This window comes from Anser brachyrhynchus, assembly GCF_964034855.1.
Source record: "Anser brachyrhynchus genome assembly, chromosome: 9".
Classification (NCBI taxonomy): domain Eukaryota; kingdom Metazoa; phylum Chordata; class Aves; order Anseriformes; family Anatidae; genus Anser; species Anser brachyrhynchus.
The window spans coordinates 2,478,379-2,688,734 of record NC_137703.1 but is presented as its reverse complement, the minus strand read 5'-3'; the positions used below and the strand labels follow the sequence as shown (position 1 = coordinate 2,688,734).

Genomic DNA, 210,356 nt, shown 5'->3' with positions numbered 1-210,356 from the left:
TGGTTTTGTGTTCTCAAAGGGTTGCCTTAATCCCTAGCGAGCAGCCTCACAGCCTGGTGCTTTACCTTCCGGGATGGATGAAGCCTTGATATATATGGGCGAAGCAAGTGGCAGAAAGCAATGGGTCCGGGCACTGCATAAATCCCTGATTCCTCTGGCAGGAGCCAAACTGCAGGAGCTGGCAGAAGGAAGTGGGATCAACGTGCACCTGGACAGCAAAGCCTGCTGTGGTGTGCAATGCAGCCGCTCGCTGAGAGGAGGCAAAAAGCAACCTTGCCCGGTGGCATGTCCCAGCAGGGTGTGACAGAGCCTCCAGACTCATGGAATATTCAAAGAGTGTAGTTTTGACTTTATAAATGTTGTGCTAGCCGTCATGGCAGGTATGCTGCGTTATTCCTGACTCAAGGGGGTAATCTGGATGTGTCCTGCAGGAGCGAAAGCGAGTGCTCGAATCCCCAGTAATAATTAACACAAATCCCCAGTGGTGAAACAAGGAAGGGAGCAGATCTTCCAGAGCACCAACCCCCAGCTAGACAAGGAAACAAACTGGCTTTTTTTTATATACTTCATAAAAATTATGACTTTGCTATGCCTCTTGCCATGCCAAGTGCATGACTCTTTGGGAAGTCTGGGGTTCGAATAGGTTTGGAGCAAGGGATGGCAACCCCAAGGAAGGTGACGGCTACATCAAGGTTACCCGTATTACTTAGCTTTTGTTTTCTAGGCCCATTTTTAAGGCCTTGGGAGGGTTTGGGGCTCTGTTGCCCAGGGACAAGGGGCAGCCCAGCTTGGTACAGGCTTCTCCTGGCTCAGTGCACGGAGGAGACCAACAGGAGCGGGCAGCTCAAGGATAAAGAGCAGGTGGAGGGAACAAACCTTCCCTTTCCCAGCACCTGTGCATGATAAATCAAACCACAGCCTCATTTTTGATAACCAAGAGTGCTTTTGCAAGTATTTTTAAGGGATCAGTGTAAGGGATATGCACCTGCTACTACATCCCTGGCAAAAATCTCATATCAAGCTCCATCCACCCAACATCCATGGAGCTAGAGAGGGGTACGACTACTTGTTAGTTTAAAACAAAGCCTCTGTGCAAGTATTTTTAGGATCAAAGACTACAGTCAACATCCATAAAAATAGTCAACAATACAGTCAACATTCGTAAAAATAGCAGCAGAAGAAAGAGGCACTGTTCTTACGGTGTGAGCTGGGAGCAAAAGCACCGTATCCTGGTCGTCCCTTTGGTGCTGGTGCTACTTTGTTTGTGTAAGCACCCTTAAAGACACCAAACGAGGAAAGAGCGTTTTTAAAGCATCATTAAAACGTGCTCCTATACAAAAGCAGCTTCAGTAACTGTCGTTACTTCTGGCCTTTGAAACAGCCTGAGTTCTTTTATGGCCTTCAGCAAGCACCACTCTGTGCCAGAGCCGCGATGGGGTGGCCCCGCGGTGGCAGTGCCGGGGTGACAGTGGCAGCGCCAGCCACACCTCGGGGCACGGCCAACGGGCCATGGCCAAACCCTCAGGGTGCTGCGAGGGTGCTGCTCGGGCAGCCACATCCCTGCACTGCCCCCGGGCAGTTGTGCTCGCCATGTGCCGCAGTCGCTGGCAAAAGAAACTTAATTTTTGGCAGATGGCTGCCCCAGCCGAGCTTGTCCTGCTGGGACGTGGGGCAGGGAAGCGGGTGGCTCAGTGCCGGGGCTGAGGATGCACCCATGGGTGCCCACGCTCCTTTGGGCTGGGTGCAGCACCCGGAGGCGACGGTGCCTCTGATGGCACTGGGGTGACTTCAGCCCACCTCCGGCTGCGGGAGCTGCCTGCTGCCGGCCAGGGACCAGGACCACAGGCAAGGACCCAGCACCACAGACAGCCCTCCACTGGTGCTCAGGGGGTGTTCTCAGCACCCTCTTGCCAAAGCGAGCGAAGGATTTTTGCCTTGGAAAGGCAGCACAGCGTGCACGGCAGCGGGGGGACACCAGGAGCCACCCGGAGATGCCACATCCCCGCAGGAACACCCCTACCCCGAAATGCCAGCGTCAGCCCGGCGAGAGGAGCGCTGCCATCGCTCTGCTCGGCGGGAGAGGCAGCACCTGCATCAAGCTGCCGGGGGAGCTGGCAGAGGGCGAACACGGCGGGTTAGCTCCCGGAGCTCTCGGTGCCCTTGGTGCCGGGCGGGGAATGAGCGCAGGAAACCCAAGCTGCTCGCCGAGCGGCCCTGCGCGGCGCCACCCGCACCTCCCTCCCCGTGCCGGCAGCACCTCCTCTGCTCCACCGCCACCAGTCCCCTCCTTGCGGCGGGCTCCCCGCAGCGCGGCTCCCCCCCAGCCGCAGTGCGAGCTGCGCTCCCGCCCGGCCGCCCCGCATCCCACCGCATCCCACCGCATCCCACCGCATCCCACCGCATCCCATCCCCCTGCATCCCGCCGCACCGCATCCCACCGCATCCCATCCCATCCCACCGCACCGCATCGCGTCCCCCCGCATCCCCCGGCCCCGCACGGCCCCCGCAGCAGCGCTCCGGCCCCGCGGCTGGCCGCGGGGCGGCTCCCTCGGGGTTGGGCAGCCGATGCCGCCCGGAGCCGGGCCGCCGGGGGGGGCGCGTTGACCCGCGGCCCCCGCCCCGCTCCGGGCCCGGCGAGGCGGGGCGGGGCGGTGCGGAGCAAGGGCGGAGAGGTGCGGAGCAGGGGCGGCGGGGATTTAAGAGCGGAGGGCGCCGGGGCGCGGAGCGGAGAGGAGCGGAGGTGAGGGCGGCGCGGTGCGCACGGGGTCCCCGGGCTGGGGGGGGGCAGAAGGAGAAGGGGAATGAGGAGGGAAGAAGAAGGGGAAAGGGGAAAGGGAAGGGACCCCCCGCAAGGCTGGGGGTGTCCCCGCACCGGTGCCGGTGACCTTGGCGGAGCGGAGCCCCGCGGGCAGCCCGCGGAGAGCCGGGAGCGGGGCGCGCAGGGCAGCGGGCAACTGAAGGACGGCTGCCGGCCCCCAGACTTGTTGCAGGGAGCGATTTTGCAGGTGCTGCTGCTGCTGCTGCAGCCGGCGGGGGGAAAACAAGCCGGGGGGTCCCAGAGGAGAAGGCTGGAGGGGTTTGGAGGGGGAGGTGGTGCCGAGCTGCGGCGCACCCACCGCTCGTTGCGCGCCGCTTTCCGCCCCGGGGCTCTCCCGGAGCTGCTGCTCGCTGCCAGCCCCCCCGGTGGGACGCAGGTGCAGCAGTGCCAGAGGGCAGGAGGGTGCCTGGCGTAAGAGCCGCTACTTTGCTTCATCTGCACGCCCGCCGCTCTTTGGGGCCGTGTATTTACAGGCGCTCGAGGGATTTGGATGTTTTCGTTCTTTTGCACTTGGGTATTGTGAGCGTGGCACAGGGAGCCCTGCCACGAGAGCCATTCTGCGAGCCCCTGGAGTGAGTCCTGGGTGACGTGGTCCTGGCAGAGGAATGCGGGGCAGCTCTGCACAGAGCTCAGGTGCTGCTTGGTGGGCAGCGACGGGGTGAAAGGGTGCCTGCAGAATACGTGCGCAGTCACACGGTGCCAAGAGCGTGGCCAGGACACACGACCTGCTGAATGGCACCGAGACTCGGGTGCCCTAGCCGTGCGGTAGGAAAAGCCATCCGTGGCCCCGTGGTGCGTTCTGCCAGGCCCGCTTGTACCAAGCTTTCCCACGTGTGTGGGTAGCTGTTGTGCTCCCTGGGCCCTGCCACGCTCCGGGCGTGGAGCTGAGTGCGGGAGCATTCCCCAAACCAGGCACCCGGCAGGAGAAGCCCCGCTCGCTTCTCTGCTCAGCCTGCCCCTGGCGTGGGTGCACAGCGCGTGCCTTCGAGTAAGATCTCGCGGAGACCTCCTCCTCTCTGCTCACCTGGGCCGTCTGGTTAAATATGATTCAACCCCGCTTTTTGGGGCAGTCAGCACAGCGGCGTGTTGCAACATTGTGCCTTGTTGTGCCCTGCTGCCTGACCGAGCAGTAGCACTGCTTGTCCCCTCCCTCCGCTCCAAAAATCCACGGGGGTCTTGCTGTGTCCCACATTTAAGGGGTGTTCTGCTGTATCAAGAGTTCCTGCCTTCAAACCTCTTTCCTCCTTGGGATGAAGTGGCCTGCCAAGGGAGCTGTTCCTTATCACATCTGTGGGATTAAATAGGTTTCTGAAAAACACAGATCTCCCTTTTTATTTCATATCTGTTGCAAGCGTCTCACTTCATTTTTCTTTTCACCTCCCAGACTGATAACAAGCGTGGTGCAACACCGCTTCCTTTCCTTAGTGCTCAAGGGACATGGGCTTGCACAAGAATTCGGTGCCTGTTTTCCCCTAGTCCCTGCCATGACCATGACAGTATTCACCTGCTCGTATTACCTATAACACAAGAGCAGCTATTATGTACAGCTGCTTCTGGAATGACTCAGAGAACCAAGGGAGTCTGAATAAAATAAGAAATACATTTGAAAGTAAAACTTTGCAGAACACAAACCATCTTGGCTGTTCTGTGAAGCGAGTGATGTGTGTTCACTGCCTTCTGAGCTGCCTTGAAGGATCTAGCCAATGGCCCAAATCTTAAAAATCTTGTGGGAGCTTAGGTCTGCCCTCTAGAGCAAGGCCAAAACCCTAGAAGATACTTCATAGAAAAGTTAGTTCTTCAGGAGCTCTAAATTTTGAAGTATTTGCGGTTTAGACCCGGTGCTGGCCTCTTGTCACAGATTTGGGGGCTAGTTGGGAATCAGCTCTGTTCAAAACCACGTTAAACTCTGCTAATGTTAGTAAACTTACACAGAAAACGCAGGGAGGAGTTGTGCGGAGGTTTCAGCTTGCCGATGTGTTTCCCTCCCAGCAGTGCCCATCGCCAGAGGCCGGCTCAGCCCCGAGGTGCGGGTCCTGGCACCGCGGGAGGACGAGAGCCCGGAGCATGCTTGGCCCAGAGAAGGCTGGAAAGGAAGGGGCTTGTAAATCGTAAGTACAAGCTAGTTGTGTAGGAGGGTGTCTGCGGGAACTTCAGAGGGGGGAAGAACAGAAAATTCTTTAAAAACTTAACCTGGCCTGGAGTTAGGTATTGGCAGAAGCCGGGACGGAGCTGCCCCAAGTATGGTTTTGTCGCAGAGAGGGGCTGCACCTTCTCCCTCCTCCCTGCCCGACTGCAGAGAAAGGGGAGGGCTCCAATAAATTGGCCTTCAAAGCTGCATTTTGGAAATTATCTACGTGTACTGCCACCGGGTACAGAGAGATGCTGGTGGGAAGCCACCGGTCCCGACTGCAGGTGCGCCTGTGCACTGGTAGGCACGGCCACGGCTGGGTGCCAAGTGATTGCCGCTTCTCTGCCTTGTTGGAAGCTGCCAAGGGCAAAAAGAAGCCTTTGCCAAGTGATGGATGCTGGTTAGGTCCCTAGGTTGTGTTCACATTGCATATGCTAAAGCGGAAACGTGGCTGAAAGCGCCATTGCCGCTGTTTCCCCTCCCGAAGAACTTTCCCATTCCTGGAAGATAATTTTTTTTCCGAGAAAGGCCCTAGGTGCCGTTGGAGCGGGTCCACCAGCGTGCACACGGCTGAGTCACGGGCAGTAGTAAAACGTCACCCGGCCTCGGCCTCATTCAGGCGTTGCTGCGTGAATGGTGGCCAGAAAGGGCACCCGCGTGGGGCGCGCCGGCGCGGCTCCTGCAGCACAGCAGCCGGCAGCGATGCGTGGCCGAGCGCGCGACGAGGTGCTGGTGCGGGAGGACGAGTGCTGAGGAAGAGAAACCAGAAATAGCCTCAAAGCTGCCGTGTATTTTCTCTCCAGAACTTGAGGAGGGGAGGTGATCGATTAAGGTCTGTATGTAAGGATGCTGTTAATGGCGCATAGCTGTGCATAACGGGAGCTGTGCAAGGGCTATTGCTGTGCTTTCCACTGACATTCTTTACCTGGCATTACCTCCCTGTGAAAAACAAGCTGTAGGGTGCATCTAAACACCCACGTGTAAGTACTCGGGGGTTCAGCTTGCCCGCAGGGCAGCCTTCCAGGCCGGGCTGCGTACGGGGAACCGGAGCAGCACAGAGGCGATGGGGCCGCACAGACGAGACAGTGTCCCCAGGCCATGCTGGCATTTTGGGTTTTCCACACCATTTTAACTGCTGCCTCATCTAAACTTCTTCCCGACTTCTTCCTGATTGCTGGTCCGCAGGACCCGTGTTTCATTCGTTACGCACTGCGTGGTGCTCGCCGGATAAAACACGTCAAAGCAGATGCGTGTTGGACTGGGAATGCGAATCCCGTTCTCATTCTGTTTGCCTTTTCAGAAACGTCAGCCTACGTAAAATCAATGGGGTCGTCCCAGAGCTGTGTCAGCATTAAGGGGGACAAGACTGGTGCCTTGGAAAAGCCAGGATGGACTGTCTGAGTAACAGCAGGGCGAGAAAGAACTGCCGCAGGGGGATTACAGATGGCACCAGTTGCAGACAAATAATTTGCAGACTGGATATATATTTCAGTTTCCATGGGGCATGGCTACCCGTACTTCTAATAGCAGAAGTGAGACAATGTACCTAATTATTGCAGTTTGCCTTGTCGGATCTGCCCCTTGGAGCCTGCATGCTGTGGGTGTCCCGCGTGCAAGGCCAAATACAAGCCTCGGGGTCCCATGGCAGGATTTTTCTGAAGCTTCATCACAAATGCAGTCCCTCAGGAGCCTGCAAAACCGACCACGTCTTGTTCCTGTGCTGTCACAGCAATCATTTAGCAAAAATCAATGTTCAGCCAGCTAAATATCTGCAATATTTGGGATTGATTTTTTGTTTGCTTGGTTTTCCTTCCTACTTTGTTCATAACACTTGGCTGTGTTTTGCAGCCAAAGCATCAGAGCACCTGCTCCGTGATGGTGGGGCTATCCGCAGCTCCAGCCTTTGTTTTCCTCCGCTCCAGAGTTGTCTAGGGCTGAATGTATGTTGGAAAGCCTTGTTATCTGTACGTGTAGCCAGCCAGACTCTCCCGGCGAGGGTGAAGGCATTTTTCAAGCATTCTTTGGAAACCAGCCTGTCCCAGTTCCCCTGCAAGAATGTTTGTTTCCTTCCACAGGAATTTCCCCATGTGTGCACCTGGGCAGGTGCCCCTCAGCCACCAGTTGTGGACTGGTGTGAACGGAGGGCCCAAAACGTTGTCGCTCAAAGCAGAAATGCTACAGCAAAGTGCTTGTTGCTGGCATCTGCAAGTCATACCTCCAAACAGCGGCTGTAGCACTGTGAGCTACATTTGGAGTCGGGTTTTTTCTTTTTTTTTTTCTTTTTTTTTGAGACTAGGCATGCTTTTAAAGGAAACCTGGAATTTTTGGGGGTGATGATTTATCTTTCCAAGCGCTCTAATCAGAGACGTGTGTCAACAAGCAAGAAAATCAGGTTGCCACTTAAGACAATAAAAGCTGCTTTACAGGTTTCTCTTCTTGCTTTTTTTCCTTGGAGGTGAAATTGCTGAAAATAACTTGATTATTGCTTGATGGCTCAGAAGCTGGATTCTGTTCATTTCATTCAGAGCTGGCTGTAACAGTCCTGTGCCCTCCAAACAGGAAGGCATTTCCACAGCACAACTGAATACTTAAATTTAAATTTGTAGACAAATGATTGCTAATTTATAATTGCCTAACAGGGAGTTATCTCCTCCCCATTATGGCGTAAACTGACAAACAAGTAGCACAGGACCCCTTCTGCTTGGAACTGACCGCGGCATTAATGTAAGAAAACCCAGTAATGCTTAAAAATGTAAGCAGAAGCTTCTTTAGGACAAATCCTGTTTAAAATGCAGAATTTTTAGCCTCGGAAGTTTGTCTAGCGACCTGCCACTCCTTTCGGGAGTGCTACAGGGCAGCTGGCCCGGCTGGTGAGCCTGGAGGCGCGGAGCCGCGGGGTGCTGCTCGTGCTGCGAGCTGGCCCCGAGCTGATGCGGAGGGAATAGGGTCAGGAAAGGCAGCTGTAACACGGGGTTCCCGTATCTCATTGCCTAGGCAGCTGCTTGAGGAGGGCTTTTTTTTCCCTTCCCATCTATGTTTTCCTTCGATAAATTATGCATGCAGAACTGCATCGTCCCGAGACACCCCTGGTGCTTGCTGCGTTCCCAGAGCCCTGCTAACGGAGAAGCCTCCAGGTGGTTACCCGCAGTGGAAGCGTTAGCGGTGAGGCCGGAGGCTGTAATTTGACTGTTCGCCTTTTACTTATCTCAGCCTCTATCATCCAGCCGGAGACCGCGCAGCCCGCGAGCACAGCTCGCCTTACGGGCTGCTGGAAGAGCCCGAGCTCAGGCTGGCTGCCGGGCCCCGTGTCGCTGGGGATCGGTGACAGAGGCAGGCCGAAACGCAGTCCCTGGGCTGGAGGAACCATAAAAGTGCCTCCAGAATAACTCAGGAAGCCTGCTCCTTATTGACTTCGTACTTCTTCACGTAGCCCTCCCAAAGGACAACGTCGAGCAAGCGACAGCGCCACGCCTGCAGCCGGGCAGGCTGCTCTGGGGTCGGTGAGATCAGCCCGGGGACGTTTGTTGTTATCTTGGGCTTTTCCTTCAGCCGGTGAAGGCACGCCAGCTCCGTAGTGCCACGCACACACGTGTGTGCTGCTGCGGGCAGAAAGCTGCTCGAGCCCCCTCATTTCTGCCCCCAAGCCCCTGCAGCCCCCCCGCTAACCTGGCGGGGTGAAGCGGGCACGGCAGGCGCTCCGGCCCCGCGGCTCCTCCTCGGTCAGGCTTGTCAGATATTTACCCAAGCCAGGAATGAGTTTAACCAGCACGGGCATAACCCCAGCGTAAACACTGTGATCCTAGATAGCATAAGAGGGCTCTTACCGTTCTGCTCTCGGTTCTATAGGCTTAACCTCTTCATTGAAAAATGCTGCTCTTCTCGCAGACGGTATAAATAGAGACACTTTTGGCTCCCAGTGACTCACAGTTTGCCAGCTGTGTCATTTTTATTACAGGCTTTGCAATATTTACAAGGCTTTAAGGCCTCTCCTGAGTTCTGCCTTAAACCCATTTGTCTGCAGGGAATCATCTCCCCTTCGGGCCAGGCCAGAAGCCCACGGCAGACCTTTCTCCTCAGCCTGTGCCCTCGCAGCTGAAGCTTTTCACAGCACAGATACCTGTTGTGAGAGTTAAAAAGGAAGCATTGTAGGACCTCAGTCTGGGAGATGTAGTCTAGGAGAAAAGGGGAAGATGGAAGGGAAGGAAGGGCACTGTTTGGGGAGAAGGAGGGGAAAAAGATGGGTTGGGGCTGGAGGACACCGAAGAAGAGGGGCGGGTGGAAAGTAAAGGCTGGACGGGGCAAGCGCAGAAACTTCTCTGCATGGAAATCAGCTCAGGCAAACCAGCCTCCCCCTTTCCGTGTTTACTGCGTTCCTGCACTTGTTGGCAGCAGAGAGGTCGTGTTCGTGGGGGTGTCGAGAGCTGAGGAGCAAGAGGGGAGCAGATGGAGGAGGGCTGGATAGGAAGCCGAGGGGGGAGAGAAATGCTGGGAGAGGAGCCAGCGGATGGATGAAGGAGGGAGCCAAGGCTCCCTAATCGGCAGCCTTGGGCAGGCAAGTGGAGAGCCAGATCAACCCGAAAGGATGCCGTGCTCAGGTGAGCCTGTGCTTGCTGCCCTCCCAGAGAAAGGGGGCAACAATCTGTCTGCAGCCTCTCCGCGAGGCGAGCTGTGCGCCGGGAAGGGTGGGCAAAGCTGAGCCGTCGAGGTGCTGCACGTAGCAGTGCATCCGCTGGGACAAGTGGTACACGGCGGTAACCAGAGTGAAGCTGCTGCAAAACAAACCAGGGGTTTGTTTGGGGTTTTTTGTAATTTGTCTTCCCTTTGGTAAACACCCACATACTGCCTTACTGTGGAGAGAATACACCAGACAGCCCCCAGAGGCAGCAAATGGCTGAATACCATAATTTATTTGGCGTATGCCAATGATCCATCGCTACTGCAATCACAGGCAGCAAATTTTCCGGTGTTAGCTTAGTATTTATTGCCTTGAGGGACAGAAACCTTCCATTGCCTAAAGCTCTCTGAGGAGCTCAAGACCGGAGAGACCTGACGTGTCCAAGCATCTCTGTGCCTGGCACTTTAGGCAACAGGTTGTACGCCAAAATGATAGTCTGGAAGGTTTTCCAGCAGGACTAAGTCTGCTGCTCCCTTTTACCGTGAGCTGGCCTCGTGTCTATGTGTCCTTAAACTCAGTTATGTGTGTCCTTAAACTCAGCCCCCGCAAAATCCCCATGCAGGAGTCTCTCTGTGAAGCCTCGTACAGTTGCTTATCGTTCTATTTTCTCTAAGTAGATGTTATTATCCCAAATTTAAAGATTATTTAAAATAGTGAAAAACAACTTTAACCAAAGAGTGGAAGGCAAAACCTATTTCCTGGTTAATACTTGCTCAGCCATTCTCCTTTGTGTGTGGAGATGGGAACAACGAATGCATAAAGCTGTTACCTGAGAGGAAATTCCTTCCTAGACATGTAGATTCCACTAAATACTCTTCTAATCTGTAATGTATCTTGCTGCTTTTGAATGAGCTGAAAAAACTTCTTATGCTATTTGAGATTATTTTTTCCCCTCCTTCATAGCTTGTCTTCATCCTCAACAATTGCAGAGCACTAACAAATGATTATCAGAAGTAAGCAGATTTTACAGAGCTGCCCTTTTCGTTTCATCCTTAGTCCAGAGCGTGAGTCCGCCGTCCACACGTATGGAAGCTGGCCCAAAGCCTTCCCTTTTTAAATGCATATTACCTTGACTTCCACGTGAACCCTGCGCCTTTACAAGCTAATGGGGTTTTAATTCTTAGGCAGAATGAATAGCCAAACATACTCGTAAGTGGAATGCCGGAATCGAGTGCCCAGCTGATACAACTTTAATAACTACAGGCAGCAGTTCCAGAGCGAAAGGTTGGTTGCCTCCAGAGCAGTAGAGGCTGTTGGTGGTACTGATGCGTTGTTTCCTTTCAAACTTTATTTTATGTAACAATTACACATGGAATTGGACTTGAAATACGGCCACCCCACCAGTTTTTATTTCCAGGTCCTTCTTTCCGCTGCAGATGCAATCTAGACTCCTCTGTCGTTACAGGTCATCTTCTCAGAGTCACTGGAAGCTGAAGATGGATATTAAGCACGTGAAGGACTATATCTACTGGCTGTACTACCAGTACCTGCTGATCACCTGCAGCTACGTGCTGGAGCCCTGGGAGCAGTCCATGTTCCACACCATCACCGTGACTGTTTTCGCGATGGTGGTGTACACTGCTTACGTCTTCGTCCCCATCCACGTCCGCCTGGCTTTTGAGTTCTTCTCCCAGATATTCGGAGGCCAGCCCGACAGCACGGTTTCCATCGTGAACTGAACTCGCCTGAGTAGTGATTAGCAGCTCTTGCAGCGTGTGAAATGCAATGGCTTCTACAATTCTGTGTATTTATTCTGAAGGAGTTTTGCAGTTATGAAGACCCCACTCTATCTTACAAAATACGGCTTGCTTAATTACCATAGCTGAAAACCAGAATAATGCACTGACTGCTGGCTGCACGGTCCCAGCTGAATTAAACACAGGCCTGCTTTTGTTGCGTGATACTGGAACACGTCATCTGGAATGCAACGCTTACCTAGTATTCAACCAGCTCACTCTAAGCAAAATATTCATGTACGATGAGTCCCCTGCTTTCAAGACCATCTTCTAGTCTCTAACATCTCCAGGACTTTCTCTGTTGTAACAGAAGGCAGGTAGTCAGAATGGCATGGTTTTCAAGCGTAGGGCTTTATACACCTCCAGCAGCCCAACTGAATCGTGCTGGCATACAGGGAACAGCAAAGGCTGCTTGTGATGGCTGTGAGGAAAAGCATTGCGCTGGTTTTACCGAAAGAAGTTCTGCCAACAGAATGCTGGGACAAAATAGGTTGTGCTTAGAGGATGTAAGGAGATGAGTAACAGAGCGTGACCTGAGTGCTAACTAGTATCTGGTTTTTGACTTCTGGTTTGTAATGGGTGGGAGAGGAAATCAGAAGAGAGAGTAATAGGAGTACTGATTGAATGCAACTTTTCGCGTGCAGGTTGCTGCATCTGTTTAGGTGGTCTAACGAAGATAGTTAAAAAAAAACAGGTTATAGGCAATCTTGCAGTTTACTGAAAAGGACAGAAAGAAACAGAATTGTGTCTGTCACTGCACTCCTGCCACCTTTGAGAAAATCCGAGACATCTTTTCTTTCTGCTCCCATTCACTCAGGCAAGCAAAGTGCATGCTGCACCAGGGGAAGATGATCCAGTAAATAGAGTGGAAGTAACATTTTAACAACTGCAGGGAAGTCTGAGTGCTTAAAGACATCTCCTTTATAAAGAAGAAATGAGATTTATTTTAATTGCCTGTGGGAAGTTTCTCAAACAATGGAAGGTTTGTTGCTTTTTCACTCTACATCCAAATCAAATATCAACGCCAAATCAAATCACGTGAGTTATACAGTGCATGTATCTAACAGCTGATGCTGCTGTTATTAAAATGAGAGGTGTAAAATGTAAATAGCTTTCAAATGATGTTTGCACACTTATAGGATTAAAAAAAAAAATTCTTTTTCAAGCTGCAGTGCTTAAAAGAATGATGCCTTCCTAAATTTGTTTGGAAACGAAGACATGTTTTGAAGGTTGAACAGATCTGAACATGTGTATGCAGTTTTTCCGAAAACAATAAAATTTTATTCTTTGGAAACAATACTTCAGTGCATGACTTGTATCTCCCTGTGTTTTCTCTTTACTCATAGGCACCGTGATGCACATCCAGGTTGGTATTATGGCAAGCAGGCCATTTTGTTGCAGGTGTTTTGGGGTGAGGTTTCAGAGCTCCTTAAATATATCTGTGCATGGACTGCAATGGTCACCCTCATTAGTGCTCCAGCCTGAGGCAAAGAAGTTGCTGAGTACCTCAGCCTTCTCCATGTCTGTTGTTACCAGTTCTCCCTTCTCATCCATCAGAGGGGGTACACTCTCCTTGGCCTTTCTTTTCTGAGTGATGTACCTTCAGAATCCTTTCTTGTTGTATTTTGCATCCCTTGCCAAGCTCAGTTCCAGGGGATCTCATCCACTAGGCCTTTAAATAGCGTGAAGTTCGCTCTTCAGAAGTTCAAGGTCCTGACTTTGCTCTTCACCAGGCCCATATTCCTCGAGATCACAAACTCATCCTGGGTGTGGTAACTGCAGCCCAGACGGCCTCCACTGCCTCCTTTTTCTTCTTTTCTCATTTCCCAGAAAGGTTATTTGTTCCCACCGGCATCAAACCCAACTGGCCTGCTTTTGGCAGTACAAGGAAAAACACTTTCTTATAGGTATGCAAAGGTTGGGCCTCGTATCTTAAGGAGCACACACCCCGATGTAATGTTGCAATTTAAACATTTAAAGCAAACAGAACAAGCAAACAGGCAAGAAGGGGGAATTTCCACTGACCTCTCATGGTGGGAGTCCTGTAAAGCACTTCTCTTCCTTATTATTCCTGTTATCTGTGTTTAGCTTTGCAGGAGGTGCTGGGGAGAAGGAGGAAAGCAGCAGCTGCTTCTCTTTGGGATGACTTAACTGAAAACACTTCTTTTGTGTGTGTTTTTCAGCTTGTTTACTAAATTTCAAAGGAGATTTTGGGCAGGAGGTAGTCAAGGATGTAGAGAGATGGCTGAAAATAACCTCTCCTTCCTGAAAAGCCTGTTGAGATTTTTCCAACCCTTTTCACTCCTTTCTACTAGAAAAAAGCTGAAATATCTCTACCTACTTATTATCCAAAATTAGTGGGTTCCAGAAGGAGTTTCCCAAAGCATTTCTGGCACACGGCAGAGAACAGAACCATTTTTTCCCCAACTGAAAGAGAGAAGAAGGTGGGACGCCGCTGTCCACAGCTTGAGACCACACCACAGCTTAGGACATGCTGCTCCAGTTTTGAAATCCTTTTTCCCACAGGTGAAGCCATTCATACACAATGAAAAGTGGTTTTCATCAGATTGCATCTGAGCATTAACATGGAAGAACCTATTGCTGTAAGAGCAATAAGCCATGGCAGGAGGGTGCACATAGCGGAGATCTGCCAGTAACACCAGCACACAGCTCGGTACGTGCGGCACATGGGCAACTACTGTGCTGTGAAGTGTAGTGATGGGCTCCATAGAAAACACCTTGGCAGGACACTCGTTTCTCCTGCTTCATTATTTCTCCACGCTAATTGTAGTTAATTGCTCCATTATTACCTTATGCTAGTTGTAGTTCAGGCTGATCACAGCAGCTGGAAGTTTTTATGCAAAAAAGGCAATACGTTGACAGCAGACAGAACCAACAGCAATAAATGAAACAAAAGCAGAAAGGAAAATGAACTCGTTCCAGCTGCATTCACCCTGAAAGTACAAATGCATCATTAAATTAAGCGCCGAGAAATTTTTGAGCTCAGCTGGCCAGCATTTTCTTAATTTCATTTAATCAAAGCTAGCATTTATCCTGCTGTAAAAGTTTCCCGGCCAATTTCATGGCTCACCTCCCAAATCCATTGCAGAGGGTGACTACACGTGCACGTGTCCAGACAACGAACCCCAGGAAGCATCTTCCTGAAGCCCTTCCAGGCAGCCTTTGCTATTAAGACTAGTAAGGAAAGCTTCCCTGGACCTCTTGCTCAGCTGTGGCCTTACACAAGACATGTAGGGATCAGCATCATTACCAGCGCGTATCTTGCCGGGTTTTCTTCTACATTATTTTGTTGTATATCTTCTATCATGTGAATTAAAATGCAGGGCCTGAAATAGGGTAGCAGCAGCTTCTGGCTCAGAAGGTGGTCATGGGATGTAGATGTCACTGATGATCAGCTGCCAGCAAACTCAGTTAACATGAGCAGCAGCAATATGTAGCATTACTGTATATTAAGTGTGATATTCCCAGTTCTTTTCACACCCCTAGAGAGCCTTCAGTGGCTCCTGTCTCGTTAATAACCTAACAAATGAAAGAGAAATGCCTGAACTCAGTGGTGAATGCTATGTTCCCATCCTTCCTCTTGATTTTTCTACAAAAGATGCGAAATAGCCCAAAGGAGCAGGTGAGGAAGTGCTTACTGTCCTACACATCCTCAGGGCATCTGGGCTCGGAGCAGTCACCTGTGGAGACAGATCATCATCTGGGCATCTGATTCTATCTACACGGAATTCCCTGAAAAATGAGACCCCGTGTTTCTGAAGTTTTGAAATTCTAAGGATATTGAAGTAAAATTTTTTCCCTAAAGTTTTGTCATGCAAAACTGTCACAAAAAGGGAAATCGTCTAATCACACAGCGTCTGCTGAGGAGGACCCTGAACACGACATTTTGTGTTCGTCTCCCTTCACTTCTTACCAAGGCAATGCCCCACTTCTAGAGTTCAATTTCCCTACCTACTTGGAAGCTAGGAAAAGAAATATTTAAGCCATTGTGAAAGTGGCTCTCTAAGCACAAGAAGAGCAGCCGGGTGTGCTGGCAGGCAATAGAGCCGTAAGAACCAAATTACACTCGCACAGCATCAGCATGCAGTTGCCAAAATCGGGCCGATTCTCGCCAATGGATTACTGCTCCCCAGGGCAGAGACATGGACAAGCGGCAGCGTGCCAGGCTGAGCATTCGAAAATTGAAACAGAAAAGGCTAATTTTCAAATTAAACACTACCGACCTTGTGAGAACCTCCTCATGTTCACACAAAAGGATCAACACCCAATGCTGTACTGAAAGCAGTGCTGCCCCTCGCGTGTGTCAGCCCTTACCCAAGCTATCTTCATTATTTACTCCTAAAATACCAAGCCCCCGCTATATCAGCAAGTCACCGTTCTTATCCTACCACAAACTGCTTTCTGCATGGAATCTACTTCCCTCTGTTTGGCAACTCCAGATATCTTCCTAGCCAAGATAAGGTAATTTATTAATCTCGACTCTCTGTGTGCATCTAGGTATTGACAGCAGCAGAATTCAGAGATAAAACGTGACAAGCAGAGCCACTCCTCTCCTTTCTGGAGTACAGGCCACCTGTAATGCTTCTTTGGGGATGAGAGCATGCAGCAGCAGGGCTGCAGGACGCAGCACACCCAGTGCCCATGGCCCCGCTGGCAGCATGGTCACCAGCCTCCCTGCAGGGCCAAGGCTGCTCCTGGCTCACCCGCCTGGGGAGGTGATGTTTGACGTTTGCTGCTGGGACAGAGGGTTGGCTGAGCAGGGAGTGATCAGGGTCTCGCTTCCCTTCAGCTCTGAGCGGGTTTCTGCTGCAGGCATTAATCCCTGGAGGAGGGATTTGGAGCCTCATCCCTCCCCACTGCACCACCTTGCCCTGCCTCCTTGCACAACTCCCACATCCTCTTCTAAAACACCCCCCAAACCAGGTGGGCTCCTCATTACTTCCTGAAAGGTCATGGGATGGTTCATCAGAAAAAGCGGATATAAAATCTCGACTTTCATCTCTGCTGCCACCTGAATTACTTGGTGTCTCTTAGCTTGCTCATACTCTCAATTCATACTCTCCCAGGCCCCAGCTGCCTGGAGTATTTTCATGCACAAGCCCTGAAGTGCCTCATTGAGATTGTATCAACCTTTCCCTCTGACCAAAACGTGATCAGAAAGTGAAAAACTGGGGATTCAGTAGGAAAGCCAGACTTATTTTGAAGTATGCCACCTCAGCTGCTCCACCCACACGGAGCCTCAGGCAGCGTGCGGCCTGCCTCAGGCCTGTGGCAGCTGAGGAATCGGGAGTAGAAGTTACCAACCTGTTAGGTCGATATCTCAGGAGGCTGAAAATTCAGTGTAATGGCAGTGTTTGTCAGCTGACAAGGAAGGTGGGACACCTGCAGGGTCCCCAAAGGAAGGAACGGCTCTGTGTGAGCACACGACAGAGGCACAGGCCTCATGCCGTGGCTCCAGCCAGCAGCAAGAACCAAAACAAAGCAGGCTCCTCTTCACCCTCGTTCCCAACACACACTGAGGAAATCTTGGCCTGGGCTAAATGAAGATAGCTCAGTTCAAGGCATGACCAATTTTGTCATTTATTCCTCAGAGAAAGCAATACTTTGCCACTGAATTCGTAGAGCCCGGGTTATGAAAATACCTCTTGGCAATTTTATGGGAACTCCCCGGCTCTCAGGCTATGATTCACAGGCAGAGGTAAGAATTAATTCCAAGACTCCTGTCATCGTTGGTGTCTGCTCCACCCTTATTTCAGAAGCTGCTCGCAGTAGTTGCTACGTCACTGGAGTTTATAGCTGATAAACTGTGCTGAGTCTGGTGTTCCACCAGAGTGAGCCCAAAGCGAAGCTGTCCCTGAACTGTTCCCAGGATAACCAAGGCCGCCTTAGATTGGAAAAAGAAGTTCTGAGATAGAAATAGGCTGTAGAAATCGCTTCATGTGGCCTAATATAAGCTCTACTTCCTCAGTTACCAAGAGCCATTAGTCTTGGTTTAAAAGTGAATGAAAAGGATGCATGTGTACCCTTTGCATCAGAAGCATGCCCAGCCTACTGCTGATAAACAGGCGGGCAGGAGAGAAAAACTAAGCAGCAGGACTGAGAGGAGAGCAGAAACGCCTACAAGATGGAGAATAGGGTAAATCTGGGAAATCTGTAAGAAAAATCAGTCTGCTTTTTTACAAGGCCTGAGCAAAGAGGGAGGAGGGGAGGAAAGGATGTCAAACAGTGGCAGTGTCAGGAATAGACATTGTCAGCCAGGGTGATGGTTCAGTTATTTTTTCAGACAGCTCCTATCTTTGCTTCATAATCAGGGAGTAGATCAGATGTATCTCATTATTTCAAGGTCATATTCAAGGATGAGTTACATGCCATGAATCTTGATGAGGTTTAGATGTTAAAGAAAAAAAAAAAGAACAGGAAGATAAATTGCCAGTAAAATGTACATCAAGGAGTATTTGACACAAAACAACTGAGGCCAAGCTCAGAATAAAGCCTCCTAACACTGAAGAGGGCTGTAATGGGATTGCAGCAATGTAATTAAAGGACAGGGTGACAAGGCACAGCACATGGCCTCACCCATCTTCTGGCTGGCAGAGGAAAGAGCTTGTATCAGTTCTTTGCATTCCCCACAGCCACGAATTGCACAACAGAAGCCTGCACAACAGAAGCCTGCTAGCCCATATACATTAATTATCTGCCACCTGCGCAACAATTGACTGATTTATGAAGTAACAGCTGGAAAAATGATGGTGCAAAGCAAGGAAATGCATCCAACTCCATGCATCCTGGTGGCTTGCCAGAGGCAGTACATGGCATATAGGGCAGATATTTCACTGCAGTTAGATAACACTCAGATCCCAAGAAAACCTCTCCAAATCACACATGAATACTTCTTGCTTCCTCTTCCTGTATCTCTCCTCATATAACAAAAGGCACAACATGATGAAATCAAGCATAATTAGTTCACTATCATGGTGAGCGTGCCTACAGTCAGCACTGTGGTCAACTGTAGTGTTGCGGCGCACGTACCATGGGGTCACTTCAAGAAACACCAAGTCCTCCTTGCATTAAAGCGTTCACACCTGGATAGATGTGGCTAATTCACACTCCATTAGTCTAGATATCTTAGTATCCAAAAGCTTAACATATTCTGGTGGCACTGAAATACTTCAGAGTTCAGTTCTACATCAGCTTTCTATCCGGAATTATTGTACCTTCTAAAAGGCACTCAATCCAAACATCAATACAAGAAAACAGGACTCGAGCACTGGCATAAGCATCTTTTTGCAACAACCCTGATTATTTGACCTGTTTTTCCCAAGAAATCTTCAATAACAAAACTAGCATCTTTGAGGTTGTCTTTTATATAAATGCATGCATTCTTAAATAAATCATGAGCTGCAAGCATTCATAGCAGCTGTGGAAGTTTCCATGCACGAAGAGCAGTCTACAGTCTGTGCCTTTACATCAAAAGTCTATCGTACGTATGATAAGCTCCAGTTTTGCAATTTTATAGCAGAGCAATACCTGTACAGACATCTTTTAATAGGGATGTGTCAGATCTCCCTGTCATGCTTGTGCCAGCGTGATGGGAGCGGTGGGAAGAAAAATTCAACCCACTGAAATTGCAACACCTCTTCCTGAGAATTTATCTTGATGAATAATTATAAAATGCATATACTATCAGAGAGGACTGGCACAAGCAAAAAGAAAAAAGAAAGAAGAAGAAATAATAAATGGCTAACTGCCATCGCATTTGCCAAACCTGCTACTTCAGTAATGTCCTAGGTTACCACTGGTGTGAAACCTATTGGTAAAATGCTTAAGTGGTCTGGCAGAGCCCTGGGAGGGCAGAGCATTCCTGCCCTCCTCCCTCCATCTCTTCCGTTCCTGAATTTCCTTCTCTCTATAAGCTATTAATCTTTGTCTCCTCCATCCACTTTGAAATACCTAACATGCCTCCAACGCACTCCTGCTCTCTGCTTCCAGCCACAAAAGCAGTGATGGAGGGAGGGGGAGCAGTGCACATCCCAACCAAAGGACGAGGAATACAAGTTTGTTTCTGGAGCAAGGTCACTGAACCGTTTCTGGCTTTTTCTCTGACTGGTTTTGTCTCCAGCCAGCTAGAGTGAGGAAAGCCTAGGAAATGTCAACACCAATTTTTATGTACAGGTTTTTAACAGACTCAATGTGCAAACCATTTTTACCTGCATATTGCTATCCTCATATTCTCTCAGAGGAGAACTCAAAGTGCTAATATGTGAAAATATAAACTCTACAACAATATATTTATTTTACTGATGCCAGTGCCCAGAGTTCACACCGCCGTGGCTCCTCTGCTGGCAGCTGCGTGCCTGTGAGGGCAGCACACCTTTCACCAGGTCTCCTTTAGCCGACTAATGGAACCAGAGGTTTTTAGATGAGACAGGACAGATTACAAAACTAGTCGAAAACAAACAGCTACTGTACAATAGTCTCTAAGATTCCTATCATGACCCGACGAACAAATATTTACCTTTTTAAAACAATTATTTCTGAGTCTGAGCTTCGGTGCATCCTGGTAGAGGTAACAAACATACCAGAAGTAAAGCAAGGCTTCCTGGTTCCTGGCCATGCTTTGGCTTCAAGGGAAATCTTGGGCACGGCTGTTCCCCAGCCCTGGTAAACAAGGCTGAACTGAGCAGCATGACCAGACATGAACTTTTACACACACACGCAAAAATAAAGAAATAAAAATAAAAGGAAATTTGAAAATTCGTAGTACAAGAGACTGTAAGTTGGATGGACCTGTGGGACTTGGCTGTGCATCCCACACAGGCTCTCAGGGATAGACAGGCAGGTACCAGTACCCCACAAAGACTGCCAACCCTCTTTAAAAGAGGAGAGCAACCTTCTTTGCAATCGGTGCAGAAAAGCCAAGCATTATAGAGCAACGGAGAATTAATCAGCAAAGAGGGTTTCTCTGACAATACAGCACGTTCATAAGGCAATGTAGAGGCTGAGCTACCGAAGTTGTCCTGATGATAAGGAAAAAGCTTTGGTTTCTGTGGTTATCAAGCAACAATAACCTGTGATGTTTGATAAACATGAAACGGGAGCCAGGAGCTGTTAACGAACATAAGTTAGCACGAGGAGCATGTTCCCTCATAATACCCAGAAGAGGATCCTATTTCATGAATCGAGGATGTCTCCTCGTTCGGCCTGATTCAAGGGACATCACGGTTTGGGTTATTTTGTATTTTAAAGGCTACTGGGAAATAGCATCTGGTGCTAACCCCGTGACAGGGGTAGCAGCGACTCGTAAAATGCCCAGGAATTTAGAAAAAATAGGTCCCCTTTCAACACGAAATTGCCATAGGCATCCAGTGGGCCTCCGGCTGCAGCAGCAGGACAGGGTTTGCAGAAAACCAACACCTTTGGAGCATCCAGCAGCTCCACACCGCTTCGACACAGAGCAAGACTGCGGATTATCCCCCTCTGCTGACAAGAAGCAGCACTGACCCATTTTTCTGCGGTACCCTCTGCGCAGCCTGAATTCAACCTGCTGCTCTCTTAAAAATTATTCAAGAAGTACACCCTGCGACTCTGAACGGCACTGGACCAAATACGTGTTATATGAAGGTTTTATGCAACACATTACCTGGTTAAAGGAAACTAAACCACAGATATCTCTGCTGCAATAAAGCTCGTTAAAGCTCGATGATGTAATGCACAGGTTTTATCTACGGATCAGCTAAAGCTGGAGTGTCACAATACGCAGATTTCTGTTGAAAGCTATTTTAAAGAAATTTCTTCTCATCTCTTTGTTCTTGCCTCTGAAGTTCAGCAGTAATAATGTTTGCGGCTCATACTATAAATTGGATTGCTAATTGGATTCCTTACAAGGAACTGAAGAAATAGGCAAAAACAGGGAAATAATTGGAGCACTATCCCCGTAAATTTAGTGCAGATTATCTCGCAGTGCCTGGAAGTGTCATGTCCCAGAGGAATTAGGTGATGTTATTCCTCCCGTTCGCAGCGCTCCTTGAGGCCACGGAAGACAAGCTGAAGCAGCGCTACCTCTTCCCAAGCACAGCTCCGTATTGCTGCATTGTTGAAATTATCAGTGTGCAATCTCACAGCTGCAACCAATAAAAGGCAACGAGAGCCCTCCTCTGCTGAAGGAACAGGCCATAACTGGGGGGGGTAAATGAATCCCAGACTGCAAATGCAGAAACGGTGCTGTACGGGAGAAACTGCCTGAAAAAAAAAAATGAAAAAGCAGCAGAGAGGAGCAGCAATCCATGGAGGGGACGTGAGGATGTCCCTCCTGGGGCCCGCGACCCAGCAGCCGCAGCCGTACCTGCAGAGGCAGACAGGAGCTAGTGCTGCATTTTGGGCCAGGGGGGAATACTAAATGTGGAAGCTGAGTTATCGCCCTGCACGCAGGCAAGGCGCAAACTGTTCCTGTAGAAGAAGACCTCCTACAGCTTCGAGCACTGCAGGCACAACCAGCTGCTGCCTCTGCCTTGAACCTTTAAGCAGCTCACTTGAGCACAGCCCCACCTTTATTTCCTCACTCCGAGTACTGAGCATGCTTTGTTATGTTATGTTACGTTCCTCTGAATGGAAACTATTTCATTCCTCCAAATTATTACTTGATGCAATAGTAAGATGAGTGAAATTGCTAGGAACATATGCTTGTTTAGGACCTTGATAGTAAAAAACACAGAGTAATTATAGCCATGGTCCTAACAAAAACTAAATTGGACACTGGTAGGGACCACAGAGGCCTATAATTCCTGTTGCCCAATGCTTCCCATGTACCCAGCTTAAGGTTTTTAATATACTTCTAGAGTTACATCATGGAATTTTTATTAATTTGTCTCTTGGCAGTGTCAAATGTCCTAGAAGCTGTGCATGTTGCTCTGTATCCAAAATTCACTTCGCAGTAAATATTAAAACAAAACCTCATGTATAACCCACTGTGTTCTCTTTTGTTCTTAGATTCTCTGGAGTTTTACGTGTATGTTAATGCACTAATGAAGAGAGCAGGCCAGAGCAGGACAACACCTCTGGGACAGATTCCTCCCTGTAGGCAGGTTGGAGCAGCTCCCCCTGGGCAAGGAGTCCAAGAGCTTCTCAGGTAGCTTCATGGGCTCCTTTCCTGGATCCTGTTTATGTGAGGGAATAGTGACCTCAGGTGGTCTGTTAAATTAACCACAGGAATATCTTCCCCATGAATTTCCATTCTCTGCTCCTTCTATTTATTGAAGCATCTACTGAAAATTAAGCCGCTGTGAGCCAGCTGTTGTGGCTGGCACATCTCCACCAGCACTGTTCTGGCTTTGGGCTTTTGGCACTTGAGCTTTCGAGCAAACTATGTACAGCTATTTACTCAATGACCCAGTCTTCTGCATATAAGAATGAGAGCAAACCTGTGTTAAAAGTGCTTTTAAATGCTGTGCTTGCTTTCCCTACATATTGCACTGATCCTTTCTAATGCCATGACTTCGGTATTGCTTGGTAGCTCAGAGACTGAGCAGTACTTTTAAAGATCAGATACAAAATCTATTGCAAATCCTAGGATAAACTCATCTTGAGTTGCATATGAGTTCAATGTCATTCATATAATTCAGCTGCCAATGTGCACACTGGTTAAATATTTGGATAGCCTAATGATTAGAAATGAAGCACAATACAGCATGAGATGAAGTAGTGTGCTTATGGTAACAGATCATATAGCTCCTAACGAGTATGACAGTAACAGCAGAAAACTAATATATGGCATAAATATTTAGTACTCATCGAAGAAAAGAAGGATAAGAATTTCATTGTGTTCTTTCTGCGCCATGATGAAGACATCACTTTTCAAGACATATTAGTGACTAAATAATATCCCCCAAAAGGTCCCTTCACCTAACTGGGACCACAGGAGCATGCAGTGGTGCCTTCCCTGTTTGAACAAGTGGAGCTCCACACAGACGCAGATGTGAAGGTTCGGCAGGTACACACTGTGCTATGCTGAGTATTCATTTCCAAGTCACTCACATGCTAGCCTGTAAATCCATATTGGAAAAACGTGACAAAACATTTTAAATCACTCTACATCATCCCCAAACACTGTAAACTAAAAGTGCACGATAAAAACTTATGCCCACCACTTGCCATGCTTCAGACCTTAGGGAATCCTAAGGAGTAATTAACAACTCCGTGCAACCGGTCATACATTGAAATGCCACGTCAGGTTTGGACAGCAGCAGTCACGGAAGGAGGAACAACATTTCTCACCCTCACCCTTACCACTCTCAATCATTACTACTGGAGTAGCTGGTAGTGGAGACCTGACAGCTTTATCACCCAAGCTGCCAGAATTTACAAAGCCTTCTTTAAATTCACGGCAGGGCCTGTACAGAGTCTTATAACTCCTGCAGCTCCTGGGTGAAAAGGGAAATTAAATGGAGCTGTGAAAGCTGAAATGTCCTGATGAGTTACCATCTTGCACTTCAGACAACAGCTCCAGAGACATTTGCAGGGAAAGAAAAAGCCACGCCAAGCCTCAGCCGATGTTAGAAGTATAATTCTTGTGTTGTTTTTTCTTTCTTTCTCTTTTTTTCTTTCCTTAGGAAGGTAAGCAGTTACTTCCAGTTTCTTAGTTCTGGCTTATATATGTCATTAAGCAGTGCATGGCTATGTTTCACTGAGAAAGAACAAGAAAGAAGCCAAGAGCACACAGGCTGCAGCACATCCAGGCCACAGTTGAACACCCCTGAGTCCAATTGTTCTGTTTCCATGCTGGAGTTTTATACGCTGCTGCAAGTGTGACTGCCCAACGCATGTACAGAACAGTGAAGTATCAGACCTGTATTCATACAGTGTGTTCTCCCAACCCAGGATCTCCCTTTTTTTGTCCCACACGCAGTCCCGTTACAGCAGGTATGGCAGCAAGAAGATGGGCGCCTGGTTTTAAAGCTGGTTTCCTGCACTGCTCCTGAGAGTCCGGATCTCAGTAACCAACATACAATGGCAAAAATACACTGCAGTCTTCCTAAGCATAGCAAATTAATTTAAATGACTGATCTTGACTGAAAAGCCAACCACCAAGGACCAAGCCGGTGTGGCTCGACAAGGCTGAAAAAACAAATCCGTATCCATTATTTTTGCCACAGACATTACCACAGATGGCTGGTGATCATATATATGCTCAGAAACTGATGACCTCTGCTGGTCATCAGCACACCAGAGACTACAGAATTAACACTCGCACCTACGCAAATCTGCCCCTCTTCTGAAGGATTTGTACTACAAAGGATTTTCCTGAGATGTCAGACCTCCGGCTATTGGCAGCCTACATAGACCCATTCCTAAAAACGCACTGATATAGATGAAACATCATTCATCTTCCCAACTACAATAATACTGGCATTTCTTTGAATACTGAATCCTCATTACAAAGAGATGCTGAAATCTTTCAGTCTACATTGCATTGCCACTGATTTAGTCAGCTTTCTGCACATATAATAAGATCTAAACCCCAGCCCTACATAGTCAAAGTTCTCAGGGAATTTTAAAATCTGCTTTTTATCTTGTTTATTGCATACAAAGACGTACAATCTTTCAGAAGACTACAACAATACTTCGACAGTTTAAAACATATGAATTTTACTTGAATGCGTGGTAGCCATAGAGCAGCGTGAGATTACAGAGGCAATACCTTAGTGACTACAAAGAGCACAGTTCTGATTTCAGCTGACAGCAGGTGGTGGCTGTGCATTAAGCTTAGGCAGAGTTTAATATATTAGGACTGAAATAAAGTGGAGAAAACCACAGCTGAAAATAAATCTGCAATGGAAGTACTTGGAGCATTATTTGGATCGAATTCTCCTCCTGGTGACTTCACAGAAGATGTAGTTCCCATAAATGACAGGCTTTGTCTTACCCCTCTTGCAACATGAGACTCGTGAAGAGAAAGCATGTAATTTACTACAGATGTGTTATTTTATAAATCAAAGAAATCAAAGATCAAGAGATCCATCGGGGGTTGAAAGGAAAAACTATACAACAACCCCTGTACCGCAGGGGTTCTGAAGGGTATAGAAATAAAACTTCAGTTCAGTGAAACACTTTTTTTGGTATTTTTTTTTTTTTAAATAAAATGGTCTGTAGTAAGTCTCCAGAGAGGCCTGCAAAGAAACTTAGCTTCAGAGAAGCAAAAGTAACAGTCTGTAGAACACAACAAGCCCATCAAAGGAAAATGTGCCAAAGTAGGGGGAAAAAAAAAAGTCAGACAGCTTGACAGCCTGTGATTTTCAGTCCCCAAAGCAACTTTAAAGCAACCAATGCAGCTCTTCCTTTCCATCAGGACATTGCTGTATTAAATAGACTTCACACAATGTGTTCATGCAATTCTGCTCTACTTTTCTCCATTGTGAGTGAAAATATACAGAAAATAAATGCCGACCTGCAAACATGCCTTAATATCTTGATAATTCAATAAGGAACTCCTGTCCAACAGGAATAGTTGTTTAGTGCAAACCATGAATGGAATCTCATCCAAACAGTCTGTACAAACTCCTCCTTCTATACCAAAGTATTAAGTAATTTAATTAATGAATTAAAACAACATTGTTGACAGCAATCCCACTGTAAGGTTTTTTGGTTGGTTGGTTGGTGTGTTGTTTTTTTTAGTTTAGCCAGTAAATTGTATTAGGAGTGGATGAGTGGATCCAGGAAGCAAGGTGCTCATTGTTCTGATTTTCCACCCCTGGGGAAGTACAAAGCCTCTTTCTCAAGGGGAAGGAACAATTCTTAACAGGAGGTGATGGGTGGGACAGAGAAGAGAAACTTGGTGCTGTTGAACCTGCCAGGCTCAGATATTTGGGACTTAAGCTTTAAATTCTACCTCATATATATATATATATATATATATATATATATATATATATATACACATATAATGTATTATATAAATTGCTAGTTCAATCTTCCACTCAAAGCAGGGTCAAATACGAGACCAGAGCGGGTTGCTCAGGGCTTTAGCCAGTTTAGGCCTGAAACCCTTCCAGAATGAAGACTGCAAAACTCTCTGAGCAACCCTGAATCCCTAGCTGAAATAGTTGTCTGATTCTTCATTTACAAGTATCTGCGCCATCAGAACATCTATTACCCCACTTTCAGGAAGACTCACAAATATTTTAATTCACATTCTCTGAAAAAAAAAATAATAATAAATCTGAAATTATCACTCGGATACAAGAATACCAAAAATAAATAAATAAATAAAAGTTAATGCACTTGGATTTTATTCTTTTCATTTCTACAGAAATAACATTAACCATGGGAAAGGAACATTAACCATGCAGGTTGATTCAAGCACCAGGCAGCACAGATTCATGCCACAGGCAGTGGTAAGGAAGAAGGACAGACCAAACTCCATGATATGATCATGTTTTTTACGGAGTTTGGTTTAATTTCCAAAACCTAACTGGTAGTATCCAGAAGTTTTTTACTTTGAATTTTAAAGAATAAAATAGAAATGTCAGAATGTCTAGCATTGACAACAGTTGCCTGTGTTGAAGGCAGAAAAGATACAGAAAAAAGAAGCTTAAATATATGCGAAAGGCAAGCTGAAGTACTACTACCCAAAAATAAAGGCAAAATGAAGAGTTGCTGCACAATATCTTTCAGATTTATTTATTTATTAACTTTTTCCTCTAGAAATCATACAAATGTACCACTGACACCAAACAGCAAAAGACAAAAAGTAGGAAACGAAATGTCGAATCAGTAGTTTAGTCAGGAGAAACCACAATGTTATTTTTGTGCCACTCCTGAAGGTGGAATTTTCCGTTCTGACTAGACAAAAACAATTTGTCCGCTTGAAAAAGTTCACTTAATTAAACTGGTATTTGCAAGTGGCATACATACGCCAGCAAGTATAAAATACATTTATCTGAAAACCAGAGAGTAGAAGCTCTCTATTTTCATTTTTGAGTGAAGTAGAAAGGCCTCCAGAGAGCTCCCCTGCATCCCACATGAGGGAGCAATGGAGACGTGTGTGGAAATCCCCATCAGGGAAGGCAGCTGCCCGTCACCCTCAGCTAACGGCTTTCCAGTGAAGCTGTGCCAACGTATCACCCTTCTTCGTATTCCAACTTTTACTGATTTTGATAACTCAAGTTGGTGTTTTGTTTTGTTTTGTTTTCAGAACAAAACCTATGGCTGCATTTTACATGCCTGCACTAGTACTAAACCGAGACATCGGATGCCTGAAAGAACCCCAGGCCCCTGAAGAGGCTTCAGTGCCCTCCGGCCCTCACGGCACTCTGGCCCTGGCAGCAACTACCGCTGCTCTTGCTCACACCTCATCCAATTTCCAAACTTGATGCAGAAAAAAAAAAAAAAATCAGTGGGAAACGTCGGAATCTTTTATTTTCCTGGACCATCAGGCTGATCGCCTGCAATAAAATATAGCGCAAACGCAATATTCTTCTTAAGCTTCCCTCTCCAAAACACAGCACTTGCTATTTCTCTGACTTCTTTATTTATTTACAAAGCACGATGCATTAGGGGGCCAGACCGCGCACCAGGCTCGGTGCCCCGGCTTCCCTGAGGGGAGCGACACGGGGCGGGAGGGCGCTGCCGCCATCTTGTGGTGGGGGCCGCGGGACGGGGGGGGGGGCAGGAGGGCGCTGCCGCCATCTTGTGGTGGCGGCCCCGGGGCAGGCAGAAGCACGCTGCCGCCATCTCGTGGCGGCGGCCCCGCCGCCCGCTCTCTCGCGGGACCGCCGCTCTCCTCCCCTTCCTCCGCCGCCCGGAAGCCGTCCCCGCTGCCTCCGCTCCCGGCCGGCTCCGGGCCGCGTGTGCTGGGCGCTGAAGGCGGCGCGATGGAGTACATGGCGGGGCCGGCGGCCCCCAGCCAGGGCAACATGTAAGCGGGGCGGCCGGGGGAGGCCTCAGCGCGGCGGGCAGGAGGTGGCTGGGCAGAGATAAGTCCTTTGGGCTCCTGGGCCACCGCTTTTATTTGAAGGGAAAAGAAAGAAAAAAATACCCGCACGTACCTTCGGTGTGCATCGGGGTTCGGTTTGTGACTGACTTCTTTCCTCCCTGTGTCGAAGCCTGTGTTGCCAGTGCGGCGTGCCCATCCCGCCCAACCCGGCCAACATGTGCGTGGGCTGCCTGCGAGCGCGCGTGGACATCACCGAGGGCATCCCCAAGCAGCTCTCCGTCAGCTTCTGCAAGCAGTGCGAAAGGTGGGCGCCTGCACCCCGACCTCCGAGAGACGGCACCCCCCGGGGGACCTGCCTCGTGGGGTGAATCGGGCCAGCGGGGGAACGGTGGCCTCTCCGCTCCTGCTTCTGTCGCTCTCTGTGGTGTGTTTTCCTCAAGCCTGGTACAGCTTGGAGGTGGTTTTCTGGTCTCCTGCACTGATCTGGAGATGGTATTGCAGCTGCAGTGTTAGCTTTTTTTTTTTTTTTTGTAGGTTAGTTAAGTCGTCTTCATGGAAGTCTTCAATACATGATTTAAGAGTAATCGTATGAGCTTATAGGCTCTGAAAGCAAAAAGTGAACAAATTAATAATGATGGCAGTAAAAGTTTGAATGCTTTTGGAATGCGTAAATCTTAGGGAGGCAAAAGCTGTAGTTGCATAGCTGATATTGCAATTGAGAGCTTGGTAAATAATTGCACATCTTTTGAATGATTTAACTGGTTGAAGTCACATTATATACTGTAGTATATTTTCTTTATTATAGGTATCTTCAGCCTCCAGGAACTTGGATTCAGTGTGCCTTAGAATCAAGAGAGCTTCTTGCACTGTGTCTTAAAAAAATCAAAGCTTCACTTAACAAGGTAGGCAGCGAATTGTATTAGTATTTCACAACATGTCTATTAGCACTACGTAAAGTGAAGTGTAGCTAACTGATGCAGGGTTCAGTTTTTCCAGAGCAGTCATTAGTATTTGTGTAGAGTTTATTAACCACTTTATAGGGAGCACAAGTAATGACAATCTGATCTCAAAGCTCAGTACTGGGATTCTGGAACATTTGTTAGGGACAGGTTGTAAGAAAAGAATTTTGAAGCAAATTGAGGAGGCTACTGCAGTACAGTTCTGTGACCTAACAGCATGCAGTGTCCTGCACAGTTGTTGTCATGTAGATGAGAGATGAGCTCAATCAACTGAAGGAAACTAATGTATTTTAGCGCACCTTAATTTTACAGTTTTCTTTTTAAGTATTTTTGAAATGTTTTCGCAGTACTTGTTTACTGTGGTATGAAAAAAACCTGTAAATAGGCTAAACTGAAAGTCACGTTTTAACTTAACATTCTGAATGTATGAGACACTTTATTATTAGATGAGAAAATCTGAGTGTATTAGGCAAAAAGTTGTTTTGTTACTGCATTTATCAAAATTTGAATTTGATTGGCTTACTGAGCTTCTGGCTGTTGACCAGTACGTATGTAAAATATAGGCATATTCATAAAATATTTGCAGTACATTTGTGCATTCTTAGTTTTAGAGATTAAATTGGCTTTTAAGTCCTGAACAAACCATTGTACGATTCAGCTTGATCATCACATTGCATCCAGAGGTATTGTTGAATTCGCTTGCTCCGGCTTGACGCTCTGTGAGGTTGTGTGTCTGTTATTTTAGGTAGATCAGGCTCTGTGTTCTAACAAGCATTATTAATTGGGTTTAGTATTCCAGCATATGCTTTTTATAGTAAGGTTATTCATTTCCTCGGTTAGCTGAGGAACAACAAATTATACTATAAGCCTGTGTCTTTTGGTAGCTAGAGCTGCTTGTTTTTAACGCTGAGTCCTCGTTCATTCCCACTGGCAGGTCCGGCTGATTGATGCAGGCTTTATTTGGACTGAACCACATTCTAAGAGACTGAAGCTGAAACTGACTGTTCAGAAAGAGGTAACAAAAGTAGAGCAATCTGCATGTAGCTTTTTTAAAGCTGTCATGGCAAACAGGATGGTTTTTATTGTTGGTATTGCTTTTTAGATTATCGGTTCTCTGATAAAATCTGACGTGTTTAATGCCTTCTCTTGAAAAAAGGTTGACTTCGTTATGCCTAAAGTTTGTCATTAAAGTGCTGTTCATCACAATTTGAAGAAGATTATCTGCTGTCCCTGTAAAGTTGGGGAAACATTGCTGACATTTCTGACATAAGTATAGCTGTGGGTCATACAGTTCTAGTATAATAGGGAAGTTGCTTAGAATGCTGTGGTAAACTAGTATTCTGTCTTGACAGGACTGACAAGAGAGAATCTTCTACACTTTTGTTTTGCAGGTGATAAATGGAGCGGTTCTTCAACAAGTATTTGTGGTAGAATATATAGTTCAGCCTCAAATGTGTGAAGACTGTCATAGAATTGAAGCTAAGGATTTCTGGAAAGCTGTAGTTCAAGTGAGGCAAAAGGTAGAGGCAAACTATTTTTCATTTGTTGATGGCAAAACAGTAACACAGAGAAATCTTGGGATGATTTTCTCAGGAGAAGATGTGCTTACACTTGCCCGTTACCACAGTAATAAATATAGTGCTTGGTGTTTTTTTTCCTATGTGAATTTTTAAATATCGTTCTGTATTTTAAGGCAGTGTTAGAAACAGTGGGACAGATTATTTATAAATATTTAAATCTTCCTTAAAGAAAATGTTATCTTTAGCAATCAGTTATACAAAAATAAGAAATAGAAGCTTTAAATAATTTGTTATAAATAGAGCACATCTCTGAAGTGATTTAGATTATTTAGGGTAGCCTTTGGACTCTTCCTTTTCTAGATGTTCTTTTCACATAAATGTTTATTCTCCAGAGATACTGCATTTGCACTAGGTGGTTCTTAAACAGCTTTGATAGATTTATCTTGTCCTTGTTTTAGACTCTGCACAAAAAGACTTTCTTCTATTTGGAGCAGCTGATTTTAAAACACAAGCTTCATCAAAATACACTTCGCATCAAAGAAATCCATGGTAAGTGGGGTGGCTTGTTAATCTTCAGGGTAAACGTAGTACATGAAGTAGGTGTGCTCATCAAGGTTTTCTTTTCCTTTCAGATGGCCTGGATTTTTATTATTCTTCAAAGCAACAGGCCCAGAAGATGGTAGACTTTCTTCAGTGTACAGTTCCATCTAGGTACATCACTTTATTTATTTATTGCATTGAGTATCCAAGAGCTTCCGAGAAATGTCTGTTTCCTTCATTTTTAAAGAACCGTGAAAGTGTAATGAACCTGTATTCTGGCTAAAATAGACAAAACCCTTTCTACAGAAGTCCTGTGTTTTCCATTTAGCCATTGTGAAACTAACCTTCGTGCATCTTTCCAATGTCTTAATGTATTGGTTGTTCATAGCTGTATGCTTTTGTTGCTGTACGTTGTGGTGATTATTTTCTGTCTCAGGTAGTGTCCTTCTTGCTGCATGAAAGCTCTATTTTTGTGTTTTGTAGATCTAAGTCATCCCAGCGTTTGACCTCACATGATGTTCATAGTAATGTCTACAATTACAAAAGCACTTTCTCTGTGGAAATTGTTCCAATATGCAAGGTAGCTTCTTTCTGTTTCATCTCCAGAGGGTATTGTATGAAGTGGGTAGAGTTTGGTTTTGCTAGTGGAGGCAAGATTTAGTGTGTGTGTAGGGGAATGGGGAGGGTCTACCCACACTGAGCATGAAGCGCAGGTAGCCGGTATCTTGAAGTTATTGGGGGATGTTGGGTGGAGAATTGAAAATCTAAAGTTTAAAAACCTCTGTTTCGGATTTCTCTAAAGACTTGGTTAAAAATAAAGGAAATGTGAGTGTAAGCTATTTTCTGTTTGTGTGCAGGATAACGTTGTATGTCTGTCACCAAAACTGGCACAGAGTCTTGGTAACATGAGCCAGATCTGCGTGTGCATTAGGGTAACGAGTACTGTCCACCTCATTGATCCTAGCACTCTGCAGAGTAAGTTATCAATTCTTTTCTGCGCTATGCAGCATGCGATTTTTTCTGTTGTTGGCACGATCTATTTTTGGTTTCATGAAATCTTGTGTTTTTACACCTTCGTGTTGTAAATGCATCTGTGCACTCACAGAAATGTAACAGCAAACTGATACGTAGCTCTTCTCATTTCCCAAGTATTCTAGGCAAAATGTGGAGGGTCAGTACTAGGTTCATGGGTGCTCCAGTGCCCCTCGAAGCACTTAGATTTGTCAGAGGTGTGCTTCTAAAATTAGAAGACCTCTTTTTATTTATTTTTTTTCCTCTAATTTCAATTCTAGCTATCTGGGTACCACAGAAGCAGATGCTTTGATTAGATTTTGCTGCTAAGCTGCACTGTCTAGCTAGTTATACAGACTGCGCTGTGTGCATGTGTATTCGGATGCTTTATATAGTAGGGGTGCATGAGTGTGTGTATACCCACTATAGTAGTGTGTGTGTATATGCTATGCTATATATACTATATACGGAAAAATACCTCTAATAAGGCTATGTCCCTTATTAGAGAAATTATTTTTGTGAATAAAAGTTGTCTGTGCTTCAGGCAGGTGGTATGTGATTTGGCTGTCACAGATCATCAACTACTGTCGTAGCGAGAGTTTGCAATGTGTGTCTTGTCCCAAATAGTTTGTTACCGTAAAGAAAACTTGAACAGAATGCGTTGCAGTTGCCTACATTTTGGCTAATGCTTTCTTTTAATTTCTCTGATGGAAACTCTCCCTTGTGATTGTCTGTGCTGGTTCTCATTTTTTTCCAGTTGCTGAAATTGATGGAAATACCTACTGGCGCCACCCTTTCAATAGCTTGTTCCACCCAAAACAGCTAGAGGAATTTATTGTTATGGATATCAGTAGAGTTCAAGAAAGAAAGAAAGGTGCAGGTGCAGGGGCAAGATCAAACAAAGTAAGAGTTCATTCCTCTGTGTTTAATCTCATGTTTTAGGCCTTCCTCTCCTCTTCGTCCCCTCCTCCGCTGAACTTCGGTTTTGAATCATTCTATGTTAAAAGCCAGATGGATGCACTTCTGTCTTGTCACTTGCAAAAGCTCCTCTCAGACAGATGGGGACAGTGTTTTGTTTTGGAAATTGTGAAGACGTTACTTGAGTTCCACTTTTAGAATTTTGTATCAGAGTTTAAACTCTACATTCTATTATCATTATTGAAATTATTATTTTATGTCAGCTTTTCAACTCTTCAATTACTGATTTTTTTGGTTGTTAAAGTACAGAAGCATTGCTTTTTAATCAGAATTAATGGACTGGTGCCAAATGTTTGTGGTTTTTTTCCTCAGGCAAAAGCTATATATAATAGAAAGTTATGAAGTGTGTTTAAAAAAAAAATCATTGAATTCTTGAGTGAAGTGATCGCCATGTCCATTTCCTTAGTTTTGTAAAGATGAGAAATTAGGAGTGGGGAGCAATATGTTGGATGCCTGTTGTAGAAGTACAAGCTTAATTACAAATGTAATTTAAACCAGCAATGTAGCAGTACAAGTATTTCAACAGTACAGAAAGCTAAGCTGCATTTATTACAAGAGTTTATTTTTCATTCCTCAAGCACACGCTGGCTGAAGCCTGGGTACAGAAAACCTCGGAGTTGAATACAGATCATCAATATTTCTGCTCTACTCACTTGGGACACATTCTAAATCCTGGAGACCTTGTCTTGGGGTCTGTTCTGTTTCTCGGTTTTATTTGAATGAGCTATGCCATAGGAGTTAGCATTTGAGCCTTGCAGTAGGAATTCTGATGATGGATTTACGTAGGAAGTATGAAAGACTTTTATATGCTGTTGTGGAAGGAAAGTTTTGAATCTCTCAAGAGCAAACACAGGAAAAAATACTGGCGCCTGATGACTTAACTGTTAGTTGGTTGCTAGGAAGCTGGGATGGTTGTTTCAGTTCAGACTGGGTTGTTGCAGTTCATACTGCTGGCCTGGATTCTTGCTTATATATTATCAAGAAAGTTGTCAGCTTTCTAGATGAAATCTGCAAAAGGGATAGAATCTTTCATCTTGGCCATGAAGAGATGGTTCTAATACAATAAAACTCTTCTAGCAGAAATAACGCCAGGAAAAGGGCTGTTAGTAGTACTAGAGCTAAAGTGTTGACTTCTAAAGTGCAGATAAGAAAAACTGTTCAGACACAGATGAGAGGGATGTTTAAAATGCTGGGCAAGACCCAGGGAAGTGAAGGCATGTGGCCTTTTTGCTTGATAGTGAGTATTGTGTACAGCAGTGACAAATGTGAAATGTTTGTAAGATTAGGTTTGGACAGGGATGCTTAAACTGATGGGCTTAAACATGATCGTTACTGAAGCCAGCAGAACCTCAGGGATATTGTTACGCTGGTTCAGGAGGCTGCTGAGTGCCATGTGCTACTGAATTTGGGAACAGCAGCTTGTAAGAGTTACTCAGTTTTGTCAGCTGCATATTGATGTGGATTTTTTCCTTGCTCTCTAATTCATTTGGAAACATTTATCTTTCTTAGGAGCTGTAACTTGTATAACTTAGGAGCTATGCTCTTTAACACAAGCATTAAATTTGCTCTTTAATACAAGCATATAATACCTTGAGTACAAACTTGTACATTTACATAAAATGATGAACTACCTGTTCTAATTTTAGGTTTGACTTGGCCAACTGTAACTTGAATGATGAGTTTGTGAATAAGATGAACCCACACAGTATTCCTGACGTGGTAAGAACATCTTTCTCTGTATAAAGTTCTCTACGTTACTCAGGGGTATTAAGGCACATAAAATAGTTTTATAATGAACACACACGTTCCCTGGTGTTGAAGGAATAGAATCTAATTTTGAGTACTTGCATTTTTGAGTGGTGTTTAAATAATGTAGTTACTTGAACTTACCCGTTGCTGTTCGAATTACCCTGCACTGTGTGGTGAAAACTGTGTTACATCTCCAGTGTGTGCCTCTTCAGGACAGAAAGGTTTCCAAATACCTTGGGTTGAATTGAAAAATACTGGATGAATTCTATACAAAATTGTATAGTGCCAGACTGGCCATCGTGGGGTGTTCAGGGCAAAAGTACAGATCTCTTATGCTGCCTTGTGTTTGTTGGCAAGAACGATTCTAACATTCATTCAGATGATTTTATAGTTGCTGAAATGTAGACTTGGATGGTGGTTTGGTTTTTTAAAGCGTGCCATCAGTTCCATTTAAGGTGCGTGTGTGTAAATATTTGCTGGTTTTCACTGTAGGTGTTAATAAAGAAGAGCTATGACCGTACCAAACGCCAGCATCGCAGAAACTGGAAACTGAAAGAGCTGGAAAGGGACAGAGAAGGCATGGATACAGATGATGAAAGGTTTGTTGTCTGCCATGAAGCTTTTCAGTCCTTCCTACCTAGGATACTGTGCCAAATTTAAAAGTAACAGTTACCACTTTCTGCTGAAGATAAACCCCTGCGATGTAATGCCTTACTGACTGCTAGAGGGGCACAAGCAAATGCTGCTGGTTCTATGTGAGCATGATGGTGGCTCACAGGATAGGTTGATCTCGGTGTTCTCTGACAAGGAGTATCTCTGCATTTTTCCCCTTTCCCTAGCGCAGGAAGTGCTTCAAGCGTATGCACCTTATTTATGCTTTTAAAGTGTTCTATTGTGATTACTGAGTTTTCAGAGAAGACGGATACTGAGGCCAACGGTAGGGGGCAAGGCACGAACTAAATCCTGAATCCTAAAGATAACCCTGCAAGTCTTTCAGGTTTACTGTTGCAAAATATTAAGAAAACTATGTCATTTCAAGAAAAACTTAAACCATGAGACAAACGATTAATATCAGAAGCATTGTGTCTGTAGCTTACGGCTTCTGTCTTTCTGGCTAAAGGGATGCTTTTATGAAAACATGTTTGTAGCTGGTTTGTTCCATGGCAAAGCTGAAAGAGCAACAGGAGATACTAGATAATGTCCAAATGAGCAGAAAAAATGAGGCAATTAGAGTTAAACGAGGACAGGCAATTTAAATATCCTTTGGAAATGAATAGGTGCTAATAAGAATTAAAGATTTGGAGAAAAAGCAGAAATAACAAGTTGGAAATGTTGGAATGCACTCAGAAGGCATGTCTAAAGAACTGCAGACTGCAGTTGTTTCTTGAGGCTTTGTTTCTTTGATTGTTTTATAAACTTGTGTAAACGCAAACGAAAAGTTTAGTAAATATATGAAGCATCTTTTACAGACAATACCAAGACTTCCTTGAAGATCTTGAAGAAGATGAAGCCATAAGGAAAAACGTCAACATTTACAGAAGTAAGGCTTTTTTAACTGTTTAATTGCATGTAACTTCATCATTACTAGTTGAGTGAAAATACTTTTGTTGAAGTTCTGCGTTTAGATCTTTGAACTGCTCGTTCTTAGAGAAATGCTGTAATGTGATAGCATGTGGTATTTCACTTGCACTGAGTGATGCATACGGTGTTTTCTTGCCCTTAATATGGAGGTAAAAGCCTATTTCCTTCCACACCCAAAACCTGTGCTGGATGAAAGATTTGATAAGTAACTTGGCATCTTCCGGGAAGGCAAGCGTTAGTCTTCGGAGCTGTTGGGTTTTAGGAGGGAGTTGTTTGCTTGTTTAGTTTCTTTTGTTTTGTTTGTGTTTTTGTGGTGGTGGTTGTTTTTTTTTTGCTTAGCTGTTCCTTTGTTGTTGTCTTTTTAATTGCTCTTTTAGATGCAGACATTCCAGTGGAGAGTGACACGGATGATGATGGTGCTCCACGGATCAGTCTGGCTGAAATGCTAGAGGATCTCCATATTTCCCAGGATGCCACTGGTGGGGAGGGAGCGAATATGATGACAGAATAAGAACAATGCATTAATCAATGCAATTAATACTCCCTTGGAGAGGAGAAAGTACCCCATACGTAAGCAAACGTTATGAACTGGGATCACGTGGAAATGAAAAGTAACATGATCTCTATCAGTGTACCCCTAAATTGTGTTGCTGAACGAACACTTTTATATAAATTCTCTTGAAGATCAGCAATTGCAGATAAGTTCCTGTGCAAGCATTGCAGCATCAGCTCCACACGTTCTTTGCACCTCTTGAGCACTTTCTCCTGCAGCTTCTGCAGGGTAAAGACCACTTGATTAACTGCAGGTTTATCCATCAGTTGTCTGAAGTGGAAGACAATTAAGGAAGAATGTCCAGAGGGAGAGATTTTATTCTAGTTTGCTAGACTTTTATCCACTGCAAATGGCTTCCTTTTCTTCACCTGAAAAGGATTTTTTCGTGTCTTAATCTTTTTGGCACAATGGTTTGAAGCCTTTTATGACGATGCTAGATTATTCCATATAATATTTGGGGAAAGTTCAAGAATGTATCTTCGGATCCTTTGATAAGGAGGCTCCAAATATACATGTTGTGTACACAAAAACACTTCCTTTTAAATTGTTTGAAGATGCAGCCCATAATCAGAAAAAATATAGTTTTTTAAATGGTAATGAATATTTTATTGTACTGTATTCCATGCCTGTATCGGTGGATTAAAAGCAGTTTTCTTTTTAATTAGTAACAGCCATTAACAACTATTAAAAGACTATACGGACATTTTTGTTCTATCATTATTTATATAACTGTTAAATTTATCTCTACCGTAAACCCAAAGAAGACACAAGCAGAGTACTAGGACATTACATGCTGATTGTTCTGGTTTTAGTTTACTGCAGTGGCAGTGTGCCAGAGAAGGCAAAGGTATTTTTGGTTGTAAAAGGTGGAGGTTTGTTTAGTCATCAGTTCTTCGTACTTTTTCTGATTATGTTTCACAGTCTTGTAACCATCCGTTTGTAAAGGAGAAAATGGAAATTTGGAAAGACGGTTTTGATGTAGGCATTGTGTGCAGCTCAGGCATTCCTTAGAATTGCCATCTTTTACTGTGCGTTTGTGTAGCACTAAGCTCTCCTGCTTTCTCTCCCAGGAACTGTCTTGTTTTGTTTTGTTTTCTACTATGTAGAGGAGCAGTTGAGAAAAATCCATTAAGTTACTGAAAAGCGAAGGTACAACTTATCTCATGACAGTAATTTAGTTCAGTATAAGGAAAGGCATGGCATGTTGTTTTTTTTCCTTAAAAAAAATGAGAATGCAGCTGCATAGCTAACCTGAATTATCGCTGCAATAAAAATGTTTTATTATACAGATCTTACTCATAGCTACACCTGCCAGTAGTGTTGCTGGGGAAATGTAGATAATCTCAGTTCTCGTGACCCTTGGGCTGAATATGTGGAAATGGAAGAACTTCAATTTGTAGCTTGTAGTCAGTGTGCCCAGTGTCTGGATGAGAGGTTGTGATTTTTTTGACGGATAAAAAAGATCAATCCTTTCTCTCACATGCTTTGGTAATGAGCTTCCTGTTCTTGGCAGATGGAGAGGGAGTTGTAATAAAAGTTTGTTTTAAACTGTGCTGTTTTGATCAACCCTTTTCCTTCCTCTCTAGTGTTTTCCTTCGTAGTAGCCCTCAGTAATTTCCAATGCATTGCTGTCGTGTCTGTCAGCATGTTTGTTACTGGAGATATCCCTCCTCTTTTTACCCCTGCGATCTGTTACCAGTCTTAGGTTTCAAGTATCTTTCAGCAAGAGACTTGTATGGAAAAATGTCATACAGGGGATGCAAGACAAACAAGTCATAAATCTAAGTCTATTGCTTGGCTTTTGTGCATTTGTTTGCTAGCTAGTAACGCATAGTAACAGCTCGCCAGTGAGTGGGTAAGCTGCGTGTGTGCTTGAAACCCAAGTTAATTCTAATTTTAGGTTCTCAAGTTTACAGTGTCCCTTTAACATTTCAACAGTTGGGAGCCAGAAGAGGCTCAGATGGTGTACCAGCAAGTGAAGTGTTTGCCAAGATCTTCTCAATGACACCGGATAAGTAATTTGACAAAAGGTACTTAACGGCAGCCTTTTCTCTGTTGTCAAGTTACCTTGCATCTCCTAAAAATCCCTACCTGTGGATTAAGCCAGGGTTTAAAGGGAAAGCACCTTGTTTAATACAGTACAGATTTATGGGTAGCAACGCAGGTATAAAAGGGTTGCTTATAGCTGAAATAATTATATGATGGTGAAGTCTGAAGTATGCTTGTCACACTTCAAAACACTTGTTACTTGTAGTAAGCTAGTAGTAAACCGAAGAGAGAGTACTTTCTAAAGTTGTATTTAAAAAAAAAAAAAAAAGCCTAGCCAGCTGAATAGATTCTGTTTCAGCACAGAAGAGTTTTGTCCTTCAAAACAGCGAATGTGTTGTTGTTTCAGAATTAAGTCTTTCTCAGTGAGAAACCAAATAAGGCTCCGTACAGGCCGTTAGCCCTGTTGCCCTAACTTCCCTGATTAGAAATGGTGGGAAGAAATAGTTCCTTACGCCAAGGGAGTTTCACGTTTTCCCCCCCACTGAATTAATGTTGGGAGGGAGGGAGACAGGGAAAATGAAAAACTACATCTAAACCTTCTGGGGGTTTTAGAGCTGAATTTTAATTTTGTTTATGATTCTAGATCATTTAAATGAAATATAAAGTTCTACCAAAAAATAAGTCCATTGTCATGAGAGCTGTTGTTCAGAATTTTGTGATGAGGAGCTACCAGAGGCTGTCATTCCAGGCATGCAGATCCTACAAGCATGCACGCGATGACGGTACGCCTGCTTAAAGGGCTGTTTCCTACATGCTTGCACTGAATGGTCACAGTTATGCTATAGAAGCAGCAGCCTGTTGGAGCGAAAACTGTCTGTATTTCTGGCTTTAGGGTGAAATTTACCTTTTTCCATGAGGTCTGGCACTAATCCAGCCCTGAGAGAGCTCAAATGCTGCGTGGACAGTCTACAGAAAAGCTAAGGTATCTTGCAAGTTACTGAGCTCACCCCTGTCAGCATGTCACAGAAACTTCACACATTTCTGTAGAAGGTGTTGTAGAAAAGCTGCGATGTTCTTGTGATTAATGTGACAGTCCACCTGATGTCACTGTTCCTTCACGTTAATGGCCTGAAGAGCAGTGGGTTCGGCTCCTGGAAGGAAAAGGGGGCTATAAAGTCAGAAAAACTTGGTTCCGTTCTTGTTGATGCTGATGTCGTTTCTGATAGGTTGTTTTAAATGCAAGTAGTATACCTTCAGTGAAAATAAGACAAAGGCTTTGGTCTTGATGTTCAGGACTTACTGCTGGAAACCTCTCCTGCTGGCAGATTCACCTCTCTGCACTTCACCAAGGCCACTGAACTTGAACTGCATGCTGCCAGAACAGCTCGATACATGGGTAAGATTCATGTTGGTTTCAGAGCTTTTTTGGCAGTGTTTTCTACAGCTCATTCCAAACCATACTTATGTAGCGAAGAATATTATTACTTCAGAATTTACCTATATTTTAAGTGTTCTGTATTTCACCCTCATGATAAGCTTAGGATGGGGACCTGGTTAAAGCAAGAAGAGGAGGTGAGGTTTAAAACTTGTCAGGATCTCAGTTCCGTGATGAAAAACACAGCATAATCAAGAAAGGTGTCTTTGTATAATTTGAATGTTCAGCTTTGTAAGATGAAACAATTACGTGTGACAACTTCTCACGTTGATTAGGAAGCTTTAGCTGTGCTAAGCACTGAAAGGACTTGAAAGACTAAAAATAACCAGTGTTCGGTGACAAATTTTGTAAGAGAGAGAAACTAGTTAAGCTGTAAATTATTTGGGCAGGTTGTTTGTATACTGCTTAGCATGATGTGCCTTCGTGCTACATGGGCTGTAATGATTGTGGTTAACACCTTTGTTATTAATGTTAATTCATAGTTTTTATTGGGTGGATCTGAGATATAAAGGGCTGCAACTTTTAACCCATACCTCTCCTCAAATTAATTTGTGCTAATGTAAGGAAGCTTGTCATATTTAAACCAGTATGAAAGCAGCAGAAGAGAAAGCCCTCAAAGACATTGTTTGAAGCTCTAGGTTTGTTTTAGATTTTTTTTTTCTTAAAAGATGACTATCATATTCAAAACAATCCAGAATTAGATCGTTTAGGAGCCTTGAATCCACCAAGGAGCAGAGATGTTCAAACACTTTGGTTTAGACAGCACTAGACACAGAGAGGAGCAGAGGCAAAGCTCTGGCCTTCTTGGAGAAGCAGTATCAGGACAACTTTCTCGATTTCAAGTTGTTATGTGTGTCACTCGGGAAAATACCTGGAAAAGTCTCTGTGTAGATACTTGTATATTGGAGATCTCATCCGGGATGACTACTACTAGGCTGTTGCACAGAGTAGTTTGAGCTGAGCAGAAAAATCAGGCAGAAAGCTTCAGCCAGGCAGGACTGACTGATTTCAGGTCGGCTTTGTAAAAGGAAACAGGTTGTCTGTAAACCCAACGTTGTTCTAAACACACACGTGCAAGATGGAATACGTTCTGTGGGATGCAGAGGCTAGGGAGCGCTGACAAGTTCATCTTAGAAACAGGATTTTCAAGTCAGATAGCAGGCAGCTAAGATAACTCAAATTGCAGCCAGATGTAAGTACTAGCATAGACAAAACGTGGATGTCATAGTAGCAAAACCAATAAAAGTTAACAAGGATCACCAACTTATCTTAGGCCTCAAAAATTGCTAGAAGCAATCGGTAGCAGAGGAGATAATGTTCTGTGCAAAACAAAATCATTATCTTCATTGCCTGTAGGAATTTTAAACTATTTGGATCTATAAAATACGGATTACAGCTTTATGAGATGAGTTGTAAAAGTCCTACAATAATAAACCTTCATAATGAGGAAGCTGTGCATCTACTGTAACATCATAGTTGTAAAGATCAAACAGTTCACAGTGAACAGCCTGAGCTGTTTTACTTTAGCAGTTATTTATTATTTAGTTCTTTAGTTTCAACTCTTGCTGAACCACTGTTGTTAAGTTGTACATTTTAAACGTGAGAGCCCTTTCAAAATGTTGGTTAAACAGCGATACGAACAGTGCTTCGTGTCATGCCCACGTTGCTTTCTAGGTCCGAACTGTTCACAAAGATGGGAATGGAAAGGACATCAGAACACCATATCGGGTAAACTAACTTAAATTAATACCACTTGTTTGTTTTAAGCCCACATTTGCAAATATAAAAATTAATTCTTCTTTTTTTGACGGAAAGTCACTAAGCAAGTACACGCAGCATAAATGATTGCACGCTGTGGTTAGCAGCCCTGGGAGAAAGCAGCGAGCACCTCTTATTCTTGCATCTGCTCGTTAATAAAAACCTGCAAACAGCATCTGCAAACACCCCTATCTTCCCCCGTGTGCACACACCCAAAAGCTCAGCCCCCAGTGACACTGGGATAAAGGTGTATGAAATGAGTCTCTCTCGTGTGGCACGCAGTGACGTTAAGGACTGGATATCCTCTCGTTAAGCACGCAACTCCTGTGACATTGATGTGTAGGAGATTAACCAGCCAGCCCCGCGTCGAAACAACAACCTCCTACTCGTGTAGCTTGTGCGTGTGCACCAGTGTGCGAGAAGTATCCAGTGCGAGAAGCACCAGCTGCGTCTGTGTGCGAGAAGTATCTGCAGATAGCTGGCTTGTCTTCATGGGCAAGTTGTTTAGTTTGTTCTTGTTTTTTTTAATATAAAGTATCACTTGTCAAGTGTTTCTGGTGCTAGCTGGAGGGAAGGTGCGCCACTTACACCTGCTGTGGCCATGGTGGGTACCAGGGCAGCTGGGCAAGGCACGGCCGGGTTACGTGGTGCGGCACCGCTCACGGGGAGGTCTTGAAAAGCCTGGAAAATGTTGAAGTGCGCTGGTACAGGAGTTTTGTTCCACATCAGATTTCTGACACAGCCAGGGTAAATGACATATGGAGTGCTGTGGCTGTTCTGGTAAGACACCCAGTGGTGCCAGTGCCTGATCCGGATCAAATTTGCACGGCCAGGTGAGCGTGCCCAGCTCTGGCGTTAGCAGATGTGGAGCCATGGCCTTACGCTATCAGTCCGGCACCTCGGGCTGCCGCTCAGAGCACAGCTTCCAGGGGGAGCGTGCCCCAGCAGGTTAGCGTTTGTGTTCATGCTGTTTCAAAACAGATTGCAAAGTAGAGTTTGAAAGTAATATTTTAAATCCTATCCTGTAGTTAGGAGCCGTAGCGACAGGCCAGGAAACGATCCCAATGAGTGAAATTAATCGAGTATTTTTCTCTCAGCTGCCTTTTGGCCCTTAGTTTCCTTCTTTGGTTTTCGGGGCCTTCTGCCCTCTCCAGCTCACACATCTGAGCCCTCAGGGTCGCTGCTGTCGCTGGACGGAGCCAACAGCTGAGCTGGCTCTGCTGTCGCTCGCAGACAGCCAGGAGCCAGCCCCGAGGAAGGGCTGCAGTCTGCAAACAGGGCAGCTCCGCAGCCCGTCCTGTGCCAGCTGTTGCAAAAGAGGCGGCAGGCAGTTCCGGCACCCACAACAAACATCCAGTGGGTTTGCGCTGGGAGGACAGGGAAGGGGTGGCAATAAACAAAACTCACAAACACGCCCAGCACAAGAGTTCTTCAGCCTGATGCCAGGTTCCTTCGTGTCAACAAATACTACGGATGTGTGTGTGGAGTCGTGCTGTAATTTAAGCATTTCCTTGCTTACATTAGGGGCTGACAGCTTTGAAACGAAATGGTCGTCTTGACAAATAGTTTGGTAATTGATGCGACTAAAATCCTGTGATCCCTCCTGTTCCTAAACCTCACTAAAGGCAATACATGTCCTGTACCTGAAAAAGCTCTTAGGAGAAAATGCAAGAAATCTATCACTTCAGCCATTCTGTTACTTTAACAAAACTTAAGATGGGATTATCATCAGGAAGCATTAAATAGGCTTGTTGTTTAAACAAACTTAGCTGGGACTACCTACGTACTGTCAAAAGTGTTGTAAGTTTAAACTCATCTGCCTTCGCTTTCACAAATAAGCTGTTTTCATATCCTCCCTCATTTTCCCCTAATTATAAATTGGGAAAGTAACTGTATCTCGTGTTGAAATGACAAGTAACATGATGAGTGTTTTAGTTTGTTTTGTCACAGTCTGTGACCAAATCTTGGTTCCTGAGTAATTTGATTGCCACTTCCTGGGAGCATCCCATTCTCTTGAAGGAGAGGATATTCTAGGAGCAGCGCTAAGCTCAGAAGTTGTAGGGGAACTCACTTCGGTGTGGGTGAGAGTAGAGCTGGACTTACGTCACCCTGTGTGCGCTCTGCTCCTGCTCTGTCGGGCTGATGTAGAGCACAGATCTAGTTCCCGATGTCATTGTGGTGGTACCACCCCAGCCAGCTCCCACGTCCCCCCTAACAAGCTGGCAGCGTAGGCACATCGTGCTTCAAAGACTTAAGAAGGCACGGACTTCAAAGGAGCCGACTGCAGGATGCCCGGTGTTTTACTTGCAAAATCTGAGCTCTCAGGAGTTCGTGTTCCAGGCGCTACTCAACAGGAAGCGTGTAAAACATCCCCACCACAACTGAACATGTAGTTTAGTGTTTTGCATATGCAACGCATGCTTTACCGGTCTTCTAAAAGTAAAACATTTTTTTTTAAGTCCAAGAAAATCAAAATTTTATTTTAAATTTATATGGAATTAACCCCCCATATTTTCAATAAATCAACTGCGTTGTTTACATAATGGTACTGAACCAGTCAAATAATTCACTGCTAAATAATTGAGGCAAACGGAATAAAAACTAAAATCATCACATGTATACATACATACCAAGACTAGTTACATAGAAGCAGCTTATGGTTGTATAATATCATACAAAATCTTTCATGTATACATCTTTCCCGTCAGCAAAGCTGTGGCAGACCGGAACAAATACACGCCATGTAATTTCTGAAGATGAAAGCTCCATATCCAAGCAGCTCTCCCCGGAATAACAATATATGCAGCACAGTCGTTTCTGCACCAAACCCAGCTCCGTAACTGCAGCCAGTCTTTAAAACTGAAAGCTCTTTAAAAAGCAGTCAGTCAAATGATAAAAACAAGGACTGATTGAAATTGTTTTGGCAAAATAATTTGCTGTCATAGAGTCCCGGAACACAGAAGAAAACTAAGAGATACTGCGGAATAAAACAGTGTTTGCACACACCCTGAACCTGTCTTTCTAAACAGAAATGGAGCGTTAAGAAAAACACTTCCTTGATCCAAAAGTCAGCATCAGGTTGCCAATGTTACTTCACGATAGAAACGGCGTTCTCGTGTTGGTTTCCAAGCAAGTGCAAGAAGAATTGAAAAGCCGTGCTAATGTGGACGGGGATAAAGATGTAGGCGGTGTACGATATCATCACTAACATGCTGATGTTAAAAGTGTAGAAGAGCAGTTTTTCCCAGGGCTCCATGAGGTAGCTGCAGGTGATGAGTTCAAACTGGCAGTACAGCCAGTAGAGATAGTTCTTCATGCTCTTAAAATCCATCTTCGCCTTTGAGCAGCTGCCGAAAGCCTTCCCTATTACAATATAGAGTTAGTAGAATAAAAACCTTCTTTAAAAAGGTTAAAAAAAAAAAGAACCTTCGTACATATCGTAATATGTATATATGAATAAAATATATCACAAAATATGTATGTATATAATATATATAATATATATCAATATATCATTAAAACGAAGAAGAAAGAAGTCTGTCATATAGGCAGCAACTCCATTCTATTCAGTTTGTTCAGACTGACCAGGTTTGGTAAATGATAATTTAAAACCCAAGGGAGCTGAAATCCCAAGACCACAAATACACTTTAAAGCATAAAAGATGACCAGATAGAAACAGCCCACAGCGAGTCATTCTTCTGCCCTGTCCCCTAAAAGCTTCCTTTGCACTTCTTTTGCCCTTTCTGCCTTCACTTCTGAATAAGTCCCCTCCAGACCACCGTACAATGGGAGCTGCACCAAGGAGCCTCCACAGATGGCTTCCCAGAAACTGGTTACCCAATAATTGTTCCAGGTTCGTTCTCCAAACCAAACTACTTTCGTAACTTTGCCGTGAGCTGGATTATTTCAGACTCTGTTGAAGCAGCTTAATTCAAAAAGCGCTCATCCCTCTCATTTCACCGGTCATGGATTCTGAGGGAGAACTTGGTGGAAGTCTGGTTTCTGCCACTGCAGGTGCAATTTGAGGTCTTACTCTGCAGCTGTTGGTGGAAGACAAACTGGAAGCATGCAGAATGCTGCACGTACAGAACTACGTCAACGCGAATCTATACACGGATCGTACAGCTCCTGCTGCAGCAGAGGCTGTATTGATCTGTTGCAAGAATAAAAACATACGCATTTATTTTAAAGCTTTGCGTTCAAACTGATGCTAGTCATTATTTCGTGATACATCGAGTAGCTATGAGAAGAACACAGAACCGGGGAAGTGAAAGGAAAACAGAACTAGTTCGGTTACTGGTGCTTCCCGTCACTGGGTAAATAAGGGGAGGCAAAACAAAAACTGCAACTCCCCACTTTTTAATTGGGAAGTCAGAACTTCTGGTGGTGTCATGATTGTGGAGAAAATCTCATCCCACAGAAATTAAATACAACTTCAGTAGTTAAGAATTATTATTAACTACTTTTAGTAATATCCTTACTCTGTCAGTCACATTTCTGTACGTTACAGGCAGTTTTTACTAAATCAAATTATACTTAAGCCTCTTACCAAACAAACGTATTACCAAACTACCTTAAGGAAAGGCTTTTCTTACAAAAAAAGGGTGCAGATTCTGGAAAATCGGAACTTACCTCTTCACTTCTCCCCGGTGACAAAAGGTTTGGATGTGAGATGCTTCCCGACTCTCCTGCCTTTAGCAGCTGAGCGGCTGCCCCACACATTGAGCAGCAGAGACAATTACCTTTGATCCTCAATTACAGAGTGTGGCCTCCACACCCCGCCCTTCCCCACTATTGCTAAAAACTCCCCTGGCCACAGCTCTGCATTATGCAACAAGGACACCCATCGTCTGGCTCGGCACCGCGCTCATGGCAGCGTTCATTTGATAATTTGTACGGAGTCAAAGTTGAAGATCTGCAGGGAGGTAGAAACACGCGAGGCTGGAATGCTCCTTAGGAGAACCAGCCAAAAATGTTTACAATTAGCGCCTTCCCTCATTGCGAATTGCAAAAAATCGACCTCTGCTTCTCGTGGGACTTCCCAACGCAGCTGCCCAGGTTCCTACAAGGCGCAATTTAACGTCTGTGCAAAACCATGGTGTCAGAGTCACGGAGCCACAAAAATGCAGCTCAATTACCATGTCACAGGAAAGCCTCGGGTGAAGCCACCACCTCCTGCAGCCTCAGCTTGAAATCCCTTTCAAAGAGCCCCCAGTCCTCGCCGTGCCGGTGTCTCTCCGTCAGTCCTGCTCCAGGAGCACCGGGGCGGACAGAAGATGTGGCCAAGGTTTGTGTGAGGAAAGGCGATAAGTTTGCCTTAAAAATGCTGCAGAATTAAACCAAGCCATGAGTGCTCGAAGCATTTTAATGATCTAATTTGACAAGTAAATTAGGTAGAGATCTGCATAATACATTATGTTCTAAACTATCTGCCTGCAGTCAAATCATTTCCAAATATGAATCAGCCTCATTTGGGAAGAATATGCCACAAGCAAGGTCGCAGGCATCTTTGCCGCACCTTCTTTCTTCCCTTCCTTACCAAACAGCCTGAGCTGATCTGTTAGGAAATGCCGACCTACTCCCACAACCTTTTTTTTTCATGTTTTCCAACAAAATAAGGCTTTTTATTCAAAACCTGTCCGGTTCACACAGAAATTTCAGAAGTGGTAAACCAGTGCCTCTGGCAGCAGCTACAATGCCCCATCCCATCAACTGTTTTCCACTGGACCTTCTCAGCTGGGGATTGCAACAGAGCACTGGGGGTGGGAGCAGGCGTTTTTAGGGTTTTTCCAAGCGTCTGTTAGTGGAACACGACATTGAAGCAGCGCTGCTGGTTTTATGCACAGGAGAAGCGACGTCCGGCTCCCACAGCGCCCACATTTCGGCAGGCCGGCGTCCTGCTTCATCTCACTCACCCTCCCAGCGGGGGGAATCGGCCTCTTCTCGTTCCTTTAGCAGGAGGCCCTGGCAGGGCAGCGGCAGGGCAGCCCGAGGCAGGTGTCTCCTCACTCCAAGTCCTCTCAGAAAGGCGTTTGCATGAGGGCCAGGGGAGCCCTGGGAGGTACTCCTGCCACGCTCAAGCGCAGAACTGTACAGATGTGTTCGTTGCTTTCAATCTTTCTCCACTGTTTTTTTCAACAGCAAATTCCCCGAGTTTAAACAATGCAGAGAGCGAAGACTTGTCTGGGTTTGCTTTGCCTCTAACAGCTTCAAAACATCTAAGTTTTTCCCTGAAGCCAGGAGCCATGGAAGGGATCGGTGGTAGCGCAGAAGCAGAGGCTTGCTCACAGGAATGAAATGTTCGGGTCAGCAGAATCCATTCGTGACGTGAGGCTGTAAGCAGCTCCGGTGCAAACCCCCAGGCATGCTCTCCTCCGTGCTTTCTGTGCAGCCACTCCTGCTGCTTCTCCCAGCTTCTACCCCAAGGGGAAATAGGAACTCGTGAATACCTTCCACAATTCGTAATCATGTGTATGGCTTCACTCGGAGTACAAAATGTGCCTGGAATGCCTACCTTTTATGCCAGTTTTAGCCTACATGCTTTAAGGTCCTTTTATCTCACAGAGAATGAATAGAAATAGCCTTCAAGACTAAAAACAAACAAACAAACAACCACACTGTACTTGGTGATACATAGGTGGGTGACTGGAGATGCAAGGATAAAGCCTCTTTTTTTGCAGAGTGGATTTGCTGCAGCTCCGAGGAGCACCAGAGACCTTCCCAAAGAGCCCCCTGCCTGGAGGGGCCGCCCCCTTCCCCTTTTGGACCTTTTCTGAGCCGTGCGGAGCCTTGGCTGCAGCTCTCCGACAGAGATGCAAATCTGGAGTCAACTTTATCTGTGCTCCAAGAAAACTGCCACTGACTCACAGCGTTGCATCAACACAAATTTACATAAATCTGGTAAAGGGGAACGTGAGAAGTGCAGGGTAATGCCATGAAAGCTTTATTGCAAATTCCTGAGAGCCATCAGCAGCTAGCCTTCCTTCTCCTTAACTAGCACTGTGCAGCTCTGAGATTATTTAATTAACAAACCGGTCGCCGCAGTTGCTGGTAGAACAGAAACTGGCGACACGAATGCAAAAAGCAGGTTGCTGGGCTCTGCCTCCCTGAGCCCTGCACCTCGATCCTGCAGCGCACCGCTGAGCTGACCGCGGTGTCCCCTTCTCAGTCCCACTCCTCTCTCCAATTGTGTGAGCACCTGAAAGGCAGGGATTTGGGGACGTTAGACAGATTGGCTGCCAGAACATCCGGGCAGCTTCTGCACAAGCTGATCCTGCAGCCACCAGAAACAACAGATTCTGGTGGTTTTCAGGCCTTCTAATGCTGTTGCCCAGGTCTGTACTGAGGCAGGCAGGTAATTAAATACCAAAATGCCTTTTTTACTGCTGCTCACTCTGGTTTCCAGTCAAACAAAGTTGAACCCAGCCACATAAAAGGTCACGCAGTGACACATCGCTCCTTCTTTTTAGCATGGGAAATGTGAATTAAAAGATCAGACCAGAAACATTCAAAAGAAATGGCCAGCCCCCTCTTCTGCAGTTCTGTGAGGTTCCCCGTATGATAAAGCAGAGACTTTTGGTTTATACACGATTTAGCAGATAGCTCCATAAGCAGAACTTCGTTTTGTTTCCTCTTATTTTGTGCCTTACAATGGGATTCTCTGAGGTAAACCCACACTGAGTGTTTCTTTTCCATGCCTAACTGAAATCGGTCCTGGGTTAAAAGGTGTGGTACGGGGGAGTGTAGAGCTAGAGGTGGGGGAAGAAAATAAGCCTAATTTCCGTAGAAGACCAAGCTGAAAATGCCTGAAATGGCTCTGCCTCACACCTGAACACTGCAGTAAATGATTCATCTGTCCATTTAAAACCAAGACAGTGGAAGATAATTGAAGCAGAAACTTAAGGCGATCAGGGCAGTTTTCTCTCTGATCTGCCCCGCGTCCATCCCACACAAAGCAGGACACAGGCAAGTTGGGTTTGTCATAAAAGTACCCCTGAGTTCCTTTGATCCCTTTTGGCTCCAGCACCATTTGGAAGGCCAGCTCTGGGCTTCTTCCTCATGTCGCTCGTATCACAGGCTCCAGAAACAAGGTTGCTGACGAGTTATTAACACACCGGGGAGGCAGGCAGCCTTCTGCACCTCCCTGAGACAGGCAGCGCCTGCCTGTGCCTCAGTTTGAGCTCTTGCAGCTGCAGCTTTGAGTCCGTAGCACGGTTCTGCTCCACAGCAACCTCCTCCTGCCCTCTCCCTTGAAATCAGGAACCTGTCCAGGCCTGGCAGGACACAGACGTGTCACTCTTCTCACCACCAGATCACACAACCGCAGGTGCTGGAAGAAGGAGGGGATGGAAACACATCCCAGGGGGCAGGAGATGGCGGGAGGCTGGGCAGGCCAAGGCAGCCCAGGCAAAGATGAGCTTACCCTGCTGTGGAGTCACACCACCGGATAATCTGCTCCCAAACGGTGGCGCCAGCCTCCTCCCATGAACATCTGCAGCTTCTGATAGTTATCCCGCGTCCTCAGGACACCTGAGCACCAGCTTCACAGCACGAAGAAAGCCAGCGATAAGGAGTGGCTCATAGAGTGAAATGTTAGCCTGACCTGCCAACACAGCCCAGCTGCACCGAAGAACCGGCAGGACACACGCCGCTGTTCTTGGAAAGGAGCAAAAATGCCCTGTCGTGAAGAACAAGCCAATTCTTCGAAAGGCTCTGCTCTGCATGATGTAAAATATCTGGCATGGGGATCCACAAACGCTGGCACCAGACAGGTTTAGCTGCCGTGGTATCACCCCTGGAATCAGCCTGTCAGACACCTACAGGAGAACAACACTCATGAGGGCTGTATCTTGATGAGGGCTGTATCTTGATGAGGGCTGTATCTTGATGAGGGCTGTATCTTGACGAGGACTGTATCTTGATAAGGAATGTGTTTTGGCTCCAGCTTATACGGGCTTGACTTACTGCCATTTGTAATGCAAATAACGTGTTTTAATTATTACATTGTTGTCTGTCTGAATCATCCAATTTCCCAGCATGGTGCTTCACGCCTGGTTAGACCAGTTCAAGAACTGTTTTAAGTCTACATCAAGACACATGTTTAACTTAGTGAAACTACAGACACTAATGATCTCCAAAAGCATAAGGAATATGCGTAGCAGGCCCAGAAGGATCAGGTACACACCATTTTGGTGTGATGTAAGATGATATCATACCATTTAAAATTTCAGGAATTGAGCATTTTATAAAATTTAGGCAGCGAAATGTGCCAGTTGGGAAGAGCAGCACGCCCAGATCTTCCTAGCTGCAATTCAGATCTTAGCGAAGTAAGAAGCAGCTCACACAGTATTTTATTTAGCCGCCACTGATCCATGGGCCACCAGCAATGCAGCAGTTTCTTCAGCCCACCGGAGTGTCTCACCAGTATATCAGTCACTCTCCTGTAGGACAGTCTGCTGTCATGGTCCCTGCATGGCTGGTCTCTCACTGGAGGTCAGCGTGGTTCAAAGTCACCACATCTCCCAGCTCCAGTCTGTATTACTGCTGTGCCTTCACCTGGCAGGCTCTCCTGCCTCTTTCTCAACTGAGCATGGTGCATTTAGGGATAGAAAAGATAAGGAAGCCGACGTGATCCTGGACTGAGTAGCTAAGCTCTGTGCTTTCTCTCTTGATGCTTCTCTGGGCAACGATCACCAGTTACAGTTCTTTTCTCTGGTGTTGCCTATCCTGTGGTATCACTCAACATGTAACCGATGTTGTTTCAGGTGCAAAGCAATTATAACAGAAAAGTAAAAGCTGACTAAAAAGAGTTTAAAATGTTGAACCATACACATACAAAGACACAGCTGAGTTGCAGAGCTGAGTGCACAATGTGGGGCTAGGAGCTGATTAAATGGGGAGCTCTCCTAAGACCATAATTTTCCTGTTCTGTAATTCTAGAACCATTTTGGAGTTTTAATTTAAAATAGGGCTGATACAACACTAGCTATCTTGCATACCTTGAGCACAGGATGTATGAAAACAGGCTGAAGTACTAAGGAGAGCTCTCACTGTTCCCGCTGAGGAGAAGAAATTTCATTCAGCTTTTACTAGAAAAATGGGTGTGCATACAGCAAACAATATGCACAGTAACAGTCATACTTGTGAGAAATAGTGTGCCCTAAGAAAAGTAATACCACAGTTGAGTGGCACAGGATGGGAATCAGAGGCTTTGCATTAGCACTGGTCAGGGACATCGTATCCTCCTGCGCTGCCTTCTTCTCTTGTTGCTTCTCCCCTCCTCACTCACATCAGCAGTGTATACCCCTCTGGTGAACAACAGTCTGAGTACACATTTCAGCTATATACTTCAGCGAAATTCCACCTTTAATTAAGAACTCTGAAGCTGACTCAGGTGTCCTCCTGCAGCAACTGAGTCTAGAGCAATGACAGAAAGGTAACGCAAACTTCAGTTGTGCTGCCGGCAAATACAGTTGTCTGCCACATGTGTGTGGAGCAGAGCGCTTCTATACATAGGCTGCGGGTGGCAACAGCTGCAGTCCCAATGTGCCCCGTTAGTGTTTCATCACTTTTCCAGGAAGACGCTCAGCTGCCTTGTTCTGTCAGAGGCAGCGAGGAAAGCCCAAAGCCTTCATGACCTAGCCCAGAAGCAAAACAAAATGAAGAAAACAGTGGGCAAGGATTAATTTTAAATCATCACAGCATGTAAAATTGTCATAGCTCCCCCATTTAATGCTGAAACCACAGGAGTTTGGAGTATACAAAAGAACATTGCATCAGGAGCATTCAAAGGACCCCGGGTGCTGTTTGCGTGGCGCTCGCTCCCAGGAGCACCAACATCCCTGCAGCAAGAACCAGCTGGCCATCAGCCGGAGGTCTGAGGAGCGTGTTTTTGGGAGGAAAGACAAGTGACTCGAGATCTGTTTTTTTAAGAGAATATGCAGGATGGAAGGATGAGCTCGGTGGTTCTGTCTCGCTATAACTACGGTGTGCCTTAAAATCCCCAAAAGCACGTCCCTTCACAGGGAAGAGTTATGATTCTCATTCACACCTCGGTTGGGACATATAAAGCCTGCCTGAAGGTTTTACCATGGTAAGGAAAGTTCTCAGGGCCAAGCTGGGTGTTTCAGCCCAGTCCAGCCCCACGTCTAGCTGCAGCCAGACGTGGTCTCGCTCTGAGGAGCAGGCACGGTGTCCCTGTGAGGCGGGAGCCCGTGGTCCTCACCTTGCAAGGGGACAGTGAGTCATAAATCAAACTCAAGGGGAAAAATAATCACATAAAAACCTCGTTCAGGTCTCAGCTCTCTGCTACAAAGCAGGGAGAGGAGCCGACGTGAAAAAAATCTCCTCAACACTCCCCGCTCTACGCTGCCAAGCCTCACAGGCCCGCCTGCCCCGGCCACCTCATAAGCCCGCCTGCGGCAGCTGCCTACCACCCCCAGCAGCCCCCTCGCCAGGGAGCCGCTCACGGCGTCGGAGGGGCACCGCAAAGGCTGCTGGGAAGGGTAGTTCGGGAAAAGGGCGGGAGAATGGGCTCCCACAGCATGGTGCAGCGCGGGCTGAGGGCACAGCGTGAGAGGAAAAATCCAGCGTGGGCATAGTGAGAGAGAAAAAATTGTGTCTGCGTCAGTGACAGAGTAGGAACAATTGCACAGAGCCCAGAAATTCCTTGTTGTAGGGTTTTTACTGTTCTCACTGCATCCTCTCACCTCAAAAGCCTTCCAGCCCAGAGCCTCTCCGGCAGCGAGGTTCCATGTGAGTGGTTAATTTCACTTTTTTCAAGCTTACATTTTCCTCCAACTCAGGCAGCAACACTTTCCAAATGAGAAATGTGTTTTACTTACATGAGCCTGTGTTTTTCACCTCAGGTGGAGTGACAAACCCAGAAGGCCAGCTGCTGCTGTCACGCGGAGCACTGCAGGTAGACCGTGCCCATAGCTTTGGTACGTTGCTTTTCACCATAGCCACGTACTTGCTGAATAGAATTCAAATTAGCTATAAGAAGAGAAAATCCTGGGTAAAATCTAATCAGGCATATGTGTTTTACAACTATAAGATAATTCATTTAGAGTTTTATGAGGAACAAAATCACTCCTGCCTTCCCTAAGCGATCCATCGGAAAGGCAAATGTGCAAACAGTCAGCATGGCAGGGAGGTCCCACGAGGGGTTCCACTACCACAAAGTATTACATACTTTTCTGTAATTGCTTTAAGAAGTTATGTTCAAATGTGTTAGCAAACACAGTTGCTCTTTTTTTTTTTTTTTTCTGTCTAGACACAGGCTTTTTCACTGGAATAAAATTTGTTGGTGCCTTTCTGATTTTTTTTTCAGCATTTTTTCCTTTAATTTTGAAGGAGATTGTTTCCATTCTAGCATGGATCCTTCCTTGCCTCTTCGAACACTGGGTGTAGGTTCTCCTCGGCGTGTAGAGCTATGCCCAGCTGAATGGTCCCTCCAGAGGAACCAGGCATATGACCACAACTGTGGACATGAATAGTTTGTCAGTTTGAGGAACCTAAATGAGATTTACGAAGATATTTAATGCATTACTCACATTTGTCTTTAAGAGGTTTTAGTCTTAAATAGCTTTGAGCTATAAATATTAGAGTAGAAATGGCATGTTCACTTGGTTACTTATTCTCTTTCAATGAAATCCTGAATGGATTGAATCCTATGTGGGGTTGAATAAATAGTGTAAAAAGTGAAAATAGTGCAAGGGAAATGCACTAGGAAACAGTCTAATTAATCTAAATCATACACATTCTTTCAAATAGGACACATCGGTCAGCATATATGAGCTTTATCTAAAACCTATTTCAAGTTTTAACCTTCACCAATGTCATCAAATTAAAAGTATTTGTAACTTTATACTCACTAAATTTTCTTTTGCCCCTACATTATAAAAATTTGTTTTTAATCTATGCTGCTGTATGAGGAGAAAGGATAATCTATGTACTGCCGAAAGGAAAAATGTTGTATAGATTACATATAACAATAGAACGATTGCTATAAGTTTATCTTCTGCTAAGAGACTATACCAGGCCGCTGCCTCTTGGGTGCCTTTTATAGGACAGAAGATAGATCTCAGTGAAATTTAATCTCCAATAGGAGGAGCAGAGAAGACAATTGAAGACTAAGGAAATCAATTGTTTTGTAAATTGCTGACTCCTAACACTAGTATGAAAGTGGGAACAGAGATAAGGAAATTAAGAGTCTAGTAAATACACTGCAATCAAAGAAAGACTGGGAGAAAACACCAAACCCTTCAACTTCAGTATCCTGGAATGTTGTCTAGTTGACAAAAAGAAAAGTGCATCAGTAATGCTACCCAAATAAAGAATAGGGATATGCATTTTTCCAGGCAGAAATAATTAGTCACTGCTTCCTACAGAACCCCAGAATGCAATAACCAGGCGATTTCAGCCCAGCAGATCCCACCTCTTCCAGCTGGCAGACCCACTCACACCAGCAGGTCTGAGCTCAGCTCGCAGAGAGGATCATGCCCTTGCTTCGATCAGCATCTCTGCTCTCCCAAACGGCTTCCAGCTGCAAAGCACAGGGGCAGCAGGACGGAAAATGCCAGCACACTGGGGTCGTCTGTGCACCAGCGACAGCTAAGTCACCTCACGCTGCCGTCGAGCCCAGCGCTGTGGAGCTGCAGGCGTGTGTTTTACAATTGCCTCGTCACGGTCAGCAATGCCTGTCATCGCTTCCAAAGCAGGATGCTTCAGGAGTCACTGTCACCTTTTCCTCTTGCAACACTAATTAATTAGACTCCACATTCTGTAACAGAGGCACAAAGGATGTTTATGAATCTTATTGTTGCCCTGTGGCCATAAAAAAATGTATCTCAGGACAGGCAGATTGAGCAGAAATGTTAGAATTAATTAGCTAAATCAGCAGATAAAGCGTTTTCTGCATTAAGACATTCATACTAGCTCATTAAAACTATATATGGGCCCCAAGAAGATACACTTCTCTTTTGCCAAGATTTTTTTGTCAAACTTTTTACTGTGGCACATAAAGGGGAAAAAGCTTGTTTTCATGTCTAATCAGGATGGAGAAATTTTGGCATCAAAGGATAATGTCCGATATGGAAGACACTTGTAAGTTTGAGAGTGTCAGACAGTTGTATCTGCACAGAATGCTTCAATTTATGTTCAGAATTCATTTACCGAGCCAGAGGACTAAAAGTTTATTATTTTAAAAGATCTATGAACAATATTTAAATTGTCTGGAAGGTTCCTAAATATATCAAGTGTTGCCTCTATGTTCATTTCTCTGACTTCATTTACTTTTCATCCTGTCTTTCTACATAGGATGCTTTATAAAATACAAAGACTAAAATACACAGAAGTGCATCCTCATATTTTGCTTAACAATGCTACAGTTCACTGTTCTCCAGGATCCATGGATTTGAAACTCTCATATAGCTTTTTTATCTTAGATCCATCTATACTTTGTAGTAGCACCTAACAGAGAAGTGGATCCATCTCATATTTTATTCCTTTAAGTTCCAGATAACGAAGTTGATTAATGGTGAATGAGAATTTGAACCACTTTTTTTCTTTACGGATTTTCTATCAGAAAAGAAGTCTTCTGCATTTCTGCACTGTCAAGATAATCAGTGATGCTGCTTCTTTATTCATATTTCTTTGACAGAGGTTCAGACTTTTTCCTGCATCTGAATTCTCTTTATTTAGATATTTTTACGTGTCCCAGTTTCTCTAGGACTATGGCATAAGAAACAGGGATGTATTTTCAACATAATTCCCAAATCACCACTGACAAAAATTTGAAGGATTATTAGAACTGTTCTAGAAAACTGCAGGAAAAATAAAAGAAACATAAATATACCCATAGCTTGTCATTTACAGCAATATCAAAACGATATGGTTTCCTACGATTACACACTGTGTTCATACGTACGCACGTGTGGCAGAACAGTATGTATTATTCTAGCGTACAATAATACCATGTTATTTTGTCAACTATAACAGTATTCCTATAAAACGCTCTTTTTTCTGTGCAAAATTTCTTGGGTTTTATTGTTGTCTTCTGAAAACTGTTCCATACTATTGCAAGGAACTAATTTATGGATCAGCCAGGATGGCCTTATTTTCAGTGCAATTAAGCACTACCAGTGGGATACTATCTTGTGTACACGTACCGGAAAGGTGGCTTCACAAGCAACGGCATACTGGTGTCATTGAACACGACAGTAAATGGCCTCGCTTACATGGGAAGAGAAATAAATATGTGAGAGCAATGAACACGAATTAGAACCAGTTGAATGCCCTCTGGAACATTTTCATTCAGCTCTGGTTCTCTGTAATTTAATCCTCCTTTCAGTTATGTTCAGCAACTTTTCACCTAAGAGTGATCTGCCAAAGCAGTGGGTCTTTGAGCCAGAAGCTCTCATTTTGAACATTTCTCTTTGCGTTTCTCTTTGTATCCTTCTCTTATTAATAGCCATTTGTCAATGTAGAATTTTCAGATTTTTTAGTATAGATGTAAAAATATCTTCCTTTATATGTATCCATCTTCATGATTAATAACAAAAATGTAGTGACAGGCCTAAAAAGACTGATTCCTTTCAAACTTATAAAAGGATTTCATTCCGCCTTCTGATCTGGTGTTAAATGAGGACATTTTCCATTCTGAAAGAATGAGGCATTGCTACTCCACATAAACGACAATCTGAGCTCACAGTCTAATTTAATCCAAAAAGGGAAGAACGGCTCTTTCTTGCAAAATGCAGACATGATCATCAAATGATAGATAAGGTCAATGCTAAGTCATATCTTAGAAGAAAAATAAACCAAAGGATTTACAGATGCAAGATGGTATTTACTATTAACCTTTACAGTGTAACTAAATAGAAACATTTCTCAGCAGGAATTAGTACTCAGAGAGTAGCTTTTGGATCTTCATGGATTTATGAACCATGTTCAATTATGTTTTTAATTCTTTCCTCATACACAGCGCTTTATCACCTTCCCACCTATGAAAGCACCATAAAAATAGGACTCTGCCACTCCAGAGAGACTTTTTGTTTCCAGACTTCACAGACTTACTATTAAAGCCCATTTCATGTTTCATAAATTTTTATATCAAACGTTCATCCCTGGCTTGCTTTCCTATCTGGATGACATACTGGATCGTATTCTGAAGATAAATTAAATCCTTGCAGCCATATTTTCCTCATTCCAGATGTAGCCCTAGAGAATCTGTAAAATATCGTTTGACAGGGAGAGAAAACAAAGCCCATTTTGAAAACAAAGGGCAAAATTATCCAGTTTGTCTTATTGTTAGTTATTGGAATCCTCCTCAGTGTTGCTAATATCAATGTAGTAGTTGTTGCCTTCCTGCCTCTACACACGCGGAGTTGAGTCAGTAGGTAGGGGGGATGTAAGCAGGGGATGTTTATCGATATGCTTGTAGCTTGAAGTAGCTGGAGAAAGGGAGAGCTCTGAGGACACAAAGCTGTCATTTTAACTGTAATCCTGTCACTGATTCTAATAGAAGAGCAATGTACCAGGCGAAAGATTTAGATGTGGTTAAACGATACCAGGGTGTCTCTGTGAGTCATTCAGAAATTTGCATCTCATGGAAGGGATCGTGTTCGGCTTCTGGTTGTCAGACATGTCCGTATGTGACATTTCAGCTAAGTACATGTAATGCAGGACTACTTGGTGTTCTTTCACATGATTCGTTTCTAAAGGATGGCCAAGGAAGCAGTTTTCCACAAAACAGTGTTAGAATTTTCAAATGTTTTGATTAAAAAATATATATTTTTTATATCCCTTAACGGATTCCTTAAATAGATAATTATAGCAACTCTGATTTGTAAAATACCCTTTTAAATGTTTCTGGACAGCCAATACAAAGAAGAATCTCAGACAGTTTTTAAAACTAGATCCTCAGGCTGTTGGGAAACAGAACGGTGTTAAGGAACTGTGTGGGCACAGTGAGAAAGCAGAGAATTTCAGCATGGCAGTGGCAGCCTCTTGAACTGCTTTTGACATTGACGAAAAGTACAACGTAGCTATACCTTTGCCCACTGTTCTTTCTACAGCCTTTCATATGTGTGCAGAGTTACATGCAAAAAAAAAAATACAGTTTAACAGCACAACAGTGAAGTTATGCTATTTTTGCTTTTAAATAACCAGCTATTCACATTATTAAATACTCAAGAAAATCGCTGTGAAACTAAGTTCTGTAAAAAGAACTAGTACTTAGCAGCAATACAGGAGGTATGGAGAGAATTATTATAAACCCTTCCTCAAGTCTTTCACTAGTTTATCAATGTTTGCCTTAACAGTGCAGCACATTGTACTTATTCTCCCTGTGAGATTTTGACATTTTCTTATTTATTTATTGTGCTACAACGGCAGAAAACCAGGAGGTCCTCAGCTTTGAAACAAATACCACAAACAGCTACAGGTATATCATTACCCTCAGAACGAGTCCCGTGGATTTCAGTAGTGTGTATGTTCCTGAGATAGATGCAGGACAGCCATATATAGCAAAGCACATGCTGAAGGACAGCGAGACTATTTATGTGCTTAACTGCCTTTCCAGAGCAAGGTCACAGTTAAAAAAAACTTTAATTTCAGATTCTTCAGCAGAACTCAGCTATTTGGAGAAACAGATTTCAAGACAAGACTTAATTAAATGTCTCTTGGCATTAGAGAGGCATAAAGACTAAGTGAACTTAATAAACTTAAGGAAGTAATGGAGCAGGTTTAGAAAATGGCAGCTGCGGTTTCAGATACATATTACTTCACTCCAGCATAGCTTAGCCAAAGTTTAAAGCATATATATTCATTTAAAATGAGACTTTTTCACTTCTGCAGAGAGGTTCTGACTGACGTGCTGGCTTGTACTGTCATTCCTGTCTTGATATTTGCCAGCATGAGGCATCTCAAGCCCTTAAGAACCCATTTTATTGGGCTTATAGTTTTTTATTACCTACAGTTGAGTCTGCCCCCAAAGTACTTTAACTTTCCTACATCTTCTCAACTTCGGAATTAAAACTTACCATAAGAGAACTCTGTGCTGTCTCAGAACGGTATTTTACACAAGTCAACATTTACTGCCCCTGCTTCAGCTCCTTCTCTGGAATTTGCCAGACTTCTCCTTACATCTCAGTAGTGCTGATTTTCTTGAGAGTGCTTGTTACCGGTAGTTTCAGGTAGAAAACGTATGAAGATTTAAAAAATAATAATCTCAAAGAGTTACAAGTAATATGTTTCATGTCTTAATCATTAGGGGAAAGAAGTATGAGAGCGTTCAGGATTTTTCACCGTGGTTCTACCGTTTCATGCGTACTGATTGAACCAGCCCTTGCGAAAGGAAACTCTTTAAAGGGCACCAGGCTCAAAGGCACAGGGAGAGTGAGGGCTTCCATCTTTTACGCAGGACTTTGGTTGTAAATATAGATTGCTTCACTTCCAAAGAGCGTTGTGATTCAAGACTCCTGTGAATTTTCAGATCTAGAGAGGCCAGATAAAGAAAAGCAATATAAGAAGGAGATAAATATGCACACAGCCCACAGATTCTGCACATTATGCTATAGTTTGCGTTTCTATCCTCAGATGCATCAATTCAGGAATTAATTCCTGGTTGGGAACATAACTAGCAGAACTCAGATTTTGGCTGGTAGCCCAGTTCCTCTCATATAAGTGCATCAGCCGTCTCCAGTTCCATTTCCAAAACCATAGCATCACGTATTTGTTACACAGAAAGTGCTGCTAATGTTTAGCCAAGCTCTGAAATTATTTCTTGAATACTTTACTTTTTCCATTACGGCGAGGAGCAGAAAGGAGAAAGTTTTATCTGCACAGCTATCTGGTTTTAGCTCTAAAGCGAAGGATTAATTCTAACATTAAGATGTTTCTGCTCAGTCGATCCGCTTATCCTGAGGTACATTGCTAATGCTTAAAAGTTAAACGAGAAATGCTACAAGTCCGCAGACAAGGGGCTGCGTTTCCTTTGTGGTGCCAGAGCTGAGTGTGGTCCAGGCCCTTCTTCTGCAGCAGGTCAAGACAAAACGCAACAGCCCTGCCCTCCTCCCGCCACCCCAGCACCACTCCAGGACATCGGAGGCACCTTCCCTTTACTTCGCGGGTCTCCTTCCTAACTCCCATGAGCAACAACAAACATCCTTTGTGCCTCTCTCAGGCATTGCAGAGTGAGGAGTCCAGTTGGTGTTGCAAGAAGAAGAAGTGACAGGGCACACTGACTCCTGAAGCATCCTGCTTTGGAAGCGATGACAGGCATTGCTGACCGTGACGAGGCAATTGTAAAACACACGCCTGCAGCCCCACAGCGCTGGGCTCGACGGCAGCGTGAGGTGACTTAGCTGTCGCTGGTGCACAGACGACCCCAGCGTGCTGGCATTTTCCGTCCTGCTGCCCCTTTGCGTTGCAGCTGGAAGCCGTTTGGGAGAGCAGAGATGCTGATCGAAGCAAGGGCACGATCCTCTCTGCGAGCTGAGCTCAGACCTGCTGGTGTGAGTGGGTCTGCCAGCTGGAAGAGGTGGGATCTGCCGGGCTGAAATCGCCTGGTTATTGCATTCTGGGGTTCTGTAGGAAGCAGTGACTAATTATTTCAGCCTGGAAAGATACAAATCCCCGTTCTTTATTTGGGTAACATTACTCATGGATAAGGCATTGCACAGGCAACTGAGAGACAGAGCCCCTGAATGAGGAGCTGACAGTACAAGCAACTGATCAGATTACCAGCTAAGTGTCTTCAACTCCCATATAAAATAAAGTTGTGTTTATTTTCTTTTCATGCACGAGATTTACTGGTTATTCTGGATAACACTAGCTAGCAACAGCAACCCGTAATGACAATGAGGTTAAAAGAAGCAGGAGATACAATATTTTATAATGGATTCATGATTTGACAATGGATTCCGCTGTGTTGTTTTTTTTTTTTGTCCTTTTTCTTTTTCTTTTTTTTTTTTTTAATTCTGGTTAAAAATTATTTCAGTTACTTGGCAGAGAAGGTTTCCTGACTGTCGACTTAAAAGTAAAGGTCAGCAGAGAACAATGTTTTTGGAGAGGTCATTAACTATAAATAAAGCAGTTCGTAACATCTGATAAACAGCCTCCTGCAAAGGGATCCGTGAAAATGCATTCCAGTCCTCCTGCGTGCTCCCTCATCCTTTGTTCACTTCTTTCTCCTCGACCGAAGGCAGCTGCCAGCCATTGTGCACTCTCTAAACAGACACCGTGATCGTGGCAAATTTTGTGAGCTGTGAGGATGCTGAAACCACGGAGCTTGCATTTAGTACTGCCTTGCTATCCCCAGCTTTTCCCATCCGCACGTGCAGAAATGAATCCTCGATGGCTGGAAGCAGCAGTAGGGAAGCCCGCAGCTGTCTGAAACTCATTTTCCCATCTGGTGTCAGCTTCACAGTCTGGTGCCTCAGGAGACTTAGGATTGATGTGGGAATTAGCGGGGAAAAAAAAAAGTAGCTATAAAAGAAAATTAAAACAGTCATAAAATTCTCTTGTAGTCAAATGATTTTCCCCATTAAAATACAGCTCCTGTGCGGCAAATCTGCATCAGGGTGAAGCAGATGGTCCTGTGGTGTGTGTATTTCACCAAGTGGGAAAGAGGAGAGACAGTTCTGACAGCTGAAGGTACCAAGCCATGCAGCGATTTTAGCACAAGCCGTGCAGTTCGGATCTTACCAGACATATTGCCCAGGAGAAGATGGAGAACAAACAAAAAGAAATGGTTTTCACTGCAGACACACACGTAGAATAGAGAACACTTAAAACATCCTGGAGTAGGAGTCGTGTTTAGGATTGTTACTTTTCTGACTGCACCCAGTTCTTATGAACCCAGACTTTCCTGTAGGATTCAGTGGAGTGTGGAGATCTAAATATCTCAAAGGATCTTATCACTAGCACCTAACAGGATTTTAAAGTCTTCTTTTGTGAGTATCACTCACAATTAATTTTGTTGTTGTTGTTGTTTGTTTTTTTGGTGGTGGTGATGGTGTTTTCCCCTATTACTTCTGTATTTCTTGAGCTTTTGTATCTCTCTTGGAGGAGGATTATGGCTGCGTCCCATGGACATCAGCAAGGCTCCTTCAGTTTTCTGTGGTGGCTCTTTAGAGGAAGTCTGAGTCTCTTCCTTCCCCCAGCACTTACACAACACATGTCCCATTTGAGCCCCAGGGGTACGAGTGCTTCAGCCTGATTTATCGAACCCACCTCAAGCAAATTCCAAACACTGTGCACAAATTTTAAAAAAAATGTAATTTTAAAAATCGTGAAAGTCTTACATTCTCTGTACCCCAATAAAAAAAAAAATCAGCTGAGTCCACAGTTAATCTTCGCTTCAGAATAGACACAAAAGGCACCTGTAACCTCAGTTCACCTCTCATCTCAGTTGTGGTACAAGCCTAGCTTGGCTGACCTAAGGATCCCCTCCAGACTGCAGCCCGTAATGTTTTGCATACAAATATATCTGAAAGAAGTGAAAATGCAAACTTGGAATGGAAATGTATAAATCAAATTTGTAGTCTCTTGCTTAATGCAAATTAAATGGTCTACAACATAAGACAAGGAACATCTGCTAAACTGAGTAAAAATTAATGAAGAAGAAAATTAAGATTCCTTTGTTATTGATTTTTATCAATTTGTGTTCAAATCTCGGAAAGATTTCATAAGAAGGCTGCCAGTTCATCGCTAATTCAAAGTGATTCTAAATTGCTTAGTTTCTATTTATATTTTGCTTGCATATTTTGGAGTTCTTCATGAAAGCGGTAAGTTTTTGAGGCATTAATCTACCAGCGAACACTTTACAAATATTTCCAGATATATCTTCAGCAAGCAGCGATGCAAAGTTAGGCTGCTATTTAAATGAAAGAACACTTCAGATAGCAGCTTTGGCAGCCAGGATCATCTTCAGCTTTATCTGCTGGGCTTTTTTGGCGATATTTCAGTCATGCTCCAATTCTCAGTGAATTAATCTCTGGAAACTGACAGGGAAAAAAATGTGGTTTGAATAATTATGATACAGAGGAGCTAACCAGGGAAACCTCGGAGTAAATCAATGAGAATTTCCAAGAGCATGTCACGTCCTTGGGAGCTGGACTCAGAATCAAAATTCTGGGACCGTGCTCCCACCGAGGTCCAAGGCAAACGCTCGCTGACTTCAGTGGGAACAGTTTCATCTTTTGGCCCGTACTTCATCGCTGCTGTCAGTATTATAGTTTCTTTGTGGGTACTTCATACATACCTGGATCATCCATTATCTGTGAAATTACCGAAACCGGATTTCAGTATCAGTTAAAATCGGGGATTTCAGTTCCCAGGTTCTCTCTCTGTATAGCTGCATACATTTGACCTTCCCAACACACCTGAGATGGGCTTCAGCTGCACGGCAGTACTCTGCTTCACTGCTCTGCTCGGGTGCGCTCTATTCCATCCCAGTCTTATGTTTAAATAAAAGATGTTGCTAAAACACGAGTCTGTTTTCCAGGAATCTCCCCACATCCTGTGGCCCCCATTCTCACTGACACGACGTGGCCGGGAAATAAACAAAGACCAGACTGTGCACGGGAAGAGGTACTGTGTAGTGGGGAGTGGGAACTGAGAGTCATGGAAAATAGAGGAGAACAACTTATGTGGAAAATTGCTATTTTCACTCCACATCTGCAAATGTTCCTCTTCAAGGGAGACGCGAGATGAGCAAAATTTCTATAATAAGATTTCTCCTGGGTTTACCAGAGGGAAGGGAGAATTTACCTGCAGTGCTTGGCATTTGCTGCAACATAAAGCTCTGGAAACAATATTATAAAGTGTTGTTTACGTCAACTAAAAGAAAGGATAAAAAACTTCTCCTGACAAACTGGATCTTTATTTACCTCTTATCAAAACTACTGCAGAAAACAGTTTATGATATTTTTATACTGCTCATCCTCTGGAGAGCTGTGTTTGTCATGGCCAAAGAACATCCTGAGTATTCTAAAATTCCTTTCTTTAAAACATCTGAGACGAAAAGCAAGAGATACTTTGCTGCATTGCCATTTTGTTCCTCACATGCGAAAAAAGACAGTTTTGTAGTTATCATTCCTCCTAGTTTTTCTATCACGATTGTATATATTAGCAGAAGAAAAGGGAGCTGACTCTGTAGGCTTCGTGGAATATTCTGGTACGTGTCCTTGTTCCCACCTGCAACGAAAGGGCTGACCTGCCACCAGTTACACCAGTGTGCTCTTCTGAGCTACGCCAATAGGATCAGTAAAATCAGTTTGCATAAAGAGTAAGTGAAATAATTTCTTTTTTTTAAGTTGTCCTTGCAAGTATCTTTCTATGAGGCTTCTTGCAATCAAAACCGCTGTTTTTCTATCACAAGCAAGAAGTTACAATGCTAAGAGTGTTGGTGTTGTATAAGCTAACAAAGAGCGAGTGCTTTTTCCAATAGCTTACTCTGCATTTTAATTCTGGGTACCGTGAAAATTACCCATGAGTAAAAGTTGTATGTTGCTGGTTTGCTCTGGGCCCAAAAGAATTTCCCATTTTATTCCCTGTCTGGCAACAGAAAACCATTACCAGCGTATTATACCACTAAACATAAGATCAATACGTGTTTATATTAGCTGATGATTTGTTTCTGTAGACCATGCTTGAGATCGAATTATGCCTTCACAGCTTCATGATACACGGCAGCAGTAGGAGGAGCTGTTGAGCAAGATATGTTTTTTTTCTACATGTTCGACTCATTGTGTAGTGTGTAACCTAAGTTCGTTTGTGAAGCAGACTCTGTGGTTGCTTTCATTTCTTTCACAAGTGAACAAATGCCAGAGCTCTCCCCCCAACAAAAACGACACCTTTCAGTAACAACTGATATGCCAAATGCTTCTGAAGCTTTTGTTTGGATCTTCAAGTTCTGCTCTTCCACTGGGAGATTTGCTGGCGCCAGCCATGTAGGATTTGGCCATGCAGTGCATCACGAAACCCTCCAGCGAGCTCCTTTGCTCGCTCAGGATCTGACCTTCGGGTTGTCTCACTGGTGCTCAGAACCTCCTCATTGTGCATTTCTGGTACCTTTGCGCAGGACTTGTTCATAGTATCTGCATTAGTGGCGTTTCATCAACAGTCGGTTCCATTTCAAGGGTTGAGGGAAAGGAAATTCCCTGCAGCATTTATACGGGTTACTTGGAGATGGCCCTGTCAGAATGACGGCTGCTACCTCTCGCATCTGTTCAGCAGGACAAGATCTCGCCCATACCCTATTGTTCCCTATTGTTGTACTTTATCTTTCATTAAACATAAAGTTAAATAGAATTTTAAAAAAGCGATAATACAATTGTCGTTAAAAACAAACACAGTCATTCCAGAGCAAATTTTGCTTAGTGGCCACATACGGCTTCCAGCCAGTGCAATAAATACCTCCGAGGGGAGCTGCTCTAGTGGATGCAGCAAAAAGCCAGGGAGAAGGAATTAGCTCTAAGGCCACATATACAAATCGACTGTGCCGAGGGATCTGTGTTGTACCGCAAGTGCCCCAGCCACACTAAGACATCATTTAGATAGAAAAAAAAAATAGCAGAGGCTTTGTTTAAACTGAGAAATTTTGCGAAAAAAGCTCTGATTACAAAATGGGGACCCAGCCTGACCAAAAAGCTCCCGTGTAGGTGCTGTTACAAAGTTTGCTGAAAGAGCAAAAATAATTCATTGGTACAACATATTCCAGCCCGTTTGTCCCAACTAGTCCCATGTTTCATGAAATACTCAGTAAATTAGCCATCCAGTTAGCATCAAGCGCTTCCAAGCCTTTGCTGTTACCGTATTACCGAACTCATGTGTGTGTGTCTTGGCCTTTCAGGTAACAGGCTCACGGCTCAGCTCAAGGGGACAGCGGCACGTGGGACGATAAAGGTAAGAGAGTTTCCTCAGGCCTGAAACGTTCAACTTTATACAGTCCTTTAAACTCTTACTGAAGGGCCACATACCGCTAAGATTTAAAGCAGTGTCATTGATATTTACAACATGTCGCTAACTTTCCTGCTTTTCAGAGTTGTTTGTAAGAACCGGACACAAAGAGACAAAACCATTGCCTTTGGGTTAACCAGGTTTGGGTCTGTGCCATTTATTTAAGTTGCTCTTTGACAAACTAGCAAAAACTAATTTATGTACGTTTACATGGTTCTGCATTGCCTAAGGAGGCAGAGCGGTTGGAAGGAAGGTGCTGGCGCACCCAGCATGGGCTGAAAGGCACGTTTTTCTCTCAAAATTTCAGGCAGTTTTTGTGGTTTCCTAATTTGTGCTCAACCCCACTCCTACGTGCTTGACCATTCCACCGCTCCGAGGCTGGTGATGAGTTCCGTCAGCTCTCAGAGCCGGGGCTGCCCGCTGGCTGAGCACCGCTCCGCACCACCCGCAGCTCGGGCAGCGTGCTCGGCGGGTTTAGTCCTGGCAACTTCAGCTCGTGCTGTCACAGCTTGCCATTCCCATCGATTATTGGTTATCGGAAAACAGCCTCCAGAGGTGGGGCAGGGAGAGAAGAGCCCCGCTTGGAGTCGTTTATTTATGTTTTTCCTTTAAATGTCGTCTGGACAACCTCTAGTTGAATATTCAGGGCTTTCTGCTTCAGCTCCTTGACGCGGGTGTGAAGTCCCCGTGCCCGTGCCTCACCACCCCCACAGGGCGGCGGTTGAGGCCCTGGGGGCGCGGAGCCGTTTCCCCGTCCGCTCCCCGCCGCGGGCTCCCCTCCGCGGCCGCCCGGGCCCGGCCCCGCCGCCCCTCCCTTCGAACTACGACCCCCACAACCCCCCGCGCCTCCCGCAGCCAACCCGCGCCCGCTGCGTCCCCGCGCGGGGGCCGCCGGGACTTGTAGGCGGGCGGCGGGGCCGGGCGCGGCGGAGGCGGCGGCGCCCCGCCCCGGGGGAGGGCCGGCAGGCTGCGGGGGGCCGGGGGGCGCGGGGCCAGGTGCGGCCGCTGCCTGCCCGCGGCGAGCTGCCGGAGCGCCGGCCTCCCGCCGGGCCCGGGGCGGAGCAGCGGCCTAGGGGCGGGATCGGGCGCTGAGGGGAGAGCGGGGCCGGCGGACGGCGACCGCCCGCACCGCGCCGAGCCGGGCCGCGCTGCGCCGAAACGAAGCGAGCCGGGCCGAGCCGCACCGGGACCGGGACGGGGCCGGGACGAGGCCGGCTGCGGGAGGAGGCAGCGGCGGGGAGCGGGGCTCGGGCTGGCCGCCCGCCGGCTGCGCCCCGGCCGAGCGTGCGGTGAGCCCCCAGCCCCCGGCCAGCCGCAGCCCGCAGCCCCCAGCCCGCAGCCCCCGGCCCCAGCCCGCCGCCCCCAGCCCCAGCCCGGCCGCCCGGGCGCTCGTCGCATGGTGCGGGGATACCCGGTGCCGATAATAAATGATAGAGGATACAATGACTTTGCTGTCTCTGCTGGGTCGGATCATGCGTTACTTCTTGCTCAGACCGGAGACCCTGTTCTTGCTGTGCATCAGCCTGGCCCTGTGGAGTTATTTCTTCCACACGGATGAGGTGAAAACCATCGTGAAGTCCAGCAGGGATGCAGTGAAGATGGTGAAGGGCAAGGTGGCCGAGATCATGCAGAATGACAGGCTCGGGGGGCTAGACGTGCTGGATGCAGAGTTCTCCAAGACCTGGGAGTTCAAGAGCCACAACGTGGCTGTCTACTCCATCCAAGGCCGGAGGGATCACATGGAGGACAGGTTCGAAGTAATCACCGACCTGGTGAACAAGACTCACCCCTCCATCTTCGGGATATTTGATGGGCACGGAGGAGAGGCAAGTGCTCAGCTGGAAAAAAAAAGGGGGGGGGGGAGGAGGGTTACAGGGCAAGGGGCACGGACATGTCCTTGCCTGTGAGATTTCGGGGTTTATTTCAAGACACTGGGGGGTTTGTTCCTTTCTCCTTCAATGGTAGTGTGTGGGGGAAGATTCTCTGAATACAGAGAGAGATACTCCATTTGCTTTCTCTTTCATTACCACTTCCACGATCAGCTTGGTGTAAATATGTTTGCACCCCCTCTGCCCATTGCAGTAGTAAAGGTTTAATTGAAGTAAAAGCCGTTGAAGGTGGCTCTTACGTGCATGGAATAACGATGATGAGCACGAACTCCCTGGAGGCATCTTTTGTTACAGCGAAGTGTGGTGTGATCTGATTTTGGCAAAGGGCTAGTCTCCCCCTCCTGTCAGGAGCTGTGCTCATCCGCCGCGTTAGGAAGGAGCGTCCTCTCAAAGCAGGGCATGTGTGCAGCCTTCCTTAAAGCTGGCGTGCGTGCGTGTCTTCTCCGCAATTCACCCTCCCTTGAAGACCAGCAAGTCACTGAGAATGAGCATTGTGTTTATGAATTGCATGTGGTTTTAACGTAATTATAACTGTGCTGGCATTCTGCTCCCCTTCCGAGTGGGAAGCCAGGAACGCTGTCGTTGGGAAACTTCGGGTGTGTAACCTCCAACTTCTCCGGCAGTGGTTTCCTTGAGGTTGTGCTATGTAACGAGGGTTAGAGCATGAGGGGGTACCTCGCTTATTTCAGATGACAAATGTGGAAACTCTAGTTTCCTCTTCGTTTAGGAGCGTGCCACTTAGCTTGTTGTGTAGCACAAAGCACATCCTTCATAACTGTGGCAAAGAAATGCCGGGGAGGCGGCTCCCTGGCTGACATGTTAGCTCCAGCAACCCTTACGCAAGGTAGGAAATTACCTTCGGGGTTTTGCTGGGATGACAGGAGACGGAGAGGAATGGGGAAGTTTTACACGTAAGTGCTCCTGCCGAGGAGAGGGGTGAGGCTGCGTGTGCTGTACAGCACGAGAGCTTGGGTGTTCCTCCAGCTGCTTTCACAGATCAAGCAGATAAAGTCCTTCCCGAAACAGCCCTGGCAGTGACCAGACGCTAATGGAGCACAAGGATGGCAGCTGCTGTCCCTCTGAACCTCTGAGTGCTGCCTGAAGGATCCAGGCCTTAGGCACGTAATAAAAAAGCTTCTCTTCTGTTGCCTGCACAGTTGTAAAGGGAATCATCTGTGATACTGCTGTCCTGCAGTGGCTAGCATTTCGTCCCCTTTAAAATAAAGCAAACATGCTGGACGCTGGAAATAGTCAACTTCCTAAACAGTCTGGTTGTGTTTGAACCCTGGTTTCCTTTTTGGTTGGGACACGGTTGTGCCAGCTCTTAGGGGCACACTCATGCCGGATCACTGTTCCTTGGCCTTCGAGGAATAGCGGTAGAAATGTGTGTATACATATCTCAAACTGAGACGTATCTGCTCTTCAAGGAATATACCCTCTGCTGCCTGTGTTTGGTACATCTGGCTTTTTTGTTTTTGGAGGCTTTGGGGGGGAAGGTGCTCGTGTTCTGTCTTGTGGCGCCTTCCCCATTGTTTAAATTGTCAGCTTTCCTTGTCTGAACTGATCAGCCAAAACAAGTTTGCAAGAGTATCCCTGTCATGTTTTTAAATGATATTCTGAGATGGTTACAGGTAGCAGTACAATATAAGCACTTAGACTTTGGCATTGTGGAGGAGCGATCTTCTTTATTTTATTTTGTATCGTATGTGTATCTGCCCCGTACTTAGTACTCAGTATATTAAATTACCCCAAATTAACACAGAATAGCTAGATGACAAGAATGTGCTCCCTCTATGTGTATGTATATGTGTCTGTATATACACAGAAATATTTTGTTATGGAGCTTGGAATCACATCCATAAAAGCTGTTACAGTGTTAATACTTGACCCGTGGAAAGCTCAGTTATCTTCTGCATTCCGAATCCTCAGAGAACTTGTTCTGATTGATTCAGTGGCAAAGTGTGAGGCTTTTAGAAGAGGCCTGTCATTTGAAGGGCTTTGCAGATCTTTCTCCAAATCTTACTCAAGTTAATGTTTTTAAAATATAAGTTGTCATATCTCTCGTTTATGTTTCTCAGAAAATCTCCGGATGTTCTTAGTGGCCTTTACAGTCACTGAGAGATAGGCGTCTAATCACCGGGGACATAACTAGTTTCTACTTTTAGATTTTATGCAAAACTGACCAGGAAAGCGTGAACCGTGTGCTTTCCATACGGTGGAAACAAATTATGGAAAATAGGGTTTTATCTAAGCAGGTTTTATAGTTTCCAGTAGAAACGAGGGGGGAGAAAAGAAAGACCAGAACTGAAGAGTCTTATTTAATCTGCAGTACGTAATAGTAAACTTCAGGCCTCCATTTGAACTGGTTTTCTGGATGTCTTATTTTATTTTTATCTTTGTGAAAGAGATAAATGACTCTGTGGAAGGCTTTACGTTCATGTGTAGCAAAGCCTTTGTAAAGATTAAATTTTCACTGCGCGCTCCCATTAAATGTCTCTGTGTGTAGATAAAGAACAAAGCCCAGCTAATCTGCGGAGTAGCATGTGAAACAAATTGTTCTATGTGTGGAAAAACTGTTTTCCAAACGGACAGTGCCGCAGATGAGATGCTAAATGAATACTTCCCCGCTACGTGCAGGGGAACGTGTCCTCATTAATGAGTCCCTGCCGTATCGGGGTGAAGGGGAGAGAAGCGTGATTCAAATAATACGAATTACGGCGTCGTGCTAATTTGTGAAGATTTCTGGGTTTTGCTTAAGTCCTGCCAACTTTTTGCATAAATTCTACCCTTCTCTTATGTCATTTGCTCTCCCATCTTACAATTCCGTCTTGAATAGGCTGGCAGCCATTTACTTCAGTTTGCGGCTGCCTTGGTAAAGTGATAGACAAAAGGAATTACAAATGCTCTGTGTTCAGCTAAGAACCTGACGAGCTGCTGCAATTACTTGTTACAGGGAATCGTGTTTTAGAGGTGAAATTTGATGCACGGTGCGTAGTGCAGGCTTCCTTTCTTACAAAGTCGGTTTGTCTTTTCCTTGGAGGTTGAGCAGTACTGACGTGGGACAGGTAGAGGGCAAAGAAGCAGGCTTGGGAGGAACGAAGAAAAGTTTCTGCCTGTTGTCTCCCTGGATGATTCTGGTCAAAGGAATCTCTAAGGTGATGTGACTTGGAATCAAATCAGAAAGGAATAAAGCATCGGGCTGTTATCTCATCAGCCTCTTTGTAAAGCTTAAAATGTCCTGCACGCTTTTTTTCTTTCTCTATCTAGAAGTCTCGGGGCTGTCTAGACTTGGAGAAGTAGCGAACTAGATAAACGACAAAATAAAACCCAATGAGCTTGAAGGCTGAGCAGCCAAAGGGAAGGGATGCTTAATCAGAATGATTTAACCACGTTAACGAGCATTTACCGCAGGGTCCTCTTTGGAGATATTCAAGGCTCAAGCACCGGGTTGAACTGAGATTTCGGTATTGGACAAAGTAGCTCAGCTGCCATCTGCAGTTTTATGGCTGTGGCTACACTGCAGATCGTTTTATCAGTCCCACGAGGTGAAGACTTCTAAAGTAACGCTACTGACGGTGCCTTCTGTGCTGCCTGTGCTTGTTGCAGCTGTAAACTGACGTGGATCATCACGGTGAGAAATTAAAGATGAGTAATTGGCTCATAAAAAGTGTCTTGCTCTTTCTCGTAGCCTCCTTAGGCAGGGACGTGGCAAGGCTTGCTCCTTAGGAACCCGCGCGTGTGGATTAGGGCATTTTGCCTGGTACAGCTGGTTTCAGAGCTGCGGGTATGGTGTTGCAGTATGGGAAATGCACCTTTTTACTCACGGTGTAGGGAAGCCTAAATGTGAAAGGAGAGAATTGTGCTGTATCAATGGCTCAGGTTTCTAACTGTACAGAACCTTGCAAAGCCTTTCGTGCCGCGGGGCCTTGAAATCAGTAGTGCGAACCGTTGGCAGAAGGCTCTGGTTACTGATTAACCTACCAAAAGAGGAAAAAAAAAAAAAAAAGGTCAGAAGATAATGGTGAGAGCTCTTCCTAATGTTGTCCGGGACTATGGAAACAAGGACGCTGAGGTAAAGCCCGGAGCAGACGGCACCGCTCCAGCCGCGTTGCAGCGAGCCCGCCGCGCGCTGCGTGCCTGCCGGGTGGGTGAGGTTATGGCAGAGCTGAGGAGCCCCCGGTCGTCCTCGCAGAGCGCGGCGGCGGCTCCTCTTGGCTCCGCACGCCTGCGAGTCGCTGCTTGTGTTCCTGCCAGGGCACGGGGGTTTTTCACCCTTCCCCAGACTGACGACCTGAGCTCTCACGTGCAGAGGCCATGCTACGATGAACGTCGTCTTTTCAGGCACTGATGGGGGGAAATTTATTGTGCTTAACTGGAGATGGTAGTTGCAGGTTGGAAGGAAACGCTCGCCTTCTACCGAATATGAATTAATAACAAGTGAATGACTTTATCTTTGTTTGGTTTTTTTCTTTGTTTTCTTTGTTTTGGTTTGTTTCTGATCCTAATAGCAAAAGGTATTTATGCTGGGAAGAGAGAGCTGAAAATTCTGTTATTTTTCTTTTCTTTCCCTTTTTTTTTTAATTCAGGATCTGTTAACTAACTCAAAACCCGTTCCTCTGATACTGAACTACTTAAGCAAACTTAGTAATGAAAATGTGTCTGAGCAGAGGCCAATGAGGATTAATGGCTTGATATTTAAAAAAAAAGAAACATAAGAATAAATGAAACAACAGCTTTGAGGTTCTGCGGATGTTGTAGCCTCGTTGTAAAGGTGAAGTCTTTGAAGCTTTGCAGTTTTAAAAAAGACACTGCTGGGGTTACTGCTGGTTTTCCTTTTATAGTCATTTCTTTCAATTTCAGAAGAACACTCTGCAAAGTGCCCAAGCGTTTGAATGGATATTTACAGAGGTGAGGCCACGTTGATACGCAAGTTTCAGATCTGCATGTAAATTCCACACAAGTGGCCTACAATGTAAGCCAAAATGATACATGGGAACGCTTCTGTCATTTTGCTTACTTTATCCAAATTTTGGTTCTTGGATGTCGCCTCACAGGGTTACGATTCTCACCCAGCAAGACCACAGTTACGTAATTTTTAGATCTGCTCTGTATTCATGTTTACTTTGCAAAAATGTGACTTAAAATTGGTGAAAATGGTGTAAAAACGTGTAATTGGAAACAGGGAGTCTTACCGCTGTCATTCACAGCTGTATTACTGGGCGTGGAATTGAATCTTTTTCAATTTTTATAAAAATCAAAGAGTCAATTAATCTTAAATGTGGTCTGCCAGCTTAGCTTGAGCCGGTGCTTCCACGTCTGGGCACAGAGGCCGCCAGCTGATTGCCGCTGATTTAATTACATCAGTGTTGATCCATAGATGCTTTTAGATTATGAGCAGCCGTTTAAGTTTCTCGGTGAGCTGGAATAAGGGGGACCGGTCTGTGGGAAGTGTTCGCGTGCGTGCTCCTGCTCCGGGCTGAGTGCTCCGCAGCTCGTCCATCGCTACAGCTGCGGGACGGGGATGTTCAAACAGTTTTTAGTGGGCCTGATGCTTTTTAACTTGAGATCCTGCAGTAACGCTCCTGGGCCCACATCCGTACACGTACAGGCAATGTCTAAGGGCAGAGCAAGGCTCAGTAATGAGCGGTGTCTTAAATAGTTTAAAAATGTGCTAATTCGTACTACGGATAGTGCTTGCTGTGCACCACAGGTGATGGCGAAGACTTGCTGGCTCGTCCTGCTTATCCCAGAGTCCAGCCTGGATGGATTATAAACAAGTGGCTCCGGAGCAGTGGGAGTTTGGTGGAAGCAGTTCTGGATGCTTCTGTGTTTGAGTGCAAGAGGAAGAACACTGACGCTGGTCGTGGGGTTAGTTCCAGCAGATCGCTTGGTCCGCACTTGCCTGTTTTCAGTAGCGCTGTCAGACCGGAATAGTGTTTCTCCTTCCTCCCTGATGTTAGGGAGATCCAAATATTTATGGTGTAAATTGTATCTTAAAGGTGGAGTTGAGCTCTGTAAACAATCCGGGTGCGTGGATGCTTTGCTTTGCTGCCGCCCAGTTCTTCCCAGTCCTGCAGCTCCCTGCAGCCGCCCTGGCCCTGCAGTAAGGCCCCGTGCTGGTGGCTCTGTTCCCATGCACTCGGGCACCTCTGCTTTTTCCCTTGCTCTTGAGACCCTCCAGAGCCGTTCGTCTTCACCTGCCCTGCTCCGCATGCTTCCTCAGCACATGCATCCTGCCTTCGGAGCAGGGAAGCTGCAGGCAGTAGCTTGTCACCCTCGTGTCTTGAAGTGCCTTGCCCTGGCACCAGAAGCCTCTGAATCAGATCTTGGGAATGGTGCTGGACGAGACCAGTCGTGTTTTGTGACCCAAAAGGCATTAAAAAGGTGTCTGGCACTAACAGTTTTGGTCTTTGAACCTCAATGTTCAGGGCTCGCTCTTCATTTTAAGCACATCATAGACACCAGTGGATCCAGAAAAAGGAACAAAGCGCTTATATTCTGTGAGCTCTGGTTTGAATCCGCGGCCTTCAAATGAGAGCTCCCAGAACTAGTTTAAGGGCAGCAGCTGCTATAATTACGCACTCAAAGTCATACGCCTCTGGCTCCACTTCTCTCTAAAATTCATTAAAGCCTTAAGGTTGCAGTGAACTCGCCAACCCAAATTCTGCCTTTCGGACCCTGCTGCCACCCCCTGCTCGAGGGCAGCATCCTGGCTCCCGCTCCCCGCTCTCCAGATAACCTTGTGGCCGTACCTTTGTCCCACGCATCCCTAGCATCCCGTGAAGCTTACACCTTCACCCGTTTGGGGGATGCTGTACCTGTACTCTGCCCGCAGCAGCAACGTGGGCCGTGCAGGGGCAGACCCCGTGCGTGCCCTGCGGCAGGACCGGGCGGACGCGGGAGCAGCTGCGCAGGGGCCCTCAGCAGTCGCTGCCTCTGCCGGGGTGCTCGCCCGCCTCTGGGGCAGCGTGCCAGGGTAAGGCGAGCTGCTGCCGCTCGTGCCACGTGGCACATCCGTGCTGCTTAACGCGATCTGTGTGTTCCTAGAAGCGCCTCGACGCGCAAACCTCCGTAACGAGCTCGGGAACGCGTGCCCTGTGTGCCTTCGCAGCCAGGCAGCAGGTGACAGCGAGGCTCTTCTTGCTCAACGCCGGCTTCGGTGGCTGCCATCCCTTCGGCTGCTGACCCCTGCTCGCGTTCGCGGCGTGATCGATGTTCCCTCGCCAGCCCCGCTGCTTCGCTAGCAGCCCGGCAGGACAGACCAGTTTCCCTGGCTGGTGGCCAGCTCCCTGCCCAAGGGATCTTCGCTGTAAAAGATCATCAGGAAGATTTAATGGCCCTCGGTTCTTATTAGCCCTGCGGAGCTTCAGCTCACCCTGAACGTAATCTTGACAACAAAGAAGACGTAAGACAAGTCCAGAAGGAGGTTTCCGTGCTGACAAAGACGTGCCTACAGACAGCTCATGGTCTCAGGCTGCTAGGAGTTGTAGGCAGAGTCAGCAGCTGCTGCAAGCCGGAGAGTTTTTGGGTTGGGCAGTTGGTGCGCTTTCACTCCAGTCACTTAGCTGGTGCGAAACACTTCAGCTAGTGCTTTTATTCAAGCAGCTTAAAACTTACTGCTAAATGGAGAGATTTATTTGAAGGCTATTTAGCTTAAAAAGCATGTCATTTTTGTTACAATTTGGAGGAAAGAAAGGTTTGAATGTGCCAGAATAGTAATAAATACTTGAGCCAGGGTGAGTAGGTGACACTGGTGAGAGTGTAAAGGGTAGCTGAAATAGCTGCCCTTCTGTGCCAGCGTTGCCTGACACTTAGGTGGCAGAGCTGTTCCAGACCTGGTCCAGGTGAGCTATCGTGATCACAGCCAAGAAATAAAAAGAACAGAACATACTTCTTGAGACCAGGCTTTCAAGTTTAGAGTCACGTGCAGGCTATGAAATAATCTGCGTGGAAAATCAGACTATTTTCTGCTCTCGTAGAAGTGTCATTCCGGGAAGGTAGCAGCTGACGTGTGGTTGCAGCTGGTGCTGAGCTGGGTGCAGGGCAGGCTCCGGGCAGCTGAGCGCTGCAGCAGAGGACGGGGGAGGAGGAGGCACCGCTGTGCCCGTTGGGTGCCGTAGCGAACCTGAGGGCGCAGCGTGGCAGCACCAAGTTCCAGTCCCGCTGCTCCTGCTGCTGATACAAATTGATTACGATGCTGAAACATTGCTGGCTCTCATCATCTCCGACCTTGTCTGATTCACAGCTGTGTGAGCAGCTGACATCGCCAGCCAGACAATCAAAGGACGTGTCTTAACTGCTAAACCACGGCGCAATTATCCGCAGCACGTCATGTCGGCAAACCTCAAAGCTCCCCTGGAGAAATGAACATTTATTTGCATTTACTTTCGGTGTTAAAATGTTATCCCTTGCAAATTTTCTCATTGTCATAAATGTTAAAAAAGCTTTCCTTTTTTTTTTCTTTCTTTTTTTTTTTTTTCCCAAAAATCCCCTTCAGGGGTAAACACTTGATTTTATTAAGTTCTGCTATAATAGCTGAAACTGTCATACAGTACTGCTTTCAATCAATACACTTTTTAATGTAATAAATCTCTTTACTTTTTCATTCTCTACCAGACAGAAAACTGCTGGAGGGCACGAAACATTTCTTCCGCCAAATGAAAGTGCACGGTCCGTAATACACTTCTCTGGTGTGCCACGGCTCACTTGCACTTCTTTAAACTTGCATTTTAAACGGCACCGTGATTTATTTGCAGGTAGCGTACATGTGGACTGCAGGGTTGTCTAAACTTTCCCTGAAATGTGCATTTTCCCCAAACTGCTACTGAAGCGGAGGTATTGAGGAAGGGAGAGCAGTGTGTGTGTGTTTGCATCAGCTTGCCCTAGCTGCAGGTTGCTGTAGGGCTGGGTACGTTTAATAACACGCTCCTAGCACGGCTGTCAGGCAGCCGTAGGAAAACGACTCTCAGTTTCAGTGTGCCACTGTTTATGTGCTGCCCGAGTTCCAAAACCTGGGAGATGTACGTGTGAGAGTTATTTCGGGGTGTTAGGATGAATGCTGTTTTATCTCTCTCTCTTTCTGTGCATGTTTGAGAGGAACAGAGAACATGAGTGTGCGTTTTGGCTGCGTTTCTTTATGGCTCTTGCAAGAGCACTAACAGTTTTATAACTCTGGCTGCTCTGAAAACTAAACTTTGCCCTCTTTGTTTCTACTGATGGTCATTGGTTTGCTGGCATGTATTGAGAGTCCTTATTGCTCAGGACTTCGAGAACAAAATGTGGGACCAGCTGCCTGTTTCGGAGTGCCAATTGGCACGGAAACGCCGGAGAAGAGCTCCAAGCTGCCCCTCCTTTTGCTTATGTTTCATGCATAAATATAATGTGAGGTGCTGCATTAATTCGCAGCGAGATGGATGTGACAAACTTTTCCATTTTGCACAAGATAAATGTTGTGTGCTTTCATACAAAATGCATCACCCAAGTTGGACTCTTTTTTTTTTTTTTAAAGGGGGCTTGTCTCACAACTACTATTCCAGCAGTGGTTTTGAAAGGCAAAGTAGGGTGATTGAATTCTCAGTGAATGAATGTTACATAAAAGATTTGCAATCTTTGGCAATTAGAAAATTGTTGCCGAGGTTAATGACGATATTATTTTTAACATTGAGGGCAGGAGCAATCTCCTGCCTCCAGGATGGAATTATTTCAATCAGTGCTTTAAATGAGCACTTTCTGTGATGGTTTTAATTGACAAGCATTTAAATCATCAACTTGAATTCTTTTTTTGCTTTAGTATTTATTTTAGCAATTACATCTCCTGATATACTTCTTCACATTATCTGTATCTTGTATTGTTTGGGGAAAGGGGAATGGTACATGCTATCAAATTCTTCCTTGAGATTTTTTTTCCCCTGTTTTTGTGTGGATATCATAACTGTAAATAGAAGCAGGAGAAAAATAAGAGACCAAATAATGTATCTACATTTGTTAGGAGTTACAGAATGATTGCTACTAGAACTAATTGTGTTAAATGTTTTAATGCCGTGGAGTGTGAATTGATTTGAGACATACTTTTGGGACTTTAAAGGTTGATTTTGTGTTGGAGGTGTTCTTACCAAGCATCTCTTCCTGAAACCTGGGCTTTGTGGCCAGACCGTTGGTTACGAGGTCAGGCACTGTCTCCTCAGGCTCCATTTCTAAGTTGAATTACAACAGGACAGGTAAGAATTGGAAGTACTGCTCTGCAGTCAAGCTAACCTACCAGCTCTTCAGAGAGAACGATCGTAAGACAGGCAGTAATTTCAAAAGCCCCAAACATTTTCCTGGTTTGGAGAACCTGCCGTCCCGCAAGGCATTTGCTGGAGCGTTGGTGTAAATCTGCTCGAAGGCTCTGTCCTGGTGGCTCTGGTAGAAGGTGGCACCTTGACACTACGACCTCAGTAACCGTTCTTCCCTCTAACCTTCAGAGGCAAACATGTACAGTTCATAACCTGTTATTCCAATCAGCTGTCTTACTAAGGCGATAGTTTCTCTTCTCAAGCATGTTCTCAAACCAGAAAGAGCAGCGCTCGTCTGCCTGCTAGCGGTGCCCAGCCGGGCAGGATGGCAGCTGCGTCCTGGCCCAAGTCTGCATCTCGCTTCACTGGAAGGATGTTCTGAGTAGCTCAGCGTCGCTCTTGGGATGTGTCGGTTTTGCTCTCCTCGCTTTAAGTTCCCCGAGCTGGAGTTTGTATATTCTAAAGTGTTCATGTAAACTTTCAAGACTGGCAATTGACATAGCTGCTTCTAATAAACTAAACAAGGCTGTAATGCCAAGGCAGAAGAGCCAAAAGAGAGTGTATCCAGCTGCATATTGGAATTAGTTGTTTCAAACCTAAGTTTTAAAAGCTTTTTTGGCACGTGGGTTATGCATCCCTTATTAAGGGAAAACCTGACGGTGAAGGAAGATGAGAATCATGTTGATGAATAATAGGAAAGGACACAACCTCAAACCTATTACGGTGCAGAGAGATTTTTACTGGAATGTTTTGTTACTGAGCTTCCCAGCACTCCCAATTGATTGGGAGAGCAGAATACAATTTGAGTGACAAACGCCGTTTAACGTTAATTGAGATTATTTTTATATACAAGTTGCAAACTCAGTATTTTGTCTGTCCCGGGGGCTTTAAGTTTACCTGGCTGAGCTTCTCATCCAAAGTATTTCAAAAGTATATCGGGAGAAAACATTATACCTCTGTGAACAGGTGTTTTCGGATCACTTTACAGGCTTAAATTTCTGTTTATGTCCCTTGGCTGATCTGCTACAAGTCAGCAATACAACTGAAAATAGAACTTTGTAGTCCCCCTGCTTTTCTCTCCCAGGTGCAACTGAGCCTTTTTGCTCTGTCAGGCACCAATATCATTAACTGTGTAGCTTCCAGGTTGATTTTCTTTTTAAAGTAACCTGCCTGCTGCTTTTTGCAATCTTCAGCTTCTTTTCTCTTTATGTGGTTATCAAGAAAATAATGGCGCCTAAGACCTGGGAGCATCAATGCTTTCTCCACATCAGCACCACAGATCGTGGGGGTCACCCTTCATACCAGAGCACGGTGTTGCTGTGTCCCTGCCCTGCGAGCAGCTCTGATGTAAACCTGAGCAGGCTGGGGCTTCTCGCCCGGCACCGCTCAGTGCCTTAGCACTGAACTCTCGTCGCCACGGGTTGATTTTACAACACAAAATGAGCAGTACGGAACAGTGCGAATAAGTAGGAGATCCCCTCCTCTGCCTGTATGCTAACACGAATGACGTCGGATGAAATTTCCTGAATTGCTCTGTCTAGACAAACAAGAAGAAAATACTTTAAATAAAAAAGAAATGTTTGTGAAATGCCAGAACATTTAATTTTGTCGTATTTTAAATGAATTCTTTCAGCATTTTGTTTTGAAACAGATTTTTTGGCGTAAAAACTACTGGAAGTAACAAGGCACGGATGTGCGAAGCCGACCGGCTCTATTAGACGGGACGAGGGTGAGGAGCGCAGCCGTTCCTCTGTAGGTGAGCTCGCAGCCCGCTGCCTGACGTCGTAGCTCACAGTGGGTCCCACGAACTCATCCTGCGTGGGAGCTGTGAGGCTGGCACCGTATCGGTCACTTCTGGAGCTAGAGGGGGTCTGCCTGGCAGTGTCAGGGGCTGGGATGTAGCTGCCTGTAATCCCTGCTACCTAATGGGGTAGCTCGCAGAGCTCCCAGGCCTTCTCTGCGGTGCTGCCTAGGGGGAGAAGCTGAACTGCATCGTGGTGCTCACCTGCTTCTCTGGAAGGGAGACGCGCTGTTCTCTGTCCTTGCCAACCCGAGTCTTTCAGTGTGGGGAGCTAACGGCAGGGCTTGAAAACTTGGCATAACGTGCTCTCTCTTGAGCAACATAAAGGAGAGTCACTGCAAGCAACTGCACTGCTTGCAATTTAACGACTGCAGGTGTTGCGGCTTGGGCTCCTGAGGCAGCACTCCTTCTTCACTCCGATTTTCTGGTGCTGAAAGGAGAGTTAAATAAATGCCCTGCAGGACTAACGTCTTCTGGAAGCTGCTGCTTTTGATCCAGGAGACCAGCTTCAAAGAGCCTGGGTTGTGACCACAGCAGCAACGTGGAGCCTGGAAGGAGTATGGTTAATGTGGTCTATTTGGTTTTGGCTTTTAGTTATGTTGATAAAACACTCAAGACTGACCTGATGTTTACTGAATTAAAGTTCTTTATCGCAAGAAGATCGCTCTGAGCAGTGAGGAGGGTTTCAAGGAAGAAGGATGGGTTGAGAACAATAAAAGGGAATTAAATTACAGTTGGGGATGAGTGTCTCTGCTCTTATCATGCAGATAAGAGCATGCATATAGCATTCCCTCCTCCATATAGCCACATGAGGAGGGAAATCAAATGAAGCAAATGACAAAAGCATGCGTGTATCCCAGCCCATCGGGGTTCTTACTGTCGCCTGAGGCCCCTAGCTTGAACAGCTCCGTGCCAGTGGGAAAAACCTGCAGGTGTTGGTTGTGTGCAGCCGGAGATCAGTGAGGTACTGGGCGGGAGGGAGGTTGAAAGAGATAATGAGGGCCTGAAAGGCGCAAATATATAAATATTTTGTAGAGAGAAGTTGTTAGCGGCCTGGGCTGTGGGCTGCCAGGCAGAACAGATGCTCCACTACACAGCTTCAGATTGTCCCACTGCTGCCGTGTCTGCTTCCATCATTAAGCATCACGCCATAATACCCAAGAACTTACTTAAACGTTGGAGTTCAGGAGCTCGCCATGAAGCTGTCTTTGTAGGCTGAACATGAGGCACGACGCTCCGGGGAAGCTGTTCTCACTGATGCGTCTCTGCAGAAGCAGGGTCCTGCAGAGTGCGGCTCCCAGCAACGTGCTTTAGGGGTCCGAGCACCTCCTCGCATCCGGATTTCGAACGCTCTGGCCTCTGATTCACACCAGCGTGCACAGGTGCCCAGACGGGGAGCTGTAGAAGTCTGGTGGCACTGGCAGTGCTCCGTAAGTGCTTTGCATTTTTGTCCTCTAGCTGTGGTGCTGTAGGTTGACAAACTAGGGAAGCGCACGGGCTGCCCTGGGAGCTGTTGGAGCTCCCTGTGCTTCAGGAGGGCGCTCAGAGCCCCGGGATCCGCAGGGGCAGCTCGCCTCCTTGATGTCCAACCGTCCTTTGCTGGTCCCTGTTCTGGGACGTTCTTATTGCACCTGCAATAATTTCCAATGTTTGAGACAATTTGAACCAGTCGCAATTAGTAAACATGTTAATGATCTCTTATTTGCATGAACTTGGAAAAAAAAGGGGAACTAATTAAATGACAGCTGAATTACAAAGGGACCAAAGTGATGATGGGCTTAACTGCGTGGTGCGTGGCTCACGCAGCTGTCAGGTACGTGGGGAGTCACAGCTGATGGACCTGAAAGGGGAGACATAAGTGCAGCCTTTCTTATGGCCGTCTTCCTCTTTCATTAGGAGAATTTACAGTGTTGTGGGACACTATTCATAGCTTAAAATCTCAATATATCGAAGAACGGGAACTGAAGATCTCATCAGTCCAAAGTGAGAGTTGAGGGAAGGTTTAAAAAGTAAGTGAAACGAGGCAAGTTTTTTTTTCCCCTTCCGTCACAGAGAAAAACAGTCCATTAGCTGCCTTCTTGGTTCATTCCAGTGAGGCTGAGAACATCTGTTCCAGCTTGCAAACAAAGGTTGGAACAAGGGTCAGGAGAGGACCCTGGTGCCGAGCCAAGTTACGGAGGCTGGCTTTGCTGTGCGCTCGTTTGTGTGCGGAATCATCGTGGACACCGACTGCTGCTCCTGCCCCCGCACCTCCCGAGGCCAGGCACCACAACGAGAAGTTTCTGAGTTTTCGTAGGCGTTCGTCAGTCCTGCTTGTTTCCCTTGCGTTGTTTCCAAAGCTCTCGATGTTGGGCTGTTTGCTGTTTGGGACAGAAGTGAAGAAGGAAGGACGACTGCTCTGTGAGCGAGATGCGTTGACTTTTAATATCGTCCTGTGCGTTACTGGGTATTTTTGGGTTGTGCTCAGAGAGGTGATACAGGAATGAGATGTAAAAATGCAGTTGCAGAGGTTTCGGTATCGCTCATCTAATCGCAGTGTGCTGCCGTAATGTACTGAAGGGGCTGCACAGAGCCGGCTCCTGCTTTGCTGTGCGAGTTCTTAATCGGGAAAAAGAGCATCTTGCACAGAAGCCTGAGGCAGTAGCAGATATACCACTCATCTTAAATCGTTCTTAAGAAGAGGAGGAATACTGCGATGGAATACGCGGTCGTATCAGGTTACGGTGGTTTGGAGACCACAGGAGCTGCTGTGGCTGTGACGGAGCCTGGGCACCGTGACTTGTGCAGCTGCCGCGGTGCTCTGAGCCTGATAACGCTGTGCCCAGTTAGCCTCGGCGGCTCTCCGTGCTACAACAGCCACACGCTAGCAATGTGCAAAGAAGCCATTTAAAATCGGCACTTCGGTGCGGGAGTATAGGTTATCTGCGGTATAAATACTTCTTCTGTCTCCTCCAGACCTACTTAATTCCCCGTCATTTTACTCAGCCCCAAAGTTGAAATGTTTAACTGCTTAAATAAAATATTTGAGAGCTATTACAGGGCTTAATACTTGATGTTTGCGCATGAAACCAGATCCCAGCTCATTAGGGTGAAATGGAGATTTCTAGCTAATAAGAGACGATAAAAGTGCTGTTTTATGTTCTGCTGTACGAGAGAATTTAGTGCTAATTATTTATTCTGTGGGCATGAGGTTTGTTATTTTACATACAGCTTTTAAAGTACAGACTTTAAATCCTGATGTCCTGCCTTGAAACTCGGTTTCAGTCTGAATTTGACGATCTGGATTTAGGCTCTTTTGGAAGCCAGAGAGGCTTGCAAAGCAGTAGCTAGCCCTATATCTGGATTTCATCAGTGCTAGTAATTCCTCCCGTTTTTCTGGACAAGAAATCTGCATATGTACTCGTTCAATAAATCAGGCGTGGGCAGGAATGCATGGCGTGGTTGGCCATAGTGCACACGTAAACAGCGTGAGGTCAGACTCCAAAATGCTGCTGCTCTTTTTAAGCTGAAAGCAGATAATAACCATAAATGTTTTATACACCGAAAGTATATTTAGTGGAGGTTTTATTAATAGCTAAAAGAGGTCATCTTTAAAACAACAGCTCTCGTTACGTGCGTGTATGTTTAAGACCAGTGACGTTCTGCTGTCATTGCTTATGGGTATGCAACTTGCAGCTTGGTGATTTGACTCTGGCAGCTGGTGAGCTGTAAGCCTCAGTGTCAGTGCAAACGGGATTTAACGAAGGAGGAGGTTGGAGAGTTTGTTGGAGTAACTATTTACTCCTGCTTTAGAAAGGGTGCTTCAAACTGCCCTTAAAGAGAAGTTCATCAATTTTTTAAATTGCCCATCCAGTAAAAATGGCAGATTTACGTTGCCTGAATAATTCGTCGCTCCCTGGTTGTAATCCTGGTGTGACTGCTGCCTTTCCAGCTGCAGATTAAAGTTCTCAACAGTTCTTCAGTTGCCTTCATCTAGCTGAAATGGAAACTGAACTTAGAGACCAAAGAGAGAGAAGACTTGCGGTGTACGAGCCTGTAAAGACCGAGATGAGGAAGAACAAAAAGAGGGTAGGAATTGTGGCGTTGTGCAGCTGTATCAAACTCCTTTTGGCTTTTCATTAGGTTGTCCAGAACTAGTGGGCTGTCCTTTCCTGACTCTCCCAGCTGGTGTTTTCAGCCCTTGCTCGGCTGCCAGAAGACGACTGGAATGACAGCTATTTGTTGGGGCAGGGAACGCCTCGGTGGACAGCAGTCTCGCTCCGCGGGAGCCGGTTCAAAGACTGTTGAACTAATGTGCACTACCACAGGAAAACAGCCCGTGAAACCCACGTAAAGTAGGAGATATAACCCGATTTTAAAAGTTTTATCCCGACTCAAAGAAAAGGTGGAGATTTCTTTAGCAGAAAGGTGAGAATACTTGAAGGAAACATCGTGACATTTCACAATCTGAAAAAGACCAACATCTCACTGGAAATCTGCAGCTTGAGGGCTACAGCTGCTCCTCTACAGGATTTGTCCGAGCTAAGTGTCAAGAATGGAGTGGTCAAGAAAAGATGTCTAGAGGATGAAGATGAACCTGAGAGCATTACTGGCCTTTGGGTCTTTATTAGACAAGAGGCTCCTGAAGATTTGTTAGTTTAGATTATTCTGTGTGGAAAAATAGGAAACTTTTAACATATCTCTGTCCTGTGTTAGAAAGTATGTCAGAGCCTGAGCATCAGTTGTGTAAATTGAGCCACAGAAATGGAGCAGTGATATACGAAAACTTGTTTTGATAATTCTTGCATTGTGGAAACTGCATTTTGCTTACAAAACATTTTGAGTGTCTATTGTAAATGTGCCTTTTAAAAGGATGTTTGTGTTATTACTGGATTTATTAGTCCCATTTAAAGTTAATCCCGTCTTAAGAAAATTACTTCTCTTTAGAGAAAATAATGCTGTTTTAAAATCTGGATCCAGTTATATTTGTGCTCTGTGGTTATTTCATTTTTCCCAGTCCCAACAGATGATTGTTTTCCACCGTGATGCTTCAGTCTGGTTCTGAGGTAACGACCATCCTGTGGCAACCACTGATTGCATTAGTGGCCTCCCGAGTTCAGCGAACGGTTTTGTTTTCAACAGTTCAGTTTGAAAATCTGGCTTACATCTTACAGAAGGTAGAAGAGAAAATTTTGCCCCAGGCTGAGGGCTGTTTACCCCGAACAATTACAACTTTTCAGTCTGAGTCTGCTTATTGTTCAGTGCACCAAAATGTGTACGTTTTTAATTTCGGAACCACCTGGCAGAAATCAGGCACCAGGGTCGTTCTGGTTGGGAGGCTTTGGATGCTGAAGGTGAGACCATTTCTTTATTTTACCACCTGAGCAGCTTTTTTGCAAGAAAGCATGGCTGTCTTCTAAGGTTGTGAGAGGCAAGAAAAGCACATCTGGGGAATGCCCACTACAGCTGCGCTGCAAGCTGCAGGATACTTGCTGGCAGAGCAAGCGTGTCTGGGAGAAGAAATTAAAGTAGTTTGAATTCATCTTGTTGCTCTAGAAGCGAAAAAAGCAGTTGAAACGGAACTCATCTGTAATTTGATGATGTTTTGACTGGTCACAGGCAGTTTTCTTCAGTGCTCTACGGTTAAATAAAGAAGAAAAAATAGTAGTCGTGTTCCAGGAGATCTCAAAATATTTTCCATAGCTACAACAGTGAAGAACCAATAAGCACAGCATAATAATCGTACAACACTGAATTCCACATAGCCAGAAACTGTGCAGATTTTTTTCATGCATGCTTTTTTGTTTGAACGTCTTCCCCTCCAAGCCTGCCTCTAGTCGCGTGAGATGACCGCGGCAGGACAGCTCGCAGGGCGGTCAGCTGCTAGCCTCTCTTGCTGCCTGATGTAACGTGGTGTCACTCTCTGTCTGCTTTTTCTCCTACATCAAACAAACAAACAAAAACCTACTTTGCACTCGACTTCTGCTTATAATCAGGCAAAAACGTCTTATTGTTTTCTGGGAACACGACTGCACGGAGGGGCAGGACCGGGGGACTACGCGCTCGAGTGATCGGCCTGAGCAACCGTGCCCGTGGAGTACCCTGCGAGGAGGATGGATTTTCTTTCTTTGTGATGCATGGAGCTCCAGTTGGTATTCTTAATTATACATGAAATTAAATATACATTTCTTCCGAGGCAGGATTTTACAAGTGTTTGTACATGTTTTCCAAGAAATGGTCCTCCTTTGCCTTATCGGAAAGGCCCCAGCTATTATACACAAATGGTACAAGCAAATGCCAGCTAATTCTTCCTCTGTGACAAGCCCTGTACGCCTGCAACCAGCCTTTCCTGCCGCTAAGTTAGAGGTGTGTCAGGAGAGAAGGAGCATCCAAACTAGAGGCCCTGGTTAAACGTCTATGGCACTGGAAGAAATTTCATTTACCAGGCAGCTTTCCTGGGACACACGCCTTTTGATTTAGTCTGCCAGCTGTAACAGGAGCAGTGTATGTTAGGTGTTTGTATTTGCGCACGTACACACGGGCTCAGTATTGTCAAGCCCTGGTGTTTAAATGCAGAAATAAAAATCCTCGGTGTGATATTGGACGCTAAATGTTTGCATGAGACTTCATCTTAACGCATCAGAAAGTGGCAACAGTTCGTGGAGATTTCATGCTGAATTCCGAGGCCATTTTGGCAAGAAGGAAATAGAGCAAGCTGTGACTGCACGGAGGCCTGGAACACACCAGAAATGTCCTAGAGGCACAGTGGGAATTCTTCTCGTGTAGCAGTTCTTGGCCCCATTAAGCGACTGGGAAGCAGAATCAAACTCTGCGGATTAAAACTTTGTGAAACAGGTGTTAAAATTTTAATAGGTTCTGATTAGTCCTAGGGACTGGGGGATTTAAAAAAGTAATTGAGCAAGTGGTTCCTGAGTTATGTATTTCCAGCTGATCAAAAACTCTGCGCTAGACCGTTAGCCTGTCAGAGATGCCTCTGTGGAAGAAAGGCAGATGTGGTACCCGCCGGCATCAAAGAGCAGAGAGAGCTCGGGAGTCGTTTGCTTTTCAGGTGCTCATCCTGGTATTCTCTGCCTCTGAGAAGGAGAAACACCTGCAGCAGGAATACTTTTATACTAGGAAAAAGAAAAATGCCCTAAGGGGTCTGAAATGTTGTCTAAACATTTGTTGAAAATCTCTTAGAAAACCTTCAATGTGATCAATACGTTGTTTTTTTTTTGACTATTGTGTGTCTTTTTTTTTCTAAAAAAAAAAAAAAAGGCAGGAAACAATTCTGGCAGAACATTTCAGTTTCTGGACGCGGTTAAAAAGCACTGATCTCCGGTGAGTGATGCAGTGTGAAGTCAGAGCGGGTGTTATCAGGAGATTTGCCATCTCTTTCCTGCTCTTTCTTTTCAAATTCATCAAAACCAGCTCGAACCAGACTTCCCCAGGCTGTAGTCTGTATTTTCTTAGTGTTCAGCTGTATCCAGAGTTGCCGGCAGATTGACATTTACTTTGTTTGCACTAAATGACTTTACGCCAACATACAGGTCCTAAAATCCTGTCGGGTTTCCTGTTTCACCCAACCCCGTGCAAGGGCAAGCTGCCAGCAGGAGGGGAGCTCCCGTTCCCTGTGCTTCTCCTCCCTCTTCCCCAGGTGTTCTCCGTGGTCCTGGGGCCACACAGCCACGGGCTCCCAAACGTCCCGTGGCCCTCTCTTCTGCCTGATGCCAGAGATGCCCAGCTCCCAAAGGATCAACCCCTTTTGTTCTGTCCCAGCTGCTGTGATTTTAGCAGATCCTCAGTTATTGCACCTGCCTTTTAACAGGCATCTCTACCTTCTGCCTACCCCGCTTGTTTTCTTTTTCTGGACACTCAAAACACCGCAGGTAGAAGTTTTCTGCCTCACTGTTAGATGAGCTCTCCGTGGACTTTGTTTCCTCCACAGCTTCACTGCTAAAATAACCAAAAAAAAAAAAAGGACATTCCTAATTGCACAGCTCCCCGGAGGTGCTTGCCTAGTAAGGACGTAGCAGCTTCTCAGCCGCGCAGACTGGAACGAGGCTGCGCCCTGCAGCTGGGCCGGTGGTACCTCCTCAGGCAAAGCGACGTGTGGTTTTGTGGGGTCTGCTTTAATCGCTAATAGCCTGCTCCGTCAACGGTAAACAAATACCCTGCAGAGCTTCTCCACCGAGATGAGCGTGCCTCTTCTAACCAGCTCTGTTCTTTCCAGCGAAGTAGCCAACGCCAGCCGGCGAGTTCAAAGCCACCCGCCTGTGTTCGTCAGGATCCGGCCCCGGGGGAAGAGCCAGGCAGACCAAGGCAGCGTGGTGCTGGGCCCAACCGGCTGCAGCTTCTCTTCTCTGCCGTCGTGCCCAGCTGTGCCTGTGCTCTCAGCTGCCGTGCTGTAAGGCGCAGAGACGTTCAGTTATTCCGGAGGAAGACGGAGCCTGGGAAGGCGGTGTTCAGTTCTCACCCAGGCACGAGTCTCGCAACTCACCCGCTGAACGCCGAGGTGCTCAGCGGTAGGAACCAGGATGTGGTGGCGGGGTGTCAGGCTGATCTGAAGGAGGCCCTTTCCCCTTGCTGCTGGCCCAGACCTTGCCTTCCTCCTGCCCTGACGCTTGACTGACTGGCAAGAGGGGCTTCAGGAAGCTGAATTGGCAGAAGCTTTCTTTTTTTTCCCCCCAGCCGGTGGCTGCAGGCTTGAACTAACGCTAGAGCCAGCGTGAAGGGAGGAGAGGGAACGTGGGGCAGGGACCTCTGGGTTTCTCTGTACAAAGATTGTACTTTCAGACACTTGTTTTTCTGTGCAACCCTGGCAGAAAGAACCTGCTTTGCCTTCTGAAGGCAGTACGTCAAGTTAAGATCCTTGTGATAAACTTAAAAGTATTTCTGTGACTCATTCTCTGCGTTTCAGCACCTGCTTTCTACCCCACCCAGTCTTCCATTGTATTTTTTACACCTGTGACTTGTTGGTAGTGTTTTTCCTATTCAAAAGCTTCCTTTCCAACCCCTTCACTGACTCCAAGGGTAAGCTTAGCTCCTCTGGCCTTGGTGTCCTAACTCTTTGCTGCTGCCCCCTGTTCTCCTTTCTGTGCCTGGTTTTGGGTGTTAATCTGCTTGTGGTTTTGAGTCAGTCTGTGAAACTATGGGAGAAGTAATTGCTCCTTTAGAAACGTTGCAGAGGTAGAGGAGACAAGCAGTGGTGCTTTCCTGCACGATTTTCAGCTGCAGCAGCATAAGCCAGCCGTAGTCTGTGCCTCGTGAAAGAACGTGTTTCTTGGGAAGAAGGTAGGATCGGTAATTAACGTGGTGCTGGCATGCACGGTTTGTGTGCACCCATTGTACAGGGGTACAATGAATTCCTTGTCACTGATATGGTAAGCTCTTACTGCAGGTTTACAAGTGCTTCAGAATATGCTGGGGGTAGTAGAGACAGAACAAATCTCCTCCGAGGCGCTATTAATATTCATTGCGGAGTTAACAGCATCGCAGCGCTCCAAAACAGACAGAATAACAGAGAGGAGAAACTTTGTGGGGGCTGGATCTGAGGGCTCGGAGCTAAAAGTAGCTGCTGCACTTCTGGAGCTAACGCGCGTTGGCAGCAGGAGCAACAGCACCGCTCCTCTCCTTCCAGCCATTAAAAGGCAAGTAAAATATAGCTTTGCAAAGCCTTTATATTTGGAGCTCCCTAAATCCAATTGGAAGAGATACGCGGCTCTCTTGGCACCAGCTCTAGGCTCTGTCAGGGAAGCTACAGAAACTCCGGTGACGTGCCGCAGCCTGGCACCTCTGGGGTGTCCCCGAGCTGGCGTGCAGAACGGCTTCTCGGTGAAACGCCTCCCTTGGTGCGTGCGCCTCTCCTGTAGCGAGCTAAACCTCGTGTAACGCAGCCGTCGCTCTGCTAAGGAGAAGGCTGTGTCCTCTGTTTGTGCAACGTGGAGTTCGTGCAGCATTCTTCATGTTAACAAGCAGCTTATTCTTAGCAGTGCTCTTGCAGAGAAAGCAGGTGCGTTCTACAGACAGGAGGCGGCAAAAATGGAGCTACGTGCTCCTAGAAAAACTGTGAGGTTAGAATAGGGAAGGGACTGACTGCCCACCTGGGACCGGAATAGGAGTTACTTGGCAGAACTTGGTGGTGTTGGTTTGATGTCGTTGTTTGGTTTGCTTTCCTGGATGTGACGCTGAGATAAACTGAGTTAGGAGCTGAAGCTAGAGACCAGGTGCTGCCTTCCTGTGAGCCAGCACTTCCCACTGCTGCGAACTTCAATCTTAGCGAGATTACATGTTGTTAGGTTTGCTTGGTAAGGTGGCTCCTGTTGTCTTGGCCTCGCTGACCGCATTTCACAGATTCTCGGTGTTGTGATTTATTTTCACTTTGCAGTTGGAAATGTGTGCGATTCCAAATTGGCTTTCGTGCAGCTTGACCCGCCTGGCATCCTCTCAGCTGCAGTTATGAATTTCTAATTCCTTTAACGTAGAAGTAGACGTGCCGTTTGATGTTTGCTTTGTGTCGCCTCTTCGGCTTAGCAGAACTTAGCGAGAGAAGTCAGGGATTATCTAATAATAGCTGCGAGTTTTAGGAATAAGGCCACAAACACCGCATTGCCTTGCACCACGGGAGGTGGGTTAATTGGTCCGCTCCTCCGCGCCAAGGGAGCGGGGCGGTGGGTGGCAGCCAGCTCTGTTCTGCTGCCCGCCTGGCTCAGGGGACCGGGCCTTTCGAAGGATTGGTTTGGGGGTTGGTGAGTTTTAAAGCAAATAATTGTCTGGGCTGGGTCTGGTACAGTGCGGCCTTGCCTGTCCAGGTGTGGTTAGTGCGATCTGGCTCTTCGCTGGAATCGGTCTGAGCGTAACGCAGGTCCAGGAGTAACTCCAGAAAGTTTCGTTAGACCACTGCTGGCACTTCGTTTTAAACCCATGGTGATGATGATCGAGCAAATTTTGGAGGCTGGTGGTGGATTTTTTTTCCATACAGATTACATTGTCTGCCTACATGATAAATATTTAGCTGAGGGAGCCTGGCAGGTCTGGTTCGGACCACCTGTCGGTCCACAGATAAGTGTTAATGTAACTTTGAAAGGAAAAAAGGTTGCTTGTCACGTTCATAAAAATAAAGGTGAGTGTCTCCTCTGGCTTTGTTTTAAAAAACGTGAAGACAGACCTTCTGTGATGAACGTACCTGGGAGTAGCACTTCACCACCAGCTGATTTGTAGGAGAGCTTGTGGAAGTAGCAGGGAACGCGGTAGAAGTGACTTTGTGCTTCCATCTGTTGAGTTAGCCACAAAAGAGGTGTCTGGTGTTAAATCCGCGTTGTATGGCAGAAGGCATTCAAGCTGTTAGAGAGAAATAGATAAACAAATTGATGAGAATTTCTTGCATGCACTGAAAACAGCCTCACGTGACAAACTTGAGGGCTGAAAACTCTGAAGATGTTGCAGTTATAAAGGCTCTGAGAGATTTTAGAGTAGCAATTTTCTTAGGATTCATTCAACCTGCTCTGAAGGCAACGTTTTGAAGGGGTTAAGACAAGAAACAGTGAGCCTGTAATTTTAAAATTGATTCCATGCAAAATGAATTATACTTCAAAGTACACTATTCTAGAAATAATAGCATGGTTTTGTTATTGTTGCTTTATAAGTTTTGTTTCCAGAGCCTAAAGAAGCTATTTTATTTTATGTTTTTCATATAAGCCTTCTAGGAATCTAGTCCTGCTTTTAATGGGTTGCTTGTCAATAAGGATTACCCATGTGGTAAGCATATAATTTTATAAAGAATTTGGAGAGCGAGGGATTAAGCTGCGTTGCTGGAGAACCAGAAATGAAATAGAGACAGTGGACAGAGGAACTGAATTAACCTTGCGAGAGCTGTTTTAAATTAGTTCTGAAAAAATCATGAATGCTATAAATGGATCTGAAAATTTCAGCAGAGAAGAAACTGTTCCCAGCGCTGCATTTAGATTCACGTATTTGTCATCCAGTTACTTGTTAGTTTGGGTGGAGCGTGCTGTCCTTTGGAAGGAGTGGAAATCCTAATGTGTAGAACTGAAACGCTGATTTCCTTTCAGAAGCCCGTTTGCTTTTTTCAGGTCTCCTTGGAGCTGTAGCATTGCTGTGCTGGGAAATGGCATAAAACAGCCCCCGACCCGATAAATAGGAGCTGGTTCTGGCGTAGCTCAGCCAGCCAAACCCGGTTGCACCCCTTGCAAGTTATCTTGTCCCATCCCAGCATTGCCTAGAACAATTCTGGGACCTGTCTCTCACTTAAGCAGGATGCGATGCCAGGTAGGTACATGCCGATGTCTTTGGTGCACCCCAAGAGCTGTCCAGTGCCACCAGCGCTGCTTGGTTCCTTCTTGCTGAGTGCCTTTTTCCGCCTGTATTTTGGCACCAGTCTGTCACACTTGAGTCACTGATGCTCCGTATTCCTCTGTGCCTCAGCAGACCGAGGGGTGCTGTTCCTAAGGTTTCAGAGGACACTCTGCACCTCCTGCCTAGCAGTCCCCCCAGGCTCTCATATTCGTTTGAGCTGTACCCACAAACTCTTTGCCCGTTAGATGGGTTGATACTGACATAGCTGCAGTCCCCAACATGAGAGGAAAAACAAATCAGACTTCTTTGCCTTTAGCTTTTCTTTGCCGTTATGATCCTTTCTGTAGCCTGGTCTTGATACAGTCGTTTTTATGGCAAAATTTTATATTCAATTTCACTGTTCTCATTTGTGTTTTTATGCGAGATTTGCAGTTTATCACATCCTTGACAGCATCTTTCTTCCTAAAACTTGGGGCTCTCTGGTGTTCTTTGTAGCTCTCTCTCATCCTATGATCGCGATCGACTCAGACTTCCCAGTGTTTTTTATCTCAGCCTTTCCTGGGCACTAGTTTATCTTCTTCCTCTCCTTCATACTCCTTTGTCAGCACCTTTTTGTCCCATCTTTCTCTCTCTCCACGTTCTGGGGGAGTCCTTGAAAGCTGTCCTCTCCGCCCTTCTGTTTCTCCCTCTAAGCCTAAGGTTTAAACGTACAGTTTTTGCCCTTTGTTCTCTCCGAGCTAAGCTGTCAGTGGCCAGCTCCCCATCATCTATCACCCTTGCTATTATAATTTCCTTGACTGACGGTCTGTACACCCGAGGGCTGAATTTTGCAGCACCACGACATGCTCATCAATCTCCTCGTGCCGGGCGTCTCTCGTCTTTCTGGGATGCTGTTTCCAAGCCAGTTAATAAGTAGCACTGCCCCAAAAACAGAGAGGCACTTTATCCATCCCGTTCCCAGTCACTAATACCCCCTTCCACTGTTCTCCAGATGTGTTGTTAATACGGAGTTACTCCACGCTCTGGTCAGACTGCTTGTGGGGCTGCCAGCCTTGGGCTTACGCTCGGCTCCTAGCTCATGCCCTGTCCTGGTTTCCCTGCCAGGAAGGAGTCCCAGATTCCCCCTGCCCTGTCTCCCCTGCTGAAGGAGCAGCAGTGTTTTTACACAAATCATGTGGGTTTGGGAGGAAATCTTCTATTTTTTTTTTTCAAGTGAATAGCGGTCTGTGATTATACAGGAGGAGCACGTAGCCTTTCGGAGGTGTTGAATGCAATTCACAGAACAAGGCCAGGCACAGCAATAGGTACTAACAATAGTGAAATAAAAAGCCACTGCAAAACACGTTCAAGTATTTTACTTCTTGGTTAGCTTTGCATGTTAACTGTTCACCATTAACCGTGTGGCAGCATCCGACTTCTTATTGAGTTCTGATTTATCCCCTTGCCAGAAGAGCTGTTACTCATCGCCTGCCTAGATTTCCCCTACCAGTTTATCACTTAAGCGATACAAATGTGGAATGCAGCAGGGGTTGGGGGAACCGTAGTTAAATTTGCTGTTTGTAATGCCAAATGAATAAATTCCTTGTTTTGAAGCTATTTCCGAAGTCCTCTGGATAATCGGGGATCTGCCCGTGCCGCGCATCCAGCTGTTTGATGGCCAACAGCTCGTGTGGGAAGAGTGAGGAGTTGTCTGACAGTGCTCTGGCACTTTGTGGAGTCCTAATTAATTTCCTGTAAAAGTCGTCCGCTCCAGGTAGCGTTCTGCTAATTTGCCGAAGTTCTGGGCCCACACATAGCCCAGCAAATACATCTCTCTGCAGAAACCACAGGTGCTTCCCCAGCAGGCAGCACGTGTGCTTGGGCGCCGTAAGGAAAGGGCGAGAAATTAAAGAACAGTGCGTCGTGTGTGGGAAACAAAAACTGGTGAAAACCCCAATCCGCCTGCTTCGCATCGTGCCTCGATAGAAGGCAATTGTTCCTTGCGAGGCTTTTCCTCTCTCAAGCGCCTCATTCTTTCGCAGGAATGTCAGCCCACTCTGAAGCAGGCTTGGCTGCTGTGACAAAAGAGCTTTCTGTTCAGTCGTCGGTGTTCAGAAAGGGGCTTCGGGTGTTAGATAAAACCTTGTTTAAAAGCTCGGCCCGGTGGTGTCTTTCAGTTGCGTCCCCAAATAGCCCGATGCCATCTGGTGAGCTCTGAGGAGAGGTGACCGTGCAGCGATGGATTTGCAGCCTCTCAGAAAAACAACCTTTAAATATTCCGGCAGTGCCAGGTAACTTCAGTGAGCGTCTCGCGCCTGGGCCAGCCCTGCTGCTCCTCTGGTCAGATCCGTGTCACGGGGATCAGCACCCCTCGCAACTACTTCTGGAACCTTCCCCTACTGCTGTGGGGGTTTGGTCTTTATAATTCAGAAAGTCTGATGTGAGCCCGGTGAATTGGGCCCTAGTCATTTCATAACAGATGGGCCCAAATTAGATATCGCAGGGCTGAGGATCGTGTAAGCATCCAGCTAAACGTTTAATGATACCAAATATTAAAAACTAGCTTTCCCATAGGCAGTAAAAAACGAGGATCAGAAAGCTACCTAGTGACGTTTAATTGTAGCGTGAGTGGCTTTGGGATGCGAAGAGCAAACACTGTGGGGTTTATGTGGTGTAATAAAGCTCTATAACGAGTGCAGGGCTTTATTTCCAGTGTGGGAATGAATCCTTTCATAGCTCTCCACTAGGGTGCGGGTCCTTTTTACTCACAGAAGATAAAATCATCTGCCTGTGATGCAGGCATGCGAACGGTTCCCCAGGAGCTGCTAGGAATCTGAAATAAATGATCACAGGACCATGTCTTTCTCTTTCACATGATTCCCCAGTTGTATCAATTTAGGCTTTCCCTTCTTAACAAGTACTGTGCTGTGAGCACAACGCACTTTGTTTTTAATTTCTTGGCTCTTGAGGCAAAAAAAAACAGATGTAGCCATAGTTGGATGGCTTCAGAGATCCATCAGCATGGATTAGCAGGGTAGCCTCTGCCTTTGCCGTTCGTATTGATTAATAAAAACCTACATTCCCTCCTGAAATGCTCGTTCCTGCTGAAATGTTTTGTTGTTTTTATATTTACTTATCAACTCATTTCCCTCCAAGCTTTCTAAGTAAAGGAATTAACTGTTTAGGGAAAAATCTTTCCCTTCAAATTGAAAATCCCTTTCCAGCTGGTCCGGTTGCCCGGTTGGGATAAAGCCTTCAACTGAGGGCAGCGGGGGCTTGCAATGTATGCTCCAAAATAAGGATTGTTTTTCTGTGGCTAACTTAAAAACTGATCTCTTTAGGCCTAGTGAAGTACATTTTGGTATCAACTTGAAATTGGTTCCCTTTGGGGATGCTTGGTTTGGGGCTGCTGAACTGAAACTGGATTAATTTTTCCATGAGAGCTGTTGGAGATACTCCTCTGAATGCCTGTCAAGTGCTTGGTGCTGGAGGGAGCTGTAGCTGTGGATCTGGCTCCTGGGCTTGGTGTCTTCACACGTCGATAGCCGTGTGGCCAGGTGGCTCGTACTGCGTGCTGCATGGGGGTCTGTGCTAAAATACCCTTAAATTTATGGAGTAACGCAATGGAAATCTGTTCTGCAGGAGGTGTGGTAGACACAATGCTAGACAGTCGAACAGGGAACTTAATGACAAAATATTTTCGGCATTTACACAGCCACAGGTGCTTCTAGTTTTTTTCTAAGATTTTTACAAAGTGACTGTATACGTAACTTTAAATAATTACGTAACATCTCAAGTTAAATGAGATGGAGGCACCCAGGCGCTTCAAGTTTCTGGAGTCTATCTTTTGGATAGCTAATTGTTCACTACAGAATTGATTTCCACGAGTAACTGAACACCCCGTAAGTCTTGCTTGCTTCTCTTGCTGTTTCAGATTTAAACCTTTACACGCTTTTCTGTTACAGCAAAACCACAGGCGTGCAAGGTGAGTTCTTCTGCTCCTGGTTATGGAGCAAGAGAAGAGACTGTGGTTTAATAGTATTTGGTTCGTCTGTAATCCGTCCCTTTGAATTTATGTGTATTTTTATTAGGCACTCCAAAGCGATATCAAAGTGTACGATTATAGGGCAAGAGAAAGGAAAATCAGCAGCAGAATGGAATAAAGTTACTTCTCCTCGACCATCACCACCAGGAATTAATTAGCAGAGCTGCGTAGTCAAAGGATTGCAGGTTCCGTTTTTAGAGCTGTTTCCCTGAAGAGCCCCAGATCCCCGCTGTTCTCCTCCCCAGCACCGCACGGTCTCTCTCACCTCTTTGGTTGGGCTGTGCCGCAGCCCAGTTAGCGGCACGGAGCTGGCCGCGTTAGCTCCTCTGTGGCCCGAAATGGCGAGGGGGGGAGTGAGTTAGTTATGGTCACGCTTAGAGAAAGTTTAGTGATGTAAACATAATGTTTTGTAGGAAGATTGGCAATTTAAAGTCTGTTTTTTTCTATTGAGATTAAAATTTTAAAAAAGGGATAAAAGCTTTAAGAAGTTGTTTGACAGAAACTGCTGTGGAACACTTCTAGAGGCAGCTGGCGTTACAGCGCGGTGCCGGCTTTAGCTTTGTTTGTTGAGGTAAGGATGTAGTTTGCCTTCACGTTGTACAAACAGCGCGGTGAATACAGGCTGCATTAATTTGCCTGTCCCGATGAGCGGGATTTCAGCTTCTGCTTTACAAGTTGCTGGGGCACAGCGTGGTGAGCTGTTGGAATAATTGGGGCTTTCAGGAGCAGGGAATAAACGAGAAGAGAATAGCTCTTTAAGACGGCTCTTATGCAAAGACTGGGGGAAGCAACATTGCTGTGATAGTCCTTGGTGCCTCCGTTACGTAACCGCTCGGTATTCTTCAGTTTGCTGTGAGCGGAATAACCCGACACGCTGACGCTCACCGCGAGCTCAAACACGTCGTGGTGTGTGGGCCAGGAGAGAGGTCACCGCTTGCGACCCGGATGTTCCTGTCCTAACCGAAAGCGGGCACCCAGGCGGGGTTTGGTGAGCGGCACCCGACGCGACGCTCCTGCTGGCAGCGCCACGGTGAGTACCGAGCTCCAGGTATGACACCAGCGGCCGTCCTGCTGCTGCCACCGGGTCCGGGGCCTTGGCCCCGAGCTCCTGCGTGCGACGCGGTGCCGCACGGCTCCCATCCCTGCTATTTATAGGCCCTTCTGAGGCCGGGATGCTCGGAGCCAGAAAGTTCTGTTCTAAATTACAGGCTCTAATGATAGTTTTTTCCTGTCCAACTTCACATGTAAGGAAGCAATTAAGCCCTTGGGCAATTAACTGTCAATTAAAGCATGGCTCTTCCTAAATTGCCTCTAAGTAACTGTGAGTTAAGTTCATCGAGATGAGAAAATCAGCAAGTGACACCAGAGGTACATCTTCAGAGGGCTCTTGTTCCCGCAGTGGTCAGTGAGAGGAGAGCTGTGTCATTAGCTGTGCCTGGCACATGCTTAAAGCAGCTCTCCAGCTTCATCAGCAGTAATTGCTATGATCAATATGCGGTTAATGCAAGTAAATCGAGTTCCTAATTAACTTGGTGAATGAAATGCATGTCCAGGCTTATTTCTGTCCCTTTTAAGTCGGATGAGGTTTTTCCAAGACTTCTTTTCTATGATGTACTGAAACAGTTATGTTGTGTTTATGCTTCTGCAAAACGACCCACTCTGGATTTGGCGTATGTGTTTACCTAGCTCCTCTTTGTTAAGAAGCCTCTATTTTTATTTTGCCCATGCTACTTCATGAGCAGACTGAAATACAAAAAAGTTTTGGATGAGGCATCTGGAGTCCAGGAGCTTAGTGGCCACAGATTTCCCAGCCACTTTTCGTTACGATTTCAGCGCAGTTGTGAATGCTTTCTGTCTTCACGGACCAAGCTGCGCTGTCTCAAGCTGATAATCTGCAAAATGCAGATACCAAGAAACTATCGCGGCTCAGCTCAAAACCTTGAGGCTCAGGTCATGCTAGACAAGCCACGGGGGCTGGTGAAGCCTGGAAGCGAGACGGGGTCGTGCCTCCTGGCTGTACCACGAGCCTTGGGCATGGCCGGGAGGCAGAGGGGTGCTGCTGGGCAGAGAGAGCCTTGGGCTGGCAGGGCAGGGGGCAGCTCCAGGGGTCCCAGCGGGATTTCTGAGCTGGGGGAGATGGCTGAGGGGACAGCAGGGACAGTGAAGGGTGACCCTGGCTGGTGGAAGCAGCTGCTGCTGCTGTCTCCTTCTCTCGCAGCTCCTCCTCCTCTATTATGCCGGTCTCAGCTGGCCTTGGCAGCTCCATCGCCTGTCCCTTAAGGACAAGCCTGACGAGCTGGGATTATCCCTGTCTCTGTTGACTTTGGGTGTAGTAATTGGCAGGTGTAAAGATATCTGTGAGTTATGAATGGAAAACACCCCCTTGGTAGCCTTTATGAATATGGATGTGTGAAGTACGGCATCGGGAAAGCAAATCAGCCTGCAGAACTGAAGAATGGAGCGCTGGCAACAGCGCTATTAAGAGCAAACGGCAGCGGCTTACCCTCCTGAACAGAAGAGCCCTGAGCAATGTCATTTGTCCAAATTGCAGACTGCGCAGTCTAAAATTTAAAAGGCACTTCAGTATTCCTAAACTGAGGAATTATTCATAGCACAATGTACATCTGGGCTATTTTTAGAAAGTGCGAACGAGAGACTATTCATTTTACATTTACTTGGGGATTTAGGCTGTTTTGTAACGTGTGGCGTGGCGTGCCTTCTCTGAAAATGTCTGCTCGGAGGAGGAGGAAAGCAGAAAGTGCTGTGCCTGGCTGCTGTTTTCAGACCACACGTTGCCTGTTACGAGCATAAACATCATCCTTGCAAGCAGGTACGTAGCAGAACCGTGCCTTGAACAAATTACTGGTGATTTCCCCTGCACGACCACTCAGGACACACGAACGCTGTAAATGCTTTTCAGAGGCATGAGGAGGATCCTTTACTCAGAGCGTAACGTTCATTTCAGTCATGTTTATTTTATGAGTGGAGGTTCATTAAACTTTCATTCAGAATCGGACAGAGGATCTGGCTGTGATCCGTCCTGGAAGCAGGAATGTGCCTGAGGACAGAGCAGCGTGGCCTGTAGGAGATGCGGGGCAGTAGCCACCGGTGCCCAGAGGTCGAGCACTGGGAGGTGCAGCCCACCCTGCAAGGCCGCCCCTCGGAGGGCAAGGTTTTGCCCAGAGAGGTTTGTGACAAATCGCTCTTCGCTTCCTCAGAGTGCCCTTGCCGTGAGATGCTGAGCTCCTGTCCTCTGCCTGCCAGCTTTTCACACGCATCAGACCTGTTTTTATGTGAGCTTTAAACGTGACTGAGGAGAAACCCAAGCAAAAACCAGCAAATAGAAGAAAGGATTTGCTGTAAAAAATATTTTCAAGTACTTATTTAAAGTAGCTTCAGAGGAATCGCTTGAGTGTTCACCCCATACCTTTTCGTTAATATTTATCTTGGAGCAGCTGACAAGGCAGCAAGGCCTTTTGGTGTTGGGCCATTAGCACGGGGGTGAGGCAGAAGAAGCAGAGGCAGAGCATTTGCTGACAACGCAAAATGCCATTTTCAATAATAGAAATATAACTCTCCTTGTGCTCTTCAGGGAAGTATTTGTGTTAATGGCCTTCACTGCAGTAAAAGCCATGGCGTGGCTTCTGTTGGGTCCATTCACGTTTGGGATCTGGGAGAAAGAAAATGTCTGGCAACTTGCATTGAAGCACCGCGTGCAAGGCCAGATTTCTGTCGGAAGGCTCACCCTGCGCTCAGTGTGGAGAAGTTGGCTCCTGAAATAGCCTGTGGTTGGCTGCTGGTGGTGGTGGCTGCCAGTGATGAATGTCACGGTTCATTCTGCAGCCAGAGCTGTTTCCTTGAAGGCTGCTGGTGTGGATATACAGAGAGTAAACTTCTCTGGTGTGTGCTGACCAGAGCTGAGTGCAAGATAAGAGCAGAAATTCTTCTCTTTTTCAGCTCCCCCATCCTGGTAACAACATTGAGCAGCATCCCGTGGTTATCTGTAAATAAGTGGGTGCCCTCCTTTCTGTTTTGCAGGAGAATTATTTCCAGTTGCTGTTTCCAGTGGAGGTCTGTCACGAAGTTTCTTGCCTGTCATAAATACAAAATGTCTCGTGTTCACAACTGAGGCGTGAGGCTTTGGTGGCGATCCAAATATAGTACGTTATTAAGGTGCTTTCCAGAGGTGTACCCATAAAACAAGTTTATGAATAACCACCCTTTATCTTTCCTGCATGTTTTGCAGGAAAAGGTGTCTTGTCAAGTTGACTCTGATGGATGGGCTTTTATTGTGCTGAATGCAGTAATATATGAGGATCTCTATAAGCAAGTTTCTAAGGGGGGCAGCTGGAGAACCACAGGCAGCAGAGCGTTGCCCAAACTTAAAATCCACAAGAGTGGCTTAAAAATCCCCAGGTTTCACTGAAACTATTACATCCTTTAATTTTGGCCTTTTAATTATGATTTTGGTTTCCTCATTCCTCCTTTATGAGTGGCTGGCGAGGGACCGCCATGGTTTGCAAGTCTTACAGGTCAGCGGAGCTGAGTTGGGACGTCCTGCGGTAGAACCACGCGGGTTTGTATCGCGTGCTGTCTGGGCAGGTGGAACCGACACAGTGCACGAACGTGATGTTAGCGTGGGACCTACTGCCTTTGCCTTGAACCGTCCTGTCCCCTATCCAGCAGGAACTGTGAGTTCTTCCCGACGCCTGCGTGTTCTCCCAGTCTCGCATCTCCTTTTACCACTTGCTCTCATCTCTGTCTGTTCTCTTTGCAAGGAAGAGGCTTTTTGGCTGTTTCTTATGCTCCCCAGCTCAAGGCATCTCTACTTCCTACACCCCTCTTCAGTCCTACTGGCACAGCAAGAGAGGCCAGAGCTTATTCTGCCCGTTTCCCCAGCAAGGGAAGCTGCTCCGAGCCGTTCTCTCTCCTGGTGCCCTCCTTTCCTCTTCTCGTTGTCCTCTCATCCCCTGCCTGCCTCAGCATTGCTCCTGGGAATGAAAGGGGCAACCTTCCTTTATTGGTAAGGTCTGTGGCAGTTTGCAGTCTAAAATTCATTGGAGCAGCTATGACAGCTCACGCTCAGCAAAAATCTGCCCTTCAGTAATGTTAATAATGTAATTTTATGTTGGTATTAATCAGCCTGACAGCTTCCTCTTAGAAGGACAGCTTCCCCCTGGAATGGGAGCTGCTGCAGATCGTCACGCTTCATATACAGTGATAGGAGTAAATTATCAAGATTTAAAGTTTATAAAAAGTGGCTTAAAGAAGGGACTTTTTTTTTTTTCGCTGTTGGCAAATTGTCAGCTGGGCGCTGTCAGCAATTACAGCGGTAGTTGTCCCCAAAAATGCCCGCTGCTTGTCGGCACGGTAGTGACTAGGCGATACCCGTTTGAAAGAGGTCTCTGCTGCTGGGACGCTTTTTGGGACCCAGAAGCAGCTGCAAGTGTCCGGGCTGCGAGGTTCGGCAGGGTGCTCGGAGGCTGGCTGAAGCCTGGAGTTGTGCAGGAGCACGCGCCTTCTGCTTTGGAGCAACTTTCATCCCAGAACCACGGCTCACAAACTTGTCATTTTCTTGGCACTCTGTTGGTGCTCAGACTTCTCAAAGTGTGCTTTTGAAGTTGCTCAGCTTGTGTGCACACATTTCATGCCGTACAAGTTCCTGAACTACTTGTCCTAGCTGAACTGCAGCTGCATTGTGTTAAGGTACATAACATAGCTCATTTTTCTTTATATCGTCTTTCCAGGTGGGAACTTGTTTGTGCAGCGTGCTGCTTGCTTTGGTAGGCTTTCATTGTTAGATGGACACTTAAAAAAAATATGTTGCTTTCTCTAACATCGGAATAAGAGGGTGTAAATCCAAGTAGCACACCTTGGGACAGAGTCAGTTGTGCAATATCCTTCAGCTCTTGTTAGGAATTTGCTTGTAAAAGCTGATGGGGGTGAAAGAAAGTATGTCTCTGCGCAGAGTACCTGTGTCCGTCTGGGGAGAAGACTGCGTTTTGCCTAAGTAATCGGTAAGGTTTCCCATCCCGAAGCTTGAGGTGGTGGACTCGTCTCAATGCTTAGTGGAAAGGTAAGGACTACGATGATGGAACTGATTTCATTTATGTGCGTATCTTTAATGCCGAGGTAATCAAGCCCAATGCCAGACGTGCACTGATAAAGAACTTATTAAAACACATCATGTTAATGTGGACTCGTTGTACACGAGGTTTGTCACTTTTATATTTGGTGTACTGACTTCAGAAACTACTCAGGCCCCTTATTTGTTTTTGCACTAACAAGGCTGCACGTGTACCTGCGCAGGACACTGGTGCAGATTGAAGCCTACCAGTGCGTAACGTTTCTCTTGGCCACTTCAGAGACGTGCACGGAGCAGAGAAACCTTGGTAGTACGTACGTCGTCGCAAAAAGCTGGACAAATGCAGCAAAGAAAACTGTCCTTCTCCAAGCGATCCTGGCAGCGTTTAAGGGTGAGTGTTGTTCCTGGGATAACAAACCAGCTCTGTGCTATTCCCCGGCCTCAGATTTGCATCAGCCCGCGATGACGGCGGAACATCAAGTCTCCTAAAAGCACAGCAGCTCCCACCCCTCGCTTCCCCAAACAAATCTTCTCCTTCTCAGTGCTCCTGTGGTGTCAGGAGCAACAAAGAAAACCCTTCAGGTTTCTTGTAAGAAAAAAGCAGGAGGAGCGCGTTCTTGGACTTCCTTCTCCAGCTTTTCTGGGAACAGCTCTGCATTATTTATCTTTAAACAATTTTTTCTCTGATTTGATTTTTTTTTTAAGAGACAGCCTTTGAAAAGAAGATTTTGTTGCATTGTGTATAAAGCAAGAACTTGTGTAGTACTTAGCTAGCAGTTTTTATGCTTGCAGCGACATGTATAATATATAAAAAGTGTGTGTGTATTATATCTACGGATGTGTTGCTGTCTAAAATACTCCCGTATTGCCTTAGATTGGCAGCCCTGAATGAATTCCTGGTCACTGCGGATTGCCAAGCAGCACGACCTGTGGTTATGTTGAACGATCTCTCTACCAGAAGTACCAAAACCCATTTTCTACTTAACTTGCTTGTTGTTGACGTCCTCTGGGGAGCTTGTGTTGCTGTGCAGTACATCCACATACTGAATGGAGATAACAATTTATTAAGTTAGCATCTACAGGAAGATGAGGGGTTAGGCTTGAGACGCAGCCTAACCAGCGGGCTGATTGCACAGTCTGCCTCAGTCCTGCTGCGGTGTAATTTTCAGCTTTCATTTTGGGACTTGCCGGGTAGAATTATTGCTTCATTTCAGCGCATTGTGCTTTATATTCTGGTTTAGGATCCTTGACACAGGTCTCCTTGCTTTGTGGAGATCTTGATGGCTTGGTATAAACCACCGAGTGTGAATCTCTTGGGTTTTCCCTTCCCCTTTCAAAACGTCACTGTTCCTGGTAGTGCACTTCCAGACGTCTTGTCTTTGATTCTGGAACTGAAATTTTACCTCGTGCTCCTTTTGTTCGCTTGTCGCGCCTGCTCCTGGGTGCGTAGCTTTCTGCGGGGTGGCTCTTCCAGCTGGCCGGAGCTCCCTCAGCTTTCCTGCCCTTCTCATCCCTCGTTCCTCTGTCTTGCCCTGGGGGTTTCAGCCCACGGGGGGGGGCTCACTGGTGCCTACAGCTGTTAACTCGCCCGGCCATGGAGGCGGCGTGTCCTACGCGCCGAGCAAACGCCTCTTCTGTGCCCGTGGGCAGGAGTGAGCGTGGTAACAGCTGCCCTCTTGCTCTGCTGTCACCCCTCGCAAGCCATCCCAGCTTCTCCCTCCCCACCGTTGCTTTTGAACTGTTGGAGCAGCCCCACCACGGCTGCTGAAACGTTTCTGAACCAGCCTCGAGATGGCCACGCCGCCTCTCGCCCATACTCTGATGTGCAAATGGGTTTCCCCGTGAGTAACCACGGGTGGCGGTGTGACTGGGAGGCAACTGGAATTTCGGTAGCACGAAGGATTTCTAAAGCAGAAAGGAATCTGTTAGGTTTCCTTAAATACTTCTGTAGGCTGGCAGCAGCTGAAACAACAGTCGTGCTGCTGATTCTTCGCTTTGCGTGCTCTCTGCTTATTAACATTTAAAAATACTGCCTAGACACTCAGTCATTAGCGTTCAAATTCAGCAGCATAAACCGAGCTCTGCCTTTCACCCACAGAAGCCGCAAATCGTCGCTCGCGCACGGCACATCTGCCGAAACCTGGGGGCTCTTCTGCAGCGGGGGCGGCCCTGCGCAGCCCCTGCTCCCCAGCTCCGTGCTGCTGAACCCCGGGCAGCCGGGAAGCATCTCTGCTGCCAGAGCGTGGCCGAGATGCAGGCAAGGAGTGGATTGTGAATCCAGTGGGCTTTTGATAAAAACAGGTTTTTTCTAAATTACCTTATGAACTGGGGTTTTTAAACCTTTTCTTCGAAGCAGTGGAAGGAGGTGGCGCTGTACTTCTGAGCTTCGCCTTCAACCATCTCGCAGGGTACCTGACAACAAAATGCTTGATTCTGTATTCACGAGCGATTTCCATTAACATGAGAAGCAAAAATTACATCTGAAATTCAAATCTTAACTCTATTATGGCATCCTTTCATTCCGAGCTGAGGTTTTTCTTTGGTTTCTGAACTGTATTCGTTAAATGTTTACGCCGTGGTGAATTTAGGCAGCAAAACCTGACACGTGAGCCGCGCGCCAGCAGCAATTTGGCCACTTCAACTCCTGGAAAGAAAGAACCTGGTGATCAGTGACTTCAGGTACTGTGCAGCACATGTTCTGTGAGCCATACAGCAGGGAAGAAGTACGTGCACCCACATGTAGTGGGCACGGAGGAGCACCTGTTCCTCTGCTGTGGGGTTTGCACAGAGTGCCGGGCAGGCAGGGCCCCACGGGGATCGTTGTGTCCTAAGGCTCATGAAGCGCACGCTCCAGCAGCACTAAAAGAACGTTCTTCAGGTTTTAATCTTAAAAGTTCAACACCCTGGAGTTAAGTTCCTAATCCCTGTCGTTTGTACCACGTTCCCCCCCGTGTTTAGTTTCTGTGCTTTTAGTTTCTGTGCTCTTCCCTGCATCAGCTGCAGCTTTAGGTTTAATTTGCATCTTTTTTTTTTCTAGTGGTGCTTTAATGGACAATGTGATGCTAATTTGGAGTTAACAGCAGAAAAAAAAATCATTTCATCTGATTAAATTAAAATGCATAGCTGTGATTTCATCTTCAGCCCTGCGCTCCTGAAGGCAGCACTTAAACTTTCTGAGCTGTTGAGGGAAAAACCAGTCCCTCGGCTGCTTCCAGCGAGCTCCTCTGAGCTGCTGCTTTGCCCTGACGCCAGCCTCTCTCCGGCTGTGGTCCCTCCACGGTTAAAAACTGCAGCCTGAATGCACGCTGTTCATGCCATCGTCATTCTAAACGTTACATTCAATTCAATTTACTGTGCCCCTTGTATTTAAACACTCATAAAATACGATAGTTGCCTCGTGGCACCGGAGCAGTGCGCGTTGGAGCTCTGTACCCAGCGGAAGGGATCCCGGCAGCCCCTTTGGTCCAGCTGCGGGGCGTGGGGCTGAGCTCCCCGACCTGCTGTGCTTATTCTGTTCTGCACCGCGTCCCCGCCAGGCGTTTTGCAGGTCTGGGAGCTGCATCTTTCGGTGCAGCGTCCCGGGGCTGCTGTCCTCCTACTCGCTGAGCTCCTGGGAGGGTGCTCGAGGGCAGCTCAGGGACCAGGCAGGTCCCTCGCCCGGCTGCTGTTTCACAGCGCGGAGGACGAGAGCAAGAGGTCAGCAAATCACAAAGTGGAGATGCTGCCACTGCTCGAGTCAAAATTTATTTCCCCATGTTGATTGTGGGTCAGCCCTTAAGTTTGTACATGGAGTAAGCGCTTAGTAATCCTAACCTTTGCCTGGAGTAAGGAACGTCTTGTGCCAAGCTGTTTGAATCACTCGAACTGTGGAAATTAAAACGCAACTGCTGTACCCTCTGGGACATGAAAGCAGTCCTTGGTTGGATGTAAACAACAGTTACGCCGCCGTTGTTTCCCTTTTATAACGACCCATATTTAATGAAGTGCGGAGCAAGTAATAAATACCAACTGTTCGTAGGTCTGTCTCCTGGAAGCAGAAGAAGGTATAATTGCTTTTCAGTCCATCAGTGCTCTCGTTGCTGTCATTAGCCAGGAGCCTGCTCTGAGCCGCGCGCGACGTGCCCGGAATGGGCGCTGCTGGTCCCGACCAGGCCGCACGTCCTTCTCCAGCCCGTCACCTCCTGCCCCGGAGCACGCCGTCCGAGAGTTCAGAATTAAACAGCTATTTCACGTAAGCAAGTCCGGACTTCTAATAAATTCAAAATCCTTTCTATGCAGTCAGATCATTAAATTTTAACTTCTGCGGCCTTTTTCTAGAAAGGCTCTAAGCAGGATTTTCCCTTTAGCAGGAGAAGTCACGTTTCTCTGCAACCGCTGTGGGTTGTGGTGCGTTTAAGAGCAATGTTGCATGGGTTCTAAAACTGGCAAGCAGTTTTATATTTATTGGATTAACCTCTAAACTTTCTAGTCTTAAAAATACCTCAAAGCATCAGACACAAAGCAGACAGTTGTGGTTTTTTTGCTGTTGCTTTATAGCTACAGTTTGGGTATAATTTACTTCATTTGTCATCTTCTGTAATTATTTTTCCAAGGCCCCATCTACCCCGGAGACAATACATGCATTTCAATAAGCTGGGAGAGCTGCTCATGAGGGGAATGACAATTCAGACATGCGGAGATAGTTACTCGCATTCATTTATTTTTAAATAGGACTTTCCTTATCCTTTTTATTTTGGTCCTTTATTATCGGTAACGTCGCAGCTCTTCCCCAAACATCCCCTTCGCGTGCGTGAGCTCTGCAGACAGCAGCACTTGGAGAGCAATTGCTTCCAATTAGCCTGAATTAGCTAAAATGCGTTAAAGTAACAAGGAAGTAATTGAAGCTGCTAACCTGAGCTCCAAGCCAGATTCCTCCTCATCGTATGCATTGCAGCTGAAAGAAGAACAGCCGCCTTCCCAGCGCACGGAACTGTACCTAAATTAAGAGCCTGCTTGGTAGCAAACGCCAGTAAGACTTTAGTCTTAGGTATGGACCCGCCCGGGGGGGTTTCTGATGCGTCCCCTGTTTGATAATCTCAGTGTGCCATTTCTAGACAGGTTACATTTCTGTATTTCTGAATTCCCTGAAGCTTTTTGCTATAAAACTTAGGACGCAGCCTATATAGAAGCCATTCTTATAATTGTCTTTAGCTCACTGGCTGGTCTGTCCTGCTGGTTGCAGACTGGATGGCTTGTACCCAGCAGTAAAGGCAGCTGCAGAAGCACGAGGCTTTGTGCTCGCCAGCGAGTTCTCTCTTCTCCAATTTCAAATTTTTGCTGGTTTTCAGCCCCTGCCGTGCAGAGGGCTGCTGGGAGGACTGCGGTCCAGCTCTGCGGAGCCTGGCTGCTGCTGAGCCGCGTGTTCTCGCCTCTCCTTCCGCTTGTCTTTGCTGGTTCCTGAAACCCAGCGAGGTGACCGGCTGGGCCGTTGTCTGCTCTTCTACTTAGCGACCTTCGGAACTCTATCAGATGACTTCTTCACTCACTCGTGAATCATTTCCTATTCTTTTATCAGGTTTTTTTTCTTTGCTCTTTTTTTCTTGGTGCAGAACCTTATTTTTCAGGTGTCAGCAGCTGTTTGAAGTATACCGATGTCACTTCCCCTTAAATCCTTCCTGCTAGTGAGATAACTGTTTCTCAACACCTCCTGATCTCTTCATATATGTATGTATGTAGACCCTATTTCAGACCCCAAGTCTCTGGTCCTGTATTTAGGAGAAACGCAACAACTCTTGCGTTAGCACAGGCCTGCTGAGCACCTGCTTTATAATATCCTTTGCTGTTCCTGTCCTGCTTGCAAGAAGAGAGGCAGCGCTTGGTGGATGCCAGCTCTGTGAAGGCACCGTGTGGGTACGAACGCTCCGGGCAGGGCTGTGAGCTCTGGGCAGGGCTGGCTGCTCTCCCTCCGCTCTCCCAGTCCCTTCCCACTGAGATCGTGCAGAAGAAGCCCGTGACTTCTCCTCCTGCCCGCTGGGTAAGGACTATTTTTCCAGTTTCCCGTGACTCACGTGACTGAGCCGCATTCCTCACTTTCAGGGCTGTTGGGCAATTTTGCTCTTCTGTGTTTCTTCGCCTTACCTCCCAAATCCCGGAGGCTGCACTGAAAGGAAATCGAGGTGACTTGTGTGTGCTGCTGTTCTGTTCTCCTCAGCTGCTGGCCTGCCTTCCCTTTGAGTTACTTTCATCTCATGCCACGTGTTGGACGCTGTCAGGGTGTGCCGTATAATGCAATTAAGAAATAACACAGTTTATTAAAATAAAACAAAACCCTGAATTCTGCACGTATTCAACAGACTAGCACCTTGAAGAAGCACCAAGCAGCAGTGCGGTGTTTCAGCCCAGCTAGCGCTCGTCTGGAGGCCTCCTTGGTCAAGACGAGCACAAGCAGCAGTGATGGAAAGTCTGAAGTGCTGTAAATGTGCTGGCGGCTAAATACAGAAGCATGAAGGCTCCTTGAGAGCCGGCAAGGCCCTTCCTGGTGCGTGGTGGTGTTATTAGAGAGAAGCCTTCATTAAGGGTTATTCGGGTTCGGTGTCGAGGGAAATGAAGCTGAAAAGAATGCTTGGTGCTCGCAGAGCTGTTGTGCTACAGGGAGCAGTAGTGATAACGGGGGCTTTATTAACGCAGCTCTCAGCACCTCTGTCAGAAGGAAAGATGATGAAGAACTTATTAATGCAGAACGGAATTAGCACAGAACCGATGTTTGTGACGGCTATCTGAAAGAAAGAAAATGTGGAACACTTAAAATTCTTCCAGAGAGAAATAAATGAGACGGGAGAGTTTTGAAGAACAAACAAAACCAACCAGCTTGCTCCCCACCCTGACCGGCAGCCCGAGGCGCTCTTCGGGAGGTGTCTGAAAGCAGCAGGAAGGGCCGAGCAGAGTGGGAGAAGGGCAAGGGGGAGGACGGGAAGGGGATGAGGTTTATGAAACTGCTTGACGTGAGGCACGTGAGGCGACTTGCTGTTAGTCGTGCAGCTTTAGGATTCAGCATTTCAGACTTCGGGGGAAACAGCTCAGCGTCCTTGGTGCTGGGCTTCGGTCGGTTGGCGGCCGTTAGCAGCGCGTGGGGTGATCGGCCCCTGTCTTCCTTCCCTTCTCCCGAACTACCTGCGGTTTGAGACATCCCTGGCTGCGCGGTCACTTGGGGTTTGTTCTTTTCCACTCTTGTTTCAACAGAACTTTTTTTTAGCGTACGTTGTGCCTATTCCATGAACACGTCCCAGGGCCCAGGCTGTGCCTCTGCGTGCCTGTGCAGCACGGCTGTCAGCGAGACTGAAAATCCACCAGAGGGTGGGTTTGGGGCCAGGAACGGTTTTTTCCCCTGGTCATCAGCTGAGTGCTCGTCCAGTTTCTCTTCTGGCAGCTCCCCTGAAAAGCGTGTTTTGAAGATCAGGCGCTGCTGGCTGTTCCAGGACACAACAGTTCCCTTTCCAAATACAGAACGCGCAAACATCCTGTTCGCTTCTGGGATGAGCACCATTTCCGAGGCAAGCCTCTTAAGATAACTCTGAAAGGGATACATCAAAGGGGAACCTTGTAAAAAATTTTCCCCCCATCTAAAATAAACCTGCGAACAAAGCCCTGGATAGGATGTCGGTGTGAGGAGGGTTTTGTGTTGCTTCCTTGTTGACAGAGAACCTGGTACCTTAGGATTTGTTTTTTACGAATCTATTTATAAAGCAGTTTATGCTCACCGATGTAAATGCAGAGGGTTTTGTGTTGATTTATGAAGGATCCCTAAGGCAGAGCGCCTTGCTGCTTTCTCTTCCTTCGGTTCTCCGCCTAGCTGCTGCCGCCTGCACGCGTGCAGTTAAGAAAGAATTAATGAAATTTTGCTACCCGTAATTATTGTGCTGTTCCCTTGAACGTCGTCCCACCGGGAATGCGATTCTTCAAATGCTTTCTTTAGAAAATGCATATAAATTACTCCCCAAAATGTGTTTTCAGTGGTTTGTTGCGTTATCTGCAGCACAATGAGGAGGTTTCTTTGCCGAGGGTTAGCAATATGTCAAATATTTTGCTGTTCCGCTCATTTCTCCGTAGACGGGCGCACTCCATGTTCCTTTAGCCACACGGTGCCTCTCCTTATGCCCACCCACCGCGGTTTTTTTACCGGGAAACTTTTGTGCAAACGGTGGCTGTGGCTCAGCCGCGCTGCCTTGGTTGCCCAGGTTCACCATCCCGTGGCCCGACGGGGCTCTGCAGCTCCTCGGGACGAGGCAGTCAGCGATCCTCAGAGCAACTCGCCGCGACAGGAACCCAAACCGCACAGCCTGCGGCGGGCTGCAGGAGTCCGCTTCTAAACCTCTGAAGGCTTCCTGCGAGGCAGAAGAGGCGGTGGGATCAGCACAAGGTATATTTTATGTATACCGGGTGTAGGAAGCTGGGGCTTTCTTTGAGATACGCAGCTGCCGTGACTTCCGTGGGGATTTAGGCCTGAAAGTGGGACTCTGAGTAGCTGCAGTGACCTGCTCCTCAGAAAATCCCTTCTAGTCCCTTCGTTGGCTTGGCTGGTTGTTGCAAGGGGATAGGTAAACGCTGCGAAGCTGCGGCTGGCTGAGGCTATACAGTTGTTCCTGTGTGTAAATACAGACTGCCATTTCCCAGATTTCTGGCTGTCGCCACGTTTGTTTTGTTTGCACTGGCAGGCTCCGTGGGGAGAGCGGTGCTCGCGCTGCTGCGGCAGAGACCTCCCCGGCTCCCTCCAGAAATGGCCGCGTAGCCCAGCGCCGGGGCGCGGGGGGCCCTTTGTCACCGGTGGTATCACTGAAAGGGCTGCAGGAGCCACCAAAAATGTCAGTAGGTTCAGTGAAGTTGTGGAAATCATCAAGCAAAGCTTTTGGTTCCCTTTTTTATGACTTTTTAACATTCGGAATTTTATTAAAAACTGGAAATGCCAAACCTGACACGAGTTCTGATGCTAACCACCTGTAACGAAAAGAGGAACAGCCGCAGAACTGCTGGAGAGCCAAACGTTAAGGATGTAATTTGCCCTGAGTTCCCTGTCACATTTCTACCTCGAGTCATTTTCTGGATGAATATTTCATCACTCAGGTAGAGCTGCATGGAAATTATTTCGTTAGGTCCCTTTCAAAGGCGAGGTGAGTGTTACTCCTGGTAAAAGAAACAATCTGCATGCAACAATTGCTGTCTAAGTACTGCCGAAATAACCAGAACAGAGCACAGGTTCTTCTTGGAATTGATTTAATTACAAAAAATATGCAATGCTAAAGCAGTGAGAGACGTTATTTGAGCGGATGGGCTTCTAACCTGGTTTTTAGGTGACAGCAGGGGGTATTTATTGACCGCCTGATTATGGAAGTCTTTTAACGGCTTTCTTGCTTGGCACAAGGGCTGTCCCTTGTCACGCGTCTACCAGCAACGACTTCTCTGTCGAGCGCATCTCGCGGACGGCCGTGAAGCGCCATCTGAGGTGACCTTACGGGGCTGCAGTGCCACCCCCAGCAGGTTTTAATTTCTGTTTTATTTCCGAGCAACGGAGTTTATTGCAGAACTTTGAAAACGACAATTCCTTTAAAATGCAATTTGAGCGTCAGGAAACGTCAAGCGTTTTGTCATGATTACCTTATCTTTGCTCCCGTAACTTTGATTTACCAGTTCGCTAAGCTGCTCTTTCTGAAAGTACTGCGTCCCCGTGCAAGGGGAAGGCAGTTTGTGGGCATCACGAACGGGCTGAGTTCAGATGCAGCCCTGATTAAGTTCTCGTGGGGTTTTTGCTTACGTTTCTTGTTCTGACATTTTGGGGAGCCTCTTAGATGGAAATGAAATGAAATGAAACGCTTCCTTAAAGCAGCACTTTTGTCCAGAGAAGCAGCCTTTTTGTCTAGAAAAGCAACACGTGCATTCGGTTTAGTTCATGACCCTAATTTGCTCTCAGGTTCGTGCATGCTCATTCTGGACTAACTTTGTTTTTACATCCAAGCTTCCGTAGCTCTTTAAGGTAAGGGTCATTCTCAGTATTTATTTTGCAGGAGATTTTCTGCTTTCTGCAACGGGCCAGATTAAAATAGCCAAGATTCAGTCAAAAGGCCAAGCAAGGCAGGCTGAACTACTTCGAACTACCGAGCTGGCACACGCACCGAGGGCTGGATCGGCTCCGGGTTCTTGTTTTGCTGTGCAGCTGCCGGAGCCGCCTGTAACGCAAGTCGCTCGCTGAGCAGAGTCCAGCTCGGCGCTCTCATCGGGCTCATCCCAACCAAGTAACCGTTCTCAGAAAGCAGGCACTCCACAGGCTCTGGGTTCACGCGGTGCCCTGCTGCCTGCCGGGGCACTGAACAACGCCCAGGCTGGCGTCTGCCTGCAGGAAGCCCCCCCGAGGTCAGCGATGCTCTGAGCAGCAGCTTAGGCAGCGGGTGCTGGGCTCTGGGTACCGAGAGCACAGAGCCCCTGTAACTTCTTTCAGCTTCATCCAAACTGCCCCTGAAGTTGTCTCTTAGAGCTTTCTGTACCGAGCTTTCTGGAGGTTGGGCTCCCTTTTGTCTCCCCTTCTCTCCCTGTACGTATTTCTTCCCAAAGCGATCTCATTTTCCTTTGGCTGCAGCACCATACCAGTATGTTGGCTCCCAAATCGGTTTCGCAGTCTTCTACACACTGCGCGTCTGCCAGGCTTTTTCCCCCCCGTTTCCTGTTGGTATATTATTTTTCTCTATTTAGGTTAGTTTCTGTCACACCCCCAGCATTCCCAAATCCAGTTTTATCCTTCTTTGCTCGGCGTTGGCACCGTCTCCTTGAACCGTCCTCAGCGCGCTGGGATTCTTTGCGATTTTGTTTCCCCCTTCTCTGTTTGTGTCTGTCTCAACGCCAGCCGCCAAGAAGCAGCCCACTTGCTGGTGCACAGAGCCTCGGCTCCGGCAGCTTCCTGCTCCAAATTATTTGCTCGCATTTTTCGTCCTAATCTGTTGAGACACTTCAAGTAGCGTATTTTTTCGCTTTGTTCTTCTCTTTTGGTTTCCCCCAGTCCGTCCCATTGCTATGTATTTCTTCTCAAAGCAGAAGCTGCACTGCCATTCACCTAAAATTTTGCCATCCTGCTCCGCGGAGGTGTCCCTTCCCTACCGTAGTATTTCAGCACCGCGCAGGAAAGTTCTGGCCCAGCGTTTTGCAGTCCCTGTATCTTCTCTGAGTAAAAATGAGTCTAAGATGAACGAGGTGTTCAGAAGAAAAATAAACAAGCCTGCACTACGTGACTTGACAAGTCCTGTCTGTCGTGTCTGCTGCTGAACAGCTGCAGAGGGTTATTTTGGCAGACATCACCGAAGGAGAGACCTGGAGGCCAGAGCATCAGGTACGCTGTGGATTTTCGGTTGGCACGGCCGTGGGAGCTGCAACCAGCAGCGCTGTAGATGTACAACGCTGTAGGGGTAGCTGTAGAGCACAGCACGGCGTTTGTAGGTGAGCTGGGAGGATCGAGAAGGCTTAGGCATGGTTCAGGTATCGAGTACAGCACACGGAGCCAAGCCCGAGTTAGCGCCTCGAATGGGTCTTTGGCAGGGAAGAGCACTGGGGTTCTGCTGGTCTCTGGGGTAAGAGGATGAGAGGAGGACTTACGGGAGGGAATTAAGAGCTGTGCTGACACCACTTTATCCTGCAATCCTGTGTGAACATCCACAAGTGAACGCTAAAGCTGTCAGACTTGGATTTCGGTTCAGAAAGCTCTACAGAGTCAAGGGAGATTGGCAAGTCGTCGGCATAAAGATTACAGCTGACCGAAGTGAGCTTCAGCCCCGATCCTTCCCTTGGACGACCACTGTGAAACTCTCCGACAGTAACAGGTGGGATGGGAGTAATTCTGTGAAAAGGATCCAGGTGGAATACTTAGCAGCAGGAGGAAAAGAGAGCGCCATTGAAGCGGGCACAGTTTCAAGGAAGCAACGCTGGCAGCGGCGGCAAGTTCCTGGCAGAGAAGCCAGGAGGTGTCTGGGTACACGCCGGTGGTGGACAGCTCAAGCCCCGCCGCCTTATCGGGGCTCACCCCCCTGTCTCTCTGCTTCTCAGCCTCCTCGGGCTCTGTTTTCTCCCCCAGCACCTGCGTGTTTGGAAATTGTACCTTGAAATGCATCTGCTCCTTCCCGCCTCTCGGCAAACCTGCTGCTGCTCTGCAAGCTGCACCTGGTTTCTCCTGCCTCCGGCTGTCCCAGACAGGGCGCGCAGGCGGGGGCGCGGGGTGTGAGGACGGCGAGCGGGTCGGTTCGGTGCCAGCGTTGTGCGGGGAAGGTGTTGGTGTCTCCAGGAGCTGCGAGGAAGAACGCCGCGGGAACCGTGAGTCTCGGGAAGCCTCGGGAGGGCAGGCGGTGCTGGTGGTGCTCAGCGGGGTGCTGCTCGTGCCCTGCTCCCCGCCAGGCTCTGTTAGCAGAGCCCGTCTGCGGTACGGGCCTCTCAGGGAATTCCTTGTCAGGAAAGAAATACTGGAGCTGGGGCACGGCACCGGTTTTAAAATCAGCGTCTGATTTCAAAACAGCATCTGGCTGGAAGGCCTGGAGCGGCCGTCAAGTGCCTGAGAGTTTGGGAGAAAAAAAATACAGAAAAATAGAAATCAAAAGCTGAGTGACAGCAGAAGAAAGGTTTCCTACCAGCCCTTTTTGCTGAGAAAATAATCTTGATCTGCCAGCTTCCAGCTCTGTGCCTCAGAGGCCGGCAGCTAACTGAATCAGAGAAACACGAGCCGTTTGTTCGCCAGAGGCAGGTTCTGCGTGGGGTTCTGAAAGAGCAGCTGTGAGATAAGTTCCCTGTTAGCCTTGTTAACGTGCTTCAGAGGGAACCGCCGCACCGGCCTTTGCTGTTGCTTTCGAGAAAAATCTGCGCCATGTCCTTCTTCTGACGAGATGCATCGTGTGCTGGAGGGCTGAAAGGAGGGGATCCAGAAGATGAGGAACGTTTCCTCGAGTAAAGGGTGCGCAGCTGCTGCCGAGCAGGTGACGGCAGAAGAAAAAAACTTCACTGCAGTCGGCCTGGAAGGGGCTTTTCAATCAGCTCTGGCCTTGCACACGTTGAGGAGGCCAGGGGAGATCGCTGGGGGTCTGCCTCTTCGCTCGGCTCCCAAAACGCTCGCTTGCTCCATGCCTCGTATCGAGGTCAGGACAACTCACAGGTCTTCAGTCAGGGTGCACGCACCACGGGTTTCAGCTCAGGACGTGAGAAGCGTGCAGAAAGCCCCGGGGAGTGCTCCCAGCCCTCCCGCGGCACCCAGGCAGCAAGGAATGCCTTCGCTCGGGACGCCGGGGGGCTGCCGGGTTGCTGCCAGCACGGCCTCGCTGCTGGCAAAGCCAAACCACAGCCAGCCCTTACCATTACCGGGCTTCGCCAAGCTGCAAAAAATCTGAAAACTGTTTTTCTTTAGAAACGTTGGCTTAGGCTTAGTTAAATTTCTGGTTAACCTCGTGGAAGTTAAAGGTTGAATATTTCTGGGAACTTTCCAAAACACAAGCCGCCGTTGCGTAAGTCGCTTTGCTACGCGTGCTCCTGCTACAAGGTACGTGCTTTCTGCCGTCTCGAGGCTCACCGTGAAATCTGGAAACTTCAGGCTGGGCCCCTTTAATACACAAACATGCTGAGCAATACAAAAGGCTTAAAATCAAAGTTGCGCTCTGTTATCTCTTCAGACCAGGAGCTTTTTCAAGGAGGCTCTAATGCAAGAGCAGAATAACTTCCAGTTGCGTCTTTGAAGTTTTTTAGTGTGATATCATGGGCATTTAATCCGTGCTGCGGCTGCTCTTAAAAATAGGGAGAAATTGCAAAGTGAAGCAGTAACAAAAAGGGGCTGTTTGAACATTTAATCAGTCCCGATTCACAGCGTAAGCTGGTGTGGTGCGGTGTGGAAGGAAACCTGGTCACGGCTGTACCTCTGCGTCTGCTGCTGCTGAAATGCCTCGGTTTGGGTGTAGCACGGTGTGATAACGTGTAAGGGTACAAAAACCACTGAAGCGATGACTCCAACGTGTGCTTTTGTGTTGTTCCAAGGCTGAGAGTGCGCGTTTGTGGTCGGAGCTGATGAAGACTCGGCACGTCTCCAGCAGACCCTCGGATCTTACCTGCGTGTATCTGATTTTTGGTTGGTTGTGGCTTCTGGTTTTTTGGGTGTTTTCATTCAGCAATGTCACTAAATTCAGGTGGCTAACACACAGGAAGGGGTGTTTGAAACACCGACGCTTCAGCACCAAATCGTTTGGCTGAATAATTTCACTTGCTGGGCCCTCGTCCCTCCCTTTATCCAGGGATGAAAATAGCCTGAAATCCACTTGACCTTCTGCCTTGGTAATAAGTGCCATTAACAGCCCCTTGTCCTAACGAGCTAGAGAAACAAAATTACTTTGTAGTATCATATTTAATTAAATTGCGTTTCAAGAAACTGTCATTTAAACTCTAACTTACAGCTCCCTGGCATGGGTTTTATCTGTCCTTTTCCTAACCTCATGCCCCGGTAATTACTGTTCTCTGGACTCGGTAAGCCAAGAGATGATCACACGATCAGGAGAACTTTTTCTAATTCTTCAATCACGTACATTTTTAGAGGGAAGAAATGACAGCACCCAGGCACTTGTGTTTCCCCTCACTGGAGGTCTGATTTCTGCCTTCCCTTCTCTCAGGGGCACTGCTTTCAGCATGCACGTAGAGAAGCGGCACTAGAGGATGAACGTGCACTGGGACCCTTACTTACAGATGGCAATTGGCTGCGATTCTGCTTAATGAAGTCCCCGTCTCTGAGTCTGTGCCATTTAATTAAGTCTTGTGTACGACTGCTCGCTGTCAGTTCTTTCCACTCGGGAAGGTTCGTGTGTCCTCACTGAAGAGGATGTTTTAGTTTTTATGAATTCTGCATGTGTAACGGTGCCTGGTAAGTACCGAACTTGAGAGATGAAAGAGCAAACGAAGGCGAGGAATCCCGAGTGAAGGACACTTTCCGTAGCAGTGGGGATTGAGCTGAGTGGCTGAAGCCATTCTTTTCCTCCTCGGTTCCTGATCTACCAAAAGGTTGCCAAATTTCTGTTCTCTCTGTAGCACGTTGCAGTCATAGAATCATCTAGGTTGGAAAAGACCTTCAAGAACATCAAGTCCATCCATCCCCCAGCCTGGCCTGCCGGGTCCCCTCACTGATCTGCCTCGTTAAGATGAGTTCACCTTAGCTTCGGTAAACTGAGACAGCTCCTTGCTTCTGCAACCTTCGGTGTTTCTTGTTTGCTTGTTCGTTTTGTCCTTAATCCTTTAGACGATCTCTTGGTTCTCGAATAGCAGGGATAAGAAGTAGATGCCGTATGCCATTAATGGGTCCATAACCACCTCATTACAGCCGCATTCTGCTACTTATACCTTGTAGGATCACAGTGGCCTCTTTAAACAGCGTTGTGCCATGATCTTGTGCTTCAGCCCCTCTTCACCCACATGACCACCAGGTCTGACAGGCAGGAGAAATCTTTTTTTCCTGGCAGACTGGCGTTACGCTGGGACACACGGGGAGGAGACAGAAGTTCACTCTTCTCGAACAGCGTCGGATTAGTTTTACATGAAGGGTGAATGCAGCACTTCCCTTGCTCGCTCCTTGCTCATTCTGTGCAGCCGGGGTCCGTACAGCAGCCTTTTCAGGTCTGAGGCGAGGAGAGAACAGAAGCGAAAGATCCGTAATTGCATTTAAACAGAGCTCATTGAATCTCCAAGTCATTATCTTCACAAACTTTCATTTCCATACACGTGGCTAAAGGAAAATGTCAGCGGGCCCGTGGTAAATCGTTTACAGGACTACACGGCCACGTTTTCCTCGTTAGCTGTTTGTGAGCACCGTTTGTTACAGCTTTTGAAGAGGCAGTGGGGACTCCGTAAATACGGCTGGAACAAATTGCAGTGCTGTCATCTATTCATTAATCTCCTGAGCCCCTGGGCGAGCGGCACAGCAGAACACATCCACGGGTCTTGGATTAACCCTTAGGCTCTGCGGCTTCAGATACTTTTTTTTTTTTTCACAGCAAAGTCCTTTATCTTAATTCGCATCTCTTTCTCATCGCGGTATCGGATGTATCCTGGGGCTAATTATTAATGTGATTTCTTAATACAGAGTGAAAGCTTAAGGATTGCTTCCACCGTTAGGCAAATCCAGGTTGGTACGAGCCTTGGTGGTTCAGGGCTTGGCTGTTGGGTGTCGTGGGCAGCGCCTGGCCAGAGCTCTTCTGCAGTGCTCGACTTGCTGCCTGCTGCTGCAGCTCTTTGTGGTCATGGGATCTCCAAGGTGCTTTGTGACCACGTGAATTAAAATAGTAGTACTTGATGTTACTGGAAAATTCCTGTCTGTTCTCTACTCGTTAAGCCTTTTTGCAGTTTTGAAATGGTACCGGAATTGTTTGCAGAAATATTTCAGGAGCACGGGACTGGGTGTTGTGGGCAGGAGCAGTGGGAGCCCTGCAGGTGCTCTGCTTCCTGGGGGAAAACGCGGTCAGAGCAGCGGCGTGGTAACCAGTGTGTGCCATCCTGCGCTTCCCAAACGTTTCCCCTGTGGTTTTTTCAGAATGCATTAAAAGCAATCCTTGTAGGTCTGCTTCTCAGCATGCCCAACGTGTGTCCTCCCCCGCAGTTAGGACGGCGTAACACGGAAGGGCCGGACTTCCATCCACCCCGTGCTGCAGCCCGAGCCCTGAGGAGTTCCTGGAGGTTGGCGTCCGTGCACCTGGCCTGCTGCGTGGGAGCCCGTAAGGGAGAGCAGCTCCGCGTGAGCCCCCTGCGGGGGTTACATCAGCCGCGGTCAGGCAGGTGGGGGAGCCGGGCGGCGCCGAGCAGCAGCGGCACGCTCTGGGTACAGGCTGCACGGGGCGAGGCGTCCTGGGCGCTGCTCTCCTTGTGCACCGCTGGGCCTCAGCACCCCGCGGTGGCCCAGTGGTCTCGCTCCTGGCACCCAGGAGCACCCTGTGGGTGCTGCCTCCTGCACGGGCCCTGCTCGGGGTCAGCTGCAGCTGTTTAAGAAGGGGGTGCCAGAACGGTGGCTGCTACAGCGGGGGAAGCAGCATCTTGTTCCTTAATGTTCTCTAGGTGAACTGGATTGCTTTGACTACTTTTTTTCTTTTTTTTTTTTACAGAGTAAGAATCTAAAATAGATTATAAATTTCTGACCAGATGGTTGAATTTTGGTAAATTACAAGCAAGAATCTTCTTGTTCTCCTGCATAAGGAGCTAATTCGTAGAGTGTTTCAGCCCGGGCTGAATCTTTCTAATTCTTGCGATGACTCCTGCTTGGCAGAAAGTGATAGCTTTAAATCAGGAGAGACCATTTAGACTGAAATATTCCTCTGTGCTCACTCTCTCTTTGCTGGGAGAAAGAGAACAATGTCATAGAAAGAAGAAAGCCTCTTGCTATTTAGTTGTGTCTAATAGGCTATAAATACATTTTTCACTAAACTAAAGCAGCAGAATGAAAGGCTTTGGGTAAAACTGATTCTCCATAAAGCATCTTACATCCTACTGCTATTTGCAAAAGCATCTGCACAGAAATACCTGGAGAAATCCTCTGGAGCAGTTTTAAGGCTCTTTAATAGCTGATGAAGGCATTCGTTTCAGTGTCTGTACTGATGCAGGGTTACAGTCACCAAGTTTTAAACACGATTTTCTCAGGGGTTGCACAAAACAGCCTTCATTTTGCACGACTTTTTTCTTTTTTCGCCTTCTGTGTCGAACTTGATGAGCTCAGTAAAATACAAAATGCCGTAGTTTTCGGTATCAAAGAAACATTTGATGCCTAGCTTGCAAAATGAGCAGTTCGATACCCTCGTAAAGTTAGTTGTTTTAATGATATTTCAGCCATTATTTTCAGCGGTATCTCTGCTTCTGTTGCTTCTGGGTTTTATGCCAACATAAGAAAAAAAAATTTGATCCACCGTCGCTTAGATTTGATCATAGTAATACAAGAAAATTTTCAGTTCTTCTGGGTTGGATGAAATTCTTCCTGGCAGGTCTTCAGCAAACGCAGTCCCTGCTGTTGTAGCTGTATGGGCGTTTATATTTAGTAATCTCTTCTGACCATAAATTGCAATTTGGGACCCAGATTTTCCTGCAGCGTTAACTGGTAGGAGATGAGCATTTTCATGCATTTTAAAACCTCTTTTTTTTAATTTTCTTGCTTTAATATTTGGTTGCTTCCATGTTCATAGTGGCAACCGATTATCAGAAAATTCAGGCAAAGCCTTGACATTCCTCCTTCATTTTTAATAATTCATTCAAACATCTTTGCAGTGTTCCACTAGCTCAATCATGCCTTTTGCCAAGTGCAGGTATTATTCATATGCCAAATGGCGATGTCCTTTACATATGGCCAAGTGGACGTGGAAGTTGTCATTGTTTGTCTCTTGTGTCTCTACCTGTGCATCTTCCAGGGTTTGCGAAACACAACCCCTTCACAGTCAGCTTCAGCTTCTTGTTAAGACTAGCAGGAGCGTTAGAAAATCACAGCTTTGTCTGGGGCTAATTTTCAGTTTAATTTCCCTACTCATTTTAATTTTTCTCCTAAAAAGGACATGAATAATAATTGCCTTCCTAGCACAGTTAGGATTCAGAATTTGTGTCTGCTCATATGCAATTTCGGTCCTAATGCATTTCCTTTTATTAGGGTAATAGCTCCTCTTATTACTCTTAATATATTTACTAAACATTGCTTTTTGGTGCATGCATGCAGTTGTTTAAAGAACCAGAATAAATCTTCTGGTTTTTATGACAACCAAATAAAATGGGTCCACCCATGCTTGGATTTCTGCTGGCGGCGTATCATCCCGCTGAGTTACCTGGGAACATTTTCACCCTCTCTAAGGGGCAGCACATCCACCGTAGGATCGACCACGAGATCAGAAAACGCGCACGCTGACTTGACATAAAATAACGTGCCCTTCGAGGAGCTCCATCTATTTGGTTTATCAATGGGAGGATAATGGGGTGATGGGATCAATTTGCATGTATTTACATGAGAAAGAGCAATGCAGGTGAGCAGACGTTTCACTCGATTCAGTGGCTGAAAGTCATAGATAATAGCAGATTCGGACTGGAAATGATGTGAACGTTTTCTGTGCTATGTGAAATTACCCGCTAACAGGAAGGGTAATTAACTTCCAAGGGCAATGGAAGATCCTCTGGCTCCGAAATGGAGTTGAATATTTCTCTAAATGACTTATTCAAGCAACGAGACAGAGCAGTCCTGTGGTCCTCCCGATTTGAGATGTCAGACAAGATAATCGTAACGCTCCCCCTGCTTTGATAAAATTAATCTTTTAATTAGACGTCCTGTGTTGGAAGCCCTCCTTGTGGCTCTGCCAACGACGGTGTAACCTCTGACAAATCCCTCCCTGCCCCAAGTTGTGTTCCTTAGCTGTAGTGCGAGTGACTGCTTGGCTGTAGCACGCGGAGTGCTTCTTGGTAATTCTAATTAATTAAAATTCTTTCTTCAAGAACTGAGCAAGTATTTCGCTGTCCCTTCTCCATTTCGCTGTCCCTTCTCCCATCGGAAGATGGAAAATAATCGTTTTGCATTTATCCTCGCCTCTTCTGATCCACGTCCTGGATCGAGGAGCCCCATGCCAACACCAAGTGTGCCCCCCGCAGCCCGATGCCTCTCCTTGCCTAACGGAGGGGGAGTGGGCGGCAGAGCAGAACGTGTCGTCCCTGCCTTACATGTCTTGTTGCCTCACCTGCTGCTCGTTCGAGGACGTCTAAATAAGTCTATTTAAGAAGTGAGTGACAAGCGCGGTCTTAGGGAAGACGCTCAAATGCATAATTTAAAGCCATAAATCATCATCATTTCTCATTTTTATTTCTACTCTTTCTGTTTGGTGCTGTGGTTGTTTGGATTGCTCGTAGCCGTAAATCCACATGCCGCCTGTGTCAGAGGAGATGGAGCTCTCCGTGCTCGAAGCATGAAGTCAGAGCGAAGCTCCACAACAGATGGCCTTTTCTTTCCATTTCATGGACACCGGTTCTCACTGGGCAATTCATTATTTTCTACAGTGCAAGCAGCTGTGGATTACTGTAATTATGGATTTCATCTCTCTCTGACAATCCGGGGTGAATGCTAATTTGAACTTTATGCATCTCCTTGGAATCAGGTTAATTTTCTCGTGATGACAGAGCTGCTGATTAACTAAAGATGTTTGTGAGGCTAATATTTTTCCTGCTACGGAAATGTACGGTGCGTGGATTGCGAAGTAATAGCGGTGGGTGTAGTGTTCGGTCTCGTCGAAATTCCCGGGAGAGATTCCTGAGTCCTGCGGCATTTCTGGAGGCGTGCTTTTGCTACTAACCTTGCTTAAAACTGTGAGCTCGGCTTTCCTGGGATCCGGACTGATCAATAGCAAATTATTTGCTTGAATAGTTCCTTTGGAGGAAAAGACACTTGGAAATAGAACTGGTAGGCTAATTGTAGCAACAGTTAGATTATGGGAAAACGTTACTCCTGAGCCTCTTTCGACCTGTTTGTTCTTTAAATAGCTCCTGGCTTTGGAGGGCAAAACGTTCGTCCTAGCACCATTGGTAGATCTTGCATTATCCTCTCGAGAGTAGATTATGTTTTGCTATCGTGTTTTCCTTTTGAATCGCTATTAATAGCTTCGCGTCCTTTTTCCAAGGGGTTTGCCTTAGCAAAATTCCCCTGACTTCAGAGGAGTTTATTTGTGGTTCGTGCTGATGAAGGAGGGCATCAGCCCTGCAAGACTCCGGATTCGGGCCTTGTGCCCCTACGTTCCCTTACGCTCCGGTAAGGGGCACGCGTGGGTCCGGGGGCAGAATTTTTGGATCTCCTTCAGCCAGCACCAACCCCTCCTGCGTGGCCACGTGAACAGGCTGAGGAGGCGGTTTGCCTGCGGTGAGCGCAGCTCCCGTCCACAGGAGTGCAAAAAATATTCGCTGACCACTTCCTTCCTGCCGTGAGCACCCAGAAGGGGACCGAGGTGTCACGAAACACCTCTTAAAGCCTTATGGCTGGGTAGCTCGATGTGGAAAGGAGGTGAAGTGGGAGTGAAGGTGCTGGGCTGCGTTTAAAGCAGCAGGAATCTGCCCGTGAAGCCGGCCTGGAAGCGGGGTGAGACGTAAGTTAAGGGCACTCTTCTTTGAGAAGTGAGCTGTGGTTGGGTCGGGTTTGAAGATGTAAGCCCAGAAACATGTATATAAGAGTATGCGGAATGTGAAATCCCGAGAGGGATCAGTACATATTTCACATTCCTCTGGTGGAAATCCTTTCCATGACCATAAAACGATTGAGCTTGGAGAGGAGCGAATGAGAGGCACACGGTGCTGGTGGCAGCGGCACACCCACGGGGGCTTCCCCAGGAGCGCCCAGCTCACCTGGCGGGTCAGAAGGGATGCTGGGGATGCATCTTGGCCATGGAAATCTCTCTGACATGTTCAGTCTGTATGGGATTCAGCATCCCAGTTTACATGGAAGGCTATTTCTCTGGGTTCCCAAAGCTGTGTCTGGGCTGATGATGTGTCAGTGGCGCTGAGACTTTAGAGCAGAGGCATGCTGCCTGCAGTGAGCAAAGGAAGGTTTGCTCGGAGGAAGGTTGCTACGAACCAAATTGACGTCTCCAGACACCCCAAGAGAACCAGCTCGCTCTCTGTGGCTTCCAAATCTTACCGTTTCCTCATCCTTAGAAATCAATTGATCTTTTGTTCCATTATTTAGGCGCTGAAGTTGAACGGACTGGTCTGTGATTCTGTTTCTCCCTCTTTATTCTATTTTAAAAGGAGCCCCTGCATTTACCCTTTCCAAATAGTGTCTTGCCATCCTCTGAATTTTTGAAGATAGAGGTTGGTAAGGAACTTGTCCCAGCCAGCCACCTGTAGCTGAATTAATTCCGTCTGGCCCAGCCAGCTGGAAAATACCTGGTCTTGATAAACACTTCCTCACGTGTTCTTCCCCTGCTCTGTCTTGAGATTTTAGTTATTTGCCTTTGGTATAAATTGCCACTTGAATGCAGCAAGGTAAAGATAGTGAGTACTGTAGCCCAAAAAAGAGACATGTTTTTCACGGGGTCGTGGACCTGCTGAACGCTTGCTGTCCTAATGCATGCGCTTGGCCACAGAGCACTTGGGTCGCTGCCCGCAGACGTGCCCGTGGGAGCGGATCTCCCCTGGGTGCTGCTCCTGCTGCCCCTCCGAGCTCTCGTCTCGAGGTCGCTGCGTTGCTGTGCTGACACCTGGATGGGGAAGGGGCGAGCAGGTCGGTGACTCCAGCCGGGAGACGTGCTGAGCTGCAGCCTGCAGGAGGGGCGGCACCCGCCGAGGACGTAACGCCTTTACGGAGGCGCTGCTTTCACACACCAGACGTCCGACTTTCCTACGCGAGGCCTGTCCTGGCTGCCTCTCGGTGTTACTTTACGAGGGTTCTGCTGAATGGGGGGGTATCGGCATTAACGTGGGGGTATCGGGGTTAATTCAGGGTCGTCTGCAGCCAGGGGCATACCTACGCTTAGGGAGGCCACTCAGTTACAGTAGGCAGCAACAGGAATGGAAGCCAGCAAAGGCAGGTGATGGCTGTGTACGGTTTTTGAAACCTGCAGCCCAGGAGAAGTTGATGCAGGGGCTCTGCTGCCGTTTTCTTCAATTCCTCAGCATGGAAAGCCACCTCGAAACCACCCGGGGTAGCTGTGTAAGGAGACGTCTTCGGGGAGCGCCGCCTGCCTTCTGGGTGGCTTTGTGAAGAAGCTTGTAATTAACCGTTTTAGACCTTTCCTTCCCCCATCCGAGGGAGCTCCCAGAAGGATACACTTCGGAAAAGCAGGGCAGATATTAGCAGACAGCATAAGTTATAAAAATTAAGTCCTTTGAATGCGTAGTCCTCGTCAGGTAAGAAACATGGGCAATTGGGGCGGTTACAGAAGGGTGGGGGTGCTTGTGAGGTTGGGGTTCCTGCACAGGGAGGCATTTCAGCGTCTCCTGATGTGATTTTTGTTTTGTGCAGGCTTTTTTTTTTTTTTAGTAACTAGAGAAAAATGTGATTTTTTGGTGAATAAGCTCTGCAAGTATATTACCTTGCAGGTACATAACGTATAATAGTAGCTTTCTGTGGCCAAATGAAATACCTTAAAATCAATGGAGCTATTAAAGTCAGCCTTTTGTTCAGCTGGAGAAGGGAGCTGCGGAGGGAAAACAGACCCACAGAGGATGCGGCCTTCTCAGCTTTATAAAAGAGCCAGGGAAATTTTGCTCTCTTGTTTCTCATGGTTTTTATTAAGCATGAGCTGCCCCAGCTGCTGTGGGCTCAGAGCGCAGAGCCCCCTACGAGAGCAGGACCACGTTTTCGTTACATTTTCTCAAAATTGTGATGTAATCCTGACAGTGGCTTTGTGGAAAGGCCCTCTGCAGGGGCTGCTGTGTGGCGGTCTCTGTCCCCACTGCGGTGCCGGTGAACTCGGGCCGCAGGTGTCCCGTGGTGTCTGTCCGTCCCGTGGTGTCCGTCCGTCCTGCCGCCGTGCCGCCCTCGCCGTCCCAGTGGTTTCCCATCGGCTCCTCTCCGGCTGCCCCTTGGCTCTGCCTGGGCTGCGGGACCTCTGGGACGGGAGCGGAGCTTGGTCTGCCCTGTGCACGGCCAGCGGTGCGCGCGTCTGCACTCGAGGGCACGGGATGGGTGCCACAAAGTGAGTGTGTGCAAAGCCCCAAACCCTCCTTTGCTCCCTGCTCTTTCGAACTGCTGCAGTGGGAGAGCCCAAAATGCCCCCATGCAGAGTAAAACCTCTTCTCGAAGGAACGTGAAATATAAAGGCCTGCCTACGGCGCCTCTTTTGGCCTTCCCTGGGAAGGAAACACCGATTAGACTGTAACGTCGACTGTGTGGTACCCGTGGGGAGAGCTCCTCTGGTTTCCCTACAATAATTTCATTCGTCTCACATGGTTTAGCCTGCAGATAAATTGAACGCAACTTCGGTGATGTTTTAAGGTTGTAAATTAATCAGCAATTGACTTTGGAAAACTAAATATAAACCCAGGAGAGCGTGCTGCTGAGCGGGGGGGCAACTTGTGGCCAGTCCCTGGAATAATCTCACCTTTTCACCATTTCTTTTTCTCTCCTGCCTGGGAGTTGGCAGGAAAGCCGGAGCACGGGGCAGCAGCCTTCGCTGCATCCCTCCTGTCCAGGTAGGTTTGTATCGCTGGTGGAAAGCCAGAAGGGCGGACACTGCCCAGGGGCAGGAGCTCTTGGTGTTCACTGCCCTGTGCATTTCGGCATAAGGCTCCCTAACATTGGTACAACCATGCCACCTTGTGTTAATTCCTGTTTGCTTATGGCTTTGAGCAGTCACAGAAAAAAAAAAATAGGAGTAATTTTCTGTGTTTGGCTGTATATCTGTAGGTAGTTTTTTAATGCTATTCAAGATTTATTTTGGGCTCCCTGTCCTAACCTGGTTATGTATCCGTAGCAGGAGAAGAGACTCCTATTGATCGTCTGATATTTAAAATTAAAAATAAAGGCATTATGTGATGTAGTTACGTTTTCAAAATATGCTTATGGTGAAGAAAGTTCAGTATCGCAGTATGTGTCCAGTCAAGCGTGGTGAACTGGTTTTGGGCTCCCGTAACCTTCCTGCTGGAGAGCAGGATTGTGCCCCCGCTGGAGGGTTTGCGGCTGTTGTATCCCTGATTCCGTGGGAGTTCTGGGCACACGGGTGATTTTGGCAGAGAAACGACCTGTTGACTTCACACTGTGGAGCTGGTAGTAATGAGAGCATTTTATTGATTTGAAAATGCTTTAAAATAAAATAAATGCTATGGATATGCACGAAGCATTTCAAAAAGAAAAGGTCCTCATGAAACCTTTGCTTCTTTTCTACACAGTCAGCAGCAGAATACGTGAAGTCCCGGCTGCCTGAAGTCCTAAAGCAACATCTTCAAGACTATGAGAAGGACAAGGAGAACAGCGTGCTGTCTTACCAAACCATCCTGGAACAGCAGATTTTATCAATCGATCGAGAAATGCTGGAAAAACTGACTGTATCCTATGACGAAGCAGGTATGGTTTTATTTCTTCCTAAGTTACGTTTTACTGAGAACAAGTTGCTCGGTTCCAGCCTTTCTTCAGACCAGTAGGGCTTGTGTTGGCAAACTGAACTTTGTTCTAGAGGTTTGAGGTGTTTCAGTGAAACATTTTTCTCCTAAAATCAGGTTGATTTAAGAGAAAAAATTTCCTCTTTGGTGATTTGCATACGTAATAGCTGAAAGGACAGTCTTTGTACCAGCACTTGGTTCTTTGTAATGTACAGATGTTGATGGTCTGGCCATGTGTTTTGTATTGTCTCTGCGAGTTGTGTGACCAAGTCACTAAATACAGTTCGGAAGGATTTTGAAGCCTGTTAAAATGTTTTTGTCAAATGCATGTCCTGCACGTTCCTGGGTTCTTCTTCACAACTTATTTTTGGACTTGCCTAGCCAAGAGTGTACTGGGTAGTCACAGAATCAGATTTTTAACTGGGACGTGATGGGTGTGGGCAGCCAAAAATAGACAACTGGTAAGTGTCGGAGGCATTTTAGTAGTGCGGTTATGGGGTTCTTCGGTTTTGATATTTGTGTCTTGGTAGTCTAGATATTTGGTGGCTTTCTTAGGTACAGCTAACACTTTCTACTAGGAAAAAAATGTTTTTTCTTACTATAAAAAGAACAGTTAAAAGTTTTACTGCTCGATTAACATTCATGGTAGCGAGTGGATTTTCTTAGTCGCTGGTACTTTCTTGTTTTGTTTTCACTTGACTGTAACTGGCACCGCAGTGCCCTTTAGGAACCATTCTGAGCATAATTCGAGGTTTTTCTTCCAGCTGTTTTGGCTAGAAGCCTAAATCTCATAACCAGGTTTTTCATCCTATTTAGCTCATGTTTGCCAGATACCCCTCGAGGTGGATGACTGTTTTGTTTGGCCCTTGCTAGATGGCGCTGCCAAAATCACCATCCTCTGAGTTCATCTTTCCTACTCCTCATCTTCCCTAGTCCAGCTCTGGAAAGCCAAGCACCAGCAGGCCTGTATTATTTTCTCCTATTACTTGGTACTTACGCTGTAGTGGCCTGAACTGCGTAGAAAGCTTGAACCACTTATCAACTTTGTTCAGACTCCTACTCAGACTCCTGCGCACCATCAGTATCATTCTCCTAAGCTACTTTGATCTCAAATGCTCAAGCAACTTAAAATGCCATTTGCAGAGTGTGTGCTCTGGGTACTTAAAGGACTGTGAGCTTTAGGAACTGGAAGTAATTACAGTGCTCTCGTCCTTTATCAACCACATTCGCGCTCTCCCCCGGTAAATAAGCCTGATTCTCTTAACCTACTTTGATCTCAGGAGCTCTCGAGCAGCTCGCAGTGCCATTTGCAGCCTACTCGTGTGCTCCTGTGCTTAAGGAGCTCGGAGTCGTGAGAGTTCTTGAACGACGACGTGGTTAAAAGATGGGCACGGGTTATCTTTTTCATCAGGTACCTCCTGTTCTTAATGATGCATAAAAAACAAGCTTTGGAAGTTGTGGGTTTCCGTTGCTTCTGTTTATACTTTATACTTTAAACAGAGAATTTATCAATCCAATGGCTGGCTTAGATCTTTCTCAGTCACGCTCATTCGGTCACTTTATTTCTCTCGTCATTTTGATTGATAGACGTTTGTTAGGAAGGGAAGAAATTTTCTCAGTGGAGAAAATTACCAATTCCTGTCAGGAGAAGGCATTTTTCTTTCTTGAAAACTGCATGTTTGTGCAGAGAAAATAAAGATTAAGCTGCTCCAAACACACAGTGGGGATTTATATCTTACAATAAAACAATGATGTAGAAATTAGGAGCTACATAAATACCGAGTTTAGAAAGGTCTCGATGTACACACACGTCCCAAACAGAGTGAGTGCACCTTGCTGTAAATAAAAAGCCCGAATTTGAGCTGTCTGATTGCTCAAAGGCACGCTGCTGGGTGTTGGGCTTAGGTGCTGTAGTGACTGGTGCACTCGAGGGAAAAGCACTTCTCAAATGGGTCTGAACAAATTCCTCCTGTTACTTGTCCTCACTCCGTCATTTCGTAGGTCACAAACGTCTTTTCTCTGCGTAGGATTCCTCTACATCCATTCGCCAGGTGAAAACAGAGCTGCACCAAAACGGCCTGGGCTTTTGGTACAATTGTGCCTGTTAATTGGGCCGTTAGAGCACAGCGGGCGATATTAATAACGATGTGCAGCTTCGGTGGGCTCCACGTCGTACTGCCGTCCTGTAAATCTTCCCTGTCAGGAGCTCGGCGTCCCAGAGCTACCAAACACCGTGAGTTCATCTAAAAATAGTCAAATGTTGACAAGATTTTTAGTGAAGTTTGACTAAGAGAGCTTTGTAAGATGAAAGCAGGCCCAGCGTGACGGATAGGTACAAATCCTCTCCTAATCTCTAAATCCCTTAGTTTAAAAAGTGGCGTTCTTGGCTCACTAAGGCTGGGTTAATTTTGTGCAAGGATGTTTTCTCCCGCTGAAGCGTTGTTGGATGTAAATCCTGTTCTGCCTATCTACGGCATCTCTCCTGTCTGGGGTGGCCAGCGACTCCTGCACAAATGAAATTTTGGGATATTTGAAGGCACTTCGGCGTGCCAGTTGGCCACAGCCTGCTAGGAGATCCGCCGATAGCTCATGCCGTGGTCGTAGGGCGTGCTGTGATGGACGGCCGCTCTCCCCGCGTGACAAAAAAAGATGAATTTCATTTTTCCTCGCCATGAAGCGCTCGTGAGAGATGTTGATATTTAGGCACAGTACCCGGGGCCAGTTGTCAGCCCCAAACCGTTTCCTTAGCTGGTGTTTACCAGCACGTCCCACCTTCCCTGGGGCCACCTGCACCAAGGGGGCTGCTGCTGCACGCGTCCTGCCAGAGGGCACCAGGAGCTCGTTCGTGGCTACCACCAGGGCTGTGCCTGGCCCTAACGAAGCTGCCTGGGGGGGTTGAGCAGAGGACAGAGGTAGGGAAGGATGCGGCTGCCCCACACCTGCCGGGGGGAGCCAGACCCTCCTGCAGCCCAACGCCGGAGCCGGGCACGGCACCCCCAGCCAGCTCCAGCAGCCTGCGGGCGCTGCTCCCCCTGCCCGTGGAGCCGAGGGGCTCGGCCAAACCCCCAGCGAGGGGGCACGGGCGCTTCGTAGGGCTGGTGCTGCCCTGGGGCTCGCACAGGAGCCCGCAGCGAAGGGCAGGAGCGGTCTGTCCAAAGGGAGCCAGGGAATCCGTCTCGGCAGACAGGAGCACAAAGAGCTGTCCCCGCAGTCCTTGTCGTGGGTAGCTCCATTTTCAGGCCTTTGCTCGCCTTTTCCTCCTCTGAGCCATCTTTCAGTGCCACTGAGGAAGTGAAATTGCTCGTATCAGCAGTTTGTTTCCGTGAAGAGTGGTTTTACGCTAGCAGATCACGTCCCAAATTGCCCGAATGCTCCGATCTTAGCAACAGAATTTATTTTCTGCTGAGGTAAAAACGCGTCCATTAGCGCGACGACGTGCCGCAGCCTGTCTGTGAGTGAGGTGGGCTCTGGGTTCTGCCTGCACCCAGCGTGCCCGTGTGCGGTGCTCTCGCCAGGAGCCGCGCGGCCCTCCCAGGCACGCAAGGTATTGTTCGCCGCTCTGCATCCCTGCAGGGCTTAGCACCAAATGAGTGGATAACGAAGCCAATTGACTCTCCTGCTCAGCCTCTGTTCCTGTGCCTTGCAGAAGACCAGGCTGGGTTTCTGCAGCTCCTGGTTTCTGGGACAAGCGGCTCTGAGCGTAACTCCAGGACTCGGGATTCGTTCTGGCTTCAGGCCCTGCAAGAAGACGCAGCCTGGCGCAGGTCTGCCCAGGTCCCATCCCGGGAGCTTTGGCTGCTTCTGGCAGGTGGACAGAAAAGCAAAAATATCCAGGGTTAAATTTCAGCCCAATGGGTTGGCAAATCCATTTCTCTCACACAAATGTCCAGGCTAGTGTGGGCGCTCTGGGAATGTGCTATAACTTGGGATAATAACCACCTTGCTGGGGAAACATCATTTTTTTCCACTGCAAGAGGTTTTATCAGGTACAGCCCTCATCGTCCCACATCGCAGCCAAACTGCAGTAGGTTATCTTCGCCGTGATGTTTATCGCACGATAGCTCGTGCACATCACAAATGCAGGAAGAAATCTGTTGGGTTTGCTACAGCCACGTTCTTTTTTTTTAAAAAAAAAAGTCTTAAAACTCTGGGATCGTGCTTTTGATACGTGTTTGGCTGCTCCTTGCCACGTGGGGCTGGCCTGCGGGGACGTACCTGAGCCCAGTTTCAGCAGCGGTGACTCCCCGGAGCTTAAATCCCTGCCTGACCAGGAGCCCAGCACTTGCGAAGGCAGCGGGTTGCACCGAATGTGCAAGAACAAAAACGGGGGAGCCGTAAAGAAGCTGCCAGGAAGGGAAAAGCCAAAAGCAAGGCTTTTTGGGGAACAAAAGGCACGTCCAGGCAAAGGATGGTTGTCCAAGTGGCACTTGTATTATCTCGAGGGATGTCGGTGGGATTGCCGTGTGCCGCGCGAGCACCGTTTCCCAGCACTGCAGCAATCTGGTACATTTATTTTCTGACCTGTTGCAAACCCACTGACACAGCAGCCGCGTACCTAACACGGCTCAAACGTGTCGGGGACAACATTTATTGCTGCGCCGGAGGCGTTCTTCTGACAAGGAGAAAAACACCGCGGCCTGCAGGCCACCGCAGTTGTTTGCTTTCTCTGCAGCTCGGGTTGGAGTTTCAATGATTTTCAGGTATTTAATCTCGAGAACACGATCCGAAACAACTCGCTTCTCTCAGCAGCCAGTCGTTGCCGTGAGAGCTCAGCCCTGTGCCTTCCCCGAGGAACACGGTAAGAATTGTTACCCCTCACAGCCGGATGATTACCTCTGAATGTATCCAGCCTCTGCCTTATGCTCAGCACCTCCTTTGGCACATTTGTTTCTTTTGCACATTAAAACTGCACTTTCACCTTGGTCACCACAAACCTGCACTCTGTTTTTCCGCAGAGGGCCAATAGCTCTAGGAAAAGATCACGGGGCATGGCCCAGGGCAGGATTTCCCTGCTAACCAGCTGTGTTTGCGTCCTGGGCCACGTCTCTAGAGCTCTTCAGCAGTGAGCAGAGGGAAACGGGGAATTTCCAGCATGACCCTGACTTTAAGCGTGCACTTTGGTGCGTGAAGTCCCATCCTAAATGTGCCCCTTCCCTCTGCTTACCAGGGACTGGCTTCCACTCCCAGGTGGGGCAGGGAGCTGAGAGCAGCCCAGGCGGCTCCGTAGGTGTACACACAAAATCATTTACGTTACGGTTGCGGTGTGGCTCCAGCAGGAGCCACGTGGCTCTCATTTCCCACACGGGGGCTCCCGCAGCGCCTGTGGTCGTCCCGGTTTCGAGGCTCACGGTGGTGTTTGCACACAGCGGGCTTACACCGAAGTCTGCCCAAGCGTGTTGTAGGCTTTTCCTCAACTAAAATAATTTTTTATTATTCATATGATTATCAGCTTTCAGCAGAAGCTCAGAACAAAAACAGCACTGACAGCGAAGTGCCTACTTGCGTGTGAAATGTTCTGCCCTCCTGATCGATTTGTAAGTAGGCTGTGAGGTATTTAGCTATTTAAGGCAGGCAGCTGGCAGCTGGGCTTTCCAACACGAAGCTAGCAGTGCTTGCGTCTGGGGGCTTCACCAAACCTCCTCCTGCCACAAACGTCCCAGCAAAGGAGAGGAAGCCGGCATGGTCCTGTATGGTGTGGGCATTCAGGAGGGTAACGGGGAAGGGGGAGAGTCAGCGATGGCTTTGAAACCACTTACACGGCAATATGTCAGGGACCCAACTCCCTTACATGTCACGGGGTGAAATGTTAAGTTTGGCAACGGTGGAATTGCAGGGGCTGGGCTTTCCTGCAAGGAGGGCACGTGGCAGGGTTGAGTTCTTTTGTTGTCTGTGTCCCAACGGGGATTACGGGGGGCAGCCACGGGGGGCCCGCTGCCGGTGGGTGCCTGCAGGGCTGCCCCTCTGGGGCCCGCTGCCGCCTCCGTTTGCCGACCTCGTGCAGAAGTTTCCCCAAACTGCTGCTCGCGCTCGGCTGCGTGCTGGGGGGGTGAGCTCAGAGCACCTGGGGCTGGCTGAGCGATGCGGGGATGCGCAGAGCATCTGTAAGCGGGCTGCTATTTACGGCGTTTGTGCAGAACTCGCTAATTACGGGTCTGGCGTTAAGGTCGGTGCCTTCCCGCTGGTGCTTTATTTACAGCTGCTGCTTTAAAGCCGGTATTTATGGCTCGGGCACCTCAGAAAAGTGCAGGTCGGTGCCCTTGGTTCAAATGAAATTTGGCAGCCTTGATCCTTTAGCCATAAACCCAGCGCTATCACAGGGTTTTGTCGGATGCTTTTAATTACTTTGAATTTGTTTTCAGACGGGATTTTCATTTTGCTCCTACTTTTTCCTCTTGCTCACGGCTCCAGCTACCCGTTAACGTTGCTAGTGAAAGCCCGCTGAGTACCCAGCACGACATTTTCTGCCCCAGTAAGGTCAGTGGTTCCCTCCCCCAGCCCCGGGGCAGCCTGTCGATGGGTGCCCCCTGCCACCTGGCCGGTCTCACGGCTTTGTAGACAGAGGAAGGAGGATCTTGGATACATTTTGGCACTCGACCCCAGCCAAACCCACGACAGGGGTTGGTTTCTTTGGCTTGCCAGCCCCTCCCGGTGCCACGGCTCTGCTGGTGCCACTGAGCTCTGAGCTGCTCCCAGGGACCACCTTCACCCGGCGCCCGCAGCACTGCACGAGCGTGGCCTGACAAGCAGCGACGTGTGGGAGATTAAACGGGGTCTTCCTTAAATACTTGGTGGCAGCTACAGGAGGGACGGCTTCTGAATTACTTGGGAGCTGACATTTAGCGGGCCGCCTGGTACCTGAAGGACATGGGTGGCGTGAATTCCACAGGGCAGCCCGACGCCTTTCTTTAAGTTGGTTTTATTGACAAAAGTCATACCCGAAACTCGGTCACCTTCCTGCGTGGCAGCAGGAATCGTGCAAACCTCTGTAACGCCCTGGGAGACTTGCAGTGACTCCAGACGATATCACGGAACTGGAGACAAATCGTAGCAGAGCAGGCTGTGCCCGTATCCTACAGCAGTGTCGTGTTCGCTTTAGTTTGTTTTATGTGTTTGATCCTGCTCGTCCTCAGAACAGTTCGGTGCTGTTCTCTTCAGGGAACGCCTTCGTCTTTCACAGTGAAAACCTCACAGCTTCGTCCTGAGCACTCCCCGTTCGCGTTAATGATTTTTGCTGCTGATGACGCCAGGTTTTGGGGGGTTGGAAGGGTCCCTGCATCCTCCTTTTTACGTCTTTCTCCTGATGTATTCAACCGCTGAGCGTGGTGCAGAGGTGAAACTAAATATCGCAGCAATGCCAGGAAATCTTCTTTAGAACTGAAATAGAGAAATGAATCCCTCCTGCATTCGGATGATTTTTCACAAGGACAGGGGATTCATCATGCTGTGAAGGGGGGGTGCTCCCCGCCGCCTCCGTGCGTTGATGGGGCAGCGTCGGAGGCTGCCCCGGGGGGGTTCCAGTTTGCAGCAATTAACTCCTGCGACCTGGCGCACACAACTTCCTTCCAGCTGCTGTTCTCCCGCCTGCAAAACGCTTTGAGGGATTTTAACAACGCCGAGCTGAACATCCACGCGAGTCTCTCAACCTGGGTGCACATCCCACAGCGCTGTAGGTGAGCCTGGTGTGGCCGGGGTGAGCAGCGCCGAGTGCTGGGCACCAGCTTACGGCTTAGCCGAGAGAAGAGGACGGAGCTGAACGGGAATGCAGAGCAGTTCTCTGTTGTTTCAAACACAAAATCTTGACGTGGTAATTGCGCGGGCAGGCAGGGATCGTCTCGTGGTGGGAATTAAGCTGCGATCGTAGAGGTTGAAGGTGAAGTGATTTCTGGGTATTTGTAAGAATGGCGTTTCCTTTAATCTGTTTTAAAATACATCGGTCTTTTAATCTTAGGAAAAAAATGTTATGCTGAGATGATTAAGAAACTATGAGACCTCGCATTTTTCAGAAAGGCTATTTTTAGGTCTGTGCTTTACAGCGCAGATTTTTGCAGAACGATTTATTTACCCGCGCGAAGAGGCAGGCACCGCTCGCTCAGAGGAAACACCAGCGCCAAGGGGACTCAAGGACAAACATCTGCGTGATGTGCGGTCAGCTCGGCCCCGTCTACCTGGCAAGAACTTTGAAGAAAAGGAGTCAGGCACCTTAAAAACCCACATCTATCTGCTTCTGAAAGGCGTTGTGAGTGGTGGCAGTCTGTGTCGCTCCCGGTAATTGGGCAGAGCTGCGCGGTGTTTTGGAGATTACAGTAACGTTTCCTCTAATCCGTGTGGCTTTTGCTAAAAGCGATTGTAAACGATTTAAACACTTGAACGACCTCTAAAGGAGCAGGGGGCGAAGGAGCGCTAATGAACGCAATTAGCTTGGCCTGCCGCAAAATCCTTGAGGAAGGCTGGGTGCTGTCGGAGAGGCCAGAACCGCGCGAGGGGGTCAGACGGCAGCCGGGGAGGCGCACGGCTTGCTGCGGGGAGCGGCCCACCCCGGCACGAGGCTCTGCCGGACAGCAGCGGGCTGGGATCCTTTTTCCCCGTCGGAGAACCGATCGCAGCACCCGCCTCGTGCCCGCTTCCCACGCGGAGCACGGGCAGGCTGCAGCCGCGGGCGTTGCGCAGGTCTCCTCGCTGCCCCAGCGCGGATGGCACGCGAGTGTCTGCCGCCTGCTTTATCTTTCCTTATCTGATAGATAAGCAGCGGAGAATTAGGTTCATTTTTATGGCTTTGGGTTGCAGTTGGTGGCTCATCCGGAGGGCACATGAAGGCGGCATTACGTGATCCTAGCGCTGTAACCATGCTTCTCCTGCCTCCTTGTAACCCGCTCCTGCCTAGTGGGAAGGAAGCGACCCCCCCGCCCTCCTCCCTGCCTCGTCTCACGGCCGTGAGTCCACCCCGCTGCCCTCCTGCGCTGAAGCGGAGCCGCACAGTGCCAAAGGGGCAAGGTGTGTGGGACCGGACAGGGAGTGCAGGGGGACGTGGCTCCATGGGCTCTCCAATCAAATTCACCGTTTTTAATTCAAAGTCACCGTTTTTAATAACGACTGTTTGCGGAGCGTTGTGCTGTCCAGACATGGGGGCTCTGGAGTTTCTCTGCTGCCTGTACGAGCGGTGCGCCTCATGCTGCCCTCATGGGGAGGCGCTCTGCAGGGCGGCAGGGGGACCTTGCACCTGCAAGAGCCGATGAATTTGCAAAAGCAAAGAGGAGGGCAACGCTTCAACAACAATTTTGTTTTGAAACTTCTCAAAAGCCACTTCGCTGGGCAGAGTCTCGCCCTGCGAAGCAGCAGCAGGAGTAACAGTGACCACAGGCAAGGCTCCTGCTGCTCTGCACACGTGGTGGGGGCTGCTGTCCTGTCGAGGCATTAGGCTGCACCTGCAGGGTATTATTTTGTCGTTTTGTTCTCCCCTGTGCTGAGGCTCCGGCAGGAGCCCTGTCCGGGCTGCCTGGGGACCCTCCCCTGGAGCCCTCAGCTGGGGCGGTCCTCGAGCAGGCACCGAACCCTGCAGGGCTCCTTGGGTGAGCCTGGGGGACGGGTTCCTCTGTGTCCTGCTGTTCAGGAGCCATTAGGTTGTGCAGCTGGCGGGGTTTTGAGAAAAAAAAATGGGAAGCTGTACCCGTCGAGGTCTGCGAAGCGTCAGTCGATTGCACAAAATAACCTATATATGTGCCTGTGTTGCGAAACAGTATTTTTGGTTTAAAGCTGTGCGAGACAGACCAGTAAGTTAAAAATAAATCCCCAGAACGCCGCGCATCTAAAAACAAATTGTTTATTACTGGCTATTATATTTATACCAGCCATGGGATATTCAACTACTGGCATGGGAACAGCAAAACACAGTTCTTAATTCTCGTTTTGGGCAGCAACGCAACAAGCTGCAGCCGTGAGAGTTCAGACTGAAGAAAACAGAGCGTGGACTTGGGCCCCAGTGCAGCTCCCTAGGAGCAAAACCAGAGGTCAGGCAGCCGCCGAGGGCTGTGCCAGCACGGCCTGGTGTTGGCGTTCTCGTTAAAACTGCTTCTTGGTCGGATTAAATCACACGCAGAGACACGCTGCTGTACAGCACGCTGCTGCCTGAGGGCTCTGCTCGGGCCCTCTGTGCCTCCGCAGGAATTCCTTTCGGCCTCCCTCCTGGCAGAGCCACGCAGACGACAAACAAGTCCGTGTCGGAGCCGTTTTTCGCATCCCGCCCGTCTCCATCTCCTGCCCAGCTGGTGCCATTTTCCCTGTCAATCTCTGTTGCGCAACAAGGGTAGATGCCTCATGTTAATGAATAATTAGATGTAAATTAACAACAGAGGTGAAAACTCAGCTATGTGCTTCCCTAGATCATGTAAAAGGAAAAGAAAGCAGCCACAAAATGAATTTTATTTAGTGGTGAAGGATGCTGGAGTGCCTTTTGTAAGGATTGTGTAATAACTTTAGGAGTGCCTTGTAATGAAATCCAAGTGTCAGGAATGTTCCCTTTTAGTGTTTGCGAGTGTATGTATAAAATCTTAGTCACTTGCCATCTTTCTGTTCTAAAATACAAATGAAATTGCGACACCTGGTCCAAAGCTGGCGCAGGAATATTTTTAATAGCTGGAGTTTTCATTAATGCAGCTCATAGCATACTGGCTACAAGGGCAAAATGTACAAGAGGCGTGTTCTTAACGGGGTCTGTTCTGTCCAGCGTCCGCTCTGCTCTGCATCAGCTGAATGAGGAAAATAAAAACCATGGTGTCAGTACCTTGAAAACAGCCCATTTTTTCCCGTATTTTCCTGCCACTTCAGCTGACAGTACTGTGCCTGTGGTCAACGATTGACTAACAGCTCTGTGTATTTAAAGGTTAAAGCAATTAAAAATGCCAAATCATTTTCTTTTTTCCAGTAGAACATCCTTCAGGTGCGTAGCCTTCCTACCAGCAGCAGTTGTAGCAGGTTTGCTGTCTCCTAGCCGTGCACGCAGCGCGTTGAGCACACAGCCACGTGCAGCAGTTTCCGTTCGTGGAAGCTGCGCGGGGGCTCTGCTGCGAGACAGGCTTCTGTCTCCTGCTGCTCTTCTTGTCCGTTAGGAAAAGGCAGCGCTCAGAGACTGGAAACGACTCTTCCCCCTGAGCCCCTCCCCAGAATCACAGATCTGAAGAACGCTTCCCTGCTAATCATTTTTCCTACCTGAGCATGAGACCGCTGAGTTTATTTTCAGCCTCGCCACCGGTCGCCCACCTGCGGAAGCAAGGCAGTGAACGCCGAGATAAGTGCCTGCCCCAGCAGGACTCAGGGTGGCGTCTGTCCAAACAGCAACAGTGTGAGATAGCGTGAGTAGGGAATGACTCGGTAAAACCAGCTGATAAGAGAGAAAACCTAATGGACTTAAGTATCAGTAGAACAAAGCTGTCAGGTGTGATGACAGCCTGCTCCACGGCACTCATATTCAGCCAGGTACGCGTACGGCTGCTGCTCCTTACAGCCACCGACAGCAACAGCAGAAAATTTGCTGCGTAACTGCAGATATTTGTATCCTCTGTAATTGTTTCTGCTTCCCATTCCCTTCTGTTTTTCCCCAGGTACGACTTGTTTGATCGCGCTGCTGTCGGATAAAGAACTCACGGTGGCCAACGTCGGCGACTCGCGGGGAGTGCTGTGTGACAAGGACGGGAACGCCATCCCCTTGTCCCACGACCACAAGCCCTACCAGCTGAAAGAGAGGAAGAGGATTAAAAGAGCTGGTGAGTTACAGCATTTGTGCTTTGGATTGAAGGTTCATCTTTATTTTCTCTCCTCTGTCAATAACGCAGACTTTTCCCCTGTGAGACACTGAGAGCACCAGAGCGAGGAATCAGCAGATAAAGCCTTCCATTATTAATACAGCTCTGTTCAGAGGGGTTCGTGGTGCAGGCAAATGGAAGCAGACTGGCCTCTCCCTTAATGAGGCGGTGTCCAAGTAAGAAGAGCAGCCTCCATCTCCACCAGGCAGTGCGCCGTCCTGGCCAGTTCCCCTGCGATCTCCGCGGGGAGCGCACGAACAACCAGCAGCAGCACCCTTACAGGTGCCTCACGGCCGCATCCTGGCAGCAGCCCTCGTCTAAGAGGCTGGGTCTGAAGCTCAGCGAGGTTTAGTTTCTAAAATAAGCAGACCATGGATCTAATTCATTACAACTGTTTTTCGTTCCCATATAATGACTGTTAATGAGCAAAAACATATGTTGTAGCAGGAGTACAGAGTCAGTAACCTTTCCACAATAAATCTTCCTAGCTTGCTTACCCTGTCACTTCAGCGACCCCCTGGGCTGGAAGTTACATTTGGAGCATCGAGTTTAATAGCCAATTCTCCACGAGTTTGTCAGAGCCTCTTTTGAACCCATTTCTGTTTTGGCTCCCAAAGCAGCCTGCAGCAGGGAATTATTTGATAAAGAAAAAAGTGTTAAAGCTACTGATGAGCATTGCCTCTAGAGATGCATTGTTTCTCTGCCTCAAATTCTTCATCTATAAAGTGGAAATAACACATTTTTCCCCGAGCGTAAAGCATTTTTAAAACCTGCAGGTTATCAGTATGCCCACCCCAGTATAAATGCCTGTACGTGTCAAATGCCTGCCTGCTCAGTTTGCTTTTATCGCTGACAGAGCAGTGCGACTCTTCCTGCTGCTGCGCAGAGACCCAAGGTCGTGTAAGCTCCCCAAGGGGAAATAAAAAGTTTACAGATCCTAAGAAAAAGGAATAGGAAAATCTTGGTCTCGCTTTGCTTCAGCTGCGTACCTGGGAGATGTATTCATAAAAACTGGAGAGTTTTCCATTTAGCAGTTCAAGTTCCTGAGGCCTCCTTTAACATCATCCAGGTGCTCAGTACAATTGTTCACTTAGAGAAGGCCTTCACTTATTCAATATTTGTTTATTTTTTATTTTCGTTGTTTATGTTGAAATGAGTCTTTATAACACAGCAACATGAAAAATGAACCTGGATTTTTGCAGGAATTTCCAACTTTGGAATAAGCTAATTTAATAGACAGGTAAACATTGTAATTACCTGCAGCTGAACAAGAAATATTCTAGTGAGCGTAATAACATAACGAATTTACTCACCTGTTACCTACTGAAAAGTCACTTCGTACGCAGCAGCGCTGCCTGCAAAGGCTGGCGTAAGCGTGCTGCAGCGAGTCAGCAGCATCAGCTCCCTCCTCTGTAAGCCCAGTAACGGGTGGCAGCAGTGCTCTCCTCTAATTGTGTGTGTAATGTGTGCTTAAACTGCCTCTGCCTAATTGCGTTCTGCTTCCCCTGTCATTCCAATACGTACACACGATTACGCTCCGGGTTACTACAGCTCTAACCACTTCTGAAGAAAAGCCCTGTGCCGGTGAGTAGGTGGCTGTGCAACGGACAGCTCAGGTGCCCTCCAAACACGCAGCAGCAGCTGGACAGGGCTCGTTGGGCTGCCTGGCTGAAGTGGAGTTGCAGTAGGGTAAAATGGGAGCTGAAAACACTCTGGTAACTACGACGAACAGCCGCGTTTCTGAGAGCACCAGATACAGATACAGACACCAGTTCATGTAACCTGGTTGTGTTTTAATGCTCCATGTTGGGCATTTCGCAAATCAGTTGTCCTCAGGTGACTCTGACTTTTGATTCGTGTTAAGCTGGAGGCAATCCTGCTGTGCATCGCTGCAGACAGTGACACCCAAACGCACACACGTGAAATTGAAGGTGCTTCCCTTCTGCTGTGACCTTGAGGCCCTGTGTCGTTCCCCTCCTAAGGCGGTCGGGCTGTGTACCGGCCAGGCGCTGGCTGGATCAGTCATTGGTATCAGTGCAAAACCCATCTTACTATGAGCAACCTCCAAATACTGTGACACATTTTCAACTGGCAGTAGCCTTAATCATGGTGATGGTCTGTCAGTCAGTCAGATCCCACCCTGCATTCTTCTAGCCTAAAATTTTGTGATTGCTTTGTTCACAACATTTTTCTGGGTTTGACACACCTCATTCGGGGCAGTTTGCTAGAAGAGCCTACAAATGTTTTTGCACTTGCTTCTTTCCTAATGCCTTAAGTGAGATTTGGGTCCTGCTGCAGGTGTTGTCACTGTTATGTTTCCTTCAGAGATCTTCTGAGGTGGGGAAACATGAGCTTCACTGAAAAAGGAGGGCTTTACTGACACAAGAATATAAAGACTCGCTTTCAGTATTTTCATTCTAACACCACCACGAGGCTTGCCAAACAAAAACTTGTGCAGCACAGGAACACCCGTCTGCATTCAGTGCGGTGCAGTCTCACTGGGGACTACAAAGCTGCTTCGCTGAAAAGCGCAGCCACTCGTGTGCTCCAGCTGTTCCAGCAGCACGAGCAGGCGGGCACAGTCCCGCTCTTTGTTGCAGCACTGGGGCATTTACTGAGGACATCTCCTGTTTTTTGAGATATGTAACACTGATGTACCTCAGGACACCACATCTCGAATTTTTGGGTGGATCTGACAGCGAGTCGGGGAAGGTTCTAACACTGTTTGTGTTTCTCTCCAGGTGGATTCATCAGCTTTAATGGCTCGTGGCGTGTTCAGGGGATCCTGGCCATGTCCCGCTCGTTGGGGGATTACCCTCTGAAGAACCTGAATGTTGTCATTCCTGACCCCGACATCCTCACCTTTGACCTGGACAAACTGCAGCCAGAGTTCATGATCCTGGCATCCGACGGTCTGTGGGATGCTTTCAGCAATGAGGAGGCTGTCCGATTCATCAAGGAACGCTTGGATGAACCGCACTTTGGTGCAAAGAGTATAGTTCTACAGTCCTTTTACAGAGGGTGCCCTGATAATATAACAGTGATGGTGGTGAAGTTCAGGAATAGCAGCAAAACAGAAGAACAATAATTACCAGTGGTTCTCTGCCTCACGCTGAACTTAAAACAAACTCTTACATTTTAAACATAGTGGAAGGCTCTAGTAAATACCATTAAGATTCTCCACAAAAAGAACAGATCCCTCTGGTCTTTGTTCTTTGCTTAACAGAAGGAGCAATACAACAAACACATTTTGAGTGATTATAAGAATTAAGTTCGTTCACACGTATCCGTCTCCTGTGACCTTGCTGCTCCTTAGAAGCTAACTGTAATCTTCCATTTCAGAATTTCCTTTAAAAATCCTGCGTATGCTTTTCACTTGATTTTTTACCTCTCATTTCTAATAGAGGTTTGTTGAGATGCACAGCGGGGCAGGGCAGCGCTGCTGCTAACAGCAGGTGGTAGCAGTGATGGTGCTTTTCACTTGTAGATGTGACTTTTCAGAACGATGCTCTAATGTCTCTCATCTCTTTTCTTTTTAATCTGCAGCGATAAGGTTGTGTTGGAGGAGGTCTGTGATTGTCGGGCTGTTACTGGTACGAGGAGGACGAGGAGCCAGCTGTCACCCTGCTGTCACACAGCTGGCTCGCGCTTTGCTCCCCCTCCCACCCCCCATTAAATAAACCCCTGCCGAGCACGCGGTGAGGTGTAGGTACTGAGCTACCCGAAGACACGTGCTTGTTCAGGCCGTGCATTGCTTTACCAGCATTTCTTCTATGCCACATTGTTAAAGTCCAGCAGGATACTGGCGGTCTGAGGTCTGTCACCTTCTCCATCAAAAAGAAAAAAAAAAAAAAAAGCTCTGTTGTGCTAGCAGCATGACTGTCATTCGCTGAGACTCACCTTTTTGTTATTTTTTTCGTATGGACTTTTCATAAGCATGTAAGAAAACAATGCAAGATAAAATTCATTTCATTAGTGACTGTTCGGAGAACTAATCAAAGCAGAAGTTCCTTAGAGCTACCTAGGTGGAAGTCGCGCCTCTTAAAGACTTCTTTGTAGCACCGCAGATTAATTTGTGGTTTTAATCTGGGGGAAGGCCTCTTTAGAACGTTTTTCTGGTATAATGTATTAATGCCAAACAGTGTCGTCGCACTGTTGAGATGAAAGCTTGTGATAAATCTAGATAAAATATTTTTAGATCTAACTTTCAATATTTAACTGTATTTTGGAATCTGTGACTGTTGTAAGTTTAAGCAATGGCATTCTAAGTGTGCCATCTGGTAACTTAGTTGGCTGCTTCATGAACAAGTGGCAGCAGTGGCAGCATGACAGGATAGCGCGTGTCAGGGGAACAGAGTCGGGGCCCGAGTCGGATGTTAGCGTTTTGGGTGGCTTGTGTACCTGTATCATGTCCCCTGGGACTCCTCCCTCCCTTCGGAACGTGCTCCTGGATGATCCGCCGGCGTCTCTTGTCTTGGAGGTAGTGGAACTTCTCCCTACTTGGTCCCTGGGCTGAACCAGGGCCATCGGCTGTAGTTATAGAGTGACTAACACTGTCTGCTTCTTGGGTGAGAATACAGAGTAATTAGACAAAAAGCAATCGCCCTAAAGCGTGTTCTGGGAAAGTGGCTTGCAGGTCTCCAAAACGCTGTGATCTGTTGTGGCTGTGTTGGCAGGTAGGATGTCTCTCAAGACAAAGATGAGAGCACAAATTCTGCTTTCTGTGCAAGAAGGAATTCCCATCTTGGTCTTTTCATTTTTATTCCTAGGTTAGCTCTTTCCTACCAAACTTCCATTCTTGAGTTTGTTTGGAGGTAATCACAATTTTTAGCTGGAGATGTTGCTATTGCCAGTGCTCTCCAAATTGTACACATGGCCTTTACCAGCCTCTTCTCGGTCAAAGCTGCGAGTAGAGCCTCTTGGCTCCGAGTAGAGGACAAAGCGTGCTAGTGAGACACAGAAGTACGGAAGTGTCCAGCGTGCTCTGAAACCAGCCTGAGCAGCCCTGCCCCAGAGGATGGAAGGTTTCAGGTGTTCTTAAACACTCGAACAGGAAGAACAGCTTTCAGGGAATTTTAAATGCAAGTTTGCATTTAAATTGAGTGGGTAACAGGAAATGCTCATAATCGCAGGGTACCTCAGTTGTTTTATTTTGAAGAAGTACTCGAGGTCAAATGCTGCACAATGAAAACCTCGTGTGATATTTTCAAGGGACTGCTTAATCACATCATAATGCTACAGCAGCAGGATCGAAACCGGGCTCTAGGCAGAGCTCATGGTGCATGGAGCATTTGCCTTTCCTTTCTCCTTCACAGGTGATGGTTCTGTTGTGCTGGCTTTTCTGTGTAGAACAGAGACTGGATGTTTGTCAGAACAGCTGTCCAGAGAAAAGAAGAATTGGACCTAGCAGCCCACGGAAGTCTAAAGCAGAGAGGCTTGTGCAGCAGTGACAGAGCTACCAATCCTTCACGGGCATTTGAGAAGTTGGAAGCGGAACAATGGGCAGCTCCAAAAAGAAATTTGTAGACTACCACCACTTCAGTGAGAAGCTTATGGCTGCCAGGAAACCTCTCTGCAGCGCACGTTCTTGAGGCTAGCAAGCGTTGCTGAGGAATTCCAGACCTCTTGAGCACGGCTGGCTTTCTGGGTGCTCTAGCACTTGAGATAGCTGGGAAATGAGGTGGCGGGAAACGCGTGCCTTCACAGAGTCCCGTAGCTGCCATAGGAAGCTGAGGGAGGGAGTAAAGCAAGCTCTCACATGGCTTGCTTGAAGGATTTAAGAAAACTCGCAGCACAAAACAGAAGTGTCCTGCAGGCTTGCTTGGATATTTATGCCAGGATTCACTCACACACGTGGCTGCCCCGTCAGCTGCTGAATCGGCTCTATCTCACCCTTTCAGCGTTTGCAGTTACAGCAGTGGTTGCTCCAGCCCCTTCAGCTGTCTCCGTAACACTCCCGCCCTTGTAGCAGCTCCCTTCCGGGCCACAGGTGTTACGGCAGGGATCTCCGGTAAGGCTGTTGGCGTTTGTTGTTTTGTCTTGGTTTGGTTTACTTTTAAAAAACTGGTAACAGCTGCTTTAGGTTTAGAGATGAAGGACTAGTGGGCATGGAGGCTTCGTGCAGTCTTCCTTGTCCAGGCGCGGTGCCTGCCCACGTTCCCTGCCAGACGTCTCCTCAGTTTGCTAACCCAGCTGTAGCTCTCTGCAGCTTTCCGGTCGTGCCAATTTGTGCCAAGTTCTGCTGTGACACATGCAGCTAGCTGCTGGGTGACCAGATTAAGTAACGTACGTATTGCTTACACAGCCTGAAAGACCTAGGGCCTGATTCTCCTGCCTTAATCATACATCCTGTATCTGGAAGGAGCTCCCAGCCACATGGCCAGAACCGTCCCCACGTGTGCCAGAGCCGTGCAGCAGGATGTGGCACGGCAGCAGGACGTGGCACAGCATTGGGGCGGCACGACCACCCCCCGCCACCCCGGCTGCTGCCCAAAGAAGGGGCTGGGGCGCGCTTTGGTCAGAGCAGCCCGCAGACATCGCAGAGCTCCCTCCTTGCCTTAGGTGTTCATGGACGTTTTTTGTCAGTTAAGCTCCATCAGCGACATCTGTTCGCCAGGCAAGAGCATCTACTGGCAGACAGCTGCTGTATTAAGTTGCTGCCAAAGAGCATCTTTTGTACGGTCCAATCTGAAAAGGGTGCCTGTTATCAGTCATCCTATCCAGTACTTCAGTAATTCAGGCTCTTCCCAGTGCTGCTATAAACTAGCAGTTTGATCCTGTGGTATATCCTAAAGACACCGCCGTTCGGGGGGCCGTTACACACGGGCACGGTTTTAGACCGGCTGCACCCTCGCCGTTTGCCGCTCCTTGTGCACCGCGGGAGGGCCAGGGCCGGGGCCAGCGGTGCGGGGTGGTCTCACAGCTCCGCCTCGTGGTCGGCCCAGGCACACGGCCCAGGCAGTGACGGGCACACACACGTACGGGACGATGTGATTTAAGGCTCCCTTGTCCCTTGTGCACGCTCCCCGGGGGGCTGACGCAGGCCCGTTCTCTCAGGCTGTCTCCCAGCACCGCCAGAGCAGCACGGGCAGGGCTCAGCAGCACAGACAGGCCGGTGCTACAACGGTGCCTGAAACAGTTTGGCAGAGCAGCATCGCACCCTACAGCCCCGGCCAGCTTACCCCGTGTGGGTGCCCTCACGACACCGGTGGCTGCGTTGCCGGTGTTTGTCTGCGGGCTCCAAACGTCTGCCCAAGTGCAGCTCGCTCAGACAGCGCCCAAGCTTGGAGGGCTCCAGAGCTCATCGCTAGTCCCGCGTGAAACGCGTGCCGCTGCTTTTGGTGGGCACCCGGTGCTGGCGGCAGGGCAGGGCCATCCTGTCTCGGGGGACGGATGGTCACAGATAACGTTCTGGGGGCTGCAGCAGCACTGGAGGCCTAACATTTCTACAAGTACTAAATCTGAAACGAACGAATCCATTTTACTGATCAGTGTTTAGATAAATACAAATAAAGTGAATGCCATCTAACATAATGAAGAATTGTCTACTGACTTGTAAACATAAGGTCAGCATCAAAAACTACTGCTAGTGTTATTACGGTGTTATACCATTTACACGTGGTAAAATTTAAAAAGTTGTGAAGATTTTAGGGTACAGAAATTAGTACAAGAACACTGCATCAGCTTGAACTAACAGTGTTTGCTACGTCACCACTAATGCTGAATCTTGAAAAAAAGGTTTTGTTCAGCTGCTTCTCAGAATAGATGACATTCTGGCTTTATATAGTATTAATATATTGCAGAAGTATGCAGAGAAACATTTAGTAAATGATTATATCAAAGGAAAAAGCCACAACTCATCAGCCTTTCATTTTCTAAAGTAGTTTGTTCGGCCTCCATCCTGAGATCTGGCTGTACAGAACTGCACGATGAAGAAAACGAGAACGTGCTGCTCAAGTGTGACAGCTGTACGGACCAGAGCTGCTGCCCCTCAGCGTTATCAATGTGCTTATAACGTAATCTTTCTGAGGACTCATATCTAATAAGATACATACAGTTAAGCTAATATTGATTTGAATTTTGAGTTACTTGTATTTATGTAGTACTGACAGGCTCAGGTAAGCAGCTGTTTTTGGTTTCCCCCAGGTAGCCAGGGGTCCCAGGTTTCAGTTTGTGCCCAGTTACACGTAACATTGCAGACGTACTTTGCTCTGTTAAGCAAAGTGTGTGCAGTCAGAGCAGCTGGAGCTTGTCTAAAACCATAAATAGAGAGGCTGACATCAAGAGCAATTCTGGACTGAAGTTTTGAAATCCACTTTTATGAGTGTGTCAGTTCCTATATCTGGCATTAAGGACAAACTGAGGTGGTTGAGCAATAGGGAAATAAAGCTCTTTCGTCCTGCATTTAAAGGACCGGCCGTGCATTCATTTAAGCCTGTGCAGACCCATTAGTACCTCTTGGGACACAGGTGCTCAGAAATCTTTTTCAGCCTGTATACAGCAAAGCTAAATAAGTAATCAATGATAACGCCTTAGAAGTGAAAATATGGGACTGAGAAACCTTGCTTTCTGCCCATTCCTACACTGTGTTCAGGGGCATGAGGGTAATGCAGACAAAACTGTACTTTAACTGCGTGTGCTTTAAGCTTGGTAATTACGAGAACAGTCACGAAGTCAAGCTGTGTGTCAAATACCTGCTCAGCGCCCCCAGCAAGCAAGGCTGTGCCTGTGCCCCCATGCTTCCAGGACCCCCTGACAGTCAGTTGGCCAAAAGCAGCACGAGTTTGCTCCTGTGCCTCTGCCCATGCGCTCACTTGGCTTCATCTGCCGATGAAATCAGACTTTCACACCAGAACTGCCAAAGTCCCCGTGTGATTTTTAAACTTTGTCCTTCGGGTAAGAAAAAAATGAGTTATGTTAAAGAGTTGCTTTTGGAAAAAGTTCTTTGGAGTTAGTGCCACTCTGTACGGAGCCATTACACTGCTCCTTGAGAAACTGTTTCTTGCAGTGGTTAGCACGTACTGGATTTACAAATGACGTCCGTTTCTGTACATTTCAAATCTGCCTGCCTTCAACATGTCAAACTGTAACAATCATGCTAGCCTTAAGGACAAAGCTAACAGGGGCAGGGGCCACAAGAACAACTTTAAAGCCGCATCGCACAAGTATTACACTGAGTGCCTGCAAAACCACTTCTACCCAAGGCATTTGGAAGTGCTCTCAAAAAAAATGACCAAGAAAAAATCATTATCTCATTATGAAAATGAACTGCACAGTGGGAGTTCTGTACGGGTAGCGCAGATGTTTATTGGAGAACAGCCTACACAACACACAAGATAAAACCATCACGCTTAAGCAATTTGTCCTGGTGAAAGACAGCTTCCATTTAGCACAATGTCGCTGTATTCTCTTAGATAAAAGCCTCTTCAGGCTTCTGTTTTAACATTTTTTCTCACAAAGACACGTGTTTTTGAGATTGCATCTTTACTGCAAGCTCAGGAGAGGCTACACTTCCCTCTTACTTGAAGGACCACCACACAGCACTGCCGAGAGGAGCAGCGAGGACACGGGCTGTGTCACCCCAGGTCAGAGAGCAGATTGGGATGCTTATGACATCTACGCAGCATCGTCACTCGCACTATAAAAAAACCTCATTCGGGTCATTTGGATTAATGTGGCCTGGAAAATGAACGTGCTGCGTAGCAACTGTGGGAAGGCCGGAGGTAAACAGTGCTGAGACACAGACCTGCTCAGGAGAGGTCTCCTGGGGTGAGCGCTGTGTTCTTAAACGCTTATTTTATAACAAGAAAATTAAGTTCAGGCCCATAAGTGCAGCTGAGACAAACTGTCCTACAAAAGATAGAATGTTTCCTCATACGAGTTGCAGGTGGACAGGGCCTTTAGCTAAGACTCACGGCACAGCAGTGTCTCAGACTGTGCTTTAAGTCCTGTGAAAGAAAGCGTCTTTATGATTTTCAGAAACCCAATATGTTTTTTCTGTTTGTTTTTCCCAGGTTGAGGTTTCTTTAAAATGAGGACTCAATTGCACGTAACAGGCAAATAAACCATCTGCCGTGCTCCATTTTAACTCTGTTTGCTTTCCTTCCTACATGGAGCCCTTTCATTTGGCTCTGGCTTGCAGCTTAATGTGCAACACCCAGTAACTGCATTACAACTCGACCAGCTTAACAGTCAGACTGCAGAAAGCTTTCCATCTCTTTCCCCAACCCCCCTACTGTAAGCAAATCACAGCAAACTTAATAAATGACCAGAGTGGTACACATTGGTCAGTCAAAAATAGATGAAAAACAGGGAGTAGAGAGCTCTGCCTCCCCACCGCCTTCACCATCGCTAACATACCCATACCTGGTAGGCGCATCAGCAATTCGGTGTCACTTTGGTCGGTTAACGTCCAAGCAGCTTCTAGTTTTTTGTTTTTTGTTTTAAATATGATGAAATTACATCATTTACTGTACATCCATTTGTGAGTTACTTACCGCTTGCACTGACATCTTTTAGTACTAACTAGAGAGCGTACCATAAAACCTAGGAAGATGTGCCCCCCTGTCTGTGTGCTCTCACACTGAGCTGGTTGTAGGGAATAACGCCTCCGAATTTGCAGCACACACTTCGTGGCTTGTACTGAACTTGTTTATTCTAAAACGTACACAACACACAGAAGCATTCTGACTTAGGAACTCTCTGAAACAACGTACAGGCAAGAGAGGCTTGAAATGTCAGACTGTAAACCTTTTGCTGTTCACCCTGAAGTCGTTCCCAAACATCTCTGACCAATGGATTATCAGGCTTTTCAAAACAGAAAGTCTGACACTCTTCATATCAACATCGTAACTGCTTGGCATTTTATGTTAATATGGCTTTCTGAGCCACCTGCGTGCACGGTAAAAAGAATATTAGGATTTGGAAAAATCTTAGCCTGTGGTTTATGCATCATTTTCAGTAAGCAGATGCTATAAAATTTGGGCCCACCACTGATTTAAATGCTTGTATTAGTTCCCTGTGTTAAGCTCTTTTACCTGTTGCATGGCTGCTCACTCTAGAAACTCTCCTGATGCTTGCTTTAAGCAGAAACATTAGCTTAGTTGTGTGTTTTTCCAGCCTTTTAAGCAATAATAAGGTCAGACTCAAATACAAACTAGATTTGGAAATACGTTTCAGGAAAAAAAAAAAAAAGCAGAATCGGGAATAACTTTGCAGTGCAACTTTCTTGCAGAACTGACATTCCCTTTAAATGACAACTTCAGGTGGCATAAACAGATCACTGTGTGATAAAGCTGCGTTTGTGAAAGCAAAAGCCTTGTAATCTATGATCAGCATTATCATCCTGGGGTGCAAATATAAAACTACCTTGCTCGGTGGCGGTCACAGTTTTACTGCAGCACTGCACAGCCATTTATCCCGGGTACTGGTTTTTATTCTCTCACCAGGAGCGCTGTCTGCTTTATCTACCCAGTTGCTGAAGATTGCATAGTCCTTCATAACCACATTTTTTTGAAAAAGCAATACAAACTATGCTGTAGTATCAGTGTTCTTGTGACAAACAATTTATTTCTAAACATTTTACCTGGCAGGCTTAAAAAAAAAACGCTTTTTTTTTTTATTTAGGGGTATAAACAATCAAAGAGCAAGTTAACCATTTTTCACAGAGCTCTCAGGATCTGACCACAGTTCTACAACAATCAAATAACGGATCCTAAAACAATAGGAATAGCTGTAGTTTTACCTCTGTTTCGGGAGCTACAATAGCATTCTTTCCTCAGTTATGCAATGCAGTATCTTTAGCTATTTGGTTTAACAAAAATATATATGCATTTTTGAAAAGCTTTGACCCTCTTAGCACACATTCTTAGAACACTGAAATCTGAAATACTTGTCTAGGCAGTATTTTCCCCAATACATCATTTTTATATATATAAAAAAAAAAAGTCCTATACTTCCATCATAAAACTATGTACAGTTATTGAAAAGACAGCAGAATTCAATACTGACCATAACCACAGCGTAACAAAAACATTGGTGAAACCTCAGTCTTGGTACCAGAGGCTTCTGTACCTCTTCTAATTTGTCTCTAAGAGACTATCTGAAAGACAGCCAAATGTAAATATGTCATAACCCGTTAGCTGTAGTACAAATAAAGTGGCAGTGCTCTGTCATTCTAGATGTACAGGATGTAACTATAGTCTCCGCTGTGTAGTAGATGTGTCTAGAATAATTATGTTAATGTAATTGCAAATTCTGTATTGTTGTCTATTAGAAGTGTAAACTACTGAAACCTTGGTCTTGCCGATATGAATAAAGTGATTAGAATACCCATCTTTACAGATACAGTACACTTTGTCTTCTTTACGTTAGAAGCCCAGAACTTCATACTGCTCTCATTTTAAAACTTGAAGCAAGAAGACTATTTCTGAAATGGATATAAAGTTTTGAATGGATGTGAAGTGTCGTTCCAGTACCCCTCGGGATGCATCAGCACACACGCACATACACACGTGTACGGATGTCTGCGGTACCTGATGATACCACTGCGTTAGGGATGTCTCGGGCCCAAACTGCACATGGAGTATTCTGGGGCCAGCCCTCTAATGGTCTGTGAACGTTACTAATGCTACTTGTAAGGCACCAAATCAATTCTGTTTTACATGTATATAAATATACATACACATGCACACAGAGTGCATCCCATTTTCAGACCTTCCCCTTGGCTTCTGCACACCCCACAAATCCAGAGCCCTGTAACACTCAGAACGATTACAGAGGCAGTATGTGTCAATAAGAAGGCAGCTCCGAGTTTCGTGCTGGGCAGAGAACAAATACCTGAAGGCAGCCAAGGATGATGCAGTTCACAAAAACAACAAAAGAAATCAAGTTAGGCAGTACCCTGAGAAGCATCTTCCAAGCTAGTTTCTTGGCATAAACATAACCCCTGTGACATTTTATACATTCAAGGAGATTCAGGCAGCAATCCCATGGTTACAGCAGACAGCATGCAGAAGCATCAGAGCAAGACAGGACAGCGTATTCCGAAGCATCCTGCATGCATAGGATATACACATGGAAAAGTGCTTTGCGAATTCCTGATATTTTCACTTAAGAATATTAGAATGTCCCAGGGAAATGCTGCCATCGCAGCTTTCCCCCAGCAGCACAGTTGTCCTTCAGCCAAAGTCAGCTCAACAACCGTGCTCTTGTTTCGTGTGGCCCTGTGCGTTAGTTGAACACTTCTGCAGTACAATTCAAAGTTTAAGACGGTACAGGTTTAAGCTCATGTACATTTATACAGAATCAAAGGCAAGTAACTGAAGTGTTGGATGACAAATCCTGCCAAAACTGGATCATTTCCCTTGGCTTAATGCCATGTACTGCAATCAAATGCCTATACTTACAGATATCAAAATTAATTTTATAAAGAAAGAACCGTTGTTCTTCTGGAATGAAGACATTCACCTTGAGTATATTTAAGCAAATTCCAACATAAACGTCCTCAAATTTAATAGGTTTGATATGACTCATCATTTCATAAACCCTCAGAGCCAGGTTTCCGTCCAATATATAACCCATGCCACTGCAGTACGGAGGATAAAAACTGAAAGGATATTCATCGTAAGAGATGTATGTTTTCTTGTAGAAGCCTCTGTAGGCAAAGCTACCTATAAAAGGATAACCAGTGAAAATAGTTTCTGAGGAGTTGAGCTTCAGAAGAAATTTTACTAAGTTACCCGTGTTGATGAAGACGTCAGAATCAGTCTTCATGACGAATCTAGCATTTGGACAGAACTCAGCCACCCATCTGAATGCCATAATTGTTTTCAAGGTAAGATTGTTGTAAGTGTCCATAAAATCTTGGCTAATTATGTCACCGTACAGGATGCTTTCATCTTCTACTGACAGTGCTGCAGACTTGTCTTCTCTTTCAGTTGCCTGACCCAGTAAGAACAGGGTTAGAATCCGATGTCCCCACCAGAAGCTCTGAGATCCCCATGTTATCCTTATGGCCTGCCTTGACTCCACATCATTAGGCCTTGAAGACACCAAGATGACTAGAAATGGATTTATGTCTTTGCATTTCAAGTGTTCCCGTGACGTGAAGAGGTACGGTTGCTTGTAAACCGGTTCATATTCATAGAAATACATGGTGTTTGTATGTTCAATCACAGTGTTTGAAGAAAACATGATGTACCACATTGTTATGACTGAAAATATGAGAAGAAGCAAGAAAATGCATTGTAACAGTCTCACATGCATGACACTTACTGGAACTAGGCAGTAACTGATTTGTAGAAGTACATCAGTGGCCTTCCAAATCTGCACCACAAGTTCTGAGGCACATTTCTTACTGAAAAAGAAACGAAGAGGTTGTATTCAGAAGGCTATTGCTCAACCAGTATCTTTTTCTTAGCTTGTCAGCTAGAAGTGTGCTATAATATAATGAAGACACATCCAAGATTCATTGGTCCAGCTGTCACGTGCAGCATCCCATACACCATGAATCAACGCTGCACCCCAGAAACGAGCATGAGCAGAATACTGAGCTGCTGCTGAGTACGCTATGGACTGAAACCTCTTAAGCTTTCACCCTGGAAATTTCCCTTACATAAACCACATCTCGGCAAGAGATCACTCATCAAACATTTTGATCCCAAAGAAAGCCGAAAGCTCTCAGCACAATGTCTTCGACTCATTTCAATCTGGAGGAAGGAATACAGACCACAAAATCTAATGGCTACGAAGCGTTTGTCAAATGGATGTTCAGAGGCTTCAGAAATGTGTAGTTTATTTTAAGGAAGGGAGGCTCTGCTAGTTTTCGTGAGATGGAGCAAATCAGCCAAGACAGCAGGTGAGGAAAGAAGTACAGGCAAATAATTCATCCATCACCTCAGGCTGAGCCTGAAGTGGAGTCCATGCTGAAGGCATAAGTACAGTACCAGGACTAGGTACTCAGACCACTACAGCTTTCTACAGCTACATTTAAAAATAAAATCCCAGTCTTGTGCCCTCCATCCAGCAGTGCTTACCTTTGCCATATTTCTTTAAGATTACATACACTGTGAACATGTATTCGATATCTTTAAGTGAAAATAATTACTATGTCATACTGTGGGACTTCCAAATCATTTCTACACTGTACTGTGAAGTACCCGCAAGGACACCGTACGGATGGTGGAAGGTTCAACCTCACAGCACAATGAAACACGTTAACTTAGCTTTGTGAAGATCACTGCAGAGCTTGGAGTTTTCTTGATACAAAACGTTTACCAAAAAACCAACATAACATGCTAGAATCTGGATCGATTTGATTTGCCAGAGCCCACTTGCCTTCTATTTCTGTGTGACTTGACTTGAAATAAACCTTCCCTAAAGGAAGCGTCCGGACTCCATTTCATCAATGATGCATAATGCACCACCTAAACTGTACTAAAGCAATTTTACACAAAAAGCTGTTTAAATGGGAGAATTTCAGACTGATGCCTCTCAAGGATGTATTACCTCCAAACCGCTATGTGCTACAGGAGCCGATCCTTCACTGAGGGTACCTCACAGAGCTGCAGGTGAAGAGATGACTTTTATTAAGGACTTCCTAACATGATGGTGGTCTTTCCCTAGCTTACACAAACACAGAACCTCCGAAGTTTTGTGTTGATTCACTTCTGTTTCTCCACATGGATTAAACACACGCAAATAAAACAAAATTGAAGTCTGGCAAGCGCAGAGGAAATTATCATCAGGACTGTTCAACCTACCAGTAGCTTAGGGAAGTTGATCAGAACCCCAAAGCACTCCCATTTCCCTTTCCTGTATGCGCTCCAAGCTGGTATTACCTGCCCAGCTTTATGGGAAGCAAAAAAGAAAGGTGCTGACTTCTTTTCTCTTTATACACCAACCTACCACCCAGGCGGAACACGCAGCTGCACAAGGGAGAAACGGGGACGGGCAGCCAGAGGCGAGCTGCTGGCTCCCGCGGGCAGGCAGCGATCCATGGCAAGGAGAGGGCAGCAGCCAGCAGGTGCCAGGAGCACCACCGATGGCAGAGAGCACTTCTGGACATCCAAGGTCGCGTTCCTGCAGTGACACGCTGACCTCTTTGCAAGCTAGCACAGGTGCACCACACACGGCTCTCGTGGTGGTCAGGGGCAGAAACCACGCACCCCAAAGCATGAGGCAGCTATTTCTGTGGTGCTGAGAATCCATAATGCAGGCCAGTCATCCTCCAAGCATGTTTGGCACAGAACTCTGCTTCAAACTCATGCAGCAAAAAGGGCAAATTAAAGAGGAATCCCTAACTGGACAGAAAAATCCACTTCTATTCCTAGCTCAGATGCTTAAATGACAGTACGGTCAGGACTGGTCCTTCCAAGGAAATGGTTTCATTTCTTTGTGAATTCACAGCTTCCTGGCAAGACTCAATAACGTTTTAGAGCATGCTATAGAGCAAGCTCTATAGGAATTTTAGATACTCGTACTCTGTCATAGCTGGGTTATTATTTAGTGTGGGCGTTTTTGACAGGAAAAAGGTGGCAAATTATTGTAATAATTGAATTCTAATAATAACAGTGATCAATGGGTAGACCAATTTAAAGGTTAAAAATACCTGCTATAGTTATAATGCCAGAAGTATAACAAAAGATTTTTTTAAATCAACTTGCAGAAATCATTTGCAAATGTATTTTAAGTTTTTGGCTTCTCAAGTTCTTCCTGTGGCTTACTACCGATAGCAACCAGAGGTATTTTTGCAAGATACCAGGCTATCCAAAACAACAATACTGTAAAAAATACTTTAAATAACTTTTTAATGACTTGCTATTGCTTCAAGTTGTCCGAGCAATCTTAATTTTCGGTTCTAGGAGAGCTTTCAGTAAGTGAAGAGCTTGCAGAGGTAGCAGCCCAAAGGCAGAAGCCTTTAAATCTACCGTCCTGTGCAGGAAGAGTTAGGTTACTTTCATTTTCATACTAATAAAGATAATGATGCAGGATTTTGCATTCAGACCCGAGGCTCGCAGACGTTACCTGCTGAGGTCAGCGCCCAGCTGCGGGGCAGAGGAGCTGCGGGAGCCGAGGCGGGGAAGAGGACCGGCACCATCGCGGCCCGCTCCCCGCGGGCGAGCGGCCGCCGCCTCACAGCAAGGCCGCCGCGGCGAGCCCCGGCCCGGGGCGGGGCGGGGAGCGGGAGGGGAGCGGAACGGAGGAGAAGGGAAGGGAAAGGAAGGGAAAGGAGCCGAGCCGAGCCGAGCCGCCCGGCAGCGGGTCCCCACCGCCGTTACCGAGCCGCCCCGCCGCCCGTGACGGGTGCCGGGCGGCCGCCTCAGCCCAACGGCCGTTCCCGCCTCAGCCCAACGGCCGCTCCCGCCTCAGCCCGGCGGCCGCTCTCCCCTCAGCCCGGCGGCCGCTCCCTCAGCCCCAGGGCCTCAGCGGGTCCGCGGCCGGGTGCCCCCGCTGGGATCCCCGGCGGGCCGGCCGCCCCCCTCTTTTTGTTTTTGGTTTTAAACTGAGGGTGCCCCACAAGCGAGACAGCCTCGCCCCGGCAAAGCAAACACACCTTTGGACAAATCAAAGGTGCTTTTCGCAGTGTCCCAAATGCTTGCTTTCCTGGGCAAATGCAGACCGCTGCTTACCGGGCGTGTGTACGATGCCGGTTCGCTCCGGATTAGCGCATCGGGTTTCACTCTGCATGCACAGCTGGAGGCTGCCCGTGGCCCTCTGAAAGATGTGTGGTGGATGGGGTAGCGTTGTACCCTCCCAGGATGCAGCACTCGGATGCGTGTCAGCACTCTGCAGCCCTGCTCTTTCTGTAAGTGAATTAGGCTCAAGCCTGCGGCCCTGCCCGCAGAACCTTCCAGCCGCAGACTGCTGGATGCTGGATGCTGGATGCTGGATGCTGGATGCTGGATGCAACCTGCAGTGCCACTCGGCGGGCCTCCTGCTAGCGGGTGGAGAGGCCTCGCCATGGTACGCCACGTGCAGGTGACCGCGGCTCTGCCGGCATCGCGTACCGCTGCACGAGCTGCTAAGGAGCACAAGAAGTCATCAGAAGTGGCTCTGAGTTACAAAACCTTTCTCTGAACCAAACCAGTGCTTGACTGAGGTACGGTTTACAACAGTGGAAACACACGGTCCTCAGAAAGTAGCTGCTCTGTCCTGGAAATAAGTTTAGTTTGCTTGTAAAAAGTCAGACGTCATTTAATCGCTACTTTAAAGTGGTAGTCAGATTTAGTAAAATAACAGTTGAGACCATAAATATCGAATAGAGTTGGAGGAAACGTGCAGGGCAGAGAACTGTAAGTAATCTTTAAATCACAGCACTACCCAGGGATACATCCATCCACGCTGTCACAGCTCACGCAGGAGGGAGGTTTTGCCCTTTATCAAGATAACCATATTTCATGGAAATGACATGCTATTTTGCAGGGAATTATGATTCATTTGACTGTGCTAACAATGCGTTTTGCATAGTTGCCTCTCTCCCCATCTTTCAATTCATATACATTATTTATAAAGAAACAACAATACTTTCTTCCACGGTTTAATACTTTTTTTTTCCTGAAAGAAATCCTATACATAATCTATGTATGTTATTAAACATGAAAAATGTACAAGAGTGAGTCTGTCACTGTCATCTTTTGTTGCCCCCAATTAGTTCTGGTATAACCCTTTTAGCTTCAAGAGAAACCAGCTTATAACTTGTCTGTCAAGACTGACTTTTTTTTTACATAATGTGTAATATCCGGGGCAACCGATGTCGTAATTACCAAAATGATTACCCTATCAGTCAGCAGCTCATTTGGCCAGAAGACCTTTACATCTATTTGCTGATTATGTATTTTCTGAAGCAAAGACAAATGATACTAATAAATACTAGTTATCTGGCTATAAGGGCAAATAAGTACTGAAGGACTTGGTATGCATTGGACTAGCTCAATATAGATCTAGGAGCTGTCAAAAAGTGGAGACCTAACATAAATTAAATAATATTAGACTAAATTTTCTATTTCTTCTCTTTTTTAATCTACTATTTAGAATGTTAGTATAAAAATAAAAATAATAAAAAAAACATCTTTTGATTGAGGCTCAGTTACTTCCACCTTTCTTATTCCTTTCTCAAAGGAAATCTTCATCGCAGGACCAGCGAGAAACCACAGAATAGATCACAATGAAGCTTTCTGAAGCTGAAGATTTCAGGTAGCTGAATCTCACCAATGATCAGATCATAAGACCCGTGTTTATCTGTCTCCATCATGCAGGGCGCAGTTAGACGTGTTCATAAAAACATAACTCACCGAGTTTACAACAGCGTAATCAAGGCAGACAAATTCACGCAGGAATGAGCAGGAAGGGAACTTACTGAGTCAAAGGAAGACAGTTTTAGAGCAGAGCATGTTTTTAAGTGCTTAGCATTTAAAGCTCCTATGCTATTGTGATTTGGTTGAGTCCATGTACCTACGTAGACTTACATTAGAAGCCTCTTGAGATTAATATATTGCTGGGAGACGAGATACACTGATGAATCAGGTACCTCGTCATTTCACAGATCGATAAGTCCAGACAAACCTATAAGATTTCCCCTCCTCACTGCCCATGTTGATATTAGGTTTCTTCTCCAAAATGGATGCAGTAAAAACGCAGTTTTCTCTGAGCACACACTGAAACAGTGGCAGACAGGGGGTGGTTCCCCGGACCGTGAGGGGTGTATAACCAGATCACAGATAATTTTACAACGTAAAAAGCATTCTTGAATTCTAGAGAAGGATGGTCATCTAAGTGTGGGTCAGTGTTCAAACATGTTCAAAGACCTTTGGGCTCCGTGACCAATCGGTGCGTTACTCAGTGTTCCACCCACAGGCTTGGCACTGAATATTACACCATCATAAACACTGTTTGCATGTTATCAAGTTGGTAAAAGCCAGAGTGTATTTGTTCAGAGCTTTTAATATTTTTCATAGCGCAAAGCTGCTGCTTCCACTTCTTCTTCCTTACTCTTTGCGCTTCATCTCGTGGAGGAGGGAAAAAGTCTTACTGAAAAACTTGGCTGCACAGAAGACAGAGGATACCACCTGTAAAGGTTTCATACAGGACACCACGGCACAGATGGGCCTCCAGAGCACCAAACACTCCAAAGTCAAACAAGCTAATATACTGATGTTAGGACTTGATTCTGCTGGAAAATCTACGTTGTTGTACAAGTTCAAGTATAATGAAGATTTTCTAACAATTCCAACAATTGGCTTTAATGTTGATATGATTGAAACCGGCAAAGATTTTACGTTGACAATTTGGGATGTCGGAGGACAACAAAAAATGAGACAGCTTTGGTGCAACTTCCTGGAAAACGCAGAAGGAATCATGTATGTTGTGGACAGCTCTGATAAGCAACGTCTAGAAGAATCAAAGAAAGAATTTGAACTCATTTTAAAGAACGAATCTATAAAAAATGTACCAGTTGTCGTGCTAGCAAACAAGCAGGATTTGCCTGGAGCTTTAAATGCTGAGGAAATAACCAGGAGGTTCAACGTGAAGAAGCACTGCTGTGACAGAAATTGGTACGTACAACCCTGTTGTGCAATCACAGGAGAAGGTTTGTCAGAAGCTCTCCAAACACTAACCGCGTTCGCAAAAAACTACATCAGATCAAAGGAGTTTTCTACAAGTTTTAAGGAAAATGAAAAACTGTAAGAATTTCTAGCGTCAGATTTTGATGAACATTACTCAAAGTATTTTGTGGGACAGACTAAAATATTTGCTTCTGGAGAACTCTTATAAGTAACTATGTATTTATAAAGCACTTTGACTATTTTAAATTATACTGTTTTACCTGCAGATGTTTGTGAGAGATGACTGCATTATTTTGTTAGTGATAGTATACTCGGGGTTATTCAGCTTAGTGTGTGTTGAATGATAAAAAAGGCAGAGTTGACCATCTGAATTTTTGCAATTGGAAACAAAAAAGGTGAACCGCGCTTAAAATGTCTACTTCAAATATTTTGTCAAAAAGTAAAATAGCCAAGTGGTTTGTTCAGCAAGAAAAGCATGATGTAAATTGTCATTTTGTAAAAAGTGCCCTGTGGACATATTTCTCATGTAAAAATATAGTCGGTTTAGAGTTTAAACTCTTAATTATGTATAAAAGAACCTAAGAACCTTAAGTATTTGTTTGGATATTATTGCATTCCAGAACCAATTATTATGAATGGATTTTAACAAACAGGATCTGCTCCTCATCAGGCCACAGACTAGACTGAGATCCCTGCTGTGCGTAAGGTGTAGGTCTGATGTCACCGCTACCGGTTTCCATGTTTGGATTTGTTCCTGCACTGCTGCTTTGCCAGCAGCCAGCAGCGGAGCTATGGAAGATAGCACGGCATCAGTGCTGCAAGGCGCTGGTTATGTATGTCCCACTGCTCGCAGGAATCCTGGTGGTGGGCGAGGAATGGAGGGACAGGCTGCTTGGTCAGTTTTTATAGATCTTGATGCATCCTGTCCTGCCTGTACTGAAGCCACTTTAAATTTTGTTACTGATAAATTTAGTTTTGTTTAAATCTGACACAAGGAGTGGCACAAAACTACAATTTCTACTCCTACAGTTTGGAGAGAAAATTTTCAAATGAAATTTCCATTGAGATTTACTGATTCATGGCGGAGTGAATTAGCATTCTGAATGCCATTAAAGCAACAATGGATTGTTAACTAGAAGACTAATTGAATGGTATCAACCATGAGAAGTTTAAATGCTAAGGCAGAGAAGTTAATAGACTTTGTTCTTCTAAAAGCAAGAGAAAAAAAGGCCATCTAATTATTGGTTATACGGTCCCAGAAAATCCAACCCATTTATTTTCGCCTTCTTGAGCAACATCTGCAGAGATAGCATGCTCCACTGGTTAGGATGTCTGCTTAGATAGTTGGATTTCTTTTCCCCTACATCTGTCATCATCCTTGACCATGAGCAAGTCATTCAGTCACCCTGTGCCTTGGCAAAATGAACTTCCCAATTATGCTCTTCGAAAAAGTTGTGGCAAAGGTCAGCTCGTGTGCTTCTCTCCTGCGACCAAATGACCATGTCGAGCAATTCACGTGAGAAGTTTACATTTAGTCCTTACTAACAAACAGGCAGGAATTTCAAGCTACAGAAGGGTGAAGCAGCTAGAAAAGCACCAGACATACCCTATTGTCTCATGCATACATTATTCAAAGCCAAGAAGTCATCGGGTGAATTTGCTGTAACAGTGAACAAAGGAAGCTTTCCCAACAGAAGCTGTTATTAATACTGACAGTAATTACTGTGGGCTAAATCCTGAGTCATGTTGAGCCTACGTTTCTAAAAGGGGAGCAAGTATTTAGACTCACCATTGCTTGGTCTGAAGATTTATGGTCAATATAAAATATCATCTTGCCCAAAAAAGGTTTTGAAAAAGTCCGCAACGATGGTAATGTTATTTTTTCTAAACCCATCGGTTCAGCGATAAAAAATGTGTTGTTTCAGAACAAGAAATTTATGAACATTTGCATGTGTGTGGTACATTTAGTTCTCCCACTAGTTTAATCTAATCATGTGTCTATTATAAATCTGAGTCTAGTTGACTGGCCTCAGGACTTCCTCAAGTAGAAATACCCCTTGAGAGATTTAATGAGTGCACCGGGGTCTCTAATTAGACAAGAAGCAAGTTCTGAAGGGAGAAACAACATATAGACCAGCTGATATAGCAAGAATAGAGAATAAGCTTTCAGGCAAACAGTTGCTTCTTCAGGTTATCGAAATAGATGAAACAACGCTCACATTGATTTGAAGAAAATCTTATACATTACACTCCAAAGGAAATGGACTCTATTCCATTCACTTTACAGAATATCAAGAATTTAAAAATTGTTTTTCTGTGAGGTTTCCTAAAGATGAGAAACCATAGCCATTTTATCTGCCCATGGAGCCCCCTACCTTTTTGAATAGTTTTTAAGCCTTAAATATCAATGAGCTAGGACAGAGAGAAGGATTCTCAAAGGATTACATGACTGAAAGTTTAATTAAAAAAATCAGTGAGATAGAGAAAAGTGACCACACCGGTGCCCTCGGTGAAGGCAGGGCTGATAAGGTACAAGAGACTAATCTCTGTGGGATAAATGTTCCATTTTAGCCGCAAGAGAGCCAACAAGAGCACATAAATCCACAGAGCCCAGACTTAATTAGTTCATCTGCTCCTGGAGCTAGCTGGTCTTTTCCTATATTGTATGAATAAAGAGCGTACCTGGGGGCTTCTTTAGGATGAGGAGTTAGTGGATAGAAACTCCACTGCTTAAAATTTCCTTCCTGCACCTGGAGCAAAGCATTTCCGTGAATATCCAGCACGTTTTGTGTAAAGGTCCTTGGAAAGTTTTATGACATGGATAGGGAGGTGCAGAGGAAGTGCAACTTCTGTCTGAGCTCTGCAGGAATACAGAGCAGAGCACAGCTGTGCACGCTTGGCAGCCAGCGTGGCACGTTGCCCTGGCCCACAACCAGACGGGCTCGTGCTGAATGAAGGTCGGTTGTCAGAGGCAGGGAGCAGGACCCCCCCCGTGCCACTGAACACAGCATCTGTGCCTTCTGCCCTTGTGCATATACTCACGCCAGGGCACTGTTTTGTCCCTGCTGGAAGCCTGGAAATTGTTTGATATCTGATCCCATCCCACATTACATGGTGCAATCAATAGCAAGGAAGTTATCAAGGCATTTCGCTGCTTCATCCTGCTATGGAGAGCTTTAGAGCCTTTGACTGTGTAGCTGAAAAATATAACGTTCCCTGTAATGGAACAGGACTGGAAAGGGGATATCATGTCTGAAGCTGTTATTTCTTACACAAAGTTGGCTGTAACTGTTTGTTTCTGTTGACAGAACAACCATCCCTGGATAAATAAATGGATTGCAAAACACAACAGGCAGGATCTGTGAATCCTGAGGCATGTTGTATCCTGCCCCTCTCGAGAAGTTTATCCACTGGGCCATGTTTGGGTGTGACAATTTCGAAGTTAACAAATCCAGAATATGGGGAATCGCCCTTCTGACCATTCACTGATAAGATGACCCTGGTATAAAACCACGATGAGCTTTCTGAGTTTTGGACCAGCTGTCATGGAGCTGATTGAACGTAATTCCAATAGGATCAAATGCTGTTTTAAGGGAAGGCAGGGAACAGCATAAGAAACCATGACAAATTTGGATAGTAACACTCCCTCCTCCTTTGTCCGAGAGACCACTCTCCCAGTAACCGAATACTCTGCGGAATCAAAGGGAAGTGTCATGTAGAAGGAACGCAGGACAAGGCTTTTTCAGTGTCAGGTAATGCAAGCTTCTAGAGCTGGTCGAGTTACTCCAAACACCTCTGTTGCTATCTCCTCCGCATTTCTAAGAAGTTAACTGAAACAACTGAGGGAAAGGCTTTCAAATATCAAATATTAGTTCTAAGCCTAATGTGTAGAAAAACAATATTTAAAAGCCCCGTATGCATATTAAACTGCTTGAAGTAGGCTTTCTTGCCAAAGTAAATGTCCCATGCAGAGTTCTGTGCTGCTACAATTAGACTTCTTGCACTTATAATTAGCTCAAGTATTCCAGGCATAAGGATTCTGGACACATATCTCATCAGATCACACAATAGATTATTTAAGCCTCTGTAATTCGGGATGCAAATTCTTGTGGGTGGAGACCCTACTTAAAAAGCACATACCAAGCTGCAGGTAAAATTTGCAATTATAAATTCATGAACCAGTAACGATTACAAACACACCTTATTTTGAATGCATACAATTTTAACAAATCGTGCTTTACCTTGTGTTTCAGTTTCTACAGCATTCAAACTGTGATGTTCTTGAACCACTTGTACTGGTTCACAGTTTGCAATGTAACCGTACCACGTCTAGAGCCAAGTTGGGCTGCCATCAAGACACCTCCCCTCACCTGTCTCCTCTGCGCCCCCCTTGCCAGTGACACTTGCAGGTCTTTGCACAGCTGATATTTTCTCACTTTCCCTGGCCTTCAGTAGCTATCAGAGTGGTGATGACAGTTTTTGTGGTCTTTTTGTTAGATCTTCATTGGGTGTTTTTGTGCGTGCTCTCATGCTGCTCCTTATACTTAGAAACAATAAACCAAACACATTTACGAAATTGCGTCATTGTTTTCTTCTAGGTCCTTCCTTAAAGCACTCCTTTCCCATGATGTATGCAAAAAACCCTGACAATAGCTCTTACACTTTTATGATAAGGCCCTGGCCCATATTTTTTTGGAGACTGTTCTTTTATTATTTCCTTGTACTCCTTATTTTATTCATCCATTCCCTTTTAGCCTTAGAATATGCTTTCTTTGGTCCAAAGATCATTTTTTTGTTGTGCCTGACTGATGAGAAGAGTTTCTGGACCATATACGACTGCTATAAGTAGCCCGAATCTTGTGGAACATTGGCTAAAATACGTAATTTTGTGAGTTTAAATAAATCATCTAGCTCTAAAACCTGAGCCTTTGCTTTTTAGCAAATGTAGTTGGAGAATGCAGCAACAACTTCATTGATCCAAAGAAAAGCTAATCTCCCTAACAACTGCGCTCGGCTGTTAAAGGGTAACTGTGCCTTAATCAATAGTTTTCAGTTACTTTATCTAAGGCATACACGTTAATCATTAAAGAAAGCCAGTCTTGCAGCCTTCTCTTAACTGATTCATAATTCTGAAACGTTCTAGTTTTGTTTAGGACCGTCATAGATTCATGCTAAAATCCCTCTTTTCATTTTGATACAAAGCAAAATGGAAAGGCCTTGTGTAAACAGTGTAGCAGCTCTCTGAGAAATGAATGTTACTCTCCTTATCGGCTGGGTCTCATGCCCAGGGCTCCACCGCTGGCTACTATCATTGCACGTACCCGCAGCACAATGCAATGGCTTTTGACTGAATTCACGTGTTTTTTCCGTTGTTAAGGCTTTACAGTGAAAGGTTCAATGTACCTAAAATGTATACAGCTGTTCACAATACAAATGCTTTTGTATTCATCAGTTATTTATACATGCTGCACACCGGCATGAACGCATACAAACACAGCTTGAATTATTCTATTTTATCTCCTAATCTAAGAAGGTAAAATAAAATAAGAAATAGTCTGCTACAGAGAAAGTATATAAAAAGTTGGGCAGGAGAGGAAGTGAGAAAAGATAAGCTGAAGAACACAATGGGAAAGGATAGAGAAAAGAAAAATTGGTGAGAAAACTTCCCATTCTGCTCTTGTAATAAGTATGTTAAGAAGCCGTTTCTTATTTTTTTCTTTCTTTTTTTCTTATTTTCTTATTTGAAAATAAACATTTAATGGAGGCAAGGATTCCTACTTTTGTTCATACATGTAACTACACGAGTATTCTCTGAACATATATTACATGCAAAAGACATTTTTTTAATAGATTTTAGTAACATTAGGCCCCAAAGACAATGTCACCTTAGAGAAAACATTATGCAGTCGACTCCCTATAGCAACCTCAAACAATACTAATCCTGAATATGATTAATTAAAATATGTAACATCTTATTAAAATCAAATGTGGAAATGAAATATAGTAGTTAAAAATTGTTTTTCCATTTAACCTACATAGGAAAACGTTCATGTTTCTCAGCTATCACCTGCTATCTCAGGGCTATACTCTCAGCCCTTCCTTTTTTAAAATTAAGATTTTCCAATGAGTCATTTTGTTCATTAACCATTTAAAATAATAATTTATTGCCTCTGCTAATGGGTAAATAGGTATCCACTTCTCTTTCTCATGTGCTACTAAAAAGCCCCTGTTGAGTATTAGGTAAAACCCAAGCCAAATACTGGAAATTCTTACCTAAATTGAGTAATATTGTAAAAGTACTTGTATAAAGTTTAGTATTTCTGCACTGAGACATCTTGTGGCACATAAGACATACTGCAGTTAATAAAATTGAAACTGATTGTAAATTCTAATGGCAACAACATGATCTTGAGATCTCTCTGTTTTGAGATGTTTAAGTCACAGATCTGTACCTCACTTTTTCAACCCAAAGCTCCTAATTACAACATTGATCAGATATTTTCAGACATGAAGTATTTACAACCCAATGGTGACAATTTCTTAAATTCTAATTTCTGCACTCTAGGAAATATGTACATTTCCTTCCACATTAAGACGAATGTTTCAAAGCTACAGCACTTTGGGGAACAGAAACTTCATAACAGCAAGTGATGTCCAACTTACTGTTTTCTCAAAGAAGTGTGTCAAAACAGAGAAACGCATTTGCTTTAATATTTATTTGATCCCAAAAATGCTGGTTTAAGTCCCTTAAAATTTAAATATTCCAATTCAACTCGAAACTCTATAGACTCAAATGTTCAAAAAAATTTGTCAAAAAAATTCTTTAAAGATAAATTATTTTGAGGAAATTATTTCTGACAATTATCTCATTAACAAGTCTTATTATTCTGTTGTTTTCTACTTCAAGCTTTCATTTAAAAAAAAAGGCAAACATTTTTGAGATGAGCTATAGTTAAATCAGTATTTGTAGCTTTTCTCATAAACTTGTTTAGCCAATAAATACAAACAGTATCACACACTGAAAGAATACCTTAATGTGAAAAAGGTACCGCAGCAGTATAGCCTCTGACCTTAACTTTTTAGTTTTTTGGATCATCTCCTCCTTTCGCAGTATTTCCAACCCACAGTACCACCAGCTAGGGAAAGCTATAACCAGCGAGGGAAAGACTAGAACCCAGCTGCCAAAAGAACACCCTTGGAGACAAGGGAGACCCTCTGAACGTGATGATTTGCAGCAGTAACACAGGACCTTCTATATGCTTTTTCATTTGCTTTGGGGGGGCTTGTTATTACCAACCTCACTAACCCAGCGGGCACAAAGATATTGTATATTTTACTGTAATTAAAAGTCCATTAAATATGTTAGCAATATAATTCACATATACAGTAAATTGTATTAAGTTTTTCATACTAGCTTCACAGGGTTCTGATTTATTTACAGCATATAAATGCTGAGAGGATTAAAAACAGTGTTTATATCTCATGGGAATCCCTCCTGCAATCTGTTCCATAGAAGAAAGAGTGATTTTCAAATCAAGGATAGCTTACGATGAATAATGAGCTAAGGCTAACAAAACTACAAGCCTGACATTTATTTGAAACATCTTTCAAAGTTACAGAGAATTGAAGATAACTCTGGAAGAAACTCCACTTGCTATTTGACTACTAAGCTGTCGGTATGCGGTACTACTTCATGTTAGTAACTTCAAGAGCACTCATCCCAACCTACTCCCCCCTCCGACTGTACCAAACTTACCTCCCCAGGAAGAAACCTTGTCCCATCACTCTCACAGCTGTGCACGTACAAGCCCCGAATGGCTGCTGGGGTGGGTTCCAAGGGAGGCAATGTCACCAGGGTGGGAATCTCCTAGTCTCCCCATCCTTTTTCCATTTCTCAGTTGTAGTCTTTGGTTTACGCTAAGGGGGGAAGAAATAGACAATAGTCATTTAATATTCGATATGCATTACCCAGTAATATAGATGCCAAAGCTTAACAACCCATTAGTGTGCAACACATGCTCCCGATTAAAGTGTGCTCCTGTCTGCACCAAGAGCATCAAAGGCAGGAACAATCAATAGGGGGTTGAGTGGATCTGCATGAAAACTCTCTCATTTCTACAGGAAAGGTATTACGGGGGAACACGCGCTGCACTGTAGAGGAGCCCACAGGAGGTAACTTGTCTGCGGACACCCTTGCTTCTCTTCCTAACTGGCTACTGTGAGGTTTTCCTTTTCCCTTCTTCTTTCCCTCTCTCCTTTTTTTTGTTTTTGTTTTTGTTTTAAATCAATTTTTACCATTAGAGTAAAACGTACACCGGCAGCTATGTACTCAAATCCTCAGGCAGGTAAGTCTGCCTCAAAGTCTTCTCTGCAACAGATGGGAGTGCAACCAGCTTTACTTCAGTTTTCTATTTCCTAGGTTGTGGGCAAGTATTACTCATAGTCTACTAAAATACTGAAAAAAAAATATTCTGTTGGCCACTACAGCATCTGGGACTGCCAGGCCGCCATTCTCCCAGGCCCTTGTCACTCCTCAGCAGTTTCACTTCCTCTGCTTCCTTCGCTGTGCCAGCAGCATTATTCTCCTGCAGGAACTCAACAATATTCCACCCTGTCTCACAGACTCGGAAAATCATGGTGGAGAAAGGACAATAGTTACTCCCCAGCTTATTAGATTATAATGATGTGCTGCTAAATCGGAATTGCCATTAACCTTAAAATGAATTTTCGCGTGAAGGTGGTAGTGATTTATCAGAGCCTTGAATTACAGTTCGTACCTAAAAGGAAATTTTAATATAAAAAGAAGTAATGAACACTAAAAGAAAAGAGTTGATCTAGGTGATCTGACAGGTGTAGAGTTCTTAAAGGTACTAAAACTCTACATATTTCGGGAAAATTATGTGGCCATTATCCCCCCTCCAAAAGAAAAGCTGAAACAGAAATATTACCCCTTATCAGACATCAGAATATCAAGGAGAGATCAGTCTCGAGTCCTTATGAGAATGGGCCTCATTAGTGCTGCTGCTCAGAAGTACTCATTTTCTTCATTAGAGTTTAACAAAGAGAGATGCATAGTTAGTGTATTTTCGCATCTCTACTCAACGTCAATCCTTCAGCCTTCCGAAATTCCTAAGTCAGTTATATTTTCTAGTTTCCTTGCAAAATTAGCCTGAAACACAGCATTGAAAATAGCAATCTGCATCTGGACATTTACATTTTTGCTGCATAAAAGAGGCATCTTGGATCCAATGCCATTTTATATGCTAAATTCTGCTTGCTGGCACTGTTAACAGCCAGAAGTAAGACAGCTTACAATTTAGATGCTCCCATAAGCATCTCTGTCTCTGTGATCCTTTTAGTCACAGAATCATAGAATACCCCGAGTTGGAAGGGACCCACGAAGATCATTGACTCCAACTCCTGGCTCCATGCAGACTGGCCAAAAACCAAACCCTGTGTCTGAGGGCATTATCCAAATGCTTCCCGAACTCCAGCAGACTTAGTGCTGGGACCACTGCCCTGGGGAGCCTGTTCCAGTGCCCGAGTGCTTCATGTACAACGTGAAACTCATATTACCTAATACTTCATACTGGTATTTAATTAGCTAACCATATTGTATATATTATTTTTTAAAATACAGATCCGAGTATCACTCTTCCGTCTGAAAGGCTGAGAAACTAAGGATATGTGACCTACCCTTGCTGCAGCCAGCCAGCCTTCAAGGGGAACAGAATTCAGAATACTGAAGTTCCCAGTCCCGTGAGCGGGTATTAGGGACACTGAAACACCTCCTTTAGCCAACTGTTTCCTCACTTTTTATTCCAAATGAAATTTTCTTGCTTTGCACTTATTAGGAAATTGTTCTGTTTGAATGGTAGAGCTGCTAAGACAAAGACAGGAAATGCAGCCCTGCAATCTGCTGATTCATGCTTGATTCCTGTTCTTTTTTGGCTGTCTGCAGCTGATGAATTTTGTGATCAACTCCAGCTCCAGCACCAAGAAACTTCTTTAGCAAGGGTCAATTCATAATCTGTAAGTTTGTCTCCAAATGATCTGATCTAATGCATTAAGAGCTGAATGTATATAAGCAGAACTGTAGAAAAAAATCACCAAGGTAAATCAAAAGCAATCCCCAAATAAAAGGTTATATTAAAGTTAAATTAAGTCAGAATAACTAAGATCAGACATAGGTTCGTGTACTATTTCAGAGATAGCTCTGAAACTCTGAACATAAATTTTAACACGACTGCCTGCTGCTTAGCGTTTGTAGTCATGTGGGAGCCCTAAGTTTATTTTCTAATCGCAAGAGCAGATGTTCTGCTGATGTGAATCAGCAAACTAGCACTGAAGCCAGAGGAACTACCTTTAATTTGTACCATCTGGGGATCTGTTTTGCAGGCTCTCTTTTGGAGGGAAAATAATATTGTGCATTATCTTATAACTATTCATGCAGTAGCTTCCAAAAAAAAAATGAAAAAGGAAAATATCTAGAGCTCTTTAACTAGAAAAAAGTGCTCATTAACACGGTTCGAATTCAAACAGGCCATGCAGGAGGACATCCTCAAGGCATCTATAATGCTTGGGTCCAAAGTAAGCACAGAAAAGAAAGCCTGGTGAAGGACAGTGCCAAATGAGTGAGACCACTAAAACTAATTTGGCACAGTGATATCAACAAGCTTCTGGTTTCACGAACATCTGATATGGGCCATTACTGAAACCAAGTTCAAGAACATCTCTTAGTGATTTTAGTGTATTGTACAACATGATTAAAGTGTTATAAGTGGAAAGGTGTTGAATCCTACTGAATTTTGGACATATTAGAATATTTTAGGCTGATTTTCTTTTTCGGTTCTGTGCAGTTCATTACTCTGAGTAATTGTGCTGCTAGAAAGTAGGTTTCCAACTGCCACTCCAACTAAAGGGTAGTTTTTATACGTGTAAATACATTTTTTTTTTCAAAATACAGCAAAGCTAAAATACAATATAAGAAATAATTCTAAATCCTGGTTGTAAAATGGACACCGAAAAATAAAGGAGACACATGTGTGGGAACTCTGCAGCTTTTGAATACAACAGAAGTGTCCCACTGTGCAGGAGACTGACCCCTGCATGAGAATGAATTTAGCCCAAAGATATGAGAGCTGCAACTTCTTGCAGAAAACTACCTAAAAGTTCTTTCTGTTCATGCTCTAGAGTAGCACCTGCCATTGGTTATACGGGCGATGTTACCTTTCAAAGCAGGGTAAGTCATTTATCTCCCAGCCCTGGCCACAGAGCAGCACTGTGATATCTTTCTAGGCCTGTAAGGAACAAAGACACTTGTCAGTGGTATTTAAATTTCAAAACATTAGACTACTGTACTACGTATTATGTGTAGTCAAGAGTTTGTGGTCCACAGCTTTTCCTACTGTCATGCAAAGCACTTAAGCCAACTTCCATCAAAAAGCAACTTAAAACTGTTAATTGTTAGGGTAACAATTTGAAAAGTAAGTAGAGAAATAAGCTGAAATGATTGCATATCAATTCTTTTTTTAAGTGAGAAGAGAAGCAGGGCAGAATGCTGTATTTAATTTTAGGTTTAATCTATCCAAGAAGACAGCAGCTCAAAAGGGATGACACGCACCCACACCAGATGTGTCTTCAGTGCACAGTCCGTCACACTGCTGTTTTCGCATGCCTCTAGACAATAGCAAGAGTAAAGCAAGGATAGCAGAGTCAGCAGCGACAGCAGGAACTCTCGTGGATTTGTTGTAGATGCTGCAGATACTCGATGTACGGCCTTTCACTGCAAAATGGCTTACGACTGGAACAAAGCAAATTTGAGCAACTAATAAAGAATCAGCTAACAAAGCAATCCGGAAAAGAACTTCATGTTTGTGTGAATGCTTTCTAAGAGAGAAAAAATTGCAGTCTGGCTCAAACAGTTCAAATGGGTAAAATAAGAAAACAGCAGAGGTGAACATAGAGGCTCAAATAAAATCAAACACTACTAAAAGGGGAGATCCTAGACACAGCTTCTGCTTAACGGCATGATTCTAACACAATGACATAAAAGACTAAATGCAAAAGTCACATTCAGAGAGTAGAAATCATCTCTTTTTTCCTAGATTTAACCATAAAAATTGTGTTGTCTTTTGCAAAAGTGTGACTTTGGATTAGTTCCCCTGAAATCAGCCTGTGGTTGCTGTTCCTTCAGCGGGGAGGTCTGAAATGCAGGCACAGCAGTGCTGCTCACAGCCTATTGCTGCGTGGTGCGGGGTTTGCATGAGCTGATGCTAAGGGCTCCGTGCTGACTTGCTTCTGGGATCCTTATGCCTCTAGCTGCCCTCTCATTCAGCAGAAAATGTCTGTCAGCACCTCAAGTTCTTTCTAGAAAAGGCTTTGGATGCTAAGGAGCTACAGAGCTACTTTGGGGAAAGGTGAAAAAGAAAAAAAGCAGCAAAAGAACTTGAGCTGCTTCATGGAGCCCGAGAAATCCACGGTGCCTTACTTGAATTGGTCCTGTTCAATCTTAGGCAGTTGCTTTTTGTAAAAATGTCCCTTTTATAACAAAATCCCTGTTCTATGATGCTCAATTCTGTGTATTTACTGTTTCTGCGTGACAGCTTTTTTAAGCCTTTTTCATCTGGTGCAATATTCACAGCTGATCCCAGGCTAAGTTTAGGTATTATGTGATATGGCTGTTCCAACGTCCAGCAAGTGCGGTTGGATTCCGGGCTTGGGGATGATGTGTGTAAAATGAAAACAACTAGCTGCGTTTGCATACCAGATGAAAGATTGTCATAAAATATCCCACCAGCAGTCCAGTGATCTACTTTTTTGTTAATACTAGCTATTCCATTTCGAGTCTGGAAAGGCAGATAAACCCCAGGATTAATAAACATTTTTATTTGTGAAACAAATCTTCTCAGCTTCACATAATACTTTGTTTCTCATCCTAGGGAGACAGTTTGCTGGCTATGAGATGCCATTTTCAGTAATTCATGTTACTTTATTGAATGTTTAGGGCAAAATACATTAGTAAAAGATTTCAGATCAATCACTATTATTACTCAGAAGAGATTTTCAATATAATAACTTGATAATCACACATTTTCTAATTGTATAATCAAGTGCAAAGTTCAAAATTATAAACGTTACAAGTTTGTAAGTGTAAACTATTTCTGATGCATCTATGTATGCGTATATGAAGCTCAGTAACCTGTATAACAAAGTTTATTAGCTGAAGAAAGGAAGAACTAAAAAATAAAAATAAAAAATAGAGGGAGACTAGCTTTCTAAAGTATGATTACTATGCCAGACTGAGAATAAAGCGGCTTCAAAATAGTGAGTACTCCTCCTTGTACTTCCTGTGAAATGGAGCTCCCAGATGATGCTGGGAAGCTTGCACTTGCTCATGGTCCCAGCCCCAAGGAAAGGATGTTGGAAGTGGGAACGTGCAGGAGGGCCCAGCTGCCCGCTGTGCCACCCAGCAAATAAAACACCATTCCCTGGGAGACCCGAAGCAGGGCCTGGCTCAGCAAAGTTACCTAAGTACGTGAACATCTGAGAGCAGGGGAGGCTCGCAGCATGACCTGGAACGCTGAAGAACCAATTCTGCTTTACACCCCGTAGGAGGCACAGCACGGAAGTGACAACCGGGGTAAGGGACAGCTGTGGCTAAAAGCCATCTCCAACCCACATATTCTGCCTTCCCCCGAGGGTCCAAGGGATCGCTGCTATAAACCAGCATGGCCTCTCCATGTTGTAGGTGCTTGGCAAAGCAGAATTTTCATACCACACGCAAGCAGCAAACCCTCTGTGTCAGGAGCTCTGAAAAGTGACCAAATTTTTTGCTTACAAGAAATTCCCGTTGGAGAAAAATTCTTCCTCGTCAAGTGGAATCTCCTTTCTACCACCTATACAGTCCCAGAGAGCTCAAATCCTGCACAAATTGCAACTACCTCAAGCTACCCTAACTTTATGTTCAGGTGCCAGGAGCCACTCATTAATAAGAGGTTAAGCCAGCTCCTCTCAGCATCTTTCCTGTTAATGCTTGAAGGACTGGAAGAGGAGAAAAACCTAATTCACAACTTTATATTTGCATTAGTATTATTTTCCAATCTGAGGAATACGCAAAAACATGAAAAAGATATACAGGTTTGGGTTGTAATATCATGTGATGTTTTAACATCAGCATGCCAAGAGAATTTGCATTATGTGCATAATTTATTATGTTGTAGGTATCTACATTAAACCAAACCATATCCTTGTAGAGAAACTAATTTAGAATGAAAATACCTGTGTTTTGTTGTTGTTCTGTTTTGTTAACAGACAGACCAATGCCACAAGATCAAGAATTCAGAAGGGAACTCGTCTTCAGAACTATTCCTCCATATGCTGGGAGATTTGCACTGCACATCTGAGGTAAAATCAAACCAATAAAAAATAACTCGGTAATTGTTCCTCTGAGAGCTAAACAGATTAATTAGACTACAGTTAAACAAAATGCACTTGATTAATCTCCGATTATGCCTTCACTTAAGTCAGACTGTGAATTATTCTTCAGATGATACCAGATCAGAAGTGCAGATCAAAGACTGATGAAGGACAGTCTTCCTCCAAACGAACATAATTTCATAAGAGCAGAGCCTGTTCTTACATTACCTGCGAGGATGCACAGTAAGAAAACGCCTCACGCCAGAAGGGTATGTTAGATCCGGTGATGCAGCAATGGGATTTTATGACAGGTGTCAATCTGAAGGAAGATCCTACAAGGAACACCAGCTTGGCGGTTCTCAGTTATTTTGAAATGGTTACTCATGAAAGGACATGACTATTGCTCAGTCCTTGTCTCTGTCAATCTTTTTCCAAGAACACGGGGGAAGGTTAAGAGAGAGATGACTTCACTAAAAGGTCATTGTTACTAGTTAGGGCATTGAGTCAGTTTTGGTCGCTAGAGAATGTGCTGGCTTTCCACTTCCATCTTTTCCAAACCTCATGCTACATCATCAGCTATTGCTAAGCGTGGTGACAGAGGGAGGTGGCAGAGGTGGGATGAGCAATAACTCAATATGTTTGGGTTAATGAAGACAAGGAAAGGGTAACTATGACAGGAGCAGCGATGGGGCAAAAAATTTTTTCTTTCCCTTCCACAAACTACTTAGACACTGTATATTCCCCACCTTCACAGCCTGACTGCTTGTGATCTTAAGGCATGGTCAGGAATTTCCTTTGCCTTAAGATACTGATTCTCAAAGAAAACTTTTTTGGACCACAAAAATTTAAAAATCACTCTGCAGAAATCTTTCTCGGGGACACTAAAATTGTTTCTCAAAAGAAGTGATGTTAGAACTAACCAGCATATTATTGATAGGTGTGTCCTTGTTTTAATTTTGAGACCAATGACTTCATGCTGTTCTCTAACAGTAACTTTTCAATATTTTAAGTGATACTTTCAGACAAAGCTCTAAAGCTATTACACTTTTTAAAAGTCTTGTATTTCCATCTATCTGTGCATAATTTCCTCGGGAGGAGCTGAATTTTAGCTGCACAAACAGATCAGCCAGTCAGAATAAGAGATTCACAGTGTTTTACCCTGAATTTTCACATTATTTGTAATATTTATTAGTTAAACCTTTTTTATCTTTAGGTATTCCTTTCAAGATACTCTTATTATGTAAAAAAGCTGTGGTTTGGCAAAAAGTATTAGGGCATGGTTACCAGTGTAATACTATTTCCATCACACCAACGATGTGACTACAATAGGTATGCTCAGAAAGGGCAATTCCAAAGATGACAGAGAATGAAGAAGATGCAGGATTTTGCATGTCCCTGTGAAACATACGACACAATCTTTCATCACAAAAGGAGGCGGCTGTTTTAAGATATGCCTGAAAATTAAATCTAGGGAGTTTCACTTCAGCTAATTCAAGCCATTCAGATGTAAATACAGGATTACTTGGTGTAACAAAAGCCATAGCAAATATAAGAGATTTCCGATTTGGTAACGCAATATATTTTACCTGTTAATCATTTCCATAAAACAGTAAATGCAGAACCTAAAACTAATGAGACACTCTGTCAGTTCTGTTCAATTGTTATAAAATTGAACAGGCTGATGGAATTTCTTGTTTCCCAGACTTCACACATTTCTACTTTTTACCTATGTTAATATTTTTCTTGTTTCTTTAGTAAAGACTTCCTTCTGAAATGACAGCATCAATTTGAAATACATTAATTTGGAAACAATGAGGTATGGTATTGGCATGGTTATACCATTAAAACATCCTGTTTTCTTAAGCCAGCTGTGCTATCAAAAAAATGAATGAGAACTAGCTAAGTAGATGGGTTTTTTTCCTTTTTTTTTTCCTTTTTTTTTTTCTCTAAGTAGTCTCCTGAATCATTATCAAATGGATAAACAGCATCACTTTTAAAAATGCAAATAGCCATGTCAAGAAAATGTCTTTCTTGTCTATCCAGACTGCAACACGTAGGGGTTGCTGTACCAAAGCCAGCTTTGAACAAGATGGTTTACATATTGGGAGACAACTAGTTATGCCTATATAGAATGACATCGGGTCTAATTAAGCCTAATTTACCCTACCCATATTGCTGTGACATTGTTACTATATTTATGTGGCTGTGGTGACTCGGACTCGTGTCACTTTCAGTCTTGATTGGAACTCTCTCTGCCTGTGAGTGGAGCCTCATCCACTGAAAAATCTCCCAGAGATAAAACACTCCCTGGTAGCCCATAGTCCGAGTAGTTACCATCTTTGTGTCTTCTTGAACATAAAACGTGTATCAAGTTCTCTTCTCTGATATTCTTATCTCTGAGTGACTTAGTTTACACACTTCAGAGACTACATCTCCTGTCATAGCTTTGACTTTTCTCAACAACTGTAAAGGCCATTGATGACACGAGGTTTATCAACATAGAGGGCTTAACAGAGAAGAGTCCCCACAACTCCTGACTTACTTTTCTCGTCACTAGGAGTACAAACTACATGCATCGGGACTACAAATTCCAGAGAGCGTTTCTACTTATGTATAGAATTAAATTATGTTAAGAGAAAAGAATTTACTATCTCCTCTGGTCTACAAGTGAATCGATTCGTTTCAGTACTCTTCATCTCCTTTGAAACAAAATGAACCAGGTTAGCTTAAACAGTTTGGCTAGCAGCTTTTTTTCTAATGTTCTGGGAGACTGGAGGTAACAGGTCTTGCTCTGAGCATATTTTACTCCAAAATTAAAATTGAGTTCAGATGTCACACGCATTACCAAGTGAGTCTTGAGAAGAAAAAAACTAGATGTTTTGTGAAGAAAATACTTTTTTTATATACTTTTTTTTCCCTGAACATCATTGATTTCTACCTTTTAGATGTTTTCTGTAGTCTAATCAGCTGTGTCACAGAAAAGCTGTGGAACTGGGAGATTCTTCTTTCTGGAAGAGCCACTGTCAAGAGGCCATAGTTTATCAGCTCTGAGTTCCTGATAAATATATATATATATATTAGGATTTACCAAAATGAAGACAGGGACATAGTCTGAGAAGCACATTATTTGGTGTAAACAAAATGTCTCAGGCTGTGTACAAACAACGCACCTCTACGGAATTTTCCTGGTATCATTCCCTTTGCTAATATGTTCAATACAAATTCAGGGATGGCTTTTTGCAACTCAGGGCAGTTTGAGTAACACCTAAGTAACATTTTGTGTTACAAAGCATCCTGGAAGGAAGCAGGGAGTTAACAAACATGTAACGCTGATGACCATACTCAAACCTCAGAAACCTATGTCCTGATAGCTCATAATTAGTATGAAAAGAGTGTCCACCTACATCACCTGACAGTGAGTTACAGCAGTTACTACTGGCCAAAATCCACTGCCACAAAACCTGACTGTCATCATCAGATGGTAAGACGTGGGCCTGTAAAAAATTCTGAGGTAGCCATCCAAAAACTGACAGCTACCTATATTGGACATAAATAAGCCAATTTAGCCTCTCTTTATCATGTCACGAGGCTAGGAAGTGCTGTGAAATATGATCTTACGGAAAAATAATTTTGCTCTCAATGCTGCTCATCCCCATCAGAAATATTCCCCCTAAATTTTGTTGGGGAGTTGGAGCACAGCTGCTGTGTGGTGTAGGTGAGAACATTGCAAAGCCCCGCTGCGTGTGGAGGTTGTTGGCTCTTCTGGAGACGCTTACCCGCGTCTCCAGAGGCCGCCCCGCACCGCCAGGCCCCGAGTGAAAGCTTTTGATCAAAACCGTGGGTTTTTTTTTTTTTTGGACTGTGTTTTTCTTGTTTTTAACTGGCGCTCGAGCAGCGGCGCGGAGCGCGGGGCCGCGCTCCCCTCAGGGAGCACCCGCTGGGGGCGGCGGGCGCAGAGCCGGCAGGGGGCTTTCGGTGGGGGCAGCGGCCGGGGACGGCGGGGCGGCATGGCCCGGCACAGCACGGCCCGGTACTGCTCGATACGGCCCGCTACAGCCTGGTACGGCCCGGTACGGCCCGGTAGGGCCGCGTATGGCACTGCCTGGTACCGCCCGCCCCGCCTCAGCCGCCACCCAAGATGGCGTCGGGCCGGGCCCTCAGCACCTCACGGCGCCCCCTCCCCCCGCTCCCCGTCACCGCTCGCGTCACGGCCCCGCGCGGCGGCGGCGCCGCTCCCCCTCCCCCCCTCCTCCCCCTCCTCCCATTGGCCGGCGAGCGCGCGCTCCGCAGCCAATGGGCGGGCGCGGCCGGGCGGCCCAGAGCGAGGCTGCCCCTCCCCCTCCCCCCCCCTCCTCCCCTCAGCGCCCTCCCGGCCCGTTCCGCCCGGCCCCGGCGGCAGCGGCGCCCGGAGCAGGCCCGGCGGCGGCTGCGGCCTCGCCTCAGCGGGAAGGGAGCGGAGAAGGGAAAAGAAAGGACCGAGAAAGGAAGGGGAAGCGGAGGGGAACCCATCCCGAAGGGTTCGGGTCCGGCAGGCGGCGGAGGAGGCGGCGGAGGAGGCGGCGGAGGAGGCGGAGGAGCCGCGCTCCCCCACCCCCCCCCGCCGCCGCCATGGCGGAGCAGGAGAAGCTGGACAACCAGCGCCTCAAGAACTTCAAGAACAAAGGCCGCGACCTGGAGGTAGGGCCCGCGGGCGGCACGGCCCGGCCCGGCCTGCCCCTGCCTGCATCCGCCTGGCAGGAGGAGGAGGAGGAGGAGATGGGGGGGGGGGGGGGGAAGGCGGAGGCCGCGCTCCGGGCCCGGCCGCGGCCGTTGGGCCCCGCCGTGAGGGGCAGCGGCGGCTGCGGGAGGCCCGGCCCGGCCCCGCTGCGCTCCCCGGCGCCACACGGCGCCTCAGCGAGGGGCAGGGCCCGCCGCCGGCCCCGCCGGGCCTCCCCCGGGGCGCTGCGAGCCTCCGTAAATTCCCTGTTTTTCCCCTCTTTATCGCAGAAATAACCACCCCGACCCGCTTTCGTTTCCCTCCGAACAGGGCGAGCGGCGGTGTTGTAGCGCCCGGTCGGGTGGCGGCGGAGGCGGCCGCGGGCTGTGCTGCCCGGCCTGTGAACTTCTGGGCGGCCCCGCTGCTGCGCACGCGTTGGAGGAAGCCAGCCCCGCGGCCCGGCCGTGAAGCAGAGGGGAGCAGGGAGTTAGGGCTGCCCTAGCAGACGTTGACGGGGTAAAACCGGGCACCACGCCTCGCCCAGCAGCGCTCTTTGGGGAAACCTGCGCGTGGTGAGGTTGTGAGCCAGCAGCGGGCCTCGGCCTTCCCGTTTCTGCTTTCCTCCGGCCTCGCTGCGTGTCCCCGTGGTTAGCGTGACACCACGTCCTAGCCTTAAACGTGACGTACAGAGTGCGGTATTTTTTTAAAATAAAGGCAGCGTTTGAGTTGCTGTCATTCGTGAAAACATCTGCCACGTTTTCCCACTTGGGTAATCCAGGCATCAGTAATGCCTCAGTTTATAACTTTGATCAAACAACGTATTATTCAGTTACATACAATGCTCGGTGATGCCAAAAAAGTTGGAAGTGAGAATAATTGCTGCAGTGTTTACGGATAGGGTTGTTAGCTTTGTTAGCAACTGTTTGCTAAGATGTTCATTTGTTTTTGTATAAACTGTCTTGTTATCATCAAATAGATAACTGTAAAAGCAGGGAGAGTTTAGAAGGGTGCACGGTAAAGCACGTGCTAGCACATTAAAAATGAAAGTAAAGGGAAAATACAGGTTGCAGTTCATCTGTGTTTTCTATCCTGTGGTGCCTACGTACTGAGGTTTGAGGTAAATCAGCTGAAGTGGGAACGTTCAAGGTGGACACACACATACAAAAAAAATAATAAAACAAAACAAAAAACAGTTGGGCACTTCTGCCTCAGGAAGCAGGTAGCCTCTTCAGTATTGTTCTGAATTTGCTGAAGCATTTAAGCGGCCTTCCTCACCGTGACAGAAGCCCTGGTAGGCCGTGTTAAATTTTAGATACTGACATCTACCCAGCAACTCTTGGAGCATACGCTTGCTACTTAAAATAACTAGCCGGGATGGTTATTTTTCATACGATGGCTCAGGCTTATGGCTATCGCTCGTTAACTGCTTCCGCGCCACATGTGTTGTTAGCGGGTGAGGTGTGGGTGATGTCTGCTCCCAGCCAAGTATCCTATGGCAGCAACAGTTGCTAATGAGTATATTCAGCTGGCTCCCAGCGCCGGCAATCCTGCGCTGCTTCTAGCAGAAGGATGGCTTATTTACTTCGCATAGGAAGCCAGCGTTTGATCTTTATCTCTTCCCTTCATCTTGCCTCCTTCACTCTTCCCCCGTTTAACCTCGGCTGAAGTTGTGCTTTTAGCCATTAGTTACTTCTGCTCAGCGCTGGTGATCCTTCTGTTCTATGACAGCTTGCCTCCATTTGACATATCAGAAAAACTGAAAAATTATCCCAGTATTAGGTTTGGGAATGCCAAATTCACAGGTAATTCTAGAGGCTGTGAGGGCTGGCATGTTGCAAATTACAGACTTATAAAATAACATATATATGCTTACACATTGCTCAAATCAGCCCATTTATGGTTAAATGCATAGCAGTTGCTGTCACGTTGTGCTTAGCTTCCCAGTCTTCCCTTCCCAGAAAGGTTATTGTGTATCTTACAAAAGACAGAAAGGGGATTTTCAGTGTTTTAGCTTCAGAAATGCTAAGCATTTATTTAGCTTTTTGAATACTTACCGAGTTAAAGTTGGATTTTCATTTTCCGGTCCATATCAACGTGCTTCTAAAAATACAAAGTCTGGCCTTGAAAAAAAGAACAAAAACACGTGTTTTACGTAGCGTTTAGTGCAATTCCTTCGTACAATTAAGCATTGGGTAAACATGCGTGCACGGACATGTCACCTTGTGAGCAATTGCTGCCATGTGTTTTGAGATGACAGATTGGTGACAACATTGGGAATAGAGAAACACAAACCGTTTGCTTGTTCTTTTTTTTCTTATTTATAGGACTGATTAAGGAAACATTTAAAAGGTTATAATGCTCAGTATCTGAGGAGTCTGTAGCAGGAGAGCAGTAATTTGTGGCTGACACCAGGGCAGTATCTCTATGTACGAGTCCCAGTTAGGAGGTGCAGGATGCTGCTAAGCTCTTCCAAGATTTAAGAGTCAGAGCTGTGGGGGCAAAAAAAAAAAAAAATGCACTTTCATAGTGAGAAGGAGCTGGCCTTACAGAACTGCAGGAATGGTCACTTGTTAACATCGAAAAAAAACCAAAATCATACTGAAAAGAGTGCCTATTTGTTGTCTTAAATTATGCAAATGCTTGTTTGCTAGGAGAGCTAGGGAAGGTAACTTTACTTTTTTCATCTTTCCTCTTCCATGAGAAACAGGTTTTACTTGGCCTTGATTTTTTTTTTCCCTTGAATAAGAATGGATGAGCTGTTTTCTGTTTTTGTGATAAGAAATCTTATTTTCTAACATTTTTCTCATTGTAGTACCATAGACCTTGGAATCAAATGCTAGGTCTTTCTCTTTTCTACAAAGAAAAAGTACAAGTTGGTCACTGCATCTGCAGTAGAAAGAGTTTTGTGAATGAGCTGTTTCTGTGTCATTCTGTTTGATGGTGCTGCATGCTGGGGTCTCAAGTATAAATAACCTCGCTCCTGGGAAGGGTGGAAAAGAATTTTTTTGCTGTTTTTGTTTCAGCAGATGATTAGAAATTTTATTTTCTTTGGTTGCTTACTGCAGTATTCAAGTTTAACTGACGTTTAGGTTTTCTGAAATGAAATCAAAGCTGTATTTTTTACGTATTATTCCTTTGGAAAGACTGGAAGAAACTGGTGGCTTTATGCTGCCCTTTTCTTCCCTTACTTGCCTGTGTGGTTGGGTGAGATATTAAGAATTGCTTTAATAGTGCCAGCACAGGAGAAGTGTCAAACAGCTTTCTGTCCCGTAACTGAGAAACGCGTGATGCAAAATGAGGCTAGCGATGTGATGCAGGGTACTTCAAAACCGATGTTGGAGCAGCTATTGAGTCTGGATGCTTGAAGATTAGCTATGGCAGGACTTTTAAGGGTTGCCACTGGAGTTCACTGGGCTCGTAATACTGGCGATGTATTTGGAAACACCAAGGAAGCTTTAGAGGATTGAAAGGAAGGTAATGTCATGAGAGATACTGGCTCCCAGGTGGTTAGAAGCTTTTCAACCTTTTCTGTGTCCCACACAAAGTACTTTGGTTGCAATTCCAATAGGAAGGAACTGAAGGAGAGCAGGAATTTCACTCTGAGCTAGTTAAAAATAGGTTCCATTATGCTGACTTGCAGTTCTGTGATGAAGCTTACACACTTTGTTTAAAAAGTCATACTTCTTCAGGAAAAACTAGAGTGACAGCATGCACCATGTCATTGATTTTCTTTTTTTTGGAACTGAGAGTCCCTGTTACAACTCCAGAGCAGGCGGAGTTGCTGAGATGTGTTTTTCAGGTGGCACCTTGTAGAGACTGTGGGCATTAAAATTCTGTGGGGTTTTAATCCGTGATCTTGAGAGCAGACTATTGCTGTGGTCTGCAAATGACACAAATTAGTATAGGAGGGAAATAGTAGATAGGGGAGGGCCTAACTCACTTTTCTGGAGTTTTACCAAATCCAGATGTGAGCTTGCAGACACCTCTGAGGAGTAATTCCCTAGTTTTGCAGTTCAGCACCATTTATTTCTGTGAAGAATGAGACCGGGTTTCGTAGTCACTGCGCTGGGCAGCCTGGCTCACAGACCAGCCTTCTCGAACTGTACAGTAGTCGGGCACAGGGCCGTAGCAAGTGGTGCCTTTGACAAAAGCTTCCAAGTGCCGTATAGCCCGCCGAAGGTGCTGGAGGAGTGCTCCCTTTCCCCTGCTCCCCCGTGGTGTCTGTCAGCGGGGTCGCAGACCAGCCTGGTGCTAGCGCAGCTTTGTAGGGAGGGAGATGGCTGAAGCAGCTCTGCCCTACAGCGACTCGTGCCTGTGCAGTCCTGCTATAGGAGCAGTGCCTTTGGCAAAGCGTTTGCTGGAACGGGGGACATAGGTAAAGTTTGATAGTTTTATGTGTGCTGTCAAACCTTTTTCTTGTCGAAGGTGCACAAACAGCTGCTCAGGTGAAATACTTTATAGTAGCGTCCCCCCAGAAAGGATGGAGACAGACTGTGCGCGTGGTAGGGTTGGGTTTTTGAGGAGCAGGGATACAGAGAGAAGTAGAAGAGGGGTCAGGGCACGTCAGCTGAGAACAAGCTCCAGCTATGTGCCAGTATCCTGGGAAAGGGTGGAATGCTTCTGAATCAGGTGCTGCTGTGAAAAACACTGGAACGTGTCAGGATCCCGCAGCTAACACCGGATTTGGGTGATCAGCTGCAGGGCTTGAACGGTAGTGTCGCTATTTTAAATCTGGCAAGAAGAATCTCTTCTTGTGATCCATCTTTATGTATGCTAATTCATTACGTTGCCATAACTGTTATGGACGTAAAGGTGTTTGTCCATTCTCACTTGTGTGAGATCACGGGGGCTTGGTACAATTCTGCAGTCTTTTTGAGAGAGTTTTCCTCATTTTATTTTGTACTTGAGCATGCCAGGTCAGTAGGCTCTGGAGAAATTACACCGAACGCTACGTCAGAGGCTGAGAGCAGGAGCCTCCAGCAGGATGTGTGGCTGTAACATCGCAGCGCCTTCCCGAAGCCCCTGCGTGGCGGGTGGCATCCGGGAGCGTGACCGCCATCAGGTTCTCTGGAAGGGCAGCAGCACTTTGTGCACAGATAAACGACCGAGAGCTTCTCACCTTCAGCTCTGGTCTTCGGAGCCACCGCTCGTCTTCACCGGGATCCTGGGGTCACGCTTTGCTGGGCTCGAGTGGCACGCGGCTCCCGTGGGCACAGCATCCTGCGGTGCCTGCGCTGCAGGCAGGGACTTCCCCATGCCCAAAGTGAGGTGTGCTTCGTGATGTGCTGCGCAGCGCTGGGCCGTGGGCTGCCCTGTGGCGGTGCCAGCAGCCTGCAGCGTGCGTTTAACAAGTGCACGTGCGGGGAGATAGGTGCTGAAGGAACTTTTCTGCGTTTTGTGTCAGTATAGGTGTGAGTTGGAGCCACTACGAAATGTTCAAGCTTCATTTCTGTACTTGTAAGAGAAGTATTACAGCAGTGCAGAGAACGTCTGTTGGTCCAGAGCTGGATTCATAAAGATTTATTATCAAGTACACTTTTTTCCCTCTTTAGAGATTGCACTTTTGAGATTCTCACCGTCACCTGAAGAATTCTAAGAAACATCTGAAAAGCTTATCTGTTGTGGAGAGCAAGTCCTAGCAGTGAATCTAAGCAGCGCTGGACTCCACTATTAATTCTAGTTTTGACTGACCTAGTAATTCTCTGAAGATGTACATATTTTCTGGCTACTTGCTTTGGTGCTTTTTAGTGTGGGACAGGCAGTGTGTACTTGGTTGTTGTGCCTCTGCCCCGGTGGTTCCGGGTGCTGCAGCTGCACTAGGTAGGCACGTGCCTTGCCTTTTATATCACGGGAAGCTGTTGGGTGTGGGTGTTCCTCACCGCTGTCGTTAGCCTGTTTTTCTCATGGTGAACTGCATTTTGGTCCTCAAACGATGAAGGACTCCACCTCCAAAGCAGTGGGGAACTGTGCCTGCTTTTCCACTCCCATCCTTTCTTTCCCCCTTTTCCTTTAACTCCATCCTTTGAGAAGGTAAAGTATCTTGCTCAGAATCCAAGTTTTGATTCTGATAAAATGCGCATTCCTTTCAATAAAAATAATTATGATCCTGAAAGTTGAGCCGTAAACCTTACCTTCAGAGCTGTTTCTTGCCATCACCCAGAAGCCATCCTAGCTGCTCCTCTTCCTCGCATCCTGTGTTAATGCAGTCCCTTATGCTCTGGAATTGCCAGTGGCTCAGTAAAAACGCAGTTGTTTTAATTCTACTCGTTCACTGTAGAGTTTGAAGTATGGAATAAAATCACTGCAGACTAGATCAAGTGATTTTTCTTTTTCTGTTTACGCTCTGGTAACACAAGCACTAGTAAACCAATTTCTGTGCCTGTACAATTCCATCTTCTTCTGGATACTGTAAATGGGAGGCTGTAGAAAACCAAACCGATTTGTTCTTACAGTACCAAGGGTTTTATGTGGCTTTCATTTCTAAATAATATTTTCATAGTTCAACTGTGCTTATTAGGTCTCTTAATTTGAACTTGTTTAGGAACCTATTCCCCAAGGCACAAAGCTAGTTCTGTTTCGTACAGTGGTGAATGTGCACAGCTGAAATCTGTGGATTTGCTGCAGTATCTGGGAGAAACAAGTGGTGGTGTGGAGCCTGGCCTTGGGGTGAGGCAGAGCTCCGGTACAAGCAGCCATGTCTCACGTGGCAGAGGACGCTCACGGGTACGCCGGTCCGAGGAGCCTGGTGGCATCGTGTGGAAAAGGGCGTGCTGTTGTCTGGATCTGCTTATTCTGAAGAATTAATTATTGTCAGTTGTTGCTTTAGCAGCTGTACTTTGTTTATACGAAGGATTACCTGCGCAATCTGAACTTCAGCCTGCTTTTTCAGTATAGTTTATAGTTTCTTGAATCAAGAAAGGGTCATGAATACCAGGCAAACTTAGTGTGCTTTGTTACTTTGCCATGCTTGTAATACTTTCGGTGCTGTTCTGCTTTATATACAACTCCTTTCAACATTGCCCTTTGAGACAGTTGTTTATTCTCCCATTCAGTATACTTTCTTTTTTCAACACAGACCTAGGAGAGACTGTTTTATTATGCAATAATACAGACAAAAGTAATTATTTCAACTTCCTGTTTGATTGCTACTTCTATAGTGAAAATGAAATCTCGTGTATAAGTACTGTTTAAAGTGCATGAACTTGGAAACAGTTGTGCAAAAGCTTAATCACTTGAAAAAAATTCAGAACATAACGTACTTTGGTTTTGATTCTTTTCAGAGTATGAGAAGACAAAGGAATGAAGTCGTTGTGGAGTTGAGGAAGGTGAGATGAACTAGTATTGTTTCGACAAAATGGTATTTGGCTATGTTGGCTCTTTAAAAAATAAAAATTAAAACAAAACCTGTTGTGTGTTCCGCTGCAGGTCACCAGGAACACCATTGTTAAACTAATTGTCTCTGCTAGTTCTGTAGAGGTGCTTTGGTTTAGAAGGAAGCTCTAGACTTACCATACCCCGTACCAGAAGCTTTGTATTTCAGTTTCTGTCCAGAAAAACAGAATTGTATTTGTAATCTACTGAGGAGAATAATTCCTGCTTTTGCAGCAAGGATTTTATTTCTAAGGATTGTAACTTTAAAGATTTTAAAAGGCTTACCTTTTTTCCTTTCAAAACCAGGTGTTATGTCTGGAGACATAAAGCTGTTTTCTTTCCCAAAACTGTAGTTCAGCACTGTTTGGAGTCATTGGAAATATAATTCCTGAGAAATGTAGTCATAACTTGAATTACGTATGGGATGAACAGAAAAGTAGCTTCTGGGAATGGCCTTGTCTTGTTATAAATACTGACAAATAAGTTGTAGTGTCAGTGATGGATACGTGAATATGAAACTTCAGCAAAAGTACAGTTAATGCTTTAGATAAAGTTGGAGAATTTTTCAAAGCAAAAGTGATTTCCAAAATGCGCTTCCCTCTATTGCTTTTTCCAACTTCTTGATCATTGGAACTTTTAACAGTAGCGGTGAAAGAATGTCTATGATGCTGGTTTAAAAAAGAAGCTTCTCTTCCATTCTTAACAACCCCCCCCTTCTCTTTAAGAACAAAAGAGATGAGCATCTTCTGAAGAGGAGAAATGTACCTCATGAGGATATCTGTGAAGATTCTGATATAGATGGTGACTTTAGAGTGGTAAGAATTAACTTAACTTTAAACCATGTCTTTACTTTTACTTCAGAGACTTCTGATTTCTAACTGTTGTTTTATTTATTTTCTAGCAAAACACTTCTTTGGAAGCAATAGTACAGGTAAAAAAAAAAAATTGTCTGAACATGATACATATCACGGTGATAAATTCTGAAAGGTCTAAATTCTGTCTTCTTTCAGAATGCTTCAAGTGACAACCAGGGTATACAGCTAAGTGCTGTGCAGGCTGCAAGGTAAGACGCTCTTCTCAAATATACTACTTTCATTCTTTACTATGTGCTTGAGTTCAAACAACGTATTCCAGCTTAATTGGAAAAAATGTGTCGTTTACTGATTAAAAAATTAAAATCAGTGATAAATAGAACTTCAAATAAAATACCTGGGTCTTTGAAGCAGTCAACATTTTTGTTATGTACAAATAAATACTAGGATTCATTTTTGTTCAGTACTCCATAGTACAGTAAAATATAGCTAGCAGGGCTACAAAGTCTTTACGTTTAAATACAGAAAGAACTGGCAAAATCCTTTTTGCTAGTTCTGTCATGGATTAGGCCACTAAAACCACCTCTTGTTTTGAGAGGAATTCTCTGTAGTTGCATGTGTTGAAGCATCCTAAAATACTTGTATAAATTTTGCTTGCATAAATTCAGTATTTAACTGCTGTTTCATGAACCTCCTGCTTTGTCATTGTAGCAGAGAGCTACAGCTTTGCATTTTTACCCGGTGTGGCTGGGGGATGTGCAAGGGAAGACTTCCATTTCACCTGACTTCTTTTATATCTGGAAGTCAGTTTGATGTTTGGGAGTTAATGTATTTAAAACAGATAAGGGAAAGAGCAGTTTCTATGCTTGTTTCCATTAGGCAACTTGCCTTCTTCAAAAAGCTCTATCATCTCAGGGTAGTATCGTGTAGAACGCTATTTACTAGAGCTGTTTTAAGGCAAGTTAGACTGAAATATAGTGGATTAAGCCTGTTTTAAAAGGAAATGGGAACATCCATGTGAATGTCTTAACACTTTAATTTTTTAAAATTGAAAACTAATTTGAAGTTAAGTCAGCACAGTTGTTGGAATGGCCTTAAGTATTTTTAGAGGAAAACAAATGCTTTTCAGCCTTAATTAATCTGTACCACCCTTTGGTCTGAAGTTGGAGCAGGAAGGAGAAATCTTGCCCACGTCTAACCCCCCAAAACAAACAGCTGGAATAACAGGGATAGAAAACTGATTAGAAATGCTTTTTTTTAAAATAAATTTTTAAAAACCACACTCCCAAAACCTGAAGCTTTAATTGGCTCTTGTAATAAGAATTCTCTACCTGTTTGAGCAGGTGGTTTGTGAATAGTCTGCACTGTGACAGTTTTGTCACTGAGCAAGAAGAAGAAACAAGCTTCTGCTGTTCCTGTCAAAGCAGCCAGGATCGTCTTATCTCCTTTTGTGGGCGAGGGAGGGAGAAGCTGCAGGAGGGTGTAACTGAGTTACTCTGGTGATCTGTATTTTACTGACTGACTAATTCTGAAGTTTATTACCGGAGAAAACATAGTCACTGAAAAAGGCAATGAATGTAGTAACTTCATTTTTTTTCAGTAATTTCAGTTTTGGGGCTTAGTTATTTTCCCTTATTATTGAAAACAATCCTGTTTCATCTTTGAGATTGAGGTAGATACTAGGTAGGAAAATTCTCTGCCAGAAGATAGTGCAACACTGGAACAGTTTGTCCAGGGATGTTGTTGAATCTCCCTGCATGGAGGTTGAAGGCATGACCGACCTGATTAAGCATTAGCAATAGCTGCACTTTGAACAGAAGGCTGGACTAAACAACCTCCTGAGATCCTTTCTAGTCCTCACTTGTTGTATGATTTGTCTAAGTTTTGTGTTTTCTTTTCCTAAACAGAAAGCTGCTTTCCAGTGATCGCAATCCACCAATTGATGATCTAATAAAATCCGGAATATTACCTATTTTAGTGCACTGTCTTGAAAGAGATGACAAGTGAGTATTTCTGCAACTCGGAATATTATGTTGTTGTGAGGATTCTCAGAATTTAGCTAAAGTGCCTATGAGTTCTGGTTGAAAACTCACGTTGCAATATTCTTTTTTCTTATTTTGTAGTCCCTCTTTACAGTTTGAAGCTGCATGGGCTTTGACAAACATTGCATCTGGAACCTCTGAACAAACACAGGCCGTAGTTCAATCTAGTAAGTCCAACAGTATTTGATCATTGATAAAGCATGCGCTGTAGCTTCCACAGGAATAAAAAGATCTGAATGATACTGTAAAGAGCATCCACACTCCTGTTTCTCTGTATCTCAAGCATGTTCACCAATCCATGTGATAGGCTTGGTCCTTTCATGAGATAGCTAGGATGGTTGAAATTGAGTTGTCAATCACAGGCCCGTCGCTGAAGGACCTGCCCATGAAGTGTCCTGCCAGAAGTTCTACTTCTTCTCTGGCAAGCAGCATCAATTGAAGTGCACACCCGCTTTTGTTCTTCATTTTCTCAGATTTTTAAATTCAGTTGGGTTTCATGATGGTGAGTAATCTCTTCCGGGAACTCACACTTGTAGCAGAGTTATATCTGCTGGTTTTCAGTTTTCAAATATTAAAAAGTCAAAAAAAAAACACACAAAAAAAAAAAAAAAACAAAAAAAAAACCTCATTCAGCTCTCTTCCAAAATCAAGTTGAAGCAAAAACACTACGCTGGCCTTCATGTTTTGAGGAATCTGAAGTTTGGGGTGGAATTGTACTTGAAGTCTGAATTGCCAAGTACTACAAGCTTTCTTCTGTACTTTTAACGTGGCCTAAGTGATCTGAAAAAAAAAAAAAGGCAAAACAGAAGTGTCATAAGAGCTTCTTCCTTGAGACCAATGGAAGAATCAAACATGCATTTAAACAAAACTGTCTAAAATCTAAGGAAGAAATCCACAAAAATTGCACTGTGAGATACCATTATCTTTAATGGTTGGAATTAGTGTTGTATTGCAGTTTGTGCTGCTGATACTGTTAAACATGCTATGCTTCCAACAATGAAAAGACCCAGAATTATACCTAATTTTGTTTTTTCCCCAACACCACCATTATATATTGACTACTTGGAACTTCTATTCAAAGTAGTAAGTAACTCTAAAATGTGTATTGTGGTTTAAGTGATGAAATACCAATGTTTCTTTTATTAAGTAATTCTAAAATGCGTGTTGTGGTTTAAGTGATGAAATATCAGTTTCTTCCATATCTTCCATGACTGACTGTTTAACTTGAGTGATTGAGGTAGATTGTCTCTTTTTCATTGTTAGTGCTAAGCAGTTACAGGCTTCACACAACCTGTGTGTTGTCTGGCTTTATATTTTAAAGTAAGAGGTATATACCTCTCTCACAAGGAAGTTCGTAGCACCAGCACCATCTTGTCTGTTAGATGGTTGGGTGGGTTTCATCAGTTCTTAATTGGAAAAATAGGTTAATTATCAATAGCAAATTTGAAAGAATTTAAGGCAGGTGATGTCAGTCTAAGGACTTATTTTAAATGAACGTATGCTTTAAGACTGCATAGTTTGCAAGATCGGTTACCCTTGCTTTTACAAGCTCTGTTAAGAGCCTGTTAACTTCAAGGGTCAAATCCAAGCTTTATCAAAGTATGTATCGTTGCTAATACTTGTGATTTGCAGTTGCATCTAGAATTTTCTTTAGGAAACCTAACTAGTATATATTGCTCCACACCTCTTGATGACTTAGAACACTTCTCTTTTTAAACCTAGCTTGTTGATGGATTGAAGACAAGTGCCAATTACAGTAATTATCTTTGTGATGGTCTTTGATTTTTAGCTAGGTCTGCGTGTGTGCTCTAAATTAGCTGACCTAATATTTAAAACATATGAAAGTATGTTTTATTTCTTGTAACGATTGTTTTAATTAAAAAAAATGGTCTGTCATTTTTCTGAAAGCACTTAATAGTTGTTGGGGACGACTTTTTTCTCTTGCTTATAGGCATTGTAAAATACCTCTTTAGTAGAAAATATGAATTCTCTTGTGATGTGTATTTTTTTCAAAAAAAGTTCTACATTGAAAGTTTTACTACAAAATACCAGCATCTCTTAAAATTTCACATGATCTAAAGTAAATGAGTGTTTATTTCAGACTAAACTTTGTCATTAATGTAAGCAAACACCTTTAGTGCTAGGGTTAAAGAAAAGAGATTAGTTACTTAAGTATGGTGTGGTTCACACAGAATGTGCTTTAAATATTGGATCAGCTTTAGTTTTAAACATTAGGAGTATTCTTCTGTCTGACCCCAGCATGAGGTAGAAATGTAGCTGCCTTGATGAGTTTGGGGAGTTTGTGTTATCATTTGGAACCTTGTTACTGCTCAATCGACTGACTCCCTTTTTTGTCATGTAATGGCAGCATTTGAAATCATCTGTTCTGCAGAGATCTGCTAGGTTGTCCCAGTATGTTGGATTACAGCTCTCAAATCGAATACAGTCAGAACTTAGTGGTCTAAAATGAGACTTAAAGTTGAGGATGGGGTATCCATATTAGACCAAGACGACTACCTTCACGGAAACAGCCACTGTTGCAGTACATATACTTTCATAAGGATTGTCAAAAGATGCTGAGTGTAGAGTCTGGAAATAACGAGAGGAAAAATACACAGTGACTTATTTCAGTATCATCTGGGAAGATAAAGTTCTGACCAATACTCAACAAAGGGAGAAATTTCTCATGCGGTCTGAAATTTTATTTAAGTATTTCAACTATTTTGTCTTTTGAGAGATACATTTCTTAACAATTGCATGGACTTCTGTTTGTATTTTTCAGATGCTGTGCCACTTTTTCTGAGACTGCTGCATTCGCCTCATCAAAATGTTTGCGAACAAGCTGTGTGGGCTTTAGGAAATATCATAGGTTTGTGTTACTCCTGCCACTAAAAACTAAGTTCCTTTAGAAACTGAATGAATAAACTAACTAGGATTTTGTGTTAGAACTTGGAGGTGTACAACTGTAAGATAAAAAGCAGTTGTTGCTGGCAGTCGCCCTGTTCTTAACTTCTTCCTGTTTTCTCTATCATGCGCTAAAGTATACACACAAAAACATGCCTCCACACTTTCATTGCAGGTGCAGGAAAACAAATTATTGGCAAACAGGCATGCAGATTGTTAGAATGAAAACTTGCTTTGGGTTCTGAAATTTGGCCTCAGCTCACATACATTGTATAGAATTGTAGATGAGTTGTGATCACTTGGTCTTTTGATTTTTTTTGTGCAAACTTTAACACCTTTCTGTTAAGAATTTAGTTGTTTTTAATGAGTAGTTCAAAATCAACTGGACAGGAGGCTGTAGGCTTTATGTAAGCATGTAATTGATAGATGTAGATATGTATATCTACATAGTTCTAAAGCTCATATTCTTAAACTTTGTATGCATTGCAAATAATTGGAGTCTTAAATACACAGAAGTTACAGGAGACTGACTCCTTCATAAGCATCGATGCTGAAGAGTGGATCCAGTGTTATTTTACTAAGTAGCCATTATTAATAATTCTTTAGATGTTATTTTGTTGGATGTGTGCAGAACCAGATGATGCAATTTAGTCTCCCAAACAACAAGGTGTTGGACTTGTGCTTATATTATGCTTTACAGCTCAGTGTCCTCAGGTTATCTTTAGGGATTTGCAGCCTGTTTTTAATTTAAGAGGATAATTTTGAGGTGATACTTTTTGTGAATGGAATGTGATGATCTTTGTCTTCATACTTCTTTGATATCTTCAACAGGTGATGGACCCCAGTGTAGAGATTACGTTATTAGTCTTGGAGTAGTGAAACCACTGCTGTCCTTTATCAGCCCATCTATTCCCATAACTTTCTTAAGAAATGTTACTTGGGTCATGGTCAACTTGTGCCGTCACAAAGATCCTCCTCCACCGATGGAAACCATTCAGGAGGTGACTGAATTACTCACTGCTCAGTCAGTTTAACTAAAGTGAAGCTGAGTGTCTGAATGCCTTAAAAATAACTGTCTGATGGTTCTCTTCCTCCTCAGATCCTTCCAGCTCTCTGTGTTTTAATTCACCACACAGATGTAAATGTAAGTAATGACAGTTTTGTGTTCTGGTGTAGTTTTTTACGTGAATCATAAAGCTTGCCATACTTGAGTAACTTTCTTCTTTAAAAAGATAAATATGTTCCTTCACGTTATGGTAAGCTTATTTTGATATCTCTGTTTTTAAGCAACAGTTACAATTTTGCCTTATATTTCTCTCTATATTTTTACATGTACTTACTTGAATGTGCTTTCCCTACATTTATCCCAGCTTTTCTCTGTTTTTCCTAAGTTCATCCTGATAGGAAATCAGATTACAATTTCACTTGTTTTTCTGTGAGCATTTATTAACAGATGTGCGTAGATTTTTGACTAGCACTTAAGCTTGTGGCTGTAATGAAAAATCTGTGTGAACAAGAAGAGAAAAATGGGTATCTGCATATATAAAATATTAGAAATGTTAGCTAGTATTAGGTGTTGTTAATACACCTGAGACAGTAAGTATGGTCATTAGGTTATTTTAATATTGAAGTAAATGACTTCACTAAAATTATGAGATTGGTTTAGGCAAGAAGCTGACCTAAGTCAGAACTATTTAAGATTTAATCTTTGCTATAGTGAAGTTGTAGCTCAGTTGTTTAAATTATGGCAGCAGTGCTTTACCAAAATGTTTAAATATAATTAAAATGTGAACTTTAGCTAATATACTGTATGCTAATTCTGTGTATATAAACAGGTGAAAATGAAGCTTACACAAGTATCTTGAGATCATTGTATTTGTGGATCAGTTAGAAGTTGTTAGCTCAGTCATTTTTTTGTAAGCTGTCACTTGAAATATCCGGATCTACTGTTGCTGAAATTTGCTTCTCTGTGTGAATTCTTAAGCAGAAGAAATTCTAAGTTGCTGCTGTACCAGACTTCAAGAAACTTTTTAGCTTTTTTTCTTAAATGTTTTGGCATGATGCCAAGAAAATAACTTGATCTTACATGATGTGTGGAGCACTTGCTTTAGAATGCTAAATGCCCCTAGTTTATTTCCTAGGGCTTTCTCTTATTTCCAGGGGACCATCTTTCATATCTCACGTTGTCCAACAGTGCTTCATGAAAAGGGCAGATGTTTGATTTTTTTTTTTTGGATGGCATTCATATCCTTTAAAATTTTAGCTGTAATCAGCAATTTAGCTGTTGTTCAGCTGTTTTTAGCCTCTGTATTCTTAGGAGCTAGAATAGGTCAAATAGCAGGTCTAGTTCTGAATTGTTTAGAGTGAAAGGTATGAAGTTTGTGGAGCAAAGTAGGTTATGGATATGAATCTGCTGTATTTCATTAGTTCTGGTTTAAATATATTTTTTGTAAGACTGATACTCCTGTGCTAATTACAAATAAATGTTTTTTATGTTAGATATTGGTAGATACAGTCTGGGCACTTTCGTATCTAACGGATGCTGGCAACGAACAGATCCAGATGGTGATAGACTCTGGAATAGTCCCTCATTTGGTTCCTCTTCTCAGTCATCAAGAAGTTAAAGTGCAAGTAAGTTCAGATAACGTGAAGGAAGCGTTACTCAAAATGCAATACTAGAGAAAGTAGCTGGTTTCTATTTATAAACTGTGTTAAGGTGTAAAAGTACCTTTTCCTGTGTGATGTGGCATTTGTATAATTTTTTTTAACCATTTGAAGGTATAGAATGTGCTCAGTTAGAAAAATCTTTGTTCTTTCCATTTAAAAGATTTTTGTGTGAATGAAGTGAATGTGTTCTGTTTCAGACTGCTGCACTGAGAGCTGTAGGAAACATTGTCACTGGTACCGATGAACAGACACAAGTAGTTCTGAATTGTGAAGCTCTTTCACATTTTCCAGCACTTCTGACACATCCCAAAGAAAAAATTAATAAGGTATGTCACTGCAGAATTTGGACCTGATTGGTAACTCCTTTATGTTTGGCTTAGCTCTCTTGAAACCCACATAATGTAGCGGGGTAGAGATTTGAGTAACTAATTACAAAATACCAGCTTATGTCAAGATCAGATAGGGTGGTGATATTTTTTTTCTTGAATTTGAGATCTGTAGGAAAATCTCTGAGGAGCTGCAAACTTGTACTTGACAGGAAAGGTTGTTTTCTGATTCTTCTAGTTTAATTTCATAAAAATTCAAGCTTTATCTTGTAATTCTGGCTGTTGACTTAAAAGTTAGAATTCTTGGTAAGTGAAACATCATTTTAATTAAACTGACTCTCTTGGAAGTGATGAAATAGAGATAATTGGATGTCTCTTTGAATGGCGAGTGTGTGATAAATAGCATTGAAATGGGGTGGGTGGGCGGGGAAGTGAGTGTGCGTGTGCATGCGTGTATAGAAGAGGCTTTAAATGGGGGCACTGATAATGAAGTGCTGATTCCGGAGTGCATCTGAGGCATGTTGTTAAATTCTGGGGTCCTGTTTTCCGACATTGCCGATGATTAAAGCCCAAAACAAGCTCACCAAGACAGGCCTAGGCATCTTAAATCTCTAACAGGTTCATTAATAGAAGTGATCCTGTGATCTGATCCAAGAGACTCAGTTGAATTTTCAAGTATGGGAATGCGTGAATTTCTGAATCTCATCTTGAGAGAAATAATTGTCCACAAAGTTCTCATCCTGGTTAAGTTGAGAGGAGAGGGGAACCAAGAGAGTGATGGGAAGCTTCTGGCAACGAAGTATATCAACTGTAAGATTAAAACAAGGAGATGGTCTGAAACAGTGACAAATTTTATGTGAAACTGTGTTCATTATTTTTTGACTAAAGTATAGGCTTTGCATTAGGAGGTGGGTGGGCAGGGAAGGGCTCTTGTTCCTTGTTTAACATAATTCATACATAGTCTTTGGCTTAGTTCATCATTTAAATGTGAGGACTGGGAGGGCATACTCGCAAGGGAGGGAAAAACTTGGCTTAAACATTTTCCTAGACACCTCCATTTCTGTTGTTGAAGGGGTGTCTTGGGCTAATAGAAGGGTCCTACAACTTTACAGCATTCCTGAAAAAAAAACAAGCATTTAAATGATAGGTAGTGCATTTTCTTAATGACTGACACAAATGAGAAATGTTGTGGAGCAGTTAGAATACATCTTTTACCACTTGTTTGGAAAATGTGCTGGTTCATATTTTGGAGCTTTTCTGACCATCAGCTGAAAACTGCTGTACTGTCCTCAGTAACAGAATCAATTAGAAATGCTCATATGTAGCCTTGTTAAATACTTTTTCTACTTTGTCTGTGGTTTGGGGGTTGTAACTTGGTTACAGTGAAAGACTGAAGAGTCTTGCAGTATTTCCCAAGGCAAGACTGTCGTCTTTGTTTCCTGCGAGTCTAGTTTGCATTAGGCATTCAGATATGTACAATCATTTCTTAGTTATGTTTGAGCATTGCATGAATTGCAGATCCAAAAAATATGAATGTAAAAACTTGCTGGTGGAAATAAAATACAGTATACAATAGTATCCAAATTAATGATTTCTCTAATCTTTTTATTTTGCAGGAAGCAGTGTGGTTCCTATCTAACATCACTGCAGGGAATCAGCAGCAAGTTCAGGCAGTAATAGATGCAAACCTTGTTCCAATGATAATACATCTTCTAGATAAGGTTAGATAACAAGAAGGATTTAACTGTTCATTTCCTTAAGTGGGGAAAATGACACTGAATTCATTGCTTTGTTTTACATAGTACTGTGAAATGGGGGGGGTGATAATGATAATCTCTACCCTTAGCATTTTCATATGTTGCAAGATGTACGTTACTGTTTCGAATGATCTTTCACAAACAGCATGTTGAATGTATTAGGGGAAAGAAGCAGATCAGTCCTTCTTGGTTCCTTCTTAGTCTTGTTTAATTTTTTTTATCTTTGAAAAGACAGGGAGCAGAATTGTGCCCAAATGTAAGACAAAGAGGTATGGGTGGGGAACAGTAAGGTAGTTCCCAACGTTTTGCCAGAGTTTAAGGACTTAATTCTCCTTTGTGTTTCCCCTGCATTATCTGGAAACCTAAAGACATGCTCAACAGTTGCATTTATTAACCTGTTCACTTGCAACATTTATCAAGTCTGAGAGTAGTCCAAGTAATGATACTGTAATACTAGATCATGGAATGGGAATGTCCCGTCCATTTTTTTAACAAGTAAACCTATCAACAAAAAGTAGATGGGTGTAGGAAATAACTGTGGGTGGTGTTCAGTTGTTTATTTGCGGAAATGGCAACACGCTGTATGCCTGTATAGATGTACGCTGCTTTTCAGTGATACATAAGCTTGCAGAGATGAAGCTTTTGTTGCCCTTTTTATTAAATAGTGAATTCACGTAGTTGCTATCAAACACTTCTGGATGCTTTTCTCGTGCTTTTTCAGTTTTCTCACTGCTTGTTGAGTACCAGGGCTTGAATGCTAATCAGTCATCTTTCTGGGCTTTAAATATCTGTTTTGGATTTCAAATGTAGAACCTTGGTGTCTTTTAAAACACTAGTATCCAAACTGCTTTGTGTTTCCAAGGATCTGCCGTATGAGAAAGAAGGGAGCTAAAAGCATGCTTTTGAATGGAAACAGTACCACGTTGTTATCTTTCAAAAGTTTCCTACTTTTTGCTTTACCTATGACTTGATTTTTCTTTCCTGAAGTGTGGAAGGAAGCTGGAAATACCAATCTTGTGATGTTTTCAGCCAAGACAAAGATGGAATGTCTTGCACCTGAATAAAGGCTGGGATTAAGACTGAAGAAATACTTGTCTTTTCTTGTTAGCATTCATAAATGCTAACTTATTGGTCACTGAGAAAAGCATATGGGACACTTCTTTTTTTAAAAAGTTAGAAAACTTGACTAACTTCAGAAGCAGACAGTTATAGTATGTACTAATATAGTACATAGGGTATGTTTATCAAAAGGGACACTTGCCACTTATCGCTCCCTGTAATATATGACAGCTGTTGATAAGGAGTGTGGGAGAGGGGAGTGCTATGTTTTTTTCTTCACTGTGCTAGAAACAAATTTCCTTTGGAAGATCAATAAAAACATGGTTGCAGGGATGGGATGAACACGCTGCAAGTAGACTCAAACATCTACGGGATCTGTTAGTTAACTTCCCTCCTTAATGAAAACTGATATGGTGTTTCTGTGGAGAGTTGAAGCTTTTACTAAAATACTACGTCACATAAGAACTGGAATGTTTACTTCTATTTACTGTTGTAATTTTAGGGTGACTTTGGTACCCAGAAAGAAGCTGCTTGGGCAATAAGCAACTTAACAATCAGCGGAAGAAAAGACCAAGTGAGTCAAACCTTAAGAAAAGGTCCTCAGACTTCTGTGCCATCCTTATGAATGTGTAGATTACTCTCCAGTTCAGTAATTTTTTCCCCTTCTTCCACAAGGGATTTAGGAGTGAATTTAGTTTCTCTTTTTGGAATGAACTGAGATCAGGCATGTCAGTGGGGATTTGGGTGGAGACACTTCTGTTGGGATGGGGCCTAGTAGGTATGAATAATTGCGTTCAGGCTCTGACAAGAATCTTGGTCATTCGGCACTAGTACCTTTTTTCCATTTTTTTCCTGTTTGGTTAAGAATGTGATAGTTATAATGATGGCAGCCACTGAGTAGAAATACACTAGTTCCCTGTTAACCCAGAATATTAAATCGAGGGTGTGTGTCTTTCAAAGATGAGGTTGAAACTTTTCTAATACTGAAAAACTTACAGTATCTACTACTTGTTTAAGCAGTATACACATATATTGCTATAATATATATATATTGCTATAATAATATATAATATAATATACCCAAATAACATAATTCAGAGATGTTACCTTTTCATGCTATAAAAAACAATTCTGAAAGTGACTGCTACAAACTAGTCTTATCCTGTTTGGTAACTGAGTGCTTTGATTTCATTAAATTTGTCTGTTTGTGTGCTTCTGGCGAGTAGTTTGTCACACTCTTGAGATCACCACTTGTTTTTTTTTCCCCTAGGTGGCATACTTAATTCAACAAAATGTAATTCCTCCCTTTTGCAATTTGCTAACAGTGAAAGATGCACAAGTAGTGCAAGTGGTTCTGGATGGACTAAGTAATATATTAAAAATGGCTGAAGATGAAGCAGAAACCATAGCCAATCTTATAGAAGAGTGTGGAGGTATGGTGCTTAATTGTTTTTATACTGTTTTGCAGAAATTGATTGTTTAGCCTCCTACCACGTGCCTTTGTGTGTACTGGCACAGGTGTTTTAAGCAAATTATTCTTGTGTGCTCTGCACCTGTCTGCCAGTAACTTACATCATGCTGGAGCTACTTGCTGTGTAATCGAGCTACGGATCAGTAACTGGTGTGTATTGCTGCTTCCAAAAACACGTGGATTTGGAATGTCACAGGTCATGGCAACCACACCAGGTGTTGAAAAGATGTTCCTAGGAAAAGGGAGTATGACCTAGTATTTACTGCCCCCGGTCTTCCCCCTTATCTCCAAAGATTCCCCCAACCGCTCACAGGGGGAGGAGAAGAGAAAACAATCATTGCTGGTATTGACCTTACGACTTTTTTTTATTGTAGTATGACCGGATGTACTTTTTTGTTGTAGTATGTATTCCTCAACCTCTGATAGACTTTGCCGAATCTCTAAGAAGCTTTTATGCTTAAGCATGTCAAGCGGGTTTTAATAGCATCTTACTGAGATTCACTTTATGCCTAGGTTTGTTTTTAATGATTTTGTATGATGAGGCCTTATGGAGAGGGATGTTTTTTTTGTCTGAACTCAGTATTTTAACTTGACTGTCTTTTGTGTGTTTCCTGTAGGCCTGGAGAAAATCGAACAGCTACAAAATCACGAAAATGAAGACATCTACAAACTGGCTTATGAGATCATTGATCAGTTCTTCTCTTCAGATGATGTAAGTGTGTTATAGCTCTGAAATCTGTTTTTGTAATTGTTTGGTTGTTTTCATAGACGTGGTTCAAAAGGGCGACAACAGCTCTAAAGACCGCTTTATAGAAAAGCGCTTGTTCTTTTTTTTTCAGAATTTTTTTCTACCCAATTCACTGATGAGCACTTACATTAGTGCTGCACATATGTATGCAGAATTACAGACTTATTTCAGGGCATTCATTGAAACTGTAGCTAGCATTCTTTATTAAAATTCCATCAGACCAGTACTGACAGAATATAAAACCAATTCTAAATGTGATTAAATAAAAATCTAAAATGGGCTATTAAGCTCATGGAATTTTTAACTAGATGCCACGGCCTTTCTGAATAGTTGATTATAGGCAATGATGAGAGGCTTTTAGGATTTTGAAGGACATCTGTTTAAATAAATAAAAAGCCTTGTCCTGATCTGTATTCCTGAGTGGTGCAGTTGCATGGATAGCAGAAATAGGATGAGTTTTCATGTAAACAGCCTGCTGGATGTTACCACCATAACCGATGAATATGAATTACTCTGGCCTTAAGCGGGACAACTTTATTATGCTGAATGTTTGCCCTCACTGTTTGGGTTACTTGCATAGATCTTGTGCTTATAACCATGGGTTCTGAAAAGCTTGCCTGTTTTTAGTCTGGGAGAGAAAAGCATTGAGTTGTCCACTGGCATCTTGAAGTGTCATAGCATTGGATTAGCTGGTGTCAATAGCATGAACTAGTTGCTTAAAACTTCATCGGAGTCAGTGATAAATGAGCCCCTTGCGTAACCTGTTGCATATCTTCCATTCTTCATGATGACCTATCTAAAGTTCTGATAGGCAATTTAAGCTGCACCCTGAGGGAACGAAATACTAGCCTTCAAATAGTTCTCTGAACTGCCAGCTTCTGACTAAGCTTGGTTTTCACATCTGATAAGCTCCCTGCTGACTTGAGTAGCAAATCTGAGATTCTGCTTCTTAAGAAAAAAAGATTCTGAATAGTAATTGCAGAGGTAGGTGTCAAGTGAAAGTAAGGGTGCATCAAGTGGAAATAAAGATGGGCTGATCAAGAATGTTGTTTTCAGCTTAAACATGTAATACAAATCAAAAGAGGGTTTTAGATTTGTATGCACTTTAAATCATAAAACAAGCTGACTGCATAGAAGGGGAATACAATAATGTCAGTCTGCATCATGAAACGAGGGTTTTCTTGTTGGCTGAACAGCTTTCAGGAACAGATTAGTGCAGAAATGGTAAAACTCAGTAGGGCATGTTTGCAAGTGGAGGTGTTGTTTTTTTGTTAGAGTCCCATTTCTATACAAACAGTAATACAGAGGTCCCTCTTAGGAACTCAGATTTTGTGCATACCTCGGGACTTGGAATTTAATATGCTACCAATTTGGTAACCTGTATACTACCTATTTAAATTGAAACTGTAGTTTCAGCTTATTTCTTACTTGATTTAGTGATATTGGTTGCTTCTAAGAACAGTGGCACTTTATAAACTGGCAATAAGTATGATGTTTGACTGACAGAATGCTTGCGAAGAGTGAAAACCTCATAAGTGAGACTACTGGGTGCCATGTAGCGTGTCTACTAAATAAAATCTAAACCATTTCAGGCTAACTTAATGTGTCATAATAGTACTCTTACTAAGTTGAGAAAGATCAACTGGAATTTATGCAACGAAGGAGATCAACTGAAGGGAGAAAAGTTCTTTAAGATTATCTGTCTCTTTTTAGTGCGGCTTTTGTGTTTCTGTTCATTCTTACGGTGTTCTTGTTCTTTCAACAGATTGATGAAGATCCTAGCCTTGTACCAGAAGCAATACAAGGCGGAACATTTGGTTTCAATTCATCTGCCAATGTACCAGCAGAAGGGTTCCAGTTTTAGAGTGGTATTTTGGAAGTTAGGTACAATGCAGCACTGAATAAAAAAAAGGTTTGATCCATCAATCTTGGCTCATGGGATCCGCTGCTGCATTAAATCGGGAAAGAAAATGTGAAGATTTCATTTGGAATCACAGAAAAGCCCAAATGAAGTCAAGATGGCGAGTGGGTGCGAGTGAGAATGAGTGGCAAAATGTAATGAAAAACTTCACACTGAATGCTTATTTAGATTGTTCAAAGAAAAAGGGCTACAGGTCAAAGATCTTCAGTGCCTGAGAAGGAACAATGACTTACTAGAGCAATTGGGGGGAAATGCAGTGCTATCATCATCAAGCCTTGTAAGCATAAGAGAATAGGATGCCCATATAAGTCCAAGGAGAATGAGCCCAGGCCTTGCTATGAAGCACCGTGTGAATGGACAACATTGAATGAATGTCTGGACTCGATGCTGTGGAGCCAGGCTCATGTTTCAAATCTGGGGCTCTTCAGTCATGAAGCAGACTCCTAGTCCTGGAGTGGCGTGTGTACGAGAGTATGGTTGTGATGCTGTATGTGAACGCATGCAAGCTTGATTCGCCTTCAGGGGGCTGATAATAAACCTAGTAAATCATCAAAATGAGTTCATAAGTGTTAACTTACACTGGACACAAAAACAAAGACCGGTTTAGCAGCAGACTCTGGTTTACTCCTGCAGCCTGTGTTTCTTTTTTGTTGTTTTTTTCCCCTCTTATTTTTCTTTTTAGTTATTTTTAAGTTCTTTCCTGTATGGCTTATTAGTTATTTGTAAAGTCAGAATTTCAGGAAGGCTTCCCTGTGCATTTGCACCAGATGAATGTTTGATGTTATGAAAAGCTTTCCATATCATCAAAACTAATTTGTAGATTTTTGCATGAAAAAAATCATACATTTCCCTTCAAATAGACTGTGTTGCAGTACACAAGTTACCATAATAGTAGAAAGCAGTAAAATGTGGTAATAAAATCTCATCCTTTTCATTTTCAAAGATAACATGAAGACCTTTGCATGTGGTAATCTACAGCATAGTTCATTTTTAGATTTTGTTGAGTCCTGTAACCAAATGTTTCCGTTGTGGTAGAATACCGTGCTGTGTTTCAATGTTACTTGTTTTCAAACTTTGTTTTCTATGAAAATGATATGGAAACTTCTAAAAATGGAATTTGGTGCATATGTACTGCCGAATAAAGACCGAAAAGAGGTGTGAATAGATGTACAAATCAAGTCATGGTTTGAACACCTTTAATATGCCTAATCCAATTGTTTTAGACTCTTTTTATCTTAGATGTAGGCAGCCATGAACAATCTATTTTGAGCCACTTTAGAGAGAACTTTGTATTTTTAAAACTTGCACAAAAGGGATGCAAGTGTTTTTATAATTGGAGTAATGCCTCAGTTTTGAGGTTCTGCACACTAAATTAAAGGTGACATTACAAATTTGTACAAAATGAACTCTTTATAAGGTGGCTCATTGTAGGAAATGCTGTGCCTTCCCCTTTGAGCACAAGTGTTGCATGAACAACAGTTTGCTATAATAAAACATACCAGATTAGCCACCATTAGCATCTATATCTACCTTGTGTTTTAAAATCAACTGGTAATTCTGAAACACTGTAGAATGGATAAAGATTATTTTGTGATCATAACTCTTTGTTGGACTAGAGTATTTTTGCAGCATTCCTTGTCATCAGAAACATGGTTAAAGTTTAAAACTAGAAGCAGCGGAAACTAGCTTGTGAAATTTATCCAAGTAGAGTGCAGGCTAGGCTGTCTTGGGGAAATAAACATTAAAACTTGCAATGGTGTTGTGTGCGGTGTGTCTTTTTGCATATACGCTCCAGTTTTCGTGAAAAGGTGCTGAAGATTATGTGAAGAATGTTGTGTTGCTGTTACAATTTCCAAATCTTTGACTGTTTTTTACATGCCAAGCATAGTGTAGGGCAGTGTGTTACATAGGCTTGACGGAAATATTTTTGGTATAGATTGCTACTTTACCTAATTACATAGTAAAATCAAAATAACCATTTTACCTCCTCGAAGGGTTAACTTGGTATAGTGGCTTTTTTAAAAGAAGCTGATGTAAGTAAAATTACTCTTTTTTATTAACTTCACACTAAACTGCCTATGAAGGATGTACTGGAGAAAATTGCTGCATTGTTAGACCCCCTTCTTCTTGGAGAAAGAGAAAAACAGATGTTTGTAGCAATTTGTGTGTTTGAAACTGGAGGGGGAAAAAATCAACCAACACCGTGGCAAGGTCATAGAGCAGTAAATGCTTCCTCCTGACACTTCCTCAGATGTTACATACTTAAATAGGCTTACTTTAACCCAATGCTGTGCTACCTACAGCCTGTCCTTTCTTACAGCTGTCATAGTGGTTTGCTTTTGTTTTAAAATGCAGGAAATTCTTGTCATCTGCTTCACAGCAGATGCTGGCCTTGTTAATACACCAAATTATTGGAAGTTTCAAAATTCCCGCATCCACAAGGGGGCAGTGTACAGAGTTCTTCAGCAGCAAAACTGAAATGAAATTGTAATGCCATTTTTTCCCCAGAAGTTACTGTGTAAGGTAACTAAATTCCTGGGGAAAGGGGAGTTGCATGGGATGTTTGGGATACAAAAAAGGGATAACTTCACCTTAAGGTTCACTTTTAGGAGCCTGGTCAGGATGACAAAGACTTTAAAAAAAAAAATAAGGCAGAGTTACTTAAGGGTACAACTTGGCATTGCTGTGATACGAGTCCCAGGTTAATTTTCTGCTTACGTGCAATGTTGGATACGTTTTAGCTTCTGACTTTACTGGTGGAAATGCTTCATCTGCAGAAGGAACTTCTTCTTTTTTTGGGTATGCTTCTCAAGCTGTCCATTAGCAGAATGCTGCTCTGTGATAATTAGACTCTGTAATAGTGCAGTTGATAACTTCTTAGTCACTGTTCAATTCTAATATAAATAACGAGATGTGCAGAGGTGAGGTTGTACACTAATCTGCCTTGTCAGTATTTTGAAGTAGAAAACTGACTTTTATGTTGAACTTAAGATAGTAGAGAGCTGGAGAGGAGGAAAAAAAAGACCCTGAAATGTTAAAAGGTCAAAAGTTAATCCCTAGTATAAATGATTCCAGGTAGAATATTTACTCCGAAGACCAAATAGTTGTCCTGGGGTTTTAGGACTGGACTTAGCTGACTTAGCCAGGAGGAAGAGTTCTGTGAAGGGAAGAATATTAAATTTAATCTGAACAAATAGCTCAAGAGAAGCTGACCCTGTTTCTTTCTCTCCCGCTACTGGATGTGGAATAGCCCCTGATTGCGTGAGGCGTTTCAGCATAGGAGAGCCATTCACTGGAGACATGAAGTTTGAGCAGAGAAATACCTTTCATCTTTCCTTCGTACAGCTGTATCATTGGGTGGATCACGAGTGTTCCCAGTAAGTTGTCTATTTCTGCTGTTTGGGTAGTGGAATGGGCTGGGCTTGCTATTTTAAAACAACTTCTGGGTAGCGTGTTAAGCTACCAAGCAACATAAAAGGATGACAAGAAAAATTACCTGGCAGCTAAGGTAACTTGGTCCTGAGGAAAAGACCCTGATCGCTTCTCTCTAACAAGCGATCTGCTTTCATACAATTTCAAAACCCTCCTGAAAACAGTGAATGTGCCAGGAAGAAAGAGGGGGGTGCCTTTTTCTAACTGACAGTGAAGAAATCTGCATGTATTTGTTAACAACTCCTATCATACAGTTTATTGCATAACTTACTGAATTGCTTCAGCTGTTTTAAAATTAAGAATGTCTTCATATTAATACTTGCAGACTCTTTGCCACTTTTAACTATAAATGTTTCCTCAACTCTGCGTGTCACCAAATTACTGGCAGGAATGCTGGTCACAATGCTGGAAACAATTACAGAAGTCATGCATCTGGATCAAATAGACTTTATGAAAGGAAACTTAGTAGCAGAAAATGTGTAAAGTTTACAAACTCCTAGTAGTAGCAAGTTTTAGCTACTGCCAGAGTGAAACTTGGAAGGCACAGGCTTCATTGAAAGAGTTAACATTGTTTCAGTACCTACAGAATAGTGACTGGAAACTTAATTTCCATAAAGAAATTCCATTCTTACTTGTAAATCCTGTGAAATGGGGTTCCTCTATTTATTCTGCTTCTTTGGTGTGTGCTCCAAAGGTAAAGAGACCTCTACGTATGACAGTTTTAATAGCTTGAAGAAAATACCTTTGATAGACTTCTAAGTGTCTATAAAACAACGTTAGTTACTATTACTAGAAAATGAGATGTGGGAAGCTCTAAATGCAATCTATTGGTAAATCCATTACAGAAGCTTTGCAATTTGATGGAAAAGCATGTGGTCTGGAGTCAGGTTTTGTATTGGCAATGCTAGATCACAGTAAGAATGTCATTCTTTGGTAGTTTTTAACATTAAATGTTGTTCCATCTTGAGAATTATTTCTTTTAAGTACATAAGAATAAACTGGCTATAAACTAATTACATTCTGTTCTGATCATCAGTTATTTTGTAAATTATCAACAAAAGCTCCCTTGGTTGGGCTGCTACTTCTGTAACTTGTTCCTTAAGACTTTCAAGGTGGGAAGTAGTAGAGGGGAAATTATGATAATTTTTTTATTCAGTCTTATGTAGTGCCTGTACCCCAGAAACAAAATGACTTCCAGGTTGCGTGTCCGTGCCGTTTGGACTCTTGGGCACTGTGGATTACGAGGAGGTGTTTCCTGCTGTCGCAGTGGGCTTAGCGTAGGTCCCTTAGTAAAGCAGCAACATGTTCTCATCCGTCACCACAGAAATTAGAGTATTGAGGAGGTGGAGAATCTTCTTTCAAGAAACATGAAATCGAAACGTAGACCTTCATGAGCTTGGGGCAGGGGAGCGGGGGAACATTCCAATACCATGGACAGCTACAGACTTCGCTAGCCCAGGAGCCATGGTTATCTTCTGTGCGTGGAAAGAGGAGCCCATGTAACTCTAGTAGTTGGTTCGGCATTGAAATCAAGGCCAAAGTCTGAGTGCTTCATCAGCTGCAAGGGTTTTTTTTGCAGTGACTGTCTGTTACCGATCACGTTCTGTGCATGGCTCTCACGGTACGAAGCTTTAAAACTCTTGCCCGAGCAATACCGTGACGGTAAACTTTTGCTCCATCTGTTATGTGCGGTTACTCCCCTCCTTACAACCTTTTTTTTTTCCATAGCTACGTGCCCAGTTTGCTTCTTTCTCATTTAAACTGTTTGGAATCTGTCACTCTGACAGCTTTGGACCCCTTCGCTCAGACCACGCAGTTCATACGTGGTGTTGTACTGCCTTTGACAGTACTGACTTGTAACGAACCAGAAGCGTGGTAGCCAGCAATTAGACTTCTGTGGTGGAACCAAAGCCTCAGGTTGCAGCTTGGTTGTATCCTAGGCCTGAAGAAGCGTTTCCTTGCCGAGTGTTGCATTTTCTCCAACTTTATCACTTTTTCTTACCGTTTTCATCTTTCAGCTGCTGTTTGTGTGCATTTTGCCCCGTGAACACCTTTTAGAATTGTGTAAATACAGAAATACAGACTTCAGTGGTTCGCCTCCTAAAAAAGTATGTTCCAGATGACTTGATTTGTGCTGAGACAAATGCCGTCCGTGTTGCTATGCCTATTTTATGTTTGTGGACTTGTGGGATGCTTATTTTTTACTAGCTACTTGTCTTCAAAACTGTGTTACAATTTTCGTATTTCATCCAATTTAGATCGCAGAAACGTTCTCTAGCGGGTTGTTACTGCCGCAGATCCTACCAACACGGTTAGAAGGGGGCTGTCTCAGGTTAATGCTTTCGCAGGGGCTCTGGCACTAGCACGTTGCAGACTGTCAGCTGTGCAGATAGAGCAGTGGCCAATTGTTCATAGCAATTTGTCAGATGCAGAATTCTGCTCAAAGATACAACTTGTTCCCTAAATTTAATATGCAAAGATTTGCACTGTGATGCAGTTAATGTAATGCTAGCAACAGAACATCCGCATGGTTACAGCCTCCTTTGTACATCAGAGAGAAGGGCAGAAGAAACTTTTGGATGTAAAGATTTGTGTATTTGGCTTAGTATTTTTCTTGTTCAAATAGTAAATAAAATATTTAAGATATTTCTGTAATAGAAAGTAGATTACAGATCTCTCAGTGATCAGTTAGTGAGTGCTCGCATTCTGTGTGGAGGTTCATCTCTGACTTTCTGTGAAATGAGCTATCACTATCTTGACAAACTCACATCAGCTGGTTCAGTGATGACCCGTCTGGCACGATGTGGTGTAATCCTCCAGCCAGTACATCAGTCCTCTGAGAAACGGTTTTCTGGTTTAGTTTTTAGCTAGGTACGTAGCAAGCCCACAGAGCTGCGCGAGCATAATGGAATCGTAATAACTGTGTGATAGGCGCAGACCGGCCTGAAACTGCTAGGGGAGGTGGAGGCAGGGGGCAAGTCCAGCAGAACCTGCAGGTCCTGTCCCTGGTACCGTGAGCAGGCAAAATGAGCGCTATTGTCAGGGATCTGTCCACCTGTAAATGAGGGGAAGACCAGGATTTAAAGAATGATTTTTGACTAAATAATCAATTTCTAAAACCTGGTGATTTCAGCTAAGACGGTTTTCTGCCTTGAAAGGATGAGACTGTAAGGTGGTAAAAAGTAAAGGGGGACCTGCGGGCGGCAGTTCTTGCTGTTTACCCCCAAATCCTTATGAAATTAATGCTGTCAGATGTACCGGTTATTTACATGGCGAAGTAGGAAAGCAACAACTAGCACCAGCTCTGGATTGATCATATTTTATCTCATGCCAAGCATGGTAGGAAAAAATGTACCGTGCACCTGCAGTCTTGTAGCATCCTCTTTGATCTGTTCCTGGGGAAGGTCTGGGCGTGTGAAGGGACCAAAGGAATGCTGTTAGCAACAATTCTACTTTGGGATGTACGGAATAGGCAAACGGAATATGAAATGAAGCGACACAGTTTGAGAAAAAATATACCATGTTTGAACAATAAGAAAAACACTTATTTGCAAAACAAACACATAAAATACAACCCTACTGTAACAATACCAATATGCAAAATTGCC

At 45.3% G+C, this 210,356-nt stretch overlaps 6 protein-coding genes and 2 long non-coding RNA genes across 18 annotated transcripts; 5 read left to right on the top strand and 3 right to left on the bottom strand.

The window, feature by feature from the left end:
• The first annotated feature begins 2,579 nt into the window (after nucleotides 1-2,579).
• SPTSSB (serine palmitoyltransferase small subunit B) lies at nucleotides 2,580-12,656 on the top strand. Of its 4 annotated transcripts, none has more exons than XM_080604330.1 (3): nucleotides 2,580-2,740; nucleotides 4,808-4,926; nucleotides 11,027-12,656. In XM_080604330.1, the coding sequence occupies exons 2-3, from the start codon at nucleotides 4,883-4,885 to the stop codon at nucleotides 11,298-11,300; spliced, it is 318 nt and encodes a 105-aa protein (XP_080460456.1). In that variant the 5' UTR covers nucleotides 2,580-2,740; nucleotides 4,808-4,882; the 3' UTR covers nucleotides 11,301-12,656. The 4 variants fall into 4 exon arrangements, with proteins under 4 accessions (XP_080460456.1, XP_080460457.1, XP_080460459.1 ...); XM_080604331.1 differs by having other exon boundaries at nucleotides 2,597-2,740; nucleotides 4,811-4,926; XM_080604333.1 differs by having other exon boundaries at nucleotides 2,663-2,754; nucleotides 4,811-4,926.
• A 15,441-nt stretch (nucleotides 12,657-28,097) lies between these two features.
• NMD3 (NMD3 ribosome export adaptor) lies at nucleotides 28,098-37,898 on the top strand. Its single transcript, XM_080604424.1, has 15 exons — nucleotides 28,098-28,287; nucleotides 28,475-28,609; nucleotides 29,111-29,207; nucleotides 30,199-30,279; nucleotides 30,656-30,784; nucleotides 31,243-31,333; nucleotides 31,417-31,495; nucleotides 31,808-31,904; nucleotides 32,182-32,299; nucleotides 33,093-33,238; nucleotides 33,892-34,004; nucleotides 34,960-35,032; nucleotides 35,555-35,661; nucleotides 36,532-36,602; nucleotides 37,021-37,898. The coding sequence occupies exons 1-15, from the start codon at nucleotides 28,244-28,246 to the stop codon at nucleotides 37,152-37,154; spliced, it is 1,515 nt and encodes a 504-aa protein (XP_080460550.1). The 5' UTR covers nucleotides 28,098-28,243; the 3' UTR covers nucleotides 37,155-37,898.
• A 6,927-nt stretch (nucleotides 37,899-44,825) lies between these two features.
• On the bottom strand, nucleotides 44,826-62,694 carry LOC308199790. The gene is made up of 4 exons (XR_013954945.1): nucleotides 60,424-62,694; nucleotides 54,223-54,373; nucleotides 47,012-53,016; nucleotides 44,826-45,741 (listed from the first exon to the last, which is right to left on the bottom strand). It is a non-coding gene; the product is annotated as an uncharacterized lncRNA (long non-coding RNA).
• Nucleotides 62,695-67,269: 4,575 nt separating this feature from the next.
• On the top strand, nucleotides 67,270-152,899 carry PPM1L (protein phosphatase, Mg2+/Mn2+ dependent 1L). Of its 3 annotated transcripts, none has more exons than XM_080604429.1 (4): nucleotides 67,270-67,291; nucleotides 128,556-128,730; nucleotides 140,360-140,521; nucleotides 143,302-152,899. In XM_080604429.1, exons 2-4 carry the CDS (start codon nucleotides 128,694-128,696, stop codon nucleotides 143,646-143,648), a joined length of 546 nt encoding a protein of 181 aa, XP_080460555.1. In that variant the 5' UTR covers nucleotides 67,270-67,291; nucleotides 128,556-128,693; the 3' UTR covers nucleotides 143,649-152,899. The 3 variants fall into 3 exon arrangements, with proteins under 3 accessions (XP_080460555.1, XP_080460554.1, XP_080460556.1); XM_080604428.1 differs by lacking the exon at nucleotides 67,270-67,291 and adding an exon at nucleotides 68,324-69,171; XM_080604430.1 differs by lacking the exon at nucleotides 67,270-67,291 and adding an exon at nucleotides 90,328-90,582.
• B3GALNT1 (beta-1,3-N-acetylgalactosaminyltransferase 1 (Globoside blood group)) lies at nucleotides 152,103-158,338 on the bottom strand. 5 transcript variants are annotated; one of them, XM_080604434.1, is made up of 3 exons: nucleotides 158,191-158,294; nucleotides 156,068-156,123; nucleotides 152,103-154,916 (listed from the first exon to the last, which is right to left on the bottom strand). In XM_080604434.1, the coding sequence occupies exon 3, from the start codon at nucleotides 154,823-154,825 to the stop codon at nucleotides 153,866-153,868; it is 960 nt and encodes a 319-aa protein (XP_080460560.1). In that variant the 5' UTR covers nucleotides 154,826-154,916; nucleotides 156,068-156,123; nucleotides 158,191-158,294; the 3' UTR covers nucleotides 152,103-153,865. The 5 variants fall into 5 exon arrangements, with proteins under 5 accessions (XP_080460560.1, XP_080460559.1, XP_080460557.1 ...); XM_080604433.1 differs by lacking the exon at nucleotides 158,191-158,294 and adding an exon at nucleotides 157,586-157,603; XM_080604431.1 differs by lacking the exon at nucleotides 156,068-156,123 and having other exon boundaries at nucleotides 158,191-158,338.
• Nucleotides 158,339-158,543: 205 nt separating this feature from the next.
• On the top strand, nucleotides 158,544-161,940 carry ARL14 (ARF like GTPase 14). Its single transcript, XM_080604436.1, has 3 exons — nucleotides 158,544-158,660; nucleotides 159,680-159,754; nucleotides 160,516-161,940. The coding sequence occupies exons 2-3, from the start codon at nucleotides 159,726-159,728 to the stop codon at nucleotides 161,243-161,245; spliced, it is 759 nt and encodes a 252-aa protein (XP_080460562.1). The 5' UTR covers nucleotides 158,544-158,660; nucleotides 159,680-159,725; the 3' UTR covers nucleotides 161,246-161,940.
• Nucleotides 160,822-179,739, bottom strand: LOC308199792. 2 transcript variants are annotated; one of them, XR_013954947.1, is made up of 5 exons: nucleotides 175,405-179,739; nucleotides 172,748-172,927; nucleotides 172,354-172,424; nucleotides 168,881-169,041; nucleotides 160,822-160,948 (listed from the first exon to the last, which is right to left on the bottom strand). It is a non-coding gene; the product is annotated as an uncharacterized lncRNA (long non-coding RNA). The 2 variants fall into 2 exon arrangements; XR_013954948.1 differs by lacking the exon at nucleotides 160,822-160,948 and having other exon boundaries at nucleotides 168,213-169,041.
• Nucleotides 179,740-179,865: 126 nt separating this feature from the next.
• KPNA4 (karyopherin subunit alpha 4) lies at nucleotides 179,866-205,070 on the top strand. Its single transcript, XM_080604423.1, has 17 exons — nucleotides 179,866-180,219; nucleotides 187,519-187,563; nucleotides 188,335-188,424; nucleotides 188,511-188,540; nucleotides 188,620-188,672; nucleotides 190,329-190,424; nucleotides 190,545-190,630; nucleotides 193,246-193,332; nucleotides 194,199-194,368; nucleotides 194,467-194,511; nucleotides 195,867-195,998; nucleotides 196,232-196,360; nucleotides 197,977-198,081; nucleotides 199,679-199,750; nucleotides 200,447-200,609; nucleotides 201,265-201,359; nucleotides 203,161-205,070. The coding sequence occupies exons 1-17, from the start codon at nucleotides 180,151-180,153 to the stop codon at nucleotides 203,257-203,259; spliced, it is 1,566 nt and encodes a 521-aa protein (XP_080460549.1). The 5' UTR covers nucleotides 179,866-180,150; the 3' UTR covers nucleotides 203,260-205,070.
• The last annotated feature ends 5,286 nt before the right edge of the window (nucleotides 205,071-210,356 follow it).

Bases quoted from the DNA above. Each gene is read 5' to 3' on its own strand.
- SPTSSB (XM_080604330.1), top strand. From the start codon at position 4,883: ATGCTTGGCCCAGAGAAGGCTGGAAAGGAAGGGGCTTGTAAATC. The intron at 4,927-11,026 runs GTAAGTACAAGC...CTGTCGTTACAG, and splicing joins AAGGAAGGGGCTTGTAAATC to GTCATCTTCTCAGAGTCACT.
- NMD3 (XM_080604424.1), top strand. From the start codon at position 28,244: ATGGAGTACATGGCGGGGCCGGCGGCCCCCAGCCAGGGCAACAT. The intron at 28,610-29,110 runs GTGGGCGCCTGC...TCTTTATTATAG, and splicing joins TTCTGCAAGCAGTGCGAAAG to GTATCTTCAGCCTCCAGGAA. The intron at 33,239-33,891 runs GTAAGAGTTCAT...TCATTCCTCAAG, and splicing joins CAGGGGCAAGATCAAACAAA to CACACGCTGGCTGAAGCCTG.
- PPM1L (XM_080604428.1), top strand. From the start codon at position 68,773: ATGATAGAGGATACAATGACTTTGCTGTCTCTGCTGGGTCGGATCATG. The intron at 128,731-140,359 runs GTATGGTTTTAT...GTTTTTCCCCAG, and splicing joins TGTATCCTATGACGAAGCAG to GTACGACTTGTTTGATCGCG. The intron at 140,522-143,301 runs GTGAGTTACAGC...GTTTCTCTCCAG, and splicing joins GAAGAGGATTAAAAGAGCTG to GTGGATTCATCAGCTTTAAT.
- B3GALNT1 (XM_080604431.1), bottom strand. From the start codon at position 154,825: ATGCATGTGAGACTGTTACAATGCATTTTCTTGCTTCTTCTCATATTT.
- ARL14 (XM_080604436.1), top strand. From the start codon at position 159,726: ATGAAGCTTTCTGAAGCTGAAGATTTCAG. The intron at 159,755-160,515 runs GTAGCTGAATCT...TATTTTTCATAG, and splicing joins TCTGAAGCTGAAGATTTCAG to CGCAAAGCTGCTGCTTCCAC.
- KPNA4 (XM_080604423.1), top strand. From the start codon at position 180,151: ATGGCGGAGCAGGAGAAGCTGGACAACCAGCGCCTCAAGAACTTCAAG. The intron at 188,425-188,510 runs GTAAGAATTAAC...TTTATTTTCTAG, and splicing joins TAGATGGTGACTTTAGAGTG to CAAAACACTTCTTTGGAAGC. The intron at 190,425-190,544 runs GTGAGTATTTCT...CTTATTTTGTAG, and splicing joins TGTCTTGAAAGAGATGACAA to TCCCTCTTTACAGTTTGAAG.